The sequence below is a fragment of the Corvus cornix genome, chromosome 20 (genome assembly GCF_000738735.6).
Source record: "Corvus cornix cornix isolate S_Up_H32 chromosome 20, ASM73873v5, whole genome shotgun sequence".
In the NCBI taxonomy this organism is placed as follows: domain Eukaryota; kingdom Metazoa; phylum Chordata; class Aves; order Passeriformes; family Corvidae; genus Corvus; species Corvus cornix.
In genome coordinates this window covers 9,841,207-10,067,708 of record NC_046349.1, presented here as the reverse complement: position 1 = coordinate 10,067,708, position 226,502 = coordinate 9,841,207, and the positions used below count along the sequence as shown (strand labels likewise).

At 47.6% G+C, this 226,502-nt stretch overlaps 6 protein-coding genes and 1 long non-coding RNA gene across 9 annotated transcripts; 3 read left to right on the top strand and 4 right to left on the bottom strand.

The window, feature by feature from the left end:
- Positions 1–9,186: 9,186 nt before the first annotated feature.
- On the bottom strand, positions 9,187–13,444 carry HRH3 (histamine receptor H3). The gene is made up of 3 exons (XM_039563741.1): positions 13,234–13,444; positions 12,765–12,931; positions 9,187–11,897 (listed from the first exon to the last, which is right to left on the bottom strand). The coding sequence occupies exons 1-3, from the start codon at positions 13,442–13,444 to the stop codon at positions 11,019–11,021; spliced, it is 1,257 nt and encodes a 418-aa protein (XP_039419675.1). The 3' UTR covers positions 9,187–11,018.
- A 20,136-nt stretch (positions 13,445–33,580) lies between these two features.
- Positions 33,581–68,434, top strand: OSBPL2 (oxysterol binding protein like 2). The gene is made up of 15 exons (XM_039563474.1): positions 33,581–33,681; positions 34,427–34,523; positions 45,638–45,802; positions 52,751–52,898; positions 53,150–53,225; positions 54,442–54,576; positions 55,628–55,725; positions 56,403–56,585; positions 59,126–59,233; positions 60,132–60,221; positions 60,855–60,975; positions 62,806–62,934; positions 63,682–63,805; positions 64,459–64,549; positions 65,734–68,434. Exons 3-15 carry the CDS (start codon positions 45,766–45,768, stop codon positions 65,834–65,836), a joined length of 1,443 nt encoding a protein of 480 aa, XP_039419408.1. The 5' UTR covers positions 33,581–33,681; positions 34,427–34,523; positions 45,638–45,765; the 3' UTR covers positions 65,837–68,434.
- A 1,067-nt stretch (positions 68,435–69,501) lies between these two features.
- Positions 69,502–76,324, top strand: ADRM1 (adhesion regulating molecule 1). 3 transcript variants are annotated; one of them, XM_039563189.1, is made up of 10 exons: positions 69,502–69,586; positions 70,330–70,540; positions 70,788–70,904; positions 70,984–71,107; positions 71,533–71,619; positions 73,722–73,803; positions 74,033–74,262; positions 74,584–74,741; positions 75,385–75,487; positions 76,098–76,324. In XM_039563189.1, exons 2-10 carry the CDS (start codon positions 70,331–70,333, stop codon positions 76,202–76,204), a joined length of 1,218 nt encoding a protein of 405 aa, XP_039419123.1. In that variant the 5' UTR covers positions 69,502–69,586; position 70,330; the 3' UTR covers positions 76,205–76,324. The 3 variants fall into 3 exon arrangements, with proteins under 3 accessions (XP_039419123.1, XP_039419124.1, XP_010395138.1); XM_010396836.2 differs by lacking the exon at positions 69,502–69,586 and adding an exon at positions 70,012–70,032; XM_039563190.1 differs by lacking the exon at positions 71,533–71,619.
- Positions 76,325–76,421: 97 nt separating this feature from the next.
- Positions 76,422–161,612, bottom strand: LAMA5 (laminin subunit alpha 5). Its single transcript, XM_039563188.1, is given in 81 exon segments — positions 76,422–77,803; positions 77,924–78,043; positions 78,716–78,806; positions 78,907–79,037; positions 79,120–79,279; positions 79,398–79,550; positions 79,830–80,016; positions 80,135–80,292; positions 80,416–80,548; positions 80,641–80,808; positions 80,893–81,023; positions 81,226–81,366; positions 81,654–81,786; positions 82,173–82,324; positions 82,520–82,648; positions 83,110–83,272; positions 83,386–83,519; positions 83,628–83,781; positions 83,863–83,999; positions 84,244–84,420; positions 84,620–84,762; positions 85,113–85,292; positions 85,410–85,523; positions 85,608–85,710; positions 85,932–86,073; positions 86,295–86,449; positions 86,526–86,642; positions 86,719–86,915; positions 87,753–87,923; positions 88,460–88,571; positions 89,443–89,553; positions 89,633–89,784; positions 89,864–90,007; positions 90,239–90,419; positions 90,870–90,970; positions 91,241–91,455; positions 91,880–91,960; positions 92,187–92,314; positions 92,586–92,699; positions 93,220–93,450; positions 93,672–93,755; positions 93,854–93,955; positions 94,111–94,272; positions 94,629–94,769; positions 95,325–95,469; positions 95,623–95,827; positions 95,949–96,160; positions 96,445–96,560; positions 97,336–97,475; positions 97,666–97,792; positions 98,182–98,383; positions 98,907–99,004; positions 99,475–99,583; positions 100,120–100,280; positions 100,549–100,702; positions 100,806–100,912; positions 101,006–101,148; positions 103,904–104,042; positions 105,671–105,827; positions 105,991–106,090; positions 106,895–107,000; positions 107,398–107,450; positions 107,949–108,048; positions 108,230–108,282; positions 108,447–108,584; positions 110,031–110,165; positions 110,630–110,764; positions 110,987–111,124; positions 111,489–111,629; positions 112,762–112,824; positions 113,251–113,385; positions 113,533–113,623; positions 114,403–114,521; positions 115,368–115,483; positions 120,270–120,367; positions 120,802–120,972; positions 121,337–121,455; positions 124,858–124,975; positions 155,258–155,410; positions 161,242–161,448; positions 161,450–161,612. Coding segments are annotated over 81 exon segments (11,070 nt in total). The 5' UTR covers positions 161,528–161,612; the 3' UTR covers positions 76,422–77,648.
- Positions 161,613–187,264: 25,652 nt separating this feature from the next.
- Positions 187,265–188,990, top strand: LOC109144298. The gene is made up of 3 exons (XR_002044966.1): positions 187,265–187,489; positions 187,666–187,759; positions 188,786–188,990. It is a non-coding gene; the product is annotated as an uncharacterized LOC109144298 (long non-coding RNA).
- A 3,869-nt stretch (positions 188,991–192,859) lies between these two features.
- On the bottom strand, positions 192,860–197,037 carry RPS21 (ribosomal protein S21). Its single transcript, XM_039563425.1, has 6 exons — positions 196,959–197,037; positions 196,178–196,265; positions 194,977–195,040; positions 193,867–193,938; positions 193,098–193,153; positions 192,860–192,917 (listed from the first exon to the last, which is right to left on the bottom strand). The coding sequence occupies exons 2-6, from the start codon at positions 196,225–196,227 to the stop codon at positions 192,908–192,910; spliced, it is 252 nt and encodes an 83-aa protein (XP_039419359.1). The 5' UTR covers positions 196,228–196,265; positions 196,959–197,037; the 3' UTR covers positions 192,860–192,907.
- An 886-nt stretch (positions 197,038–197,923) lies between these two features.
- Positions 197,924–219,918, bottom strand: CABLES2 (Cdk5 and Abl enzyme substrate 2). The gene is given in 11 exon segments (XM_039563424.1): positions 197,924–200,992; positions 201,441–201,645; positions 202,905–203,011; positions 203,407–203,510; positions 204,211–204,376; positions 204,902–205,010; positions 206,459–206,536; positions 207,283–207,375; positions 207,569–207,640; positions 219,342–219,882; positions 219,885–219,918. Coding segments are annotated over 11 exon segments (1,650 nt in total). The 3' UTR covers positions 197,924–200,851.
- Positions 219,919–226,502: the final 6,584 nt, after the last annotated feature.

Sequence of the window (226,502 nt, the reverse complement as noted above, 5' to 3'; positions counted from 1 at the left end):
GCATGGAACATCCTTAAAGCAGGTTTTTAATTCTGAAAAAGTACAGGTCAGCTTGAAAGCCTGCATTGTTTAATAAATTATGGCAAACCAAGTAGTTACCTCTCCTAAATTCACATTCTGAATATTTCTATTAGTGATCAGGTGTGGGAAGTAATCTGTGCATTCATTATAAGCAACCATATTGGTATAAATGGGATCAGGAAAAAATCAAGACTAAATTATCTCCTAAAGTCTCTCCCATGTTTTGCTTCAGCCCTGGGATTTACTGAGTTAAATTAAGTAGAAGTTAATATTCAGTTCTGTCTTTCTGTTTGGTTTTGTGCAACATTTTTAGGCTTCACTGCTGTTCTTCCTTCTGTTGCTACATGCTTTTCAGCCACATTTAGTAAAACCAGGGGAAGGTTGCCTGAACACCAAAGCTGATGCAGCTTCTTAGCAGATTATTTAATACCCACAGATGTTTTGCACTCTCTCTGGCTTCAAGAATGCCGGAAGCTGTTCTAAAAGCCTCAGTACTCACAGGAGCTCCCACCCTTCCTTTAGTGCTCAGGTAACCTCGGTTCTTGCAGGGAGAGCAGTGTTGTTTACTGGTGTGAGAAAAGCACAGCAGGTTCCCAGACAGCTCCCCGGAATGTGCCATTGATCCTGGAGTTGGGTTCTTAGCATTTCAGCCCCCTGCTCTGAGGCGGCAGCACCAAATTCCTAAAGCCATGTTTTTTAACAGGGTTCAAAGAGGCTTTGCAGCATCAGCTACTCCCTCATCTGGCAGTGAAGAGTGCCAAATAGCTCCAGCTTTTCTGCTGGAACAGCTCTTTGTAGAAACTTCAACTTCCCGTAGTCTTTAATCACTTGGCTCACCTTTCTCCAGGGTGCTCCTTCACAGTTAGCACGAAGATCTCTTGGATCCCGCTCCAGAGGAGGCAGAGGGCTGAGGGGGAGCCTCTGGTTCTGCTGAAAATGAAGGATTTACAAAGGATTGTAAATCCTTTGCCTCTAAAAACAGAGAGGGAAAAAATAATCAGTTTAATGGTGAATTGTTTCAGGGAAGAGTTGTCTCTTGTAGGATTTCTTTCCACTTTTTTAGTTGGAGTTTCGGTGGGTGGGCTTGGTTTTGTTTAGGTTTTGGTGGATTAACTTCCTTTTGCTTTCATCTGCTGAACCCTTTAATGCTGTCCTTGTTTTTTAAGCTGGCAAGAGGAAGGAGATGGTAGATTTTATTTCTCATTCTGACAATAAGCCATGGGAATTCAATGTGAATTGAAGTCCAGTCAATTCTCTATTTCCTGGAGAGGCTTGAGCCATAATTTTGTTTAGCACTTTACAGTTCTAGTACTCTTTAATGCATTTTTTTTACCACATGATTACAGTATTATTTCAGTGCTAATTGTAGGGGTTTTGTATTTATTTGCAGTCCTCTTCCCCTTTGTAAGTCCTTGGAAAATGTAAGTGGTATCAATTACACAAAAAAAGAAGCTCAAATGCTGATGTAAAAACAAGCATTAGAAAGGACCACACTTTTAAACATGTGGATACTGAGGACTCATTGCAGCACATTACCTAAAGCATTGAATCAGAGTGTCTAAGCAGGAGATATTTTGCAATCTGCTTTACTTATGGTTTCCTAAAGCACTTTTTTGCATTTTCCAGTATTTTTTTACATTAGGGAAAGATCTTCCATTATTGTCTGTGTACTTACTAGGAGTCTTCATAGTGATTTCTGGTTTTAAGTAGCTTTGTGGTAAGTGAATAAGTGCTCTTGACTTGACCATGCTTAACAACTTGTTACCTGTTTTTAAATATTAATTCAAATTACAGAATGACAGGAGAGGCTGTGAACCAGAGATGCTCATGCTGATAGGGTGGGATCCTGTTGTAGTTTATGCTGGATACAGAACCGCCATCCAGCTGCTTTTCTGTCCTGTCTTCCATGGGATACTGGCCAACATCTGCATTGTGAGTGCACCACTGTGGAAAGGGCTTTGGTGTGAATTAAAACTCCACCCTGACACAGCTAAACTTCATGCCAATGTTGATGTGTGCCTGGCCTTTGAAGAACAGCTCTGTTTCCTGGTTGTCTTCCATGCTGCAGTTTCCAGTGCCATCCCCCAGCAACAATTTTTCCATTTTTAAAATAGGGTTTAAATGTGACTGCACTGTAGAGGTCTGGAAAGACTGCAGTTATTACTTGGAGGGGAGTATTATTATTTGGAGGGGGGTCACATTTGCATACCAATAATGATAAGAGATGATTTTGCAACTCTTGATAACAGAGCAAAGCTCCCTTCAGGCTGCTCTCTTGATTTTTCTCTAAGCAGTTCTGAAATTTATCATGTGGCATGTACCCATTTTTCTGAGTCATAAAACCTAGTTGGTAGGACAAAGGCAGGGAGATTTTCATCAACCTTGTTTTAATGTTGAGGTTGTGTTTGTCCTTTGTTTCCCCACTGAGAGTAATCTTTCATCTCCTCTTTTCTGATTGAAATAGAATTGTCCAAGGAGGGCTTAACAGCATCTGATTTGTCATCCATAGGGTTTGGGTTTTTGTCTCTGCCCTTGTGTATATAAAATGTAGCTTTGACTCCTTGAAGCATGCATTCCTTGCTCAGCTCTGTTCTTTGCACACTGCTGTGTCTTTATGCCACCAAGGTGGGGACATGTATTTGTGTATTATGTACACATTTCCCGACTGATGAAAGAGAACAAAAGAGCAACCATACTACAAATCAATATCATTATGGTTTAATAACTCACTCCTGCCTGGATGTTCCAATTCAGTAAGAAGTAATGGCTGTGGCTGGTTACTTTGTTACAATCCGTTTTATTCTGGTAACATTCAGTTAATTTAATTGGAGTGGGTGGCTTCATGCAGTGGTGACCTGGGCTCAGTTTGGTTGGCCTTTAACCTGGCTGTAGCACTGCAGCAAACTCGAGTGCTGGTACTTTATGTCATGATGAGTGAGTACAACGTGACACAAAACACAAAGAGCCATGTGCTTATTCAAATACACTGAAAATGTTTTATACAGACACAAACATCTTCTAAGATGCAGGTTTAGAAATACATTTTAGATCCAGACTTATTAAGACCAATTGAAAAGCTGAAAATGAACTGCTGAACAAATTATCTTCTGTTATTCAAATCCTATGTGGGGCCTTTTTTTTTTTTTTTGTAATTGGAGAAATCGATAGGCAATTAATGTGCAGGTAACAGTCAATATTTTAGAAAGCATCTGATGGTTTGGGACCAATTTTTGCATATGGAAAAGCGTTGTCATGGTTTAAAGATTTCTCATTTGAATCTTGACATTTGGGTCCTCGGTGCTTAATTACCTTTGAGACTGGAACATCATTGTTTCCCAAATACTTGGGAATCCCCACCCAGTGCTTCCTTTGTACACACACTAATCAGCTATTGACAGCAGTTACTGTTCACTCTCTAAATCCAGATAAATTAATCTTCCACTAAAAGTGGAAAATGCTTATGAAAAAAAATATTTGCATGAGACTATTTAATTGCTAAAACACTGGTTGTCAAGAAGACATCTGTGATATTACAGATGAGATATCCACATTTTGATTATCTTATTCATTAAATCATACTGGTTTGTGGCTATTCATTTCCTGTTGTTTTCCTCTCTTATAAATCAGGAAGATGAGTTTGGGCAGCTAGAGTGCTCTGTCCAGACAGGACTCACATTTATCACATTTAAAAAGTAACCTGGTAAAAAGTCCCTGTAGTAAATCAATATTTTCTTACTGCATTGCTTTAGAAAATGTTTCTTCTCTTCTCTTATCCACCCCCACAGCAGACATGTAATGGAAGTTTAATGCAGTGGTGCAAAACAGCAATTACTGGGATGCTGAGCTCTGTCTAAAAAACCCAAAATCTGATAGCATTAAATAACTCCAATGCCAGGAGTTGTGGGTTTGAAGCTTGCCCCACTTTGCAATGGGTTGGGTGCCCCGTTAGCTGTGCTTACGCCCCTTGTATCTATAGGCTGAAAAAATGTAATTAATTTTGGTAAGCTAACACATCTCTGTTTCTAAATCAACCAACATTTTCTAGCTTCATGAATTAATTTATGGACATTAGGAAAATGGTTTTGATGGATGAAAATTTAATGGGTTTAAGTATTTATTTTTTTTTAATTCCAGTACCTTATGTTTCTGAGTGATTTTTTTAATCTTCTTTCAGTGATAGAAACTGAATCATGGAAGGCTGAGGTCCAAACTTAGCCAGGCTTGGAAAAGCCTACCTCCCACTGAACTTTAAACATTCTGAATTAAAATATCCGTCTGGATTTGGACCCTAGCAACTTGCAGAGTCACATAGAAATTCTGTGGCATGACAGATGATCTGGAATTTGGAAAATAATCCTCCAGTATCCACTTCACCCTCTTCATGGAACTGCAGTCCATGGCAGTGTTTAGGAGCTTTAGGAGAGCCCACTCACACATCTCCTATTTATTTTTTAAGGCGTTCAGAATTTCTTTCAAAGTAAATAAAAATTAATCTGTAGATGGATAACAACAATTGCCATGTGAAACATGTACAATTTACTAACTGGTGCTACTAATTGATGTAATTATCACTAATTAACTGTTCTAAAGATAGTGATTTTTGTAATTGTTATTCAATGGCTTGAAGTGGCTTATGAAGCGTAGACAGTTCTAGAATTGTATGTTAAGACTAAATTAAATTAGTGCTACAGAAGTTATTTTCCTAATGTATTTAGCCTGGAATAAAACTGTTATCACATTTAGCTAACCAGGGCTCTTGATGAATGGGTGCACAGTAGAAGATTTGCTTTTAGTGAATATTTAAAAAATAGCTGCATTCCCTCTTTCATGCCAGGAAAGCCTGAGTGCTTCTGCATTAATGGAGAAAATTATTGCAGAGGATCACAAATGTGATTGAATAAAGAAGGAACTTGCTCAGATTTTCTCAGAAAATGTCATGCTTGTTCTGGTCTTTCAGTAAATATATCTGCCTTTTCAAAGGCAGTTTGGTAGATTGTCAGCACACAAATACCTCCTCAGAGTCTGTTGTTGAAGTGGCATTTAGGCTGACTAAAATTTATGTTCTGTGTTCTTTTATTGTGGAGGAGGCAATTCTGATTTGATAACTTGTTATGCCAATATTGGGAGAAATTAATATTGATTACAAATATTTCCTATTTACAAATGGTGGCTGGAAAGCACTTCTCTAAAGTGGTGCATAGTGATGGTTCTCAGTGAAATAACTGCTGAGGTGAAAATATGGTTATTAAGATGAGTCAATCATAATGACCTTAAAGAGCCAATTTCCCCAGCTTTTAGTTGTTTGTTCAGTACTGCTGGAGCATTCTCAAGAGGTGAGTGAAGGAAGTTTGAATTTCTGGGTTTTTTCGAGGGAAATCAGTATAGTCCCCATGTTCTATGGGATTCTCTCATTTTTGAGGTTGTCACTTCGTAGCAGAGGACAGGAGCATGTGGGACTTGTGAGGGGGAATTTCTAGGGGACTTCAGCTCTTTCTGAAATAAAGATGAGCTGTTCTGCAGGCTTCTGTTTGCATGAGGTCTTCCCAGTGACTGCTTCAGGAAGGATGTGTTGGGTATTTTGGTCCTCTGCTGAGGTTTTATGTTGCCCTGGTGCTGTATTCTTCCAATGAGAGACATCATATTTGACTGCAGACTTTTCCCTATGCTGGAATTAGCTGTGTGTCAGCATTCCTCTGCCCATACAGTTCCGTAAAGTCTTTTGCAACCTTCATTTTGATTAAGAATTTTAATGGCAGCAACAAAAGATCTTGTTCCTTCGTGAAAGCTCTTGACTAACAGCTTAATTCCCAGATGACTGACCACAGGCTTCATAGAAGTATTACACATATTATTTTATCCCTGTATATTTTGAATACAAGCGGTGTCAGGGATATTAAATGGTGTTTTAACCACAATGGTCTGTCAAATTTGTGCTTTTTAGAGTATAAAGTACAAACGATTTTCATAATGGAGGGTGATTGCTCTGCTTTGTCAAACTGTCTTCAATTCACGGACACTGCAGGGTGTACTTTTATTCTCATAAAGAGTACTTTTATTCTCATGTTCAAGGGGTTATATGCAACCCCCAATATTGTTTGTTCTTCAGTAAACAGCTTCTAAAGGCTAAAGCTGTGTGTGAGCTGTTAGTTAACAGCTAAAAAATTTGCCAGAACTGTTGCTGCCCTCCTAGCAGAGAGCTTGTTTTTTGTGAATGCTCAGAGAGATCTTGAATGAGATTATTAACTACTTTGAAATCAGTTTTCCTTCAGTGTTAATTGGGCTGCTAAATCCTAGGATATTGTGTTAAAAATAATTCCAAAGTCAGTGTCACACCAGAGACACATTTGTGTGCTTTAAAGAACAGATGTTTAAGTTATGGGTCCAGTCTGCTTTTAAAAACTCCAGTTTTGTCATGAAGCCTTTACAACACAACCAAAGGTCTTGCTTAGTGCCTCTAAGTCATTTCAAAAAAAAATCAGGTTGTAGCATTTTAAAAATGGTCTTGTTCTTCCCCCACAGATGTGCACACAGCTCTACCTGTGATGTTTGGTACTTGGGTTAAGTATCAGCTCCCTTTTGGACCCAGACTGTGCAAGCAGCTTGGAAATTATGGAGTAAGATTGTGGGGCTTGTAAATAATAAATAATGCTCATGCATCCTGGACTTTAGCAATAAAAATGGTGCTAATTGAACGAGTCATCAGCATTCCTGAGCTTGCAACAAGAGATGTAAGGACAGAGCTGGGGTTTTTTGCCTTTGAGGTGTGTACAGGTCTTCCTCCCTCAGGTGGTGGTGGGTTTGTTGAAGTAAGTGTCAATGATAGTTTTCTATCCCAATAAAATGGTGGTACTGGGTTATAGGTAAGACCTTTCATCTGCAGAATTCCTAATTGCTTTTCTAAACCCCCCGAATTCCTTAATCCTGCAAATGCAACTATATTGACAGAAAATTGTTGTAAGGAGGAGAGGAGGAGATTTAAAGGTTAAGGGAACAGAGAAGTGCTGTGAGTTCCCTACTGTCCACAGGAACATCTGTGCAATCTTGCATGAAAGGCTGGCTTTGTGGTGTCAGAAATTGAGAGAGCTTTTCTCTTTTGTGGCACTCATCCAGGGCAGCTTGCAAAGAGTTTTTATTCTTGTCTGATTATTCTCACATCAGAAGTAAGGATAATAACACTCCTTATTGTGCCACATCTATTTGCAGAACAAGTTCTGTAGAGTGCAGGAAGTCTCTTTTAGGACCAGGTCTGCACTGCAAAGTTGTGCTGGTGTCACTGCTTGGGAGCTGGGGTTATGAAAAATTAATCTTCCCTCACAGAAACCATGTTGTTAAAGTTCTTTCTGGCAAGGAAGTTAACCCCTGATCTTTCCACCCTAGTTCTGCTGTGAAGATGAATGGTCATTTACAAACATGAAGGAAAACCATTAGCATTCTTTCAAACCAATATATAATCACATCTTGCTAATTTCAAAGCCCTTCCCTCCCAGCAAATCTCATTAATTATCCCAGACAGGTGTTTTTCAACAAAAGCTCCTTCTTGCATTCTCTCTTCTTCTCCAGCCTCCTACTTGAGCTAATGAAGCTTCAGTGATGTCTGTGGAACAATGGAGCAATTTGTGTAACTGCAGGTTGGAGAGAACAAATAAGGGATGGTAATTGAGGAAGGGCTGGAGGAGAGGCTGCAGGAGCAAAGTTCCTCTGTCTGTGTAAAGAGATCTCTCATTATTGGTGATTAGGGAGGAAGCATTTACAGAGACAGAAAGAAAGTAGCTGTGCTGAACTAAAAAAAGGGGTTTTTGATGGTTTATTGATATGCAGATGCTGTTCTAGGAAAAGACCACAGACCTCGTTAGGGCAGGCTTTCTGTCCTCGAGTTAATGGAGTGCAGGTTTGTATGAAGAGAGGGGAACTGGCATCACCTCCACACAGCTCCTATGGGAAGTCACTTATTCAAAAAGCTCCCTGGACCTGACTTGAGCAGCTGCATGAATGCTGTTTACTAACACTCTGTGCGTAAATTGGATGCTTCTCTCTGGAATTAGCTGGGTTTCTTTCCTCTGTGGAGATGTTCCATGGAAATGAAGCCTATGTGCTTCCCCAAATATTTGAATCATGTTCATAATTCCTATATGCTTCCCCAAATATTTGAATCATCTTCATTATTCCAGCAAGTCTTCTTTCATGGTTGTTGAAAACAGGTCCTGCCTGCTTAGCTTATGCCTAGACAATAGGAAAGAGGCATTATTTTAGCAGGTATAACAGATGAATTATACACAGGTGTTTTGCTGGGCTGGTTGACAAGCAGCCCTACCTTGTCTAGCGGTTATGCATTTTCACAATTCATAATGTATTATGCCTAGAATCTCCCAATCCCTGCCTCTTCCAAATACGTATAGACATTTATATTCCAAACACTAAAAATCAGCAGAATTCAAATACTCTTTTAAGCATATTTGAATTAGTCATCAGCTGCTCTGAAGCTTCAGAGCAGCTCCCAGGCTTTTCAATATGAAACCCAGGCTCAGGTGTGACCTCATGTCCAGGCATAAGTAATTATTTTTCTTTTTTATTTGGCAAAGCTAGGGCTCTTATTCCAGGAAGGAATGTAAGTGTCTTCCCTGCAAAATCCAACAATGAATAAAATTACTTTCAGTCAAGTGTAGATAATTCTGCCCATAAGGAGTTCAGAGACCATGAAAATACTGTGCAAAAGGCTCACAAGGAAGGTGTAACAACAGGCACCTTCTTTTATCAGAATGAGTGATCTAGTGGTTCCACCTCTCCCGATGAACAACTGAAGAGAGCCACAGCTGGAAACTGGTGCCTTGGCCACGTTATGACTTTGTCATTTTTAGGCAGACCAGTGGGGTTTGTAAATTACAGGAAGTGTTATTGTTGATGTAACCTCTCCAGATCTCAGCTGCATGTAACATGCTCTTGAAAAGACCTGAAGCTGGAGAGAATTGAGTGATGTGCACTCACCACACCCTCAGGGAGCTGTCAGGAACCTGCTCGCCAGAGGTGAGAGAAACTCAGCTGTTTCAGGAGCTGTTTTTTCTGTGACATGTATATCTGCCTTCTCAGGCAAATCCATAGAGGTTTTGCTTCCAGTTGGATTTTATCATTTCTGACAACACCTTGTTCACCATAAAATATTCTGCAAGCTTCTTATAAAAATACTTTATTGATGTTTTCAGAAGGGAGCAGACACAGGGAAAGGTACAAGCAGGCTCAACAGTTCATCCTGTCAATTCAGAGCACACATACTTCGAGGGGTATATTTTAACCCATATATAACAGACTGACAGAACATGTCACAAGTCTGAAATATCACATACACAAGACAAGACATCATTTAGAACCTGACTTCAGATGACAATACTGATCTACTTGACAAATATCACTGGGATACAGTGGGATGGCATTTTCTTTTACTCATAGCAGCAGCCAAAAAGCAGTTTGCTTGCAACAGCAAAATGTAATTGGCAATCACAACATCATAAGCTTTTGGGTACTACTTTACAACATTTGGGTTTCTATTTGTAAATGTAGTTTTCAGACTTAGGATCTTGAACTTCTCTGTGCAATACTGTTAAATAAGAGCATTCGCCATGGCAACTGATTACTTATTTGTGTTACTACATCATTGAGCAGCGTCAGCAGTGGAATTAATCTGCTTTTTGGTCAAACTGCCTCTGTGCCCAAAGAGGTTACAGAAGAAATGAGCAACTCTGATGGGGAGGAGTGATAAAATGTCCAGGATTTTATGATAAGACCAAGGCTAGGGCCCTGGTCTCTTGAATCTGGTGCTCTATCTGTGCAATCATTTGACTGTTCCAAAAAAAATGTGAAAATTCAACAATAAAATAATTGATGCTTATGTTGACTGAATCAGCTCAACCCAGGTTGAATGAAGTGAGGTATTTTAAACTCCATATTTCAACTCCAATGAAGTGAGATATTTTAAAAGGAAGAAGGCAAGAAACTGAAACTTGATGAATTTAAGAGGTTTGAAAGGAACACTATAAAAAGGAACATAAAAAACACAACACAAGATTTACTTCTCTCTGAGCTTGTCATTCCCTAACACAGTGCCAGAAGAGTATCTTTAAGATCCTGCAGAACAGATTTGAAAATGTCTTTGGGTTGTCATGGTGGAGTCTGTGGAGAAGCTGGTACTGTGCTGGCACCTTTCACGTAGGCACAGGAACCCTTTTCTGGGGGCCTTCCAGGGCCCATTCCTGCTGCGTGGCTCCGGGCAGGAGGGAAGCACTCCCATGGGACCACTGGGCAGTGTGTGGCAGGACCCAAAGGAAATCAGACCAGTTTTGAAGCAGGGAGGGATCAGGCAGCGCCAGCAGGGCACTTCAAGATGCTCAGTGCCTCAGAGTCTGGCTGTAAACTCCTTAGGGCAGAGATCTGTCCCTTCCTGAGGTGTGGAAGGGACATCTATTGCACCCCATGGAACAGAGATCCAGATTATGGCTGCAGCTGCTGTAGCAGAAATGATAAATGAGATGTTTTTCTTTTGAGGTTTGTTCTTTTCTTTCTGTATCATCATCTACATGTAATAGGTGTAAGGAAAAAACGCTCCCATTTACGGGAAAGATCAGGTCTGCAAACAGCTAAGCTGTAGTTTAGTGCAGTAGTTTAAAGCCAGACATTTTGTTAGCTTTTATTTTTCGGTTTTCAGTTTATTGGAGAAAAATGCTGGTGCTGCTCAGGCTGACTAGGTGGCAGCAGAGCTCTTTTGTGGCACCTGCGAGTGGCGGACACAGATTTCACTACCTGTGGTTAATGTCAATAAACCCCTTTATCCTTCTATGTGGGATTTTGTTGTTGATAAACTAAAATAAGTTAATAGTGGGCTCTTTTCTGCTTTCCTCACCTGCCCCAGACCACTGCTCCTGGGTTCTTCCAAGGAAACAAGCTGTAGTCCCAATACTGCAGAAGTAAACTAAGGCTTTTCTCATCCTCACACTGGGCTGGCTTCACTTTCAGTAGTTCTGAAGGGCATTGTGAGGCTGAATCGTCAGCTTCTTGGGACAAAGGAGTTTAATAAAAGCCCTTCTGAAGCTGGAGTGGCAGAGAGGGTATAGGACAGGGTTGACAGCCGAGTTGATCCACAGCAGCCAAAAGGAAGTCTCATACCAGAACTCAGAGATGCACTGGCCGTGGCAGCCAGCGCGGATGATCATCAGGAGAGTGTACGGTGCCCAGCAAATCCCAAAAATGCCCACGATGATTGCCAGTGATTTGGCCACTTTCTTGTCTCTAGAGAGCCTGAAGCGTTGAATCGTGCTCTGGGACATGGTCTTCATCCGTTTCTCTGAGCACAGAGTGGAGGCTGAATTCTTACAGCTCTTTTTGTTGCAACACTTCGGTTTCCTGGAGCTCTCCGAGCTTGTTGCCAGCAGATCTTTGGCATCCAGGCTGGAAGTGGAGGCTGCTCCTTGAGCTTTGCTCTTAGAGAGGTCGAGGGTTTCAGCTGACTCCTTCTGCTCCCACTTACAGCATTTCAAAGAAAGCTTTGCTTCTGGGCTCCTTTCCACCTCCTCAGTGAAGGACTGATTGTGCACTTCATGGAAAACATCCAGGCGCATTTTGGTGCGCTTCTGTATGTTCAGGTAAATGCTTAGGTTGAAAAACATCACGCTGATGAAAGGAGTGAAAAACTCCAGCGTGGAGGCTGTCATGAGGAAATACCAGTTGTAGAAGAACTCAGCGTAGCATTCCCCGGTGGGGATGATGCTCTGGCCTGATATGTACTCCCAGCTGATAATGGCAGGACCATACAGCAGGAAGGCCAACACCCACACCAGCACCATCTTCAGCACTGCTTGCCTGATGTTGCCTTGCTGGGCTCTGTAGGTGACCTGCAAGAGGAAAGCCTTTTCTTACACACAGTCCCACACCCCAGCTGGCTGAGGCTCCTCACAAATGGACTGCTAGCACTCCTGGTAAAGTTGCTAGGCAATATCCCAGCAGACCAACAAATTGGTATGCCATAGGCAACAGGAGCAATTGCTAGATAAATCTCACTCTTGCAGGGAAGATTTAGAACACTCATTTTACAGCTCCAAAATGTGGTGTCTGCTAAGTGGAAATGTACAGACTTGGCTGGAGCCTGGCAGTTGTCTGCGCCCACCACTTGCCTGAGTTGTCCCCAGCTACTCCCTGCAAGTCACAAGAAGAGGGACTTGACAAACTCCTGGGCTGAATCCGTGTTGTATTTGCAGTCAGGGAACGAGCAAACAGCAGCGGATCAGATCTGCCTGTGAACTGCTCGTTACCTCCTGCGAAAAGCTGAGCATTTTGATCTTCCCACACACCCAGGGACCTCCCCACATTCCCTTCCAAAGCCGGCAGTGCAATCTACTGCCGCGGTAGCCAGGGAGAAGCTGCGAGTCTGACTGCAATCCACTGGTTTGTCCTGGAGATAATAAGCTCTTGCAATTAGTTAAAAGTCTGCTTACCTGGCTGACTTGCTTGTACGCTACTATCCCGTCACCTAGGAAGGGGACACCTGCACAACGGGGTCTGAGCCTTAAGTGAGTTAATTGTGCCGGGAATACCAAGCTGAAACCACCACTGAATTATGTGTTTGTGGATGGTTATTGCTTTCCAGGCTGAAAGCTTCGTAATTTCTGGAGGAGTCAAAGAGCTTTTAATTACTGCAGAGAATCTGGAGAATAAAGGAGGAGGAGAGTTATGTCCCTCTCAGCTGCCATGACAGGACTCACCGCTCTTGTCACCGAGAGGAATCTGTCGTAGCTAATTAGTACGATGTTGAAGACCGAAGAGGTGCAGAGCAGGTAATCAACCACCAGCCAGAGTTTGCAGAGGCTTCTCCCAAAGATCCATCTCCCCGTCAGCACATAGGGCACGTACAGGGGGATGCAGAAGGCACCTGCAAGCGGAGGGGCCGTCCCCGGTGAGACTCGGGCTCTGCGCGGTGGCTGCCCCGGGAGATCCGCGGGTGCCGGGTGGGTCCTTCCCTGTGACGGAGGGAGAGGCCGGGGGACAGCGGGAGGGGACCGGGGACTGCGGGAGGGTGTGGGGGCAGGAGCGGGGCACGGCCGGAGTGGAGGCACGGCCCGGGAGGAGCAGCCGGGCAGGAGGAGCCCCGGCGGCTCTGCCCGCCCCGCCGCCGAGTTGCTGCCGGGCCGTGCCGGTGCCGGCGGGCGCGGCGCCCCGCGGGCGGCACTTTACCTACGAGGAAATCCGAGATGGCCAGGTTGAGGAGGAAGAAGTTGTTCTGGGTGCGCAGGCTGGAGTCCGCCACGAAGGCCAGCATCACCAGCGCGTTGCCCGCCACGGTGACGGCGATGAGCAGGGCCATCAGCGCGCCCAGCGCTGCCGTGCCCGCGGCGGCGAAGCGCCCGGCGGTGGCGGAGCCGTTCAGCGCCCCGCCGCTCTCCATGGCCCGCACCGCTCCCGCCGCGCCGCCGCCGCGGGGCTGCTGCCCCTCCCCGCCCCGCCCGCTCCCGCCTCCTGCTCCGGCCCCCAGCACCCTCGCGTACCCCCCGAGCAGCCCCGAAACCCCCAGAGCATCCCGGAATCTGCCCAAGCATCTCTGCATCCCACTAGAGCATCCCTGAGCATCTGCACGCTCCCACGCACCCTCTCAGCCCGGGAGCATCCTCGTATTACCCCAGAATATCCCTTCATTCCTCCAGAGCACCCCTGAGCATCCACACATTCCCCTCTCAACCTGGTAGCATCCTTGCACTACCCCAGAGCATCATCCCTGAATCCCCCGGAGGGTCCTCTCCCATTACCCCTTCCCTTCTCAACCCTGGAACATCACTGCATTACCTCAAAGTATCCTTGCCACCCTCTAGAACATCTCTACATTCCTCTTTCCCCTCTCAGCTCAGGAGTAGCCTTGAATTCTCCCAGACCATCCTTGCATTCTGCACAGCAACATTCCTGCATCTCTCCAAAGTGTCCACCATGAGTTTATTGCTCCTGCCATGGGGTGTGTGCCTTAATGAACAGAAGTGAAGGTTAGATCTTCATTTGCCTTTTAATGAGTCAGCCAGGAGGGCTCCCTGGGCACGTGGAACATAGAGGGTGATAATCTTGCCCCTGCTCCTCATGGGCAGCAGGAGGAAGAGGTAAAGCTGTCCAGGAGCAGGCAATTCTTGGTCTGCAAACCAAGGAGTCCTTGTCCCAGGCCCCAGCTCCAGGGAGGTGATTAACGCTCCCTTCTTCCTCCACTTGTTCACTCTTCACAGCTAAAGGGAATAACTTTTGTCTGAGGACTTGTTCTTCTGCAGGGTGAAGTTACCAACCACTACACAACCCCTGGGCACGGTGCCTGCTCCAGGTCGCAGGAGAGGAAATATCCTCACAGGTGTCATGTCACAGGGGCAGGATCAGCTGCACTATCACCCCTCTGGAGAACAGCACAGGGATGTGCAGAGCAGCAACTGCAAAGCAAAGAAGGGTGCTGGCTGGAGAACTGGGTGCTGGCTGGCCAAGAACTTTCTTTCTGGGAAATTCTGATAAGTTGTGAGGAACAAAGAGAAAATAAGCAAAGCAAGAAAATTGTACAAACACAGAAACAAGCCTGAAGTTAACACTCAGGGGGTTTGCCACCTTCTGATTGCTCCAAAAGCTATTTTCACCTCAGGAACTAGTACAGCCTCACAGAATTCCTCCTCAAACACTGCCACAGCCACTGTCCTGATAGCAGCGGCTGATCCTGCTGGGAAGGGGCCGAGAGGACTCTCTGGGATCGCGGTAAATCTTTTGCAGTGGGCAGAGCCGAGCAGTGGGAACACTTCTCAGCACTCCCGCAGGGGTGGCACCCACCCAAGGGTGGCCTCAGCAAGAACCAGCCTCATCCTGTTCCTTAAGGTGCCCAGCCCTGGCACAACGCGCTGGCTCTGCGCTGAGAGCCGGGCTCGCTTTTCCCGGCTGTGCGCAGGGCGGGCAGGCTGTGCACGATGAGCCGGCAGCCGGGCAAGCCCTGCAGCTGCCTGGCACGCGTGTCCCCTTCCTCGGGGAGACAAGTGTCCCCAAGCCGCTCCGCCGCGGGGGTGGCTCGGGCTCCGCTGGTGCCGCATCCCGACAGAGGATGTCACTGTGGGCTCGGGGAGCCGCGGGTGGCAGCGCCGAGGGTGCGGCGTGTGCGAGAAACCGCTGGGAAAACGGCTTGGAGGTACTTCGTGCGTGGCTTCAGCCCTGCTTTGAGGATCATCAGACTCAACCACACAGCTGGCTGGGCCGGGGTGTCACCACAGCCCAGCTGGGCAGCCGCAGCACGGCCGCAGCGGAGAGGACATGACTTTTATGTCGATCACCGCAGATGTGACAGAGAAACAGCTTTTTTTTTTTTTTAACTCCCGTGATGTTTAATGAACCCACAAACCACTTTCACTGTGCAGCTGTCTGTGATCTGGTGTTATTTGAAATCTCCAGCTACTCAATCAAGCACTAGCATTCACTGAAATGTTTACAAGTTCCAAATGATGGGGTGCGTGCTGTACAGCTCCTATCCCCAGGAGCAGCTTGCTGTGTGTTGGCTGTCATCCATTTTTCAGAATTTTCACCATCCAGATAGAAGGCAAACTCCCTGCTTCATACCTAAGATAATTTACAAAGTGATAAAGTACAGCGTGGATAAATCACAGTTATTTTTTATCCAGAGTAAATTGCCAGGATTGTTAGATAAATAAGAAGTGATAGAGCTCAGATTACAGGTTTCCTGGTCCTGATGTTTCTCTCTTGCTTCAGCAGACAGGACAAGTGTATTTCTAATATATTTCAGGAAACATGCCATCTTGGCAATAAAGGAAACCACCCAACCAGTAGTTAACGCAGATCACACACAGGCATGCAAGCAGATGGTCTGAGAGCTCACGTTTGGACCTGGCTTACACAGTACATATGCCATGTGTAGATATCCCATATGCTCATAAGTGCTTATAGATGTTCATATAGGGTGTCCTGATCACCCTGCACCAGGCCACGGGGTCCTCTCCTGGGCAGGGAGATCTCTGAACACTGCTCAATCCTTGTGGATCTGTACAGTGGAACCTTTCCTGAGGGTAAGAGCTGCAGCTCAGCTCCAAGCTCTCCTGAGCCCAGTTTCTGTTTATTCTGAGGTTGTGCCTGAGAAGCAGGAGCTGGGGGTGGCAGACCACAGAATGGTTCAGGCTGGAAGGGACGTCTTGAGGTTTTCTAGGCCAACTCCTCTGCTGAAGCAGGGTCAGATACAGCAGGTTGGCCAGGACTTTGTCTGGCCGGGGTTTGAATATCTCCAGGAATGAAGACTCCATAACCCCTCCAGACAACTTGTTCCAGCTGCCTTCCAGACTGCCCTCACAGTCAAAAAGTCTTCTCTTGTCTGCACCATCTTGCCCACAGATAGCTCTCTACAAACCTGGAATTAGGAGGATATGCACAAATTGTAGTTTTTCTACTGCTTGCTTCTGTCCCATGGAGGCAGTGTGTCTGTGAGACAAATTTTAAAGAAAGAGATGATTAAAAAACCTCTTTGTGTTCATGTCTTTACTGATGAGGGTTGAAAGTGCTCTGGCATTCACACAAGTATCTGTCACTATGAAACCCATCCCTTTGTTTTATTTCCTTTTCTTCTGCCTTTCATCATGGTACATGTTTATTCTGTTTGGAAAATTCCCTTTTCTGAGATCCCCTCACAAGTTACCAGCACACGTGGGTGACAGGATGGGCAGTGTGGAAGAGAAAAGTGATTCCAGAGTGGCTGAGGGCAAAATCTTCAAGGAGCCCTTGAGCTCCTGCTTTGCCAGACCCCCAAGATACAGCACAAACCCTCAGCATAAATATTTTACATGTAGCACCAGTGAGTAGGAGACAGAAAATGCCAGGGGAGCATTTCTCATGCTAGAGATGCCTTTGCAGTGAAATGTTACTCTTTGATATATATTTCTCTTAAAAACAAACCCAACAACAAATTGTCTGTCAAAACTTGGGGAGCTATTAGGACTGAAAACCAGCATGGCAATCCAAACTGGGCTGGGACACGATGAAATCAGTTCCTGGATGTGCTTTATCCAGCTCAGCCAGGTATCAAAACAGCTTCTGCTGGTGGCAGAAGGTCTCTTCCATACCATACTGCAAGGGACATAACTGAGCAAGTTTGATGTTGAACAAAGGCAATGATGACCAGAATAATCCTTGAAAATGCTAAGAAATAACCTGTGAGCCAGCTTTCAGAAAGGTGGGAGGAGCTAACATCTCCACTCCCAAAGCAACACGCTCTGAGAGCTGCAAATGGCCACAAAGCCACCATGTCCCTGAGAAGGATCACAAATTCTAGAGGGGAATTTTCCCCATCTGGCCACAGTGTGTGTCCACCTGTGTTCAAAACATGTCCTCTACCTTTTCACTTCTTTCTTTTCCTTCCTTCTTTCCTCTCCTTCCTTTGTTCTTTCCATTCCCAGCTGTAACCTGCAAATCCAAACTCTCAAAGTGTTCAAAAATGCATCCTTTAGTACAGGGAGACTTTTCATAGTTGGACCTGTCCCAAACTACCATGCTTGCCTTTGGCTTCTTGGGAACGAGCTCCCTAAAATTACAAATCACCTTGTCACCAAAGAAAGTCACATTTCTGTCTTTGTTCAATCCAACAGCACTTTCATGAGCAGGAAAATGTTTAACGACCCTGGGGGAGGAAAACACCGCAGAGCTGGGTGAGTAATGCCATTAGTAATGAAGTGACTGTCTGATCAGAGTTAACACCTGATTCGTGTCAAGGCCAATTCAGTATTGTATTTTGAAATGAAAATTTCAGAGCACAGTGGGGAATGAAACCAGAAGTCATCCTACATCTGTCAGCTTGGACTGAGTTGGCAGCCGCTGTTCAGACCGATAGATGTTTTCAGAGAGAGACAGCAGGGTCTGAATATCAAGATGTGATATCCATGTGCAGCTGCTGGAAGCATTTTGCCACATGGAGGAGTGAATGTTAAAGCTCTGTTGAAAAGTATCCGTTAAATTTGGTACTCCATCAGGGGATGGTTTAAGAGGCAAGGCTGGGCTTTGTTTCCAATACTCTTAATAGCAGCAAGCGGTGTGGGACAGGAGTGACAAAAGGAGATTTGGGAAGGACTAAAACATTTCTAATCAAAGCCAGTGCTGTTCCCAGGCAGATGGAAAACAGAGCAGCTGTAGAGAAATGAGCTGGGCTTCTCTGGGCCGTGGTGCAAGCTGTGCTCCTTTGCATTCCATCAGACCTCATAAAACTTCAGGTCACTAAGCAATTAGGGGAGAGTTTAAGCCCACTTGTGGAGTCCATGGATTTCTCCAGAGCTACCACCAGGTTCTCATGTGAGGAGACCTACAAATGTCAGCTCCCTCACTTCCTGCAGGAACTCATTGGTAACCTTATGTAATATTTAACAGACTTCCTGGGCTAATTAAGTATATTACTTTATATAGTAACTAACATATCTCCAATATGTATCAAAATTTAATTCAGTTTCATTCATTATCACCGCTCAACGTGGGCCCAATTCTCTTTCCCCTTACAAAGATGCAAATCCATTAATTCTTTGTGTGCATCAGGGATGAGGATGGAGCCCTGGGTTTCCCAGATCACTTCCAAACACAAACATACAACAAACAGACAACTTTGCTCTTGTCTCTGCCCAACTTAACTAAACTAAGAGCTTCTTCTGAGTCATGCCAGGGCAGTTGAGAGCAAAAGCTGTCCCCACAGACGCCCATCAGGTGTCTTACAAGATGGAGGGTCCTTCAGGCACAGTATTTGAGGGATTTTTCTGTAAGCCAAAGCTTGTATTTCCTGCATGACACTTCTTGCCCAAGCATATGTGGTTGCATAAGCAACATGGAATAGAGGGAAACACATCTCTCTGGAGAGCAGAGGGCAAACAAGGTCTCTGTGGCGGAGATTAGGAGAATCATCAGTCTAGCTAACTTTTTCTTGTTTATTTGATCATTTGGCTTCTGTGAAGCCCCTGATAATGAAACCTGGTGCCCCCAGGTGCTGGGCAGTGTTTGATCAAGAGGGACTGAAGCTTATTGTTATTCTCTCCTTCTCCAGTGGCTCCTGTGAAATGATGCAGCAGCACCTGCCCAGGCCCTCTGGGCAGCACTCTTTCACCAAGACACCACCTCTGTTATGTCTCTGGACATGCTGCCATTTCAGCCAAGAATTTAGTTTGTTTCTCTAAAAGCCCTCTCAAGGTTTAAGGTCCAACACTTCAGCGTCAGTTATCAAGTGCATTTTCTCCAGAGAAAGGTGTGCTTCCTGGGGAGAGGGGAACACATCCCTCTGTCCTTCCAGCCCTTGTCAGCTCTGCCAAGTTCCCTGTCTCACCCCTGTCAGCCCCTGCGGCCACTTCTCCATTTTTGAAGGGGCTGGATTGTGTTCAGCTCCCTGGTTATGAATTTGCTACCGGTGGGATGCTGCTCCCCCTGCCTGCCCGTTTCCTTCCAAAGCCTGACCTGCGCTCTTCAGATCACTCAGATTCAGAAAGACCTTCATCTGTACAAGGATTTTCCCTGACTGCTGGCTTTTCTCAAAAAACCCCCATGTTTCAACCCCATCTCTGGCTGCTTGAGACAATGCCAAGCCTTCCCTTAGATGTCTGTAACAAAGGCAGATGGAAAATATATTTCCCATTGAGCCGTGGTGTGCCTAACGTATTCCCTTCTATTAACGATTGCTCTGGGTCCTGATCTCTGATACATCATCTTTTCATTCTTTTGATGTTCATTACAAGGCAGCAGAGACTAATAGAGAGTATGTCAGGCATCCAACTACAAAGGCATGGGGAAGAGGAGTGAAAAGGGACGCAGCGACAGCAGGAAGACAAAGCATCAGCTCACTGCAGGCAAAGCTGCGACGATGCTCAGGATGCTTTTGCCCGTGCTGTTATCAACTGTCTTCCTCTTACAAGCCCAATTCCTATTTCTGAAGCTGGTTTGGCCTCTAGACAAGTCATTTGGATTCAGATTTGTGCAAAGATAGCACAAGGCAAAGGAAACAGAGCCCTCCTGGGTCTGGAGAGCTAAGACCTCCAGCAGATCTCTTTATTGGTCTGGCTGCAGCAAACAGCGTTTTAGCAAATAAATCCATCTCATCAGCCAGCCTGGGCTTTGCTGAGGCTTCTGGCCTGAAGAGAGGGAGTTTGCTGTGGCTGTAAGTAACAGAATTTTCCTTGTCCTGACTGTGGTGATGAGATGGCTCTTCTTGTGAAACCACTCAGCTAAGCTGTCTTGGGGGACTCCAAACACTACAGAGCTGCCACTGGATGTCACAGCTGCTGTGATCTGAGGAGAGTTCAGACCATTCTGAAATAAAAAGTGGGAAAAAGAAAAACTGGAAGTCCTTCCCTCTCCAATGAGTAGTCATGTCCTGCTGGTTCTGACCTCTGCCTAACCAGAGTGCAGCCGTGCTGGAGGGAGAAATTGAGGACAAGGAACATTAAACACTTTCTCTATAATTTAAGGAACTGAGTAACACAGGAGCTGTAGCAAAACAGTATGTGCAGGAGCTAGGTCTTCCTTCTGAAGGGTGTTTGCTGTCATCCCCCTGGCTGTTCTCTGCCTCAGCATGGCAGGATCACTGGTCAGATCCAGCACCTCTGGGACATGATGGTCAATCAGTAATTTTCCTGCATGGTGTAGTGCCAGAGAGTAGAGGAGCAAGAATTTGGGGGATGCAGAAGCCAGATCTCCTTTTAGGCTGCATGACAAACTGTACTTGCTTATCTCAAAACCAGTGGCCACAGAAACTCCTCTTAACCTTTTGCTTCCCACACATCTCCTGCCTGTGGAGGCTGAGAAACATCGCCCTACCAGGGCAGGGGAAGCAAGAAATCATTCCCACTTTTCTCTTTCCTTTCTTTCACAGGGCCTACAAGACACTGTGAAGCTTGAAAATGAATGTCAACCACACAAAAAACTCTGCTGCACAATTTTTGCAGGGAGTATTATCTGATGAAGGTTGGGTTGGTGCTTGGCAGGTGGAGGATTCCTCAGTAATTTGCTTGGAAAAAAGAGAAGAGTGGCAAAAATAGGAATGGGATGCAGACCTGAGCAGGGAGTGAGGATGCCAAGAGTTCCAGTGGTTATACAGTTTCCCTGGAGCCCAGGGGTATCTCTGGTCACTACAAAGAGGGAGTTTTCCTACTTTCCAACCAGATGTTGAAGGAGACAAAAAGCAACAATGCCCCACAAGCAGAGAGGTTCTCCCTAGAGCTGTGGCTGGAGAAGCAGAGCCAGCCAGAAGCAGGACAACTGGGACTAGAGGAGGGCACCAAACTGGAGCCAGGTACCATCAGCATCTTCCTGGTGGCTAAAAGTTTTGGCAGTAAGTGAGGAACCAGGAAATTCACCTTCCCTACAGGGACCCAGGTCCCACCACACTGACACCCCCTCCCACGGTGCAATTCCTCTTTTAATCTCCCCTTGTTTTGCTCTGCTTTAACTCTGTGAGTGAGGTGCTTTGTGGGAAAGGCTCTGCCTCTCATTTCAGGTGCTATTTCCCTTTCTCCTTGCTTTCTGTTGTCCATCAGCATTGTCTGACAGCATGACACAGTTCATTAAAAAAGGGAGGGATCAGGTGCAAGATGAATTTTCCAAATAATTTTGCAAACAACTGCGTGTAGAGGCACAGAACAGCTTTCTGAAACAGAGTTAATAATTCCAGTTGTTAATAATGCGCCACTAACAGCTGATGCTGTTCCCAGCACCCATGGCTGGGCTGTGCAGATCCCACTTGCTTGCAGGGAGGTTGGGAAGGAGAGAGAAGTGATTCTGAATAATATTTCATATGACACTTGGCATTTAAGAATATTATGGCATTGTTTTAAAGCACTTCACCATTTCTAAGCAATCCTGCCTGAGATTGCATGTATAAAAATGTGCTTATTTGTTTCCATACGTTGACTGCATACATGTGATTTCCCCAGCCTGTCACAGCCCTTCTTTGAGCATTGGGACACACCACAGACTTCCCCAAATTAATTGTGCAAAGTGCACAGTGTTTTGAAAAACAGTTCCTAAGTAGATACCCGGTATTGAGCAAGAAAGGTAAGGTGTTGGGAAAGCACATGAGCTGTTATTTACAGCAGCTGGGTTTCAAAAAGTTTTAGCAAGTTACAAGCCCACTTGGAAACAAGCATGAAATATTCCATAACAATCCTTTAATTCAATTATCATTATTAAGTTGGAGTTCTTTAATGACACTACTTTCAGCAGCTCAGACCACCTGGAGTGGACCTCCTGCTCGCTGCCCTGGCCAGCCAGGCTGCAGAAACACGGCATGAAGGGACGATCAGGGCTCATGGAGCTTCAGGGGTGTGCTTCAAAGAGCTTTTTTATTACTCCGCTTATCATCTTCAGAGCTCTGGTCGCTGTGTCAGGCTCACAGCAAGTGTGGAACAGTGGAAAAAACACTGCAAGGACAAGGAAGAGGGAAGATTGTATCTGTAATTGCTCGCCTGTAATTATCTGCCATTGTGCATTCTGCTCCTGCTCCTCATTAGCATAGAACCGGGAGAGTATTTCATTGCAGCGCGGCTCTGTCTATGGCATTATCTTCAAGCAGAGCAGATCAAATCAGCCTTGTGGGGCTGAGGGAGTGACAAACTGCTCTGGGGCAGCTGATGGAGATCAGGAGGGGCAGCGGGGCACAGCTGCTGGAGATCAAGAGGCAGAATACAAATCGCAGGGAGCTGGGCACCAGCCTGAGGTTACATGAGCGCTGTCTTGAGCAGGCTGGTCTCGCTTCTTCCCACTGATCACTTGGTGGTGGCAGAGTCCCACATCCCAGACGAGATCCCAACGCATTTTGCAATGCGAGGACGATTTCCCAAAGCATCCACGGCTGGCTGTGGGGACAGGGAGCTGCAGGAGCCTGGATTTGGGATTGCACACTCTCGGCTGTGCCTCGTCATCGTGTCCTGTGCGTGGTCATTGCGCAGTGGCAGTGAAATTCAACCCTGGGGTTGCACAACGGCAGCAGCTGCGTGGAGGGGAGAGGAAGGAACAGATCGGTGCTCTTGGGAGCCGTGTGAGGAGAGACATGAGGCTGAAGAGTGCACTGAAGTCAAGTCATGACCTGCAGCAGAGAGGCTCTGTAGCAGTGAAATGTACCTGGCCACAGACTCACTTTGCTGATGCACATGATGGGGAACGACATGAATTTTGAGCTGCTCTGTGTGGAGCGGACAGAAGTGGAGGGAAAACTACCCACACTTTACCTGCAGCCTGGCCTCCAGCACAGTGAGAGCTGCTAAAGCTGTCCCTTCCTCAGTCCCTGCTGCTGTCACCCGGGCTGGAAGCTCGGCTCAGGCTCCGTTCAAGCAGGGACAGCTCGCTGGCAGCCCCTGAGGTGCGAGCTGCCCCTGTGCCCAGGCTGTAGTCAGCGAGCTGTCGAGCCTGCTGAGCTGATTCCCTGCTGTGGGCACCCACCCGGGTACCAGGGGACTTCAGAGAGGGCTCTGGCAGCACTGTTGTGCCATGAAGTGAGAGGCAGGGTTTCAAACCAACGCTCTCTGCTCCCAGCTGCCATCTTCCCTGCAGGAAAAGGAGTTTGTCTATGGCCTGGCCGGATCTGCGCTCACAAGCTGATCTGACCAGTGAGGATGATAAAATCAACACTCTTTACTTTGGCGTATTAGCCTGAACATCCAAGTCACCACACAGCTCTGCAGCCACATCATCTCCCACTCCCACAGCCTCTGTGCTGGTGCCCTGAAACGCTGCCACCAGCATTAGACATAACAGCAGACTTAATTAAAGGGTGGCAGCCTGCCAGCATCCAAGAGGCAGAGCTGAGCTGGCTACACTACTTTCAAAGGGTATTTAAAAAAAAACACCCAACCACAGTGGGAAATAGCAGGGCAAGCCTTGTCACACTGACGTTGCTGTGGGTCAAGCATCTGTTTTGCCTCAGGCCCATCCCCTGGGAAGAAGTGTTCAGCGGGGGCTCTGTGGTCCCTGACACTGTGGCTGAGCCCACTCCCAGGATGCTCGCAGGGACCCTTCCCAGAGGGGTGCACAGGGTGGCGTTGTGTCACATCTCCATCCTGCCATGCTGGAGAGGGAGATGGAAAAGTGGGATGCCCCCCATTTCTGCAGGCTGGGGTGGAGCTCAGGAGTTTATTCTCTTCTGTGACAAAATGAGATGACACAATATATATCCATGGCTATCAGAGATCTAAACATCTCCCCAGAGACCCCAGCAGGAGTGAGGGACTGCGACCACCTGAGCTGTGTCCCAGCCCTGCTATGGGGTTGTCATGGCATCTGCCCCTCCGTCTGGTGGTCTCAGTGCAATCCTAGTGCCAGAGATCCCCATGGATGGATGCTGACAATCCCTCCTCGGAGGACAAAAGCACTTTTGCATCTGGAGCCAAGTGCCAGCAGTCGCACAAAAGCAGGACAAGGAAGAACCCACTGTGGGAGGAGAAAGGTAAAGTCCTCGGGCATCACTCTGCAGTAGGCACGTCCCTGTGGCACGTGTGCTTCTCAGCTCGAGGCAGATAACAGACAATACCTGATTATTGGAATGCATTTTGCACTGTGCAATGCCTGGGTAAAGAATAGCTACTCCAACAAAAAAAGAAAAGTCCAGAGAAAAAGAAATCAGCCTTTAGCTTCTGAGTCGTCGCTTAGCTTCACCCTCAGGATTTGGTCTACTGTGTGTCCAGCATAATTATTAAGCAACTTCTGACAGAAGAATTTTATTTACCCAGCCTCAGAAAGGAAGAAAGGAATCCTTAATAGTGGATTAGATCAAAAAAACCGTAATTTATTTTTCAATAAGTGCTTTAGATGTAAGATCAATGGCTCGAGGCTGATTGATAGGGGCTGTTTGCAAAGACCTTATATCTAACTGTACCCAGGCAATCACACAGACTTTTTCTTTGACCAGTACTAGACACCATCCCTCTTGTGCAGATGGGGGGAGGGATCAGAAAATAGCAATACTTTGCATTGGAGAGTTGCTCAGCAACTGCCCCATATTATTTTTGAGTTACCCTTGAGCAGAGCCTCTTTTCTCTTTGATCTTTACATAATTTTTGTTGCTGTTACTTCTCAAAAAAGACAATGTTTTAAAAGAATTGCATCTCCATTTGCCACAATATTTCTCTTCTTCAAAAATATTTTTTCCCTCAAGTACAACCAAAGCCTGATGACATCAGGGAAAGCAGTGCATTGCTTTGCAGAGGAGAGGAAATTAAGGTCCATCTACTCCGCTAGAGCCTTTCATAGGGCACTGGGAGACAAGATTTAGCATCTTTTTCTGTACATGGTCCACAGATGATATTCAGAGGTGAAATAACTGTGTTTAACTCCTGCCATCAAGCAGCCTCTCAGCTGGGTTTGGGCAGGCGAGGTGGTGTTAGAGCTTCTATTTTGGCAGCCTTTGATTAAGAAATGGCAGTGGGGCCATTTGTCAAGGGAGGAGAGTGCCAGGGCCGGGATTTCTCACCAGGCTGTAATTCCAGACGGAACTTGGCATGGAGAACATTACGGTCCTGATTTGGAAGGACTGTCACATCTCATCCACCACTTATTGAGCTGATAAATGCCTTTATGTGACACAAAAAGTGATGAAACCCTGAGCTGCTCAGCCTGAAGCAGAGGTGTCTCTGTGCTCTCTATGACACAGATCCCTCATGGGGCTCAGCAGAAAGGAGCTTCTGATTATGGGGGTGCATCTGATCCTTTTCTCTCTCTCATTCATTTTCTGATATGGCCACACACAGTGGAAAACAAGAGCTTTGCACTGCTTTGCTCTCTTCTGGGTACCACGCACAGAAGAAGATCAAGTAAAACACCACGTCCCTGAAATATATGAAAAAAACCCCCTCAAGAAACATAGAGAAGAAAATAACCCAAGATTTTAAATGGCAGTTGCAAATATGAGTCAGGAGCATCTTCTGTGAAGCAGCTGCCAGCTACATGAACTAAAGATGGAATGATTCCAGCACAGCCCATGCTCAGGCAGAACACCCACCACTCCTGAGCCAGGTTACAGCCCAGCCAGAGGATGTCCTCAGAGGAACAACCAATTTCATCACTTCTCTGCCTCAGAGTAACCCTCTTAGGCAATCCCTCACCCGGGCAGGGCACGGGGATTTCTTCTTGCACTCCTTCCCCCAAAAGCAGCTTGTTTGCTTTGCTGCTGTTTGACCACCATCAGAAAAACAAAACGTTGAAACTTTGTACACAAGCTAACCCCCGAGGCAGCAGAAGGGAGCAAATTTCTACATCTAGTAAAAATCTCAGCTGCAAAGGTCTAAAAATAGACTTTTCTTGCCTCGGGAATTCTAGCCTTGCCTTGTGAGTCGTGGTGCTGCAGATTATTGCATTCATAATTTAAATGTTGGATGGGTATAAAATTACTGGTGTGGGAGTTATTCAATTTCTGGTAAGTACATTTACATTAAATAGCGGCTGCACATACAAAAGAGAGGAAAAAGTCCTTCCACTTCTGTTTGCCTGAAGCAGTGAGAGCATGTGCAGCCCCACAAGGCTGCTCTTGTGAACAGATAATGTTTTTTTCCTACTAAAAACCTGATAAAGTTCACTCTGGCTGAAAGGGCACTTGTGTCTCCTCTCTTGGCATAGGGCTGCTCCAGACTCATCCCTCTCCAGGCTAGAACAACTCCCAGGGCTGATCTGAGCACTGCCAAGGATGGGTGATGCTTTTAAACTAAAAGAAGATTGATTCAGTGTAGATATTAGGGGGAAAAAAATTATAATGAGCATGGTAAAACACTAGAACAAGTTGTCCAGAGAGGTGATGGATGACCCATCCCTGGAAGTGTTCAAGGTCAGGTTGGACAGGGTTCTGAGCAACCTGGTCTAATTGAAGGTGTTCCTGTGCATTGCAGGGGGAATGGGCCAAAACTTCTAACCCAAACTAGGCTATGATTCTAAGACTAATCTGTGGAAATTCGAGGCTCATTGGTTCCTTCCTCACCCCACTCCTTCCTGCTTCAGTCTTCACTCCTTCTGCCTCCATGATCCCAGAGAAGGGCTGTTTTTCCTGGCCTGTGCAAAGCCGCTGCCAAACCCAAAGTGGCTGCATTTGGAGAGCCTTTGCTGGACCCTGCTTGAGCTGCACATGAGGGGCTGAGCAGCTCCAGCCCTGCTGCACCTGCAGCAAACAGCCCTGGCCATCCCCCACCAGCACGTCAAGGCTCCTGGGGCACTTGATTTCCAGATAGCCTGGGGGTTTCAGTGATTTTTGTTTAGTGATGCTGTTTTAACTCAGAGAGTTCGAGCCTCCCAATGAATCACATCGAGGTCAATTAGAAGTCCCTGTCAGTCGTGCCTTCTTGGACATTATTCCCAGCAAGGTAAATGCCATGCTTGGAGCCAAAATTGAGCTCTGTCAGCCAGGGAGGAACCCTCACTCGGTGTAGATGAGGAGAGAGGACCTGCAAAATCCCCTTCAGAATGGCAGGGCTGGAAAAACACGAGTGTGCTCTGCGTCCAGAGCGGCCGCGCACAGGTAAAGCGGCTTCTCCTCCTTCCAGGTTCCCGTCCCTGGTGACAGGAATCCATGGAAATGTGAAAGGAGCCCTGGGCAGTGCTGCAGGCAGAATGGTCCCTCGCTGCTGGGAAGCCTTAGCAGGCAGCCAGCTGGCAAGGCTCCTTCCTGCTGCCGTGGGGCCGGATGGCCGGGAATGCGGGGCTTGGCACTTGGGAAACGCTGGCATGGCCAGCCCAGCCAGGCGGACAGTAGGCATGAGCCCTCCTGCCAAAGCTCAGTGCCTGGATTTTCACCCGTGGTCCAGAGCAGGACTGTGGTTTGGGTTCAGGACATCGTTTGTTTTGCATGGAAATGGGGACAAGTGGGGATTTTCACCATCAGGGTGAGCTGCAATTTCCACCAACCCGCCTTCATCGTTAGAGATGTCTAATTTGACATTTAGCTCAGTTAGGATAAAAAAGTCCATTTTTTCAGACTGAGTCCACCTCACTCTTTCGATACCCAATATACAAACAGAAACCAAAATGATTCATGGTACTTTAATACAGAATAAAACAAACCCCTTCCTCCACAACAGGGTCTTTTCTTCCCCTCTGAAGGCCATTCTTCCACCTCATCACTTGTTTTCTCCCATTTTCTGAAAGAGCTTCCTTGGACAAAAATAATGCTGGACATGTAAGACAACATTGTGAATATCAATGAAGGTTTTTTTTTCTTTTCCTTCTGCTCCCAGTTCCTTCTCTGGGCTAAAAGTAAATAGAGTCAGCTGTAGCTGACACAGAAGCTGATGAGGGAGGCACATTAGTTTGTCTGCCTGTCGGGGATTTCTTGTGTAGCAGTCTTCAGATCCAGAGCCAAACTTCCCAACTCCATCTGGGACAGGATCTGGGACAGGATCTGATTTTTTTCTTTTTGTCCATGCTCAAATATCTTATTTACTTCATTACCTTCTTTTTTTTTTTTTTTTTTTTTGGTGGAATTTCATGATGAAAGCTTTTTTATACTCATTTTTTAAACCAGTCTGTAGATTAGTATAATTTATTTTGGGAAAGTTGACATGCTAGTTTTCAAACACGGAAAATATGGAAGCACCATAAAATTAAGCTGGATCTTGTTTTGACGGATATGTGTGAATTTGTAGGTTACTAATTAGTTTGTTCTAGTGGTTGCCTAGGGACCAGTGGACAGGACTTCACTGCATTAAGTACAGGAGATTATTCTGGGAAGTAATATGTGCATATAAATATTTGCTGGATCAAAGGTGCTAATTTTACCAAGCTAGAGAAAATTACACACTAGAACAGTCTATAGTGTATCAGTAAACACAGCTGGCAGTCTTTACATGGTGGCGGTTTTTCCTTTTTGTAGGTGTTGCTGGTTGTCACAGGTCACAGGGTTAAAATCCAGGGATTTTTAGCAAAATTGCAGGGCTGAACTGTCCTGGGCCCATTCCTGGGGTCAGTAGGTGCCTGAGCTCTCTGCTGCATTGTGAGGAGGTGGCACCCTGGCTGTCAGGGCAGTTGTCCTCATGCTGTGAACTCTGCCAGCCTTGGCAGCTCTGCCCTGTGCTGGGGGGCACAGTGCAGATGTGTCGTCAGGAATACTTGGAAAATACATGTGCATGCCACAGAGAACACTTCTCTGCTGTCCCTTCATCCACAAAGCTAGCAAAATGGAGAGGGAACTGGTGCTGCCTTGGGGAAAAGCTGTGCTACTGAAACAACAGTATTGAATTCAGCGAATAATTAAATTAATCAACATCAGTAACAGCTAACCTGGGCAGTCGAAATCTGTCTGACCTGGCACAGGGAATATCTAAAAGGAAATATCCCTTCCACTGTGGGCTGTGAGGAGCTCCCTTCACTCTGCCTTGTGCACACCCACCCTGCTCAGCTGCTTCACTGAGTGAGATCCTGGGGACTGAGGGAAGTTACCAAGGAAGCACTCAGGTTAAATTTTACCCCCACATCAATTCTGATCTTGCATCAATAAGTATAATTAACTTCTATTGACTTGTGTTTCCAGAAAGAAGCTTCACACGAGCTGCTGAATTGATCTACTGCCACCACAGAGGGAAATGTGGTCCCAAGAGTACAGGGGTCATTTGCCTCGCTGCCATACGCGTAGCTCAACTCGGATGTGGGAATTAATTCTAAATAAGGTGCTCTTGTGGCCAAGTTTGGCAAATAAACATCTATTAGGATATAAAGCATCGCTGATTGATGACAGATCAGCTGCCAGCAGCAGTGCATAGGCTTTGGGAAAATACAGTTTCTTCAGATCTGCTCCTGGAACTCGGGCTGAAGCTCACGTGTACCAGCCCTCATTGGGAGGGGGTTCCTAAAAGTAAGGTTCCACAGTATCCCCGTAAGGAGCTTCCAAATCCTATAGAGGTGTGTGAAGGATTGTAGCTGTCAGTTAAAACTGATCTACCCTCATCTTCCCTGCTATGGATATGCAAAAAATTCATGGACTTCCATCCTTGGGAAGATGGGGTATGAAAGTGAGCCAGCTTGGCCCAAATATTTTTATCCTGAGCATATCTTCCTGCTCATCTCTACTCAGCTCCAGGAACAGGAGTTTCCAGCACTAGAAGTCATACCTGGAATTAGAATTCAGGATTCAGCAGAGGGGTATATCGCACATTCCAAAAACCTGTGGATATGGCAGCTGAGGACATGTTTTAATGGTGAATGTGGAGGTCATGGTTGGAGTTGATGATCTTAAAGGTCTTTTCCAACCTTAACAACCCCGTGATTCTGTGAGTGTGTCTAGACTTTGTGAGAAAACATGATTTTTAATAGCTTTCTGGCTTCCTGCAGAAATCCCCTTGAAGCCTCAGATTTTTAAGCTTTCACAACTTTGACCACAGAGATTCTCAAAACTTTATTTTATACTGAAGGGAAGTGGCTCAGCCCCTGAACTGCTCTCAGCAGAATGGGTGCAGCTCCCAGGGGAATTATCACTGAAGCGGAGGATACAGGCTGTTGTGTCTTTTCCTTTCCATGCCATTACAAAGAACATGCTTATTCAGCCTTTTAACAGGCTGGCTATTTCTACTTATTCAGCTTTTGCCATGTTCCTCATTATTTACGGATTCCTTTTTCCCTTGAATTGCTTTTCTTCAAGGTACTGGTTAAAATTCATGTGGTTCCAGCATTACCACGTTTTTCATTACAGCCTTATCAGTATTACCAATGTCTGCTTTTTAAATATTTTTTTATATTAAATAAATTTCTGTGACTGCAGCTCTTTCACACTATCTTCCCTTTTTCAGTGCCAGCAGCTCAAAACACTCTATTACCGCCAATAGAACTCAAAATTCCTGTATTTTAAGATGAGCTAGACTGCATGAGGAAAACTTTATTATTCAGATTATGGAGTTTTGGATGTTTCCCATTTTGCAGAGTGGTGTCTGGCTCACTCTTATGGGGATGCAGGAAGAGAGAGATCTTGAAAACTCTTCAATCAACTGCTTTGATAACTTGGGGCTTATTTGCCCAGAGATATTTTGGGATTCCCATTCTGCTTTTCATTCACACTGTCCCTTAATCCAAATTTTCTTTCAAGTGTGGAAAAGCCCCTCTACTCCTCTAAGGTGAAGCTGCTGGTGACCAGGAGCGTTGGGAGGGTTTCCAAGGACATTTGGCACAGGACTGTGAGGACACTGCTGTGTCTCTGAAAGGCTGTGGAGGCATGGGGTGCTGGGAATTCCGGCCTGGAGGAGGGACAGGCAGCACCGAGCTGAAGATGCTGGAGCCTTCACTAAACAAATGGGTTTGGTTTTGAAACTCCCTGGTAAGGAGTCACGGACTAAAAAGAGTTTCCCATGGCGGAGCTGAACAACTTGCCCAAACATGCTGGGACTGAGTGACTGCTTTGGCTACTGCATGATTTGGAGGAGGAGGGAAGAGGCTTTGTCTCTGCCTACATACAATGGGTGATGGATTGACTGCTGACAATCAGTATTTCTGCTGCAATGTGCCACATTTCCTTGCAATATCTCTACATCAACATCTCTAGATACTTTGGTTTTCCATTTTGCCCTTCCTTCTTCCTAACCCGTTTAGTTTTCCTAAATCTGCTGCAGTGACAAGGTTTGCTGGGATCACTTTTCTAAGTGGATTGTGTTTCTCCACAGGAGGGAAGCAGTTGGGTTTATTACAGGTGGAGCTGATGGTTACACCTGTGCCTGAGACAGTTGCCCAATACTTTCCACTGTAAACCCCCTGTTTAATTACCTTAACATTGCAAAAACTTTGCTAACAAGGCAGAATTTCTGTGCCATCTCCTTTAAAAGGTAACTGCTCTCTCCCTTCATTGCCAGTGCAGGAGGGAGACAAATACGGAGTTAGATTCTTCTCCCTGTCCAGTTTTGGGGTTTTATGGTGTTAGATTGCTAGAGAATAGCCCCTGAACATTTAACAAAGGAAGAAATTGTCAATTACCCTAATTTTTGCTGAGCATGGAAATCTAGGTGAAATGCTCACAAACTGCCCTGGAGAAGGATGCCCATGCCTTCAATTAAGACCTGAAAAAACTATAAAAATTCAGTATATCTTGGTCATCTAACCAGTGGATTTCTCTTGTCATGATCCTTTTGAAGAACTCTTTCAGATCAGCTGCTTAGTCATGACAAAGGCCTTCACCGTCAGAAAATAATAATTTAAATTCCCACTCACTTTCTGTTTGTGGGGCTTTGCTGAAAAGCTGCAGTAGAAATATTTCTGTGCTTCATGTTGAGCCTATAATGTTGAGCAATCCAAGAGGGTGGCTGAATTGGGACTTACTGGAAAAAAATAACTTTTCTGGGCAAATCAGGAAAATATCACAAAAATATTTGAAGTGATAGTCCCAAAGATTTGTACTCCCTAAAGATGAGTCCAACAACTTCAGGTAAATGCAGGGGTGAAACAACATGTGCATATGGCAGGACCGGATTGAGAAGGACCAGCAGACATCCTTGGAGCCAGCTGTGCCCACCCCAAAACACTCCTCAATCGCAATGCATGTGAGAAATTCCCAGTGGAGATTTCATTAAATCCTTACACTTGTACCAGAGCAAGGAGCATTATCACTGTTAATTCGTGTCTCGTACATTGTCAGCACGTGGCTGATGGCCAGGAGCTGTCAGCCCATTTCGGGGTGAGTAATACTCCAGAATCAGCAGTATGCTGGCAAAAGTATTTGGGGATGGCAGGAGGGAGCTGTGCAGCAAAGGAGTGTTTCAGATTTTGTGATGATTTTCCCCACTGCCCTTGCAGCCATTCCCTTGTTAAAGAACATTTTTTTCCACCTCTGATGAATGAGTTTGTGCTGCAGAATTAATCTGCTCATCCCTATATTTGCTTTGCACTGAGAGCTGAATCAATGGTAAGAGAAGATAATTTCGAGGATAAGTATTTGTGTCTCATCTCCCTCCTTCACTTTCATACTCGTACATGGCTTTGTGGACCATTTCTCTGGGGTTTTGAGGTATCCATTGACCTGCTCAGAGCGACAGGGCACGAAGGATGTCAATAGGATGAAAGAATTCATAATCACAGGGATGCTGGGCTGAAACTTACATAACACCACAACCCTGTTTGATTTCATATTCACCCTCATTAAACCGCAACAGGCACAAGAAAACACGTGATGGAGGGTCCCCAACCAACAAAACACCGAAAGATTGAAATAGCCGAAACGCTACTCTCCTCCGCCTGTCATTGAGAAGGACGCATTCTCCTACTGAGGTTACGGTGAGCTCAGCTTAGGTTCTGAAGCCAACTGCTAGCACAAATACCCCCGAAAGCAGGCAGGCAGGAGCAGCCACGGTGGATGTTCGTGCCGGAGGGACCCCAACAATCGCTGGGAACGCTTCCGCTGAGGCGGCCCCGGGGGCTGCCGGCTCCCCTCATCTGCATAGCCACGCCTTCATCTGCATATCCCCCGCGCCATTGGCCAGAGCTCTCCCCAGCGGTGGCGCGGCCAGGGCGGTCTGGCTCGGCGCCTCATTAGCATTCGCCCCGCCTCCGAGAGCGGCAACGGGGCAGCTGATTCGTTGCAAATTCGTGATTTGGCACCGACGGGGCGAGGCCGCGCTCTGCGATTGGCGGAGCCGCCTGTCAATCCGCCGCGGCCAGGGCCGCACTTCCGCCTCGGTGTCCGCGGTGCCGGCGGGGCCGTCGCTGGAGCCGGTGCAGGTAACGCCGCGGGCCGGGCCCCGGGCCCCCGCGCTTCGCTCCCTGCTCCGCTCCCACGGGGCTCCCGCTCCCCTCGCCGGCCCCAGCGCCCCCACAGCCCCGCTCGGGCCCGGCTCGGAGATCCCGTCCCCGGCGGGCCGCGGACCGCGGTGTCAGTGCGGCGGGGGCGGACGGGGGAGCGGCTGCCCCAGCGGTGCGCTCCCGCCCCGGCGGCCGAGGGGGCCTTGAGCCGCCCGGGTGGCTCGGGGCGCTGCGGGCCGCAGGCCTGTGCTGCAGCCGTGGGGTGGTGAGGTGCTGAGCCCGTGTCCGGCGTAGTGAATCCTGCGTGGTGCGGTGATTCTCCGCGGTGCGGAGCCGTGCCCGGTGCTGTGATCCCATCCCGGGCTGAGCCCTGCCCGGTTCCACCCCATCCCTGGGGCTCTCTGGGCCTGGGGAGGGAGCCGGGTTTGAAGGACGTTGCTGTGCAGAGGGTGCGGGTCAGTGCAGCTCCGTCAGCCACAGCGTTGGGCTTTTTCTGATTTTACCATATTTTTTCCGATTGCTTTTGCAGCTGGGTAGTTTAGCAAAGGAGTCTACGACACCCGGCTCCCCAGAGGAATGTGCTGGGCTCAGTTTCAGCGCAGTACAGGAGCCTCAAGGGGCCTTTTAGGTCACAGCTGAAGCACAGCGAGCAGACGGGGTTTATTTGGGATTGGCTTTTTTGTTATTTTGTTTTTCAGTTACCTACTCGATGTTTCTCTTACAGAGCTCCTGAAAAGGAGACAAGCAAGATGGGAAAAATAGCAGGAAAAAAGGTGTTTCTTTAAATAACATGCCACCAGAACTTCTGCATGGTAATAAAGGTATAAGTTGCCATTTATTTAATTTGGTTATTGGTCGTGTTTGTGCTCTCTTTATGTTTGGGTTCAGGACTCCTTTTGGAAGCAGTTTGTTACTGTGCAGCACTTGCAGGCCAGAATGTCAAATGTAGGTTCAAAATCACCTCCTGGCTTTTACATGTGCCATAACCTTATGTTCCCTCTCAGAAGTATTTGCCAAAGCACGTTGAGCGCAAGCACTTCTTCCATTTCCAGTGAATTTTCTCAGCTAAATTACATAGCCTTCACTTGGGATTCCAGGAAAAGTGAAAAAGGAACATGGATCTGCAGTGTTGATTTGCATCACTCTTCCATCGTGTTTCCTTCTCTAAGGCTTTGCATGCAAGGGAAAATAAATTTGATCATTCCAACTTAACCTTCTGAAGTTCTATAAATCCATGTTCATGTTGCCATCTGGGGGCAGCCACATGTGTTATCATCTTAACAAACTTTACACCAGCGTGCTCAGGGACTTCTAAAGCCTCAGGGCAATTTCTGGAAGCAGTGACTTGGGTAACTTCCAAACATGAAGCGCTGTGCCGTGGGATGGGAGTAGGAGAACTGGCTAAACTAGCATGGAAGCAAGAAATTCCGAGCAGTGATTTTTCCCCCTAAGTAACCCCTTGGGTTTTCAGTTACAGTAAACACAGCTTTTTCTTAAAATAGTTGTCAAGGCATACAGATGTTTGACCACGTGACAGAAAGTTGAGGGCTGTCTGGGATAGGATCAGGAATGGTTCTGATCAGGAATGGTTTCCTGAACCAACAGCAGCTCATGATGAACTTGTATTTTCAGGAAGTCCTCAAAAGGAAGCATTGAGATGTCTGCTGTCCAGGAAAAAATACGGCATTTTTCCTCCAGAACTGGCTCTTCAGCCATGCCAAAATAATCTTAGAAACAGAAGGCAAAAGTTTGAGGTAGAAAGTGGTGATTAGACAACAAACCCTGTGCCTACAGGTAGTTGAAGACTAGATGGGATAAAGGTTTCAGTTGATGTGATACTGAAAAGCAGTGTGGTTATTAGTTATTTGTTTGCTGACATCTTTTGGTAACTGATCACAGAAGATAGTTTTCACTCTTGGATGGTTTCTTTAAGTCAGTTTTAATACTGTTACTGCTTTCCATGATACGTACCTGCTGGCAGGTCTTATGATTGAAACTGGTATTTCTTTCAGTCTTTCTTCTTGTGAATTCTACTGTGTGAACTTCACACATGCTGACCTAGAACAAAGGTGGAAAGCTTTGCTTTCTGTTATCTTAGTGTTGGCTGGAAAACGTCCCAATCAGGCTTTTTTTGCTTTGATAAGGCTATATTTTAAAATCACTGTTTGTAGTGCCAGTCAGATGATTTTTTTCTTTGCTGTTGTTTGAAAGCAAGATTAGCCTGCAAGTACACTGAATTTTTAAGCAGATAATTTACTGGCTTTGGTATTTGAAGTAGCTTGTCCTTGAACAAATGCAATGTTACATCATGCTGTTGATTTCTAGGCCTTCTGTTTACAAGGTGCCATTTTTCTAGTCCTTCCCTCAGCATCAGTTTTGTCACCTGTGTCATGGAGGTTATAAGAAGTATCTGTATTTGACACTGCTATGATCTTCTAAAATGCTTGGTGTTTATCTCTTGAGAAGTAACTAAAATGTTTGGTTCTTAAAATTTTTGGAAGAAATGCACAAAATGAGGCATGCAAAGAAGATGTGTGAAATATGGAGTGCTAAAGAACTTGAATGTTGTTGCTGAGCTTGAAAATATGTAGCTGATCACAGGGGGATCTTCTCCAAGCTGAATAAATTGGAAAGTGAGAGCAAGGAACAAGTTGGTCACCCTGTATCTGCCACTTTGGAGATACGGGACTTTGATGTTTTTCCTATTGCAAAAAAACAGAGGTTATGCTTTATAGCTGTTCTTTATTGGGTTTTATTATTTTATGGAATAGACCACCACAGAACTTGGAATTCAAGAATTCATATCTCAATCCTTGCATCTTAATAATTACTGTGCAGCTGTGCAGACAACTGTATGACGATGTAATTATTTACTTTGTATCCTTAAAGGCTTGTAGTAGCAAGTTGCAGGAGAGCAACAAGCAATTAGAATGTGTCAAATGTGGTTTACCATAACTTTCAGTTATACTCTTTAAAAATGTATTGTTGATTCAGTGCACAAAGATAATGTCTTAATTTTCAGGATCAATAAGTGGCAAGAATAGACTGAGCTTACTTAAACTTGATTTTTTTTTCTTTCCTTAAAAACAGTGACAATTGGAAATTCATTTGCTGGTCTAGACAGATCATTTAAATTAATTCAGTATATTTTATTATGCACATAATTTAATGAGACAGGTTTGTAGTAAATTGCAGCAGCTCTCCATTCAGAAAATGCAGAGGCTGCAGTGTTGTCTTCCTGGGCTTGTTTATCCATCTGGTGGGAGGGAGGGTGCACAAAAGGTGAATTGTCCCTGCAGCTGCAGAAACAGAGCTGGACCTTTTAGTCCTGGCCCTCTTGGTTTTATAGTCCCCAACTTGAGCTGTCTTTTGCTGTGTTGGACACGTAATGTCTGTGCTTGGTGTTAGACCAAATGGAAACCTTGTCTGTGGTGTTCCTGTTCCACTCCAGTTCTTTTGCTGTGCTGGTCAGTTTTGGGTCAGATAAAGGCTCTTGGGATCCTGTGAACCTTTGGGGTGTTGCAAAATTTGCATGCTTAGGGTATTTGTCAAAAAAAGTGTTCTCATGACTGGATAAATAACTTCATTATATTTTTACTTGCGTTATTTTTACACTTCTGAGTAAAATTTTTTCAGGGCTCCCGAAAGAATCTGTTGGTAGATCTCACTGTGTTTTGATTCTAGTGATAGTTGGAGGCAGTGGAGGTTGGAGGTGGTAGTGTGTGAATTCTGAGGTGTCTCTGGTTCACGTCGCTCCTTTCAGCTCACTAACTCACTAACCAGCTCCCTCTGCTCCCTACAACGTGTCAGGGCAATCAAGTGATGATGAGAATCCCTTTAATAGCTCTCTATTATGAAACTTGTGTGTGTTAAGGCTGCAGAGAAATTCTCTCACCAGCCTGTTCATAAGGGGCTCTTCAACAGCGTGTGCTGACTGAAAGGAGAACTTTTTCAGGAGAGTAGAACTGCCCCGTGCATGGGTTTTTTCTAGGTTTTGCACTAGAACAATGAAACTGTTCAGTGGTTGTTTAATAGTGGAACAAAATTGCCACCCGTCTTCAGAGGTGTAAATAACTTTGTTTACATGCTCGTGTTTTGTTTTAAACAAAGTACTGTGCACATTTTGTTACCCAAGTGGGTTAATGGTACTGAGCAGATAGCTGGGTGGATTCTTTATTAAAACTGGACTCCAAATGGAGATATTTGTCCTGTCTTGAGGAGTCAAAGTTAATTCTGTTTTATTTTTTTAATGTCTTGACAGCAGCAAACATAGTAGCAACCTTATACTGGAATCCATTAGGTATTTCCTATAAATGCAGCTTTAAAGGAAATTCAATCATAGCATAAACTCTGACTTCCTAAAGCTTTTGCAAATTTGTCGTATTGTCTTAAAACCCCTTCACAAATAGTTTGTTAGCTGTGTGCATGAGCTCGTGCTGTGGAATCTGAGTGTGTGAGAAGTTGGTGGTAGGTATAAAAATATGGTTTCTTATAGCGTAGGGCTCTGCGCTGGGTTAGTCACTGTCGTCCTCCTGCTTTATTTGCAATATAATTGCTGTCACAATTCTCTAAGTCTCTGTGAAAATTCTTTGCAAAATACCTTGTACAGAATAATTGTAAACCTGCACCTGTCTGGGGGGAATGAGTCCACAGAGACAAAGCTGCTTTTGAGGAGGAGGATCTATAAACTTAAACATGTAACTTTTTTTGGTGTTTTAGGGGTTTTCTCCAGTGATGTTTTATGCTGCAACTGTCTTCATGTTCATAAGCTTCAGTGATCAATTTGCAGGGGTGGTTGCATTATAATGAGAAATACCCAAGCAGCCTTAATTTTGCCTTCAAAGAGAAGGTTCATAAATGATTAATTGTATATCTACTGACACTTGTGTCCGAAGCCACTGTGCTTGGAGTTATTGATTACTTCCCACCTTATCTCTAACAAGTAAGATAAAACAGATCCCCAGGAAACAGCTAAGAAGTAACTTGCTTTACAATACAGTATTGAATGATTTATTTTTTTTACCAGTGTGGCTAGAAATGAGCTGATTTATCACTCCTGATCAAACCTAGCATTATGCATCATGCGTGGAAAGGTGTGTAGAACAGAATTTTGTCATTTTTTACAATTATGTGCCATGAAATAGTTTCCAAGGGAATGTGCCATGAAATAGTTTCCAAGGGAAGGGTACAGAGTCTGAAAAATGCTGTACCAGATGCTCTAGGTGGAAAAATGTCTCAGATATTGAGGTAGTGTTAAGAAGGGAGAACATTTACACAATTCTGCATGAATTCCAATGAAGTGTTTTGCATCAGAAAATACTGATCTGCTGGAATCAAGTTTACTTGGTCTGTTTGTCTTGTTAGACTTGAAGGAAGTTCTACAAGCCAGTATCCTTGGCTGTAGGAACAGAATTTTTGGCTGAAATGAAAGTGAGGAATAGCCATGGGTTCCATAGGTAATTGAGCACTATTCTGGGAGGATATTTTCTGTCCAGTTTCATCTTTACAATTTTTTTGTTAAATAAGTAGTACTTCTGGTAGCATCACTGGAGCTTTGTGCTGGGGGCAATGATTAGTGTGTAGGACAATTATTGTCATTTGTTCTGATGCAGAAACAAGTTTTGTGACCTTTACTCCTTTGAAAGCCAGACTTGTAGTGTTTCAGTTGTCTCTTAATTCCTGTGAAGCATCGCCAAAAATTGGTATTTCTAAGAGAACAGAACATGGTTCTGCCTGCCATAAATTGTTCAGCTCATTTGTTCAAAGCTAACTTTTCAGATGTTCAGTTTGTTGTCATGATTGTTTCAAGTGCTGGCACTGAACTGTCCCCAGGCCATTTAATAACTCGCAACTACATAAAAGCCTGTGGTAAGGACAGCTGCAATCTCCAAAGAAATGGAAAATTGACATTGGGCTTGGTGTTCAACTGATCCTCTTCACTCAGCCTCTTTGCACTTTATTTAACAGATTTGAGAAGGAAGTTGCCCTTCTCTTGCTGTGTTTGCAGAGAGCTTTATCTTGCCAAGACATCTGGAGATGGTATTACATTCAAACTGTGGAGTAAGAAACAAATCTCGCTTGGTAAAGAAAATCCTCTTCTGGATTCTGCTGTTCTCTGGCTGACAAGATTTTTAAGTGCATTAACAGTTAATCTAAATTGCCAATTAAATTGCTTCTTGGCTAATTTTTGTAGATGTTTTAGATCCAATGTTGCTGGTAACCTAATTTCATAAGTCAATTAAGATTCATCCTTGCTGAAGCTTTCATTCAGAGATGAAACACTGCAGTTTGATGTTTTCAGGAGATGTGTATGAATCAAACACACATGAATATTTATCTTCTAGTTCAAGTTATTTATTTCTATCCCTTGAAGTACTACAGCTATGTTTTATTTCAGCTGGCAACTCAAGAGACGATGGGGTTGGCTCTTATTCCACCAGTCATGTTGTAGACTGTTGGGATTTTTGTTCTCCTTTGTTTTCCCATTTAATATTTTTGGTGTTAGTGTGAAGGGTGTGGATGTTTGATCTTCTGCTGGCTCTTTGGGCATCTCTTTCTGGACAGAAGGTGCATCCTGAGCCTAGGATATCACAGAATGGTTTGGGTTGGAAGGGGCCTTAAAGCTTATTCCACCCCCTGCCGTGGGCAGGGACACCTTCTGCTATGCCAGGTTGCTCCCAGCCCCATCCAACCTGGCCTTGGACACTTCCAGGGATGGGGCAGCCACTTCTCTGGGCACCCTGTGCCAGGCCCTCCCCACCCTCACAGGGAAGAATTCTTGTCTAGTATATAATATAAACCTGCTCTCTGTCAGTTCAAAAGTTCACATCCCTCCTTGTCCTTGTCATATCAAAGCAATGAAAATGGTTTTCATGAGGAAGGTCCCAAGTGACTCTTTTTTTCCCCTTTTTCTTAATTGCTTGCAATTTTTCTCTTTTCACGTTAAAAAACTTAATTTGCTGTGGAAGCGCACATCCAACAAAACCTTGTTAGGCGTGTGAAAAAGCTGATGAATGTGCTAGTTCATGAATTCTTTGGTGGCACTCTAATTCCAGTGTATTGAACTCCTAACACCCTACCTGCTCATGCTGGTGAATGTCTGTGGTTATTTTCATGACTGCTTATTGATTCTGTACTTGGTTTTACTTAAATGCTCCTGGATTTCACAAGTAGATTCAATATCTGTGTAATGAATAGGACCAAGTGTCTTACATGTTGTGTAGAGCTAGAACATGTGCTTTCAAAGCAAAAAAAAAAAAAAAATAGGATTTTTAATTTAGGAGGGTGATGTCAGCAAAGCTTTCCAGAATTGCTGCATGATGAGAAATTTCAGCTTGAGGTCTGGAGGAAAAAGGCACTGCAGCTGTCCCCAGCCAGCTTCAAACCTGAGCTTGCTGAGCCACATTCCAGCCCAGTGAGCCACTCATGCTGGTCTTTCTATAGAAATGTAAATGTTTCTTTAAGGAGGAGTAACTTTCGGTTATCCAGCTGTGTCTTTGTTGAGGATTAACCTGGAAGAACGAGTTAGTATGGAGTAACTAGTCGAATTAATTTAGTCAGGGTAGTTGCAGGTTTAAACTCTTACAGGGCTACAAGTTTTTGGGGTTCTTTAATTGGTGTATAAGTTCCTTGGATCCAGGATCATGGTGACAGAGGAACAAGCTGGTTGTTTTTATTATTTTTCTCCTGAAAAATGAAATTTGAGAAGGAACAAGCCTACGAGGTGACAAATTGAGGGATTATTAATTTACCAAGATAAAGGCTGTGGATTCCCACACGCTGGATTTGGAGAGAAGCCATGAAGGTGGAATGTGCATTTTCTCTCAGAGAGATGCTCACATGCACGTCACAGAATGCGTGGAGCAAATTAGGCAGTTTATAAAGTGATTTGCAGAGTCTTGCGCTTTTGTTGTCCTGGTTTTAAAAATAAGTTCAAGTGGGAGGAAATGGTTTTAAATAGGAACTGTGCAAAGTCTGGAGCAGATGTAGTTCTGGAAGAGAGTTTGTGTACCTTCTACTGCTGGGGGCTGTGACCTTGTAGGGGGCACTCTGACCTGCACAGAGCTTTGGAAAGCAGAGCATGTTACTGGCAGCCAGATCACCTGTTCCGTATCACTGCCGAGGGACAGGTTCAGCTCTGTGCTGACAGACAGACCACTTTGTGTGACATTATTCACAACCAGCTGATTGACAGATCTGCTACCACTTCCTTGGTCACGGGAGCTTGGCTGGGGCTGTGGGTGGTGCGAATTGTTTTATTACACTCTCTGCATCAGGGCTGTGGGGGTCACTGGGAGAGAGGGAGTTTGCTCCCGTGCTCCTCTTGGGACCTGTCCCATGTTTAGGAACAGCCCTTTCTGTTTGTTCCCTCTCCTGTGACAGACATAGTTCTGGAAGGCAGGATGTCAATCTGAGTAATTCCCTTCCCTCTGTAGAACCTATTTCAAGGTGTGCTGTGGGTGTGTTTCTGCAGTTTTTACTTCAGCTGCATGCTTTGTTTTGTCCTTTGCCTTTGCAAAGTCCTCACATCCTTTAAGAAAGGGGCTGTCCGTGGTCATCAGTCAGGAATGTGTGACCATTTCTGGTAAACGATGAGAATTTAAAGGCGTTTTAATGATTACCACAGAATTATAGGATGGTTTGAGTTGGAAGGGGCCTTAAAGCTCATCTCATTCCACCCCCCTGCCATGGGCAGGGACACCTTCTGCTATGCCAGGTTGCTCCCAGCCCCATCCAACCTGGCCTTGGACACTTCCAGGGATGGGGCAGCCACAGCTTCTCTGGGCAACCTGTGCCAGGCCCTCCCCACTCTGACAGGGAGTATTTTTTTCCAATATTTAATCTAAACTTGCTCTCTGTCAGTGTGAAGCCATTCCTCCTTGTCTTGTCACTACATGCTCTTGTAGAAAGTCCCTCTCCACCTTTCCTGTAAGCTCCCTTTAGATAACCTGCTTTTGAGTTGTTGTGCAGTACCAATGACACTTTTTAACAGCAAAAATACAAAAATAAAAATAAATGTAGCCATTTGTACTCATGCACACAAATCCCATAATAAATCAAATTAGTTTGTACCAATCCGTAGCCTTAAAATATGAGGAAGTAGATAAGCTTTGTTGCTTGTTTCTGTAAACCACAAAATCTGTACTGGTTGTGGTCAGGGGTGTGTTGTCATCATTAAATGAGGCATTTCCAGTTCTCTTAACGTGCCTCTACTTTTCCCTGTTATTGATGAGATGGTTTGGTGAGTGCAGCTGGGCTGAGATCCCCAGGGAAAGCACATTTCGGGGTGTCTGTGCCTTGGGCACCCAGGCTCAGCCCCTTGGCCCTGCCTGGAAAGTGAAGCCCACTAAGGTAATTTTAGGCTTTAAACCAGCAAACCTCAGCTGCTGAAACAGTGTTCTCTCAACAAGTGAAGTCTGTGTGGAAACCTGTTTGTTACATTCCTAATGATTACTGTGTAGGCAAGAAAATGTCCAGATAGGCTTTGTGTTTCTTCTACACTGTGGGACTGAAAGGTGAGACCATGATAGGATGTTTTTGCTTTATGAAAGATTTTCCAGGACAGCAGCTGGTCCTGAGCTCCTGAAGGCCTGTCTGATACAGGAGTGTTGCACCCTTCCTTCTGTGGCAATTTTGATAAATGTTGCTAACCACAGTTGCTGGTGTGCAAGTGAATTCTTCTGGGAACATCAGCGACATGGGGGAGGAAATACAGATTACAGATGCTGAATATGAAGTAACCAGGATGTTTCTGTCTTTTGGCATTTCAGCCAAGTAACTTTTGCTCTCAGTAAGTGAACAGGATTTAATCCCAATTTTTTGGCTCATAAAATCTGAATGCTGTTACCACTGTGTGTTCAGCTACATGCAAATTCATGTTAATCTCTGCTATATAAAAGAACTGAATGTAAAAGGAGTGATATAAGCGTGAAGTTATTCCTAGTGTAACTCAGCAAAATATATTCTTTTACCCTTTTTAAAATGTTCCTAGCACCTTAGGACAATTTGTGACTGTTATTTAAAGTGACTTTAATGAATATTTTGTATATAACTTACATACGTATGATTGAACTTTCATTTTCAAATAGAAGTGAGCTTCAGGTGTGGCATGAGGTAGACATCAGGAGAGCACAACATAACTCTGCTTTTCATTTGTCTTTGATTCTGGTCACTTCATTTGTACTTGGTGAGTGTTTTTATGGGAAAGCTTCGTTGTCTCTGCAGTGAAACTTTGCACTGTGGGATGTAGTTCCACTTCACAAGGCCTTTTGTAATGCAATTATTATTGTGCAGGAGAGGGGAGAGGGAAAAATGGCACTCATCTGTATGACCTTATTTATTCTAAGTTTCTTTAATAATATTTGACAGTTTTTTAAGTCATAATTTTTTTCTAAGTGCCTTCTGTACAAGACTAAACACGAAAAGGAAAGATGGAAGAAAACATGGAGAAAATAATGTAGTTGTAATGCTGATCATGAGAGAGCTGTATCTTGTACATCTATAAGTTCCTTCTGGAAATACTGGCTGCTGTTTTGCTAGAAGGATTCAGTGCTTGCAGACAATTGAAACCATAAATGTCTTGCATCTTCAAAGATACTTGGAGGGTGAAGACTTGTAAATACAATATTGCTGGTGCACAGATTGATATAAAATCTTAAAGTAGCAAGGAAATGGGAGGTTCCTAAGGGAGAAGTGACAAACTGAAATACCTGGCCTTGAAAGATGTAAAATAATTCAAGGCAAACACTAAATTCATTAACTTAGATGAGTTCTGTAATGGGCTGGTTTAGCTCCTTCTTCTGAATGGACAGTTAGAAGAACTGTATGTATGTGAGACATTCAAACAGCTTTTGTTCTGGGCAGTGAAGGGAAAAAGACTTGACACACAGTCTGGTTTCTTGCAGAGAAGAAGAAGGAATTGGCTTCAAACATGGTAAACTCTTCTCCTAGGAGCAGAGTGTGCTTCTGGCTTTGTTTCTCTTAATTAGAATGGAATTGTGCAAGTTATAATTACTCTGGAAAAACTACTGTCACAAAAGCAGTGGAATCTTCAGGATCAGAAAAAAATTGAGACTGACAGATTGAGGTTGTTTTGGAGGAGATATTGATAGCATTGCCATGCTGTCATTTATTGTGGTGTACTTGGCTCGTTGTTGAAAGCTGGTGAACATTTGTAAGAGTGGAAACGGAATTTTCTCATTCTTCTCCTTAAACTAGAATTGGGTGAGGTAAAAATGTTTGCGTTACACCATTGCCAACCATCTGGAAAAAATCTAATTTAGTGTATCCATAAAGTAGAGCTGGATTGCTACATAAATCTGTAAGTTATTTGCAGAGTGCGTGGTTCTACTGAGGAAAAGTTTGTTGGTTCTTTACATTCCTTCTAGAAGGAAAAATCTCCAGTTGTCTCTTCAGGAGTGCATAGCAGTAGCCTGATGAAACTTCTCTCAGGGTCACTACATATTGGTTGCATGATGTACAGTCAGGCCCAACATTTTCATGCAGTGGTCAGATTTTGAGATACAAAGGTTCTTTCTTGTTCCCAGCTTTCTTGCTTAAGGATGCAGGAAGGCTTATCCTCTTGCTAAGGAGAATTTTTGGGTTGCCAGCTGGCTTTTTCTTCTGTCAGTTCTCTGCTCCATCTAGCTGTACTTGCCCGAAATTTACCTTGCTGTAAATAAGATATGTTTTACAGTAATGTATATGAAGTATTTATACAAACAGAAGTGTGGCACTTCTCTCAGCTGTTCTTGTGGCAGGCAGTAGCTGTCTTCAAAATTACTGTGATATCAAAGATAGCTGTTTACTTATGAATGCAAAAATCCATCTTTTGCCATGGGAAGAAACAAAAAAATTAGTGTTTGTCAAGTGTGAGTGTTTGTACACAGGAGAACTGTGGAAGATGCTAATTTTGTTTCCCTGTCTTGTCAAATAGATCCTCTAAAGCAGCTGGGTATTTGCAAGAGAAGACCCTGACAGCATACAGATACTTAATCTCTAAATCAAGTTCAACAATGCATTAGAGGAAGCTGCACTGGCTGCACAGAGGTTTCACACTGAAGGATGAACAGTGAAGAAGAGTTTTATGATGCCGTTACGGGTGAGTGATGGGCACAGTGCCAAGGGGAAGAAAACCCCTATAAATTGCATTGTGTGTGTTGTAATATACAGCTGTTAATAGTAAATCAAAAGTAAACTTGTGCTGATAAAACTTGTAGTGCTGTCTTCTGAAAGTAGACAGGGAAAATTAAAACTCATGTTCAGGCTTGGAAATGAGGGGTTTTTTTGTTAAAGCTTAATGCTGGTTATTATTTCATCACTGTAACAGTCCTTTAATGGCTAGGTCTTGCTTTCATTTTCTGTGAAAAGCAATTTAATAGCAGCTTGAGAAGTAATGCTTTTAAGACCCTTTGAAAGGTGAAATATTTTCTGTGGGTTGTTTTTATTGTTATTTTATTCTTTTTTTTTATTTTAATAAAACCCTTATCCTAAAGAATTGAAGTAGAAAATGTTTTTCTGGTCAGAAAAAAATTACTGTAAAAGTATGTTTTCAAGATAGGGAGCAAAAAGTCTTTGCAATCCTGTTTTTTTCTAAAGAAAGCAAACATGAAGCACTTCACACTTGAGCAGTGTATCAGATAGTACTTTGCTTTGAACTAATAAGGATGAATAGTTATTTATAAGAACTTTAGATGGTTTTAGTGGTGAAATAAAATGCTTGAAGTATTTTAATAAACAAAAAGGAAATCCTCTCAAAGATCTCAAACAATTTTAAAGTCTTCCACTGAAACGTCTCTTGAGCAATTGTGTAGCAGAGGTGAAATGAGAAATACTCAGTGTACAGCTGTTAATGTAAAATCACAGGAACAAAAAGAGAATAATGGTAAGTGTGAAAGCTGAAGGAATGGAAGTAGCATGGTAGGGTAAGGTAGACTTAGACATGGCTGGTTGCAAATTCATGTGAGGAGTAAACAGAGGGGGCTGGGTGAAGCAGTGTGACTGACAGCAGACTGTACAGGACTTGTCACAACTGTGTCACAGAGGACAGAAGGAAATTTAGTTTGCATTCATGCCAGCTAGGTGTGATGGGGACTAGTACTCCAAATCCATCTGTAAAATCAAACCTTTGTACCACTGAAGTCTTGAAAACACAATGGGTTGTTTTTGTATGTCATTTGTAATCTTTCAGTTGCAAGAGCTCAGGGTCACTGCCATAAATGAACTAGATTTTTTTTCCACTAAAAAAGGTGTGAAAAGAAATGTGCCTCTCAGCATGAGGTCTGTGTTGTACAGCTTTGATGGTGATGCATTCCTTTGTCCCTTGCTGCAGAACTGCACAGCCCTCAGTGTTTGACTCATCTGCATTTAGATACTCTGGTTTTGTCCTCTTTCCTCTTCTTTTTCCCCTCTACCTCAAAAGGTTGATTCCCCCTGCAATGCTCCAGGTGGTGGTGACTGAGCTATTGTGCATGAGCTGTTCTTGTACCTGCAGTCGTGGCTGACTGCTCAGAACTGGGGTGTTGTGTATCAGTTCTGTGAGCACTCCTTGTTCCATCTTCATTTTATTCTTCCTCAGGGGGGAATGTGCTGGCAGGAGATAAGTTTAAATATATATATATGTTATATGTGTTCCCTTGGAGCCTGATACTTGGTTTAAGGGGAGTGCTAAGTTTGGAATACTTTGCTTCAGATTTGTTCTCCCTCAGGACTGTCTTTAAGGACAGGTGCTCAATCCCTTTCTCCTGCTGGATTTTAGGAGATGCTGACAGTTTGATGAGTTACTTGCACAGACCTAGTGAAGTCAGACCTAGCTCTTTGTAGCTGTGTCTTGTCTAGGTCAGAAATGTGATGCAGAGAACAACTGTAAATGGGCCTCTCTGCATTCATGTTCCTGGCTGCTGCTGTCTGTAGTAACTCTTTGCTCCTGTTAACACTGTGGATCTTTCACATGGTGCTTTAGTGAATTTTTTAGGTGTTAATGGGTCCTGGTAGTGCCTGCCTGTCTCTTAGTTTTTTAATGGTCTGGACATGGTAGGTATAGGCACAGTACTCCCAGGAGATCAAGTCCACAGTCAAGGTCTCTTCTGAGCTTCCAGATTTCCCAGTGACAACTTCAGGATTTGGGCTTCCAAATTTTGATTTAAAAAAATGAAATGCCCTTGGCAGACTCCTCAGTCTGCTCTTTCCAAGGATGCTCTCCTTGTTTTTAGGTCAGATCAGCAGAAGGGCAGAATCTGCCTTTAGCTGTGCGTCTTCTGCTCAAAGTCTAGGATTGGGATGTGGCTGCCAGGAATGAGCACATTTTCCAGCTGTGTTTTAGCATTGAGATGAAAACAGTGTGCGCACCATACTTTTCTCTTGCTCCTGCTGTGTCCTGGGCCCTGGTTGCCCTAGAAGGAGCTGCGATGTGTTCCCAGAGTTCACTGATTTTAGGAATTGGGTACTATGATTTGTGTCCTGTAGGGAGTAAACCAGGCTTAGAGCACTTGGACTCTGTGGGAGTTACTCTGCAGCACTCTCAGCAGCAGCCCAGGTAGTTTTCTGCCTCCTTTAAGATAGTATGGGCTCACTCCTTGAGGAAGTCACAGCTTTTCTATAGTTACTAATTGATGATATCCACTTCTAGAATATGAATCTCTCCGAAGGACACCCCTGAGGTTTGGTGTAGTGGATTTAACTCCTTGGCTGAGAAGTTTCCTGCTTCTGACACTGTCCCCGTCTCATCCAAGAGATGCTCATGGGAGGGAATTGTGTGCTGTATGGTTGGGAATCCTGGCAGATGGTTTGTCCCTGACTGGATGATGATGGCACTTGTGGAGGTGCAGCATGGACTGGGGTGTCGATGAATCAAGGGGATGAATCAAGTTGATGACAAAGAGAGTTTCCATGGGGAGAAGTTTCTTTGCAGTCAGAAGTTATTAACATTGCTGACACTTGACAGCCTTACGTCATAAATGAGTACTCCCATTGGGAATCCCTTGGGAATGTTACCTGTGATCTCACTTAATTCCAGACATCACAGCTGTCAAGAATCTACTTTTTCTCAAATTCCAGTGGAAGCCTTCTATGAGGCAGGATCATGATAAACGTGGTCAATCCTTTGATGAATTTCAGATTCTTTGAAATTTTCTGAGAGACAAAGAGCATATAGTTTTGATCTATGTCACCTTGGGTGTGTTAATGTCATCACAGATGTTTTAAAGACTCTGTGCCTCTTTTAGAGATGTATCCTTCATTAATATTGTCAGGTATCTTTTTGCCGAAGTGTTTTGTGAAAGGGTTGCCACAAAGCAGGAAAATGCCTGGCTGTTTACCAGAGTAATTTATTTTTGAGAACATGGATAGTTTAATTTTGCTTTTTTAAATATTAGCCTGCAGTTCCATGGAAATCTGTTCTGTGCCCATGAGGCTCAGCTGGTTCATCCAGCCAGGTGTATTTGTTGTTCTCTGTTGCTTTCTCGTGGGGAGCAGGAAGTGAGGTTATCTGCCAAACTGATATATTTTCATTGTATCTGGATCAGACTGAATCGATGGCTGTGTAAGTATTGCAGATGTTGTGAAAGGCCAGCCTGCCTCCAGTCAGCTACAGCTTGTGACTGTGGCCTTATTTTGGAAAGTGGAGAATGGTTAATTTCTGGCAAAGAAAAATAATACCTCTTGCTTCACTCGCTGCCTACACTTCCAGCTGTTTATCCCTATTCCTTATGCTTTTTTTAGATCTGAAGGCTCTCAGTACCAAGGTATTTTGATTGCCTTTCTGCCTTGGCTGACAAGGTGTAATTGGTACTTAGGGGAGTTGCTGACTGTCCGCAGGGGAGGTCTCGTGTCTCTGTCTGTGACTCAGAACCAGGGCCTCTGCTGCCTTGGCTGATGTGCAGCACAGTCTGAGTGGACTTGTTTCAGTTGCAGGATGTGGAAGAGGAAGGCTAAGAGAACTAAAGTTACTGGCAAGTCACTTTTCTTTAAGCTCTTGAAATAGATTTATGTTGGCACCTAACTTAAGTATTCTGCTTTGAAAATTTAAGACTTTCTAAAAGCTTCTGTTTCACTCTTAACACACGTAAATGGAACTTCTGATTAAGCTAATTGTTGACTTTGTATTTCTGTCTGTAGTCCCCTATCCTCCTTTTAAATCTGCATATTTATCCTTACTCCCAGTGGCTTTTCAGTATGAAAACTGTCCTGTAAGTAACTCTTACCTACTCAGTTTCTCAAGTTCAGAGCTTTATTGGCAGCTGGTGTAAGGCTCTTTTTGGAACTTAGAAAAACTACAACATGTCATTTCTGTAAGCTGTTTTTCTTCCAGAACTGCCTCCTCTCTGAAGAACAGTGTCTGGATAGTTCTTCATAGAACTATAATACCTAGAACTTCACTGAGAAGCATCTTCCAAAACTTTCTCAATGAGCTTGTAGTGGATAAGTCATGTGATGCTATGGTTGAAAGTGTAGTTGAAAGTCTGTGATTATCTGGCTGTGTACCACAGTGGTTTTGTTGTTTCAGTTTTTTTTAAGTAATTAAGTGGAAGTGCAATCTAATAAAAGCAAACTTTACCCTTTTGAAGTAATTCCTTTTCTGGAGAAAGGATTTAATTTTTATTGTTTGTCTGCAAGACATTCATTTTAATTGGCATTTATTTACTTACCAATGACATATTGTTGTCCATAAATAATATATATACTTGAATCTAAATTCCTGTTGTGCTTTACAGGAACAGGGCAAAACAATTCTGAATCATAGGAAACAGAAAAACTAATGTGGATAACACAATGACCATTGATAGGATTTGCAGGGTTTCAGGTACAATGTAAAGACTGAAATTACAGTAACATTTTTCAGAACTATTCCTCTGTAATCCAGTGGACTATTCCTGTTGTGAAGCATTACTTTTACATTTAGGTGTGTTTATCTCATTGAAGTGCTGCTGTTCCTTACATTGTGTGAACTTGATCAGTTTTTTGGGTAAGGGCACATGTACCAGAAAGCTCATTCTTCTTTTTCCCAACTTTATAGTTATACTAATAAGTTATTTTGCTGCTCTTACTGTAACTGGTTCAAACAAAGCTAATATATGGTTAAAAATACTATTTTAAAATCATAAATATTTGGTTGTGAGTTGACTGAAGGTTTTTTTTAAGACAGGTGTTTCAGGGTAGTCTTCATTTTAATGACCTGAATCTATATGTGACTGTCATGCTTTCCAATTGAGTACTAAGTCTGCCAAGGTGTGGTTATTGCTGTGTAATTACATTCTTGTGACATCAAAATGTAGGAGACAGGGCAAGACATGACATCACCCATTACACCTGCTGTTTACCAAGTAAGATCCTATCACTGGGACTTCCTGGTGCAGTTCTGAATGTTATTGCCATGGTCTTGATCCCTGAAAAAAGTGCAGCTTTTTGTTTCTGGAATGTGTGCCTTGCATGAATTGCTCTAATACAGCAAAAGCAGCCATTGAAGAAGTTAAAACAAAGTTGAAGTACTGCTTTTTTAAAAAGTTAATGGCAGAGGATCACAGCATTTTAGTCTATTTAAAATTGAAATGGAAATAATCTTTGTCACAACTGATTTCTTTACTCCATTAGAGTGTTTACAGGCTCTGTAATATTTCAGAATCTTTCTGTACCCACAGCTGGACTCTGGGCCAGGCTGTAACTGAGTGTGATGGCAACTCAGCACAAAGACAAGGGGCTGCCCAGGTTGTGACAGCTGAATGAAAGGAATGCAAGAATTGTTATGTATTCCTTCAAACTATGGCAAAATTTGTACGCCAGCAAATACCCACATTTTCATGTTGCTTTTTGATTCTGACTCTTAAATTGGAAGCTGGAAACTCAAGTCTTTCTTGAGGAAGAATTGACCCTTTTGGCACTCAGGAAGGACTTAATGATCTTAGAATTAATTTCAGCAAAGATGTTCCTTTATTACAGTGAACGATCAGCAGTGTTTTCTGTTGTAGTACTGTGGCAGTAGTGAAGGATTGTATTAATTGATCATTTTAGGGTTCTCTGTGGTGATGCTGTTGTGGTTGACAAATGTTTTGTTTCTGCAGTCAGTCTGGGTAGCAGCACTGAGGGGAGGCCTCTTGCTGTTGATTGAGACCCAAGGGTGTGTGTAGGGGTGCATAGAATGCTTTTAAAATCTTCTTATTCAAAGCCAAAGCAAAAATTGTCATTATTTTTTATTACTATTTCTGTAATTTATGTTACTAAAAAATAAAATCATTAGACTGGAATCTTAGATTGTTAGTTTAGTCCAACTTTTACTTAGGGCTGCTTAATACAAAAGTTTGTGTTCTACAGATTCCTGGTGGTTTAACATTTTTGGGATTAAAGCCGTTCCAAGCATATTGCTGCAAGCTGGGGTATGGTTACAGTGGTGTTTCCAGTAGCTCTTGACCAAGTGGGTGGATTCGGGACATAGGAAATGCAGCCACCTCCTGTAGGTAACGCTGTGGGTCACTTGTAGAGCTGAGGGAATGATTCATCCTGGTCTCCACATGTTCCTGCTGCAGCCATTAGGGAAGTGTTATATGGTTTGCACATATGGGTGGCAAAAAGAAGTTTGAAATCCTACATTTCTGTGGTTGCAGTTGCCTGGGTGTGTTTGCCCCTGCATTGTGAAATGGCCATTTTCTCTTTTCTCTTTTTTCTTTTTCTCCTTGCCTGTTAGCAGCCTAAGTTTAATTTATTTAAGGTCTTTGAGGAAAACTACAGAACTGAACCAAATTATTTTAATTACGCTGCAGCTCTGAAAAAGAGACAATGCAGCTAATCTGATTAGGAGTTACTTGAGAGCTTTTAAGATTCTAAATTAGTTTTATATTCAGCAGTGTGAAAAATGATAATTCTTGATTCATATACAATAATTGGCTCATAATACTCCTGGAAATTAGGTCTCTTAATAAAAGGTTTTCACTCTGATACTCTTTGAAATAAACTAACCTGGTCTAAGTGTCCTTCAGGTGTGACACTTGCAAAATGTGAGTGGCACTCTGTGGCATGGTAAGATTCCAAAGAAAACTGTTGCCTTTTGGTTTTTATACAGGCTTTGATTCTGACAATTCTTCAGGAGACTTTTCAGAAGCAAATCATAAAGTTCCAGAAATGCTTGATCTAGATCCACACCAAAGCAGTAGGACTGGAAAGCATAATGGAGAGACAGAGATACAAGAGAATGGGATTAAGAGACACAGGTAAACACATAGAGCTGCATAGGAAATGAGAGGTGAGCACGTGCTGGCTCATAGCTTTTGGGGTGGTGCTGTTCTCGTGGGAGAGGGTAATTCTCTGGAACTGAAAAGTCATTTCACGTGTCTGCTTCCTGTGCCAAGTCTGGGGTGATGCTTTGCTTCCCTTGTAAGTTGCCTCCATACCTGCAAAAGAAAATGGCTTGTTTAATGGGCTGATAATGACAGCTGGATTTTTTTTTTTTTTTCCATTACAGGACATCATTACCTGCCCCAATGTTTTCTAGAAGTGATTTTAGTGTGTGGAGCATATTAAAAAAATGCATTGGACTGGTAAGTTAGCTTGAATGAAGCATCTGTGTTAGGGCTCCTAATGTCAGCTGGTTAGTTTCATTGTTAAACATCAAGACACAGAATAACACCTGGTGCATTTTTCTTTGTTTTCACTAGGAAACAATTTTAAACTGCAACTCTAAATCTCAGCATTTATTTATTAACAGTACTATTTCCATATCTCCTTTAGCTGTTAGAGCATGTGGATTGGTGTTTCTGAAGCTGTCCTTTAAGAACTAGGCTAAAGCCATTAAAATATAGTCAAATATGTTTGATTGACACAATGCTCTCTTACCTGCTTTTTTTATTCTTTTCTTAGCAAAATGTGATTTAGGGCTTTATTTTATAAATTCGTGTCATCTAGGACATACAGCTGTACTCTCAAAACTCCTTTTGGTGGGATTAGTGACCCATCTACTAGAACCTTTTGCTTGGACCAAATCAGTTTAAGTCGGTTAAGGTTAACATTTTTCTTCCCTTACTGCCTGTGCCAAGGTGAGGAAAATGTTGCATTAGCTTCATCTGGTGGCCTTCTGCTTTCTCTTAAGTTTTAAGCACTTACATTAATGCTTTAATGCTCAGTCACAAGTGCAACTTTGTAATTAAACAGCCAAATTTGCTTGGGTATAGTAAAAGACCGGGGGAATTGGAAATCTCTGCGTGAACTTCGTGTCTGTCTTGTATCCACATGTGAAACCAGAAATGGTCTGACACAAATAACAGGTTGCTTAAATAAAGTCACTAAAATCTGGTAGAGCAATTCAAGTACTATTCTTTATGTAAATGTTCCTTTCAAAAAATAATTTGTGGTTGCTGCAGTACAATGGATAGATTTTATGCAAATAAGCCTGTGAGGGTTTCCAAGGAGTGTGTGGCACTTGAGTATCAGCACAGAGCTGGGTTAGCACATTATTGCTGCTACCTATGGAAATTTTAACCTCTTCTGCTTTACACAGACCACAGCAGAGAAGGTAGCATTCTCTGGGAATTTATTAGGTTAGCTGGATCAATATTTTAAGTTGTTATTTGAGATTGCAAGTAAGGTTCTGCAATGCTTCCAGCTGTAGCATTTGGAGGTCTGCTCCAGGCTTGCCAAATATCCTTTGAGGAATACTATAAATAAACTCACCCACAACTTATTTTGAAAATTCTTGTTGTTGCCAGTTGTTAACTTAGTGTTGTGTCTAAGAAGTGAACCTGCCCTTTGGTTATATAGGAGCTGTCCAAGATTACGATGCCCATTGTCTTCAACGAGCCCTTGAGTTTCCTTCAAAGGATAACAGAATATATGGAGCATATATACCTCATTAATAAGGCTTGTAGTCATGCAGATCCCCTGGAAAGAATGCAGGTAAGAACCCCTACCACCTTCTGGGTAGTTCAGAAGTTGTTTTTTTTTTCTCATGGTCTTTGATTTTAAGATAATTTCTCACTTCAGTGTATTTCTTTCTCAGGGGCTACCGTAAGAATGCCCAATTTGTCTGTCTAGATGAGTTTCTTCTTTCGTAGTGGCTGTATCGAATATTTGTGACACTTTCACACTCCATGCTGTGCACAGAGTTTGAAACAAAAGTCTAGAGCAGGAAAGTGCCACAACTGACCATGCCCAAGGATCTCAACTCATTTAACTGTGACCCTTTTTGTGGTTTTATAGTTGTGAGGATGAAATCTTGGCTTCATGTCACTCTAAATTGCTTTGTTGAGTGGCCTCATGATTTTGAAGTTATGGATGAAAAATTGTTGTGACAGAGCCAACTTTTGCTTCTCTTTTTTTCTCCAAAACTGGGTGTTACTGGGATTAGGATATAGTACCTGGCTGGTCTCACACCAAGGAAGTGAATATGGTGACACCTGTGTGCATCAGGTTATGCTGGTATTGCTCACAGCTCTGATTTATTTAAGTGAAACTGGAGTGTTTATCTTGGATCCTGTGTTTGTGGGGTCCATACCTCCATTTCCCAGCCTGCAGGAGCTCCTCAGTGTCACCTGAACCTGCTGGCATGGTTCAAGAAGTCACGTCTGTGCTGAAATAGTTCTTTCCTGGCACTAGGAAAGCAAGGCTCTCTTCCCAACAAGCTGAGGGTGGGGGGCAGTCAAAGTGGGGAAAAGTAGATTTAAAAAACGAGGCTGATCTCCTAGAGGTAGGTGGGGCAGAATGTAACCTGGCAGAATTTACCACAGAAAATAATTCCTGTTGGAAATGAGATTCTTAATAAGTGCTTATATTTCCCCACTTCTATATCATTTATCCCATGGTTTACAAATGTTTTGGCCTGAAACAATATAAAGCAATTCCTTTGTAGAATACTAATAAAATACTGTATGTGCAACAAATATAATATATTCAACTTAGAGTTTTAATGCACTATTCTCATAACAATGTGTTCTTAATTTGCTTACAGGCTGTAGCTGCTTTTGCAGTCTCTGCTGTAGCTTCTCAGTGGGAGAGAACTGGCAAACCATTTAACCCGCTGTTAGGAGAAACCTATGAATTAACCAGGTAGTAATTACTTTAAATTGGGAGCTGGGGTTGTTTGTGTTCTTGAGTTAGCAGACTCTCACACTGGTTTGGTTGTAGTAAAATACCAGTAAAATATATTTCAGAGTATAGCTAAAATTCTTTTCTTCAAACTACCTCAAAATTTCTGGGAAGTTGTTATAAAAGCTAATAATTTTATTTCTAAGTTTAGGCAGAGTATTCAGAGAATTATTTAGAGGAAAATTGGCTCATGTTCTTCCACCAAAGACACTTCCTGAACAGACACTATTAATTAATTTAAATATTGTTTTGTTGATCATGTCAGATAGAGAAATTAGTCTGAAGGACTTTCGGCTTCCTCAAATAAATGGGTGATATGTCTGCAGTGGAGTAAAGAATTTTCAGTCAGACCTTTTCATGCTGCCCACGGGGTCTCTGTATTTTCATGAGTTATTTCAGTGAAACTTCTTCAGATGCTTTTCTGGGTAGAAACCTGGTTTGAGGTATAAAAAGAAAGCGTTCAGAGTAGAAATCCTTTCATTTCATTAATTGTAAATGTGTCATGGAACTAGAAAAGGAAAAATTTCACCTTCAGTTTAATCTAAAAATACTTCACATTTTTTTAAAGTATCAACTCTTTTCTCTTGCAATATTAAAAATATACTTACTATTTAATACTCTTCTTTTGTTGTTGCCAGGGAGGATTTAGGATTTAGGTTTATATCTGAACAAGTCAGCCACCACCCACCTATTAGTGCATTTTATTCTGAAGGCCTCAATAAGGACTTCATATTTCATGGATCAATCTATCCCAAACTAAAATTCTGGGGAAAGAGTATAGAAGCAGAGCCTCGGGGAACAATTACTTTGGAGCTTCTGAAGTGAGTATGAGAAATAAATAACTTTTTTTACTTATTGGTGATAACCCTGTTGGCTTTTCAGGGATGATTACCTAAAAACCCCTTGCTGAAGAGGTTGTAAGAATTGATTTACAAGTTAATTTTCACTGCTTAATTTCAGAGCTGTTTTTTTAATTTGTGTTATGCTTCTATAGCTGTAGCAGTTTGACCCAGTTTTTCCAGCTTGAAAATTAGCATTTCTTACAAATTGATTGCTACTGAAAGCTAGTTCTGTGAAGACATGTAAAATTTAAATATAGAGATAAAATTCTCTTACTGGGCTGTTCACGCTCATCTCAGTTTTCAATATTGCTGTTGGTTTTGGTGGTTTGTGTGAGTGTTTGTGTGGAAAGAGCTGCATCTCACAATAACTGTTCTGTGGTAAGGCAGACAAGCAGAAACTTGTCAGGATTGCCACTTGCAGAGAAGGATCAGCTTCCTACTGAAATCAAGAATGTCTCTCCAGATTGCTCCCATTCTTGTCTCTCATAAATTATGTGACATGCCATGAGTTGTTTTGTGCCCTGATGGTACAAAGACTCTGGAACTTCCCCAAGTGGGACACGAGGATGCACTAGAACAATTGCAAATAAAGTATTCTGCAATTGGTGCTTTTATAAAAGCCTTTCTGAGGCCTAACTCTGAGGTGGTTTTGAAATGTTGACTTAAGAAAGTTCTAGGCATTTGGTTTTAATGAAAAATCAACTTGCCTGCCATAGCAAGCATTGACTTTTCCTGTACTTTCTTTTGGAAGTAGTTTAATTTTTTTAGCTGTTGGCATCTAATATTCCAAGTTCATAAAAGTATGAACTGGTCTTGAAGATAAATGGTGATGGAAGTAAAGGAAATTTCTTCTGAATGTAGAAGGAACTGTGAATGTTAGTGCAGAATGCAGGTGTTACCAAAATAATGTTTGTTCCTTCAGAGCCTTTATGTAGGATACTGTTAAAATTCTTGCTGAGCCTAATCAAGGCTGAGATTTAAACTGGAATATAAACAATTAAAGCATTTATTTTAAATAATTGCTTCAAGTTAGCAGCAGAAGTTAAAATGAAATTTTGAGCCTCTCAGTGTTGTGATTCAGACCATTCTGTTGCTTTGAGTAGTCTGAGAACAGCTCAAGGCCTGAGTGAACAAGGAGCTGTTTGGGAAGCAAAGCTGGGAGTCAGTATTAAATTGTGCCTTTATGCTAACCATGACTATTTTTCAGAGCATTAGAAGACACTTTTCCCTCACTTCTCCAACACAATAAGTGCTTCAGTTCATCAGCACTGACCATAAGTGCCTTGTGTTGTGTTTTGGTTTATGCTATAAAGCTTCTGCTGTCAAAATAGTTCAGGAATAAAACTGTGTTTAAAGGCTGGGGGGAAGAATTTGAGGGATTCTGGTTTTTTTTTCCCCCCCAGTTGAAGAGTTGTCATTGTTCTAAAGACTCCTTGAAGAAAAGGAGCTGTGGGAAATAGTGAGACTTCAATGATCTGTTATTTCTCTGTACTGGAAAATGACAGATGGGTTGGAAACATTAGCTAGGAGTGTTCTCTCCATGCTCACTGGATGTAGAAGTACAAGGCATTTTTTACAGAGGACACTGCTTTTTCTGTGTTTTGTATTAAAATAGAGTTTACAAGCTTTCCTAAGATGGATTGATTGCCAACCAGGTAACTTCAGTATTTCTCCTACCAGCGTGGAAAGATGAGTGTGAATAGGTGGCTTTGACTGCTATTGACAATAGGATCCTGTTGTTTAACTTTTTGATCATTTATATGATAATGTCTTTTAGGGATTTAGACTGTATTAACTCACCTTTAAAGATTTTCACAAAACAATAAACCAAAAATGAAATCAAATGGAAAATCAATTCTAGGATTTTTCCTTTTTCTCAGTAAGTCTTTGGGGAAAGGATGGAATTGAATAGTAAACTGAATTTTAAAATGTCATGGTTGTGGAGCTTGCAGTAGTGCTGTTGTGTCCCACTAGTGTTAAATAACTGACTTAAACAAAGCAAAAACCACTCACACCTCAAAATTACCTTTAGTGGCACTGGAACAGGCCTCAAATACTGATGAGGAAACTTGTGACGTGTTTGTGGAAACCACTTACGCAATTTACTGCTGCAGCAATTGAGTAGAAGATACTGTTGGGCATTAGTTTGTTAGTCTGGTTCTCCTGCAGATATTATGTTTTGTCACTTACAACTTTACAAGTGCAAATTTAAAAGATGAATTCCTGAACTGCCCTTTATGTAGGGCTGAAATTTGTAATCCAAGGCACAGCAGCTGTAAAACTTACATGAGAAGGGAGAAAAATAAGGGTAATATCACTGTATGAACTTGCACCAGTGTTTGGATACAACACATTGTTGGCTTGTAAAGAACAGTCTGTTTCTCTTCTGTTATGAAGCTGAGTGCTGGCTGTTCAGAGGAGTGTTACATATTTTGCCCTGCCATGAACAGAACTGAAAACAGGCTTGCATTCCATCTCAAGCTCAAGAAAATGATTTCCTTCTCTTATTTCCTTGACAGGCACAATGAAGCTTACACATGGACAAATCCAACCTGTTGTGTACATAATGTAATTATTGGTAAACTGTGGTTAGAGCAGTACGGAGTGGTAGAAATTGTAAATCACAGGTAATGCTGATCATGAACCCAGGGGCTGTAGGGATTGTTGTGGTCATTGTGTTACAGAGCAGATTTGATTTTTGTCAGACACACAGGAAGCTTTGTTTTGTAGCTCCAAAGTCTCGTGGGGATTTTTTTTGTCTTTTTGTGGGGTTGTTTTTTACTTCTCCTGACAAATGCAAATTATCCCTAGGCCTGGGCTTACTATCATAACGTTATTAATGAAAAGGCACAAAGCCAGATGGCCTATGGAGTGCAAAGGTTTTACATCTGTGAGTTACCCATCCAAATTCAGCCCCATTAACAGAGAACAGAAATTAAATTTAACTCCAGAACCATTAAATGAAATAATTGTCAGAGGCAGATTGGACCTCCTCGGTGTTGATTGTGATTTGTCACTTTTTTAGTTTAGATAATGGAGAATGTCTTAAATTAAGGGCACAGCACAGAAAAATGACTGTAGAGTTGGGAAATGTGAATTTAGAGAGCATCAACTGCTCTGCCAACTGCCTGTATAAAAGCTTTTTACTTACATAAAATAAATTACCTTCTAAATGATGAGGGAGGGAATTTTGTGAGAACTATTACTCCTGCATGTGTTGCTCTCTCAATAAATGAGAGCTTCAACCCAATGAGCTGCTGTTTAATACTTCTCATAGCATGAAATCTGCGATCCTGTCTCCTGTACTTGCACAAAATTTGTTAGTTCTGTGGAATTTTGAAATTTGTGTGCTATTTTTAAAGCCCGGGTCAGACAATAAACCATAGTTAAATAAAAATAATTATGTATATAACTAACCACCAGCTAACTGTAACTATATTAAAAAAGCTAAGTAAGTTTGAAAAGTAAATTTTTTAATGTATTTGTGGGCTTGCTTCTCTAAGCATGTACTTATTTCCTCCACAGTACTGGAGATAAATGTGTCCTTAATTTTAAACCGTGTGGACTGTTTGGGAAAGAGCTTCACAGAGTAGAGGGATATATCCAGGACAAGCAGTAAGTGATAAAAGCCTCTTGATCTCTCTGTTTTTAAACACTGGGGCATTTCTTTTGCTTGCATAGTGACCACAGCTGATGTGACTGTAAAGTTGCTACCAATGTAATTTGTAACCCATTTTTGTTCTCTGTGTCAGTATTAAACCCCCTGACTCCAAGATGATAATTTTCAAGCATTATTAGAAAAACTCTCCAGTCCAGCTTTTGGAAATAAAGGGAAAATGCAGAGTAGTTGCAACTGATTTACTATTGTACAGTCATAATTCCAGTCTTCAGTTTTAAATAATGAGAATGTGGTTGTTAGAAGTTTTTAATTAACCCAAACCTGTTTTGTGACTCTGAGTCTCTGTATTATAATTGGCTTTGATGTACCCACATTCATTTAGCAGTGGCAAAAGCATGTGACTGTCATGAGGATCTGTTCTGGAGGGCTGGAATGAGCTGAAACCTTTTCTTTGCCTTATCAAACATCTGTGTTTTCTAAGAGTCACCCATTCTGTGAAATCTGCAAATAGAAACATAAAATGTGGTGAAGTAGGAAGCTGGGTATTTAATATAGATCAGAATCTGCAGGGCTAGGCTTAGAAGGCTCAGTAAGAAGGAAGAGCTCAGTGTCCTTTGCTTTCTCTGCAGCAGGAAGAAGCTGTGTGTGATCTATGGCAAGTGGACAGAATGTTTGTGGTGCACTGATCCCACCACATATGAGACCTACAAAAAGAGTGAGAAGAGAGGTGGTGAGCAGAAGAAGAAGTCGGTAAGGTGAAGGATTCTTTAGGGAGAAAAGATACTGAAATGTCAGAAATGAAATCAAAACCTCTTATTTAGGTGAATGAAGGGTTAAAACTTGTCATTTGGTAGGGGTTGGATGGGGCAGTGAGAAGGCACTTGGCACTTTGAGCTTTGCAGGCTGTAGTGTGAGCTGCTGGCATGGAAGGGAGCTCAGGGGAATGGTGTCTGCTGGAGATTAGTCAGTCATCAAATATCAACCCCCAAGCTGATGTTGTCCAGTCTTTGAATGAGGAAGGTGGCCCTACTGCCAACTCCAGCCGTAAAAGTACTAGGATTTGGGCAGGAAAAAGAATAATCATTTTGTTTAAGTCAGATACCCTTTTTGGTGATGCAGCTTTTCAGAATTCATGATGTAGAAAATCTTTACAACAAAGAGGTCTGGAAACATGCTTCATATTAAAGCAGTGTCAGGTAAGTTGCTGTCAAATCCTCAGTGTCATATAGAAAATGGGAAGTACTGTATGGTGCAGCAGAGGACTTTGGGTTTCCTGGTATCAACAGTTACTCATTGAAAATGAAAAGTTAAACAGAAGCTAATCTCTCGATGTTAAGAGGCTCAAACTTTAAAAGTATTCACATCAGAAGAATCTAGGCCTTGCTTTTGCCTCTGTATTCCATCATGGTACAAGCTTATATTTTGACTTTTTTTAAAAATAATAAGATTCTGTTCATCTTAAGAAAATCAATTCTTTCTTTCTTTCCTTCCTTCCTTCCTTCCTGTTGAGACTATATTTAGATGGGGAACTGTCTAACAGTAAACTAGATGTTGACATGGAAAGTAGCCTAGAAGTGTCTTTTAGAATAATGAATACTCAAATCAAATTATTGAAATTAGACTCTTAACCATATGGAGCTGTTTTCTAGTGTATGAAACAGGCCCTGTTTAACCTAGTAGGGTATTTTTGAGTCAAACAAATGACCCATGTCAGAGAGGGCAGAAAGAAAATAGAAAGGGGGTGGGAGTGAGGAAAACTGTTACTGTCACTCCAGGATGTTATTGCCTCAAACTTCCCTTCTGGTTGTTGTGGTTTTCAATGGGTTCTCATGGTGAAATCCTCTAAAGTTCCACAATGCAGCTGTCTGTGTCCTGCAGCAGTCAGATTCTCTCAGATTCTGAGAGCAGCCTCCCGCACATTGGATTTTTATATGTGCAGCACAGCAGTGCAGCTGGTAACAAAGGAACTTTGAAGGAAAGACACTGTATTCATAAACTTAGGGACACAGTCTTCACAGTGAGAAAACTGGCAGTGATAATTGTGATTGGAGTCTGGATCATAGGAAATCAGACTGAAACGAGGGCCTGTCTTTTTTTAACCACACATCCAAATGTTTTGCAAATGATGAAGCAATACCCAAAAACAGGTCTGCCCTATTTATGACTTAAGAACTAACTTGGAAACTGGTTTAAATTTCAGTCTTGGCTCATTTGCACCTGAAGAAATAATGGTCATGTGAGGTGAAATTAAGCTATGGCATAGGATAGAAGGGGCAGCTGGAGAAAACACTTCTGAAAGACATGAATTTACTGTTATTACTGTTGCTGGGGTTTTATTTTGAACAGATATTGAAGTTTCATTTAAGTGTTAGGAGACTATCTGGGGGTATTAGGAGCAAGACATAAAAATGGGAGGGACTGTATACAGAGTGAGGAAAAGCAAACAGGAGGGGTGAGGCAGAAGTACAGGAGTGTTCAGTGTCTCAAATGTGAACAGATTCTTCAACAGTCACTGCAGAATTCTAGATGAAACCATCCAGTGTTCCTTTGTTCCTCTGCCAAATGTTATCTCTGTTTCAGAGTGAAGAAGATATTAAATCTGAAAATGATGAGGCTGATGATATGCCAGAGGTTCAAGACACGGTGCAGTTCATACCAGGCAGTAAATTGCTTTGGAGAATAAATTGTAGGCCACCAAACTCATCACAGGTAACTGTTCCTATCAGCCTGTGCCTTGCTCTTGCTGGTGACTTACCCAGGGGAGCATGAGTAATGGTCCAGGGAACCTTGTTGCAGTGTCACTCCTTGGCATAGGGCCAGGCTCTGGCAGTTCTTGCTGCAGCACTGAAATTACACTCCAAGAAGCTCTGCTTCAGTCCCGTGCTGAAAGCAGCCCTGCTGTGCCTGAGCTGGCACAAGGAATGCATGCTCTGAGTGCAGCTGGGAATCTGGGCACTTAGGTTAACCTGCCTGGGAGATCTTTGCACTGAGAGTGGCTAAAATATGGATATACATTCCCTTCTGCTGGCCCTGCTGTTCCAAGATAGGCTGCCACAGGCTGCAGTAACTGGGCAGCTGGATATTAATTTCCATAGTTTCAACGAGACTTTTTGGTCTTTTAGGTGTGGGTGGTTTTGTTTTGTTTTGCTTTTTCCTAAAAATCATGATGTTAAATATCAATACGGTAGAAAATCTGTCTTAATCCTCCAAAGTAAAGACTGCTTAAAAAATGAAAGCTGTGATTCTATCCCCATCTGCCCTTTCTTGTTCCTCCCCTCCAACAAAAAATGCAGCTGGTGTTGTATGAACCTAACCTCGCCTTTGGGGCAGCCAGTGGGAGAAGCTTTGACTCAGCAGTTTCTCTTGGAAGTGTTGTTTGTTGTATCCATTCACTGTAGGGAACCTAGCACTGCTTTGCTGGAATAACTTGTGTGTTCTCTTTAATTTGCTTTTCAGATGTACAATTTCACCAGTTTTGCTGTGAGTCTCAATGAGCTGGAAAAGGGCATGGAAGCGATATTGGCTCCCACGGACTGCCGGCTACGTCCGGATATCAGGAACATGGAGAACGGGAACATGGGTGTGTGTTTGCTGCAGGAAGTACTGGCACATGAGTAAGGTTTGGGAGGCATGGCTGAAGGGAGGTCGATGCAGGAAACACTGCCCTCAGTTTCTCGTTCCCAGAGCAGCCTTAACTCTTTTTCATCCTGTGCAATGAACATGCTTTTGAATAGTGTATGATGTCTGTTTTCTCCCAGTAAAGCCTGGGGGAACAGATGCATCCCAGGTGGATCCCAGGGCTGCTGTCCTGTGCTATGGTGTGTTTGCATGTTTGTTAGCTTGGGAGGAGCTGCAGACGTGCTCCACTTGCTCTGGAGTTTGTCTGGAGAGACATGTGGTGAGCAGACATGCTCTGCTGCTCTGCTGTTTGTCAGAGGAAACACATGGCCAAATACTGAAAAAAATCACTCTCATGTCTAATCTGAGTTTGTTCCTGCTGTCTCAGTACAGTGTTTCTGAGAGATAAAACACTAGCATTTCAGTTTCAGCTCTGTGTTTGTAGCAGCAACTTTTCTGAAATGAGTTTGAGGTTTTTGTTGCCTGAGACTGTGTACAGCAAATGATTTCTCGTGCTTAAATGAGCTCTATTTTATTTCTCTCGTCTTTCCTGTGTTTTCTGCATTTTTGTTTTTGTTTTGCTAAGTAACCAATTTCTCTTGAAACATTGATTAGATGTGGCAAGCAAAGAGAAGGAGAGACTAGAAGAGAAACAAAGAGCTGCTCGCAAGGAGCGTGCGAAAGACGAGGTGGAGTGGCACACACGGTAAGGGGCAAGGAAGGGGGAATTTGTTGAAGCTTGGAATAGCTGGATACTCTGCTTGAATTGTTTTTATTCAGGACAGCATGTGTCTGATTGCTTCCGTGACAGCGCAATTTGTAGTGTCACTGAAAGCATTGTTGGGTCAACAATTAAATATGTAGCTGGAAGCCAAAATTGCTGATAAGTCTGTCCTGGACAAATTATCTAATAATAAATGCTGAAACCTATCATAATTAAATACTGTGGTAATGCTGGATTTTTTTTTTTTTTTTTAAACCTACAGAGGTAATGTTTTTGTTAGAATTAATAAAATGTTAAGTGTCATCTCTCCTTTAACCAATTCCTGTCCACCTTTTGGTAGTTGAGCAAGACATTGTGGCCCTCTAGGGCCTTTTATTTTCACACTTTCTGTATTTTTTGGCTTGGATACTTCAGAAATTGCTTTTTTGATTGCATATTCAAGTGATTTCTGAGTCACAGAGTGCATCAGGGAGAGATGTGTGATTTGGCTGCTGCTCCCACAGGGTGCTTTTCACAGCTGCTAGTGCTGGGCAGTCAAGTGTGTGCTCATGGCCAGTCGCTGCAGTTGCCTCCTTCAAAGGCAAGAACTTTGGGATGCTCCATGATTTTATGAAATTCAGAAGAGAAAGCATTCTTTTCCCAAAGCCTGGAGGAGCAGCTACAGATTAGTTCCAGTTAATGCCTTGAAAAATCTCTTCCAGAGAATATAAAATTGGTTTTGGTCAATGTGGTTAAAAAGTGAGCAGCTGTTGATGTTCTTGGCAGGGCATAGCTCCATAGAACAGAAACTGTTTCTTCTTGGGGCAAATTTCCAAAAATGATTGTGTAACTGATTTAGCATCCTTTTAAAGTAAAAATTAATATATATAGAGTATCGATGTTATTTTTACTTTGAATAGGACAGCAATTTTAAAATCCATTCCATACTCCTTGACTTTATGCTAAAAAAAAAGGCACTCTACAAGGTGGTGATAATTGTGTAGGAAGTTCAATGTTTTTCATGTTCAGAATATTTCCTGAGAATTTTTTTGATAAGAAATACCAGCGTATTTTTAGAACGTTTTGTGAAGGAAGCAATGTTGGGATTTTTTTCCCTTTTAATAACTGTTCACTCTGTTCGCTTTTTTCTTTTATTGTTTCTCTTCTTTTTCTTTTTTGTGTTACAGATGGTTTCATCAAGGCACTAACCCATACACTGGGACTCCAGATTGGCTGTACTCAGGTGGCTATTTTGATAGAAATTTCTCAGACTGTCCAGACATATATTGAGATTCCAGAACTAATTGCTCATCTCATCCGGACATCTAGTTACTAGATTTCATTCCAAGCCAGTTACTCTGGTTTTGTTGATAGCAAAAACCAGCTTTTCTAAGTCAATTTTAACAGAAATTCTATCAGTCAACAATCAATGGTTTAATTATCACTAATGTTGGATTGCCAAATATTTAAATACTGTTGCGCTCATTCCATAAAGCTGCACCTGGAATCATCAAGTTTTCACTAATTTTCAGAGGGACCTTTGGTTCTCCATTTCCTCCCCTAGTTTCTCTGGCAGGAGGATACGCTGTATCCGTAGAGCACATAACATCCTTGAAAACTACGTAAGTTAAATAAAATAGAGATAATATCCTTGTTACTTAGTACAATAGTGAAGAAGCTGAAGTTTTTGGCACTCGGAGCAGGGATGAAAAGCCAACATGGTACCAACAGGATCAAACCCAGTCCTGTCACACTCCCCATACTGTATGTAGCACTCCCTGGAGATGGGAGCTCTCAGCCCCCTTCCCAACAATTCCATAACTGAGAGACCTGGGACACAAAACCCAGCCTGAGCCTCTCATACTGTAGTTGTCTGTTACAGAGTCTTCACAACTTTGGGACACTGTGAGCATTAAACTGTATACCTGTGATAAATCCCATAGAGCATACCTTAGGAGAAGGGAAGGGCACACCCGAAATGTGCTTTTCCTGAGGTCAAATGCTGTTCTTACCATAGGAGGAGCTTCGGAAGCAATAGCAGGAATGTTGAGGTGGTTACAATGTACAATATATTGCTTGCTACCACTTGGAGGCTTAACTCTTCTGCACTACCTTTGGCAGCTTTGGCACTGTGAATGCTTCTAGACTAAACTTTCCTTTGGAAGCACTACCATGTGTGTATCCACACAGGTTCATGTTTTGGGGAAGTTTTGGTTTGCATGTTTCTCATTATTAGGTCATGTCTGTTTTGTATGTTGTGAAAAAGCAGAATCAATTTAAAGCTTTGGCAGAGTTATACCTATTACAAGTTTCCTGTGAGCACGTGATGTCAAAAAATGGGATGGTTTTTTTTTTTGTTCCATATCAAACCATCAAAGCCGTATAATACTGGAAATAATCAATTACTGAACTGATGCATTCATTTTCTTTCAAGTGGTACACTTCAGGGGGCAGGGTGGGGAGAGAGGCTTGAAAAATTAGGTCCAGTAATCAAAACTGATCCTAATGTTGCTGCTTCTTTTATGAAAGTTTTTAATTGAGTAACCAGGCGAAAATGGAGAGCGGCTGTGCTGCTGTGAAGTTTACAGTAATTTAGAAATTGTTGCTGTTAAGTGCCAGCAACATGAGGAGTTCAAGAAAGAACTGGTCTGTTTAATGTCCAAAACATCTGGGATTTCATCCAGAAAGTAGATTTTTGAAGTGTTTCTCTCTTAGCCACAGGATTAAACAGCAAAGGAAAATTAACATATTTATAGATAAATTCTTCTATCAAGTCATGTGTACAACAATTAGATTAAATTTGGGGGAAATTTAGTTGTCTTCATTGGAAAAATAAGAGAAGCTGTAAAACTTCAAAGCAGTAAGGAAGGACATCATCTGAATCTTGTTCATGGCAACTTGATTCTGTTGCCAAAATTTGTACCTTGTGTTGATGGAAATCCTCAGAACTTGAGCTGGACGTAGTGGCACAGTTGGGGTTGTGTTTGTTCCTAGTAAGGGCACAGACACTTCTGTAAAGATAGTGCTGCTCCACATGGAACAGCATAAAAATAGTTTTGGTAAAAACCTGAGCTGTAATGACAGTGTCAGGCAGTGTAACCCCCCTTTTCAAAGTCACTGCACGTGCCATAGGGAATTTTTTGTTAGGTGAGGATTGAAAGGAATCACATATTAGACCAGTGGGAGTTTAAAACTTGCTTACACTACATAGGATGTTTAATGCTGGAGTGGTGTTTTTAAAGCAATGCATATAAATAGAAATTGCCTGAATGGAAAAAAAACTGTACAGATGTTCTGTTTCTAAGAGGAGGTGTACAGGTTAGCATCCCTTTTGTCTAAGCCAGGATTTAAATTCTAAGACCTAAAGCCTTGTCATTATGTGAAAGCATGAAACAATTGTACCAACGTGTTTAATCCAAACTTCAGTATAGAATCTTCATGGGGTATAAAAAGAAACTGGGAACATTTCCAATGTAAAAACACTTCATTAGTTACATCTTCACCCTCTTCTCCCCTTCCTTTAGTCTAAAGCTTTCAGTAAAATTTCAGATTAGTTCCAAATCCATTCTTCTAATTTATTGTTCTTCATTAGCAACACTTCCAGAACCCTTTCCCTGCACTGCCCACATGGCTCTGCTTGGCCAGCCCTGGCATTCCTAATGCTCTCAAAGTCCAAAAGTTTGATTTTCGATGCAGATCTTGCCTCAGTAGTTTACGTGTCAAAACATTAATAACTTTGCACCTTTTGAAAGAATGTCACTTTTATAACTTGATTAAACACTGTATATAAGATAACTGTGTTAGTATATGTTAATACAGCTACATAGAGAAACCAGCTAGAAAGAAAACTATAATAAATACTTAATAAATACCTTTTGGGCCTCTGGATGGTGGCCGAGATTTTTGTGAGACTCCTACAGAGCAGCTGGCAGGGGGGGAGGAGGACTCTGGCTTTGCTCTGCCAGCTCTGGGGCTGTACCTTAATTTTATTGTGATGTTCACTGGACAAAGATGGTTTAAATTGGAGCTTTGGACACCTCCAGCCCTGGGGGGAGGTGTCCAGCCCTGGGGAACTCTGTTCCTCAGCACCTTTGCCCTGCAGTCCGTGGGGTGGTTGGGGTGCAGGACAGCGAGGGCTGTGCGCTGCCGGCGGTGCTGGGCTGGAAACCTGCAGTGGCTGGGAATTGGCATCGGGAACAGCCTTGGGAATGCTCCCAGCACTGAGACCTCACGTTGGTGTGATGGTGGAGAGGCCCTGTGCGAGCTGGAGCTGGGGAGAGAGTGGACTTCTGGTAAAAAATGTTATAAACGTGAAAGCTGACTTTGTACAGCATTTGTGTCTTGGATGTGACATCCTGTTGTAAATGGGGAGCAGCTTTTCACACATCCAGCATTTATAGAGTTCTTGTCACCCGATTAATCACCGGATTAATGACAGGAATAATTTATCCTAGATCACCCAGAGAGAAGAGAACTAATGAGAAGTATTTATTCTTGTTTAATAATTAAAAACAATTTCCCAGTAAAATTTTCACCGAAAACTGCTTTAAAAAACAAACCCAAGACTCTTTCCCATAGCTGCTGCTCCTGTTGGGAATACACCGCCGGCCCCTTGGAAACACCTGGGATTTGGGTCAGGAAAGCAATACTGAAATACTGTGAGGCAACCCGGGCTTTGGGCATGGGCCCGGCCCGCCTCCGTGGAAGGATTGAGTTTTTGTAACCATTCCCTGCCTGTGCCGGGAATAAAAGTGTGGTTGGAGGCGCGCTGGCCCTGGGCTGTACGGTGCTGAGGATGGAGCAGGGGCTGAGGGATGGGATGGGGGTGAGGGGGTCATGAGGGGTTGGGGGGGGGGGGGGGGGGCGCCGCCATGTTCCGTGACACAGCAGGGGCGCCTCGCACCGCCCCGTTTGATTGACAGTCGCGCCAGCCAATCGCGCGGAGCCGCGGCCGCGCGCGCCCCGCGCGGGGCGGGGTTCCGGCGCGCGGGGCAGGAAGAGCTGAGGCGGCGGCGGCGGAGGAGGAGGAGGAGGCTGAAGGTACCGGTCGGGACCCGCCGCGGCACCCCCGGGACCCCTCGCCCAACGGCGGCCGGGCTGGGGGTCTCCTTCCGGGGAAAACCGGGGGGGAAGGCGGCACGGCGTCCTCGGGGGGCCCGGCAGAAGATCGCGGCCTCTGGGCGGGCGGGGGGTGCCCGGGCCGGCCCGCGAGCCCCCCCCCCCCCCCCCGCCCCGGCTCCGCTCCGGTTGTTGCCCAGCGGCGGGCCCGGGGCTGGCTGCGCTGTGAGCCCAGCGCGACCCCGGGAACAGCCGCACTGTCCCACAGGGCCGGCCGGGCCCGCCATCGCCGCCAGGCCCGCGGGTCGGGCACTGCGGGAGCCGAGGGCCGGGGGGTCGCCGTGAGAGTCAGTCGAGCACGGGGCAGCCTGCGGGGCTCTGCGGGGCTCTGCGGGGCTCTGCGGGGGTGCTGGAGCCGCAGTCTGAAGGTACAGCAGGGCTTCCTGCTTTGAACCACGGTTCGAACTGAAGAAGGAAGCGCTGGGGGACGTTGGCTTCATTTTCAAGTGCCTCAGCACACGGGCTTTACTTTATTAGTGGAAGGCTGTAGAGCCGCCTGTCTTCATCCAGGGTTCCACTTTAGCTCAATTGAATCACCCTGGAATTCTGCTGGCAGTGGGACAGATTGCTTTTGTGAAGCCACCTGGTAAAAGTTGAAATTTGATATTGGGAAGGGAGGATGTGGGAAGGTTTCTCATCACACCTGCTGCTCTCTCTCTTTCCAGGATGTCTTCAGGTGCATTATTTCCAAGCCTGGTGCCAGGCTCTCGTGGCTCCTCGAGCAAATACCTGGTGGAATTTCGGGCAGGGAAGATGTCCTTGAAAGGCAGCACTGTAACTCCAGACAAGAGAAAAGGCCTTGTTTACATCCAGCAAACCGATGATTCCCTCATTCACTTCTGCTGGAAGGACAGGACTTCGGGCAACGTGGAGGATGTGAGTATGAGGTTGTGTTTCAGTGCTGAGGTGTTGCGTCATGTTCTGATCTGCTGGCGCTGTGGAAAGAGCTCCTCCAGGACAAATTAGGGTGAGAACGTCACTGACAGACTTGCACTTCCATGTCCTCTCTGCAGTGAGGAGCAGATGGAAGAAAGCTGGTGGAGGAGGGCAGAGGGCTTTGGTAGGTGAAAAGGAATATTGATGTATTTTCTCAAACATTTGTTTCTTCTGACACACTTTCCAGGATTTGATTATTTTTCCTGATGACTGTGAGTTCAAGAGAGTCCCGCAGTGCACCACGGGCCGTGTGTATGTATTGAAGTTCAAGGCAGGATCAAAACGACTCTTCTTTTGGATGCAGGTTTGTGGGAAGCCAATGACAAAGGTCTTGGATCAAAATACCCCCAGTATGACTCATACCAAGAGCAATTCTCTTGCAGGAGCCGAAGACAGACAAGGATGAGGAGCACTGCCGTAAGGTGAATGAGTATCTCAACAATCCCCCCATGCCAGGGGCACTGGGTGGGAATGCCAGTGGAGGCCACGAGCTCTCAGCGCTAGGAGGTACAGTCCATTCTCTGCTTCTTCACGTCAGAGGCTTTTTTTTTTTTTAATTTATGTCTAGAATAAGCCCTTAGAGTTCCCTAGGAAGAAATCCCTGATGGCTAAGGAGGGTGAGCTGGGGACAATGTTGATACAGAAGCGTAAATGTGCTTTTAGCAGAATAAACTGTGCTGTTAAAATAGGTGTAGGCTGAAAGTTAAGACTGCCAGGAGAAATCTCTTTGTTTCCAGTAGATTCTCTGGAGTCTTACCTCTCTCTATGAAGCCAAGTTACATTTATTTTTTATGAAGATCATGAATCAGTAAACACTTGAAACTGTTTTTCCATACAGAATGTGATGCCAATTAATCTCCTGCTGTTTGAGCTGGAGTGCTGTGAAAAAAACTATGTGAATATGTTGTGTTTCAGAATGTTTTTGTTTTTAGGTGAGGGTGGCTTGCAAAGCCTTCTTGGAAACATGAGCCATAACCAGCTCATGCAGCTGATCGGACCAACGGGCTTAGGAGGACTTGGTAAAATGCTTTAATATCTTTATGCCAAAATGGTATTTTCTCCTGCCAGGTTAAATCTTACCTGACAATATTTTCAAGTAGTGCTATTGATCTCAATAGCGCTTCTTTCACGTGAGAAGGCAAGGCCCTGCCTCAGAGATGAGCTCAGGGACAGAAAAAGGGTACCAGATTCTACACAGCACTCATCTCAGGGCTTGATCTGCGAGGAACCTTGGTTCTGCTCCTTGCTGCACTGAATCTTCTGCTTTTTTTTTCCCGTGTGTTTTTCTACTCCTTTTCTTCCTCCTAAATATTCACTGGAGCAGGGGCCAAAAACCAGTGATTTGTTCCTGGTGAATGTGCTGGTTACCAGGCTGTAGGGTTGCTTGTGTTGTCTCTGATTCAGTGAATATTTGTGTGCAAAGTAAAAAGAGTTCAAGAAGAAGGTTGGAGTGGTCCCACACCACAACACTCCCCAGTCAGAGGAGCAAGGCTCAGGGCAGGGATGTCTCTCCTGGGCGGCCCTGGGGAGAGCTGGAATCACTGGTTGCTGAAGGGGCTGAGGGGTGTGTTGGAGTCCCTGCTGTGGTCTGTTCTCAATGCTATCTGTGCTCCAGGAGCATTTTCTGAGAGGTCAGACCCTTGAGTGTAAGTAGGCAAAGGAACACAGATGGCAGTGACTCAGGTTCTGTGCTTAAGCTCAGAAGTCCGTTTTTGTGGATCTGGCTGGTGTCTTTTTCGCTTCAGATGCAAGTCTTATTGGTGGGATATTCAGATGCAAATCTCATGTTAGTGTTGGAAGGTTCTGGCCTTTTAGGATGTGTTTGGAAATGATCTTCCTCTTGAAGCTTCACCTAATCCTGAGACTGTTCTCCTTTTCTCAACACTTCTCCTCAGCAATTCTTCTTTCTTTGCGTTTACATCCAGCCATAAGTGAAACTGACATGTAACAGAAAGAGAACCATCTGCTTGCCTCTGCAGACCGTGGTTGTGGTGAATCCCTGGGGGTCATTTCCCCTGGGAGTGTTGTCTTCTTCACATCTGGTTTGCATCTCTTGGGGCTCTGCAGAGCTCCAAAGGAGCTCTCTTGCTCCTAGGTCACTTCTACCATGAAATGGAGCAGAGCAGTGTGTGGTGCAGCCAGGTGAGCCTTACCTTCCATGCCTGCTGTAGGGGAAGCTGTGGGATGAGTGACAGGAAGTGTTGGTTCCATGGGATTGTTCCTGTACAAGGAGGGACTGACCTGCATGGTCTGCAGCTGCAGTTGGCCGTGGGTTTGCTCACGGAGTGCTGTTGTTCTGTCCTCTGTTCCCAGATGCTCCCAAAGGTGGGTGAGAAATGCAGGTGCTTTGTGTGTATAATCAGGTGTGGTGCAAGGACCCACTGATGGGAGGCATTTGATAAATGGAGCGTTTGGCTGCTGTGGCTCAAAGGAGTTGTGGGGGGACAGTCGAGTCCCTGACAACTCTGGGGGGCCCAGCAGCCAGGCCTTTTCCCTGCTGAGGTTCTTGACCCTGCAATAAGTCCTTGGTAGTTTGGATGTGTGATGGAGGAGGCCGATTCTGGTTTCTTTGGCATAGGGGTGTTGGTTTCCTGCTGGCTGCTCCCCTGGGAGCACTTGGTGCGTGGAGCTGTCCTTCCTTTGCCTGTGAAGTGTTTAACAGCTTGGCTGATTCTGTTCCTGCATCTTTGCGTTAGGTTTGAAGCTGCAAACCCCTGGTCTGTGGGTAGAGAGTGGTGGTAACTCAAAGACGCCTCTGGGATCTTCTGCTGGGGGCCTTGGCTTTAAAGTCCATAGAAAAGTTGGATTTTTGGGATAGCAGATGAGAGGAGAGGGCTGTGATGCAATGATGTATGTACGGTACAAACCGAAGTAACTTCATCCTTGTGTACACCTAGAAATTGAGTCATTTCTGAGATGTTCAGCTCTCTAATGGGGATGCAAGATCAGAAAACAAGATTCTGTTAAGGACATGGGAGGGTGGGTTGGGCTCTTTCACCCCCTCCTCTATTTTACCAAATAAAACCTCTCAGGTACAAGAGCAGCCTCTCCAGAGAAGAGAGGTGCAGAAAACCTGAAGAAATAAATGTCTAAACCTGTTCTTCTTTTATGTTTATGGAAGGTGGGCTGGGCGCGCTGACGGGGCCTGGGCTGGCCAGTCTGCTCGGGAGTGGGGGACCCCCGACCAGCAGCTCATCATCAAGGTAGGAGGCCTCGTGTGCCTTGGGCCTGCAGGGCTTTTGTAATGTGAACTTGCCACTTCTGGGGGAGGAATCATGGCTTATTGAATGGGGAGTATGGGGGGAATCAAGGCTGCTTATTACCTCTCTAAAATGAGGTAGGAGTTTTTCATATTGGAAGGGTTTGAAAAGAAGCTTTTCGGAATACAAGAGGTTTTTGCAGGGAATTAATTATCCTAATTATCTTGCCCAGCTCTCGCAGCCAGTCGGCTGCAGTGACTCCATCTTCCACGACTTCTTCCACCCGTGTAACGCCTGCCCCGTCCGTTCCTGCGGCTGCCTCCGTGACCAGTCCCAGCCCCGTTCCCAGTTCGGGTAATGGAACCAGCTCAGCCACAAGCCCAACCCAGCCCATTCAATTGAGTGACCTTCAGAACATTTTAGCTACTATGAATGTGCCATCTGGAGCAGGAGGACAGCAAGGTAACAGTGTTCTGGCCAGGCAGCTGTTGGATCCAGGAGTCCTTTGGAGCTGTTTTACTGTCCTGTCCTGTTCCACATTGGTTTGAAAGGTCTCTTAATTTTTTTGTTCCTGTTTTTTGTTGGTTTTTTTTTTTTTATTTCAGTGCTGTTCTTGGCTGCTTCAGGAGACTTACTCTCACTTCAAAACTGAGAGGAAGAAAAGATGGTGGCAGTGTGCTAATAAGTTTTAATACTCAGACCCTGACTAGATAATTTGATTTACATGACAAAAACAGGGGGTTTTGGGTGTAGTTTAATGGTCTACCCTTTGTTTTCTCCTAGTGGATCTGGCAGCTGTTCTGACTCCCGAGATCATGGCTCCCATCCTGGCCAATGCTGAAGTTCAGGAGCGATTGATGCCTTACCTTCCCTCAGGGGAATCCCTGCCGCAGACTGCGGAAGAGATCCAGAACACCCTGACATCTCCTCAGTTCCAGCAGGTAGATGCCTGGCTCTGGGGAGAAGTGCGCTTCTCCTTCCTCCTGATTCACCTTGCCCTGCTTTTCCAGGTTTCTGGCACTGTTCAAAGTGGGAAGTTGCTCAGTACAAGTGGAAGGGAGGAGGGACATGGTTTAATGGAGCACCAGCTCTTCTTTCCTGCAGTCACTCAAGGGCAGATGGGAATGGTTTTTACTTTTTCTTTTGGAGCTGGGCTTTACCTTTCTCTTCACTATAAATGCTCTGTGGCAAACGACAGGAGTAGTAGCAGATTCATTATTCCCTTTCAACAAGTGGCTCCTTAAAGGTAATTTCAGGTGACTGAAAGGAAGTGATGCTCATGGTTATTGCACTACATCCCTTGAAACACCAGTCTGTAATTCCAGGACACTGTGATAAAAGCTGGTGTCTTACAGAACTGATTGAAATTTGTCAATTTGCAAAATTTCAGTTGCTTAAATGATTTAGATTGAACTGTAGCAACTTCCATGCAGACAAAAGGAAGTGAGGGACATTTAATTGGTGATTATTTTATTGCATATCTGTTCCCAAGCCCTGCCCTGACAGGACTGCTCTCCTCCTGGGGTTACTGCTGCAGGAATCTGATGCAAACTTTCTTTTGATGCTGTTGACTCCAATTCACAGGCTTTGAGCATGTTCAGTGCTGCCTTAGCTTCAGGACAGCTGGGCCCACTCATGAGCCAGTTTGGGCTACCTGCAGAGGCAGTAGATGCAGCAAATAAAGGCGGTGAGTGCTGTTGCTGGTGGGAGCAGGATGGAGGGGGTTGTTGGGGGTGTTGGCACTGCACACAACCACTGAGTGTGGGGTGTAAGGATCAGCTTCTCTCTGACTCTCCAAAGATGACTCTTGCACTGGTGTTTACAAGGAAAGGGCAGGTACTATTCCCAGCAGAGTGAGGTGTGATGTGCAGTTAGAGAAGTTGGGGTTCTGCAGAGATGTGTTGGCCTTGTTTTCCTGCTAGAGATTCAAAGGACTCTGGAGGTGTCACAGTCACCTTATTCAGGAATGCCTTTCTTGTGGGAGTCTTTAATGATTCACCTGAAATCAGTGAACAGTCAGGGCCAGCTCTGGGGGAGGGGGGTTTCCCTTTTCCATAATGAGCTTTTAGCATCCCTCCCATTACTGCAGGAATTCTGGTCTTAGGATGCCCATGCACAGTGAAAGTGCATAAAATCCTGTGTCAGAGAGATCTGGATCTGTGTTACTATTTAAAATTTTCCTCCCTGCTAATTCATACTAAAGCAACTGTCTGCTTTCTAAGTAATGAAGCTTTAACCTTATGTGGACAATGAGCTCCAGCCCAGGAACTGCAATAACTTGCGTTTTTAACTTCTAGATGTAGAAGCCTTTGCCAAAGCCATGCAGAACAGCGTCAAATCAGACCAAAAGGAAGGAGACTCTAAGGACAAGAAAGATGAAGAGGAAGATATGAGTTTAGATTAAGTTATTTGCTCTTCCTTACAGATATTCCTAGATACTAACTTAAGCAACTGCAGTAGGATTACTAACTTCATATTATGCTTATATAAATCTACAAATAAAGGAATTTTCTTTTATCTGCCATACTGTTCCTTCCAATCTGTACAGTAAACCCTGTGGTGCTGATTTTCCCTCTTCCAGCTCATCAGCCTCATGCTAACTCTCCCCAGGTAAAGTGAAAGAGAGTAACATAAAACTTTATTTGACTCCACAGTATGCACCAGTGATTTACAAAGACCATCTTTAATACTACAACTTTTAAGAACAAGTCATAATTACATTTGTTTAAGATGGACATGTTAAAAACCCATTTTACAATATTTACCCCTCATAAAAAAACCCCACAATATAATGATATAAGTTACAAGTCCATTTCAGAAGCAAGATTTTGTCCCCAAGTGGCCAGAGATATATATACACACCCAAATATATATATGACGTGTAAGTGCACGAGTGAACTGGGTGTCTTGGGAGTAAAAAGCTGCTTCAAGTGGAGACTGCACTACACCAGGGCTGAGGGAGGCTGAGCAGGAGCCAGGATGGGTGAGGGCCAGGTGCCACCTTGCGCGCCTGGCCAGATGCGGAGGTAACCTTTCTATTTCTTCCCTTTCGAGCAGTAGTTTCTTGCTTCACACAACAGGACCTTTGTCAGTGTACTACCAGTGCTGAATGCAAGTGCAGAGCCAGTGGTGGTTGTGCCTTTCTGCTTTCCCTCAGCAGTTCCCCCAGCCTATTCTGTTCTTTTTTTGATTCTTATAAATTACTCTGATAAGAAGATGCGAATTCTGCAAACAGAATTTTGTCCAAGTTCCCCCTTGCAGAGCTCTTTGCATAGCAGTAGCAGGTGAGCTGAGACTGCCCTTGGGGGGAGGGTTAAATGTGCCCTTGCTTATAAAACCCCAAAACCGATAGAATTAATCCAGTTTGTCCTAATTGCATTTATTATAGAACACAAACTTCCTGCAGCCTTTATCAGCAGACAGTCTGTGACAGTTTATTAATAGCCTCAAGTGTTCGGTGAACTAAATCTATGCGCATTGTACGTGTGGGGTGAAGGGAACAGGATTCAGGACATGCTGCAGGGCTGCTCTGTGCTCCAGCCCACGCTCCCACCACGAGCCACGGGCAGCACGAGCCCTGTTGCAGATCCTTGACCACCCAGGAAGGACTCACCTGTCGCCACATCCCACTTTGGTTCTATCTGGGAAACATCCTCAACGTGCCCCCTTCTCCCCAGCTGTCCTCCCCTGCCCTCCTTCCCCTGGGATTTGTGGCCCCTCTGGTTTGGCCCAGACTTGTGCCTGCAGTCACTGGAGATAAGTGTGTCCGAGCACGGTCAGTGCTCTCGAGTGGTGACGCCGGGGCCGGAGCAGTGTTGTGTCCCTCAGGCTGTCCGTGCATGTGGCACTTAGAGCACAGGGCAGCCCTTCAGGCTGACAGAGCCCCAGGCAGTCCCAGCTCGAGGCAGGTCCACGTGCCTCTGGTTAATCAGCAGGTTCCTGACACAGCCCACGTAGTGAGGGAGGGGAGGTAACAGCAGCCTTGTGCTGGCCTTGTCTGGCTCTGCAGAAGAACAAGGAAAAGCAGGCATTAATCTGGCAAATGCTTAAATACCTCTTCCTCGCACAGTATCTCCCTTGGCCTTGGGGTGTTTCATCCTGGAGTGTGTCTTTGCCAACTCACCTGGCAGCCCTCCCAGGGAGAAGGTCACCCTTGTGCTGGGTGCAGGAGGCTGGCTGGGTCCCACTGTGTGGTTGCCTTCTGCATCCACATCCACCTGGATTATGTTTTTCCATTTGGTAACTTCAAAAGAAAACAACAGTCAGTGCTTCTTCCTTACCCATGGAGCAAGCCCACCTCTGCCCTCCAGCCTAGACCAGTGCTGTGGAGCACAGCAAAACTACTGGAAGAGTCAAAGGGCCTGGCTCTTGGGAAATGCCCAGAGTATGGACAGTCTCCCCTCAAACCTCACCCAGCACTGGTTGAACAAGATGAGGGTTTAAAATAGAGCTGTGCCCCCAGCCCCAAAAAGGGCTTGATACAAAACAGCACCTGCTCAATGGCAGCTACGTTAAAGGCTGAGGTTCCTGTACAGGTGTGAATCCTGCAATCCCTGCTCCAAGCTGTGGGGTTGGAGCCCTTTGGACACACGGCACCAAAGCAAATTGGACTTTCACTTGAAGCTGTACACAGTCCCCAGGATGGATCAAGTCCTGTGGCACATCCTTGGCCTTGCCAGCTGCTCCAAAATGTGGAAAAACAACCTGTCTCTCCTGTCCACCAGATGTGACAGTGCTAAGATCAGGCAAGAACTCTTGTTAATCAGGAAATTGACCTTATGGCAGCTATGAACTCCCAAATTAAGTGCATACAGCAGGGGCATAGGGTTTAAATCGCCAAGCCTGGGCTTGCCCTGAGCTCCCCTAGGAGCAGGGCTGGAGCAGAGTCACAGAACCAAGGGAGCTGTCACCTCACCTGCAATGGTGTGCCACTGCCCGTCGCAGAGAGCTGGGCACGTCACCGACGCAGAGAATTCATCAGCCCCAGCGTTCGCTCTCACAGTGACCTGGGGTGAGACAAACCCATCAGAGCTGGAGAGTGGAGAGGGACAGGCAGGAGACCCCCACTGACTCTGAAAATCTGTGGGGACACCACCCTCCCAGTACCTTGGTCTCCTCCATGTAGAGCAAGAGATGGTGGCTTCTCCTCGTGCCGACGTGGAAGATGAGGCCAGAGGCACTGCGGGGACGGACCTCCAGTGTCACCTCCAAGTCCTGCTCAGTCATCACTGCATCAGCTGGAAGAGAAATGCCATTGGTGAGGACCAAGGGGATTCCCATGGGATTTGTTCCTCCTAGTCCCAGCCTGCTGGGGGGTACCTAAGGTGATGGACCCGCTATCTGCGGCGAAGAAGACCCCGCTCTCCAGTGTGCCCTCGTAGCACGGTGTCACCCCAAAGGCGCGTGAGGGGGGACCCAGGGGCCTCCCGTCCAGCTGGAGGTTCCTCAGGCAGCCGTCAAAGCTGGAGGCTGATGCAGCCTGAGGAGAGAGGCCACGGGACTGAGCACAGAGGGGGCAAAAGCAGCCAGCACGAGGTGATGCCATGGGACTGGGAACAGGCAGACAGGATGATGCCATGGGACCGCCAAGCCCTTACCGGTATGTGAGCCTTAGCTTTCCCAGCTGGAACTCCCCCCACATACAAGGGGGTCTGGGCCATGAAGAGCGCTGTGGTGGCCACCGCAGCATCCTGGGCTCGCAGCCCATCGATGACCAGCTGGGCCCGGCTCTGGTCTCTGCTGAAGAAGACCTGCAAGCACCAAAGGTCAGTGCCAGAACTTGGGGCTTCCCGGGTTGGGAGGAGCCCCAGGGCTGTGCCCAGGGAAGGGAGGCCTCAGCTCAGAGGTCCAGCCAGCCCTGGCTGTGTTTTCACTGTCCCCTTTGCTCCCCTGGAACTGCAGTGTGCCATGTGCAATAAGGAAGCAATGCCCAGAGCAGGGCAGCACTGAGCCAACCCCTGCAGAGGCATCTGGTGCAGAAGGCAACGCTGTGGTCTGGGGAGGTCCTGCTGAGCCCTGCCCCTGCTCACCGTGTGCCACCGCCGGTCGCGGTACTTGTCCTTGCTGCGGACACGCAGCCGGCGCCCGCCCATGTCCACCAGGAAGACAAAGCGCCCATTGGAGACAAAGAGAGCCATGGAGGAGCCCCGCTCGCCCGCCACGTAGAAGAGCAGCCCACTGGAGGAGTTCAGCTTCACCTCCAGGGAGAAATGGCACCTGCAGGGACAGAGAGTGATGGGAGCACCCAGCTCTCACACTACTGCAAGGGACACGTGCTTCCAGGCCATGATCCCAGGGCCAGGTTTGCATGGGGCGGGCATGGGGCGAGGCTCACCTCCACCCAAAGGAGGCTGGGATCTCATCAAACTCCCAGCGGCTGCTCGGGGCCCCCCCGAAGCGGAAGGTGCCCCTGGCTGTGTGGGGCTGGGCGTGCAGCTGGCACAGCCCGTCCTGGTCGTGGCGGCGGCCCTTCGGCGCAGGCTTGCCCGGCACCTACACAACGTGCACCAGGGAATGGAGTGAGGGGAGTATCCCTGCAAGCGCCAGCAGAGCTGAGCAGTGGCATCTGAGGAGGATGAGGAGGAGAACGTGGGGAGTTCTGGCAGCAGCCGGTACCTTGGGTTTCCGCCTGTCCTTCTTTGGAGTCACTCTGAGCTGCTGCGACTGCTCGCCCAAGGGACAGCTCATGGTGACGTTGATGCTCTCCACATTCTGCTGCAGGTCCACCACCATCTGTGGCTCTGACACCCTACACACAGGAAGAAGAGGTCCTTGTCACAGCAGCTGGGAGGTGGGAAAGGGCTGAGCCCTGCTATCTGGCAGTGGCACGGAGTTGCTCACCGCTTGACGAAGACATTCCCGATGCAGCCGGTGAGGTTGCTGAGGGCACCTGGATCAGGTGAACCCCCAAGCTGGAAGAGCCGACGCCCATCCTGGCGCCGCTGCCGCCGGCTGGGCCTGGGGCCTGTCCTGGTGTCCTGCAGCTCATCGTCCACGTACAGCCGGACCCTGGGGGTGGCAGCAGGGGCTCAGCAGGTCCCCGTGGCTGTGGGCACCCCAGCCCCCCAGCAGCACCCACAGCAGGACACGTACCCACGGGCATCGCTGTAGAAGGCCACGTAGTGAGCCCTGCCGTCTGCGTAGGCACCGTCAGTGGTGACTTCGCTCCCCAGAAGGTTCAAGGCCAGCTGGCCCCTCTGGAGGGACACCTGGCACGTCCCTTCCTGCAGAAAGCATCACCCAGCAGCTCAGCAGCTGAACCCCAAGGAAGAGCCCGCTTTCCCACTGCTCTCCAGGAGCTCAGGGTGCAGATCTCACTGCAGATTCACAGCCTGGCCCCACCAAAATCCCCTGTTTTCCAAGGGGAAGCAGCACCCTCCCCAGCAGCCCCACGGCCGGGATATCTGGGGGCCTGCGGGTACCCACCTGGGTGGAGTGGTGGTAGAGCAGCCCCTCACGCTGGCTTGTCTGGAAGCTGAAGCCGCTGTAGAAGTCCCGCAGCCCCGGCACATCAGTCAGAGCCAGGGTCAGGTAGCCGTGGCCATGGATGCTGACCGAGCGGGCAACCTGGGAGGAACACCACAGAGGCAAGGTGGGAGACTGGCCCTGGCCTTGCTGGGATGCTGGGAGATGAGTGAGGAGCTCTGTTCCTTGCTGGGTCTGGCTGGTGCTATGGCCAATCACGTGGAGCAAGCACCTCACCATGACCCCTCTGCACTGAGGACTTGGGGGGTTTATGCTTGTTTCTCTGTGAATGAGGGGAGATGGGGCCTGTCCTGGGGGTCCTGTGCTCCCTCCCCCTGACAGATCCTTCCCCCAGCATGCTGGCCAGGCTGCCAGGGCTTTGTGCTCACCAGGAGGTCCGAGGTGCACCCGTAGCTGACACCCACGGTGCTCATGCGCTTCAGGTCGACGTATTTGCCAAGAGCCTTCAAGCCCTTCATGCAGCCCCGAATGGGCCCACCCGTGGGGAAGAGAGCTTTCAAACTGCAGGAGAAGCAGGCAGTGTTAACAAGGACAGCCCCAGGCAGACACAGCCCTGGGCAGGATCTGGCCCTGCAGCTCTTCAGGCAAAGTGCCTGGGAAAGAACTGTGATGGTCACAGGTATCTCCAGTGCCAAGGCTGCTCCAAAGCACTCAGCATGGCAAAGGAGGACTTGGTGACACCCACCAGCACCTCATCCGTCCCCAGAGATGGAAAAGTTACCATCTTTAAAAAGCTCAGGATGATGGACAGGAAGAGGAACTCTTCCCCCAGAGTTTCATTAGGGTTCCAACAGCCCTGGATGTGGCTGAGAAAGGGCCAGGGCCACCACCAGGGACTCTGGAGGGGAACATACTGACTGTCCCACTCCATTGCAGGCTGGACCCACCTGGGGGGCAGCACAGCTGGGGGAACACCCCCCAGGTAGTAGGAGACAGCGTTCTCCAGGGAGTTCTCCTGCTCCACCACAAAGATGGTGAGGCGCTCCACCCGCACCAGGATGCGCTTCTTATTATTCATTTTGAGGAGGAAAATCTGGATCTGGAGACAGAGGAGAGAAATGATCTGTCAGTCTGGGGCAATTAAATCCGTCACAGAGGGCAGGACAGGATGTCTAGTTAATGGTTCAAGTCAAAAAACTTCCTGCAGCTCCTCCCCCCTCAAAAACAAGGGTCTACATGCCTCCCCACCTCAGATGAGGAGCACTCTCTCCAAGCGAGCCCTGTTCCCTCTTACCGCTTTGTTTGTGGTGCTGCTGATGGTGAGAGAGGAGGAGTTGCTCGGTTTTGCCATCTCCAGGCCAGAACTGAAATCATAGTAAAGCGCCAGCTTCCCATCCCGGATGGCCAGACACAGGAACTGACCCTGGGGGAGGCAGGATGGACACTCAGCAGGTGCCCAGGATGCAGTTGTGGCCCTGAGCCCATCTACCCTTTAAAACTGATGGGAGCAGATCCCACTGCCAGTGCCCTGGTCATGTTATTTGGGATTTATCTGAAACAGCAGCCCTGTGCTGGAGCACAGGGATAACACTGCAAGCTGGAAATGCTCCTTGCAGCTGCCCCAGTGAACCGTGGCCCAGCTTGGAGGGTCTCCCAAGTTTTGGGGAACCCCTCCAACACCAGCCAAGTGACCGCTGTGAGGTTTGGGTACAGCCTGCTCATGGCTTTTAACAATAGTGCTGAAATCCTGCTCCAAGCGATCCTGAGATCGCCGAAGCCCTCCTCTCCCCAGTGTCCTGAACTGGGAACGCCAGCAAGCAGGCCTGGGATTGTCCCAGCCCACCCACTGAGGGACAAAGGCTCCCCAGGGGAGCAAGCACCTGCCTGGTTCTCCAGGAAGAAGATGATGCCGTTGTAGGAGACCACCCGGATCTCCTGCTCGAAGCGCTTGGTTGTGCCAAACTGGCTCTCGAACTTGATCTCCGCATAACCAGTGCCATCAAAGTAGGAGCCGTCAGTCAGCCAGGGGTCTCCTGTGGACTTGGACCTGAGACACACCAGAGGCATCAATCCCAAGCCATCTGCCATGCCCTGGAGCAAGCAGAGCTAAGGATAAGTGCCCTGGAGGACGGCTGCTCCCGGCCCGGGGGCGGTGCCCACCTTGCGCAGGGTTTCTCGGCAGCCGTGTCCAGCTCGAAGGTGTGCTGGAAGTTGTACAGGCTCACCACCTCCTCGTTCAGCGTGTCCAGCTCCAGGCACCCGCGGTAGTTGGGATAGCGCAGAGCGGGAGGAGGCTGGGAATGAAACACAACAGTTAAACGAGTTTCCCTCCTGTGAGAACCTCCAAAGGCATTGCTGACACCTCCCAAAACCTGCTCCCCCCTCCCTGCTGCCTGTCTCACCGTGAAGCTGGAGGGGTAGCCACCCACGTAGAAGACGACATTGCGTGGGTCGAGGTTGAGCAGGCCTTGCTCTCCCTTGGCCACGCTGTCTCCCTTGATCTCGTGCACCCTCTGCCTCTCCACGATCACTGACATGTGCCCGTACTGCAGGATCCTGCAGCAGGGAGGGATGGTCAAGACCAGGGGAGACCCCCAAAGAGAATCAAACCCTGTCCTCCCTGAGCAGAGGCCCTACCTGTTGATGCTGATGGTGACAAACTGCTCTCCAATATCCTCATCGACACTCAGGGAGGTTGGTTCCTCATCTCCCAGTTTGTAAATCCAATGCACTCTGCGATCCTTGAGCACAATGCCCAGGTAGTCTCCAGTGGCCTGAACTCAGGGAGAAACAGGGCCACGTGTTGGTATTTGGGACAGGCAGGAGCTCTCCCTGGTGTGCCCAGGGCTGCACTGGACAAACACCCCCTATCCCACTCCCCACCCAGGCTGACGGCTGCATCCAGGAGCTGTTTGTGTTCCCCACAGAGATATTCAGGGAGAGGGTGAGGGGTTGATGCGCAGGCGTGATCCCCCATCGGTGCAAAAGGGCTTCATCCACCCTCTGGCCCCATCTCACCTCCTGGCTGCCCAGGTACAACACGAACCGCCCCTCCTCTCCCTCGTCCTCCCGGCTCCTGGGCTCGGGGTTTTGGATGTAGAATTTGAGGGATGTGTAGGCTGCCAAATCCTGCAGATTGCTAGGCATCCGGACCTGCACCCCTGAACTGCCGTTGAACTTCATGGGCACTTTCACCTGTAGGGACAGAAATCCAGCCCTGTGGCACTGAACCCACTGCCACCTGCCTGGTCACTGCCAGTTCCACCAAATGAGAAAGGGACCCTGCCTGATGGCCCCAGACACCCTCCCCTTTGCATGCTACCCTCAGGTACGCCCTCCTCCCCCCCAGGCCCCCAGCACACCATGCCCAGCCCTCACCCACCCCTGAGCTCACCTTGCTGGCAGCGTTCCTCGCCTGCGTGATGAGCTGCCGGATCCTCACGATGTTCTCCGACACGGTGGCGTTTTTGTTCCTCCTGTTCTCCAGGCTGCTCAGCTTCTCCAGCAGCAGGGGAATGGTGCTCTCCAGGCTGGACACTGGGGTTGAAGAGGAGCCAGGAGTTTTGGAGGTTAGTAAAGGAAGGGAAATGTGAAGGTCAGGCAGTTTGAGACATGCAGGTCAAAGGAGCTGGGAGCAGTCACAGAGATCCCCTAAAGCCATCGGCCTTGAGGGGGGTGTGAGAATGCTCCAGTGCATGCAACCTCCTGCAGTAAAGCTACACGTGATAGAGACACTGCACAAGACGAAGAAAAAAAGGGCCAGGACGTAAAGCATCCAGTATTGGCCACCTCCCTCTGCTCTTGACCTGGAGCTGCAAAGCACAGCTTTCAAAAATGCTCTGGGGATATCTGTGCATGCAGTGGTTCATACCAGACTCAGCACTCACCAGATTTCCTGGCATCCTGGACTGCCTGGTTCAGGTCCTCACTTCGGAGGCCTCCATACTGGTCTTTCCACTCATCCAGGTTCTTCTTCATGGTGCTCAGGGTATCCTCCACTCTCGCAGCCGTTTCATTGGCCTCAGCAGCAGCTGCTTTGGCATTCTGGATCGTGTCCTTTGTGTCCTCTGCAAGGAAAGAAGTATCTCTGAGGTGGTCAGGAGGAGGGAGGAAGCACCCTTGGGTCACAGTCGGTGCATGAAGAAGGGAGCAGAGAGAATCAGTCCCGCTACCCCAGAACAAACCTTGCTCCCTGCCCAGCATGTCCTGCACGGACTGGAGCTGGGTCAGGAGCTGCTCCTTCCTCGCACGGAGGTCAGCCAGCTTGTCCCTTGCTGTCTGCAGAGTGCCTTTAACAGCTGCAATTAAAGAAATGCACGTGCTGTTTGTTGGAGCTCAGTCCAGACTGAAGGACATCAGACCCTGTGAGGAGCCTCTCTCACCCCCGTTGAGTTTGCTCTGCTGTCTCCTCACAGCCTCCTCCAGGCTGCTGCTGTTCCTCTTCAGCGTTCTAGAGATGGCCCCGAGGTTTTCTGATATGACATTCTGTGAAACAAACACAGGACTCTGAAGAGGAATTCAAGCCTCTGGCTCTGACTGCACACAAAAATGCTCCTTCAGCCATCTGCAGCAGGGTGTGACAGGGAGACCCAAACACTGAGTCTGGCCCCAGCCGTGGCAGACTCTGCTCTCAGGCACAGAACACATGTCAGAGGGAAAGGAGTTTGGTTTTTGCCCATCTTCACAGGGCTCCCCACAGCACGTACCATCAGGGCCTCGCTGGCTGCCTCGTCAGCATCGTGGGCTGCTCGCTCTGCTTTCCTCACAGCTTCAATGATGCTGGCGTAGGCATTGGAGGCATCGACCGCCCGCTGGATAAAGCCATCCTGGTTTGTGTCCTGGATAATGCTGTTTTGGAAGATGAAGCCAGCAAGTCCATGGAGAACACTCAGGCTCCCCATGCCCCCCGAGACAAACCCCTTTGGGCTCCTCAACACAATGTGTGCTCCAGTATAAAACTTTGGAGGTGACACCCTGCTGGTTCCCCTGCCATGGTGGGGCTGCAGGTTTCCATCCCCAGCTCTGGTAGGAGACAGCCTGACTAGTGAGGGTCAGGACAGGTGCCTCACCCAGAAAGGTTCCTTGCAAGCTCATCCAGGAGCCGGGCGTGCTCCTCCGCCTGCTCCACGATGGGGATCTTGCTGCTGGCCGGGGAGAACTTCTTGACGCGCTCGGTCAAGGGCAGCTTTGCCCCATCCAGCAGCGCTGCCAGCTTCTCGTACGCCTGCAAGGACACCTGTCACTCCTGAGGGCTGCCACCCCTCGCCCTCTGCCCGTGCCAAAGTGCCTCTGCCACTCACCTCCTTCGCACGCTCCATCATCTGCAGGAAGTCAGAGACCTGGGCAAGGGCGTCCTTGGCCATCTGCAGGGTCTCCTGCACCAGCGCGTGCTGCTTTTGGAGTGCCTGGCTCTTTTGCTGGACACAAAGACCCAGAGTTAGGGACCAGCAGGGCTGGGACAGCCCCCCCACATCGCTGATGGTGAAGGTCTACCTGACTCTCCTCCAGGTTGTTTCGGTTCAGGCTGTTCAAGTCCTCTGTCTGCCTGGTTTTGTTCACGGCCTCGTTGAGGGCATCACGCAGATCCATGAGCTGGGAGCTGTACTGTGCCAGCCGCTCTTGGATGCTGCTCACCAGGTCCTGGTTGGACTGCCAGCGGGCGTGCAGCTCACTCTTCACCCTATGCAACACTGGGGAGGGAGGGGATGACAACTGTGGCTAATTCCTCTTCCTATGCTAAACAGGCTGTTTATGTGCCGGGCTGCCTTAAAGCCTGGTTCTAGTCTCATTTAGCAGGTATCAAGGCCAGAAGTGACCATCTTCCATCCCTCCCTCCTTTTCAGCCTGGATAGCACAGGATCCTGTCCATGACTGTCTCTCTCAGTGCTGGTTAGAGATGGGATCTCTTTCAAAGACACACAGCCATGCCTGAAAAGCTCCAGATGATGGAAAAACCCCACCTGAGGCCTTGATTACTTATTTCCAACAAGAGCCAGTTTATAATTCCAGCTTTCAGCTGCTGAGTTATGTTTTGCCAGGGCCTGTTAATCAGAAGTGCTCCCTTCCTGCAGTGCCACGTTGGGCTCACTGCTCTCACTCCTGCAAGGACGCCCTCAGGACAGCAGAGCTACTACGGGTGCAGGCTGCTGGTTGTTACTCTGAACCCCTCTATGGGGACAGCAAATAGGAAGAAACATGGTGTGACTTACTCACATCCATGTGTGATGTGAATACATTGCATAATAATGGTGATTCCTTGTTCTAAGTGTTGCCAATTTTGTTCATCAAACAGAACTACCCAGTTAGTTCTGCTCTGAAGTTTGCCTTAAGGGAAAAGGAACCACAAATGATCCTGTTGGAGTGTCACAGGGGACTCTGGAACTCCTATAAAAATTGTTGGGGGTGCCTGGCTCTTAACAGCACTCTCTAAACACAACCATGATGTGCAGTGTCTGCGTGGGCTCCAAGCCAGGAATAGCCAGACCCAGCAGGATCTGGGCAGCCCTGGGCCACCAAGCTGGACTCACACTTCTGAGCCTCCTCGTGCTCACGCCTTGCCAGCTCCTCCTGGGCCCCCAGGCTCCTCTCTTTCATCTCCCTCAGCATCCTTTCCACCTCGGCCAGCTTCTGCCGGAACTCCTCGCTGGACGTGGTGCTGGCGTTCGCTGCCCCAAACCTGGCCATCTGCCGTACCAGGTCTGCAGAGAAACCCACACCCAGCATCAGCACTGACCAAACCAGGTCCTTCATAATCCCCTGAGTTTTCCCCTCACAAACCACAGACAACTTTCAGGCAGCACTCAGAAAACAAATTGCTTGAGATCACCCAGAGGCACTGCCCCATGTTTCTGCCTCCTTGGCCACTACCAATAACGCATCCTACATCCTGAGCATCTTTCTGTGGCTTTACCTCCTCTCCCAGAGCCAGCCACTCTGTTTTGCTCAACCTCTCTGGAGGCTGCAGTGCAGACTGCCCCTGTTTTATGCATTTTAATAACATTTGTGGAAGTTTAAATTGTTTTCTTCCCCAGACTTGTGTTTAGCCAAGCAGCTAAGACTCACAATAAGCCTGGTCAGAGAGTAAAAGCCAGGATTCTGCAGGGATCTTCACTTGTATTTTCCCTTGTTCTCTCCATGGCTCTTCCTAAGCAATGCAGTGCTTGGCAGTGGTTAAAACCAAGAGCATGGCATATCCCAGGAAAGAACCCCAAAGTGAAGACCCTTCTTTACATACCTGCAATGCCCCTCTGGATGCTTTGGATGTGCAGCAGGAGCTGTTCCCCCCTCTGGTACATCTCCTTTGTGTGCTGATCAACACGCATCGCTTCTCTGTGAGTCATGGTCATCTACAACAAAAACTCTGTCTTAGCTCAAGTATGAGATGACATTTTATGTGATTTATCAGAGGGACTGCTGCTCCCAAAAGGCACACAAGGCTTGGCAATGTGTAGCTTGTGAGGTCCAGCCTGCCCCATGCTGCTGTCCTACAATGCATTGAAGGGTGATCTCATTTAGCACCTTCAGAGAAGCACAAGCAATAAATGCAGCTCCAATGCAACAGTCTCTGGATGCTGGAACAATCCCAACAGCACAGAGGACAGCTATTAACACGGGAGCTATTAACACAGGAAAAGCCCCAAAGCCTGGAGCCAGGCACACCTGTGTCCTGATCAAGAGACAGAGGGCTGCAGTCTGGCTGTTTGGTACACACAGGGGCAGTTTGTCTTTGCAGCTGTCTGGGGAAGTATGTCATCAAGTAGAGATTTTTCCCTCTCCCTCAGATTAGGAGCAGCAGTTTATAAATCAAATCAAATGAAATCAAGTCTTGCTCAGTTTGTAAGTTCTCTGAAGATGCAGCTGCTGGATTTTAGACTGGATATAGACTGCATCTGTGATGGACCCAGATGTTTCATGTTCCTCACTTGTATGCCCCTTCTGTAAGTGATATTTGACTAAATTTATTTTTACTGCTTGAAGTTGGAGCCACCTCAAAAGCAAGCAGTAAATCAAGAAAAACTATCAATATCATGAGATGCTTAACAGCTCTCCAAGGGAGGAAAGCAGGTAATCCAACTTGAGCACCTAACATTGCAACTTAGTACTGGTCAAGCAGGAGATCCAACCTGCCTGAACTAGGCTCCTCACAGCCTTCAAAGCCCTCGTTTTGGTAAAAGGGGGACTTGTGCTCTGGCAAAGAAAGATGGAGAAATACCCTACTTTGTGCTGCAGTGCGTTCAGGTCCTGTGTGAGATCCACGTTCTCATCCTCCAGCTCGTCAGCCCTTTGCCTGACCCTGCTCATGGCTCTGTGGTACTCACGGAGCTGGTTCTGGGGGAAAAAAAGAGGCTAAATCAGGCCAACAGGCCAGGAAACATGGGCAGAAGGTGATGTTAAACCTTCCACGTACAGCAATAGCCTTTATGGTGCCGTTGAGGCCGTGAAGGCGAGCCCAGGCGATGGAGCTGGCGTTGAGGGTGACCAGCTGGCTGCGGATGGACGGGAAGGACATCTCGATGCTCTGCAGGTCCTCCAGCAGGAGCAGGACACAGCTGTCACACACTACAGGGGAACGCAGCAGTCAGCACAGGCCCTCTGCCAGGCTTCCCTCACCTCTTTCCCCAGGACAGAGGACACAGACCTTCACACTTCATGCTGTCGGGGCCATTTGCCACCAGGACCTCGTGCTCGCGCAGGCAGACGTCGCACTGCTTCCCCGTGAGCCCATTGGGGCATGTGCACTCCCCGGTGCGAGGGTCACAGGAGCCCCCTCTGCACTCGCACTCTGCAGGGTAAAGTAACAGAGAATCGCTTTGTGCTTTTACCACTCTGGAGAGAGGGGAATGAACGGTTTTATTCCAGTTGAGCTTATCTACACACCGCTGCCGGGGCTTTCCCTGTGCAACCCAGCAACGTGCACAGCCCCTCAGACAGCTGCCAGCTGTTTTCCGCCTTCAACAACTGCACCAGCACCACAGCCCTGCCCCAGTGCCGCTGGCTGGGACCCCCCACTCACTTGTGCAGCCGCCCTGGCCGAAGCCCCAGTAGCCCGGGGCGCACTGGTGGCAGCGCGAGCCGCTGACGCCGGGCAGGCAGCTGCACTGGCCGCTCTGCACGTGGCAGCTGCTCCCCACGGCGCCCACGTCGCAGTCACACCTCCGGCAGCCCGAGCATCCCTCGAAGCCATAGTATCCCTCCTAGGGAAAAGCAGGACAGGGATGCCCTGGTCAGCAAGCGTGCCTCTCTCCTGGGGCAGTGATGTGGGACCCCAGCGTTCCTTTCCAGGTGTGTTTTGAGCACCACAAAACTCAAAGCAAGGTGGTAAAGATGTGGAGCTGCAGTGAGAACCCACACACACCACAGCAATGCCCTGTGAACCTGCCCTTGCCCAAGCTGGATGCACTGAGGAAAATGGGGTTTACTGCATTTTCCCAAATGATGCCCCATTACTGGAATGCTGCCTTCACTGCTTGCTGCCAGATCTTTATCAAGCTTTTGCCATGTACAGGACAGCTCATGTAAATGCAGCCTTCACCAGCTGGCAGCCAGCCCTGCTCTGCTCACAGGCCTGGGGGATGACACACCAAGGCTGCCCCTCATCCCCATGACAAGGACAGGCACCATCCCAGGGCCCAGGTGACCCTCACCTCACAGCGATCACAGTGCTGGCCTGTCACTCCAGTCTTGCAGAAGCACTGGCCAGTTTGTGGATGGCAGGAGTCAGTCCCACAAGGCGAACAGTTGCACTCTGCCAGGGAAAAATACACCCAGTATTTCACTGAAGAGCCCGTCAGCCACTCACAACACTTACTGCTAACAGGGAATCCTATTTCCCCCTAATCTATCAGTCAAAGTTAAGACAGAGCCTCTCTCCTCTTGGATTTGCTTCTCACAACTTATTGCCATGGCCCCTTTTGCAAGCTGCAGTTGGGCTGCTCTTCCTCAGAGACAGAGGAGCAGTGCTGGGAATGGGCACCCTCCCCTTGCCCACCCTGTGCTGGCTGCCTGCCCCACTCACGTGTGCAGTTCTTGGCTACCACAGCATCCCCGTAGTAGCCGGGCGCGCAGAGCTCGCAGCGCGCGCCGGCCGTGTGGTGCATGCAGCCCGAGCAGGCGCCCGTCAGGGAGTCACAGCTGCTGAACAGCATGTTGGGATCCGTGTTCCCGCTGCAGTCACAGGGCTGGCACGAGCTGCCAATCACCAAGGGATTGCCGTAGTACCCCGGGGCACACCTGGAGAAACACGGCAAGTTACAACAGGGTGAGGATCCTGCAGCTCGTGCCTGCACCCTGCACTGGAGTTGCACAACTGGAACAGCGTGAGCATCCAACACTTGTAACTGCTGCAACCCTCAGGGATCTCAAAGCACTTTGTGTTTCGCCTTGTGATACCTCAGAAAGGTGCCTTTATCACAGGCTGCAAGTCAAGGCAAAGCACGGGGAAGTCACACATGCACGGTAACAGAGTTTCAGCAGTCAGGCATATGCAGGCTGAAAAGGACTGAAGGAAATGCTGCCAGAGCAAAGCACACAGGGGCAGAGCCAACCACTTCTGCTGCAGTCCTTAAGGGGACAACTTCTCCTCTGCCACAGCAGTGGCTGCACAGGGTTAGTGTGGTGTCTGAGGCCCCCCAAACACAGGTGCCACCCCCCTTACCGTTCACAGTTGGGTCCAGCGTAGCCTGGCTTGCAGAGGCACTGCATGTTGGAACCCTTGTGGACACAACCAACAGCAAAACTGAAACGAGAAAGGGGACACAGGGAGGTGCAGTTACCCCTGATGTGGTGCCAGGGGAGCTATCACTCATTGTGGGCTGTTGGGGCCTCAGGTTCAAGAGAGCATGGGCATGGTCTGGGGACAAGGACAAGGCTGGCATTGGGACACTTGCCCTGGTGGGGGCACAGAGTGGTTCCAGTGGTTAAACAGTGAGGCCAAACAGGCAATCCCATCCTGGGGTTCTTACTTGTTGGAGGCAACTGAAAGAGGGCATGGGCACCCAACACACTGCAGGGGTTCTTGGGCAGAGGGGCTGCCCATGTAGCCGTCCTTGCATCGCTCACAGTGGTCTCCTTCTGTGTTGTGCTGGCAGTTCTGCAAGGAAAAGGCAAGCTCTGGGTTCAGCACTGACAATAAATGGTGGAGGCACTAAGAACTCCCCATGAGGATGCCTTAGACCTTCCTCTATCCCAGAACTGCCTTGCACCCTAAGCTGACCCTAAGCAGGGTCACCAGTGAAACAGTGCAGCCAATACTCTGACTTAGGCATGGTTCATCCAGCCCAGTTAGTATGTAAAGAGCTTTTGAATCACATGCTACAGACCTCATGACTCCAAAATATCACACTGCTCCACTGTTTACTTACAAGGCATATCCCAGAGCCTGGCAGGCACTGATCTGAGTGGCCATTGCAGTGGCAGGGGATGCATTTTCCCAGAAAGAGCCCCTTGGTGTCCCTGTAGTAACCTGGAGCACATTCCTGAGGAGACAGAAAAAGGCAGAGATCTGAAAAACAGCCTAATACTTTTGGGAAAAGAAAAGAAACGAAATTAGTTTTCATGACAGAATTCCCATAGGGTTGTACTGATGGAGAAGAGATTAAAAGCAATGATGAAGATTTTTCAGTGCAGTTCCCTCCTGCTCCTTTTAACCAGGAGAGAACTGGCCAGAGAGAAGGACCCATTCCAAGGTACTGCAACACCTGAATGATTTCCCCATTGTGGCCCTTCCAAGAAGGCAGATGCAGCTATTGCACCTCTCCAAGGTCCACGGTGGTGTGGTGGGGAAATTTTCCTTCCTTTGGAACAACCTGAGCTGTCATTTCAACTGAAGCCCTCAGGAGCCAGCTTGGAGACTGCTGATGCCTTGGCACCAGTGCTTTGCACAAACATCCAAACCCCATGGTTGCCACACACACCAAGCACGAGGGGTGGCTGACACACAAAACGTGACTGTCTGACTCCCCTCTGACTGGAACAGCACGTCCCCTTCCCCCTGACCTGGCAGGAGTCTCCCTGGTAGTTAGCTGGGCACAAGCACAGCTCCACGTTGCTGGCACGGACGCCTGTGGCCGTGGCCGTGGCCATCTCCAGCACCACGCGGCGCAGGGACACAGAGGAAGAGAGCTGGGAGAAGAGTGCCCGGATCTGCAGCTGCTCCAGGTTTGCCAGCACCATCATGAGCTCCTCTCTGGACACAGGGTTGTGAGTCTCTGTGTGCCTGAAGTTACCCTGGCAGGAGAAAAACCTGGCATTACTGGCAGGAAGCACAGGCACCTGAACATCAAACCCAACCTCCACGTCCCTGCTGCTGGAATCTCTCCCCTTTGCATGGGTGAAACAACCCTGGCAACACCAAAAATGCTGAGCTCAAAGCCTTGGTCCCTCTGTCTGTGTGAGGTCTTGTCCTTTCCTGCATTATCTGAGCACTTCACTTGTGTGTGCAAACTCACCTCCACCAGCTGCAGCCGGCCTTCGTGTGCCTCCCCTGGGGACGGGTAGGCACCTTCGAGAAACATGATGCTCATCTGATTTCCCTAGGAAAAGCAAGGAAGGCATCAGTCATCACCTCCTGCATCCATCACATCCTGCTCCTGCATTAGCAGAGGGCACCAGGGAGTTTCTTGGGCTGCACCTTCAAGATCACATCCGGGCGGGACTCCATGGGAATGAACACGTCACCCCTCCGAGGGTTGGAGTGCAGCTCATAGCGAAGGTACCCTCCATAGGAGGAAACCTGAGGGAGAGACAAATCCCACACGTTGCTGCAAGTCCACACCACTGAGACAAGGCAGACGTGTTTGTGTTCAACTGGAGTGTGAGCAATGCCTGCGAGTCAGGCTGCTGGCACACGTGTGTTGGTAGGGTCAGGGTGGTTCCCCATTCTCTTACTTGGTCCCCAAGGTAGGAGCTGGGTGCAACCCAGTAGAGCTCCTGGTAGGCATCTAGGAGGTTCTTGAGGTCAGCAGTGACGAGCTGCTCCCGTGGGTTCAGAGCTGTTGGCACTTCGTGGCGGTCACTGCTCAGCAAGAGCCACCCATTCATGTCGACAAACTGGAGGGGAAGAGCAACTGTGGGTCTTCTAGTGGAGTTACAGAAAGTATTTGGGTGTTGATGCTCCAGAAGAACAGGTCCCAGAGCAGCAGAAAGGGGAATAACAGGCTCACACCTCACATGCATCCTGATGAAGCCACTGGAAGGCTGATCATCACCCCCGCCCAGCACATGAGACCCCAGAGACCAGGAAAAGGGGCTGAAAGCAGGAGATGGGCACAGGGAGTCAAAGATAACCCTCCTCACAGTGTATCTTCAGTAGGATTAATGCAGGACAGAGACCCGAGGGGAGCAGGGAGCCAGGTGGATGGGAACACACCTGACCTGCAGGCTCTGGTGGCCACAGCCCCTCTCACCTCAGCCCGGTGCTTCTCAGTGCTGCGGCAGCGATCGGTTGCACCAAAGCAGAAACACTTGGTGCAGCCCTTGGGGTTGGTGGCATCCAAAGAAAACGTCCCCAGGCGGCACTGGTCACACCTCAGGCCCTCCACGTTTTCCTGAAAGACAAGCAAAGCTCAACAGCGTCAGCAGCTTCTCACAAGGCCTCAGTGGAGGACAGGGATGGCAGGCTGAGTGCTCAAAGCACAATGCTATGGTGCTGGAAGATGTTGAAGCAGTCCCCCAACAGATTTGCTTGTACAGCACCTATCAAACATTAAATTCACCCAAACAAAGCACTTGTAAGCCCTACAAAGAGGCTGGAGCAGTCGCTGTTTGAATTGCTCTGCTGCCATGGAGCCTGGAGCCAATAGGGCTGACAGCTCTACCTCCAAGAAGCTCTGATACAGGGCTGGACTCAGACTGGACATCTTTCCCAGTGACAGCCCAAGGAATGAGCCTTCGTGGCCAGGAAGGATAAGAAGATACGAGTTTTTCAGGGTGCCCTGAACCCACCACCCCATGGGGCAGGCTGGCTGCAGCTCAGGCACGCAGGCACTCTCCTTCTCCAGCCCTGCTCCCTCCGGCATGCCGAGCACACACAGCCCCTGCCACCCCCAGCCAGAGCAGGAGAGTCGAGCCAAGGCACCACATGGAGGCATCGAGGGACTGACCTTGCAGTGACACTGCCCCGTGACCGGGTCACACACGCTGGCTTCGGTGCCAGCCTGGTGGCAGTCGCACCGCCGGCAGTCGGGGTAGTGGTAGTAGCCAGGGGCACAGAGGTCACACTGTCGTCCGATGATGTTGGGCTTGCACCTGGGTGGACACAAGAGCCAGAAGAGCTTTCAGAGCTTTCCTCACCCCCATTCTGCACATTTCCTCCCTTCAGGTTGCTAACGTGTCCCACCACTCCAGCAGGGACCAGGGATGCTGCCAGATGTCCCCAGCGCCAGGACAAGGCTCCCTCACCTGCACTGCCCACTGTCCACGTCGCAGCCTGGCTCCGTCAGCTCCTGCACGCCGGGCCGGGAGCAGTTGCAGTCCTCACAGCCGATGAGGGGGTGGCAGCCGAAGGTTTGGGGCTCGCAGACAACACACTCTGGCTTCAGGGTGTGGGGAGGACAGATGCACTGTCCTGTCACTTCATCACAGAGACGTGTCCCGCAGTCACAGGCTGCAAGGGGCAGAACAGGGCTGGGTTTGGGGGAGCCAGACCCAGGAACCCAAAGGCGAGTGTGGGGAACGGATACAGAGCAAGTGCTGGGAAGCTGGAGCTGGGAGACGGGAGAACTCACGCCTGCAGTTGGGGAAGCCCCAGTAGCCAGTGGCACAGCGGGAGCACTCGCGGCCAATGACGTTGGACTTGCAGGGACACTGCCCGCCGAAGGGCTGGCACTGGCTGCCCCGTGCCCCGGCCTCGTGGCAGCGGCACGGCTGCGCCCCGTTGTTGTAGAAGAGGGACAGCGAGATGGCAGAGTCGCGGCAGAACCTCGAGGATGTGCTGGGGCTGTTGGGGAAGGCGAGAAGAGTCAGTGCTGCGCATTCCCACAGCCTCCCCACCACCCCAAATCCAGCATCCCCTACAGATCCAGAATCTCCTGCAGCGATGGGTGGTTAGTGGGAGGGAGAGCCCTGTGACACAGAGATCCCCCAAACACCCACGTCTGGTTAACAGAAGAAAAGCCTCAACCAGCCCCCTCCTTGCCACACATGAAGGGAAGGGGGTGTTGCTCCCTGAGGAGTGTGCAGCCTGCGGGCAGCAGAGCGGGCACCCAAAGCCAAGGATCTCACTTGATGTAGAAGCTGTTGATGCCACAGCTGCTGATGAAATCATAGGACTTGTCCAGGGGTTCCTCCTGCAGGTACTGGGAGGTGTAGCTGTCTTCAGGCACCACAAGGATGTAATCCTGCAAAGCAAGGGCGAGCTGGGTGAGCCAGGTTCTCAGCTCAGACAGACAGACACCATCCAAAACGACTCCAAAGTCCAAATGCACCTTTAACCTTTCATCCCTTGCTGGGACAGAACATAACACAGCAACTACTGCAAACACCAGGAATCACCTCTCTATTGAGGTCTGTCCATCAGGGTCCATCTAACCTAAAGCTCCACATCAGGAACAGTCCAAATTCACTGGAGTAGAAACAGGCTAGAATACCCCCAGAGCGCAGCACTGGCTGTGCCTCAGCAAAAGGCAGTCTTTATCACCCCAAATTTCTATACATTAAGGCACCTGGGTTCCAGGTCTGTCTTTCAGCCATTTATCCAAATCTAGTATTTATCTAGTCCTGTTGCCAGAGAGTAACAAAGGCTACCTACTCCCATAATGAGGCCTGCCTGAACAAACAATATTATGCAGGTGTAAAATATTTCTAGGGCAGGAGTAAGTCTTATTCTGGATTATCACAAGCTACATATGCAAAGTAACAGCTTTGATTTCTGCTTTGTTTTGATATCAAAACCAGACAGGGAAGGACAACTGTCATCTACAGAAGCTGCCCCTGTGAATTCTGCCCTCAATTCCATACCACTAAGGTTGGAGACTGCAACTTTCTAGGGTAGTTCAGAGACTGAATGATGGTGGGAAACATTCCTGCAGTCACACACTGACAAAAATCCAAGGCAAAATTCCCTGCTGAAGCCTGGTCCAGCATGCTCTGGGAGCTTCCTGAAGAGAGGCTCACCAGCCACAGCTGCTTGCCCTCTGGCACTCGAACCACCACAGTCAGATCATTATCAGTAACATCCAGGACGATTTGGTTCTCAGAAACCACCAGGCTCCGGCACCCGTATGCATGTGGGCAGAAATTCGCGTTGGTCTGACCTGAAGAGACAACAAATGTGTTGGTGCCACATGTGCCTCGAGTCCCCATCACACCCTCCCAGTTTGGAAGGGATAAGTCAGTCTTGCTTCACTTTTGCGATCCCCAAAGAACCCGCAGTTATCCTCTGGCATGGAAAACTTCCAGGGCTTCTGCCAACCAGCAGCTTCCCCAGACCCCTGCCCTTCTCACCTTGCCAGATGCGCCCACCATTGATGAGCACTTCAACAGGGAAGGTGGGGTGGTTGGGCTGGTAGAAGTGCAGGATGAAGGCATAGCGTCCCAGGGTCTGGATCCGGCTGTTAAACACCACTGCAGCCTGCCCCAAAACGGGAGAACACAGACAAAAATCCGTGTCTGATGCCTGCACTCACAGCTGGGATGTTTTTTAAATATTGCACAAAGTTGTGCTCTTATTGCACAACTGTCAGGTCTGGAGAATTCAGTGAATCAAATGCCCCATGCCTCCACACTCCCCCCTCTAATGCTGCCACCTGAAAAGCTTTTCCTGGGATCCCAGAGAACCAAACAGGGTTGGATGGAGCCAAGACATGCGAGTCCACAGGAATTACAGGTTCAGGGACAAGTTTAAAGTCCAGGTTAAATTCTGAAAATGCTAATTGATACAGCTACTCAACAGATAGGGGAAATTTCTCCCTGCCCCAGTGGTCCAGTGTCACAGCACCAGCAAACCAGCCCAACCACTACCTGTGGGGACTGCAGGAGGATGAGCTCTGCAGTGGGGTCCATCGCTGTGGGAGGACGAGGAGCAGGCTCCACTGGGACCCCAGAAGGAGCCACATGGACAGCCTGAGCCAGGGGCACCTCTGGGGCGATGGGCAGAGCCTGGGCCCCCTCCAAAATGATTGACTGAGAAAGCTTCAGGAACCTTGAGGGGACGCAGGAGCTGCTGAAAAACAGGGAGTAAACAGGATGTGAGAATCTCCAGAAAGAAAAGAGAGAGGCTCTGGGGTCCTGGCAGGGAAGCACACCCTCTAACTCCTGGTGGATTACAACGTGTGCCTGCTGAGGCAAAGCTCACCCACCAGCACCAGGCTCTGGGACATGGGCTCAGCAGGAAGAACAGGAGCCTGGCACAGGCTAACTCCTCTGCAAATATTTATTCAAAGCAGTGTCTAAAATTTGGATACAGCAAGTGTCTTGCTGCATGTGAGCAAGCACAGGAATGCCTATTTGGGATGACACTTGAGTGTCTGCCCCAGCAGGCAGAGGGGGGCTCAGGTACAGGACCAGCAGCCTGACTCCCAGTCTGTGCTCAGAGCACACAGGCAAAGAGCTTCACCTCAGCTAGAGATTTCTCTCTACTGCATTAAGAACTTAAAAAGTCTCCGAGCCTGAGGGAAGCGGGGGAAGCAAATGTTTTTGGAAACAGCTCAATTCATGCTAAAGCTAAGGGGATCCGAGACTCTCACCTGTTGGATGAGAAGGTGCCATGGACACTGATGCAGTGCACCTTCGGCTCGATGAGCTCCACGGTGAACTGAGCAGCGGGGACCAGGTACACTTTGTGCTGCCACAGGAGAGAGACACCTGGTTAGGTGACAACCTCTGCCACTGGGGCCACAGCAGTGCCTGTGCCCACCAGGCACTTCAGCTAATGCATGGCAGTCACACCTCTGCTTACTGCCCCTTCTTCCTTGGCACAAGCCTTACGCATTTAGCAGCTCCACATACTGATGGGATTCTTCTGTCCTTAGCTAAACAGGGAATCTCTCCAAGATAAAAAAGGAACTGTCCCCCTGCTGTAGAGCTCCCTCTGCAAGAGCAGCTGCCTCTCCCCATCTCCTCCCCACTCCCAGTCCCATGATCTACTTCCAAACACCCCACTGACCACATTTTCCACCTGGACTGGTCATGACACAGACTAAGATCCAGTACCCAGTCCAAACAGGAGTAGAAAACCCTTCTACAGGCTGGCTACCAGTCCAGCCTTTCCTCCCTGTGACCTGTTGAGAGAGCTGCTCTCAGAGGGAGCCTTACCAGGAAGAAATCAGCCAGATCAGAGGTGAACCGAACAGTGGCCTCTGAGGTGAGTTCAAAAGTTGCCATTCGACTCTGGGAATCTACAGCAATCCCTCGACAAAGGAAACTGTAAGAAACACACATTTTGAAGCCAGCCTTGAGCAGGGTCATGACCCATTTCTTGTCCTGTCAGCTGTATGTCCTGAGGGGATTTACACAAAGTCCCTGGAAATCTTTTGATGTTTTTTCTGGCTGCTTCTAAGAGTGAAGTTTCCCAAGGACACCCCAAACATTTGTTTCCTATTGCAAAGGTTGCAGTCTGAAATCAGACAGGGTTTGACCTGTCTCCAATAAACCCGCCTGTAGGTCATTCCCTAAGTCAAGGTCCCTACCAACATATGCAGCTGTAAACAGATGCAGGAGATTATCTCCTGGCAGAGGCATTAGAAGACTGTGTTGGCACAGGTACACACTACCCTGGGATGGGATGGGCAGCCACCAAAATCTGTGTGCAGCTAGAATGAGTTTGGACACACAGAGCTTAGATGGACAACACTGAAGCTTGCTTTGTTTATGTGATAAACCAGAAAAAGTTCAGCTGAAGGGAGAGTTGTCCTTGCCATGGCAGAGAACTGAACCTTTTCTCCCTTGAGCTGCCCATACCTGTAGACACAGGGGTAGAAGGTGAACGTGCCCTGCTGAGTGGCTGAGTGCGGCGAGCTCACCGCGATGCCCACAGTCTGCAGAGCGTTGGTGTTGGCATATTCCACCAGCAGCACGTACTTCCCAGGCTGGGCCACGGGCAGGGACAGCTGCACTTCCACCTGGAGGACACAGGGATGACTGAGGGAGTGTGTGCAGGATACCCATGCTACAAACCAGCCTCCTCTGCAGCTCAGGGGACAACGCAACAAATCTCATCAAATCCTTGCAAGCCTTTACACGTGAGACTCTGGGTTTGGGTGCCTTGAACAGGGTACACAAGCACACAGCTGCATGGGTGTAAAGCCTTTCTGGTCACCTGCCCAGGTGTAGGTAAAGCCCCAGACATTGCAGTGTCTGGGAGAGGGACAAAACAGAAGTGCCACTCACATCACTGCCACTGCAGGTGGCCATGCGGGGATGGGAGGGGGTGAGCTGCTCCGTGGGACACAGCCTGGGGAGCCGGTTGTCCAGCCTGCACACTGCATCCACCCCTGGCACGGCAGGGAAGCCCTCCACGGACAGGTACTTGTACAAGAGGCAGCTGGAAACACATAGAAAGAAATGGCAAGGTACAAATGGTAATCTTTAACCCCAGGCCTGAGCTGAGCAAGCCCCACACAGCACAAAGACGTGCAAATCCTTACTTCTGGGTGGCTTGCTCAGGGGCTGGCTGGTAGGTACAAGGCTCCGTGACCTTCAGCTGCAGGATCGGTGCCTCATAGTATGAGCTGGGCAGCAAAACCAGATAGTCCTAGGAGGAGAGATGGGAGAGGTGGGATGCTTGGGACACTTGTCCCCAGGGAGCTGCTGAAGCCCCCACGGCAGGTGGAGCACAGGGCCTTACCAGCAGCACGCCCTCAGCTTCAACAACCAGAGACCAGGTGCTGGGGTTGAGAACAAAGGGCTCCCCAAAGCTGTTCTGGGGCACGGTGACAAAGGCTGGCTCCGTGCTGGGAGCAAAGACAATCTGCTTGGTCTGCTCTGTACCTGGAATGGGAGAGATGAGAGGCTGTGAAGGGACTGGAGTGGAAAACCTGGGGCTGGACATGGGAGGCTATGCTCAGGGAAGCAGCTCTGTGGTGCAGTGGGGAGTGACAGGCTCCCACTCTCTTTGGTGCACCACAATCCCACACTGTCCTGGAACAGAGGCATCCACTCTCAATCTGCTCAACAGCCTGATGGGAGAAATAAATATAAATCACTGCAATCCTTAATGCAAATCCAGAGCTCTCACAGTGTGCTCTGCATCCCCAGACTGCAAAGCACAGAGTGTTGCAAGCCAAGGAGCGTTTTGCCAGCTAGAAAAAGAAAGAACTCATCTGTGAAGAGTTAATTGTGAGACAGACAAAAAGAATTGCCCAGATACATTTTTCCTCAGGGAAATTCTGACCTCAGCTCCACAGGCAAGATACCTGTCTTCTGGCAAACTTTCAGGCCCCCAAGGTGTGCTCCTGCCTTTCTTCCTGCCAACCACAGACTCTGCACTCGAGATTTAGACATTATTTTTAACTGACAGGACAAAATGGGTGCAAGGCCTGATCCTGCTGCTGTTGAACAGCTCCTTGGCTCAGCTGGAAGTCCCACAACCTCTTCATTAATGGATGCAACCACAATACAGCACCTAGAAGCAGACTTCTGTGCCTGCCCCAGCAGTCTCAGGAGCTTTTGAAGAGTGCAGTTGAGAGGGATTCACCAGGAATGGCTGCACGGTGAGCAGATGAGATGAAGGAGGAGGTGGAGAGTGTGGCACACTGACTGGCCTGGTGTGGTACATGGACATCAAGGCACAACACAGATGGCCAGAAGCTAAAGCAAGGGCTTGTGCTACTGCTGGGATGGATAATAACCCCTTCCCATGTGTGACATGCCTGGCATCAGCTGGGGATGGGACCTCGCTTTTCCAGATGGGAAGCAGAGGTGAGGATGGAAGGAGTGAAGAGATTTCCCTGAACTGGCACCGGGGTAGATTTCTTGACAGGCTGAAGTTTCGCATCCCTCTGAGGTGATCCACAACTCCAACTGAGATGGCTCCTGGAGGCAGAGTGGAAGAAACCAGGCTGAAAATCCCATACTTGGAAAAGGCTTTCCCTTTTGCAAGACACATCTTCCAACTTCTTTCCAAGCTGCTTGTCCTTTGCCATGTGAAGCCCTTTCCATCCAGAGAGGAGGTGGCTCAGCACTTCTGAAGCCTCCCAGGGATGCTGCCCTCCTGGGGCCCATTGTTGGTGCACGAGTCTGGCTGCTTGCCTTCAGCACTAGAAAAATCAAGCTGCTTCTGCATGAGAAGTGAAGCACTTTTTAAAGCAAATGAGCTCTGCTGCTGGATTGGACAGATTAAATATTTCCTGACTTTTGGTGGGATCCTAAAGCATGACCACGGCTTCTGCTCTGCTTGCTCTTCTGCTGTGTAATATGACTGGACAGAAAAATGAGCAATTTTTCCTCACAAAAAAAAAAAGGCAGAAAAATAGTATTTTGGCATTTCAAACCTTGCATATCACATCGAAGGCAGAACCTATGTCAACTCAAGCCAGAGGAGAGAACTTCACACTCTGATAAATTAGGTAGTTGGTGCTGACAGCCTTGTGCTGTGCATGTGTGGCCTGGAGAAGAGCTTCAGAAGGATCATGTGGCTGTGGCATCTCAAGGGCTAAAATCAACCAGCCAACCACCCACCACGGCCTCAGGTGTGTTCCCATGCAGTCTTGCTCAGATTGTTTCCCGGAATATTTGCTGTCCACGTTTCTAGGCTTGTTCAGACATCTTTTGGTGGCTCTTGTCCAGCAGCTCGTGGCTTGATGAGAGGACAGTGCACCAGAGTGCAAAGCCTGTGTAACGTGTAATTCCATGTCACTTCCAATCCCCACATCACGTGTGAAGGCAGCAGCCTGGTTTGGGAAAAGCACACGGAAAAGGCAGGACTGCCACGTCAGGGCATCTGCTAAATGAAACCACGTGCAGCTGCCAAAGTTTGGGTCCACTTCCCGGCTCTTGGCCCATTCTGGTTTGCTGGAAAGTCAGCACAGTTTTGCCTGGGGCACTGGGGTGATCTTGTCCCGTGCTGGAAATGTTGTATGGATTTGTACAACAGCCTTATCTCCCACCAGCCTGGCTGGTATCAGTCCTCAGTGAGCAGCCCTGGGACTGGGCCCACCTTGCTGCTGCTCTGGTAAATAAAGGGAGCTGCAAACTCAAATCAGCCTTTCAACTGGGAGGGCAGGACTAATGGATAAAGCCATATGGAAACGTCTTCTGGAAAGGATGATGCAGAAGGTTGCCTGGGATGGGGAGGAGGTGGCGATGGCACAGGGAAGCAGAGCAGTCTGGGATCCTTACCTCTCCTTCGTGGCTGATAAGCTGTAATTTTGCCATACACAGTGGCCCCTCCTGAATTAATATACCTCAGGATGACATGGAACAGATAGAGCTCTGCCTCCTTCACGTCTACAGTGACTCTGATTTTATTCTGCAAAAAGCAAAAGAGCACACGGGGCACACGTCATTGGGGGGGGCAGCTCCTGAGTGCCCGCCCGCTCTGGGGAGGGCCTGACCCGCCTGCCCTACCTGCCTGCCTGCCTGCCTCTCTTCCCCCTCCCTCGCCAGCCCATGGCACGGCTCTGGCTGGCCACCTGAGACGGACACACTTGGGACAGACACACCTTGGGGCAGGAGAAGGGGCAGAGGAGCAGTGTTGCAGCGTGGGATGCTCTGAGTTAGTCTAGGAAGTGAAAAGTGCACTTACAGTTGCCACAAACATTAAACTTTCCTTCCTCAACGACCGAGACCCTCCCTTCCACACTGGCGGGCCCCCGGCTGACGTAGCGGAAGACGAGGCGGAAGAGGTCGGGGGAGGTCACATTGAGAGTCACCACTACCTTGGGCTGGTGGGAGAGAGAAAGGGGAGAGAAGCAGAGCACACCTTCAATTACCTCCACCACCCACACTGCCAGCCCAAGCGCAGCTGCTTGGCTCACTGCTCCCAAAGCATCATGCCACAGCGCGAGGAGGAGACAAGCACATGGACCCTACTGCTCACGGCACCTCGTGGCACTGTGCCCTTGCTGGGGCCAGCCACTGAGGGAGCAACCTGCCAGTGGAAGGGGGTGGGAAGGCTGTGATCACATCTGGAAGATGCTGTGGCACAGCAGGGTGGCTCAGCTCTCCTGGGGCACACACCATGAAACAGGGAAGGTTATAGGAAGTTGTTGCTTTTGTTATCAGCATGTTGCTTTGGGGTTTAGCATGCCATAACCAGCCACCAGGTACCAAACTCCTGCCCTTGTGTTTATGGAGCTCTGCCCAACTGCCTACAGAAGAGGCTGGGAATTGAGCTGGTGCCTCATCCTCGGTAATGTGCAGTGCTAAGAACCAGTGGGGCTAATGGACCATACAGCTGATGGCACATCTGCCCTCCACCTGCCTGGACACTGCTTGGCAAGACCCTGGCTAAGGAGATGCTTAATCAAAGAGATCTAGGCTTAAATAACCTCCTGCCTACAGGGAAAAGCTGGGCTCTGCCCAGGGAGACTTCTAATAAGGGCTGTGTTCTTCAAAGCTCCAGTTACAAACCGTCTTCCCACTGGAGAGCAAACTGGAAGGGTTTTGATGATAACAAACTACAGGTGAGACCTGCCAGCAGAAAGCCATGTGCTAGCCCTTCTATCAAGGTCTACTTCTAGCTCAAACACCAACACTGGATGCAACACTGGAGCTATGAGCTCCATCCTCAAGTTTTAAGGCTGGGATTTTCTCAAGGAAGCCTACAGGAGTTCATTGCTTAGCTCCTACCAAAAATTCATTGGGAAACAGCCCCTCTGTTATTTCACCTAAGCACAAAAATGTGAAGAGAACTGAAAGTACATGCCCCAGAGCAAGGAGTATCTCACATGGGTTACAACTGTCAGAGAATCACTGCCCTGCACTCCATCCCCAAACACGCACACACTTCCACAGGGGCCATGCAGAAGAAACCACCAAGGAGAGAAAGGGAGTCAACAGATGAAACAGCTTCACTCCTTGGACTTACACAACTCCAGGTTAGCATAAACCATTGTTACAGCAAACCAGCTAACAGCAAGGGCAAAGGCTGAAGGGTAACGAGAGGTCCAAGCTGAACATGGCAGTTGAGGAGGAGATAACTTATTTTTGGAAAAGGGAGGAAAGGTTATACAGAGTTATAGGAAAGAGCAAAGTCAGTTGAAAGAAGAACAAGGAAACTGAGACAGTGCTTATAGACATCCCTGTAAGTAATCACTATGCTACCACCTTTGTCTAAATGGATTAGGATGTCACGGGATTCCCAATTTAGGATCTTTCCCTTCCTCAGTCTATGCCACCCCCAGCACTACAGGAAGTATCTGAACAAACAGGCTATATATACACTGTGCTGTTTATGTTTGCCATCCTGTGACTTTGGGGGTTTCAGGAGCACTTGGGGTGGAAGATGTGTGCCAAAGCACATCAGTCCTCCCCAGAGGGAGCTGGGCTGGGCTGCAGCCCCCAGGCGTACCTGGATGGAGGACATCTGTGCGTATCCTCGCCAGCTGAAGCCCTCGAACTCCAGGGGGTTGTAGCCGAAGCGCACGGCCCGGCCGGCCGGCGTGGTGCCTTCCTCCAGCTCGAATTTCAAGTGGTGAAGGTCAGGGAAATAATGGTCCTGTGCTGGTCTGGGGAAAAGAGAGAGCACCGTTACCTGCTGGGCTACCCGGAGGGAGCGGCAAGAGGACACCTCCGCCAGGCCGATGTGACAGCAGCCCAGACAACGAGGCCGCCATCCCTGTGGTGGCAGAGGACAGCGTGGGAGGCAGAGCACACCAAGGTGCAGCTTACTGGGTGCAGGTGGGACCCCGTGTGCTGTGCCGGCAGCGACAGGCTCCGCTCCGCTCCTCACAGGACGGCCCCAGGGCCCCGCCGACATCGCACCGGCAGCCTGCGGGAGGAAGCGCCTGTTTACATTCCCGCCATGCTAACGAGCTCCTGGTCACTAATCAAAGGCGCATCCCAGCGGGCGGGGAGCCTGGGGCCACTATTTTTATTCCATTGTATCCGTTTTCATATTTGGCCCCGGACCCACTTGGATCGACTCTTCTTCCACCTCAGCGCTGAGCTATTTCCAGGCGGCTGAGGGAACAAGGTCTGCAAACCCTCACGGCCCTGCCACCAGCCACAGCCCTGCTCCCTCTTCCCAGCCCTGCCAGCACTGCGTGGGATGGCTCAGAGCAGCCGGATCTCCTCCTTTACCTCTTCCCATGGACACGGTGGAGAGTGGCCAACCCCATGTATCCATGCCTGCCCTCTCCCAGCAGGAGGAAGGGGCACAGCTGCAAGGATGTGACCAGTGGTTCAAACATACCAGTTTCTGGTACCCAAAGGTGTACCTTACCTGGCTGCTTGCTCCCCAGCCTGACAGACCTATATCCTATAGTGGAAAAACATGATCTCTGGTCTCCACATCCACAGTAATTCCCAGCCCATGCTCTGGGCCATGGTACAGAACCACAGAATCATCAAGGTTGGAAGAGACTTTTAAGATCATCAAATTCCAGCCATCAACCCGGCACTACCACTGAAGCCCCTAAAGCACTAAACCACATCCCCCCAAAAATGATGACCCAAAACAGGAGGTGGGACATCTCTTGCCCCTTCTCTCCAAGGTCACCAAGCAGTCAGTCTGTGCCGTGGGGTCAGTTCCTGTGGCCCCCCTCACTCACTGGACACACCACAAAGAGCTCACCTTGGCAGCCGAAGTAATTTGCGTTCTCCATGTTGAAGAAGCCGTCCCTGCAGGCCGAGCAGAACTGCCCACACACGTTGGCTTTGCAGAAGCACTGCCCATCGCCCTGGGAGAGAAGCAGGCATAGAAACTCATTCCCTCTTGTTGCTTGTCAAGGCTAAGCTGTTCCTCAGTTATTTGGGTTCTGGTCTGAAACACTCCAGAAACATTTTGAGTTTCACGCTCCACACGGCTTCCTGCACATGGGTGGGCCAGATAAGGGCCAGATAAATTACCCAACAATGCAGGCAAACAAATATCCAGGCATCCTGGGACAGACCCAGAAATATTTAGGTGCCTAATTTATGGCAGGTCTTAATCCCACATTCTCATGCAAGCCCAGACTGTGGTGCAAGCGCTGAGAGCTGTGTCAGGGCCTCTCCACCAGCTGCTGTGAGAAACAGAGCTGAACACTCCCAACACAGCATGCTCAGAGGAGCCTGGAAGCAGAGGAGCAAACCCACCTGCCGGCACTCCGAGATTCCGCTGATGGTGCCCTTGGTGTCACACTTGCAGCCTGGGGAGAGGGAGATGAACAAGAAAGCCAGAAGGTCCATCAGCCCCTGAGAAGATGCCTGATGGGGTCAGCACCCACCACACCAGAGGATACTGGTTGGGTAAGAGGAGCCAGAACTGGTCAAGTAGAAGGTAGCCCTGCACAAGAGCTCGCATTCCATTCTGGACAGCTACTGTTGAGGACACAGCTACCAAAGACATTTGCCTTTTCTGCATATTTGGCCATGAAAAGTTAAGTGTCTGCAGGGAAGGCTGAGAATGGCAGAACTTACTGCACGAGCCCTATGTTTCATCCCAAGCAAAAAGCACCGGGCTCCAGCCTTTCCCCTCTCCACGTGGGGGTTACCCAGAGCACTCCAGCTTTGACCCATCACTTCTGGGTGAAGATGGAAGGAAGGCCATCGCTTCCAATCCTGCAGTGATGGTGCCCACTGGCTTGGGTTTGGCTCTCACACCATGGAGGGGACTTTTGTGGGCTGTGCAAATGCCATTTCCTTACTCAGGCAGCCATAGGGGTTCTCTGGAGTCAGGTTCCAGTATCCAGGCTTGCATCTGTCACAAGCTGGGCCTTCAACGTATGCCCGACATGCACAGGAGCCCTGGGGAAAGGCATGGGGAGAAAAGAGCAGGTGAGAATTTGCAGCACAGTGGTTGAACATGGGGTCTGCTGCTCTGGATGCTTTTGGGCTGAGCTTAAGGAAGGACCTGATCCAACATGAGATAAAGGGGATCATATAAAAATGACCTGCAGGGGTTGTGGTGGGTTCATTTGATACTCACCGGGGCCAGCGAGGGATCTGCAGTCTCCAACCCTGCTGGGTTACAGGAGCCCACTAGAAAAGAGGGGGAAAAGAACGGATTTATAGAGCCAGCTCTCCCCTTGGCTGTCCCTAACTGGGGTTATTTCTCCCCTTGCAAAGCTTTTGGGGGATGATAAATGCATTTACCAGCACCCAAGACACTGGAGTGTGCCAAGAGATCAGGGAGAAGGGGCTACCTTCGCAGTGGGGGAACCCGTAGGCGCCGGGCACACAGCTGTCACAGCGCAGTCCCGTCACCTTGGGCCGGCAGCTGCACTGCCCCGCGTCCTGGTCACAGGTGCCATGCAGGGACCCCTCCCGGGAGCACTGGCAAGCTGCAAGAGAGGGGGGAGAACTGCTGCAGCTGCATTCAGGGCTTCCCAGCAGCAGCCTCTTTTGTCTGCCTGACCTTCACCAAAAGCAGCCAGAAATGTGGGTTATAAATAGAATTCTCATTCGTTGCTTTTGGTTAAAACTACCCCAATCTTTTAGGAAAAATAGTAGAAGCCTCAGTGTTTATCACACCCATTCACATACATTTACGTGTATTTAAGAGGCAGGGAAGAGTTTTGGTTGAGGAGAAGGGGTAGGTGTGATCTCATCCACCCAGGTCAGTTGCCACTGATGTATCAGACCCTACAAAATCCCAAACACCCAGGAGCAGCATTCGGCCATCAGGGTCTGCCCTGATGTGCATGTTGGATGTGGGCAGTGGGGTGAGGGCAGAGCAATGGTTACACAGCTTCCTGCAAAACCTGCTGCCCATGAGTGCACAAAGATCCCACTGCCCTATCACAGGAAAGGTCAGCAAGCTGCCAGGGAGCTGCCCATGCCTTTCTTGCCCAGCCAGCACACCTCAAATCCCTGCTGAAGGAGACATTCTAGGCTGACACCCCCACACTGGCTAACAGCAAAAGATTGCTCATAAGACAACAGATTTAAAAAAATATAAAAATCAGGTGGATCTTTTCTTTCTTTACTGTGCGTCCTCTACAGCTCTGCAATGTGGACACGGCTTTATGAGACAAAAAAAAAGTGACTACTGAAGTCCTGTGAGACCATTTCATCTCTGCTTCCAGCCTCTTCAAAGGCATATTGCCGGCATCAGCATTTGGGAGGAGTGTTCTGCCAGCTGGCATGGCTCAGAAGTCCACATTTAGTCCAGTGCAGGAGGGTGATGACGCTCTTTTGTTGCCTCAGGGAAATTGTATCATGGATTACTTTTTAATGAGCAGTAAATTCTTGCTGGGAGACATAAGAGTACATCTGGCTTCCAGTCGGGACTGCTGACAGGGAGGGAGATGGGGACACTCTGCCTGGAGCTGGGGAGGGCTGGTCAGAGCATTTGGGGCTGCAAGCACCTACCACAGCCACTGCTCAGTCCTGGCACCAGCAGCAAGAGTCCAGGAGTGATGCAGTGCCCAGGGAAATGGACAGGATCAGAGACTCATTAAGGTTGGAAAAGACCTCTAATACCATCATCCACCTACTCCCCCAGCACTTCCAAGTCTACCACTAAACCATGTCCCCAAGTGCCACATCTACACGGCTTTTTAATCCTCCCAATGATAGTGATTCCACCACTGCCCTAGGCAGCCTGATCAAATGCTTGACAACTGTTTTGGTGAAGAAATTTTTCCTAATACCCAACCTAAACCTCCCGTGGTGCAACTTGGGGCCGTCTCTTCTTGTCCTGCCACTTGTTACTTGGGAGAAGAGACCAACCCTGGTCTGGCTACACCCTCCTTTCAGGTAGTAGAGAGCAGTACGGTGCTACTCACGTGTGCAGCTGGGGTATCCGTAGAAGCCTAGGGCACACTGGCTGCAGGTGTGTCCCGCAAAATTCCCGTGGCACCGGCACTGCCCCGCTGGGCTGCAGTTGTTGTCCACTGCACCCCGGGAATCGCAGGAGCAAGCTGTAAGAGCAGGACTCTGATGATCCCTGTGATCTGTGGCCAAGCACTGCTGGTCTGAACCATCGTTCAGCCCCCCAGAAATTAGCCATTTCCATCAGAACTAAATTAATTTCTTAATCCCTTGGCAAATCATGCAGTATTTTCATAGCCACACCAGCAAAATGCCACAGAGGGATTTTTACAGCCCATTCAATGCTTCCCAGCAGTTTCGTAGGTTAATGCACTAAAATGACACACAAAAGAGGCATAAGCTGAGACACCAGGTCACGGCAGGGTTGTGATGAGGAAGTGCGACTGATAAAAACTGCTTTGTCTTCCAGGCTTTGCTATGATCCATGACCTCCAAAACAATCCTGCCAAATTCACAGTGCAAACCACACGGGGTTGATTTTGAGAAACACCCAAGTCCTGCAAGAACAGGTATGTTTTTTAGAGCAGCAGGAGCTGAAGGTTCAGGTGCTTACCGTAGCAGTGGGGGTAGGAGTGGTGCCCAGGGCTGCACTGCTCACACCGCGGCCCCGCAAACTCGGCTCTGCAGAAACAATTCCCGGCGGAGTCGCAGCCTCCTGGCAGCGTCCCGACTGAGCTGCAGCCACACACTGCGACACACAGAAACCACCCGCCCTGAGCTGCGAGCCTGGGCCAGAGCTCGTGGCAAAATGTCTTTGTCCTGGGCTTCTCAGATTAGGTGCTGCTCTAAGTGTTCAAACCATCAACGTATTTTCCAAACACCCACAAAATCACTATCCAGTCCTTCAGCCCCCTGCCAGAGGACTCTGGCTGTGTGTCCCCACCCAGGCCTGTGAAGGACAGATACTCACACTGGCACAGAGGGTAGTTGAAGTAGCCTGGAGCACACTGGTCACATGAGTGCCCTTCAAATCCCGTCCGGCACAGACACTGCCCTGTCTCGCTGTCACAGGTGCCATCGTACTGACCAGGGCCAGAGCACTGGCAGGCTGCAAAGCAACAAGGGCATCAGTAAATAAACAAGTTTTTGTCTTTAGCCTTCCCAGGAAAGGAACCAGAGTGCCTGTTCCTCTGGGGTAGAAGAGCAGTTGCAGGAGAAAGCATAGGGAACAGAGCTGACAGCAAGCATGCCTGGCCCATAGTTCATATCCATAGGGAATTCCTCAAGAGCCCCCCAGAGCCTGGGAGGATGCTGGAGGGTCAGGGCTGAGTGGAAAACAACAGCAGAAGTGCAGAAGTCATGGGAATTTGTCACTTGGAAGTGGAGCTGTGGAATTCCTCCTCCCCAGCATGGGTGGAGAACAAGGAGAAGCCCAGCAGGGCGAGCCTGGGGACGCTGCCCTGGGTACTCACGCTGGCAGCTGGGTCCGTAGTGGCCTGGGGCACACTGGTCACAGTGTGTTCCCTGGAAGTTGGGTTTGCACACGCACATCCCCACCCGGGGGTCCTTCCGACAGGCGTTGCCTTCGGTCCCACCCGCGTAGCAATCGCAGTCTGGATGGGGACACACAACAGGCGACACCACGCACCGCCGTCAGTCGAGCTCTGAGGCCCCACAAGGACAGGAGTTGCCATGAGAGGCAACTCAAATGCTCAAGCATTTGCCTCCATAACCTTCCTATCAGATGCAAATGTTTCAACCAAACCACACCTGGCTTGTGGGGTGGCTGGGAGGCCTCAGCACCACGCAGGTGTGAAGGTGCAGGATGGGCAGCAGGGCAATGCACAGGGCAGGCAAATGCTGCTCCCACAAGCCCAGAGCTGATTCAGTGTAGTGTGGAAATAATCAGAGCCTTTGGCTAACCAGGGTGAACTCTGGGCTTTCTCTCTGGTCACTCCATGCTCAGCTGCACCTGAGACCTTCCCACTGCCAGGGTATGGTGTTCCAGGCAGCCCTGCTGTCACCAACAGCAGTGGTGTGGGGTGCTGGGCTGGGATAGGGAAGGACAAACATCATCCAAAAACTAGAGGGAGGAGGAGGTGGAGAAATGAGAAGGGAAGTGAGAAATTCCAGCTCAGGAAAGAAAAAAACCTGTCTGGAAGATAGAGACTTCAAAATATCAGAAGGAAGGAAAAGGTTATCTGGAGTGTGCTGGGAAGCATGAGACAGAGGAGGATTCGGTGGGAAAAGAGACAGAAAAAAGCACAAGGGAGTAGATGAACTGAGAGGAGTGAGCATGAGGGAGGAGGGAAGTGAAGTGGAGAGCAGGGATGAGAGCATGGATGAGCTTTCTGAACAACAGAGGAAGTGACACAGAGTGAGTGGCTGCCTCTGCACAACCATTCAGAGGCATCCACAGCAGAACTCCCAGCTCAGCCACAGCCCCTCCACGACCTTTCGGAGGGCTCCTCACAGGGAGGGCAGAAGGGACATTCCCACATGGCCTGGACCCCAGAAAAAAATCACACTGTCACTCTAGGCTAGAGATTCCACGTACATAAAAAGGGGATCATAAAACTTCCTTTCCCCCACCCTCAGCTGCTGGTTGTGCTCTCTTACAACCACTCAGGGCTGCCTCATACAACGTACGTGCCCAATAATCTGAAGAACTGATCTTGCATTGGATGGGAGGTGTAACAGAAATGACAGCATTGCCAAAGCATCAAGGAAAACTGCACTGCTTACTTATTATCTGTCCTGCAGGCAGCACTTGTTCTCCAGTATCATTGTGAGAGAAAGCTGGAACGGCTGTGCAGAGAAAGAGACATTGCACGGGTCATCACAGACACACAGAGAAATCCTGATGGAATATCAAGGGCTTGACAGTCCCAAAGATGAACAGACTGAATGAAAATGTGGAACGTGGAATAAAGCACAGATATCCCACTAAACAATGATCCATTACAGCCGTTTTTAGCCTGTCTTTCACAGAAAGTGAGAGAAAACTCCAGCCAAATGGGAAGCTTCTGTTGGCTCTGTGTTCAGACCAGTTCAGCTCTGGTCCAGCTTCCACCCAAGCCAAATGTGGATTTGTACCCACCTGAAAGAACTCCTCCTGGGACAGGAGTGCCACATGGCACGGGGAAAAGACAACCCAAGAGCCACAGCTGGAGCTGCTTGCCCTTCCCACACCCGCTGGGTCTGTGGGCTCCCAGATCTGAACCCCCCACTTACGGTAGCAGTGGGGGAAGTTGAGGTAGCCCTCGGCACAGGCGTCGCAGTGCTCCCCGGTGTAGTTGGGTTTGCAGTAGCAGCGCCCCGTGAGGTCCTCGCAGGTGCCATCGGTGAAGTCAGACTCACAGTTACAGCCTGCAGAGAGGGACAAGCCAGCAGCAGTGTCACTGACAGAGGCCTCAGACTCCCTACAGCAGGAAAACCTCTCAGAAACCCTCCAGAGCGCCCTCCCCAGTGTCACCAAGTCCAGGAGGATGTCACTGCAAAGGAGTTCGCACTCACGGTAGCAAATGTACGGAGAGTCGATGGGGTGGTCGGGGGATCGATAGTACCCTGGGATGCACCTCTCACAATTAATGCCTGTGGTGTGATGCTGAAAGACAGTGGGTTAGAGAGGCATCAGTTCCTCTGCCTGCAGGATTCACATTCGTCTATCAGATTAACCAATAGCTCCAGGTTACAGAGGAAGCAGCTCAGGAGTGTCAGCACACCAAAGACCTAAATCTGCTCAAAATTCCACATGCACTGACTTGGAAACAAAGCATTTCCCACAAACCATATCCTCCCATAAACAGTGTGAGTTACAGGTTCCTATCTGACCTCGAGCCCATTTCACTTCCTTCAGATGGTAAAATGTCCTGACCACTTTGTTATTGGAGGATAGCAGCAACCTGTTTCCTCCCAGCAAGGTAGCACAGCAAAATGTTTCATGCCAGTGCATGATTTAACCACGTCACAGTCACCATCACCTCGGTAAGGGCAGAGCTACTTTCCCACTTTCACAGAGACTGAAGACTGGCATTTCAGTGGGCAGAGAGATATCCAGGGAGATGCCAGAGCACTGTGAACTGGGTAGGGATTTCCCACTGTGCTGGGCAGCAACCTGTCCCTCCCAATTCCAGTGCCGCAGCAACTTAAAGCTTTAGGAGGTAGTGGTACCACCAGGGGACAGCTAGAAACCCAAGTGCTGTTCTCATTACTGGTGCACACTCCTTTAATACGTGGCAAAGACACTAAATTTCCAGGGAGAAACCTAATTTAGATAACAGAGGGGCTTGGTGGAGGTCCCAGCGAGGCTGAACTCCATGCTGACAGCGGAAACAAACACAAACATTTGCATCAGCCTTTTCCAGAGGAGCTCTTTGGGCCTACCTGGCAGTCAATACAAACACCTCCCCCTTCAAACTTGTCCTCACGACTCCTGCTGGCTTTGTGCCGATCCACCTCCGGGTCGTAGTAGCAGTCGTAGGCATGGCCATTGCAATTGCAGGCTGGAATACAAAGAGGTGATGGGAGCTAAACCACCCGTCCTCAGAGGTCCTTCAGTCAGCAGCTGGATCTCAAGATGTCAACTCTGCCTCCCGGGTTTGATGTTGGATGGGTTGCTTTTCCATAAGGAAAGATGCCTGAATGCATCTGGGGGATTACATGATCTCCCAAGCCCTCTCTGAAGCACAGAGGCAGCAACTCCCTCACAAAGTCTGGTCTGCAACCAGGAGAGCGCAGCAGGCACAAAATCACAAGTGAAGTATGTGCAGGCGTGTATGGACGAGAAAGAAAAATTACCACACTGTGGGGCCTTGAGTAGTCTGGTTCAGAGAGCAACATTCTTGCCTCTTTTATCCCACCCTGGATAGAGGTGAGCTGTAAAATCCAGCACCTGGTGAGGGGGCTTTACAAACTCACAGCATTAAGATCCTTTGCCACCCTGCGTTCCTAAGACACCATGTGGTGCAGCTCTGTGCTCTGCACTCCCAGCGCAGCAGAAATTCCACTGTCAGCACTGACCAAAGGTTTCTCTAGACAAATAAAGATGTCCTGTATGTAAACACATCCAAACCTAATTCATCTTGCAGACGGAATTGAGCAACGAGACTTGCCTGCACGAACCCTTGGACACACAGGAGGAACTGGAATGCAAGCAGAGCCAAAGTCCCACACGGACCTTGGAGACCTTCCTGTGTGAGCCTCACCTGAACACCATCACCTGCTGTGCAGAGCCCTCTCTGCTGTGTCACTGCCCTCCAGTTCACCCAGTCCCACTCAGCACCAGCCCCACCAGTGCACCACAGCAGAGCTGTGCTTGGGCAGGAAGGAGGAGCCCAGCTCCCACTTACGCTGGCACTCGTTGGCGCTGTCGGCAGTGGCAGGCTTCCAGGGGAACTGGTTGTAGCCAGGGCAGCAGCGATCGCAGGAGCCACCACAGGTGTTGTGCTGGCAGTCACACTGCAGCCTGTGGGGACAGAACGGGGCACAGACAAGGTTGGGCAATGACAGGGACATGTGGGATGGGGAGCTGCTGTGGGCCCCTGCTGTGTGCCCCTGCTGTGCATCACTGTCACTGATCTCATACATGAATGAGTGGTATTTGCTAATCTGAATGTTCTGGAAAAGAGGCTTCTTAGGCTTTTTATTTCAACTTTTTAATTGATTTTTTTTTTTTTTCCTGAGCCAAACACCAAACTTTGCTATTCCAGCTCCGTTCCCTCCCTTTTTTCTCCTCCACCATCATTCCTTTTTTTCTTCAGGAGACATGGGTAAGAGAAAAATCAGTGTGCCACTGCCTAGCCAGCTCTGCAGAGAATAAAATGTGAAATGGTCGGAGGCGGCAGTGGTAGAAACCTGAGCTGAAGCAGATTACTTGAGAGAGTGTAGCATGGTGCAGAGACACAAAGATGTCCTCACCACTGCTCAGGGGCAGCATGAAAGGACAAAATGACAGCCCAGAGCTGGAGAGGGATGGGGCCACACAGGTGCTATCTGCTCCTCCAGGTATACCTGTGCTGCAGGCAGGAGGGCATGAAATTTGAATTAAGCATTTTAATAGATGCTGGCCCCACGCTCCTTGTGCAATGCACCTCCTGCTTTCCAGGCAGGGCTGTGCTGGGTAAACAGGCGGCTCCGGAGGCGCCAGGCAAGGAATCTCGACAGGCACCACAACGGTGATTCATTAACGTCGGTGACATCATCCCCAAAACCTCCACTTAGCACAAGGCGATTCCATCCAACACAAATGCTTTCTGTTGTATTAGACTTATGGATAATACAGCATGTTCCAGCTTTTATCTGTGCAATTACTCATTTCCCCTCAGGGCCAGTCTGCCACTCCCACCTCTCCCTCCCTCCAATGCTTTTCCATTCAAAAGCAGTGTGTTTAAAAATAAATGTCATTTTTTTAAAACGTTAGAAACAAAAGGAGCAGTCATTCAGGGTGAAGTGCAGGAGTGCAGACACTGCAGTGAGCTGAGTGCCACAGTTTCCACCTACACGTAATTTTAAGATGTGAGACTGCAAGTCTATGCATAGTGAATTGGCAGATAGAGGCAGCAGCACTGGACTAGTGACCCCATTTTAATAAAATATGGGATGATATGAAAGTTTGGGGGAATGCAAGCAGGATTCACACTCAGCATATTTGCTCGAGGCAGAGGGGTTGAGAGGCAAGAGGTCCCACTGCTGCTCCCAGCCCTCCTGCTGCAGATGCCATGGGACACGTGGCCGCAGTCAGTTCTCTCATCACTCATCATGCCCTGTCCCTGCCCACGTTCACAGCCTGGGCTGGAGCTGGCAGAGTCCAGGCATGAAACTGAACCCCTGGCTAGAGCTTAAGTAGCAGAAAACAGCCCTGAAATATTCAACTAGGAACTTTGTTCTCCAAGTGTTTTGCAGACCCAAAGGGGAGTCTCAATGAGAGGCAAACCTTGGCGTGTCTCTGGAATGTAACTACCCACAGACCTCTCACCTGGCCGACTACCACTCAGCACTTTTAAGGAAACAAAATTTTATCGTTTCTTTCCATGGCAGCAGCTGGAGATCAAGATTAAGATCCATATACATACATCTGGAGAAAGATGGTCACTGAGTCAGGGAACTTATAAACCTGCTGAGCAGTATAAATCTCCCTGAGTGGAGGACGTGGCTCCAGCCACACACCTCAGGCTCCTTCATGTTCAAGATGTTTGAAAAGTACTGGTTCAGTTCCCAGAACGCAAAACGATGGCACTGCATGAGTAAGGATGCTCATTTCACATGGAGAAGGAGGTATTTATTTAGTCTCTGCTGTTCAGAGTTAGCAATGACCTCTGAGAGAGCTCATGGCTTTACTGCACCTTGTGCCGAGTCCGTGCTGCTAATGAATTACAGACAAATGTGCATAAACCACAATATTTACATGTTTCATTGATTGAGTATATACAAGGAAGAAGAGGGAGCGGCTGTGTTCACATAGCACACATTTCCTGGTCATCCTGCCATAAGAAATGAAACCGCAGTCTACCCGCTGGAACTGATGCTCAACAGCAGAGACTAAACAGTTTCCAGCAAGCAGCTGTGGCAGAACTGAGAGCAGCACACAAACACTACAGCATCTGGATTTGGCTAGGACATCTGAGGAGCACAATCAAGAAAAAAAAAAAGCCCTTTCCTCTGACTGTACGGAGAAGAAAACACCTGCAAAAAGAGACTGACAGATGGCACAAATCTACCAGCACACGTGGTGCTCTCCCTTCCAAATGGGAAAGGGGAAGCTGGAGTTCAGGATCCAGCAGTGGGAAAGCATCCTTCATCTGTGGATGTGCTTCTGACCAACTAGGCTGCTGCAGTCTTGCTGGTTATCTTCAGCATCAGGCACACTTGTCTCCCCCTTGCTTGTGGCATCCGTGACAGGGCAGTGAAGCCACAGAAGATGTTGCTCTTATAGACAGATGCAGAACCCTTGCAGAGTTCTCCTGAGCTCACTCAGCCTGTTAACACACGATTCCTGTCTGGGCTCTCCAAGCCAGGTTCCTGCTAATCTTTATCTCACTGCTCCCAGGGTTTGCCAGGCGAAAGGGTTGTGCCTCATCCTGCTGGTGTTCACCTTTAACCAGGAGAACATTCCTTCCCTCTGCTTCATTCAGCCCATTCCAACTTGGGGCAAAGAGAGAAAGCTGTGAGAAGTGTGGAGAGCCTTGAGGAGGCTGTACCTGTCCACAGGTCCCTGCACATACACAGGGCCCAGATGTGCTGCCAGATCAACAGATGGATGTGTAGCCTCTGTAGCTTGGCACTTCACACAAACCTTCCAAAGTTGCATGAATATTGTAATTTATGTCCAGGAAGTCAGCTCATGGACATGCTTCATCACGTCCTGAAGTCTTTGCCAAGATTTCTAGCTCACCTCGCCCCTATCGAAGTGCTCATCCTGCCTTTCTGAGCAATGGGCACGAGAAACACAGCGATGTGCAGAAGAGAGAAGTTAAAATGAGCAGCAGAGACCACCCCAACAGGCTGAGATTGTGGGATTTTTAATAGGGCCAGGCCAATCCACATGGATCTATTTGCATTTCCTTGCCATGTTGGCTGTCACACATCAGCACCTGAAGAGGCAGGACATGTGCAAAGGGACACACTGCACAGACTGCTGGAGACATGACAAGTTTCTGGTAGCTGGGTCTGTGTCTTAAGGGAACAGTGTGTCTGAGCCCCAGCTGCTGTGGCATTACAGATATCCCCAAGCTGCCTCTGTGCTGTGTCAGGGCAGCAGGGCTGGGATCCTGCCCAGCAGTGCCCACTTTAATGGGAAGGCTGAACACAGCTGCTCCCAGAGCCTGGAGAACAGCAGCACTTCACCAATTACTCATTTTCTCAACTGAAAGTATCAGATTTCTGCTGACTTGCCTGTGCTCCTGGGCTTGCTAAAGGGTACAGCAATGCCATGAGAAGATCTATTTATCCAGCACCTTTTCCTGCTGTATCCCAAAGGACTTACAGCTGTTATGTGGTGACTGTACAAGGCACCCAAGTAGGAAATGTTTTCTCCCTCAGGCCAGCGTGATCTGCTCTGGGTGAAATGCAACAGCTGCTTACCAACATGTGCTGCAACATCACAGAACAGGCTGGGGCCAAGAGTGGAGATGCCAAATGCATCCTAATGAGAGTGGAGGAGAGGAATTTCAGGAGACAGAGACAGTTGCAAGCAAAGGTGGCATTGAACAAGGATTTCTAACTTATCTCTCCTTGCTCAATTTTCCCTCCCTTCTTGGAGAGCCCCAAACCATCGAAACACCCAGGACCAAGAAAGGTCCTGGCACTTCCATGTTAAAGAATTACTTGTCCCCATGAAGCCTTTTGCCCTGCACACAGGTGTACTGTGCATCCAGCAACAGCAATGTCTAAAAAACAAGGAACTGTACATTCAAATATTTATGAACTTCCTTTTGTCAGAGTTTGGCACATTAAGGCAGGCTTGCTTACCAATACATCTTTGTTTTAATACTTAACAGCTTTAACCTTGGCTGGGACTCACTGGAATTTTATTTTAGACAATCCAAAAGTTCTACATGATCCTGATGAGAAAGAAATACAAGCTCCCCTCGTCCAGCTGAATCTACCCATCCCTTTCATAAAGGCAACATTCAAGCTGCAAACAGATGGCTAAAAGCAACACTTCCATGGTCTGAAGCTGTTCTTTGGCATTTCAAGTTGCCAAGGCAGATGGGAACTCCCATAAGCCAAAATTTAACTTCTTTGCACGCTCTTGTTCTTTTGCAAAGAGTTGTTCAGATACATACATGACCAATTTATGGTTCTTGTGAGTAGAAATGGGCAGCAGTCTCTGGTTTCATGGGAGACCATCTACTTAAGAGAGCATTGTCCCAATGTTTAAGAAGCCATGTGGGAAGCAAGAGACTTCTCTGCACAAGTTCAGAAATGATCCCTGGACTTTGATGGGAAACTTCCCTGTTCCACATCAGTATCCCATCTTCTCCTTCTCACACTCTGCTCCAATGGGATGGCCAAGTTGTGGACAGAGAAACTCGAGCAGGGAGCTGATCTGGCTGAAAAATAGTCTGACAAATTGTGCAATTTTTGCTCCTTTGTCTGGAGCAGTTTCTGCTTCTTTCTCAGGGCAGAGCCATGAACAGCAGTGATGGCACCATTACTAGCTCAGGACAGGACACAACTAACACTGGTATCTTTCATTCTTAAAACAGTAATTCAAATGCTCTCACACAGAACTGGGATTTTGCAAAAGGTACCTGTAAGGGTCGTTGGGGTCTTTGGCATCACAGACGTCTGCATGGCCGTGGCAGACACAGCGCCCTCCGATGCTGATATCCTTGATGCTGTAGTAATACTGGAGAGCACAAGAAAAGCTGGCCATTACTATCTTTACAAATCAGATTCGTAACCGTTCTACTCAGGATTCAGCACGACTTTATCCAGTAAAATGATGCGTTGGGGTATTTCCCTTACAGTGACACTGCCTATGGTAAGATCCACCACCTCTAACAGAGCCCATTAGCTACGAGTGGGGGGGCTCCCAGCACAGCCAGAAAGCCACATGTGACACCAAGAAGTGTTTCCCAGTTTCACATTGTTGGTGCCTTCCCAAGCAGCCTCCAGCTCCAGCCACAGCGGCATCCACTGCAGACACCTTCAGCTTTAGGGAGTGCAAGAGAGAGAAAATCCCCACAGGCAACACCCAGGGATGTGCTCTCCCCAGAGGTGGCTTGCACAGCCCTCAAACAGTTCCACCTCACCAGCAAGTGGTATCAAGGCCTCTCTTACCCTCCTTGTGACTGTAGGGTCCCTCAGAGCTTTGCCCATCAGGTGCCCCAGCAGAGTGTTCGTCTGCAGGAAGCGCAGTCGGATGTTGGTGGCTTTGGTGAAATTCCGCAGGAGAGGAGAGTAGGAGAAGTTCATGGCTCCTGGGCGCCCGTTCACCAGAGAGACAACAATCTGTGAGTGGGAGGAGGGAGAAGGCCAGGTTGGATGGGGCACTGAGCAACCTGCTCTAGTGGAAGGTGCATCTGCTCAGAGTTGCAGGTTGGAACTGGGTGGTCATTAAGGTCCCTTCCAACCCAAGCCATTCTGTGAATCTATTGAGAACAAATCTATGAGCAATCCTTTGGGATGGAAGGAAATTAATCGCTCCCTCAGCTGAACCCAGTCATCCAGATGACTGAATCCCAGTGAATCTCATTTGGTTTAACTGAATACTTTAAGTGGTATCTGAAAATCAAGAGGGAGCCAATTAATAGAGTACCAACAGTCACTGAGTAACCCTGGAAACTCCAAGGGATGGAAACAGGCAATGGCTCACCTCCCCATTTTCCAAAGGCACAATCCGGGAGTATTCAGTGGTGCAGATGGCATGGTCGTCCCTGGTGATACGGTCCACAGTGTGCTGGCCAAACTTCTCAATGCAGTCCCTCTTGGAAGCTGTTCATCAACCAGAGATGGGAGCAGTAAGAGAAAAGGAGCAATTCCCAGCCCTCTGTGGATTTTCCCACGCTGACTACAGGAGAGATGGGTGTACAATCTTTGTTAAGCATTTACTACGTAGAGATTGCTCTGTATCATTAACTCTGTCATGGTTAAATACATGTCCTCCATAAGGGAGGGAGTCACTCCAACAGTTACAGGCAGAAAATCCCCCCCAAATCACCTCCCTGCAGTAAACGAGGAATGTCAGAACAGCCACTCTACCCACTGCCACCAGCTGCAGAGAAACCCAGCCCTTAATTTTGGCATTAAGCTCCTATTTTAACCAAACTGAGACCTAACTCTGGTCTCAATCCGTTGCTTTGCTGGCAGTGGATTTGCTACACTGCTACCACTGAACTGCATAAGGCCCTTTGCTGCCAGGGCTCTGCTCCTGATGTAGGAGTTGCACCACCATTTCATGTGGCTCCCAAACTTCCTGAGTCCGTCCTGAAGCCAGCACAGAACCCACAACAGGAGCAACCACAAGCCACAGCCACCGCTGGGGACATCTCCCACCAAGCAGGGAGGACATGCAGGTGTGGGGCAGGGACCTGCAGTGTCTGGGAGAGGCCGAGCAATGGCCTGCAGGATGTCTCCTCCTCACACCTTACTCTGAACTCTGCTCTTAAACCAATGCTACAAACCAGAAATGCCAAAGCCACCAAGAACCATCCCTTGGGGACAGCAAACGAGGGCTCCTGCCACTAAGTGGCAATGCAAGGCTGGCTAAAGTCAGGGACAGGCACCACCAGGCAGCCGCTCTGCTGGCTCCATGACCTTCTTTGGGGATGCTGCATGCCAAGACTCTCCTTGCAGCTACAGGAATGGCCTGGCTTCCCTGAACAACTGCTCCTGCAAGTCCAGCACCCTCGTCCCCAGGATGTGTGACATCCCTGTGCTGGCAGAGCCAACCAAACCATGGCTGGGGCAGTTCAGGGCCTGATCGTGCAGGGTGGTGAGCACCTACATCTACCTATGCAAAAACCTACACAATGCTACTCTCTACAACTGTTCCCTCGGGAAGAGCCTGGACAAAGGCTGCTGCTCCTTCCCACTCCCTTTTCACCTGTGCCAGGAGCTCACAGCAGAGAGTGCTCAAGTGTGTGTCACTGCAGTGCTCCTGAGGGTGTTTCCATGGGGAGAAAAAGGAAGAAAAGGCAGCCAACACAACCTCCTGTTCCTCCCAGTGCTGCTTAGCTCACACAGGAAACTGAAGGGGAAACGTTAACCCAATTCACAGGAATAATCCTCCAAAATCTGTCTCAGTGTGCCTCCAGAAGGCAGGTCCCTCACTCCATGGGCTGCATGGGTAGGCTGAGCCAGGCAGAAGGAACAGCAAAGGGGGAGCAGGGAATTTCTGCCTCCCTGTCGTCTTCACCTCTGGCTTGCACCCACCCACACCTTGTCTCCAGAACATGGCCTTGCTCCAGGAAACACTGTTTTGGCAACAGCAAGAGCTCAGTTGCATCCACAGGAAGATGTGGAAACATTTAACATCAGGTCTCTGGCCGCCAAGGTTTGCTTCACCAGGTGCTTTTTAAAGGCGATTTATTTTTAAAGTCCCTGGCGAGGAACCTGTCACCACTGGCTCAAGATGATTGATTTCCAGAGCACCGCCATGGCTGCATGGAGACAGGATGCTCAGCCCAAGGAGCTACTCAGGAAAACCGATGAACTCCTCCAGTTATTGCAAAATCTGCACAACCACGTGAGCCAGAAGCTGGGCATTCTGAGCTAAAACAGAGTAACCCCTTGGCCTTAAACCCCAGCAGTATTTTAAGGAAACAGACAAAGACCCAGCCTCACCCAGCAGTCACTTCTCCCTCCTCCCGCAGAGCTGAGCCCAAAAGCACCTTGGCACCTCCCGTGATGAGCAGCACTGAGCCAGGGTGGACAGTGCCACAGTGTCACCCCTGGCAAGGCTCACTGGCATCTCTGAAGAAACCCTGCCTTTCTGCCAGCTGCTTTTAACCCTGGTACTGACCTGGCAGTGTTTCTATTAGACCACCTACAGAATCCCCCGTGACAAAAATAAACCTCCGCAGAGGACTTCTTGTGCTAGCAAATCTGGCAGGTTTTGGAGCAGCCACCTCTTGATTTCCATGGGAATTTTCCACTGGGCTGTGTCACTGCATGTCACTTCTCCAGGGGAGTGGTAACAGGGCCTGATGTTTTGGGAGGGAAGGGGACTCCAGATGTTACAGCACTGCCACTACACACAGGAACAAGCCGGTGGGGCAAGAGCTCCCTGTGCAGCTCCAGACCACGCAGGAACACGACTGTAATGGGCCTCAAGAGAGGCTTCGGAGCTGGCCGAGAAATTCTCAGAGAAGATAGAAAAAAGCAAAGCAGGAATTTGACAGCAGTAATTCCCTACTAGCACACAGCAGAGAGAAAAACATCCGCCCTGCAGAGGAGCTACCACGCTAAGGCAAGACAGCAGTAACATGTCTGCAGCTCTTTCTTGCACAAGAAGAGGCCAGAAATCCAAAGCACAGCCTAACAGGTAAGCCAGAAATATGAGCCTTTAGGGACAGCCCAGGGCAAGGCCTCTGAGTGCTCCCACGTCCTTTCTTGCCAGGTTTTAAGCTCTGGCTGTAGATCTTAACTCACATCTTCTCCCAATTACTGCTGCTGCTTCTGGGAGGAGCTGGTGGTTAACAAGATCCTCAGCATCCGGCTACCACACACACCCTCTGGGAGAAGAGTTTTGTAGAACCAGCTGTTTCTTAAGGTTTTAATCAGAGAATGGGGAAGCCAAATGCACAGGCTAGATCTCCTTTCCAGCCAGCTGTCTCTGATCCCACCTTGCACAGCAGCAGGACAGCGGTTCCCTGCCCCACACAGGCTGGATCCAATCTCTGGTACTGATAATCACAAGGGAATGTTTTCTGCATCCAGACTTTTCTGTGACAGCAGCCACTTGGAAGCGAGCTGCTGCTTGGCTTCTGGAGGAGCTGGAATATTGTCTGGGATGGTACAGAGCAGACAGGCAGAAAGAGGAGGGCAGGGAGGAGATGATAAGAAATCTCACGTTCAGATCTAGATCTAGATCCACAACACAACACCCAGCTGGTGTGGATGTGTGTGGATGCTGGTGCCAACTTTGGCATCCCCACACATTTCATGACTGTGTTTTAAATTTTTCAGTACCAGAGAGCAAAACAGTTCTCCTGCCCTGAGGAGCACTAAACCTTCAGTTCTTGCAGCCTTATTGGGCAGATGAAACAGAGGACATGGGCTGCATCGCAACAGTGACACAGGAACAGCTCCAAACCCAGCCTTGTATTTGCACAGAGTCATCTTCACCCTGCCCTCACCACCTGACACTGAACTGCAGCCCCCTGACATACTCACAGGCAAAATACTGCCAGGGCTCGTAGGTGAGGCCAAAATCAGTCGATCGCTCCAGCACCCAGAGGTCAGGACGAGGGGAATTGGCAAACTTGATCAGGACATATGCTACATGGAAGAGCTGAAAGAAAGGAACACAGAGTGAGTTGGCTGCTTGAGGCATCCTGAAAAGCAGAGAGAACTTCGTGGGATCCAAGTGGAATAAATGAGCTGGCACTTTGCAGCTCCTGCTGCTCACAAGCAGCCTGTGGAGCGAAATCCTCCGTATCTAAAGGGATGGTGATAGGACACAGCTGCTGCAGAGAGCCAGATTAGGGAGCTCAGCTCCCACTGAATGCAAACAAAGCTCAGACTTTGTGGTTACAGGCTGTACTCAGGTTGTGCTGGGAGACACCCCAGGCTTAGTCTGAACAGGCTGCATTACAAACCAGCTACGATGCTGTCCTGGAGACTTGGCTTTTGGGCTGTTCTTGGGGTAACAGGTGGCACAGCCAGGGAGCATCCAACTGCACCTTGCAGACAGCATCACAAAATCCTTCTCTTTTTTTAAGGCATTCCATATACCAGCCCTGCTTCACCAACACAGCCTGTGTTTTGAAGCCTGTTCCAGAAAAACCCCAGCACAGCTCCTCTTCCCCAGGTGCCACAGGGAGGGGAGAGCAGGAGACCCACTTGGCTCCAGCACAGCTCCAACGCTGGGCTGCTCCCATTTGTCTGGACACTGACGTGTGCACACACACTCCTGCCAAGTATAAAATAAACGTAGTCTTTAAAGAGCTACAATGTCAGTGCTAGAGAGAAACAAAAGCCCCAGCAGAATTTCCCTTCCCCGGCTGGCACAGGCTTGCTCCAAGAATCCCCACTCCATCATCCTGTCACAAAGTGATATTTAAAGGCAAATAAAGTTCTCTTATCGGAGAAAATTCCTAACGTCAAAAACAACCCAAAAGGGAGTTTAGTGCTTGAAAGGCAGAGATTTATAGCTCAGGAGTTCCTCCTCATGCAGAGCTGGGGCTGTATGAGCATACACCCCTGCTAAAGACTGAGAAGTATCCAGAGGGACATTTCTGCAAGGGGAGGAGAAGGACTTCTCCATGACCATCTCAGCCATGCAGGAGGGCCAGAACAGCAGCCAGCACCTCAGCCTGCCTGGCCACACGCATCGCTGAGCAGAGGACGAATATTAATAACATGCCTCTGAAATAGCCCTGATCATCCACAGACTGAGCAAGTAAAGGCCAGAAGAAACACAAAAGAGGTATTTAAATCTACCAAGCCATCTACCAAGCATGGATCTTGCTGGGGACAGTCAGACAAGGGGTCTGAGTGCTGGTGTGCAGGTATGGATAAGGGGATGTGGGCAGCCCTGAGGACTGGCATCAGCTCAGTCCCCGCCCTCAGCAGGACATTCAAGCAAAAACCTCCTCAGGACACTGCCAAACGCTCCCCTGGCTCTGGGGCAGCCTCTCCTCCACTTACCACGGGTATTGGTCTGGTTCCCACTGCAGGCTGGTGGCACCTGAAACCACACCTGGGTGTAGGCTAAGGGGGCTTGAGAGAGATGCTCAGGGAGGAGTGAACCAGATCCAGCTGGGAACTCCACATGATCATCAAGCACAGCAGGGCAGAGGCTGTTCTCCCGCTGGGAATGGGCAGGAGGGTGGGATGTGTCACCACTCTCAGGGTTTGCACCGGTGCCATCCAGAACAAAGAAACCAAAGCAGTCACCCAACTCGGTTCCCTGCTCCAAAAGACTTTCAAGCCCAGCCAAGGGGGAAACAGGCATCCTTTTCAAAAAACTGAGGGAAAACAGACTTCAGTGCTGCCCTAGTTCCCCTCTGCAACATGTGTGTTGTCAAGGCATACAAGACTAAGCTTTTCCAGAGGAGCAGTGTTTTCTGCCTGCTTAACCTCTCAGCAGAGCTGTTATTTGATAGTGAAGCTCAAGAGGCTTCAGCTCAGGCAGCTGCTTTCTCTGCAGGACCAGGTCTTACAGCTCAACATCTGCCTCTTGGCATGGGAACAGGGCTGAACACCAGCCTGTGAAGTTACACCTTCCCTCCACTCTAAACCCTCCTCCAGCTTTATTCTGCAGGGAACAAATTAATGCTCCTGCTGGAATCCAACACTGCCTTTAGCTGGACAAAATCCCCTGTGGCTCCAGAATACCTGTATATGTTCTGGCCTCAGGCACAGGGGGATTTTCTGCTCTGAATGAACAGCAACCACAAACACAAATTTAGAAATGTGAGGTGCACCCCTCTCTACTGCCTTTCTTTTAGCAAAGCCAGTAAGGAGTTTATGGCCCATAAATCCCACGGCATTTCTAGGAGGTCCTCCTCATTTTCAGCTTTATGCTGGAAGAAAGTGTTGCTAATTAAATGTCCTGGAGTCCAACTCCTCACACACTTCTAGTTCTCAGAAGTCCCCTCCCTCCAGAGAACATGGATTACCATGCAGTCAAATTGGTGCAGCTTTTGCCCAAACAGTGAAACTTGACACAAAACCAAGCCTCGGGCTCAGTGATTCACAGAGCAAAAACAACAGCCAGAAAAAGAACTTGGTGCTGCTGGTTGCAAGCTCTGGTGTAAATGCCCCTGGGGTAGGGACAGGCAGGGCTGGGCAGCCACAGGCTCCTGACCCCTCTGAGCCCTCCAGCTGAAAGAAGGAGGTAGAGATGGTTTCGGTACATTTTGAGTCATGGGACACACACACACTGGGCACAACTGTGGCCATGCTTGCTGGAGTTCTCTGGAAGGCCAGTCCCAGCCCCACTGGCAGGGTTAGATGTCCCAGACCAGGGCTAGCACACCTTTTATCTTCCATTGCTGCTTTTCACAGGAAAGCACAAGAACCTCTGGATTCTTGCTGGATATGTCTGGATCAGCTGCAGTACCTCAGCTGAAGCTCCGGGCAGGTATTTGCTCTCAAAGCCAAACACAATTCCTCTCTCCATACCCGAATCCATCTGCAGCACTGCTGTGTGCTCTTACTGCTGCTGAATTTTATTCCAGTCGTGACCGCAATTTTGGGACACAAAGAAGCCAGCCAACACTGCACAACCACTCCCCTCCAGTATGCAAGGGTCATTCCTAATGGAGTACAGAAAATATTCAGGAGTCTGTGACCACAGTGACCCCAAACCTGGAACAAGACCCATGTCCTGGGTCTTTTCAGACCAGGGGGATTTCTGTCCGGTCTGGCGAGTCCCCTGCCCCTCCATCCAACATCCTTATCTTGCAGAGTATCACAGCCTGGCCGGAAAAAATAACAGCAAATTGCCTGTTTCCAGTGCATCTGCTGAGAAAACTCAGATGCAAAGATGGAGCAGTAGCTCTAAAAATAGAGCTGGCAGAAAAGCCAGACTTTTCATTCCATGTTTAGTTCCAGTACAGTTCTGCCCAACCAATATTGCAAGAGAAATGGTTGGGTTTTTTTCCAAAGCCCTTATTTAGCTCCTATTATCAGTCAGATGAATAAAAACCTCTATGCTCCCAGCCACTTACGACATTTTTTTCCCTTCTTGATGGAGAAAAGAGGTGAAAACACCAGACTTGATGCACACACTTGTCTCCACACCAGCAGATCCCTTGCTTTCCCCACCTCTGAAAACATGCCAGGTACAGCTCAACCTTTGACCAGCCTCTGGGATTTCATAAAACAATCTTCCAGCCAGGAAATTCTGACACTACTTTAATTAGCAACCAGATTTCTTTGAAAATAGTAACATCCCTACATGTAGTTGATGTTGCTGTTAGTGGTTTTGAAGCAAGTTTCCTTAGTAACAATCTGCAGCTGCCCCAGTGCCTGGAAGGATGGAGCAAGTGCTGGAGCCAGGAGAGGAAGATGGAGATGAGGGCATTTCCTCCGTGTCCCACACTCCATCCCTTTGTGCCTTAGATGGTGGGCAGCTTTATCCAGCACCAAAATCCCATGAGAATATAATTCTGATTACTGCCCAGTGTGACAGTGCAAAGACTTGAAGAGTAAAAACAGATTCCAGAGGGGGGCACAAGAAACTCAGCTTCTTTTGGAGCAGCACATTCTCTGTCCGGTTGTTCATCCATCCTTCTGTGTAAGCAGCACATGATGGCAAATTCACACATTTCTTCTCCATTCCTTCCCTCGAGACACTGATTTCAGTTTTCCAGTTCTGGGAGGTACATGTGGGAAGAAGACAACAAGCTGGACCAGCTGTGTCCTGGGGTGCCTTGGTGAGGGAGTTTTGGGGAAGTCTCATTGATACTCCAAGGCACCACAAAGCCACACAGAGACATTCAATAACCAAAACAGATCTTCACACTGTTGTAATATTGGCAACTACATTTTCACCAACAGCAAGAGGGGCTCTTTTTGGTTCTCAGATGAAAAGGTCTGAGCAGGCTGTGCTGGCTGGAGCTACACCCAGCTCTGCTCCCGGCCCCGGATCCCACAGGAGCAGTTTATACAGTAAACCACTGGCTAATTTTCCACAGGACAGATTTATTACCTTGGCGTTGCCTTATGAAAATAGCACCATGTAAAAACAAAGCAGTTCATCTCTCCCTCACCACTGCTCCATACCCCTGTGGAGCTGTGCGTGGAGAGCATTACCAGTGCTGCTCATTCCCACTTGGGATCTCCTGGAAGGATCGGATGGACCTGCTGAGCAGGTGCAGCTCAACACCAGTGCATGGGCAATAAATCCCACTGTTTAGGGGCACATGAGGCCCCCTGGATATGCACAGCAAAGGGCTTGAGGACACCTTCAGCAGGCACCTGCAGCGTTTTGGGGCGTTCTGCACCCCAGTCTGGGTCACTGCACAGCAGCTCCAGAAACCTGCAAAACCTAGAAGCAGGAAAGCAGAAAAAGAGCCACTATGGAAAGTGTCAGAGAATGTTAATTATTTTTCCCCAGTTTCAAAAATCAAATTATTTTACTCTCTTCCAAGCCCATCCATCCCCCAGGCACTGCCTGGTCCATCACCGCAGCCACAAGCCCACCTGGAAAACGTGGAGATGTCAGAGGCTGGATGGGGTTATCAATCCACAATGCCAGGGAAAAACAGCTCTCTGGGAGCACAGGTCACCTCCGTCCACAGCCTGGGCAAGTGGCTGCCCAGCTGCCATGAATAAGCCTTGGAAACACTTGGCAGTGCTGGCACCACGTCAGTGGCAGCAGCTAAAGCTAAGAAGGTGCCTTTTTGTGCACCTTTTACTCCCACAAACAAATATGCAGGAGGTGGAAAAGCCCTGGAAAGGCAGAGAGCTTCTGACTCACTTTGAACTTGTCTAGGTCAGTGATCTGCCCCTTTTGCATCCTTTGCCTGTAATCATTTATTCTCATGGAAGCAGTGAATTTACTCATTAACAACTGACTGTCCCCCTGCTGAGCTTCTGCTGTCCTACAGCAGATTTATTTCTGCCCAGCCCATCCATCAGAATCCTTTAATAGAATCTCTCACATTTAGTGTGTGCCTACTTTTTATTTTCAATCACACAAGAACTACTTCAACCCTTCCAGGCAGCAAACAAAGGTGCTGCCCCTCCAAGTGGGCATGGCTTTTTATCCAGCCATTTCTTATAAAATACTCGAGAGCCTGAGAGCAAACAAACCCCACACAGAAAAGCACAAAAGTCAGTGTTTGAAAGAGGGGTGTGCACTGAAATACGCTTTGCTCCCATTTTGCTCTTTTCCTCACAGCAACTCCTGGCTTGCTCTTGTATGTCCGTGTCTCAAATCCTCACTCCTAAAAATGATGTTTTTCCAACCTGCTCATGGAGGATTACAGGGTTCTGAATGAGAAGGTTCCCTATGCTGGCATCTCAAGATTTTGACAGCCAAGCTTTAGAAACAACCTTTCACCACAGGGAGAGGACAGAGGTGCAAACTGGCAGCTATTGAACCCCTCGGTACGGCTGGGGACAGAGGTGAGCACTGACACTTAATTTTGCACCAACCTGCTTTCAAATTTTCCTCTCAAAACTACTGGAGTTTTACTGAGAGAGATCAAAGAAAACACTCTCCAGGAAACCACAGATTCAGAGCTACCAGCCAGCATGAAACCTGCTCAGTGTCATTACAAGCAGCAGCAGCAGCAACTCAATGCTTTATGATGTTATTTTCTAAACAGTGCCTATTCCCTTCCTAAGCAGCTTGGCTTAGGTGAACAGCTGATGGAGCATTTTCCACAAAGGATTCTTTCTTTAAACACCACTTCTGAGAAGGATTTGGTTCATCCACCGATTTCACACACAGCACTGCTTTATCTTCACAGCATCTTCCTGCGCAAGTTGTCCTTCCCCTGCCAGTGCCACACACACCTCCTGCCAAAAATCCTTGGGGGACTAAATCTGCAGCACCTGGCACATGGCAGGGCAGAGCAGTGCCGTCACTTGTGGCCTGCACAGTGCTGAAGATTTGGATAGCCAAGTTTTAGAAATGACCTCCAACAGGGCAGCAGCAAGAGCCTGATTCACAGCAGGTACAGCCAGCTGGCACTAAGGAGAGGCACGGAGGAACATCCTGTTAAATCCCTGCCTAGCTGGAGCTGCAAACAGCAAATGGCACACGGCTACAGGTGCAGCATCCAGGGATGCTGACACACCAAACTGTACATGGTCAAACACAAGCCTGTGCTTAAACCCAGCAAGTGGGGTCCCCTCCCAATTCAGACCAGCCCTTTGTGTGTGCCCGACAGCCACCCAAAGGTCACTGCAGCCAGACTTGGGTAACCAGAGGCACCACAGCAGAGCAAAACTGGTCAGGACAGAGGGGGATGACTGGAATTCCTTGGGATGAGGCTTCAGTCACTTACAGAGAAGGACTTTGCCCACACCAGCCTCTCACTGTGCAGTAAGAGATTCCCTGCACTTGACTGAGATGGCCTCTGCAACTTTCTAGGCTGCTGGGCAAAGTGTTAAGTAACCCATAAAAGACAAGACTTAAATATTTGCCTTTTAGCCCAAACTTGATCTACCACACCCTCAGGGAATGGCTAAGTGGACTCCCCTGTCCTTGGGCACCCTGTAAAGGGGTACAAGCACTGGTCTCCAAGGCCAGCCCAGCCCAGGAGCTGACTGAGGCCAAGGAGTGTGGAGAGGATCAGGTGCCCCCACCACAAGGACTCCTACCCTCCCTAGTTGCTTTAATCCTCCTGCAAACACCATCAGAAACCCAGCACAGAGGTGGCTGTAAATAGGCCCTTAAAACTTCCTGGTGCTGCAGAGATAAGACACTATAACTACATTCAGGATTTCAGATTCTCAGACTATTTACCTTGAGGTGTCAATTGTCCTTGATGGTTAAATGCTTGTAGGAAGCTTCCAGGAATGTTTGGGGGTTTTTTTTTTTAGGAATGGTGTGTTCTGGGAAAATATGTGCATCAATAATTAGCTGGCAGGATTAGTGACAGTTCATACTAGGGTCTTCCTCCCAGTAAGATACAGTATTACATGAGAAGTGGGATAAGGAAAAAAGTGACTCAAAGGAAAAAAGCCTCCTTTACAGAGACACAAAGTGCCCTGATAGCCCCCACTGTGAAAGTGCCGTGTGCTTGTGCCATGCTGTCCAATGTGCAGAAGTGAGAAAGCCAAAGTTCCTGCAAGCAGCTTCATGCAGACAGGTGAGCAACAGGCAGGTGTCCCAGGAAGACTTGGTGTTCTAGAGGAATTTAACTGGAAGTCACTCAAATGCAGGCAGCTAAATAAATCCAGCCACCTACTTCATGAGAGAGAAGAAAACCCACATGGTTCTCAAGACTGATTTTCAGAGGGCCTTGGGTCCACTGCCTTAATTCTCCTCCCTTAAACTAAGAGGAGTTTAAGACTAATTTTAGCAAAATGAAAACTACACCACAGCAGAAACTCTTGAATCCCAGAACATACAGAAAAAAAAGTGCTTTCCTATAAATAGAAAATGCAGGGAATTCCAGCTTGCTAGTACTAACTGGTGTGTTTGCAGCCTAAATCTGAAACTGCTAAGAAAAAGCCTGACTTGAGGGATGTCATCTGACTGCAGTTATTTGAGACTGCGAGAAGCAGAGTCTCTTCAGGGAGCTGTCACTCCGCACACAGGGAGAGAAGGTTCTTTTGTAACTAATGGGAAAGAACCGACTGAGTTTTTAATGCCAGAGAGGAAATTAAAAAACCTCCTTGGAGTGCCCCATTCTACCATGGCCAATTTTAGACAAGGAGCACATCTCAGTCCTGGAAGGAGATGACCAGTCCCTGTGCCCAGGATAAAGGGCTCAGTGCCTCACACTGAGATCCAGCATGGCACTGATCTGGAAACAAACCTTTTAAGTCCATCTCGTCATCCTCCAATGCCCCTGTTCACATGGACAACATTCCTCAAGAGCAGCTGATCCCAATGCTGCCTTTGCTCAGGGAACAATCTCCCAGCTGTATTTCAAGGACATCAACTAGGTGCTCTGTGAAGAAGACTGGAACAACAGACAGCAGACATGAAGGAGAGGATGGCACTGCCACAGCCTCTCCCCACATGGCAAAAAAACCTGTTCTATCCATTATTTCATGGGGAGAAGGTCCAGCTTTAGAGGAAAAACCTGTCCCTCTTCTCTTCCCCAGTGACTGGCCATCGCTACACAGCAAGCACAGCTGGGAGTAGAGCCCAGTTCAGGCCCTTCCTACTGCTAAACTGTCCCAGCAGCTGTAGATATTGTCTGTAAGGGCTCCCTGGGCATCTGCTGCTGGGACAGAGAGAGAATGGGCTCGAAGTCAAAGAGCTGCAATACTTTTAGTAATGACAGCCCTGCCTGGTACCTGCTGTTTATCAATGTGCAGTCTAACAGGGTGAAAACTATGACCTTGAGCACAAGAAAAAGAATTCCATGAAAAGTCAATGTTCACTCCTCTACCTGCCAATGACATCACCACTGTGAGAGGATTTCACCAAGAGCTCATCAGTCGCTGCTGCTCATCTTTCTCATTTCCTCGGAGAATAATTTAACAGCTCTGGGTTCATTTGGTTTAAGTGTTCCCCCAGCTGCCTGCGTGCTGACCCACAGGGAACAGTGTCTGCAGCCACAGATTGTTTGCTTTTAAAACATATAGGAGGAATCCATGACTTTGGCAGTGAATGTGATGAAACCAAGCCACTAAACCACAGCACATTCCAGACCCAGATGTATGGGCACAGCTGTGACAAAGCGCAGGCCCACGTCCGGACACGAGCTCGGAGCCTCTGGTGTGCTCAGGTCCTCTCCTTCTCCCTGAGCCTGCCTGGAAGGAGGCGCAGGGGCTCTTCCCCACACCTCCTCCATTTCCCATTCTTGCAAGCCACCAGAACACAGCCTGCAAAGTACAAACCATTCGTGCTCTTATAAATAAAAGTCCAGGCGAAGCCTCAATGGATTTGCAAGCAGAGCTGCCTCCCCCAGAGCTGAAGCTCCCACACAACCAAGCAGGAATTTCAGCCTGTGCTGGGCCAAAATTCTTCAACTTCCTCCAAACAGCTCCTCACTAAAAAATCTGTTCTGACCTGTCATACAGCTTCATTTCTTCTGCTCTGCAAATAAGAAGCGGCATAGCCCGGACATCGATTTTTGCACCATTTCTGTACAGAAGCAGCGTGGGCTACTGAAGATTTGGGAGGGCTGAGGTAAATCCGTGTGGCAGATTATGCGGCACCTACACTGCACTGTTGATGTCTAAGCTCAGCAAACACTGTCTGTGGGTAAATTATACCCCAAAAAAGATGGAGAGCCAACAAATATGGAATTACACCCCAAAGGCATTTCAAGCCAAGCAAAGAAATTGGCAGAGTCAGAAAGGAGTCTGCCTGCTTCTCAGTTCAGGTTCAGCCTGAGAACCGAGGTCCTGAGAGATGTAATACTCAGCAATTTTCAAAACTATCCTTCAAGACACGTTCAAACAAAAATCCTGTCTTAAATCCCCTGGAGCCAGCATGACCCTGCAACCAGTGCCTGTAGCTCAAGGTATCTCCCCATCATCACTGCCTTCAACACCTCCCAAACCCAGGCATTTAGGGAGAGAAACCTGCAATGCAGACAGGAAGGAGACCTCTCTCCACAGGGTTAGCAAATCCCTAATGATATAACGCCAACTTCCCAACAAGCTGGGGTGGGAGGGTGCAAAATCAAGACAAGATGCAGTGATTAATTTCTCCTCATTGTAGACGTGTCAGGTATCACAAGATGGATTCGTACAACAAGAATGCAGGGGAGGAAAAGCTGAGGAGGGTACATGGGAAACCTTTTGATTTAGGCCAGGTATTAAGAACAAAATCCTTTAAATGGACTAATATTAAAAAAAAAAAATTAGTGAAATAACAGATACACTGTCATACAACTCTGAACATAATGAACTTGTATCTAACAGGTGCTCCCAGTTAAACTAAAAGCTGTCTCAGATACATCACAAGCCAAGGCTGTGCAGAGCAGTTGGTGGGAAAAGTCATCATCTTGAGTGGCCAAAAGTTGCAATTTCCTTGAACTTTCCAGTCTGCCAGTTCACCCATATTCTCTGAAGTACATTATCTCTGCTTGCAGGGTTTATTCCAGCCTTTTATTGTTGTCTTATCTCCAGCCTCTTCCTGCCCCAGCTTCAAAAAGAACATTGAGCATCACAGAACAATATGAATGAGCTAAATATATATAAATATATATATATATATACATACACACACACACTAGCCCAAAATCTTTATCAACCTGGCTACCCAGCGCACTTGGAGAGGCAGGATGGGGCTTTGCATGAAGAGGTGAGGAGAAGTAATCTTTCTTGGCTGATGAGGACTGGGTAACTACAAAATTCCCCCAGACCAACCTATTTGCAGCCCATCAGTAATGTCAAGCTAAGCAGCATCCACTGGGACCACAGGAAGAGGGGAAAAAGGCAAACACACCTCAGCTATGTTTGTGCCAGGAACATAAACTATGGTCCATTCTTGGGTATGACAGACTAAGCAACTTATCTACAACCCACACTGCAAGCTTTATGGACAACAACCCTGTAGGCAGTAGATTCCTGCATTTGTATTTGCAAGAGTGCACTGAGAAGTGTTTCCCAGGAGCTGGAGAAAACAACCTTCTCTGTCTGGCTGAGGAGAACACGTCCCAAAGAAGACCTTTTCCTTGGACAACATCCATGCATGACTACTGGGAGAAATCCCCATGCCTGTCAGACCAGCAAGACAGATCCCAGGTGTTGGGCAGCCTTCTGCTGATAGCACAGCAGGATCCACACATGTGCAGAGACCCAGAACAGCAGTCAGGCATCAGTGAGATGCCTCAAAACACACCTGAGCTGAGCCTCTCTACAATGTTCAGGACAAAAGGCCCTGCAGCTCTTCTCATCTGCCAGTTAAAAAAAAAAAAAAAACAAAACAACAAAACCACAAAAACCCACAAAAACTAACCAAAAAGCCCCAAACTGCCTGGTCCCAGCACCTCCCACACAGTCCAGAGCTCGTGAGTCACAGCCGCATCAGATCCCAGGCTGCCGCTATGGGATTTTTGCACAAGCCTCTCTATCTGCCCAGGAAGAGCACGGTTATGACACCAGAGGCTCCACTGGAGACCATCATAATCTCTACAGATAAGGCTTGTCTGTGGTGAAAGGAAATTGGCTGCTTTGTTTCAAAGCAGAGCTCCCTCACAAGCACCTTTCCGCATACGCCTGCATCTCCTCCCGGCCCCGGGGGTCAGCACTGGAGCCCAGGGATAAATCACTGCAGTGGGCTCTGGGCCAGCACAGCCAGCAGCAGGGAGGGCCGTGGTCTTCTGTGAAACAGCCCTCCCTGGGACCTGCTTAACTGGCCCCTTTAGACTCGCTTCACATTTCCAAAAGAGGCCACTGTGCCCCACCACTATTTGCTCATTGCAGGAGCAAACCCGGGAGCCCAATCCATCAAAGCCTGATGCTAACGAGGTCCAGTAACCAATTAGCCATCCCCCAATTGACCCATCAGGGGTTCCTGAAACCTGGATGTGCTGCAGGGTGTTCACCTACTCTGACTACATTAAAAGTCTCTTGAAAAGCAGCTTTGAGGTCATCCAGGCTATTCAAGTTTTGGGCTATTTTTAGGGCTCCAAATTATGCCAGGATATCCGGGAAGACTTCACAGATTTAGTCCCATTCCCACAGAGTTCAAGACCAAATTGCTCACAAACTCATTTTATCCTCAGGGGTTTTTTCTTAATGCTTGGCTTATGCCCTCCTGCTTCTATTGGTATTTTAATTCCTTTTTAAAAAAAAGTCTTATTAAACATTATTTTAAAGGGAAAATATGCTGCAGTTTTTGTGGTCAAAGAAGATATTTTAAAGCATTTTCCATATTGGGAATGAAGGTCTAGAACATCTGAAAAGTCCCATTCTGCCTTTCCCATTAGTTTTGGGCTGTTGCCAGAGAAAATGTGAGAAGCAAAAAAAAGATGGAATAATTTTTAGAGGTATATAGGCAGGAGGGAGCAGGTGATATATGCTCCAGGTTATGCTTTGTAGAGATGCAACTACACCAACAGCTGGTAACTTGCCCAACACTCCCACATGGATACCTGTGCCTCCTTACTTTCCCCGAGGACACATGGGCTGCATGAGAGCCGCCCATGCCAGGTGCAGAACAGGGATCACAGCAGAGACCCGGGAGAATTCCCAACTCTGTGAATCAACCACCTTCCCACCTGCTGGGCTGCTCCTTCATTTCCTGTCCGAGAAATACTTCAGTTCTATTGTCCAACTCTGCTCTTTCAGTCATGTCATCTCCCTGTTGGGGCTCACACTCCTTCAAATTTTAACCAGCCCACAGCATTTTTGACAGTTTTTCTTTTCACACTACGAGTTACCATGTACAGCATCAGCCACTGCTGTTCTGCTGCCAGGGCTCCTTCATGGATGCACCCTGATTACACCACACCTTCCGTGAGATGATTTAGGTCGTGAGTTGCTGTTACCATCAATGACAGCCCCCTCTCTCCATCTTTTCCAAGAAAGTCCCCTCAGATCTAGACACTGTCACAGCTGTCCCTGGAATTGGCACCACCAAGCTGGATGCAGTGACTACAGACACAAACTTTTGCAAAGGCCCAAATTTATCTGTTCTATCCCTGTGCACCTTCTTGACCAAAGAGGAAAGTACATGCCAAACTTTGGCAACTTAATTGCCTAACATTGGCTGGAACAAGCGCTGGGTGATATCCTGCAACTCTCTGATCTGTGGAAGTGCCCAGGCCATGCTGGCCAAGAGCACTAGAAGCAAACTGGAGCATCCTTGCCAGGAGCAAAGCCAATGCTGGCAGAGGATGGAGTAATCCACAAAGTTGGAATTCACCCCTCCTCCTCTTAACCCAAAATAGCCCCATTGCCGGCTCATCAGGCTCAACCCAGAACTCAACTGCTTTGGGGTCAGATGAGGAGAAAGGAATCGGAGGAGGCTAGGTGTTGGCTGTAAGTGGCAGCGCTGGAAAGTTAATGCAGAGGGGCTGTTAAGGATTGCTGCTGGTTTCTGCTGTGGGGCTTGGTTCTGAAGGCAGAACCAGACACTTGGTTGTGGAAACTATAATCCAGTAAAGCGATCATGCACAGCCTGGGGACAGCTGAATCCCTGCCCCGTCCATCACACCGGCACTGGCTCCCCACGGCAGCCACCGGGGCTGCTGCCCAGAGAACAAACCACACTAACTCACTTGTCCACAGCATATTATGTTGTGAAATATTTATTGCCTCCCCAATCGGAAGAAAGAAACATTTCTCTCTTGGACATAATGAAGAACACATTTCCAGCACTTAACAGCTGGAAGCTGGAAAGGTGGCCAAAGAAAATCCCTCACTATTTTTTTTTTTTTTTTCCCTTTAAAGTAAGCATCTGGAAAACTCATTTCTGGGGAAGAGGAGGCTTCCCAAATCAATCCAAGGAAAGAGTCAAACTTGGTCACAATTTACAGGCAGGGGCTGATAAGATCATATCATGAGTGTGATATCAACAACGTGGTTTTTGTCTGCCCCTGTCAGCTCAACTCCAGGAGGATGAAGAGAAGCTGTTTTTATTTAATGAAATGCAGCTACTCCCGCAGGCACAGATTTTCAGTATAGTTTTGATCAGCCACTGAAATATCAGGGAATTTTTTCATCTCCACCCCACATCGCTTCAGCTGATACACTCTGGGTGATGCTGACACGTCCCCGACCCCCTGGGATGGCAAGTGAGGTCCCTCCACTCCCGCAGCTTCAAGTTCCAGCAATGCTCTACTTTGGATGAGACGTCTGGGAAAATGTTTCTCCTCTAATTTTCATGACAGGTTCAAATTCTTTCGGAGGGAGGGCTAATGCGGGTTGTTTTTAAACAGGCGCTGTGTTATTGTAACCAAAAACAGGAAATTGATGGCTCTCAATGTGGTGGGACACAAGACAGTCCCCCTGGGGCAGGCTGCTGACTGTCCCCACCACGGCCATATCCTGTGTGCTGGCTGTCACTGCTGGCTGTGCAAAGCACCAGACACCCTTCAAAGGACCAGCAGAAGATATAAGGGAAGACAGAAGGCAGAATCCAGAGCCAAGGCCTTTCCAGATGCCGCATTCCTCCCATGCACTCTGCCCTGTAGCTGTGGGGCAACTGAAGCCTGAAGCCTTTGTCCAGGTTTGGTGCAGGCATGCTGAACACCAAAGGCACTTCCACACACACAGAGGTGTGCTACTGTCCCTGCCTTGGGGACAGGCAGAGAGACTCCCCTCCCTTCCTGAATCCCTGGCTTCCACATAGCAGGCACTGGGAGAAAAGATGCTTCTAACAAGTGCAAGGCTTCTCTTTGAGAAGCAGGGTTAGCTCACGCTGTTCTCCAGCATTATCCACCCCAGCGTGCGCCCGGGCTGTGCCAGAACAAACAGCACATCAAATAAACAACACATTAAGACGACGCACGCTGCAGACACGTGCGGTCACTCTGCTCTCCAGCCCAGCAGCCCCCGCGGCTCAGACATCCACAGCAGCTTCACGCTGCTCTCTGTAGAGCCCCATGTTCCTCTGACCTGCTCCAGGGCTGCCCAAAGCGGGTCTTGCTGCTGACAGAGAAGCCCAGCCCAACTGCAACAGCTTCACTTTGCTGAGGACTGATGCTTTCAGCACACCTCCAGCCACCCTGGTCAGAAAGGGTGCGGCACACAAAGAAGAAAGAGGCCAACTGCAAACCCCACCACTGCAAGTGCTTCTGCTCAGTCAGCACCGAGCCAGCGGCAGCACTAATCCACCTGCTCACATTTCTCACACCGAATTTCTGGCTGGGGCAGCAGCCAGGATCGGGAGGAAGCAGCGCAGCCCAAAACTCCCCGAGCCCCTCGGTGTGTTTCAGGTCATGCTCCTGACCCAGTTCCAAATCTGGGCGGTTTTTATTTGCAGAGCACAGGGAGCCGTGCCACGGCCCCGGCTGTGCCGCTGGCCACGCACCTGCCACCCCTCTCCCTTTCAGCAACCTGACCCGGGGCCACCATGCCACAAACGCGCTCACATCCTGTCCCAGCCCCGGGGACGCTGAGGCACGCAGGGCAGGAACGCTGAGCTGCACCAAGGCTCACTGCTGATGTTGGGACGTGGGGAAAATAAACCCCAAAGCCTTTCCAACGCCGGCACCAAAGACAACAAACACCCCAGCCATCTCATGTTCCCTCCTTCCTCGTAGTGTAGGGACATGATAACTGATCAGTCCCCCCCACTGCAGAATCCAAGGCCTTATCTGCACTCACTGCCCAGAAAGTAACATCACCAGGGGTGATTTACTATCCCTCAAGACAAGAGGAAAAAGGACCGGAACTCACGTACCAGTTATGGATACAGCATAAACAGGGGATTACAAACTCAGCACGCCTGGAACACCCAGTGCATGTCCTCACTGGAGATGCGTGCAACCATCAGCACCACAGGCACAGGGAGTTCATCTCCATCGGGGATTTGCTCCATCAGGGATTTGGATTCTGGATTTGCTCTGATTCAGGCAGGGACAGTGCACATTACCCCACACTGCTGCTGAAATTTGGAATCTGTGCTGCTCCTTGGAGCAAGAACCAAGGACATGAAGCTGATACTTTGCAGATGGCAGTAGCATTATTGTGGCACATCATGGCACTAGGAGATTAACAAGAAACTTTTATTGATCTTTTACTGATGTGAATGTCCCAAAATACCTTTAGAGCAGCCAAGTAACTTCTACCCTTTGCTAAACACTTGCAGTTCCTGTAGAGGCAGAGCCCTTTGAGTGCCGTTTAGCACTGAATACAGCCCCGTGTGTAACAGCAACATGAAACACCATGGGGTCTGCAATAAGGCTATTGGGAAGAAGTGGGATCTCAGCAGAACACCAGCCTGAGCAGGTCTGGCTCATGAGCTGTCAGACAGCTGTACTTCAGTCCATAGGAGACCACTGTACTGTAAGGCTCTGCTCCCAAGGGGAGCTTTATAAATATTTTCCAGGATAAACATTTGTAAATAGTGTCTTTCAACACGTCTTGAGACCAGATTCTTGATCTCCTGTTTTCAAAAGAGAATCATCATCTTCAAAGGAGGGGAGGCAAAGCCATTCATGCAAACAGCGTAGCTACAAGCAATCCAGTTTGGCACTCATCTCCAGAGCTGCTGAGGCGGGTGTTTGCACTCGATGTGTGCCTACCAGGCACAGCCAAAGCCTCCCCTGCAACGCTTCCCAGCCCCGTTCCCAGGCGCAGGGTACATCACCCCCACATCCTCCAGAAATCGGATCTGCCTGGGGAAACGTGATCACCTCCACTGCTCTGCTGCTGAGGGACAGGGGTCACATTCTGCCAAGATCACAGCAAAGCAGACTGGCATCTGCCTCGGAGCCTCACGGTTCATGAAATCAATATACAGGCCACAGGAGTAATTTTGTCTCCTCTGCTCTTTGAAAAGCTCCCTCCCTTCCTTCTCCCCAGCCACAAAACCAGGCTCTGGGTGGTCCCTTCTAAGACCGTAAATTGACTTGTTGAAAGCCTTAGCAAAAGAAAGGTCAGATGCTTTACAAACAGTAAAACTGACAGTGCTGTACAACTAGCCAGACATTATTCCAAGGATATGTATATCCATCCACACAGCTGCCTGCACCAAAGCAGGCAGTCATACCTCATCCAGGTGTGCTTGCATTGCACAGGTTTCCCCCAAAACAGCACCTGCAGACGCAGTTCGGTGTCATGGCCCAAACCTGCACCTCTGGCTACCAACTGGGGTAAAGATGGGGTGAGCTATGGAGCTGCTGCCCTTCCCTGTGGATGGCAAATTCCCACAGGATTTCACAGTATCCTGATTCTGGTGGTTAGGAAGAAGGACAAGGGGACAGAAAGCAGACACAAGACCATAGATACACCTGACAGCAACCTGCAAGACAAGTTTTCAGTCTTTTTCTCTGACCTGCCATCCACATGAGAAACTGCAATTTTGGACTGCATTAACACTCTACAAATCCCATTGCCTCAAACCCTAAAAAATAAAATCACCATGCAGAACCCCCAACTGCCCAGCAATTTGGGAAAACCCAACTGTCGTCCAGGTGCTTTCAGCCTTGTCTGTTGCTGTTAAGCCACACAGCATCACTGCAGGGCAAACAGGCATTTACAGTGTGCTCAGCCCCTCCTGCTTCCCTGCTCCCACTGCCCAGCCCTGGGAAGGAACAGAGATAAGGGGAGTGCTACAGAAACACAAGGGCTTAAGAAAACTCTTGATTTAGTGGAGATAAGAGGTCTGAGTGAGCAAGCACACACCACTGAAATAAAGACCACTGCTGAAAGAAGGGGAGGCATACGGGATGGCAAGTGTCCAGGGTGGGGGCAGAGCACAGGTGTGTCTGACTTGAGAGGTTAAGAAAGTTTTTAAGCAAGAGCTACATTGTCATTCTCACCGCACCACACCCTGATGAAGTATGTCCAACTGGCCTTCATGGAAGTAGCTCTCTGCAGATGGCTCGTGGATGTCAGAGCAGCCCAGCACGGGCAGAGTGGGATCCCACAGCTCCAATGAGTGCCCTGCTCCTCTGCCCCCCTGGCCTGGGGTAACACTCACACATTTCAGGCAAAAAGCAGCACTGGTATAAAATATACAGTGTAGAGCAGCATCCTCCCCCTGAGCTGGCTGATGGTGTGTGAGCCCAGCCTCACCAAAAGCTCCCAGCACACTCACAGCAGGTGCACAGACCTGCTACCAAAGTTGCTGGAGAGCTTCCTTCTGCAATGAGACACAGGAACAACAAAGTGGTAGGGGAAGAAAAGAAGGAATTAACGGGATAGAAAAATCACATCTCCAAACACAGGGCTTGCTGTATCAAGATGCCATCTCTGCAGCAAGCTCAGAGCCAGAGGGAGCCTGCTAAAAACAAAACTGCAACAACTGGGGCTCTGCAGGGTCCAAATGAGCTCCACTCTCCTACCCAGTAACTCCAACCCAAGCGTTTCAGCTGCCAGCCCCAGGGATAACACAAGGCAGGAGTAATAGCTCAGCACAGCCCTCACTCTGAGCACACAATTCCCCAGGCTCCTTAAAAAGACACACTAATTTTTCACACTGTTAAGGGGAAAGCAAACAGCTCAGACATTTCTGTTCCTACATTAGGTTCTCAAGCACATTTGCTGCGTATCTTATCAGCAGCTTCAGCAGCCTTTCTAAGCCGTTTCAAGACTTTGGCCTTCAGAAACCTGGAGAGGGGGTGGAAAAACCCTCTATTCATTCTTACCAAAGCATAGCACATTTTCAAGAGGACATTCCTACCATCCAGAGCAAACAAATGTTCCCAACTGAATGTTCTATGAGTTGTTTGAGTTGTAGCAAGTAAGATCAATACAGGTTGACTGCACAAGGCATTTAAATATTCTTAGAGGAGTTCCTGGGCCAGTTTAGAATTAAAAGGGAGAAACCAGACAAAAGAATACTTGTCTGTGCTTTAGACAGCTTGCAGGCTGGTTTTTACACCCAGTTTTACAAGCACAGCTCCAGCAGTCAGGACCACAAGCTTGTTGGGACGGGCTCTCCAGAGCAGGCTAGGAGCTGAACAAATCTGGGACCTGCTCCATCCAGACAGCCTGGGCTCTGCAGCACTAAAAATAAAATTTAAAAAATACTATAAAAGAGCTATAGTAAGACCCTTTTTAGTACTGCCAAAGCCTTGCTGATTTGCTAAGTTTGTTCAGGAAGCCCTTGGCTAAATCATGGGCTGAAAAAGGAAACACTCAAGTCCTCTTCCATAGGATACAAATAGGATTTTGTGCTTTGGATGAGACTTGAAACAGCATCTGCTTCTTCTGTGGCCAACAGTTAATTAGATCTCTGTGACATTCCCAGCTTTCTGGAGGTCCTGGGCAGGGATGTAAGGATCCCACCAAAACACAGTATGTACACAGATAAATGCCACCTGATCTGCTATGACAAACAGGAGCCAAATCTTGTGTCCCACAGGGCACAGTGGGCAGAGAAAGGTGGTAGGGCACAAGCCCAGGTGCCAGCCCACCACAACGAGGAAGAGCTGTCTCACCCTCTCTATACAAACACCCCAGGGCCCTGGACATCAATGCTTTGGCCACAGCAAGGAATTAAGTCCCAAACACCGAAATTCACTACTTTTCTTGCCATTATCAATACAGCTCTGAATTTGTGACAAAAATGACTTATGCCTCCATGGAGCACTCGGGAGTTGCTATGCAGAGCCTCCAGCTACAACACACTGAATGGTGCATGGTCAACCAGCATCTTCACCACAAACTGAATTCTACTAAAAACCCCAGGCCTGTTGCAAGCTCAGCTCTTAATTCAACTAAAAAAACCCCAAGAGTGATTTTAACCTTGACAAGGCACAACCTGTACGTCCGTGACACAGCAACTTCCCATCAAAGAGAGGATTTCAGACCCAGCCATCTGTAACCTACCCAAGCCCCCTTTTTCCTTGCATTTATGGGATTTTAAAAAAAAATCCCCATGTCATACACTTCACTTGCAGAGCTGCAGGAAATCCACTCTAAGTCGCATGCCAGCTTCAGTTCCAAGGGTTTCCTTGGGCTGTTCTTTCAGTGACAAGGAGAACAAAGCAACCTTGGCAGCAGGCCACACTACAAGAAAGTATTTCCCCCAATTCCCTCGGATGAAGTGGATATCCTGTCACAAACCTGCGCGCATGGGAAGGGTGAGGAGGGGAAGGAAACGGAAGAGAATGAATTAACTAAAAATTGGCACAACGTGAGAGGTCTCAAGCTTGCCACCAAAGCCCTGCAAGGCTTTTCATTTCAAATGGCCAGGTGCCAATGATGAATGACTCACACATGCCTCAGCTCTCCAGCAACCCAAAGGAGTATACCTAAATCCTCCCTCTGTTGGATTTGGAAGGGGATATGGATGCTCAAACTCTGACACCTTATTTCTGTCTGGTTCTGAACCCAGTTCTAGGAGGTGGCAAATGCCTGTCTTTCCTTGTATTTCTTACTTCACCATTCCCAGGGACAAATGGTTTTGGTAGGCCCCTCTCTGCACCTGACAAGGCTCCAGATTCCACATGTACCAAGATGACCCAGCTCCAACAGGAAAAGAGTCTCCCTTGCACCTTGTATTAGGTCCCTGCACCAAACCCAAGAGCACCCAGCCTTTCTGTAATTCCTCTGCGTGGTTCCTGCAAGCCTTGACAGCGCTGGGTTTAAAGCCTGGTCGTTAGCAGATTTCAACAAAGCCAAACCCGATGCATGCAAGCAGGTTTATTCTTCTAAAAATCTGCATCCCAGCCATGCACCACGTTAGCATTTGTCAGCAAGTTTCCCCACCATGACGCTGCCATTCAGAGCTGGGTGAGCTGGCCCAACAGCAGCACATACCAGGGTCACAGCGGGATTAACATTCCCAACGGCACTGCTAACACCAGCACAGATCTGCAGCTACACTGTTTGTGTGGAGTTCTTGCTGCTGCTCAGACCTACGAGGCTCACAAGAACACTGGGTTTGTCCTCACAATCCCCTCAAGACCCCCTTGTATTTCCAGCCCCATTTGCAGAGACTTGAAGCAAGCCTGCTCCAAGGCAGAAAACGACAACTGGTAGAGAAAGAAATAACCAAACCCCTTCCTGGAGTCCAGCCAAAATCTTTGTGCCCACTAAGTTTGGGTGGATGCAGACTTTGCAAAAGCCTGGAATAGGATTAAGGGACAGCTTTAGCAAACAGCCAGGACAACAACAGTGAAGTCATGATGAAGGCAGCGATACAGATTTCTGTTTGCAGTCATGAGTCTGTGTTTACAGTTTGCAACTATGTGCAAATACCAGAAAGCCATTCTTTTCCTCTTCCCATCGGGACTTGGCATTGAGCACATTTAACTAGATCCAAGAGATGCCTACAGCAGCATGCCAGCTGGATTTTGGGCACAGGGCATGCTCCAATCCACAGTGATGGGAACTTGCAGGAACCCATAAATAGAGCTCAGCTGAGTGTGTGTGTGTGAGGGAGAGCTCTGTATCAAAGCAGGCAGAGAAAGAAAAGGGAAACTGAAAAAAAAATTGTGGCAATTCTCAGTTTGGCTGTTTGCTTGTCCCTGCATGGGTTACACAAACAACCACTGGCAAGGCTCAGGATGCCAAGCTGAAGATGCAAAGTGATTCTCAGGCAGGGCACATCAACTAGAGCAAGTTACAAACACCACCTTTGCCAGGAAATCTCCTCCATCAAAGATGCAGTTTACAGCACACAGCCTCATGGAAAAAGCCATCAGTGATATGCAAATCTTCTAGGATAAAGGCAACTTCTTCTAAGGGAAGCTGTTCTAACTTCCAGATAACCACATACATCATGCAACAGAGGAGCTCAGCTGGTCTAACCCTGCTGGCTGAGCCCCAGCTTCTCCAGGTAGATGTGTCTGGGAACAAAAGGAATGATGCTTTCTGCCACATCATCTCCCATGAATGTTCTGTTGTTTGACAGAGGGAAGGACAAGAATGTCAAACTACCATCCTAACACTGTCCTCCAGGAGCCCTGACTCCTGACTGACAAGTCCTGGCAGGACTTGGTGCAGCAGCAATTGCTGGCCCCGTTACCTGCTCATCCTCTCCCTGCCTCTATGTGGCTGCCTTGCCAAAGCACTGGGGCCACGGAGGGTGCCTGGAGGAAACAGGCAACGTGGCTTCCTCCACTGCACGAACAGGAGCTGGCACCATCCAGACCCACCTTCCACTAGCAGTGACCTCACGTTAACAAAGGCTTTTTTATAGTCATGTTTGGCAAATCCTTCTGTGGGGAACAAAATGTCATTCCTCTCATTCTTGTCAGAGTTTCTGGTGGCCAAAGTAGCCCCAAACCACTGCCCAGTCCTTGCCTTGTGCAGAGTCATCTATGTTTCACTCCCAAGGCTTTGTCCTCTTCCTCCCTGGATCTCCCAGTATCTCTCATCCCTGTTCCCATGTCTCCTCTCTAACCTCCAGAAACAAATCGTCAGTTACCAGGTCTGTGTGAATAGGCCACATTTCCCTAATGAACTGCCACTGATCTGGAGTCTGCTCTTAAGCCATTTAGGAAGACTCTTCCACCCCAGCACATGAGGCATGTGCCTCTCCTCCTTGCGTCTTCCTACTGATCTCCCTTGTCATTTCTATCAAACGGGAAGCAGTGTACTATTTATTGCACTGTTGGCATTAAACATAGGAGGAGAGGTCTGGAATTTGAAGAGCACTGAATCCAGAAAACAGGAAACGACTGAGGATCAAGGCTGGGCACAGCCTGAAGGCCCCACGTTTATGACTATAATAAAAGGATATGGCAGACATGAATGCAGGGCTGAGCCAGGCTTGGTAAAGCATCAAAAGAAAGGTGCAGGGGACTAGAACAGGCTTGAAAGAGCAGAGAGCTGACTAGGCAGATGATCAAAAGTGTATTTAGCATCCTCCCTGCCAGCCCTGTGGCTCTGAGCCAGGACATAGCTGTGCTGGAGCTGTGGAGGGCAAGGACAGCTCCTGGAATCGTGCCCCAGGAAGCAGGAAGAGCTCACTTGAGGGGCTTCCCATCCTGACCAGGACAAGCGTCAAGAACTGAACTGGCTGTGCAATGGCACAGGATGAGCCTGTCTCCCATTCCCACACAAACAGCAGCACTGGCAGCAATTCCAGGCTCACAGCCCTCAGCTTCAGCACTCGGGGATGTGTGCAGGACATGAGTTCGTGGACAGATGAGCACCCATAGGGCTGAGGGATGCTCTCACTTGGTGGAAGAAGTGACAGACAGAGGAGAAAGGCTGCACAGAGCCAAGCCAAGAGCTTGACACAAGAAGTCATTCTCTTCTGCAAGAGATTTTGTACTCCCTGGTCTGGTGCTGTGCAGGCTCCTGCATGCAGGCCATGCACAGAAAACGATGGAGATAAAATGCAGTATTCCCATTCTGGAGGTAGGACAAGCCAAAGCACAGAAAATGCTAAACCACTTAACGGGATGCCAGCATGCTCTGTGTCACAGCTGTGAACTACTCTGCATCCACTGGGTAACCTGACCTTCCCAAAAAATTTCCTGAAGGAGGAAAACAACACAAACAGGGGCCTGACCCAGGCGGTCCCGCTCTGTTTTAACTCGCCTGGTGCGGCCACGGACAGAGCTCACCCCGGAGCACGTGTACCCACACACACCCCAGTCAAAGCACACTCTTGTTTTCCAGCCCAGCCAAGCAGACACTTTCCAGGAGAACAGCAAGAAATTACCAGGCTTGCCTTCCAGCTATTCATTACAAACTAAAACCTCCCCTACACCAGCCTGACCTCTCCCCAGCCCGCGCTCACCCCGAGGCTCTCCTAATCTTTGAAGAATCCCAGGGAGTTGAGAAGGAAGGGACAGCCTGGAGGGAGTAAGAAGCTCCACGGCAGGAGACCTCAGCATCAGCCTCTTTGTTTCTCATCACACCAACATTATAAATAGGCAACAACACCTAGGGAGAAACTACAGTGGAAATCTTGCATGCATTTCTTAGAACCAGCAATTATCCTTTCATCAGTCATTACCTGGAGCTGTTCTGGGGGGGAGGTTCAGGCTTATTTTAACACCTGGTTCAGGTCTAGGCAGAGCAAGCACAGCCTCTGGGAAGATTAAGCTGTTGAAGCACAAGGGTCATTTGTACAAGATGCAAAGGACAGGCAGAAACAACCTCCTTGAGGCCACAAAAGGTGCCACAGTGCTGAGTGACCTGCCCAGAGCCTCCTGCTCCCCTGCTCTTCCCCGTGCTCACAGCCTGGCAGATGTGCAGGGCAGGTCTTTTGGGAATCAGACATTACAAGTGAAATACTTTCTAGTCAATGCAGCCCTGGAAGACTGATTTTAAGCAGTACTGGTTCATGACTGGAATAAACATAACACACAACTAAAATGCATGTGTCACCTGTGATTTACCTACACCAGTACTGTGCACATCTTTTCCCTTAACACTGACCAACAACAGCAGCAGCAGCAAAGAGGAAAGAAGTTTCAGCCTTGGCTGCTCTGGATCCTGGAGCTTGGCATCCAATTTGGCAAGGCTGTTTGAAAAGGAGAGGATGGGTCTGCTCTTGCTGCCAGAGGAGACAGATCCCCAGTTGATTAACAACCAGACACTCCCTTCCCGCTCACCTGAGCGGCTCCCACACAGCCCTTGGAGCCAGGAATCTGGTGGGAGTTGGCAGATGGCCCTTCTCGACCTTTCTGCACTAAGTAAAGGCAAAAATCTCACTTTATCAGCCCAAAAAAAACCCCTAAATAGCTGCAGGTCCAGGTCAGGGGAACCGCAGCTTTGAAGAAGAGACTTCACAGCTAAGTTAATTTAAACAATAAAGTGGGAAATAAATTGGGAGAGAAGAGAGGATCCATCCACTTGGGCTTGGTTCCAGCTCCCAGTGCTGCACGCTCTCCCAGTCACACCTTTTCTGCTTTTCCCAGAGAAGCATTACAGATACACACCCTGCTTCCATCCCACAGCCACTGCAAAGGACAGCAGCACTGAACAGGCTCTGTAGTTAAATGGAACCCAAAACCATCTCAGATCAGGAAACCATAGTTTTGAAGCCTATAAACAAAGACCTTGAACTGCTTTTGAAGGATTTTATGGCAATTGCAGAGGACTCTACACAGGAGAAGAGGCTGCAGGCTCAGCTGTGGAAAGTAAAAAAGACTTCTGCTCAGCCTACTTAATGTGCTTTATTTTTAATACTGCTTTTGCTCCAAGAGCCAGAGAACAATTTGGAGAAAGAACGTCTTTGTTAGAGATTTCACGCCCCAGCCCTTTATTTAAGGTGCAAAAGCTCACAATAAATGTCACTAAGCCCTCCTACCCCTTTCCCACAGTGGTGCCCCAGCACAGTGAAGACCAAGTAGGAGTAATTACCAAATAGTTACTCCTCAACAATAAGAGGAGAAAAGTAAAAACCATGTACAAAAAAAAAACCCCTTAAATCCTCACCCATTCTTGCAATGCTCCATGAAAAACACACCAGGCAGGTAAAGCAGCCTGTGGCCCTGAGAGAAACGGGCACTGTGCATTTTCCAGGGATGTGTGCTGGGGAAAATGCTGCAGGAGACATCCCCAGTGAGGGGAAGGAAAAGAAGAGACTCGGTTCAACTTTCCCCCTGTGCACAGCAAGAATGAACAAGAGTGCCCTCGAGGGAAATGTAAGCAGCAGCTTCATCACCTGGAGGCAGTAAGGGCTCCCACAGCAACGGAAATGAAGTTGCAAAAGGAACAAGGTGAAAAAAGGGAGAAATTTAAATGGTTTTCAGCTGAAAATGCTTGGATGACCATCACCCTTATCCCACATCAAGCCTAGGGAAAGCAGCCTCCAGGACATCATCTTTATTCATTAAGAACCCTGAGTGTTCTCTTGGGATTTCATGAGTTTACTCCCTCAAGAGGGATTCTTCAATTAAATAAGCCAGGAAATAAACATCACATTCATCTTCATGTTGAAGGCTTTTTCTGGGAACAGCGAGGTGAGCGTCAGCCCATCAGTTTGAGGGATTTCCTTACAGCTGCCTTTCAAAGGGGGCTCCTGAAGACCTCTACCAGCAGCTCCCATTACTATTTCAACTAAATGAAAATAAATGGGAGGTGAGAAACTGAGGTGAAAGAAGATTTCGGAGTGTTGTTACACATAAGGTACTATGCTCTGGATCAGTGGTGTTCCTTTAGCCTTAGACCAGGTCTAATCCAGCTCAGATCTGCCAAAGATGAGCAGGAATTTAATACTCATTAACAAGAATACAGTTCACACAACAAGGATTGAGCTGTTCGTGCAAGTCAGGCATTTAGCTACTCTCAAACACTTGTAGGCATCCTGCACATCACACCATAGTGCAAAGCTGGTCCTGAGGGGCTACGTTTGCAGTGCAAAAGGGAAAGGAAGTAGGTTTATGGCCTGAAAATCCCCCATGGGAAAAACACCCAGCTTCTTTTGAGCCACGTTTCACATTGAAAGACCAGCAGCCTGTTGGCCAAGGGCTGAAGCACCTCGTGTGTTTTGTGTATCAACACCTTTACTCTGGAGCTGGAAGAGCCTGGCAAGCACAAGTTAATCAGTTCAGAAGCCAGAAAAAGTGGCAGCTTTGGCAGATCCCACTGTAATCAGCAGAAAACTCAAGAGGTGCTTCTCAAAGCACCCAGAAAGTTATCAATCTACTCCCTTGCTGAGATACATCCCACAGCAACTACAAAACACACCTTCATACTGGCCCGGGAGCTTGGCTCACAATCCCTTTCATTTCCTTTCCACTTTTGTGAATTACCAATGAATGCAACTTTTCTTTTCCTCCTTCTAACCCCAAAGGGAGCTGCATTTTAAGGAGCTCTGGAGGTCTCCAGAGGAGGAGGCTTCTCTTCTCTCCTCAGCAGAAGTGAATGGATGTCAGTGTTTCTGTCAGGCACTGCCCAACTAAGTATCTTTGGGGTGTAAATCAAGACTCCCTGCAAAGCTTCAGTCTGAAATCCTGCTGTTCTCTAGTGTCACCAGGGCCAGCAGACAACACAGGGGGAGATGCTGGCTGCTACCCAGCCACCTTCTCACTGCAGTAATTAACCTCAAGCAAGCACTGGCACGAAGCTCCTGCTCTTGCATGACTGCAAGCATTCCTCCCCCAGAGTTTATCATAAAGCACCAGCTTATCCATAAACATCTCAAGGAAGGGCTGGCCTGGGTTCACCTTCATGCAAGGAAGATGTCAGGCTCTGGCAGGGAGCCAGCCATTCATGTTTCCTTAAACCTTGTCAGCTCTGACTCAAACGACCTTTTGGGGTGGGGGGGGAGAATCTCCCATCACACCCCTTCCTCCCCCTCCACCCACTGTGGTACTTAATCACAGCAGGATCACAGGGGACAATTTCCATGGTGGTGGTGAGTCATGGTCCCCTGTCCCTCTGCTCTCTGCACAGCCCCTCTGCAGCAGAGGCATGTTCCCATTTCCAGCTGGCCTGGAGCCTCCAGGAAGGAGAGGAAAGAACTTGGAGCTGAGCAGCAGTGGGGCAGGTTTAAGAGCCTGCACCACAACATGGACCTTTGCCCTCCAAGCCAGGTAGGACAGCCACTTTTTGGGATTTTGACAAGTCCAGACCGTCCAGCAACAGCAGTGTCCTCCCAGCACACAGCACCCACAATTCTACTCTCCAAAACCTGAGCCATGCTTCATCTTGGTGCCATGATGTATTTTACATCGAATTCATGCAGTGGCCCAAGGTCACGATTAAAAGCAAGAAAAAAAAAATTCCCTCTCCATACTCCTCAGCATCTCCTAAAACCCATTTAATTTTCCTCCCTGGAGCTGTTTGTCATATTTCTGGCACTCAGACCCGGGTCTGACATGGAAACCTTCAAGTGACTTTTCCTCCTCTTGCAGCCTTTCTCCCCCACCAATTCTGAAAAGAAAAATCACTTTTCCCCAAGGAGGCAGGAACAGACAAGGTACCAGCAGGAGCAACTCCCATCCAACCCCTCCAGCAGATAACAGGACACAGCCATGGTGGGAGCCCTGACCTGCCTTGCTGATGAAGCCATTAAGATTAGGCTGCTGCTGGCACTAAGATGACATGAGGAGAGGGCTTAATATCCTCACACCAGCTGGGTGGCCAGCCCAAATCATTCTGGAGCTTATTTGCTGGCTGTGAATATTCCTCCTTCTCTCCTTCCCACAGGATTTTAACACCCCTGTGAGGAGAGCAAGCTCCCGGCCAGCAAACAGCAAAAGGCTGCTTTAATTAACCGACCCTCTCCCAGGTGCCACAGCCTCGCCAAACGCTGGAGAAACCCGATTCCAGCTGGTAATTAAGCACTTACGGCTGGAGAAGGACGAAGCCAGCAGGAGCAAAGGAAGGGGCTGACACCACAACCCCCTGTGCCAGCCCCTGCCGTGCTCCCAATGCCATCAGCACCCCAGACACCCACGAGAACCCGGAGGGACAAAAGCTTTTAGCGGCTGTGAGTCCCTTAAATTAAACCTTAATTGGTCCAAGAGCTCTCAAGATTGATACACAGAGGAAGGAGAGGCCTTGATTGCCAGCCAGAAAAAAGCCCTGCTGTCAGACATGCCTGGGAGGGTGTTGCTACCTGTGCTGTTTTCACTGGTATCCAAGGAATTTGGGAAGCCTGGCTGCCAGGTACACTGGCCTGATCCTGCACTTGCCCTGCTGACCACACTGGCTCCCAAGAATTTCTCTCTTCTATCCTTTCAACCAGAGTCAACTTCAAAAGGAGGAAATTAACGATTCCCTAACATTTAATCTTGTTTCTATTGCCCGACCTACCAAAACAAAGGAGTTAAAAGCAAAGAACTGACTCTCACCAGGAGCATAAACAGGTTATTACAGCAATTACATGCAATAAGGCCATGTAAAAAGGGGAAGCCACTAAAACCCACTGAAGCTTTAGGATTGTGCTGCTCTTGGGACCAGCTGGGTTTGTGATGTATTGCAAAGGTGACAGGGAAGCAGAGGGTCTGTGAGCCCAGAGAAAATCCACACCAGGTGAAGCATCTGCCACCTTCAACACACATGCAAATTCTGGTACCAACCCTGCAGAAATGACAGCACAATCCCATCTCCCTGGGTACCGAGGGCAAACAGACTCCGGAGAGAGAAGGTCAACTTAGACCAGCTCGGTTTTAACAGTACTGAAGTCTTCCCATTTTATTCCAAGCTCTGTCTCCCAGCACAGCAGCTCTGAAGGCTGCAAGCCCCCAGGTGAGCCAAACTCAGCAGCTTGCAGGCGTACAGGGCAGCTGGGTTAGCTCTGGCCTAAAGCCAGAAAGTTGCCACAGAAATGACAAAGAGGAGGAGAAGCTCCTGAGGAAAGCTGATCTTTGAAAAATCCCTCTCCAGAGAAGCAGTGAGTGATGGAAAAGCCACACTGCAGGCTGGCCCTTGGTCACAGGGGGAGTGAGCACAAAGCAACCCACCCACCAGCACATCCCTGCCAGCTGGGCTGTTTCTAAGAGACACAGCAGATGCCACCTACGCTGGTGAGGGCTCAGCTCCCCACGTGCGGCCCCAAGAGGCTTTGCCCACACAGCTCTTGTGCCCCGGGCAGTAGCAGATATTTCACTGCTGCTGGTACAGCACAGCTTTAGACTGCTGGCACTCAGAGAGAACAAATTCATGAAGGGTGTTTGGCAGACTCAGACGAGTGCTACAGCAAGTGGATCAGAGACAATCCTGGGGACTAAAGTGTGTCTTTGAAGCATCTAACAGAAGGGTATCGGCATTGGTACAGCCTGGGTACATTTGGAGTCAGGCACCTTGCAAATTGCAGTGACAAATGAGCCCTTACTCCAGCAGAGAGAGCGAAAAAGTCACCTGTGAAGTCACAGAACATCTTTGACACTGCTTCCCTCTGAGCTGAGCAAAGTCTGAGAGAACACTCCATGTCCAGAGGGACATTTTGCAGATGAATAGGAGCAGCAGAGGAGGTGGCAGAGAGGGGGCTGGCAGCCCTGCTATTACAATGGCAATTCCCTCTGACTTGCCAGCATTAGAGACCAAACATCCATAGTCACCCTTTGTCTTTTATAGGAAGACCTTCACGACAGACTTGCTGTTTTTCAAGGAGCTTTAAATGCACCAGTTGAAAGTTTTAGAGCGCAACCTTGAATTTCTCATGGCTGTATTTCCCATTTTGGGGTGAGGCCTTGCTAAGTGTCCCCCTTTGAGAGGCAGGTACCCTGTAAGGGGAATGGCACCTACATAATGGGATGAGTTTCCACAAGTGACTCAACTTTTAGGGAAAATCTAAGTAGTAACAGCAAAGAGCACAATATAGTTAATATTACAACAGGCAGGAGGTTTTCCCTTCTCTGTGTTAACCAGGGCCTCCTGCTCTGTCATTAAATGAGTGGATTTTGTTCCACACTTCCAGCAAGGTCCACTAAAAGGATTTTAGAAGCAGAGCAGCACTTCCTCACTAGCATGGTCTACAATGTAACGAAGAAAGGATTTCTGTTACCTGTCCAAGGTCCAGGGTGACGTTGACCTGGTTGAACTCCAGTCCCCGGGAAAGAGGGGGGCTCTGCCACCAGCGCTCTGTCCCATCAATGGCATTTGTGATGGGGTGGGCCTTGTTGCTGTTTGCAGAGGAGCAGATGTCGCAGTACTGGCCCTGGTGGAAAGTACAAAAACAACATTTAACTCTGGCCAGAAAAACACGGTACAAAGCAGACAGATATCACAGCAATCCAGAAAACACAGGGTGTAAGCCTGCTAAAGCAAATCAAGAGACGGAAATTTCTGTTTGCACCAACTTAAAGTGCGGATGCAAAAAGGTACATGAAAAGGCTCAAAACCCCCACAACCACCCAGTGCGGAATTTGGGCTGCTCTAAGCAGCATCCCTCCTGAATTTCAGATATGCAGTGAACATTGGCAAAGGATCCCAGACTCAAAGGACTAGTTATCAGAAGCAGCGGAAGGAGTATCTGAGGGAGAAGCTGCACTGCCAGTGAAGAGCAGTGGCTCAAACTCCGTGGCCAGCAGCTCCTCTGCTGAGGCTGCCACTCACACCCACCCCTGCCGAGCCCAGAGATCCTGACCTGAACCATTCAGTCACTTCTATGGGCTCAGACTGGCAGCTCCTCTGCCCAGCTCCCTGCAATCTGTTTCTTGTCCACCTATTCATTTCACAATATAGTTCTTTCAGCTATGTTCTCAAGCTTAGTCTCGCAGCCAAGTTCCTTTTGCTGATGATGCTGCAATGCAAGGCCAGAAAGGGACAGCCCCAGCTGTCAGCTGGCCAGGGCCTGCCATCACTTCTCTGCCTTGCTTTTGTGGCCAGGGTGGTTTTGTCAGCTCCATGGACACGCTGCCAGAGAAAACAACGCTGCAACTTTAACAGCACCTCCTGAGCAGGATCAGACAAAGACCTGAGCTGTTAGGGGCAATTCTTTCTCTCTCATTAACGGACAAATGAATGTGACCCATGCTCAAAGAAACCTGCAAAGAGCCCTGAAAACTGGCAAATTGTTTTGTGTAGCCACTGTTGTGTCACTTGAATTGCTGCTGCAAACAGCCGGGAAGGGAGCTGTGTTACAGGCAGTTTTCCTTTTAAAGGCGCAGTTATCCCCAGTTATCCCCAGGCAGGAATGCTGCCCTTGCCTGTCCCAGCTGCAGCCAGCGTTAATATTACACCAGGTACAAGATCTCAAGACAAGTAATCCCCTTGCTACCCCTACAAGGGCTGAGGCAAGGCAGAGCCACTGCAGACTGTGTGATTTTCCAGATGCTCCAAACTCTGGAGGAATCTCAGTGCAAAGGAAACAGATTTCACAGCATTATTCCTCACTGCCACCTGCTTTGTTACTTGCAGGCAGTTCTCCAACACAAATTGCCCTGAACAAGAACACTTTTAAATTATTTCCTCTAGAGATATGGAAATAGAGACAGGCAAGCACAAAGCCAAAGAAAAGGGGAGCTGAAACCATCCAGGTAACCCTGACATTCATGCAGGGAGCACTCAGTGTACAGAGAGGTCACAAGGCTGGTTTGGACATGCTTTGAGCCAGGAGGGAGAGTAGACCAGATAAAACTGACCCAACTCTTCAGCTCAAACCTTTAATTGGAACCGGTGCAACAGGTTGTGTGGAAATTTCTGCTGCACAACACACAACACTGAGGTGGGGGGGGAGAGCGAGGCAAGATTAAAAAATGGGCATAAGTAACAAAAAAAATAAAGTGCTTTCATGCTTTAAATTCTTGCCACAGATGTAAAAAGCATTTTGAACCCAAAGGTCACATTGATGGGAGACAGTGAACTCAAGTTGAGTAAGAGTGGAGTAAAAATTAGGATCAGCTGCTCCACATTTATAATGCTGCTGTTGTCCCTCCCTGGGCAGCCTGCTGGGCTGGGAACACATCAACAGCTGAACCAGGTTTGCTGTTCAAAGTGTGATTAGCCTCTCTGATGCACCAGTTGCTCATTAGTTGTTTCATTAGAGCCAGACCTAAACCTGACCTGAAACATTTCCAGCTATTTGTGTTTTAGAGCAACTCAGCCTCCTGCACATTGTGTTAGGTTCTCTACAGGGAATTTCTGACATCAGCAAGAGGATTTTAATTAAAAAGCAATTGTGAGCTGCAGGCTTAGCAGAGACAGCAGGTTGCCAGAGCAGGAGAGGCGTGGACACTACAAAGGTATGGCTACAGAAAGAACTTCAGCAATGCAAGGAGTTGCAAGGCGGCTCAGAGAACATAAAACTGCCACTATCAGAGCAAACTGCAAAGAGGGAGAGATAAGGAGGAGGTTTGAATGAGGGGCAGCTTCCAGAGACCTGCAAGGCCTGATCCTTCACAGGTCAGTGGGAACTTTGAAGTTTCCTCTGAGCATAAAGACAAGCTGGGCACCCTGCTGGCACCGCTCTCAGGGGACACAGGTGGCTTTGTCCCAGTTTACCTGACCCTGCCATGACCCACCACCAGCTCCCCTCACCTGATTTATCAGAAAGCCACAGGGAGCATGGGGCTGCTGGGGTTGAGGTAAAAAGGGCAGGAAACGGGGTGTAAAAAGTACTGTTTCAGACAAAGTGCCTGCTTGCAAGCTGCTCCCTGGGCTGTCCCTGCAGATCAGCTGCTCACATGGAGTTAAGCAGGCACTGCCTCACCAGGTGTCTTTTCTGCGGGCAACAACAACTTGTTCCAAAACTGTGTTTTCAGCCACAGTCAAACCACTGAAATGCAACACTATCATAGATGTAAACACAGAAGAGACACGTGCAGAGAGCTACAGCACCAACTGTCACCTGGAGCACTGAGAGCCCGATTCCCTCTGCCACACAGAGCTACACACCAAAGACACAGCATGGCATAAAGAGGCACCAGGACAAATGGTCACCGACACCACAGCATATCAAAAGAGAATGTCACTTAACCCTGAGACACTGAGGAATGAAACAGCTTCAGATTTCATCTGTTACCAATACCTGAAAGAGCGAGAGGACCAGAGCTCTGGTCAGTGCCCACGCTCCTCAGGCAAGGATAGCTCAGGGCTGCAGTTCAGCGTGCAAAGCAGTGCTCTGAACACAGGGCTGGGGTGAAGACAGGCTTCAGAGAAAGGCACAAGCAGCACTGACTTGAAATCGGTCAAATTTGTTGTATGTTCTGAAATTCTGAGGTCTATAATTGCTTCAGTTAATGCCAGTAACCTGCCTCACTGTTACACTCCTAATCTGAAATAATCATCTACAACCCTGCCCCACCCCAGGAGCAGTGCATGATCCCTGCTGGTTTTGGAATAGCCCTCAGGCACAGGGGTGGGATGGGGAACATGAGCACATGGCTGTGCCTTTGCAGAGCTGCCTGTTTTGGAAGACAGATAGTTACAAGCATCTCCAGTAAAGCTTAATCAAAAAAAGAAGCCTGTGATCTCTCTTTTGCCTCATCCTCAAGACATTATCATTAAGGCAGGTCTGCCCACGCTGAGGAGTGCGTTTGACAAGGGAAGCAAACCTCCATGGCAAGTTCCTTTCAGCACACCTCAGCATTGCTGTGCCTCACATCCTTCCAGACTGAAAAGCCCCCCACAGTTGGAAATGCAGTCTTCTGCCAAAAAGCCCTGAATAAAGCAAAGGAAACTCCTTGAAAAGGTTTACAGCCTTCCCAGAAGCTGTGCCAAAACCACTTCAAGCTTCTTTAGGGCAGCATTACTTCAGAAAACTTAATGATTATTGGCACTTTAAGACCATCATGTTTAAAAGTCAGTGAACTCCCTTTTCTGAAATCTTCTACAATGTCAAATTAAACCAGCAGAAAACAGAGAACTGACTGAACTAATTTATTAGATGATTGTATTAATGTTTATCCTGGGTCTTTAATCAAGCAAATGTCCCTTCACCAACAGAATATGCGGATGTCTCTTGGAGGGTCCCAAGCAGCACTGTTCCAGTATTCCTGATGAAAACTCCTTATGCCACAGCCACATCACACATGAGCAGCATGGAGCAGGTGAATGGAGAATGGAAGGGACTCTGGGCTGGTGGGACACGCAGGCAGCAAGAACATGCATGTGGAGTTCATTATTGCTGTTTCAGTCCTCTCAAATTGAACACTTCCCTCCCACCTCCCCTCCTTGCTTTAGTCACTGGGTGGTGCCAAGACTCCTAAAGGGGATGAATTGGGAACTCTGACCTCTGCCCTGATGCCTCCCTTTTCCTCCCCTCCCTTTTAGGTGCTGCCTGTGGTCATGGAAAGGAGCCACTACAAAAGGACTTTTCTAAAGCTTTCAAACTGAGCGAAGCCCGCTGGCCTGGGAAGTGGTGCTCAGATCAAAGCCCCCTGTGCCAGAGCTGCACAGGGGACAGGAGGGGGTCACCGCAGAATTCCACAGCTCAGGAGCTGTGTTTGGCAGTGGGGGCATGCTGGGGCTGCCCCCACAGCTGGTACAGCCTGAAGGGTTTCCTTCAGTCACCAGCATCCTTAGTGCTGCATGTCATGCTGAGCTAGCAGGGTGGCCAGAGCACAGATGGACACATGTGGAGTGATAAATGCATACCCACATTTGCCAGCTTTTCCAAGCAGCCTTATCCTCCCAGTTTTGCTTGGCACATTATTCACCTATTTGTTTGCAAGTGCACCGAGTAGCAGTTACTTCTTCACCTTTCCTTACTGCTTTGCCTCACTGGAGGCACAGTTACTACATGGAACTCCCTGTAAGCCTCCTGCTACTGGGACTTAAAGCTGCCTCGAGTTACACTATTTTACAGTGCAGTGAAGTGAAGTGAAACATCGCTTTAAAAGGTGGCAAAACTCGGAGGAGGATACGTCAGGTTTTTGCCATCCAGTGACATCTTCAACCATTTATAATACACAGACAGCAAAATTCCATGTCATAACCGCACAATAGCCGGAAAATTCCGAGTGCAGCAATAACTCAGGAGAATGCGGACAGAATGCGAAAAACGCTTCAGAGACGATCTTGTAACAAAGCCACCCCCACCAAAAGGCCGAGAAAGGCTCGGTCTGAGAAAGTGACAGTTTTCCTTTGCTCATCCATGTTGTTACACACAACAGGGACAGCCCATTGCTCCACTGCAACAGGTGACTGGCACCACGACCCTCACAAGCAGCACGCAGAAAACACTGAGCAGCAGCTGGTGAATCTGTGGCTGGCTGCCTTCAGGGGGGACACTGGGTCCGCGGTTCCTGCAACTAAACCTGGTGTTTTACAAGCCTGTGTACAACTGTTCTTTCCTCCCTTCAAGGGAGCCATAGCTGTTACACTGCACTGCAGCTTTCACCGTCTACATTCCTGGCTGCAAGCTCCCTCTGGGCAGCTTAAAATGGGACCCCTGAGGTAAGTCACCTGACATTCGCTTGTAAAATCCACCCTCCTAACTTTCCCCTCTGCTCATCCCAATGCCCCACCGAAAACACGGGGAACGGTGGAGTTAAGACACATCAAGGTAAATATTATCACGTTCAAGACACATCAAAGTAAACATTAAACATTATTCCCTGAGTAGCAAAGGGAGTTTGGGTGCTGGTTTTCCCGGGATTTTAAAAACATAAAGGACCCAAAACTTTAAAAATAATGCCCCGGGAACTCAGCGAGCCGCCTTTCATGCGAGCAACTCCTGGCAAGGCTGGGACAGAGACCGAGCACGTGCGTCCCACGGCCCCGCCGCTCCGGGGCGGACCTGGGCAGGGGGATGCCCAGGGACCACCCCTCCCTGAGCCCCCAGCACTGACCCACCCGCGGCTGCTGCACCAGCTCTGCCCGAGGCAGCCGCTGATGCGTGGGAAAACGCGCGGAGCGGGGCCCTGCCCGCCCAGCCCCGGGCTGCCCCCGCCGCAGCCCCTGCGCTCCGCGGCGACACCGAGAACCGGGGGCGCACAAAGGGGGCTCGGACCCGAGCGCACCCCCGGCCGCGCCGCCCCGGCGAGGCTCCGCCAGCCGCCCGTGCGTGCGCGGGCTCCGTCCCCTCCTCCCCCGCCCCGGCCGTACCTGGATAGTCTGGTTGGGGTCCCCCCCGGCCACCGGGCCCCCCACCAGCTTGCAGTACAGATCCTCCACGGCGCGGCGGCCGCCGGCGCCCGTCGCCTCCTCGCCGCAGGTGGCGGTGGCGGAGATGCGGGTGCCCTCGGCCAGGTTGAAGTAGGGCGGGTGGAGGCTGTGCCCGTTCACATCGCTGGGGAAGGAGGCGGGCGGCCCGGGCGGCGGCGGCGGGCAGCGCCAGCAGCAGCGGCAGCAGCAGGAGCCGCGCACCGCCCCGCTCCGCCGCCCTCGCCATCTTCGCTCGGCGGGGCCGGGCAGCGCTGCGGCACCGACACCGGTACCGGCTCCGTTCCCCCGGCTCCGCTGCCGCCGCCCCGCTCGGCTCTACCCCGCGCCGCCGCCGCCGCGGCTACTTCAGCCCCGGCAGCGGGGAGGGGCCGTGGCAGCCCCGCCGCCCCGATTAACCCTTTGCCGCCCCGGGAGCCCCCCTCTGCCCAGCCGGCCTCGCCCCGGCACCCACCCCCCCCGGCCCCGCCAGAGCGAGGGGAGGCCGAGTGGGGCGAAGGGATGCCCCCCTTCCCAAATAAACGGGGACGGGATCCCCCGGGAACAATGTGCCCATTGTATCTGCGGGGCTGCGCTGCCCGCGGCGGCTCGCTGGTGTTTTAGTACGTTAAACTCCATTAACCGATAGATCGGGTTATCTACAGGAAAAAACTCTATTACTAATTAACAAAGCGGGAAGGCTTAACCAAACCCAGTTCGCTCTCCTGGAGGTATGCTGTGGGTTCGCAATTAATTTGGGCAGTGAAAATTTTACTTCCACTTTCCCCGGAAAGGATGGCTTTGGGGAAATGACTTTACCTTCTCACCTAAGGGTGAAGGAAGCAGCTCAGCGATAACCCAGCTCTCCCATCCCTCCGTGGTGTGACTTGCAGGGACACACACACTGCCAGGTGTGTACATGCTGCTGGGGGGAAGACATTTTACAGATAAAATCCTGAACATAAATAAAGAGCAACACATAAATTAACTCATCAAACCACTGCTTCGATTTTCCAGCAAGCACGGGCTATTTTTAAATCCAAGAATTAAATGATACACACAAAATGTTGTGCCTGAACTGGACAAGACTTTCTTTAAACTAGGACATACCAAGAGACCAAGTCTGGACTCCAAACAGTTGGATTGTTGCGGTATTTGAACCCCACAGGAAGCAAAACAAGCTCTTGAGCATGTCCAGGTCTTCGCAGGCTGCTGCGGGGCATTTGCTCTTTGCATCGCATCATCCTCTTTGTTTCTTTTTTTCTGCGGACAGCCTAAGAGGTACCAGAACTCTTGGAAAAGTTACTGCCTTAAGTATGAAAAGCTTTTTAAAAAAACCCCAACAAACCCAAAAACTCATTATGATGCGCGTGGTTCAAATATGTAGTTCCACAAACCGAATTCACACATGCCGTGTACCAGCCAGGCTCTGCAATTACCCCGATTTTAGCACTTTCAGGGGGGTTTGAAAGATCCCTCTTACTGTGCCTGGAGCACTGTAAATGTAGGTGAGTGTATATATCGATTTATTGTAACGTTTCCACAGGGCGCTGCAGGCAGTGGGACTGTCACAGCCCCCCGGGCGGGTGCCGCTTGGGAATGCTGGTGGGTGCCAGCATCGGGAGGTGGAGGAGTGCGGGAGCCCTCATGCCATCGGGAGCCGGGGAGCCACCCAGTGCCAGCTGTTTCTCGGGGATCACATTGTCATGACATCAGGACTTGTGAACGCAGGGCGGTGAGAGGTGCCTGGTTCCACATGGTGAGGAAGCACTGAAGCACGGCCGCCAAGCCCATTCAGTTAGAAAGACTTCCTAAAGCGCTTTCAGACATCTTTTAACCCCTTCCTGCTCGCCCGTCTCTTTGGAGACCTTTCTCCTGGTTTCCCCACTTCATGCAAGATCTTATCGCTCCGCGGATGAATGTATCCTTTAAAAGCTAAATAGAACCTTTAAAAACAAATTCTTATCACGAGAACAGGCAGTCTTCGCCCTTTAAACCGTGCTTGAAAATGGGTAGGTTCCTCTGGGAACAGCCACCTTTGAAAATACTTGTGCTCTGCAGTAATGGTTAACTAACATGTTTATGCACGGGAGACCAATACTCCGCAGGACAGGAATTAAAACTTCCTTAAACTTTATCAAATGCCTTATTTAATTAGCTACTTACACCCCACGGCACCTGTAAATATGTAAAAAGAGTTAACAAGGAGAGCAGGGCACAGATTAGGGAAATAACTTTCTCCCACCCCCACAAGAGTTTCAGGGCAAAACACTTGGGCCAGTCTAATTAATATCTGTAATCCCTCTAGTGGTAATATAATTAATCTCCCTTCCAAAATGCAATTAAGGAAAGTGAAATCACAGTTAGCACGTGGGTTTTGTGGCACAGACTCAGGAGCACCATGCAGAAAAAATGACCCTCTACTGTCTGAACTGGCCTCCAGTCGACTGCAGAGCTTCTTTCAAGGACAGTTTGAAGACTGAAATCATACTTAGGCCACCTGTAACTGAGGGGATCTGAAGCTGTCCACGAAGCAATGGAAATGGTTTAAAGAAAGAGCATTCTGAGGGTCTTTTTCCAGCTCAGGAAGAAAAGGTCAGAGGGTTTCTAACATTGCTAAACATCCAATTTAGAGGTTAACCAAAAAGTTGAGGTTAACAACTTGAACTCCTTCCCTGATGCCATCTCTTTTCAGCCATACTCAGGGAAAAAAGTCATATTTGCTAATTTGGACTGGACACGAGTCCCATCTGGTCTAACATCTCACCTGAGAGTCACCAGCAGCAAACATTTCCAGTGAAAACCCCCGTGGGTGGGCAACGAATACTCTGCTCCCAAAAAAGATGTTGCCTGATTTATAACAGCTAGAACTTAGCTTGAGCAGTGAAGCTTTTCTTCCATTTAAGAGGTTTTTCTAAGCATAAATTTCAACATCCCTGGACATTTGCCATTCCTTTACTGCTCTGATCCCTCTTTGAATTTTACTGGTTTCTTGAGCTTTGCAACGGTGCTTCTTGGCTCGGCTTCACAAAGCTGGTCACAGTGACATGCTCTCAAATAAGAGGTGTTGAAGCAGAAGAGACTTTTCATTTTAAATCAAATCCACTACCAGTGAATGCAGAAAGAACCGGGGAAAAAAAAAAGTCCAGCCTGTATCAGTCCTACTCCAATCTTCTCTGAGCCAACATGTAGTAACACGACCTCAGCCATGCTGTTACCCATCTGCATCCACTAAAGACATCTGAGTCCCACTGAAGGTTTTACTTTTGCCTCCCTAAAAACTGCAGGACCATGAGGTGCTTGCCAGAAGCTGCCACCAGAAACAACAAGCTCTTTCTTCAAGCAAGCTGTAGAGTGACAGAAGAGCTTAAAAGAGGTCTGAGAACAAATTGAGTGTATGGGCTCCAAACAACTTATCTTGATGAGGAAAAGCAGTTCTTAAATCTGAACAAAGATTCTGCAAGTTACAAGTGAGAGTTTTCCTGTCTACCCAGACCCTTTTAACCTACAGCAGGAGCACAGGGAAGCATCCCACAGCCAAGAAGCGAGGCCTGCCGAGTAAATCAGTGGTGACACAGACACATTCTGCTTGCTGTGAATAAATTATCTGGTTTTATATTGTCTATTACACAGAGAAATGAAAGAACTTCTCCTCACTCCAGGAAAAGCAACATGTGGCCTATGGAGAAAGACTTGTTGCCTTCACTTACAGTATTTCCTACCAAGGCACCACCACAGCCAGAGCAGTCACTGGGAGCAGGGCCTGAGCCAAGAGAAATAAGTGAGCATATGGTTCCTGTATGGTGTAGGGTCAGGAACATGTTATCTTAGGGAAGATTTAATCACTTTCCTGCTACCCTGCTGCAGGCTGTGTGAAGGAATGTGTTTCCTGAGCTGTGCTCTGTGCTGACCCAAGAACTTCACACCAAGCTCGCCATTTATAAGCGTGTTGTGTCTTGACACAAGTGTGTCAGGAGCAGCTACCAGGAGCTAAGAACTAATTCCAGATGAGCTGGAGTTGGACTAACACAAGCCAGAAGTGCAATCAATATCCTTCAAGCACATCTACAGCTTTATAATTTTACAGTCTCCACAGGCTCTACCTGAGAAGTTTGTAAAACAAATCCACAAAAGGCATGAACAGATTCCATGTGAGGTTTGCAGTGCGTTTGCTGAGTTCACAGAGGCTTGGGAAGGAGTTCCCCTCCTATTCACACAGACCCCCACCCATGCACATACAGACAGTTCTGCAAACAGCCCCCAAACAGAGACCCAAAGTACATTTCCCCTGTTTGTTCTTCAAACTGACAGCTCAATTACAGCTTTTTAAACCCTTCTGCATCGGGGGAGCTAGGGCACAGCTTGAATCTACAGTGGGAAGGGACTGGAGGGTTTTGTTGAAGGCATGAGGAATTTGGCCAGGATCTGCCTTGGTTTCTCAGACTGGTTCTTATGAATATATAAAGCCAAAGGCCAGAGGGGATGATCAAACTCATCACACTACCATCTGCTGCCATCTGCTTTTATGAAAGAATTCCTGGTGCTGGTTTTGCCATATTAACAGAAATAGTTAAGACTGGACAAACCAGACCAGACTGATAAGGTGATTCAATAGGAAGCAAGTCTAAGAAAGACAGGATTCTTTATATCTTTTTTGGAATTGAATTACACCATGTGAAAACGCAACCCCCTAAAACTGCCAAGTGCCAAGGAGCATTAGCAGGAGCTGAATTAGGGCACATCTGGAATGAACAGTTATTTTTCTTTTCTCGGTAGAATTACTTTAATGTGTTTTATGTTTCCTTTATAGTGTTCCTCCTTTAACATTTATTCAAAATTGAAAAAGACTGTTTTGAGACAGAGCTGGTCACTTTGCCATGCCCAAGCAGCACCTTTTAGTTAAAACCAAAAGGAGCAGACATCTGTGTTTTGTCTGCTGTGGACATTTTCACGAAGAGATCAAGAAGATTCATAATGTAGCAGGACATGTTACTCTACACCAGAGAATTCAATTCACTTTAAGGTCAGCCTGTACCTTCCCTGTAATCAAATGGTTCCAAAACCCTCCCAAAGCCAGAACAGGTGTTTCATTCATACTGTCTGTCTACCTGGCAAGGACCCAAATACTTTCTTTTAAAGCCTAAACTCTGTATTATTCTGAGGCACATGGAAAACATACCTAAGTGCTGTCTCCCAGGCACGCTTTGGGCTCGGTCATCATTAGCTACGTGTTTTTCTTTGCACAGCTCAAACAGGAACACAGCTGCTTTTACGTTAATAACTAAATCATGCTTTAAATGTGCCACACAGCCCTGCCTTCAGCCAGAAAGGCCCTGCAGATTTAACGAGCTGACATGTCAACAGAGATCAGTTCACCCACCAGAAAAGTGCAGCTACTCCTGGGGTGAGCTTTGGTAGCTGTTTAGCACTGCAGGAGGACCAAGAGCGCTGTGTCAAGTTGAATCCATGGAGGAAGCGAGGGGATGAGTGAATGTGCTCAGGGTGAAAAGCAGTGCAATGCTGGGGTTAACACACCCGCTCGAGTGTGACAGAGCAGTGGGGGCAAACTGGAGACTCTCAGACAGAACATGCTTTTCCTCCTTGTCTAAAAGGTGGGACACATCCAGCAGTGCGAATGGGAAACTGACTCAAGCCTGACTCAGAGAATAGGACTTCTCCTACTATGTCATTGTAACTTCTTTGAATGCCGGGAAGTTCATCCTCCCACAGATTACTTCACCCGGGGTTGCTTCTGTGCCCTGTGGCTATGTGCTCATAAATACTCTTCAGGCATGGGGTCATGACATACCCTTGCTGGCTTCCACCTACATCACATCATACCCAGTTTTTCCAATTATTGGTAGCAGATAAAAACCCAGTAGCACTTCTAATCTGTGTCATATAGGATAGCTGTATTGCCATTTTCCTATGAAGTCCTGTTTCCTTAATGAGAAATAATACACAGCTAATGAAAAGTGTAATTAGGAACAAGCAACAGACCCCAGCAGCATTACAAATCCCAAGCTGGCCCAGAGGAAGGAACATCTCAAGCAGTATCCCACAGCAGCAGATGCCCTTTTATTTTCTTGTGTGTTTTCCCAGAGGAAGAGGATGCCCAGTCCAACGCACTGTGGCTGTGGCTCCCCAAGGGAATCAGCAACAGCTCTTGTGTCAGTGACAAGGAACACAGTTAGAGGAAGGTGCACAGAGGCAGCAAACACACCAGTGACAGCCACAGCCCTGAAGTGTGAGGGTGGTCCCTCTGGCTGGCACTGTCCCCCAGTTTGAGGGCACCAGTCTGTACTGGTGCAGGTTGTGCTGCAGCTGCTCTGAATGGAACCTGGCACAGCTCTGCCGCTCTGCATCTCAACATGGATGAGGATGAGTTCATACCTGCATTTTCCATTTATTTCAGAGCTGGAAAGAGGGAGATTAGTTGCTGCCCAAGACTCTCCTCAGGGCACAAGGCAGTGCTGGATGACAGACGGAGTTTCGCTCCAGCTGCGCATTGTGGGCTCTGCCTATGGGAAATGCTTTACCTTTTTTTTTTCTCGGGGATACATTCAATCCAAGCACAATATTGACAATCAACTCTTCTTTCTGAGATTCCCAGTCCTAATCCGTGGGACTTGCAGAGGGCAAAAGCATTGTAATGAAATATTAGCAAGAGTTGCCTTGGTAACTGGCCAGATGAAGCCCTCTTATATTCACTGAAGTCCTCCCAGCGTGACTAATACCTCTTGGGCTGTAGTTACACCAGTCTGAACGTCCTGAATGCATGACCAAGTCAGCAGAGCAAACACACTCAAGCCCCATTTATACAGTTATGGCTTAATCTGATTATTTGTAGTTTGACCAAGTGCAAGAGAAATTTGTGAAGCTTCACTCTGCAGATCCTCAGTTTCATCTCGCCCCTCTCGATAACACAGGCTAGGCTTTCCCATTCTGCAATTGCTAAGATGGAAAAGGCAGCAGCCTAACAGCTGAGTGCAAATTGCAGTCATCTGTTAAAATGCATTTGGTAACATTTTCTTTATGCTGTTAATCTTACCAGAGAGCGGAACACGTGGGGAATGCTGAGGGCCTTCACACAATGTAAAGTAAGAAACACTCCATGCACAGATCTCAGCAGCCCTTCTGCCACAAAATTCAGATCTGACCAACCCTCTCCCCTCACATCCCTCCCAGGCTCCCTGGCACTGCAGGCACCCTGTTCTCCTTCTGCTGTGGGGACCTGAGGTGCTCAGGTACGTGCTGCTGACCATGTGCAGCTTAAGGCTTGCACAAAAGAGAAATTCTCTGTTCGAGCAGGTGCCTGCAAAGAAAGCCCTGGATTGCAGCCCTGCTGTCCCCAGGAAGGCTGGCACCATCCCACCCAGTGGGCAGTGGCAGCAGGGGAAACTTCAGCTTCATCTCCTTTGTAAACTGCAGCTGACAGCCCAGAGGACCATCACTGCTCCAGACCTGGGCTTGCTCCTTGTGCTGGCTCCTTCCATCCAAGCTGTCCACCCCAAGCCTTAATTTTCCTTTTGTGAAGCTCCTTTCACAGCCAGGACTGAGGATTTATAGGTCCCAGAGAGAACAACTCAGTGCCTTGATCCTCTCTATTCCTCACTCTTGCTCTTATTTCTGGGAAAACAGTTCATTTCCCTGAGTGGGATCAGGGCAGAGTGCCTGCAAGAGAGGAAGGCTTGCAAGAGCAAGAGTTGTCATCTTTCACCAGCAGCAGCTGACTCATCCACTAAATGCACACCACAGGCTGGGAGCTCTGCATAACAGGGATATTTGTGCCTTTCTTTAGTGTTTGCTCCCCATGTGCAGCACAAGTCAGATTTCACACCTGTGTCCACCATCGATAAGAACAACCCATGGTTTGGGCTCCATACCAGGAAAAGATTTTATATATTTCCATTGTCACAGCCATTCATCTGAAATCTAAATTACTTCCTATTTGGGAAAGCATCTGAGTTTTTTTCCATGAAGATTATTCCTACAGTAGCTTAATAGGAACAGACAGCTGTTTTGTCCTTAAAAATAATTCCCTCCAGTAGGAAGAGGTAGCAAATAGGAAAATAGGTGCTTTCTCCACAATAGAAGAGCTATGAGCCTGTTCCAGACATCACAAAGAGAGATGGTGCCACAGCCCAAAACTTAAACTATGTCTGAGGCTCAAATCCCTTCACTTCTTCTTCCCTGCATGACCTTGGACACATCACAACTTTTCTTTGCCTCTCTTCATCAACTCAAAATGAGAAGGAGCAGCAGTCATGGGGTACAATAGGAATAAAAGCTGTAAGATGCTCAACCACCCAATGTAGGTGCATTTTTAAGTTTGTAAAAAATGGGTTTAACAGCTAAGCCCTGCTTGGACCCCGTAGGTCCAATAGACTTCAGTGAAAATCCCACACATTCTTCCCAGCCTCTCCAGTTCACCTTCCAGGAGATTGAACAGCAAGCACAGAACTGGCAGTGTGTCAGGATTTACACAGATCAGAAACACCATGGGCCCTAAACTCAGCTCCAAGGGCTGGTGAATGGAAAAGTCATGACCAGCTCTCATCTCAGGGCAGCCTGAGGGGCTCTCCAGGCTGGGAGTTCAGCAGGTTGCAGGGGGATGTTTCTCTACAAACAGCCTTGCTATGCTGGAGAATCTTGGATCATCCCAGAGGACAAGCTGAAGTGCAGAATGGCTGCAGCTCTGGAGGTCAGGAACCCTTTTTCATACCAGGGGGAAGCACTCTGGGGTCCTTCAGTGCACAACTTTGAGTGCAGTTTTCCAGCCGTAACACTTCAAATAAGGCAGCTGGAAACAGAGCATAGCCCTGGGCTTGTTCTTTGGCTACTGGTTTTCCCTTGCCATAACCTCCAATTTCCTCAGCACTTTAAGGAAGGTTTATGCTGTGCATTACATTTGTACAGTCCAGGTAACCCAAGAAATCTTAAATTCAAATGCCTGGTTTGCTGGGATAGATCCTGTTACTGCTTTTAAATGCTTTGCATTCATATAAAGGATGATATTTTAAAAAACGAGAAAAGAAATCTCATAATCACAGCCAGGCTATTTGTGGGAGGTTTCTTCTCAGTTTTCAAAGTGCCTTGAAAAGCTAGCAAGGAACCCAAAAGCTATTTTACTTTCTTTAGGAACTCTAAAGGGAAAACGGCACTTTGCAGATTAGGAGATTAAATTTACAAATAGAGCGTTATAGTAATTAAAGTGGTTAACTTGATTGTGTGCTACAATTTCAGCTGGCTTGGGTTTTCAGAATCTTATTTAAAGGAGCCACATTATTAAAGAACTTCAGATGTGGAGTTACTGCTGAAATGTATCCACTCTGGATTGATCCATAGCTCTGAACTCTTAAGGACTCCCAAGATGAAAGCCATTTGGAAACTCCTTCTGTGATTTATGCATGTAGTGCCTGACATCCTCATCCTCACGGCAGGGGATTTATTCCTTGCCTAATGAGGTGAAGGTCAGGCCTGCCACGATCCTTGTGGAAGCAGAGAGGGTATGGGCGTGTGCCCATTGGCATTCCTGCCTTGGGCTCTGCACTTCAAGGGTGAGGTACGAATAAAGGAATTTAATTAGTTCTTGCCTGCTTCTACTAAACAGCTCTAGAGGAGGGATGCAGAGACAGTGTAATAAGGAGGATCTGTGATTTGCATGCTAATAAAGGCACACACACTTTCTCTGGACAAGCCTCGACTTGACACCACGATTAGAACTTGCACTAAACCCAACTGTGTTCCAAAGTGAGCCTGCCACACACAGCAGCAGGAGTTTCACAGGGGTTTAAAGTTAATTACACTCTATTCTGCTTCTGCTCTTTAATGTCTCTCTGGCTGTTCCCTGGCCTGCAGCTCCCTGAAAAAGCAGAGTAAGTGCTTTGGGTGTTTATCAAATCCTTATTATTACAGGCCCTCGCTGGCTTTGGGAGAGGAAGTGTCAGAGTCCCTTTTGCTGTTTGTTGATGGTGTTTGGGGCTGCAGGGAGTGGAGGGGACCCGCTCCCCACACAGGAGGGACCGAGGTTGTGCTTCACAACATGTTGTGTTTGGCAGCAGCACTGACACAATCAGTTTTTGCCCTTTTTCCCCTTCTGGGCGTGCCAACAGAACCATTTGTGGAACCAGGTTGGGAACTGACCCAGCTATAAAAAGGGCTGTAAACAATTCTTTTACAGTTTATTTTTTTAAGCTCTCTTAACCCATTTAAGGAATAGCCCTCCCTGTGAGACTGCACAAGTCAGGCATCTGGAAGCACAACTATTTCTGTGCAAGGCTGTTAACACAGGTAAGCACTGCAAGCTGCTGAAAGGGACGTCCAGCTCTTGCTGATTTAAGACAGAAGTTCCTAATATTAGGAGCAATGATGTATAGCCACGTGGAGTGTCATTAGGGCAGAACTGAAAGTGATCCATACGTTTTGCAGGAGAGAAAGACAGGTCAATGCACTTAGAGCAGAATTTTTAATTCTTAGAGCACGCTTAAACTGTGCTGTTTCAGCCAGCCTTACAGATCCTGTCAGGGCAAAATCCCAAATGTTTTGCTGGAGTAGTCTCCAGCCAAATCCAGATTTTCAATGGGGTTGGCTGAGTTAGTCAGGAAAGATAAATGAGTTGCAGTAATCAGCAGCAAAAGAGAAAAAACCCCCTGAAATATTTTAGGTGCTTATCTGGGGTCTGGATTAAGTCCTTGATTTTCATGAGTTTTCTACGTGGTCTTGGAAGGATTGCTTGCCTGCATCCCAGTTTCCCAGCTGGAAAGCAGATACAGTCAGACTGCAAACACATTGAAGTAAAACACTCTCCTAGGATAGCAGGAAAAAGACTCACCAACAGCACATGGCATCAGCAGAGGACAGGCAGCTTGTACCCACTGCAGGGACAAGAGGGCAATGAAATCTCACAGGAGTTTCAAAGCACAGCCATGTTCTCAGGGAAGATTCTGGGTGGTCTCTGATGAAGCTTACATTGATAATTTGCAATAAAACACCATCTTGGCAACATACCTCAAACACCTTCCTACTAAATGAAAGCCTGACTTTGTCCCTGGAGCTGTTCAACCTGACACAGCTGCTCTGAACACAGTCCAAAGGCCCTGCAGAAGTGGGAGGCACATGGGAAAACCCTGCAGAAGTGTAGGTGAAACAACCTCCTCGTTTTCCCCCAAATCCCTCAGCTCACAGCCCAAGCATGGCTTCTGCACTGGTGGTTTAGCCACGCCACAAGTGCTTGATGGGTTTGTTCCCAGTGGATATTCCCTGTGCCACTGAACCACCTGCACCAGCTGGACTTGGGACCTTCATCCCCCAACCACATTCCATCCCGAAGGATGGGACCATCTCTTGTTGAGCACATTTTCCCCTTCTCCAAGTTGCCTTACTTAATTTCAAGTCCAGCAAATCTCTCACATGCACAGTGGGCTGGATTTCTCAAAGGCTGCAGCTGTCATAACCCAGTTCCATTTTTGGGAAGATCCACCTTCACACTTTTTAACCCCAGAGTATTTCCCAAAGTGCACTACAGGACCGAATTTAGAGGTTTGTTTTGAGAGAGATGTGACTTGCAATCTGCATTTGTACACTGTAAAATGGTTACATTTTAAGGTAAACTATGAACTTCTGAAAATCAGAGGTGCAGCATAAGACACAAGACCAATAGCTGTGCTTGGAAGTGCTGCCCTGCATGCAAAAGATTGGGAAAAAAGGATTCCACATGAATACTCTGAAATGTGTAGGATGACAGAGAGTTGCTGTTCTGCTAGAGAGCAACGATGCTTTGGAGTCAGAACTCCTTCCCTGAGAACACGGCAGCACCACCCGAGCCAGCAGTAAATCCCTGAATTCTTTGACAAGTACATACATCCTGTTACCCTGCCTCACAACTGCGGAAACCGGGGCAAGCAGCAGCCATTTACACGAGGTTACAGGGAATCCGTGCCAGACTTCTTCAGAGATACTTGAAAATCCTCCACGAACATCTCCAGACAGCAAGTTTGAAAGGAGATGAGCTGGGGAATAGCACAAGCTCCACCAAGGGAAAGGAATCCCTGCAGAATTCCTCAGGAATGCAGAAAAACCTCACAACTCTTCCCCATATTTTTTCTACGCTTTTGGTGATTACTAATCTTTATGGAGTTTACATTCCATCTATCATTTTTATAACCAGAGATCAGAGAGGGATTATGACGGGGGTTGCAAGCTATTCATACAGAGACCCTGTTTATCTAAGCAAAGAGAGCAGCTCTTCTACTTTAACCATTTATAAGGTGGCAGGAACACCATCTGGGACACGTGCAGAGCTAATTTGTTGTCCTACACCAGAAATTTAGGTGGTGCCATTTATATTTTGTCAGAAGCATCTCTAATACACAGCAGTCACAACGAGGACACGCCCCAGCAGATTGGCATTTTTACATCCAGCTTTTCTTTTTTCCTTTTAAATCACCATCAATAATTGCATCCCTTCTCCCAAACTGGGAGTGTGCTGGGAGCTGGAAGTGCTCTGACGATGGAGAGCTGTGACCCCAGGACCTCTGGCAGTCATAATTTAGAGAAGTCACAGTGCAAATCTAAATTCATACTAAAGGTCAGATCATCCCTTGGGGGCTCGCCACGGCCAGAGCTCGGCTACAAGAGAACTGGGCTGCCAGAACTGACCAGAAAGGAGCTAAAATCCAGCCCCCTCAGCTGGGTTTGGTGTGTCTCAATCACCCATGCCTCGGATGAAAAGGTTGGTTACTTAAGATGCGGCTGCCACCTCTTAGTGGTAACAATGATGTTTGAAAAGGTTCCTTTGATCTTCAGCAAACACTACAGCCCTGATACCAGAAATACTTGAGCCACCCAGATTCCACTTCCCGCGGAGCTGAGAGGTTAAAAGAAAAAAAAATTAAAAAGAAAACAAACACCAACAAGCAAAACAAAACAACAACAAAAAGAGGAGCAAGAATTAAACAACAACAAAAATATCTGTAACTATTCAGTGGCTAAGAAATGAAATTGATTCCCTGATACACAGCAGCATCCTCTTAAATATCAGGAAGAACATTGTCTGCTTTAATCCATAAACTTACAGGTAATGAGAACAAAGCAACTGATGAAGGGAAAGGAAAAGGGACCTCGGTGACATTTTGGAAGAGAAAATTGGGTTCCAGGTTGCAGCAAAAAGGGAGAGTTGGGAATTTAATGCTTGTAAGGTCATAGTGCAGACTTCCTGAGGAGTGGATTTTCCCCCATTATTTTCTTGCAGACAGCCCTGATACCTTTGAAGTGCTATATAAATTATACAATAACCATGAAGAGTGGGACTTACTGGCCTGACAGAAAGTCCTTTAAGTACTTTACCCTAATTTAAAGACCACTCCCTCTATACAGATACTCGCACATTACTTCAAAAGAAGCTGGCACCCACTCATTTCCCCTGCCAGGTGTGTTTTTTATCTCCTGCCTAGCTATTGCTTCTGTTGGCATCTTGCAGCTCATACCCTCAGGAGGCACAAAGCCTGCCCAGCCCACCTTCAGTCACTCCAGCAGGGTGGGATTGCAGCTTTCCTGCCTGTGCACAGCCAGGAATGGGCATGGGGCTCTTCTTTTGTGCTTTGCTCTAAGATAAACCACAAGATGAAGCTGCTATAACATCTGGAAACCAACATTAAATAGAAAATCTGAACGTCTTTAGTTGATGGGGAGAGGAAGAGTTACTTCAAAATAGAACCAGAGAGCCCCAACATTTAGGAAGGAGATGCCTGCTTGCAGGTCTGGGAGGTGCTCTGCATCCCACAAAGGTGACCAGAAACCTTCTGAAACAGCTCTTAACCACCCTCAGCATGAGCAAATCCAGCACTAGGGATCCCTCCCAAAAACAGATCTTCTGTGGGTTTGGGGCAGCGTCAGGACTCCCAGAGCAGGGAGGAGCTGTGCTGCTGCTCCCTGGCAGGGGAGAAGTGTCCCTAGGCTACCACACACCCCTACGATGGAGAGCTGAGGCTTTCCAGGGCACCCTCCACACACTCCCTACTCCCAGTCCTGCAGGTATGAACACCCCCAGCCCCTCCCCACCTCCCCCACAGCCCACTGTTGCATTTGCAGTCAGAAACCAGCCTCGGGGACAACCGCAGACAGCTCCGGAGGCAAAGGTTACAGGTGTGCCCCACGCTCCCTCCTGGGTGAACCCACGGGGCCCGGGGTGACAGCTTGATGAATGACATGCCACATGAAGGCTGGCAGCTTCTTTGCCTGGGAGGAGCAGAGAGGTTCAGGAGCATTTTTCTTGTCTGAAATCATTCCCCTGCCTCCCTGCCATTTCTAGCCCCTGCAGCTCTGGTTTCTTTCCCTAATAAAATGTTTTCAAGACAAAATGTACCAGAAGATCCCCTCCTTGAGATGAAGACAGTCAGCATTCCAGGGATTTCCACACTTCGTGGCTGGTTGTTTTCCCAGTCACCTCCTGGCACGACAAGGCAGCTGTGGCAAAGGGGACAACTGCCACAGGTGACCTGGCACTTCTTACACCTTTCACAGCTGGGCAGGAGAAACAGGAGGGAGAGGACAGATCCTCATCCCACAGGTCCCTCCTGGTTCTTCAGAGCACTATAATCTGTGCATATCTGCTTTATCTTCTTCCCAGTTTGGACACTGGCTCTTTTTAGCTCTGAAAAGGAGCTGGAGGCTGGTGATTACCCTTCACTTCCAGAACAGGTGGGAGCAGAAATCACAGAAACAGAAACAGCAATTAACTCCAGTCCCATTCATACTTCAGGCAAAGCAGAGAGATGCTGCCTTATGAAAACTTAAGAGTTTCACTTCAGAGTCCTTTTCTCTTATAGACAAGAGGCATTCTGTCAGCAAGAGATTCCCCAAGCATGTCAGCAGCTATGGCTCAAACCCAGGGATCTGCACAGCCCCACCATGCAGCCTCAGTTCCTCGCCACAGTAAAAAAATTACAGAAAAAGCCAGGTTCACATAGAAAATCACTATTTTTTAAAATTGAAGATGTGAAATAAGCAAGACTGCAGAATTCTTTTTACCAAGGGAAAAAAGTCAAGGCAAGAAATACCAAGGGAGAACCTAGCACCTGAAGCTGCAGGCATCACTCAGAGAGCTGTGTTGTAGCAGGGACACAAATGGATGGGAAAGGGCAGCCTGCAGCTCTCCACCACATCCAGAAGGACCAGTGCCCATCCCCCTCTGTTTGGGCAGTTTCAAGTGACATATCCGACCATGGCTCATAAATCTCAGCTAAGCAGGGCATTTCCTTAGGCTCTGTATCTTTGTTTAATCACTGTCTCCAGACCATGCTGACTTCCCAGGTCTTGCATGCAATAGCTCAGCAGTTCCAGCAAGTGACAGGAATGAATGATGACCCCATGAACCACCCCATGTGCCACTCCAGGGCCCCATGATCCACCCCACAGCTCAGGCTGCTGCTGCCTTTGCTCACACACAAGCAGAGGCATCTGCACCCACCCAGTGCTCCTGGTCAGGGCTCACAGCAGTGCCCCACACCAGGGGCTGCCTGGACAAAGGTTCACTGTTCCGTACATCCTCTTGTGTGGTTTACCATGCACCATCTCCCATGATGACAAAGATTAAATGAGTCATCCTTTAGCAAGGGTTTAGCTGGCCAAACTCAACCTCACGGGGCTCTCTGATTGTAACTCAAGCTACTTAAATCTGTTCAAGATTCCCATCAGCCAAAGAGGTTAATTTAAAACTTATGTTGGGGTGTTATCGGACCTTTCAGAGCAGATTTGATAAAACCTGAAGTGCTCCAAGACCCAGTGTGGTTAAAAATGAGTTTTCAGGAAGGTGCCTAAGTCTGTCAACCAAGCAGTCTGCTCTTCTGAGAGAGCAGGAATCTGACTCAAAATGCACCTCGCTTAGATCATGTCTGATACTAATCCATGGGAAAAAGTTGGTATTAGCACAAGCACAGTAGTGAAGAGTCTTAACTTGTCCAGTTCTGGGGACTGTTCTGAGTTTTCAGTGAGCGCCTGCTATTAAAATCCTTGTGCTGTAAATAGTCCAAAATCATCTATAATTTTAGCCTGTGACTCAAGCAGAATTTTTAAAAAAACCCAAACCACCACAGAAACATTTTAAAAGCAAAACAAAAGATGCTTCACTTTCATTTCTGAGTTACAAAGCAGCTGAGACTGTGCTGGGGGAGGGGACACTAATTCGCCTACAGAAGTAATGAATGAGACAGTAGCTTATATTTCATGAGTTTTAAACATATTGGCCATGAAACTCCAGGGAATACAGTGTCCCATGCATCCTGGCATTTCCCATCATTAGAAGATTCCAGCCTAACCTTTAAAAATTAGAGGTTGGTGTTTGCATGGGATAATAGTTCAATCTTTTTAACAATGGAACTGCCTGGCTGGCAGCAGTGGGGAGGATTAGGTATTAAGATGCAGTTTTATGAATGGGGACAATCAGTCAGAGCTGTCAGGATGGTTTTGTTGGGATTATCAAAGTAATATCCAGAAGTGAAGGTGTTCACAGGAAACCAGATGCCAAATGCAGCAGGGCTTTGCCTTGCAGCAATTAGCAGACAGGTGAAGATTTGTTACAAAAGAAACTCACCGTGTGCAGACATAGACACAAAAATATTTGCAAACAGAAATAAAAATGTCAAAATAGACTGTCCTAATGTCACTTTCAGAAAGCATCTAGTACAGATCTCCCACTTGTCCCAATCCCACTGGCTACCCTAACCCATGCTGAATATTTACCCCAACATAAACCCATTAAAAGTGGTGCCCTGTGTGCTAATGAACACCACAGCAGGACGTGCTGAGCTGCTTCCACACACACAGGACTCCTGTTTGGGCAGTAAAGTGCACAGGCTGTTGTAGCACCTTTGCCTCCACACCTGCTCCTACCTTGAGTGAAATTGCTTGGGAGGGGCTGTGCAGTCTCAGCTAAGACACAGCCATACCAGGATGAGCTGGACTCAATATTAATTTCTGACTTGTGTCCCCTGGATCAGTTCCTGAAGCAAGCATCTCCATTCAGCTCAAAGACATCACACTTGTCTGGGTACAAGTTCATCTTTCAGAACCCTTGGGGGGCGAAAAACACATCACAGATGGTACAAAAAGGATATTCTCAGTTGCCTCCTTTCCCAACACTGCAACCAAACTAGAAACACATGAGCAGGTGAAGTCAGAGCACACAGGCAGACACTGTCTGTCATCAGCACAGCACAAATGGCCCCTACAATTAAGAGCACAGGCTCTGTCTGGTTCTGGCATCATTCATTTCTGATAGCTGCTGCCATGTGAGATGCTGTAGGTGAAACTAGACCTGGAAAACCATCATAATATATCACTTTTATCCCAATATCTGAAGTGAAAAGTATGCTTATGCTGGAATGTGACAATTTAAGTGTTGTTCCTGTCAATCTCCAAAAGCATTTGCAGTGACATTGAGCTGCCCAAACTTCTTTACTCCATTTGAAAATTTATGAGTAATAAAAACGGTGTTTGATGATGGGCAGAGGGGACGGGGGACGCTGAAATGAATTAGCATGTGAAGTCTTGGGGACTTCTCCATACCTCCTCACCCTGCAAGCACCTGTCCCTTATAATATTTTGATATATGTGGTCTTGGTTCAGAAGAACAGAGGCAAGTGGAAACAGCAGGAAAAATGGGGTGTCTGAGCATGTCTGTGTCTAAACAGTGTGAAACACTGGGGTGGAGGCAGGGAAGAGAATAGGTTTAGATCCCTGGGGGAGTTCCCTGATGGGTGACCTGCAGAGCCTCTCCTGTGTGATGGTGGCAACCAATTCCCATGACGTGGGGGAATGACTTCTCCTTCCCTCCCCACTGCCTCAGAGAGCACACTGTGTTCAGAGCCTGTGCACTCCCATCCCCACACACCCTTTTTCCATGTGGAAAGCTTCAGGGCAGCCAAACAAAGGGATTTTTCAAATTTCATGTACTGTAAGTGCCACAGCTATAAACAAGATGAAAAGAGGACCCAGCCTCTCTCTCCTCTCCAAACCCACTCCTGCAGAGGCACTGCCTGTGCCAGGGCAGTGGCATGTCCTTTATCTCTGCAAACAGGGTCCTCAGCTGCCCATTCAGCCTGGTACATCCAGCACAGGATTTAGTTAATCATACACAGCAAGAACACAGCCCTCTTTGTCAGAGCCCTGCGGGTGTAAAAGACTCTTCAGGGAAGGGGTGGGCATCCCTTGAAATTATGACACTAACGAGGGTCAAACTCTGCTTGTTTCCCTTCCATTAGTCCCACTGAGCCTGTGCACCACAATGGAAAACCTGCATCTGCCTCTGGGCACCGAGCAGGGCAGTGCCCACAGAGGGGACCCTCCCCACAGAGCCAGGGCTGGGCTCTGGACATGGACAGGCTGGAAGCAGTGGCTTGTGGCCAAGCACGCTGTGGCTCTGGCTCCCTTCCCCAGCAAGGGACACCTGTGCATGGCACCAGAAGACTGGGAGAGGGCTACTGGCTCAGCAGTCACTCCCAGCACGCTTGTGTTGGAGGGAAATGCCTGGCACCAGTGCTACGAGACTGGCTGTCACTGAAGCCTCTGGTTGTCACTGGTGCCTTGGGTGTATAAAAATCTGCATCCACACGTGCCTGGCAGCACCCCTCCAGCACAGAGGGGATGGAGCAATTTGGATTTTCCAAATTTTAGGATTGCTGTCTTGAACACTGCAGTGCTCTTTCATCCCTTGCCTTCCCACTGCATATATGGCCTCCCTTCTTTTGGGACGGGGCTTAAATCCTTCATTAACAGAGTGGGGTTTGATGTAAACTCCACCAGCCTCTTCTCAACCAACTATATCATGACATCACAGCTCCTTAGCTCAATATCTTCTTGAAAACTTAATTATTTTGCCTGCTAAAGTGCAGCAACTCAAGCAACAGTTTCTAGAAGTGCCTCCTTTAGGACTGAAACTCAAAACAGCCCAAACCACTCCACAAACGCTCCCTACATTGCTGGTGTTCAATCACAAATCTTAGGGGGAAGCCCAAGTCGTGGTGGCCTGAGGCAAAGCCACGGTGGACGTGGTGACACTAGAGTTGTGTACACTCCCAGAACGGTGTTTTCAAACTCAGAAATGAGAACTGAGCTTATGTTGACGTGGGCTGGTAACTGACCACAGGCTGCCCTGTGTGGGCTGACCCACTGTCATCCCAGGACCTACAGCAGCCAGAAGAAATGTGCGTGGGCAGAATTCCTGCATCCACAACTGGCCTCAAAAATCAGATAATACCATGGGAAAATACAGGGATGACCCCTGGGGAAGCAGTCCTGTATCCCCAACAGCCTTCTTGAGAGTGGCTCTAAGCTGTCACCACTGCACGTAACGCCCCTGGGTTTCTGTAGCTGCAGTAAATGCTGAATTATTTGAGAGCTGAATCCCAAACACACTGCCTGGATCTGAGCAATTAGAGAGAAAAAGAAGCATATTCTACCAGCCAACTGTTTAATTGTCGAGGGTATTAAGCACAGCGTGCAGCTAACAGCAAAGCTTGGGATTTTCAGGACAAGCCATTCTCCCTGCTCTGCTTGTTGGAAAGAATCAGAGGAATAACGGGATCATGACTCATTCCCGTCGGTACCACCCCTACTGTGGGGTGAGATGGAAATGCCACTGTTCTGGGTACATGCTCTTTGCTGTGCTCCCAAGGGAAAGAGTGGACTTTCAAGAATCGGGCAAGATTCCCATTATGGAGAGAATTCCCTTGGTAGGTTTGTACTACCCTCTTACCATAGTTGGCTTTCTGTCATCTCCCTGAGCCTGGGGATGTGCAGAGCAGAGGTTTTGGTGGTGTGGAAGAGGGCAGAGCTGAGCCCTGTAAGATCTGGGGGATCTCACACTCCCCTGGCACTGGAAGCTCTCCAGGGAGATAATGCTGTCACTGAGCGATGAGCCCACTAGCACTGCTGACACAGCACTTCTTTTCAAATGTAAACAGTTGTTCATGGTCCAAGAAAGCCTTTCACACTGCCCAGCCCAAACATTTTAAAAAAAACCTCTCCTCTCACTAAGTCTTGTTTAAGAATCTCAATTTAATTTCCATTAAGTTAATGAGCTTTAGTGTTTGTTATCTTCATTTTGCTTTCTGGACCATCTTTGAAGTGTATCTCAAGTTTTCCCCTACAGACTTCATGACAAGACATGCAGTTTTTTCAAAAAATGCAAGAGGAAAAGGAAGCTAGAAGTAAAACATCTGATATTGCAAGACATGATAAAATGACGGGAGCTGGCAGAACTGGCAGGCTGCCCTCTCCTCCTCCAGCCCTGGCCTATGTCCCTTTGTGAATTGGCCTTTGTTTGCAACAGATTCACTCTAGCGGTTTCTCACACCAGAAATTAAGCCCTATTTTATCCCAACCTGGCCCAGAGGGCCTTTGGCTCCCAGCCAGAACATACAGAGCATTTATTTTTATTTGCTCTTCTTTTCTCAGTCTCTCTCCCTGCAGGGTACTGTTATTATTACTATTATTTTTTTTTTAAGTCTTGCATTTTACTGATTAAAGTGCTTACACTCATGTTGATACATTTGTCTTGTGGTGCCTTTGGGGTCATAAGGAAGCACAAATTATTCTGGATTGAAGGGGAGCTGGGAAAAACTGAGGAGAAAACCAGGATATTATCAGGCATTTCTTTGGTACTGGCACATGGGCACTGATATCAGCCTGGTGATGATTCAGAGCTGAGGGGGGAGATGGCATTTGGATAAAATGAGATGGGCTGTGATGTGACTGCAGAGGGCTGAGGGAACAGGCTGTTATCAGCAGGGCCGTGCCAGAGGACGGGCTGTGTGTGGTGGGACAGGGCTCCTGTCACAGCTGCTGTAGCAGAGCCGGGACATCGCAGCCCAGCGACTCGGCCAGGCTGTTCCTGAGCCCACCTCAGCACGCTGCCATTTCCCTCAGTGCCACAGCCTTCAAATTACAGCAAAACAGCACCCAGTGGGCTGGTCTCAGCACAAGCCTCGCATTCCAGGAGGGAGACAGACGCCTGACACCAGCAGCAGTCCCTCCAGACCTCTGCCAGATACAATGCCTGCATCTGGACCCAGGTGCATCCAGTCTGGACCAGACCTCTTGTCCTACCTGGACATGTCCATGCTGCAGATCCTTGGTTTCTTGGCTTTGCTCCCAGGGAACTTCCAGGCTGCTGCTGCACATCACCACCTTCTCAAGGGCAGGCAGGAGCCCTGTGTTGTTGTGCTGCTGCCCTGAGAATTAAGGAAACATCAGGTGAGGAATCTCTAAGTGGAGACTGGCTGAGCAAAGCTAAACCTGCCCTCTCAGCTGGGTGTAAATGTAAGTGGCTTCAAAAAGGGGTGAAAATCTGCACCTGAGAGACAGTGAATTCTGACAATGAACCCAGGTGTGGAGGTCTGAGAGCAGAGAGCTTTCTGGGCAGCTCACAGATGCTGCCACCTTCCTAATTCACTAGGTTTAGGGAAAGCAGTGCCAGTGGGGTCAGGAGTATCTCAGAAGTCACTGACTGTCCCCTGCATGCTCCGTGCAAGCATCTGTGCCCCTCAGGGATGCCAGCACCTTGCTCTGCCTCTGGCCTATCTCTCTGGCTCTGGTTGGTCTCAGAGACCACAGGACATAGGGTGAAATCTCTAATGGGGGAGAATGACCAGAATCAAATGGGGAAATATTAGAGGATTGTAGGACAAAAAAGGTTTTCTTGACATCTTACAGATATTCCTTGCCATCCTTCTCTTATCTGCTCAGTTCCTTCCTTATATCTAGTTTCCTTTCCCACCTTGACATTCTCCTTCCTGATCCTAGAGATCTGACTGTGTGCAGGCTGTTTCCAACAGATAACTGGCTCCCCCCTAACCCTAACTGAGCCCTTTCCCTTCCTTCTTTCCCACCTGTGAGAGGAAACCTTGTGCAATTACCTGGTTTTTCCCCCTTAAGGGCTGTCTGCATTCATCTGATAAGACCTGGACCCTGCAAACATTTGCTGAAAATCATGGAAAAAATAACTGCATCTATAATGACCTCAAGCAGGTTGGAGAGCAGTGTCTCTATCCAAATCTGGAGTTGACTGTCTTCTTAAATCAATTTAAACTAAGATCCATTCCTCCCTCGTTCCCTATGCAAAAGTCAGCTGTGATCACAGGACACTCAGTCTTGCTCAGGCTGGAGACCAGAATGTGCCTCTGACACGAGTACCGGGCAATTTATCACAGGAGATTACACTCGAGGGTGCTCATGTGACTGGGATTTAACAGTCAATTAAATAACACCAACACTTCTAACAAAGGAGCTGGGATTAAGGAAGGACTCCAAAATTACTCCTTTTCCTTCCCGACTCCGATGCCAACCTTGGGAATCTCCCCGTTATTAACCCAGATGTTCAATTAAAGCCGACCGGAACAAATAAAATTGTTCTGAAATGTCACTACAATGGGAGTCAGATGGTCAGGTCTGCCCCTGGGCAGTTTGTAGGAAGCTGTCCCATGTCTTGGACTTTATTAAAAGGTTTCCAGCCATGTGTTTAGTGCAAGTGATTATGCTGCTGCTGCTCAGGTCATTTCTAAGGAGCAGACAGGGAAGTGCTGCTTCTTTTCAGGATTAACCAGTGCCAGACAGGGCAGATGAACACGGTGCTGCTGGTTCAAAGGGACACATCCAGCTGCCCACGCACTTACAAGGAACACGTGGCAGTGGAGTGCTTGCACAGTGATCTCAATGTCTGGGCCCCACAGAGCGTATAAATACACAAAACCTCTCCCTTCCCCGTGGCTTCCAGCAGGCAGCAGTGCCTCCCTCCAGATCTCTTATGGCTTTCCTTGAAATTACCCCCAAGTCATGAGCACTGAGCGCCTCAGTCTTGCCCGATGTCCTCTCCCACTGCTCCTGAATGTGCCCATGGCTCCTGCAGTTATCCTGCTTCATCCCTCCTTGCAAGCAGACCCACTCCAGATGCTCAGATATCCCCTGCTCTGGTGGCATCAGCTCCAGTTCTGTGGTTCTCTGCTCTTTAGCTAACTACCAAGCCACTCTGTCTCTCCTCACACCTCGCCTCCTGTGTTCTGTTAGGGTCCATCTGCCCTCCCTGCCTGGCCAGGAGAGGGTTGCACGCAGCTGTGGGGCATCTCCTGCACCTTGTGCAGCACGTTCCAAAACACTGCAGGAAGACACACTCAGAATCATGGGCTCAGCATTCACATGAGAAGCTCCTTTCAGGACAGTCAGAAGAGCTTGCCGCTGTATTCACCTTTAACTAGCCACCAAACATTTGCATCTGCTCTTATCTTTCAGTGACTTTTTACAACAGTAAAGGAAAAAAAAAATTGTGATGCTATTTTCTCATTTTATCAATTTTTTCCCCTAAATGCTGCTCCCCAGAGCTGCTCTTTGGGAATCCCGCTTTGCACTGTGTCACCCCTGGAGCCAGAGCTGTTGCAGCACTGGGTCTCAGCACGCAGCTACACTTCTGCTTGGGCACAACAGCTTATTTGGAAGTTACCTGATAGATAGAAGGACACAGCTTTTGTGACCCAAGTTTCCTCACCACACGAGTCAGGAAGGGACTATCACACCCTTCTGAAGGTAGCCAAGATGCCAAACTTTTTCCCATAGCAGAAGAAACATCCTTCCCCATTCCATACTCTCTCTCTCTCTCTCATGAGGTAGGTCCAGAGTTTTGCTATATAGGTCCCTCTAAAGCATCAGAGTTGTTCCCAGTATCCTGTTCTGGACAGTTCATCCCAGCAGTGTATGACATGGTGTTTTCCTAAAGGAATATTTTATGAGGCCTCTTCATCATCCAGTCCTTGTTCTGCGAGGTCATTCAAAAGTCACAACACTGGAGACAAAATCCCCTTATGCTCTTTTTGGTGTATTGGAAACTACCAAAGTGTTTGCTGGAAGAGACAAAATGTGGCTGAAATAAATTCACAGATTTTTCCCCTAATAGAGTTGCTAGAATAATAGCAAGGTCATGACTCCCTCTTGCTCCTCATAATTCCTGCAGCACATCCCTAAAAGGGGTGGCTGACCACAATACAAATATTTTTTTTTCATGTAGCGGGAAGCAGTTGTTGAGAAATCACTTGGAGCACATGAGTGTCAGCCTGACATTTTACTTGGGACCAACTCTTTGACAGGGTGCTCATTTTCTCATATCTACATCATTCTTTCACACCAAATCCATACCTTTCCATGAAAAAGCTGTGGGATTTTTTTCCAAAGAGTAAATGTATACTTTCTGCCTTGTTTTTATTAGGACGGTCTTGTGTCCTTCTCCTCAAATAATCTTCATCTGCAGTGACAGTGATGACACCAGAGGGGTGACAGTGACCAGAGAAGGTGGTGTTATCCGTGTGTTTGTGCTTCACAAAGGGCAGGGCTATCAGGTGTCTATTTACAATTCCCAGGAGAGACACTGATGCTGTGTCTTAATGAAGACTTCATATTCCACCAGACACTTGAAAATCAGACCCAAGAGCCAACATTTAAACAAGTTCCCTACTTCTGGCATGTTGTTTTTGCCTATATTTGCTGCTTTAATCACAAGTGACAGCCAAACAGTAATTTGGGCTGTTTATTGCAACAGTAACATGTTCTGCTCCTTCTAAGGCCACACAGATATTCAGAATTAGCACTCCCACAAGCATTTTCCAGGAAGCAGTGACTTTTGGGAACCTGGAGGATAGAATGGAAATCGCTGATGGGAACAAGAAGCTGTAGATCCCTGGAGGGGACACACAAAGCAGCACGGGATGCTGCTGATACTGTTTAAATTGGGTGGATTTATGAGCTTTTCTGATAAGAACTGTTATCTGGGGCTGGAATCAGGCACCGCCCCCTTTGCTGGAATTTCTCTTGGTTTGTTCTGTTCCTAACTCTGAGCACTTCTGGAGAGTGTCCTGGTTGTCTTTTGCAAATTCATGAAGATGGGGATCTAAGGCTAATGGCATCCTGTGAATTTGCATTAAAGGCTGCACTGACCTTAGAGATGCAGGAAGTCTTTAGGCTGGGCCAGAGCAGTAGGAGCAGACATGGCAGCTCCAGCTTTGTGCCTTGCACTGGGTTGGCAGTGACCAGTCCTCTGTGGGATTTGCACTCCTGGGTGCCAGCTACGGACACCAGAAAGGGGTGACTGAGAGCAGGCTCCCCATGAGCACTGCTTTTTGCATTTCTGAGTCTCCAAAGACCAGAGGCGTTATCTTGAGCTGCAGAGCACTGTAAATCAGAGTAAATTCTTTCCAGCAGCCAGCTTTGATATGGCCCTCCCTCTCATTACCCACTCCCTAAAGGAAGAAAGAACACTCAAAGGGTCCTACCTGTATAAATGTTCCTGGATTCAAAAAGACAAAAATGACACTGTTTTATTTGCATGACCAGAAAATTTGTGGTGTAAAATTCCCCTGCTGGATAGAGGATAAAACCAGGGTTAAAATAGTAAATTAGCACACCTGCCTATGGCTCAACTCTACTGAGTTCACTGCAGATCTTATTTAAAGTTTATATCCCTGATATATAAGTTATTTAGAGAACTATGCCACCTCACACTGCATTTTCTGAGCACTCCTTACATTGATTTAAAGCTTCCTACTGTTTTAATAATATTTGAGAGAGGGGTAAATTGTAGCATAGGATGTAGCAGTTCACAGGTCTTGCTCAAAAACTGTGTCACTGCTGGAAGCAGAAATGCGTCTCCCAAGCCTTGGTCCCAGTGCTGTACAGTGCTGTAGTTTTATGGAATGCCTGGGATGCACACTTCATGGGAAGCACACCAGGAACAGTTCCCTGCTCTGCAGAAACAAACAGAACTTTTTTCTCTTTCTTTTTAAAGGCACTGAAAGCAGTGAAGGCTGAGTAGCAGAGCAGGCATGAGCCACAAGGTGTCTGATGCAATGACATAATTTGAGATTTTTACGTAACCACATGGAAAGCTGTGATATGAGACTTTCCTGGATATCTAAAGTTTTCAGGGAATTATGACTTGCAGTGAGTCAGCACTGTTTCAACTCAGGCAAGGATTAACCTTCCTGTCAGGACAGTCTCAAACAAGCTTGAAAAACCACGGAGATAGGTGACAAATAATACATTTTGGGAAACAAAAGATCAGCACCTGGGGCCTTAAGACCAAAGCAGAGCTGTTATCAACCATTCAGCCAAGATCAGAAGAGAGCACTGGCTGCAGTGTCACTGGCAGGCAGGTACACTGCCTCCTGTTCCCTAGGTAAGTCCAGCATTTGGGAGAAGGTCAGAAAAATCTTGTAAAATTGCCTCCCTTTAACCTGAAAGGGGTTTATCCCTACTGTGGTCACACTTGTATCACTCGCCCAGAAGCCTGCTGAGATGTTAATTCCCTCTGTAATCAAAAGACCCCAAGTTTGGCTCTGTTATCTTTGGCAGGAGGATGCAGGCTCTCCAAAGGCAGTGCTGTGTCAGGATGTGCTGGGTTCCCAGATGTATGAGCTCTGTGCACAACGATCAAGCTCCCTCTCAGGTAATATACATCTCAGCCTGAAAGCTGCTTCCTCAACCTCCCTTTGTAGTCCATGTTTTAATCAACACCATCTGGGATTAGCTTCCTTTTATTTACCTTTTTTTGGGTACAGGCGGTTTTAGATCCTCAGATTTTGGTCAGCCTGCCTGGAAACTCTTCCAAGTTTGAGATTACCAGCTCATGGGCTGCAGACTGGGATAAGGGTTCCAGGCACTTGAGAGCAGACACAAGACAGGAGCAAAAGTGACCCATCAGCAGACACTGAACTCAGCTGCAGCATCAACTTTTTAAGGTTCTTTTCTCAGCACAGCTGGCTTGGGGGCTGTGCTGTCACACATCCACGCTTGGCTGAGTGATCCAGCACAAATGACCCCATTTTCCCAGGAATGCAGAGGGAGTTTGCTGTGAGCATGGCTCCATTGGCCAGAACAGAAATCAAGCGTGTAAATCCCTTTCTTTTAGCCTCAAACTGGTCAAAGGGAGAATTAAATCCCCAGCCTTTCTAGCCCTTGTAGAGGAAAGAACTGAATGAAGCAGGGACAAGCAGCAAGTAATGATCTCTGCCACCTCCCCTGTGCACTACCCAATTTATTTTGAAGTGCTATTTTTGTTCAGCCTCAGACATTTGTAACGTTTTGCCTGAAGCAAATGTAAAATATCACATTTCCCAGCTCGATGAGCAACCCGCACAGAGGTGTGCTAAACACTTTATGAAAACGCTGCTCTGTGAGATAAAACACGATATTTTAGCATTTTTGCTCAACCTGACTTACAGGCTCTGCAACTCACGAGAGGGTGACAGCCTGAATGACTTCCCATCAGGGCACCAGTGCATTGTATTTTGGTATTGATGGATGGATCAAGGTGCTTGTTTGGGCTCTGGTGACCTGTGAAAACAGAGAAAAGATTATTGTGTTTAGAGCCAGATAAGCAACACCTTGATTTAGACGGATGTGTGGTGTCTCAGCACACAGCTTACACTGGCTCACCAAAATGCAAGTGTGACTCTCACTTCCATCCCTGCAGGACCCCCCAGTCAATGCCCCACAAGCCTTGGCTCCTTGCACAAGGATTGTCCTTCATCTTCTTGGAAGAGCACCTGAATTAACAGATAGTGTATGTACAGCTCTGGGGCTCCCACAATCTGCAGCCTAATCCTGGTGCTATCAGTCCAGTTCTGTTTTAATAAGCAATACATGGATTTTCCTGTTTTGCTCATGATGGTGACTGGTAAGTGCCCTCCCTGCTGTCACTCATGTGCTTTTCCATCCTATTTTCTGCCCTGTTGTGGAGGGGGAGTGGGGAGCAGCTGGGTGGGCACTGGCAGCTGGCCATGGTCAGCCCAGGACTGCGAACAGCAGCCAAAGGGGCCCCAATCCTCAGCAGAACAGGCACATACCTGCTCTTCTCCATGGTCCCAGTCCTGTAGAAATAAGCCATGGAACAGGATTTGTTAAAAAGCTTGTTCAGTTTGCTCATTTGTTAACACACTCAAGCGTGTACATTGCAAAATACACTTGGTTCAGCCTGGTCACAGTAGTTTTACTCACCATCAGATATCTGTAAATAGATGTTAAAATAATACCTTTTCCAAAATAATTCATTAAAAAAATAAATCCCACATTGACCTTATCAATTGTTCTTAATTCCTAAAATCTCAGTACCTGCACTTCCTGTTGAGGATATAGCCAAGCAGAACTCCTGTCTGATGTTAAACAAATGTGTTTCCCAGCAGGAAAAAAAAAAGGCCTAATTAGTTTTCTTTGTTTTTTTCCATGGCTGATTAGTCCAACATACATACAGGGAATCTGCCTCCCTAGGGATGCCTCAACACAAACAGCCAAAAATGAATTAACTAAAATCAAAACCTCCCTTAACCTGCTCAAAGTAATATTTGCAGCAGAGGTGTATTTATCTCTGTGTATCACTCAGAGTGACAGCAATTGAACGAAACAGGAGGTGGGAATAGACAGCTCTCCGTAACATCCAAATAGAAAACAAAACTGTTGCCAAATCTAGTGGAACTAGGTGATCTCAGTCTTCTAGGTAGGCTTTCAGGAGCCTCCAGCATCAGCACGTGCTTTGGGAAAATAAATGATATCCCGCAGGTTCCCTTCTGCAGGGAGCACCGGTGAGACAGCAGCGCTCCAAACACTCCTCTGGAGCCTGATGGGCACACATGGAGGCAAAGGACACTCCTGGCCCTTTGTTCCTCCTCCCCCGAGTCTCAGCCTCCTCTGTGCAGTGAACCGAGCAGTGCCAGGGGAGCACTTCTGCTGCCTCTTGTCCCTTGCCAGCCCTGGCAGGGCTGTGCCTGTCTGGCACCTCGAGCAGGGGCGATGGTATCGAAGCTGTTATCTCTGTGCCCACGGCGACGGGAGCAGCGTGACCTCCTAACCCCGGGGCTCTGATCACAGCTGAGACCCACGGAAGCAGCTTTTCAGCACCGTGTAGTTCATTAGAAGAATGTCAAGGCTTAAAAAGAAAAATCAGTATCATGAGACATCTACAAGCTCCTACCAAACCCTCAGGTGTTTTCAGGAGTTTCAGGCTCTTGTCTGAGCAGCAGAATTTTGGCCAAAGATACTAAAATAGCCCCAGTTAAATCAGATGTCTTCAGGATGCCACTGCCAAGTCCTCGTAAGTAACAGCAAAGAATTTCACGACTTGGTGCAACGTAACCATGTAAGGGCAACTCTGTCCATCTTGTACAGTACGAGTACAGTTCATTCCCTTTCATGGCCCTCGAACATCTGAACTATTCCTGTTCCAGGAAAACAAAGAACATTTTACATCACAATACGAGAAAATGCAACTGAAAGTGGATTTTTAAAGGGACACATGTCCTCCCTTGATAGGATTCTGCAGAAGTTTTGGTAGGACTCACGTGGTGTGAACTCCAGGAAGCCTTTAGTACAGCACTAATCCATTCCCAACTGAACTGTTTTAGGCACCATAACATTTATTTTGACAAGAAATTGATGAGAGAATAATTTGTTTCATTTTTTTTTTAAATTCCAAAAACCAAATGGCAACAATCAGTGTTACAAAGCACAGAACATTTTAAATTACAACATAATCCTTAAATACTCAAACCAGAAGTGTAAATTTCGGTCAGCTGAATGCTAATGGGGTTGTACTGCTTAAAAAGACATCTGAGAGACCTCAAGTTCATCTTGAACTTTTAAGCTGTCAGTTCACTGTGCCTTATGGAGGAATTCCACTGAAATCCACATGGATGAACAGAGTCTCAGGGGATTAGGAACAAGTCAACATTTAAACTCTTTGGTAAACCAGGCATTTATCAGCAGTAAACAGTTAAGGGTTTTATTTAAAGTTCTACCCTAATGCCAGGGCAGAAGCAACTAATTTAAGATATGTCAGAAAAAAATATCAAGTCCAATTAAAACTTATCTCCTCTTACTGTGTACAAAGGAAAGTAATAGGATTGGACATAAGCCAAGCTGAAATCTCTCCAGTTTGGAGACTCTATTTTTCTTTCCAGAAAATGTTTTCACAGATTTATCTGCTGGAAAAATGAATTATTTCTAGGAGAATCACAACATTGTTATCCCCCCTCCCCTTTTTTTAATGCATCTCTTATCATTAACTTAGATGTCAGAAGAAAATAGCTCAAAAATAAAGTATGGATTAACTTCTCCCCTGATTTTAGTATTTGAAAGGTTTCTCTCATGTGCTTTGTATATTAAGTTCAACATGAATTCAACATGAAGCATTTTTTTGGCCTTTTTAGCCAAGTTCCTCTCTACTTGCAACATCCAGGAGTTTATCTTATGAAAGTTCTATCAGCTCAGAGTAGTAGTAGTAAATTCAGGTGTTATCAGTGGGAAGGGAGACTGTGCAGCCAAAGATGTTTCAGGTTATGGCTCTGCTAAAAAGGGCTCACAGCTTGTTGAGTTCTGGCTTGCTCTGCTGGAACTGCTCCTGGAATAAAGGTTTAGTTACGACTTCATTGTATCTATACAGTAGCTTATGCTCTAAATCCCAATTTATGATTTGCAAACAAACTTACTAAAATTACAAAAAGAGCCCTGTACCACACAGTCACTACACATTACCATGGCCTGGTTTGCTCTAATATTCAGTAGGTACCCCTGGTGCCAAAACAGGATCTTGCAAACAAACATGCTGCACTTTGACATGTCTGAGAAGTAAGAAAATACAGATAAGGAGAAAGATACTACACTTGGGCAGTTCAGCCATTCTCCTTAGTCCAGAGGCAGCAGCATGCCTGTTCCAGGCTGTTCCTAGAGAGGCCTGGAAAAAGGCCTGTGAGGTTTCCCACACCCCCTGCACCCACAGTAACCTGCAAACAAGTGAGAAATAAAGCACACAGTAACCCCCTCTCACTGGTGACAGCTTGCAGCATAAACAGGAAAGCATCACTAAACAGCCTCTGTCATTTGGAAGAATTCTGGGAGGGCCCGTGCAGAGATTTGAGGATGGACAACTGCAAATGTTAACCCAGAGATGATCACAAGCAGGGAACACAGTGTAATCTGGATATAACCTCTGAGTAAATGCTTGAGAACGTGCAGATCAGGATACACCATCAGGACAGTCCCTGTGTAGCTGTGGGTATTATGAAACTGGTAAAATGCAGCTGACAGGGGAAATTTTCCATACAAGTTGTACCCTATTACCTTATTTTAAACCCAAACCCATATATGACATATATTTAAATGATAATCACAAACTGACAAACCTGCTCTGTAAACAAAACCTACCAAGACAAAAGCAGCATCTGGAAGAAAGGACAGACCCTTTCTTGTATCCTAACAAGAAGAATCCCCTTGGCTTTTCCAGTGAAAAAGCAGCAAGCTCACTTAGATTGCAACACTGCAAATGTTCCATTACAGATGCAAAACTTACTAAATCTGGAAAAGACCAATGACAGTGAATCCAAGAGTTAAATGGAGATCCTTGAATTTCAACTCTGGCATTCCTTTACAAGCTGATTTGTTTTAAGAATTCACAATCAGAATCTGTATATTTTTAAGACACATTTCTAAGTCCTTTAAGACTAACTATAATAAACCCACTCATGTTTGTGACTTTAACAAAAGACACAGCACAATATAGTTTTGAACTGTTTATTTCACATGTTCCATACCGGAGTTTCTTCAGTTAAAAGTTCCTAGAAGAAAATGAAACAAATATTGTTACAAATCAGTTTGCTTCAACACCTCAAGTAAATATCTTTGACCAACTGTGTAATCATCCTTTAAATACAATGCACAGATTGTCATCCTAAAAGCTGGATTTGGGAATGGAAGTTCCCCCTGCAAGAGTTAGAGGATAAGATAAACATACGCACTTGGAAACAATTCCATCGTTTTTTGCCAGACGCAAAATGGAGTCATCTGATTCACCCTGTAAAAAGAGCAAAGAAAATATTCTCAAGTGTCCAAATAATTGCTGACACATGTGGAAGAGAGGCAGCTGCAGCAGTTAGGGTAGATTAGTGTTTTCAAAATAAACTGTTAATTCTTTGTCATCCTTAAGGGTAAGAAATAGCTTTAACTTGATAAAAACAAGCATTTGCACTAACAACATATATTTATGGATAAGTGGACTTGTGATGAACTCCTCACACCTTTAAGTCATAGTACTATCACTTCAGTAATTATAAACAGCAGATAAAAGCCAGGACAAGTCCCTTGGTACATTCTTAAAAGAAACAAAATCACGTGCATCCTTCATGGATTTGAAAACATATAAACATCCCCAGAAGAAATCAATTACTCCAAGTTCATCCAACATCCTGGCACAGGGTGCCCAGAGAAGCTGTGGCTGCCCCTGGATCCCTGGAATTGTCCAAGGCCAGGTTGGATGGGGCTTGGAGCAAGCTGGGACAGTGGAAGGTGTCCCTGCCCATGGCAGGGGGTGGAATGAGATGAGCTTTCTGTGATTCTATGAATTTGTTCCCATCTTCACTCTGTCTTTATTATCCCCCAAAAACTTCTTGCTCTAGAATGAGCTGCAGGCACACTTTGTTTTCAGGGCCAAATACACATCTAATTAATTACAAATGAAGAGAAAAAGCAGCACAGCAATTCTGCAGGAACCCTCAGGAAGGCACTCACCATTCTCCGGATTGGGCCGCAGATGGCGTAAGTCTTGAACTGGCCGTTCACTCTGCCTGTCACCTTGTCAACCTGCAATCACAGCAAAGCTGCTGCACACACAGATTCTACACAGTTTTATGCTCTCACATCACACTTGCCAAGCACCCAAAGTTAAAAATTGCAGAAAAATACTTGCAGTATTGGACAGATAAACTACAAAATCTCAAGGCAAATACTGAAGTTAGAAAGTCAACTACAATGATCTTTGCACAGCAAATTTATAGGTACACAGTGCAGCCACAAAACTTCATGGATCACACAGATTGACAAGAAGTGGTAGCTAAAGGGAAAAAAATACTTGAGCTCTGAACAAATGGAAAAGATCAATGTAAAGTTTATTTGTGGATTTCCCTGCCTTTACTATTTTTTTTTGTTTGTTTTTTTTAACTAAGGTCCTATCATGGAAAATTGAACTGGAGAGGGAAGGGGACACGGGTAGGAAAATGTCCAAGCTGAGAGACATAAATTGTCTCACTTTCTCAAGCTGCTGAGAAATTTTACAGGGAAAGGACTAAACAATACAAATCATGAAATTCAACAGTGCAGTGAAGCCTGTAATACCAGGTGGGTTCATTTCCATGTTCTGCTAATCTCTGATCCCTTGAAAACAAGAAAGAGGGATCACTGAAAGAATGAAATATGGGGAACAAGAAACGTATTTGCCTTAACAATGACAGGAAATCATAAACAGTATTTTTTTAAATGATTTTTTTTTTTAGTCAGATAACTCAAGAGAATCAGTTTTTTAAAATATTTGGGAATGTGGTCTCCCATTCAAGAATGAAATCAAGGTCTATAGTTCATCAGCTACAGGAACAATGTGTCCACAAAATTCCTGAAAGCTGAATACTAATAAACAATTGGGAAACAAAACCCCAAACCATGCTAAAAGGAGTTTAAATTAACTGGACCCCACATGCATTAACTGGGATCCTGCAGGAGTCAAGATCTACTGTGGCTTTCTTTACTGAATTACTGTAGATGCATCACAAGGTGTTTAATTTTGTAACTTTTATCAGAAGTTTCAAGGTTTAGCTCTCTCATCATATATTCTGTTAATAAACTTACCTCAGAAATGTTTATCTGAATGGAAGCATGATCCTTAGCACCAATGATTCGGTTGCTAGCAGAGCTAAGGAATAAAACAGGATAGATTTAAACAAAAGGAAACAGGCAGAGACAATTACAAAAGCAGCTGTTAGAGCAGAGTCCACAGGCCAATTAAAACTACACAAGAAATTCAGACAGTAACAGTTTAAGCTTTCAGTATTTAGAAGATTAAAATGCAGTTTTAAGTACATTTAAAGGAAATTTTCACTTGGTAGCATCACACTAATTAGCCAATTATCCCTTTGCTTTGGTTTCTATGTGCCCAGTTCACCCTTATACAGTGCACAGGGCAGTACAGGCCTTCAAAACACACAGAATGTTATTTTATTTTCTAAAATGCAAGAAATACAGTCATCAATGTAATTAATAAGATTAATTTCTATGCCTTTTTTGCTGTGAGCCACTACAGCTGTCAAAGACAGGCTGCAAATGCTCAGGAATCACAGGCTGTAAAACATATTTGATTTAATCTATAATAAGCCATACTAATAAGCCATACAAATGGCTTATTTTTAGTGACTCTTTTAACACAGACACACACACTTACAGAAGGCTTCTAATTCCATTTACTACTATACCAAAATCATACTTACAATGTGCCATCAAAACAACCTGTGATAACCGAACAGGTTCACTTCAACAACTTGCAGCACTGACCATACAAACACTTGTATGCTACAAATACACATTTATGTTTGGTATGAACCATTTTAGGAAGAAATTCTTCCCTGTGAGGGTGGTGAGGCCCTGGCACAGGGTGCCCAGAGAAGCTGTGGCTTCCCCTGGATCCCTGGGAGTGTTCAAGGCCAGGTTGGAAGGGGCTTGGAGCAACCTGGGCTAGTGGGAGGTGTCCCTGCCCATGGCAGAGGTGGAATGAGATGAGCTTTAAGGTCCTTTCCAACCCAAACCAGTGTGTGAGTCCATGTGCTGTCAGTGCCAGCGTAAGGCTGACAGTTTTGGAACAGAAGGTGCAAAGTGTCTCCTCAGCTTTAGTCTTTGCTCCGCATACTTTACATAAGGCATTTAAACATACAGAAACTGACAGAAAAGAGATTCTTTTTCTCCCCCACAGATATTCGTTGCTACAAAAAGCCCCTTTGCAGAGGCTGAATCAGCCTTGGGGGCGACTCCAGGCCTGGCCTCTCGGGTCCCTGCTCACCATTTCCGAGGGACATAAAGGTCCACGAACTCCCCGGCGTCGTTCTGCATCTCGTCCTGGTCCCTGCTGAGGCACTAAGCAGAAACACCTGGAAGAATCATGAAATATCGCCAGTTGGAAGGCACCCACAAGGATCATCGAGTCCAACTCCTGGCCCTGCACAGACACCCCAACAACCCCACCCTGGGCATCCCTGGCAGCGCTGTCCAAACGCTCCTGGAGCTCTGGCAGCCTCGGGGCTGTGCCCATTCCTGGGGAGCCTGGGCAGTGCCCAGCACCCCCGGGGAGAAGAACCCTTCCCCAATATCCACCGCAACCCTCCCTGACACAGCTCCAGCCTTTCCCTCGGGTCCTGTCCCCGGCCACAGGAGCCAGAGCTGCCCCCGCCGCGAGGTGATGCCGGAGCCAGGCCGGGCCCAGAGGCCGTGCCCTGAAGCCGGACCCCGCTGCAGAGCCGCCCCCACTGCCCCCAGCCCCAGCATCGCTCCCGGAGCTCCGCCACCATCGCCCTCGCAGCCCCCGGCCCCACCACCGCCGCTCCCCTCGCCCCCGGCGCCATCGCTCCCCTCGCTCCCGGCCCCGCCGCCGCCGCTCCCCTCGCCCCCGGCCCCGCCGCCATCGCTCCCATCGCTCCCGGAGCTCCGCCGCCATCGCTCCCCTCGCCCCGGCCCCGCCGCCATCGCTCCCCCCGCCCCGGCCCCGCCGCCGCCATCGCTCCCCTCGCCCGGCCCCGCCGCCATCGCTCCCCCCGCCCCGGCCCCGCCGCCGCCATCGCTCCCACCTCGCGCGCGGCCGGGCGGAAAGGAAGGGGCGGGGCCGGACGCGGAAATGCGTCACAGCCACGGGAGCGCTTCCTGCACGGCCGCGTGACGTCACCGCGCGGGCCATGGCGGCGCCGGGAGGCAGCCCCGGGGGAAGCGGCGCGGGGCCGGCCCCGCTCCGGCCGGGGGATCCGCCCCGCAGGGTCCCGACAGCGCCCCCGGTACCCCCAGCACCGCGTGCCCCCGCTGGGGAGAGGGGATGGGGCCAGGTGCGTTCCTTAAGGGGCGCGGGGGTCGCCCCCCTCCCCCGGGACAGCCCCTCGTTAGGGAGGGTCCCAGCGCCGCACACCTGAGGGTGCCTCTCAGGGGACATTCCAAACCCCGTGGCACCTACTCCAGGTGACCCTCCCTCGGCAGGTGGGTTGGACTGGGTAAGCTCCAGAGGCCCCTTCCATCTGAACCCGTCCGTGATTCTATGACCAGACCACCCCGGCACCCTCACAGAAACCCAAAAGACCATTCCGAGCTACCGGAGAGGGTCCAGTGGAGGCCACAACGATGAGAAGGGGTCTGGAGCATCTCCCTTAGGAGGAGAGAGTGTGGAGGAGCTGGGCCTGTTTAGTCTGAAGAAGACTGAGAGGAGATCTCCTCGATCAGTACAAATACCTCCAAGGGCTGCTAGAAAACGCTGGCAGACTCTTTTCAGCGGTGCACAGTCACAGGACAAGGAGAAATGGCCATAGACTAAACCACAAGAAATTCCATCTTAAACTGAGGAAGAATTTTCCACTGAGGGTGGCAGATCACTCGAACAGCTGCCCAGGGACATCAGGGAGTTTCCATCTCTGGAAACATTTCAAACTCACCTGGACATATTCCTGTGACCTGCCTTAGCAGCAGCGGGGTCAGACTGGATGATCTCCAGAGGACCCTTCCAACACCACCCATTGTTATTCCAAAATGAGGCATTTGGTTACAAACCGTGTACCAAAACAGGTTTTATTTCACAGCATCTTAATTTCACAGAAGAAAAAAAAACAAAACCAAAACCCAAAACAGGCTACAACTCAAAGAGTTTTAAATAACGGAGTATGACAAAACCAGAAGAGTTTTTGTTTACAGGAAAATGTACAGGCTCTTCCCAAGAGAGTTCTCCATGCTGAGCCACCCCAGCAGCACCTTCACAAAGCACCAGACCCCCGCTCGGTGTAAACCTGTTTCTCTTCAGAGCAAGAGGAGTTTGGCTGTGCAAACGTAAACCGGCAGAGCTGCGTCTGGCGTTGGGTCCCGCGTTCAGTCTTTGACCAGCCAAGGTACTGATAGTTCTTTGCCACATGGTGGCAGCTTTTTGGGTGGAAAGAGAGAGATTCCCACACAGGACTGCAAGCTGTGCTCTGGAAAGGGGAAAGAGCAGGCAAACGCACACGGAGGGGGTGGAGGGTCCCTGCAGAAGGGCTGTTCCTGCACTGACACACAAGGAATCCCATGGACAAAACCCCAGGCTCTGGACAGCATCACCCCAAGCCCAAGCCCTACCAGACAAGGCTGGCACAGCCCTCGCTGCCCTGCGTCATCCCTGGCCCGTGCTCCCAGCAGCTTCCGAGATCAAGTGTGTGCCCCAGCCAAGTTCTAGAATAACTGTTAGACAACATTCAGCATTCTGTAATTTGATGCTCCTTTATCCCAGTTTGTTCTCCTGGAAGAAAACAAAAGCTTGCTCGTTTAATGACGTAAACCCACAGATTCTGGGAGTGTAATTACAGCCCAAATGGCCACTTGAACTAGACAAACTTCCACTGAACAGAGACTGCGAAGTGTTGCAAACCAAAGTGCATTTTGTTCCCTTAGATGGTGAGAAAGGAAAGTTAATGTTGTTACAGAAAACTCTTTATACACTAAATAAAGAAGTTCCCAGAGAAAGACACTTTCAGATTTCATTCATACTCATCAAGCTGTTGTGTGAGAAATTTCTTTGCTCTGTTGTACCTCTGTCCCCTCCACAATGCCTTGGGAAGTGGTGGATCACCTCAGCTGTCTGCACCACTGTTTGCTAATTTGGAGGCTCATTACACACTAGATGTTTAGTACATCACTATTTCTGCATGCAAGGACAGTTATATTCAGTAGAAAGTTTAACTAGTAGGCAATTTTTTTAAACCTGTTGGAAGATAACTGGCAAGCTTGCTGTCTAAACTATTAGTTACCATCTCACTTCTGGAGACTGGAAAGTCCTTCTGTGTTAGAGAAATCACAAGCATATTAAATGTTACACAAAGAATTTGAAGCTACATACAGCTGAACACAGTTACAAAAGATTTGATAGTCACTGTAATTATTATATATGAAAAATACACTTTGAGCCCCACTCAAAGAGGAAGGGGCTCCAGTAAAGTTTGCTGCAATTCTAATGAAGCCAAATTAGCTTCAGACAAAACACAGCTGAAGAGCAAAGTTCAGCTTTGGTTTTGGCTACAACCCATATTTAATACAAGGAACAAGAATTTACATAATTTTACATATTAGATAGCAAGTCCCTGACCTCAGCATGAGGTCTGGTAGTTTATGAATCAAACTTAAATTACAACTTTGTCAGTCGAAATAACCAAGTATCAGTTTTGTTCCTTGCAAACGGACCCAGTAACTTGTATCATAATATTGCTTCAGAAAATAAACCCAAGAGCCAATACCACAGAAGGTTCCACATACAATCAAGAATTCATTCCCAACCTGGATACTGTAAAAATAAAGGAAGGAATAGCTAATGGGCAGAGAAGTTGTTTAAGCTCTGTGTATGCACTAGAGCGCTGCTGGGCACCAGCCAGGAGTGGCTGCTCAGATGTGCAAGCAATGCCAGTTTTGTGAGGACCATCACAGTGATGCAACGCTTGGAAGAACAGAGAGTAAAAAAAGTAGCATTGTCAATACCGGGCATGCTTTGTTTCATTGGCTTCCTTTGGCAGCAGTAACTCTACTGGCTTCATATTTGCTCAGGTAAGACCATATAGAATACAGTCATACTACAAAAGGTGCTTATTTCAGGCTACGGAACAGTGAAACAAATAAAACCCCTAAATGATGCATTTGACAGCAAATTGCTCTTAGTCAAGTGCTCATCTTCCACTCAGGAGTGAATTAGGATGGCAATCACTTCCCAGCTACCTCACTCAACATGTGGTACTTCGTGACAGGTTTTCAAACCACCTTTCCTTCTTAAGTAAAATGTGTATTTTTAAGGTATTGATAGTAAATAAATGGAAATGGAGTAATTTCAACCTTGCTACTTACAGATCATAGAATAGATGCCCTGTATAATATTAGTGCAGATATACTGGAATTGTTTTCCTTGTATGCAAGGCCAATGCAGGTAAAGAATAAATGGCTATACAAATTCAGGATTCCCCACTAAATAACAGAACTAACTTAAAAAGCACTGGTACCAGACCAGCCAGTTTTAGGCACATCTTTAAAAAAATAAAAGTATGCATTTCATTAATGTAAAAATGTGAGGAGGTTCTTAGAAACATCTGAACTTTATGGTGCACTGGAATGGAAGTTATGTTCCTTCAGTTTCAAGGAATACAATAAAGACTTAAAACAAAAGAAAAAGAACCAATACCATAGTATTCTTCATAGGGAAGAACAGTTTTAGTAAAACCAGGAAGATAAATAAGGAATAATAAGCAGCCATGACAGCTGACTGGTGAATATTTGTGCTTTAAATGTCCGAAAGAAAACAAAAGTTCAATAACTCTTCTCGTACCATCCCCCAGACTTGGCATCTGTGTCCATAGATCTCGACAGTTCCCAACACCCTGCAGCCCTCCCAACTAGCTGGAGCCAGTGGCACCTCCACCAGCAGCATCCCAGGATGTGATCCCAGCACGGCTGGATGCCGGCTGGGATGGAGCTTTGGTTAAGACTGTTGTGTGAGCCGTCTGTAGTGAGGTAAAACTTGGTTTTCAGGGAGATACAGAGCCAGTTCCAAAGCTACAAGGACGGTGAATTCGAAACCGATGAGATCCCTTCTGTTGAATCTGAATCTCTCTTCTAGTTTCTATGACAGTGATAATGAAACAAAACAAAGGAGGGGAGAAAGAATCAGTTAATCCAGGTGATTTCAAGGCATTGTTAGATCAAGTCAGTGATGCATGGCCTGAGCTGTACTTCAGAATCAAAACGTATTATTGCCAGAGATCAGAGAAGTAAACCAGCTTATCAGCTCAGCTGTGACACCCACACAACAGTTACTGCATCTCACGCAAACATAGGCAAGTGCAAAAATAACTTTACTGTAGGATCAGTAAGACACTGGCCCGCACCAGGCAGATAGTTTTAAGGAATTAAAAAAATAAAGCAAGGAAGAGCCCTAATGAGACAGAAAACTGGCTGAAACAGCTGGTCTTCCATGCAAGCACGTGCCACTGAAAATCTTGGCTTTAATCTTTGCCTATGAGCTAGGGAGGAGGTTCTGACAACAGCTGGAACAAGCTCATAGCACTTACATCTATTAGGTGTTTAACTTCGTGTTTCCTGAGGTCACTGCTGATCTTGGCTGCAAGCAGAACGCAAGCACCAGCACACAGTTTGCGGTTCTGTTTGTTGAGTTTGCCTTGGAGGACGAGCTTCTCAAAGTAAACATAAGCCATGGAGACAGTCACCGGCTCCAGACTGCACTCCTCACTCAGGTTTCTCATCTCTCTCTTTAAACTGGGAATAGGAGAAAAGACACCCCCCCAGACATGACAGATTTTATTGAATGTTGTAGAAATACTGCAGCACAGCAACTCAGAGGAGCATATGGGCAAGACTCCTATTCGGAAAACCATGACAAGTATTATCCTAGAGTGGAAAAGCCCAGCTGGCAGCAGCAAGCTGGTGCTGATGCACAAACTTGATTTCACCTGGCTGGCAACATTCACTGTGGTAGAACAATTCCTCATCTGCCCATGAACACCAGGGCTCAGCTGCCTCACTGACACACAGGCTAATGCTGTAGGATTTCTTCTGGGCTCCCAAACTGGTTTGTGATTCATATCATAAGAGTGAACCACTCTGACCTACAGAAAACAGCAGCTGCTGCGTAGAGACCTGTCTACTACACACCTTGAGTAAGAGCCAGGCGTGAGGGGGAAGGCAGCCTGCTTTACACACTTCCCACAGTGCCAGCCCTTCACCTCAGCATCACAGCAGGCTGGGAGGTGGATGGTTCCTCACAGGGCTGCCACAGGCTGCACGATCTCTGCATGAACACACTGCTCTGAACTGCTACAAAGAGGAGCATGCAGGACTCAGGCAGAACAGACTGCCCAAGCAAATCTTCCTCTGGAGCTGAGCTACACCTGGCCCTGGTGACTCAGTAGAATCGTGTTTAAACTGGCTATTTCAGCAGGCTCTGATTGCATTTATCTCCCTGTAACACCAGCAAGGTTACAGTTCTCTCAAGGTGCAACAGTACATCTTGCTGAGGAGTGACCAGATGCATTTACTCAAGGATGAGAAATTCTGTGGGGCCTCCACAAAAAGCTTTTCTTTACCACATCTTCCCAGATCTAACACTCTTTATCCTACAATCTTGTTAGAGACTGTGGTCATCAGTGAGTCTGGTAACTGAAAGGCAAAAATAGCCAGAGGGCCCAGAAAGCCAATCCAGTTGGAGTGGGACTGCACTGCAGCCAAGCCATCAGGTTACAAGTGTTTGTTTCAAAGCTAATGCTGCTGCACTTTTAATTGGTTAGTACACCACAGTTGGTGAAACAAAACCCTTTAGGTGGAACTATGAAAACCAACTGTTACCCTTTCTCAGCATCCTAAACATTCCAGTACAGGGCTGTCATCCTACAGTCAGCTCAACTGACAACAGGAGATTAGTGTTTAATCATATATGCTATTAATAGATGTAGGATTTGCTCCATTCAAGTGCAGCCTCAGTGTGGATGACGTTCTCGTTATTCGAGCTTATTTCTTACCTCCTAATTTTGCTCAGTGTCAACTTGATATGAGGAAACTTCTCTCTAAAGGTTTCATTCATATCCTTTTTAAGGTCTGAGGGTTTCACATACTCTATGACTGTAGTCTGAAATGCAAGAAGCAAAATTTATCATTTGTCTTGTGAACACAATGGACAGCCAAACAAGTCTTCCAAAAACACTAATGCAAAGGCAAGCTTGAGTTTTATTATTCACAATTTAACATTTCTGAAATGTCCCAAAGTTGAATCCCAACTACAGATAAAGGCTTAAAAAATAGTAAGCAAATGGTTACAAGAAGTAAATGACAACATGAAGACAGGTGTCAGACTGGCCCTTGACAAGCTCACTGTACAAACTCAATCACTTATATTTTTCCTGATCAATTATCAGAAAAGCCAAAACTTTTTCTTCCTAGAGGACTTTTTCTTCCTCAAGGAAGCTCTTTAGAGGAGGATCTGTCAGGGAGTCTCTCCTCTGTGCAGGTATGCCAGTCACTCACCATGTAAGAGGCAAAGATGAGAACACGTTTATGTTTCCCACAGGGCCACTGAGGATCATCCAGAAGATTTGGATCATACTCTGCAGCCTCCCCAGCTTCACTTCCTGAGGGAATGAGGAAAGCACATTGGGTCACCAGATAAAGAGCTTTAAATCCCCTGTTTCCTCTTTAAGAAAGTTTTCAAATAGTAAACATTAAGTGTTGGCAGATCTCACAGTACAAGCAAATTGCAGCTACAGGTACACGTTCGCATTTCATAAATGCATCAGTCAAAAATTAAAACCATTAAATGAACCACACAAACCACACATGCCTGACACATCATTTTAGATTTAGTGCAAACTCAGTTTGCATCTACAAATATACCCAGAAAACAACTGCGCAAGACTGAATTCTTTTGCCTATAGTCTAATAAGACAGCAGAGTTGTCAGGTTTGCTCTTTTACACAAGAGAAGGGATTCTTGGCACTAACTCTGGCTTATGCATTGTTACTGTGCTACAAGTCAGGGAGAAACACCTGGATCCACGAGCACCAGATGTTTCTTGGTGAGTAATATAAAACATTACATTCCCAAGCAAAAGCTTTGTGCTTCTTGAATGGCATAAACAGAATTAGGCCAGATACATGGAGGATGTAAGGAGTTTGTGGAATCCTCAGTCCGAAGGCTCATCATTTGCACTGCACTGATGAGCTGCAGCACATCCATCCCAATAACACACTGACCACTTGCAGAAGTCTCAGACAAATCTCTGCCTTTTCTGCTGTGTGCATGAGTGATGACAGAGCTGGCTCCTGTTCTTACCAAGGTCTGTTCCTGCTGGTATCGTTTTTGCTGTCACAGGTTTGTATCTTGATCCAGGAAGACTCCGGGGAGCACTGGCTCGACAGGGGGGAACAGCACCGTAGGCGTCGGCTTTGCGAACAACCAGAGCATTGGTCGGGTACAAGAATTTTGCATAGGACACAACCTTAAAGAAGAGAAAGTTGTAGTAGTTCTGGGGGGAAGTTTACTGAAAAGCTTATTTCCAGACATCTAGGATTTTCCAACTCGAGTCCCCTAGAGTTTGGATTTAGGAGTGAGGACCTTGGAACTGTTCAACTGTGCATTGTTTCCACAACTTTAAAGTGAAGTGCTGTAGAAGATTTGGTGGGGTGGCAAAGAAAAGGCAAGAATCACAGGAGTAATATTTTGGCAGCATATAAATTTAACTAAAGCAGTATGAATTTCACCCATGTTTCTATCAAAACTTCACTCACATGTTGCCTCAGAGAGCAAAGTCAAATCAATTCTCCAGAAACAGAGGCAGAAGTGATCACAATCTTCAACCATCTCCTCAGAAGAAGCATTATCACAAGCCACAATTTCAAACTATGGGTCTAAAACTTCCAGTGCTCTGAAGCCACAGCTCTCACATAATGGATAGCAAAGCACTGCATAAATTGATTTGTCCCAGCGTGAAATGGTCCCGGGGTGAAAAAATAGATGTCCTTACCTTGCCATCAGCACCCAGCTCTACTCCTTCCAGTCCAAGCACCATCTCAGTAGAGACTGAAACTCCCCCAGAAGGATGTCGCTGCTTCTGTCCTTCCATTTTCAGATCACTAAATGCAGGTAAGAAAGAGCACTATCACGAAATGCAAGCGCAGCTTCCCATGGAAGCACCAGCCAACACCACCAGGTCAGAGTTCTCTTGTGTGGGAACAAGCCAACTCCTCAATGCCACCTTCAGGAGAACATTAGTTTTTAACTACTCTTTTTAAAATGTAGAGATGCTCATTAACCAAAGAATCAGATTTCATCTCAGTTTAACACAAATCTGTACCAATCTACCTCTCAAAAGTGAACTGTTTTTAATATGGTCTTTCTGCACAAGACCACAGCATTCCCAACCCTCTAATGCTCAAACACCTAACAGCAAACATGATTTACATTAATTATTTTCTAGGATTAGAAACTTGCCTTTCAAGTGCAATTTTCCAACCCCCGTGCACACAAGCTCAAGTTAAGAATGAAGCTGCAGATGTCTGTATCAGCGATGGCAGCACGTGGCTTTGTCACCAATATTCCAATACAAAAAACCAGTTTTCAGGTGAAGAACTGCCCTGCCAGCTTGCGAGCAGAACAGCAGAGTGCTCAGAACTGCTCTGAAATAGCTCCAGTGACCTTGCTGCCTTTCTATTATGTGGGAGAATATTTTCCCATCAACTATTTTTATGGCATGTATTTGCATACAATACAATTCCCACCACTAAGCATCCGCTTCCTTTGTCCATAAGTTATGGACAGGACAGAAGTGACAACACAATTGTTTTGCCAGAACAGAATCAGTGTTTTCTATGGTATATTTGTAGATAACAGACCTTCACAGAATGGACTTAAACTTCACAAGGGACTGAGGAAAGATGCAGGGAAGTCCAGTTTGCAGGTTTTGTTTCTCATAAATGAGCATACTGACAGTTGTATACAAAAAATGTAGTCCAAACACTAAAAGCAGTTTGAATCAGTCCAAACTGTTTCTGCTTTTCTTACGCTGCAAATAGTGACATTCATGGCTTAAAGCTGAGAAACAGAAGAGCATCTTAAACTTATTTAGGTGTAAATTCAATATAAAACCTTGAGGATTTCCAGTGAAGGCAGCAGCACCCTTCCCTGAAACTCCCTGTGCTTTTTTTGCTGACACCACTGTTTGTGGCACTAAAGGCAGCTGATTTCTGACCACTTTAGGAATACAGAAAACCTACACAGCAAATCGCATTACCTGTTCAAAGTTGATTTCAGAGATTTCACAGGACTGGAGTGCTTTAAAATGTGAATAAACACTGGGAGAAAAGTCTTCCTTTTTTACTATTTTTCTCTTGAATGAACACTTTGACACTGTGGTGGTGTCTGGTTTTACTGCTCTGATAGCAAGCTCTTGTCCTTATACATGAATGGCAGGTTAAATAGGTTCACTTGCTTAAAACAAGAGACCTACACCAGCCACACTCATTTCAGAAGATCTTTTGAAACAACAGAGCAGACATTTCACAAAGCAGTTGAAGAGACTCACCTGATCCGTAACCCCTCCCCGTAAGGTAGGATAGAAAACGCCACACACAGTGTTCGTTTAGCACAGATTAACACTATCCTGCAAGCAGATGGAGAAAGACCAGGATATGAATTAAGATCCAGAAGTCACAAAGCAGCTTTTTATGGGATATTCACACAAGGCTCTTCTTATCTTGCCCTGCAAGTCATACAGATACTGCTACGGATTTAATGTTTTCAGAAAGCAGCAGAAGAGCAGAGGTTTCACACTGGCCCTGCAGGTCCTTGGGGCTCTCTATAAAACCTCAGCCTTCAGGACCTACCATCACATTGGGAGCTCGTCAGAGGAGATCCCAGCCTTTAAATATATATCTATATTTACCTAATTTTTACATAAACCTTGTGAAAAGATGTAGACAATATTCTACATTTAGATGAAACCTCACACTTCTATTAATAATAAACAAATGCAGCCTCCCCTTTCTCTTCTGCTCAGCAACCATGAGCCAAGAATTTGGCTAAACCAAGTCACTCTCCTTAAATCCTCCTCAGCTCTGACCTCTCTGTGTGCCAGAGATAAGGAAAGTGAGAGAAATAAGAAAAGTGAGAGAAGAAGAGAGAGAATGATTTAACCTCTTCAGAGCAGGGTGGCAGAATCATGAATGTATTGCTGCAAATGTAGCAGGTATGAGCACCTACTGCCTTTGAAAGAAGTCTGGATTAAACTAACACAGCCCCAGGGGCATCCCCTAATTCCCACTGGTATTAAAGGTCTTACTGCATGGAACTGAAGGCTGCTTCCTATTGCACACAAGTACAGGGGGAACCTCGATCTCCACACGTTACCTGCTGTTCTTGGTGTCATACTGCCTCATGTTCTTGATGAAGTGCATCTTCTTCAAACTTTTGTGTCTTGGAGACCCAGATATATGCTTGGTTCTGCAATGATAAAAAGAAAAAACAAACAAAAACCCCAAATCTGTTAAGTGTTCTGTGAAAAATTCATGCCAGTAGTATGATCAGATGGCAGCACTAGCATGCAGGACCTCAGATATTGGCGTGGAAGAGGGTGGAGGGAGGAGAGGACTGCATGCAACGAGTTGAGGTTAATGCTGCTTTTGAAAACAAGTACCTTCGTACACTGGCATATTCCACTATGTCTTCTAAAAAGTCTAGAGAGCAGCGCTGGGAGATAAAACGCCTTCTGCAAAATGTACAACACCACGAAGAGTGAACAGCATTAGTTCATGGCCTCCGAGTTTATGAACTGCAACAGATCTATGAGCTCTTAGAAAACATGGCAGGTATTCCTGACTTTTGGTTTTTTGCAAGAGTGCTTAACTAAGAGTTTAAAATTCCTAAAAAGGCCAGGAACTTGTCTCCCCCTCTAGGACCCTTGAAATGCGTATTTATACCAAGTTCATCAACAAGACCACTCACTATCTGCCACACAGAAGAATGCCTACCTATAAGTTAAATGCCTAAAAAGCTTCCAAATACTCATTTAAAATCTGTCAAGAATGTCACAAAAAGATCCCCCCATCAAGGCAGGGGAGTAAGTCATTTTATATCAATTTAAGTTCAGATACAGGTATATCTGTATGATGACCAAACATCTGCGTGCATTCTCCATTCAGAACAGCTGTCTCCAGCTGCAGGAGTCAGCAGACTGAGAGTCTGTGACTGCAGCTCAATAAAACTGACAGATCTCTCTGAGAAACAATAGAGAGGGTTATTAGAGGAAGCAAAAAGTATTTGGAACCCATGTGAAATCCCAGAATGGAAGATGCAAGAATAATAGTAGGACTCATGTGAGTTAGTGTAACAGTAATAGGATACTACGTTCAAGCAAAAAAAAAAATAGACTTTGCCAAAGTAAGATACATTACTATTGTCCAAGTCAAGTCTGTCTTTGTTGGTGAAGATTTACAAATGAATTGTGCAAATGACTGCAATTTCCACAGGAACAATGCACTCCACCAGCAAAACACTGACACTACAACTATCAGAGTCCACATTTTCTGCCTTTGTTTAAGCGTGCATTGTGCTACACTTTTAGCCCAAGCCATGTGTGTTCAAGCCCAAGGTTTTCTTCCCAAGTGACACAGAGATTCAGCTAATGGACAATGCTGCCATGGAAGTCAATGTAGAAGCAGCACACAAGACAAAAGTTGCAGGACTCTGGTTTGACAAGACCAGCTTCTGGCAAAAAAAAATAGAAATCAAACTTCAAACTGCAGCAGAGCAGAGCATCAGCTGCACCGTTCAGGCACTCAAAAGGAAGTAAAGCCCAGAACTCAAACAGGTAGGAGGATGAAAAATTACTGTCCCTTTCTGCAAACACAAGGGAGGCAAACCCTCCCACAGGACTAACCCCTTCAGTATTGCTGGAGATTGCCTCCTACAAATCCACAGGCATTAAGGTGCAACTGGAGAACATTCCTGGCACAACTCCAACACCCTCCACCAGCACTTCAGTTCTAAAATTATTCCTGGTTTGCTGCTTTTCAGCAAGAATGGCACAGGAATGTTTAACGCTTTCACATATACATGGTTCTCTGGTCTAATCTGGCATCTAAAATGCAATAAAAACCACCCTTCATTAAAGGAGGAGGTGACTGCAAACCTCCTGGCTCTAATGCACTTACTAACATCCACGGACTTCCTCCCCTCCCAGGGGAGACCTGGCTGGATGGAGACAGAAAGACACTGTGTATGGCAAGCAAAGGAAAAACACAGCTAATGCCAGTGGGCACTGGTACAAAAAAAGCACATAGTTCTGTGAAAGGATGCTGGGGGTGAGTAACAGGATGGATTGAGAGAGCCATGGCTAGACCCTCACTCCTGACTCCACGGTGGAGACTCATCCAGGGTGTTACACCTTCTGAATATCCCCTTGTTTTCTCAGTAACAGGGACAAGAGTGACAAACACCTGAACCGAGAGCAGATCTGGAAGTAAAACCCTGCTGCAGTGAAGGGAAGATCCCACCCCTTGACTCAGAACCACAATGACTCATCCCTACTCTGCCAACAGGAAACTTCATTTTTAGCTGCACTCGTAAATTTCTGCCCTCAGCGAAGCTGTCACCTTGGAGGAATCCCTGACACCGAGCCAGACACTCTCCCTCAAATCTCAAAACAGGGTGTATGTAAAGAATTATCACTAATCCAGAGTACCTGAAACAGTTTGTAGGCCCAAGCCAACATTTGGGCCTACAAACCTCACCACAGTCCAAGAGACTCACTGGTGCAGTATTTGGAGAATGCAGCAAAATTTGACACTTTTTGAGTAGCCTGCACTTATATATATGCACACACACACACACACACTCACACAGATATATATTTGCTTTAGTTTGAGTGCTCTTCTCATGCAGCCGACTCACACTTGCACAACAGGCTGCACAGGGTCACTCCAGTGACTGCTAACTTTGATGACAAAAAAAAATCAAGTCACCTATCCTGTGCTAAGCAGCTTCACCAAGGATAACACTTCTTGCTATGGTCCACGGAATTAGAAGGATTTTAAGTAGTTTACACAGTGTGTTAGTTGCTGAAAGCAACCTAGATCCTAAGAATACCAACATCTCTACATGAGGTGTGAGTTACCTCATGCACACCCTTACCCATGTGCGACCTGACAATTAAAAATTGAAATATCCAATATTAAAATGTTTATGGGTTCCATGGAGCAGGCTGTAATTTCAACAAAAAGTTCAAACATGCCTGTTTGCCAGCACCAGCCATTGCCCTGACAAGCTATAGAGGGTTTGGGTACTTGTATGTCCCTGACCAGGAGCTCATTTTTGGGTGCTTTCCAGCCTTTTATTTCAGCAACCAATAAAGACCAAAGCAGGACACTCCCAGACCATTAAAAACAGCAACTGTGTTTACAGAGCCAGCACAGCACTGGAGGGGACCCACCAAGAGCGAAAACACACACAGCACATGCCCAGAGATAAGGGGCTATCACGTAGAGGAATTCTGGATTACGCCTTGGCTCGTTATCTCCATGTGCACACACGGGCTCACACAATCCAACACCGCTGCCAAATCCCTGACAAACTAAACATGCACTTAAAGCCCACAAAAATCCCTTGTGTTCAGAAAAAGACCAACAAATTATCTTCAGAGCTACATTTTGACTCCTGTCCTGGGACGCAGTAGCCAGCCCATACACTTATCCTTTCTGATGGATCTCCCACTGAGGAAACCAAATTTTTGAGTGCTTCCAGCTTCAGAGCTGTCCTCCTTTGATCCTGCCAGAGTCCCACTGAAACTCTCTGCAGAGGGTGGACAGTGGACAAGCAGCAGTGGGATCGCCAGCCCCAAGGCTGACACAGCTCTTAAGTGTTCCCAGCAGGACAGGACACAGCTAAGAGCAATCTATCTATAGCTCTGGTAATCCCTACATGTCCTGTCTTTTGAAAAGAAAGGAGAAAGCTGGTTAAGTCACTGCTCCAAGATTAAAGAACACTGACCTTTCTGATGGCTTGCCAAGAGTGTTTTCCCCCTCCCCACTTGCACTGGGCTACCTGCACACACCCAGGAGGACAAGGGTAAAGCTTTGGGATGTTGCTGCAGTTGGAAGTGTGCAAGTCGACCATTCTTCAGCAGGTACTGAATGCAAGAGATGCTGACCCTGTGCTGTCAGATGTGGCTTCAGGCACAGACAAGCCTCACCCACTCCTGCTCCTGGGCCACTCACAGTCCTCTAAGGCACTCCTTTGGGCACCCATGACCACACTCTGCACTTGCAGGTTCTGCAACACACAGCCCTCACATATCTCATTTTAACCCTTTAATGTTGGGCCTTAACCCCCAACACCGGGCCTGACAGTGGCCAATGGTCTTTCTTAAGCCTGCATGCAGCTGCATTTGGCCACTTTGAAGCTTCTCTCCATTTTGTCATTCTGGTTCCTGCATTTCTGCCACAGCCAGTGAACAGACCAGCTGGCCTCCTGAAGGGAGAAATTGGAAATTTCTAACATCTGTGATTCTCCCCTATGCTGATTAACCCCCATCCCTCTCAGGGACAGGGCTGCACTCTGAGCCCCCCACACAGCCAGAGTTCAACCAACATTCAGCTGTTCCACTAACACAGCACCCCGAGTTCATTTATGCTGTGATCTCTTATTCTCATCACCTCCAGGACCACCAAGCCCCATGACAGGAGCATTCAAAGATGCTGCCAAAGCTGGACATGGCCTGAGCCCTCCTCCAAGGGGCCCAGCAGTGTGGACTTGTTTCCAATGGAGCTGCATCCACAGCCCTGCTGATGCTGCATGCACACACAGACACACACCCCGGGCACTGGGCTAAAATTAGCAGCAGGGCTGATATCCTCTGCTGCTCTTTAGCCATCCATACTGCTAACAGATGAGTGGAATGGGGGAGGTCAAGGACTTTTAATTACTGTGTAAAATTAGGGCCTAATAGAATTTGGCTGCCTATTTCTCGCTTGAGTTTTATTTTAATATGATGCCCCTTTGTAATGTCCCTTACAGGCCTCAGTATGATCACATCTGTCAAGAGGCTGAGTTATTAATACAACAAGGACAAAAAAATCATTTATTGGTTTTGGGAAGTACTATCTTAGAAACAACTGTCAAAGGTAATTTGCACAAGAAATCCAGATCCCAAATCCTGTTTACAATAGGAAGACATACCTGTCAGCTTTGTTTTTCCAAGACATATTTTGAAGATTAAGTTGTATTGTTTTCATTCCTTACAGGCAAGACAACAAAAAGATACGAACTGTGCTTGGGCTTCACTAGGTAAAATACAGGCATTGGGGGATTAAGAAAGATTAAGAAAGCTACTCCTGGTTTTTAAGCTTACTTTTTAGCAGCTGCCATTTCTTCTGCAGCCCAGGAGACATTCACTGATTTCAGGCTTGCATCCCAGAGTGTGTGAGTGGGAGCATCCCTGTTCTGCTATCAGTGCCCTGTGCCTCACCACCCTCGGTGCTCACACTAATGAGTTTCCTGCTCAAAAGCAGATTGAGTACAGCTCACTGGTAGCAACAAGTTCTCAGTAATTAAAGCCAAAAGAAGCCAGAGACTGCATTTACACTGAATCACATCAAAACCATGTCTTTGGTAAAACAAATGACTTCACAAAGGATCTGTGCCATGAAGTGTCCAGCACTGAGCAGGCCACTTTCATGGGTGGATGGTCTCAGCTCAGATGTTCCTTGAGAGGCAGAAAAGAAAGACACTTTGCATCACCAACAGTAAGTGCACAGCTCAGTGCTCCTTCTTCACAAAGCCAGCTACTCGTTGTTTTATGGCACCACAAATGTGCATTTGGATTGCAGGTCACCATCCCAGGAGCTCTTTCTGACATTTGGTTAAGTATCAGACTGCCAGAGAATAAATACAAGTCTCACAATAGGGCTAGTTTAACTTATTCTTTCAGTAATCGTCATTTTAAAGGGTAAACTGAAATCAGCCACATGAGCATGGAAAGTACTTTTAGGCTACAGAGCAGGTTGCTCTGTGAGAGCCCAGGATGAGGGAGGAGGCCTAATTCCTTCACCTTTGTGTTCCTACTCAAGCTTTGTTTGCAAAACTGTAAGGGCACCAGGGGCTTTCCTGCTGGTCCCAAACAGCCAGGAGAAAATCCTGCACTCCTCCAACGCCACTAAAACCACATGCAAGGGAAGAATGCGTCACACAGCCTATGGAACAGATGAGAATGAACAGAAATGAAGTGTAATTTGAATGAAGGTGGAGGCCGAGTAAGTGGGAAGCTCACTAAACCTGGAGAGTTTTAAATACTAACAAGGAATGAAATTAGATAATCTTCACAGCAGCTGCTACTTCCTTGCTGATTCACAACCACATATGATTAAGACCTAATAGAGAATGAGCTTTATATTCATTGAGTTTCATAAATCACATTGTTTTGGTGCTCAGTGTGTTTAGGCAACGCAAGGAGAAAATAATGCCTTCCAGTAAGTATTGTGAAAGCCCAGCTGTTGCAACAGAACTACCAAACCAGATGTAAGGTTTGCTGTGCCCACGGCCCTCTCCTAAAACTCATTCCTGAAATCCCTGCTGCTTCTCACAAAGCAGACTAGATGTGCTGTCCAGGACACCACCAGCATTTCTCCAAATTTCTCCCAGTTTCTGGAGGTGTTCCTAGCTCACCAACCTGGCTGCCTCCTGTGCTTTGTGCTCTGCTTACTCAGCACTGAACTGCTGACCAAAACAGGCACGTGAAATGCAAAGTGCGTCCTTGATGACACTGTGGGCATTATGCTAGAAATATTCATGCACTTCACTGAGAGATGATGCTGTCATTTCATCATGTGCCTTGCTAAATAAAAGCCTTCAGCACAATAAACTCCCGAGCTAAAAAAAAAAATAGGAAGAAGAAAAAAGGAAAGAAAAAAGAGAAGCTTTTAATTGGAAAGGAGAAAATTAAAATAGGTGACTGGAGGAAACTCAGTCAAAGCAAGTTTAGAGAGGTCCCACAGTGTTTTCATGGGCACCTGGTTTTTCCCATTCCATCAATCATCCCCTTCTACCCACAGTCAAGAGGCTGTAGCTTCACCAGGGCAAAATTTTATGCTTAAATTGCAGCAACCACAACAGAGCAAGGGCAAATCTGTCCATGCTGTTGAGCAAGCACCTCTGACCAGCAGCAGCTCAGCCCATGCTGTGGGGACTCCAAAATGAACCAGATGCCCAGCTCTGAGGCAGGTCTGCAGCTTGGGTACCACCACCTGAGCAAGAGCTGGCAGATTCACAGCTGTGGGGTCAGCTGACAGCAAGCTTTGAGTTTTAAGGACATAGTATGTCTTGTGAAACAGAGGGCCAGCTGAAGGTTCTTCATTTAACACCTTTTCAGGGAATAGGCGAATTCCAATTACAGTAGGTTAAATACACAACAGCTGTAAACCAAAGGTCAAGTGTTTGGAGCTCTGTCTGAAGAACTGGGTTGACTGAGTGGCTTTAGCTGAGCACCCTCCATTTGCAGTCATCTGCCCTATCAACAATACTTTGTGCTCATTAAAGAGCCCAAATTTCATTGTGCATTTTTAAAACTCCAACTACAGAGCCAGAAACCTTCAGAACAACCTTCAAAAGGCGGCTCAGAAATATATTCAAGCTCGCTCAGCCTGACAGCCTCATGGCTTTAACTCATTGACAGATGGAAAACAGGAGAACACAGGATTCAATATGCTATATGTAACTAAATAATTACTTTTAATATACTATACTGTAACACTCCTACAGGACTTGCTCACTGGAGGTCTGAATGGGATCCCCAAAATTAAGTTATTCTGGTTTTTATATACATAATTTAGTTGCATTTTCCTTCTTGGCTGATGAGTCCTTGACTTGAAGCAAGGTAACATCATTCTGACCACCCTCATCACCTCCTGCGGAGAGGAGCTGTGAGCTGGAAGCAAGGAAAACATAGAAACGGCGCTTCCAAAGCATCCCAAAACCCACAGCATCCCCAAACCCACTGCCAGGCCTCCTGCACAATCACTTTGAAAAGCTGTAGAATCCATCCACAGGTAAAATCAGCTGCAAGTACAGTTAATTGTGCACAGACTACTCCTGTGTGGAGAGCAAAGGTACTTTAAAGCCTCTGGACTAAATTGAAGAGGTCAAATAACCTTGGTGTTGGAAGTGTCTTGGATTGCCTGACCCAGACCCATTCACAGGGGTGCACAGGCTACAAGGACGGGGATGTTCTGATCTCCAAGTTTCCTGCCAGGCATACAACTTACTTCTTCTGCTTAATATATCTGGCTGGGAACGTCTACAGGCAGCTATAAAACACTTAATACTGGGCACATGCAATTTACCTGCAGTCAAGAATATGAGAGAAATCTGCTGAAGCAACCTGGGGAGGAGACTGCAGCCTTAACACTTCAGCTGACTTTTAAATGAAGTTCAGGTTTAGAATATGTTCATTTTCAGCCCCCAGCAGCACATCCCAGTCTACTGTTCACCTCTGAAAAGTCAAAGCTTGCCAGGTCTGACAGAACTTGCTGCTTCCTAAAAAGCACCATGTGCCCAGCTTATTCCAAATTAGGCTCAAAATTTAAACTAAGACTTTTTATTTCATCCATCTCAACAAAATCTGTTTATTAGCAGAGGGGTTTTTATAAAAATATTTATATTACTTGAAGTGACAACAGCAGCTAAGATGACAGTAGAACAGAACAACACATTAACCACCATAAAATCCTGACTAAGCATTTCTGCTCTTCCACCCACGGAACTAATCTGATCACACCTATGTCAGCAATCTGGCATCCAATTAACACTTAAAAGCAGAGTAGGTCCAAAGTGTTGCTGTTATCAACTACTGTTTAAACTCCCACTTTCAAAATGACCTAAATTTGCTGATAAATCAGAAATGACTGAGCTATCACAAACACTCAGTTCAGCTCCTTGACCACTGAACTCTAAGGACATTAAAGCATCAGTCACAAATAATTTAGTCTCTGTTTTTATTCTTAGGCCCAGAAAAATGCAGCAAATTGTGGCAAAACCAGCTGCTTTACATTACGCTATAATGAAACCTCAGAAGCAAAACAAGCATTGACATTCAGGGCTGTTGTTTCCATTTTTCATGCTTTCATAACCTGGCTATTTCCAGGGCTCTCTGCTATCTGTGTTTCCCCAGAAAGCTCTGCCAGTTTCAGACCCAGCTGCAGAAATTCATTAAAAATCTGTGAATGCTGATTTGTTCCCTGTTTGCTGCCTCCCTCCCCTGCTTTTTGTGAGGCTTGTTCTTTGAAAGAACAAAAGAACAGAGCAAGATGGAAAAGGAGAAGGGAAGAAGGATGGCAAGCAGATCAGGTCAGGCAAGCTGGTATAACACAGCATTGTAATTTAAGATCCTGTAAGCAGAAGATTCCTTAGGAAAATGGAAGTGGAAGGTAAAAGTCATAAGTTTATAATGCTCAGCCAGCAGCACAATGAAACTGAGCATCCAGATTTGAATGGTGCCTCCTCTGCTAAGCTTCCATCCTAAAGGACCTGACAGCGATGGAAGAACTCCAGGGAACACCAGGTTACATCAGGTGAGCAGATCTCTCGTTCCCTGGGCTGTACTGCACATGCTGCCTGTTGCCAATAACTAACCCCCAACTCGAGCAGAGAGGCCACCAACGCCCTGCCCTGAGCCACACTGGCCGGTCTCATCAGCTTCTTGCAACCTCTCAATCAAGTCAAACAAGACCAAGTTTTGTAATAAAACCCTGCCCAATGATACTGTCAGTAGATAGAGATAGAGATACTGATAGTAGAGTGATATCTCCATGGATCAGGGCAAGCCCCAGCACGATGAAATCCCCGGATATGGCACAAGACTGGTCAGTGAACATGGACAGAGTGAGTCTGGAGATCCTGCAGCCAGTGCTCCTGGTGCCTTTAAGGGAGGCTCCACTGAGGAAAATTCAAAGCAGATCTTGACAGTGACTCAGAAAGGACTCTGAAGAGAACAGCTGCCTAAAAGTGGGCACCAAGGATTAAAAGTCCAGGATGGCAGTGCAGATTCCACCTCCCCCTTCCCTCCACCAACTTCACTCGCCTGTACCTCTGCACGATGCAGGCAGTTAATGATCTGGAATAGCAACATCACTGTAAGGCAAAACAATTCTCAGATTCCCAAGTCCCAATAAAAGATCCATTTTGTAATTGTTGAGTTTGAAACCTCATTGTGCAAACAGCTCACCCAACACAGAAGGGGAAAGAGTAAACGCACCGCTGTCCTGAAGGACATTCCTCCTGTGATTCCCTGAATCATTCCTTGTGTATTTGCAACAAGAAGAGATGTCTCTGCTCAGTAGGGACGGAGAGATAGTCTGTCACAGACCAAAGGAGAAAACCATCGAGTGAAAAATAAAGTGCTAAGTCCCTCATCTTGTAGTTGGCAGTGAAATTGTAATTGTCCATTTCACCCACTCCCGTGCCCAGTGTGACTGGGATGAGATACATTGGCTCTAACACATCCCCACAGGCAGCACAAAACTGTCCTTTTGTCAGAAGATGTGTGGATCTGTGTAAAGATGTGGATCTTCCATCTGATGGTTTCAGCGGATGCTCTTTTTCTTTCAAGATGAAAACCAGATGAACTCTCACTCCAAATCACCCTCAAAAGTAGTACACAAACTGATCAATACAATATACCCTTCCAGCCAACTCTTCCAAGCAAAAAAATCATGGTTTGTTTTGTCATTACTCAGACAGAAGCCTTCTGATTCCCTTGATTGCCCCTCACACTTCTCTCTGCCTTTTATTTCTGAATCATCATTCTTTTCAGCCAGATTGATGAGAATTACTGTAGTGGAACACCTCAAACCTGATGCCAAAGAAAGAAGCAGGAAGGACATCAAATGAGAAGATCCTAGGAATATTTTCTTAGTGTCCTATTGACTTGGCATGGGAAGGATCATTGCTCCAGAACTCTGTATGCACAGGCACAATGAAGGCCATATCCACAAAGTGAACTGTGCTTAAAAACTCTTGATGCAAAACTTGCCCTCGAGAGCTCTGCCTATTAATATTAAATCAGTGAAATTAAACCACACAGCACCTCCTGTGCTGGCTTTTGTGGACCAGGAGTGATGGGAAGGAACTGTTCCACAGCAACACCCTCACTCCAGGCTTTCCTCCTCAACAAGCGGCACACAACAGCACAGTCTGTGCACACAGGGCAGCCAGCTGGCAGCCCCAGCTTCAATTTCTCCAACAAACAAGGAGGGAAAGGTGTGTTCCATGACAAGAAAAGCAATGAGTGGTAAGTAACAGTTCAAGAAGGAAAACAGCCCAGGAGGGATAACACATGAGGACCCCCACATTACTGAAAAACACCTATTTCTCTTCAAATTCACCTGAACCCCCAAGCTGGGGATACACAGGACATCTCCCCCTGTGAGATGCACACTGAAAGAAAATATCCATCAACTGCATTAGCAAACTCCCCAGCTTTGAAACACTGACAACATCTCTGTTTCAGCGCACTAACAAAGCTCTCGAAGCCACTGTAAAGACCACAGAGACTTAAAGCCTTTGATACTGCTGCCTATCTGCAGGCTCAGAGGGCCAGCTCACTTTACAGAGCTGTTTATGCAAGAAACGGCCTGAAAAGAGTTCTTTCAGAGCTCAAATCCCCAAGATCTGAGCAAGAGCCTGCCTTCCAGTCGATTAGAAAACCAACACTTTCAGCCTGACAGAAGTCCCTTGGAAATGCAACGGTAATCCTACTCTGAAGGCCAGAGCATCCTCCCCCGAGGCTGATTCCAAGTTCCCTGTGCACAAGCATTCATTAATACACAATTGCAGAGACAAGCAGCAGAGAGCAGGAGAAGGAACAACACCAGCAGTGTGGCCGCTGCACGGAGGAAGCGTCCTGCCTAGCAGTGACCCTGTCAGCTTCATCGGGAAACACAGAAATGCAGAAACTGGACTGGGGAAAAGCAGGAGGCAGGATTCAGGGTACCGCAGACCTGCAGACAGAGCCTCAGCGAGCGATCCCCTCCGCAGATCCCCGTCATCCGCCGCAGCGCGGGCCGGGGCATCCTCCGCGTCCCCGGGCCCGAGCGGCGCTGCCGAGGCGGCGGCAGCGCGGGCCGGGCGTGCAGCGCTCCCGGATCCCCGCGCACCTCTGGCCGGGCCGCTGGGGCAGGTGCTCCCTTCCCTCCCGGGACCACCGCGGGGCCGGCGCCGCCTCCCACGGCCGCTCTCCCCGGGGGCGCCCGTTTCCCATGCCCCGCTCCCCCCTCCCGGAGCCCCCGGCCGGCCGAAGGCCCTGGGAAAGTCCGGCTCTTCCCAGGGCCGTGGGGGGTCCCGGCGCTTCCCACGCCCCGCGGGGTCAGCGCGACGGGGGCGGGAGTGTAGGCTGGCCCGGCGAGTCCCGTCCCCTCACTCACCTCTGCCGCTGCGCCTCCAGCGCGAAGCCGCCGCCCGCCGCGCTCTGCGTGGGGCTCAGGAGCCCCGGGGCGCCCGGCTTGGGGGCCGCCAGCATCCCCGGCAGGGCGGGCGGGGCCGGGGGCGGCGGGCACAGCGGGCCGCCCAGCAGCAGCTGCGGCAGGAAGATGCCCCCACGGGTGGGGTCCGCATCCCCCTTGGCTCCGGCGGCGGCGAGCGCGGGCACGCCGGGCAGCAGCAGGGCGGGCGGCGGCTGGCATACGGGCGGCGGGGGCAGCAGGCGCGGGGGGGCTCCGGCCGGCTCCGCCGCCGCCTCCTCCCCGTCACCCGGGCCAGCGGGCAGCGGCGGCTTCTCGGCAGGCGGACAGGGCGGACGCCCGTCCAGGGAGATGTTGTTGAGGAAGAAGAGGGCGGCCTGCCGCCGCCGAGAGTCGCCCCGCTTGCGCGGCGGCGGCTGCTCGCGGGGCGGGCGGGGAGGCGGGGAGCCGCACGCCGTGGCCGCGGCCATTCTCCGAATGAGCCGCGGCCGCCCGGGCGGGGCCCCTGGAGCGCAGCGCGGCCGGCGGCTCGCGCGCCCATTGGCTGCGTCGCGCCTGAATGCAAATGAACCCGGCGGCGACCCCGCGCCCATTGGCTGCTCGCGCGTGGCCCCGCCCCCGCCCCGCGGGGCCGTGCCGGGTCCTGGCGCCGCCGGCGGGGCAGCGCCGGGAGCCCCGCGGGGACGGGGCGGGGCGGCCCCGGCACCCCCGGGACCCTCCCCGGCCGCTCCCTTTCCTCCCTGGGCTACTTCCCTACCGCAGTCACGAGCCCACCGTGTCCCCGCACGACCACCCACCGTGTCCGTTTGTGTGAGTTTTTAAAAACTTCTCCTCCCCTTATCTCCCCACCCGAACCATAGTAACACTAGTGGCCGCCTGTTCCCAAGAGGTGCTGGCCTTCGTGCAGGCAGGAGGACACATCTGCTAAACCCATCGCAGGCGTTGGTGCACGTCAAAGCACCGCTCCTATAAAAGCGGATGAAGGTCGTCGATCCTGTTGCTCTATCCCAGCAGCCTGGGACCCGACCCGCTGGCTTGCAGGGCTGAAGTGGACCCCAATCCGCCGACCCCGAGGGCGCAGACCCCCGTTCACAGCCCTGAGACTCACCAGCAGTCCCGAAACCCGTGCGGAGGGATGGATCCCCACGCTTCCAGCTCCTGAAGCAAAGCCAAGGCAGTGCTGATCCTGGGCCGTATATGGGCAAGGCAGACCCGAGGCTGGGAGGACATAAAATTAATATTTATCTCCACGAAGTGACTCAAGGCATTTGTGCACAATACGTTGCTTCCCGGACTGGTGTGTTTATACTGCATGGGATAAACATTCCCCTCAGGCGCTTGAACCTGTGTCTGTCACATCCCGGGATGATGCTCTGATCGTCTGCCAGGACAGAAAGCTCTGCCCTTTCCTCTCCTCAGAGGATGTTGATGTGCACTGACAGTGTCCATGCCATTGGGCCTCGAAGGGGAGGTTTGGGAGCTGTGCTGGGCGTGATGAAGCCTTTGGAGCTGAGAACAGCAGTGTGTGGGTGCTGGTGGCCTCTGTGTTCCTCTGAAACCGAAGTGAAGACTTCCCATGCTTCCCACCTCTCATGCCCTGAAGCAGCTTGTAGCTCCCAAGCAGGATTTTTCCCACGCAGTACATATCTTAAAGTACAGACCACATTTGCCATTTGAGAGGTTTGCAAATAAAAGTTGCAATTACTGTATTTGCAACACTGGACCCTTAGGGTGGTGAATTCTTTTGCCAAATAGGCTTAAAGAAGCCACATGGCGACTCTTAACATTGCTTGCAGTCTACACCAGCAACCAAACTGATATCTGATGATATGGCCTGAAGTATGGGCCCTGAGTAAAAGATAGGTTTTGAAACTGTCCTATGAAACACATAGAGGTTCTATGTCTTTTCATATGGCTGTTTCATAAGATCCATTTTTGTATGCTGTTGCAAGTGGGCCATCAACACGTCTTATAGTATTAGTAGCATATAATAATAATAATAATAATGATAGTAATAATAATAACAGGATTAAGATAGGAGACGTAAGACAATGTTTTCTTGCAGGCTTCCATTAAAAATCCTTCAGTGAAATACAAACTCTGCCCTTAAAATCCCAAGAACATGCTCAGCATCTTATACTATTCAATATAGGTCAGATTTTGAGCCTAAATTATTTGGCAGAAGCATTTCATATCACAGCTGTGGAAAAAATACTTTGGGATAAAAAGGAATTAAAATCCTTCCTGCTGGCAAGCTCATCAAATAAGCCAGGGGATGAATAGGCATGGAAACCTATCTAGGCTTGCTGCAAACAATTCTCTAGAACCCAAGATTCGATTTTGAAAAATAAATGTGTGGCTTTTTTCGCATTCTTTCCCTGTAAAAATAGCTGTGGGATGTAAATCGTCCCACTGAGTCAGCACAGAAAGGAGCAGCCTCCATGGCTTAGTGGGTTGCTAACTTCAAAGCTCAATTTAGCGGTTGGAGTGTTGCTGCTGTTAATGTTGGGGAGCTTTTATCTATGTCTGACAGCTCACAGTGTTTGAGTACAGTGAGCACAGTGCTGTGTTTCAGGGCATCTGATGCTGGAACAGACGGATGGCACCTCAGCATCGCTCCCACAAAAGTCAGCGACTGGGTACAACCCTGAACAACCTTTTCTCCCTGTCTTCTGCAACGAGGGAATCCCTGGAGCCAGGGGGATGCAGGAAGCCCAAGCTCATATATGTTCTCTCATTCATGCACAGGGAGGCTGTTTTGGAGAAAGGCTGGGCTCTCCACCCTGCTGCTGCACAGCAGCTTCAACTTCTGGCTGAAGCCTTTTCCAGCTTTAACCACCTGGGCAAAATCCCTGGACAAAGAGGAAAGCAGGCAGTTTTGCATTTACAACAACATTATTGCACAGATGTAAAATGTTACTCTGAATCACCAATACTCAACTGACACTCATTTTGCTCCTGGAGCTTCTGCTCTACCTTAAAGGAAGTCCTGGGATGTTTGGATGCATGTCTGAACAGTCAGGGGCTGCTGGAATAAGGAGCTCATGTGAAACAGGACAAGCGTGCAAATCCTTATTCCAATACTATCTGGGGAGTAGAGTCACCAAGGTCACAAGGATTTTTCTCCATGCAAGAACTGCAGGATTTGGTCCAAGCATCTGATATGAGACAGCATTTTAAAGTGCATATGTGGGCTGGCTGTTATATTTTTTGCAACATCATGGCCCCAAATCAGGCAAAGATAAACAGGTCATAAGTATATTTAGGCTGGGAATCAGAAGTGCAGCTTCCAGTTGGAGGAAATTCTGGTATTAAGATAAGGCACCAGAAATTGCTGTACACATTTTTCCAGCCTAAGCAGGGTGGGGATGGGGGTCCAGGAGGCCTCACAGGGGACCAGGATGGTCTCTGGAAGTCTGGGAGGATGACACAGAAGTGCAACGTGCATCCAGAACTTACTGTCCCCTCTCTCCTCAGCAGGCTCTAATCCTTGCCCCAAATTTCCTATCATAGTTTACCCCTTTTAAATTCTCTCTTGAAGTCAGCACACCTGGGGACACCAGCACTCTTTGGAGCTCAGCCTCACACTCACCACGTCCTTGTAAAGACCAGCCACTGAGTTTTTGGGACTACACATTCTCCTAAGCTCATCTTCCCCCTCCTCTTCCGTCTGTCTCAGCACACACCCGGAGGTGCCATTCCCTGTTTGTGTTACGTGTGCAGACAATGATGAAACCCTTCCTAACCAGGTTCACATATTGGACCACTCCTGCTCCCTGCTGGCACATCCATCCCCGTTGCTCTCCTGCATCCCAAACCCGTGAGACAGGTTTGGCTCAAGCTGTCAGTGCCACCAGATGTGCAGCCTGCGATGGTTTTAATTTGCCTCCAGTGAGTTCCGGTTGGGAGTCCTGGTTTCTTCAGGCTGCTTCTGGAGCAGAGTAGCAGTATTCCCTGGATTGCCATGTGCTCGCCCTGGTGGGTGACACAATCCTCTGCTCTCGCTGCAGATTCACAGTTACAGCAAAATCAGCTGCTGCTCCTCAGGAGCCAAACATTTCCAGCAGTCCTGTGTGCCTTGGAGAGTGACTCAGGTTCTCCTGCATGACAGAGAGTATTTAAAAGACACGGAGCTGGTTGATTTAATCATATCACTCTGCACTCAGGAGGGCCCTGTGCTCGAGTCATGAAAATGTTGTGTGGTGTTTACAGGAGGATTGGTGAATGAATGGATCAAACTCTCTTCCCTGAAGCACGTGGTGCTGCACTGAATGCTATTATTAATAAATCAATAATTTTCATGGGAGAATCTTGGAGAATGTGCTTTCTGGAGAGATCCCACTGGAGATCAGTACATCCAGCAGCAAGTTTGGTATGAGCAGGGTGTGCAGCACAGCCTGGGGAACTCCTGAAGTGTTGGTGGCAATGTTCAAGGCAGAGCAGAAAGCTGTGATACCCAAGGGATGCAAGAGGAACTTGCATTTTGGCTCAAAAATTCCTGCAGTAAACTTTGCTTGAGATAAAGGAGCAAAGGAACTCCTCAAATCTCTCCCTTCCAAGAATTGCTACTGCTTGCTGGATTTGCTAAATCTATCCACAACTTCACAGCTTCCTTTTGAAAGTGTGAAGGCTTGTCCCTGTGCTGTTCTGAACACCCAAGCTGTCCCTGTCCCCATTCCCTCTGAGCTTCTGCCTGTGCACATGTGAGACTGCCAGGGTCCTTTTTCTGCCTTTCTCACACATTCAGGGCACATCTGACCCTGGGAAGGACCTACACAAAAAGCCCATCCCACTTAAATCCCCAAAGCAGGATTGAAGCAAGACTTCAGTAATGCTTGGAATGAATTTTCCTGTGGTGGACTGAGGAGTGAAGCTGTGTTTCCAAAGCCAGCACTCTAAAAGGGCACTGCTTACAGACCAGATCTCAGCTAAAAGCATTTCACTGCAGAGAAGGTGGTGCTCAGACTCATGAAAAGGGCATGGATTAAATCACCTTCAAATTATCTATTGCCATGAAGGCAATGCCACAGCAGAAGGTTGTGAGGGGGAAGAATCTGATGTGCATATCTCTATTTCTGGAGCTTTTGGTTCCTGCATTGCAGCCAGCTGAGTTCCCAGCACAGTTCCCTCTTGCTTTGAGCTTGTGGGACTTCCTACTTTCCTGCCCAGGACTGTCTTCCTTACACACTCAACAGAGGAACCTTTGTGTGGTGGGAGATTTTTTTCCCCCCTGAGATGGAGATTTATACTCACAGCTCAACTCGCACAAATTTACTTCTTAGAAAATGTTACAAATTAAGCCTAGAGAGAAGCAGAAAATGTCATTTTACTGGTGAGTTTGGTGGGAGGCTGATACACAGGGAGGCCTGGAGGGTCTGAGAGCTGAGAGCAGTGCTCTGTGCTGTGAGGATGATTCAGCATGTGCAGATTCTTCAGCATCAGGAAGCAAATGAGTTGCAGTGGTCTGTTACCAGAATTGTTTGGCCTGACAGGCATTAAGGGAACCACTCGTTGCTGTTTCTGATGGACTAAAAGTGAACAGAAATGGTGATATCATTGCTCTCCCAGATTTCTGTGCGATTTCAAATCCAGCCCCTGGCCTGGGTGAACCCAAGCTGGGCTCTGAACCCCGTCCTCTGGGAAACCGCTTCCCTGGCCCAGATGTCCTTACCTACATCACGTCACTGGTGACATCAGAACTGTAATTTGTCTGAACAAAACAAATGTGAGCTGCCAGCCTCCCAGAAGTACTGATCTGCTCTTGGGACAGCTTCCCTTCTGCTCTATTGCTCTGTGGGATGTAACTCATGCACTCTAAGGGTAATTTCAGTGCATTTTTGAAGATTATTGTGTAAAACTCCATACTGAATGGAAGTGCGGCAACTAAATGGATTAACTCTGCAAAAAGCAGAGACTGCTGGGTCTGGTACACAAATGCCGCTTGGAGTCATTAACCAAACTCCTGTGGAGTTATTAAAAGACTGCTGTGCTCCGGGGAAGGCAGGATCAGCCCGTGGGGCTGGATGCTGCCCTGTGTGTTCCTGCAAACACGGCACGTCAGGCAGGACTGAACCTTCATGTGGAAACCTCTGCAGAGCTCTAGAGCTGCTTGCAGGGCTCAGATTTCTTCCTTACAGCAAAATAATTCAAGTCTGAGGCTGCATGGATATGATGAGATCAATACATGCATTTACCTGTCAAGAATGACTTGAACAAGAGACTGACAAACATACTTTTGACAATTAATGGACCACAGCAATTATCCATCTTTCTGTAGCATGGTGAGGAGGTAACAGCAAGCCAGGGGATGGCAGGAGCAGAGAAATTCCAGGGCTGGATCAAGTGCAGCATATAAAATTTAATTTACTTCAACAATTTGCTCAGAGGAGCACTTTGCTCAGAGCTGACAAAACTATTTTTTGGTTTTTTCAGATATAGGATTGCCCTAACTGTGAAATGTGTCCCTGCCAGCCCCTCAAACACACCCAGCACGAGATATCGGTGAAAATGTCTGATGAAAAAAGGCAACACAAAATGTATTAAAAGCCCAATAATTTAAGGTGGATTCTGTGGTGGTGTCGTGCCTTGTGAAGAAAAAAATCTTAGCGTGAAAAAAAATAAAACTGAGGACTTCATTATTTTTGGCAGGACTTCTACACATTTTGCATATCAAAGGATTGTCATAGGGAGGCGATTATTTTATAGTCCATGAAATTTCCCTCACTCCTTCAGTTCTCCCATCCCAGGCAACCTCCCTGCAGTCTGAGGGGCCTCTTTATGGGATTACATTTCAGCTTCTCTCCTTTTTTCCCCCAGCCCCCCCCATTTTATTTTTTTCACTGCTGGGGTATTTTTAAAAGACAGATTTATCCAGTTCACCACTGTGTTCAGTGGGTTATTGCTCTCCCCTGTAAGCTGGTCTAAGAAGGGACAGACGTTGTGCCGTCTGCCCAGGACCGAGAGGGAAAGGCGTTAGTGGTGCTCCTGATTCATTTCCCATGGCCATGATCCGATGAATGTTTGGGCTGGCATAAATCAGCCCTGCCACCCTGGTGACCCCACCACTGCCCTGGGCAGCTTGTTCCAGCGCTTGATAACCCTTTCAGTGAAAAATTTTTACCTAAC

What these genes read in the sequence shown, in the direction of transcription:
- HRH3 (XM_039563741.1), bottom strand. Translation starts at nt 13,444, where the DNA reads ATGGAGAGCGGCGGGGCGCTGAACGGCTCCGCCACCGCCGGGCGCTTC. An exon ending in CATCTCGGATTTCCTCGTAG is followed by an intron (nt 12,932 to 13,233) that starts GTAAAGTGCCGC and finishes CTCCGCTTGCAG; the next exon opens with GTGCCTTCTGCATCCCCCTG. An exon ending in TCCTCTCGGTGACAAGAGCG is followed by an intron (nt 11,898 to 12,764) that starts GTGAGTCCTGTC and finishes TTCCTCTTGCAG; the next exon opens with GTCACCTACAGAGCCCAGCA.
- OSBPL2 (XM_039563474.1), top strand. Translation starts at nt 45,766, where the DNA reads ATGAACAGTGAAGAAGAGTTTTATGATGCCGTTACGG. An exon ending in AATGGGATTAAGAGACACAG is followed by an intron (nt 52,899 to 53,149) that starts GTAAACACATAG and finishes TTTCCATTACAG; the next exon opens with GACATCATTACCTGCCCCAA. An exon ending in GGCCACCAAACTCATCACAG is followed by an intron (nt 62,935 to 63,681) that starts GTAACTGTTCCT and finishes TTTGCTTTTCAG; the next exon opens with ATGTACAATTTCACCAGTTT.
- ADRM1 (XM_039563189.1), top strand. Translation starts at nt 70,331, where the DNA reads ATGTCTTCAGGTGCATTATTTCCAAGCCTGGTGCCAGGCTCTCGTGGC. An exon ending in CGAGCTCTCAGCGCTAGGAG is followed by an intron (nt 71,108 to 71,532) that starts GTACAGTCCATT and finishes TTTTGTTTTTAG; the next exon opens with GTGAGGGTGGCTTGCAAAGC. An exon ending in AACGGGCTTAGGAGGACTTG is followed by an intron (nt 71,620 to 73,721) that starts GTAAAATGCTTT and finishes TGTTTATGGAAG; the next exon opens with GTGGGCTGGGCGCGCTGACG.
- RPS21 (XM_039563425.1), bottom strand. Translation starts at nt 196,227, where the DNA reads ATGCAGAACGACGCCGGGGAGTTCGTGGACCTTTATGTCCCTCGGAAA. An exon ending in CTTTATGTCCCTCGGAAATG is followed by an intron (nt 195,041 to 196,177) that starts GTGAGCAGGGAC and finishes TTTATTCCTTAG; the next exon opens with CTCTGCTAGCAACCGAATCA. An exon ending in GCGGCCCAATCCGGAGAATG is followed by an intron (nt 193,154 to 193,866) that starts GTGAGTGCCTTC and finishes CTCTTTTTACAG; the next exon opens with GGTGAATCAGATGACTCCAT.